Here is a 217,365-nt window from a genome sequence, read left to right as displayed (position 1 = left end):
CGATCCTATCCCATGTTGTTTATATACGATGGAGTTTTACAACAACTACACTAGTAGTATACCCAAGTAACCAATAAGCATTATAACGCAGCCTGATATTTGCTTTAGATCAGTATATAGGGCAAGGTAAGCCCCAAATTCCGATATGCTGCTTATATAATTCCGGCGAAATATTGTGCTATTACTGTGCAGAGTTTGACAGCCCATTTTTTGCATTACTAATGCTATTATATAGTACCAATGCATAAATGTCAAATTTGAAAGTCTGATATTGGCACTACTAATGTTATTAAAAAGCTTCCATTGGCTATCGCTATTTTCGCAATGTTTTTGCATCGCTATCTTATGTTTCCTTTTTGATACAAATAACAAAAAGGAAAAATATTAACATACTGTTTAGAACTGTAATTGATTCTCTTCTAATGCATTGCAGTGAATATTCTTAACGGAATTTTGTTCCCACACAATATGAATAATGGTTTACGAAAATTACCTTTGGTAAGTCTAAAACAGAAGTACCTTGCCCCGTCCTTCACGGAAAAGGCACTGCTATTGCTGACTAGGCTATATTGTATATGTTTGAATGCAATGGAGTATGCTGAATATAATTTTCAAGAGGAGTTGCATAACGAATAAGCCCACGGTATTGCAATAGCTTTATATTACATACGCAAATAGAGTAAGCGATAATGCTGTTTCGACTGTGCCTTATTCATTCAAGGTGCTAATATAAAGCTTGATGGTATTTTAAATGCTACAAAGAAATTTTAATGCAACAATACGGCAAATGTATAGCCAGTATTGTGCAATGGCTCAATGCTAATGGTAACCCGAGCAAATTTTCATGGGTTCAAACACCATACAACCCCATAAAATTATCATGAACATAGTCCGCGCTAAAAACACCATGAAATGGTCTTAAAAACCCTTTTGAGCACCAGAATATGGTGTTTAAATGGGATCTTCCGGACCATGCTAATGGTGTTTTCGTGGGTTGAACATATTTCAAAAACTATCAAAACACCGTTTGCTTGGGAACTTGGAACTTAGCGAATGTGAAGACTTTGTCAAATTGCATATAGAAGAAGCAAACAACAGTAGGGTAAACAGGTCTAATACGCCCCCCTTAAGCAAAAATAGCTATATTTCACCATTCGACGCTATAATCTTCTCACTAACTACTCTAATTTATCAATATATTAGTTAGAAATTAGTACCCGTTTCATTTTTTATTAAAAACATCCTGATACAAGTACAATTAAACATTTTTCAAAGATGCCTAAATTCAAGTTTTTTCTTTCACCCAGGGCAAAATGCCCCTGGGGAAAGTGTAATATGCCCCACAGAAATCGGTGAGTATGCCCCACAACAATGGGTGGGGCGTTTTGGCCGGTGATGAGCTGTTGTGAATACATGAATAATTCTACACACACATAGTTTTAAGCCAAGCTATAAACTAAGATTGTAACTATAACATTCTAGTAAGCTACTTGAAATAGTTCTATCGAATTCGACTATTTCTAATTGGTTGTAATGCTATTGGAAAAAGTGGAAGCATACATAAAAGTAGCTCTTTTGAAACTTTTGTGTATATTGTTGTTTTGCAACATATTAAAAATACCAAACTAACGTAGTACGTTGATTTCATGAAACGATACTGTTATCAGTCATTTTTACTTTTTAGATAATTCAGGAATCCTGAGAATCGAAGAGGGGCATTTAGCCCCGGTGGGGCGTATTATACCCTTTTACCCTATAGCGTTTCGTTGAGATTTCGAGGAACAAAACCAAAAGCACAGTATTAGTCATCGGGGTTGTTTTTATCAGTGTCAAGATTGACTCGGACGTCAGTTAACAAAATTGGAAGTCTACATCGGAATCATTCACGAACGAGAATGTGCTTTTTAAGTTATACAAATAGATAAATTTTCCGCGATAAGTGAAAAAATTACCTTTTAATGACAGGTCCAAATGCGGTCTACTAGCAACACGGAACGGAACAAACCACTCAATCCCACTCAGCAGTAAACTCTATAGTTAAATCGAAGCTCCACATACTGTCTTCTTAGTATACCGGTGTACAGTAATGAAGCTGAGGCTCCGCCGCGTTCCAACAGCTAGTTACGAATGGTAGGGCACAGGCCCCTGCGCAGAAAATTCTCAAGGGGGGGGGTTGATTTTTTAACATTTATTTTAAAAGAAACGTACATAAACCCTCAAACTTTGAAGTTTATTTTAAAAGAAACGTACAGAAACCCTCAAACTTTGAAGATTTTTTCAGATCAAATTGAAAAAATTAACTTTTTATGCTGACGAGGTAGAAAGTTGGTGTCCTCGACAAAGTTTTAGAAATGCTCGTTATAAAGAATATTGTTGAACTAGTTGAACTTGTAGGATTTAATGTTATCGATTTGCAAAGGGTTTTCAATGGCAACACCCTCAAATTTAGTTTTTTAATATAACTTTTTTCCACTGTGACTTTTCGTACAAACCGTGCTCCAGACTAATGTGGAGGCACTAAAACTAGGGGCAGATCCTAGGGGCAGATCACTTGTGATGCATTTTTAAAAATCAGCGAAATTAAATGGATTTATTTCCATCAAAATAAAAATTCATGATGTATTTTGCGTTGCCTGCAATGTTTTTGCGTTGCGTGCAATGTTGTTTGCGTTGCGTGTAAGACGTCAAAACCCTACAGAAAAACTAGCCCTACATTTAACAAAACGTCGAACAAAGTGGATCAGCGTAGGAAGTTTGTTAAACAAACTTTTTTGCGAGGCAGTGCAAAGCTGATGCAAAAATGGAAATTAAATGCATTTTTTTCAATTTGATGCAAATTTGTTATACATTCTTAGAGTGATCTGTTCCTAGGGCAGATCACTTGTGATGCATTTTTAAAAATCAGCGAAATTTAATGCATTTCTTTCCATCAAAATAGAAATTCATAATGTTGTTGCGTTGCGTGTAATGTATTTTGTTTTGCGTGTAAGACGTCAAAACCCTACAAAAAACTTGCCCTACTTTCAGCAAAACGTCGAACAAAGTGGATCAGCGTAGGACGTTTATTAAACAAACTTTTCTGTGAGGGAGTGCAAAATTGTTGCAAAAATGAAAATTAAATATATTTCTCGACAAACATATGATTACGGCCTAAAAGCCAACTGTCAAAATTCACTTTGATTGGAAATTCCGGACAAACCGTTACGCGCCAATCACAGATGTTGGTAGTAAACGAAAGAGAAAAGTTTTCTCTTGCATAAACTGTTGTGAACTGTGTTCGACTAGTAACGGTTTGTCCGGAATTTCCATTCAAAGTGGATTTTGACAGTTGGCTTTTAGGCCGTAATCATATGTTTGTCGAGATTTTTTTTTAATGTGACTCAAATTTGTTTTACATACTTAGAGTGATCTGACCCTAGGATTAAAACCACATAATATTGTTGAAGACTGTAAGTAAAAATACCCAAGTAAAAAAACATTACAAAATGAGCTTAAAACCTTCTTACTATTATTATGCGTAGTCCGGACATTGAAAATAGTGTCTGCTCGTCCATTTTGGTTTGCACCTTTCTCTTTTATACGCCGTTGAACTTGGTGTAAAAAAATTTAAAACAAATTAGTATTTTTACAAGTGGTGTGAGCCGCGCCGCCGATTTCAGGTAAAATTTTTATATGCAGTGTTCAACAATATTTTCACATACAGTCTTCAACAATAATTTAATTTTTACATGCAGTCTTCAACAATATTATGTGGTTTTAATACCTCAACATTTGTCTGGAACATCGTTTGCACGAAAAGTCACAACGAAAGAAACCATATTAAAAAAAAACTAAATTTAAGGGGTTTGCCTTAGAAAACGCTTTATAAATCGAAAACATGAAGTCCTACAAGCTCAAGTTGTTCAGCAAATATCTTCATTATGAGCATTCCTAAAACTTTGTCGAAGACACCAACTTTCTACCTCGTCACTATAAAAAGTTAATTTTTCTAGTTCAATCATAGTAAGCCATGCCTCAATTTAATTTTTATCAGATTGTGGGGAATATTCTTACGAACAATTCCTCCAAAGATACCCTATGAATATATTCAATGGTTTAGATCTCGTGACGTTTTTGGCATTTCCGACCACTGTGCGTTGCCTGCTGGCTCGTGGTGGATTCGGATTGGTTTGTAGTAGTTGTTAAGCCAACCGACTAAACTTAAACCTCTTGTATCTCGTAATCCTCATCCATCCGGGGCAACCGTTTAGTACTGCTTTAGTAAGAATTGTGTTCTTACTTATTTTGTTTTGAGTTAATCGTCATGTTTTTATCCATAGCTACTTTTCCTTACTTGCTGTCAAACCTTCGCGATATATCTCACCAGCTCAGATCTGCTGCAAGTACCCTGTTGAGACATGAACCGATCTGGGGGTGTCGACCACAAGAATTTATATCTGTTTACAACCACCTTCGCCGGGTTTCTTATCCTTCTTGGTGCTAGTCGTTCCTATTTATCTGCTAGCTGGTGCTGAGAACTTCTTGGCGGCAGTATTTCACCTTATTCCGATGCCCATTTCGCGATCCATTTCTCTGCCACTCTAACGGAGTAATCATCGGCGGTAAAATTTTTCTAGACAACGATATTCCGATTTTCTCCAATTTCGTGTTTTTCCTCCATAACTGCCGTTGCTAGCCCGCTGACCGACATTTGCTGTCTACTCACTACTTTTGCTAATATCGAAGCTTGTCGAAACGTTAACCGATCCTTCAGAGAAGCCGTCTAACTTGACATACATCCCTTTCCAGCCACCCTCGCAAAGTTTCGTCCTTGGTTTCTTCATTGATTTGTTTCTAGAGTGACCGAATTAAATGACATTTTATGTGTCCAAACGGTTTGCAGTGTATTTTGGGGGGGGCGGGGGGTCGAACCCCCAACTTCCCAGCCGCGCGCGCGGGCCTGGAGGGCAGATAAATATTTGGCGGACCAATATTCATAGATTTTTATAATATTGGTTTTTGTTGGTGCTCCAAATAGACAGAATTTGATATGAGATTTCGACATTCAGATACTTTTTAATTGGTTAAAAAGTGCCCAACCAGCAAGTCACGACTTTACCCCATATTGAAGAACAACGAAATGATTCAAATAATAGTGATTTTTTTGCGGCATACGACTCTTTCATGATAATGAAAGTGATTCTGAAAAGAACCATTGGGTGTGACTGATGCGCTGAATTCGATCTTTTTTCAATGTTGCCGAGTTTTGCACTTCCAGAACGATTCGTGTCATCAGTTCTCGAGTACTTTTTCAAATGGACGTAAGTAACATTGAGAGCCTCTCTTTGTTTACTTTCTCTTTCGTTTATTACGACGTCATTACAACACTTTGTACTAATTTTCCAGTACATATCGAAAGCCGACGGTTTTTACTACAATATTATGCAAAGAGTAGAGTAGTAAATGTTGAAATGGCCGAGTAATGAACAGAAGAGAAAGACCTCAAAGAGAATCTCTCATTGTTACTTAAGTCCATTTGAAAAAGTACTCGAGAGTTGTATTATAACATACTTGGACGACAAAGATTGCTAGCAGTGATCCTGATCATTGATATTGTGCATTTAAGGAGTTGGTGGAGTATTTATTGTTTATGAAGATATGTTCGCCGAAATTTCGTTTGCTATTTGATGCTGTAGGTTTTCTCTTGCAAAATATTATTGAAAGAGAGCCCAATTGCCGTAACATTTAGTACATTTTCTTGAGTACGAAGACCACATCGAACTGGTCTTTTCAAAAAGAATTCACTATCCACACTAAACACCTGCAAACTACTAAGTGGTAGCTCATTTAGAAAAAAATACTATTGTATATAACTATAGATTTAGTTCAGCGAAATGATATCTTTCGGTACTGTTGCGCGTGTGTATGTTGATTACTAAACTACCTATGCCATAATGCTTTTCTTATACTATTAAACAGCATTTATATTGTTAAAAAAAAAACTTGATTCGCAATCACCAAGATAATTACATGTTCCTTTTAGATAGTGTTTCTCCTCTCCAGCTTGATTCCACGATCACATCCCTATACAAAAATAAAACAAATAAATTTAGTGCGTAGCAATACTCTCCTTATTTCTTACCCACTGTGAAAATGGCTATGAAATCTACTTTCTTTTCCGGCTACTGATGACACTTCAAGTTAAAAAGATTTGTTTCTCGCAAAGCATGCCTCGTTCATACTCATACTTCTTCCCAGATGTGCCGAGATGCGACCAAAATCATTCACACCGAAAGCATATTTAAATCAAGATTTAAACAAAAAAATTAAGGATGACTAAAGACAAAAAATGTCAACATGATAACACTCCCATACCAAATTTGCCAAAAAAAAACAAAACACAAAGAAACTACTTCTAAAGACCATCCCGGACCGACGAGGTTCTAAAGCGGTTTTAAAATAGCGCTAAAATTTCATCATAACGCCCGAAAGTCCAAATATAAACAATGATTATAATTAAATTTCTGTGTTTATGAGACATACACACACGCATATATTTAAAGTGACAAGAAGCAAATAAACGTATAAGGTAAACAAAAATAGGAACCGATTCGTACGCGTGTTGTGCGACAAACCGTGAAAGTATATATGTAGGTATACTTATTAGTTGATAGTGTGGAATGCTAAATAATTATTATATATAATCCTCTGGCTACAAATAAATGAGAAGAAAAATTATCATAAACGAAGTAACAATGTACTATTGAGTTTAGTTTCCTCAACACTTATTATAATTATTATAAATTATATGGCAATTGTAACAGAACCTACAATAACTCACACATGTATCAAACACACATTTAGAAAGAAAAAATAATAATGAAATTTAGAGATGAAGAATAAATGAGAAGCATTTTATAAAATAAAATACAAACATGTCTTTCTGAATTATACTAATTCTTCGAAATGAAAAGAAGCCGTTCACATTGGGGTCGGACAAAAATTAGATTCGAATTAGATTCCAGCTCCGAGCAACTTTTTAGGTACCATTTGGGTCCTAAAACATCTGTGAAAATTCTTAGCTCGATCGGTGCAACTATATTTTTGCGCCCACTGTTTAAAGTTTACATAGGATTTTGTATGGGAAAATTAGCTTTTACAAAATAATTCCTCCAGGAGTCGCCCATTACTTTTTAAAAATAAATCGTTATGTGGCTTTTATACACAGAAAAAAAATATTGGTAAAAGTAAGAGTGTTCCGCTCTTAGCAAAAAACAACCAACGCCAACTATTAGGTTGAAAGTAAAACTTTTAAATTAATCAAGAATAATAATCAAAGTAAAAGTTTTCCTTTCAAGCGAATGAAGAATAGTACTCAAAACAAAAGTTTTATTTTTAAACTAAGAGTATGCGTTGGTTGTTGTTTGCTAAGAGTGAAAAACTCTTATTTTTACCAACATTTTTTTTCTGTGTAGGAAATTTAATAAAGAAACATATATGCGGAAATCAATTATTCTGCATTTACGTTAATAAAGATCGCTATTTCGCTGAATATGAAAAACCAGCTTTATAAAACTATAAATGTTCAAACCTTGGTTAACAACTTTGTCGAAGACCGTAACTAGCTACGAGTTTTCAAAAACTAGTTATAACGATTTTAAAACTTATGGTAAAATCCAAATACAGAAATTGATTACTTTTTCCAACAACACCGACATCGACATTAAAAACTTAAATAAATGAGAATATATTCATCGCATAGACTTAGTACCTTTGAATGAAATGTTCAGAATGAATTGCTGAATAACATAGACGTAGTCAGAAAATGGAAAGAAGAGAGGGGGGGGGGCTGAAATGACACGGATTCCTGCTCAACCAGAGCACCCGAGTGCCTTAAGGTGCTTACAGAGTGGCGACGAGAAGCTGAGCTGGGGCTGACGCTGACATTAGAATGCGAGAAACCTGCTTGCTGCAAACCAATGGAAGGATGTCAGAGTGAAAGCCAAGCGGATCGGCGCCGACTGCCTACTTTTACTCTGACAGGCTCCATTTGATATTCTGCAAGCAGGTTTCTCGCATCTTACTGTCGGTACAAGCGCCTGCTCAGCTTCTCGCCGCCACTCTGCAAGCGGCCCTAGACTTGTCCCTCTGCTCAACATCGCTGCGGTTAAATTGCACGTGGATCCCCACGGCAGCGACCATCTGCCGATCGCAGTCTCAATCAATAACGGCTCAAAGCCATTGAAATCAATCAATATTTCGTATGACATCACACGAAATATCGATTGAAAGAGCTATGCTGCCGCGATACACGACAACATCAAATCTACTCTTGAAGTTCCCCCGGAGGAAGAGTACAGCTTTTTGGCTGGCTTGTTTGTCGACAGCGCGAATCAAGCTCAGACTAAAGCAGTACCCGGCGCGAATATACAAAAACGTCCTCCCAATCCGTGGTGGGACAAAGAGTGCTCACACGTGACCTTCCGGAACGACGGGTTACCCGCTAGCTATCGACAATACGCGACGTTAGAAACGCGAATGAAGAGTTTAATGAAAGCCAAAAAACGTAGCTACTGGCGCCGGCTCGTCGACGGGCTAACGAGGGAAACATCAATGAGCACTCTTTGGGGCATAGCCCGGCGCTTACGAAACCAAAACAGCACTAACGAGAGCGTGGAATATTCAAACCGTTGGATATTCGTTTTCGCCAAGAAGGTTTGTCCGGATTCCGCCCCGGCACAGAAGATCTACCACGCCGCGTCCCCTCACGATAACGCGAACGAAACACCGTTTTCGATGGTGGACTTCTCACTTGCTCTCTTATCATGTAACAGTAAAGCCCCAGGACCAGACAGAATCAAATTCAATTTGTTGAAGAGTCTGCCAGACTGTGCCAAGAGACGATTGTTGAACTTATTTAATAAGTTTCATGAGACTAACCTTGTCCCACACGATTGGAGACAAGTAAAGGTCATCGCCATCCAAAAACCAGGAAAAATAGCCTCCGACCACAATTCTATGACCACAGTCTATGTGGGTAAAACTTGGGGTTTTAACTAATTTTGGGTCGCTGAATCCATTTCTGCTATCAGTTTTGATATTCCATATTTCATTTTTTTCAACTACTTTTATTTAAACCCATTTGAATGCGTTGGTCGTTAAAGGGTTAATATAAACATTAATCATAGTAGCCAATCTCATCGGATAGCAGAAATGGTTGACAAAACTAGTAAAAATCACTAATTTTTCAGTAATATGATGTTGTTTAGGCAATTAATTTGTAAGGAGATTTATGAGCTACAGGGCGTCTCCATATGGGTATTTTCAAAAATATAGATATACCTACTTCGGCGCAAAAATGCGCAAGATGAGCGATATATATCTTGAAACTACACTAAATTTTGAGTCAGATTCATGATAAGTGACCCATGGAAGACCATCTCAAAAATTGGAAGACGTATAAAGAAAAATTACTAATATGATATGAAACTTTTTAATTGGATTATTTTGATGCAGAACAAACGTAAATCAGTTTTGCACAAAAATCTTCCATCTATATTTTAGCATATTCATTCTTCTTTTCAATGAACTTAAAATTGCTCCAATCGGCTGTGTAGTTCTTGAGATATCGCCATTTGAAACTCTAAGGTACTAATAAATCTAATTAATTAAATCCTCGACATCACATGCTTCAACGACATGTTAAAAATTCATTTTTCATCCGATTATAGTAAAATTTTGAGATACCTTTATTCAAACTGAGAGAAAAATAACATAAATATTTAAAAAAGAATAACAAGATATTGATTTTTGGGGTTTTGTCACTCGTCATGCCACTGTGGCGCGTGGCGACGGCTCCCAACAAGCCTAAGAAAATTTTTAACCTTGAATATCAGTTGTAGAAAAGTATCAAAGCATTTTTTCAGACCATAGTTTGTTACTAATAGACCACAAACAAGCTGGCTGCTGCTAATCGAACCGTAAAAAGTGGTTTTGTTGACTAAAATAATTATTTTCAATTTAACAACACTGACTCCAAACGATACTTAGTAGGTGGAGCCGATTATGCTTGAAAACTGTTAGTTGAAAGTAACTCAATACTATAGTGGAAAGCAGCTGTCAGAGTTTGTGTGCAATAAGCATCATATAAAGAACAAAATACTTGCAAACTTGGAAGATACTTGTCGGCACTTCAACAAAACAAATTTGCAACAACGAGAAGGCATCTTTCTTCTCCAATTCTGTTTATTTTCCGTCGGCCTATTTCCGCTACGAGGCCAAACACCGACGCCAGAGAGATGACACTCCCACTATCTGGACTGGATATCGACCCATCAACTCATGGGCCGGGGGACCAACGGCTTTACTTCCCTTCCGAAGAAAGGCGTGACCTCAGATTTTTCTCACCTCTGAAAAATCTCAACGACCTCGACTGGGATTGAACCCAGACCAACTGGGGTGGGTGGCGGTCACGCTTACCACCCAACCATCCAAATGTTTTTCTTCTGTCAACAAATCGGCCATAACGAGAAGGCGGTCATGATGCTTTCATGAATTTTACGCTATATTCGAATTGCATATTGTTAGGCGCAATCGAAAACTGCGTCATTCGTCTGGGGTGCTCTATCAGATTATTATATTTTCATCCATTTCTGATTTTATTTGACGGCGCGTTGAACATAAACGTAAACGTAAAATTGATGGTAAATCAAGACGCGCCGGTGAAATTTAAGTATAGAAGGGCCAAACATTCGATTCCAAGTGTTCCATTTTATCTTGCCAAAATAACATCGTATTATTCCAACCAGAGCTTAAAAACATATCTCTGCACTCAAGCATTCGATTCTGCATGAAATTCTCTCAACGTCCCGGTTCGAGATGTTATGGCAAGCCGCGATCTCCTCTGTATGTCCCTCGTATACACTTTCCTAAAAACCATCAATATATTAATTTAACTGCCACTTTCATTTTTCTTATTATTCTCAAAAGTGTTCTCTTCCGCCCAGTGGCGTAGCCAGAAAATTTGGTTTGGGGGGGGGGGGGGTTTGACGAAAATCGTTGATTTTTCGAAAATGCTTCAATATAATGTAAATTTGATAAAATATTAAAATGTAATATATCTTACGGTTAACATCACAAAATTTCGAAACCATCAACTTCGAAGGTTGGTCATCAAATGGTGAATACTTTCCAGTGTTCACAAGCTCCTATCTCATGCTTTCCTGTGCGCCTATTGATGAAATTTAACCTGTATCCTGGCATCGACTGGGTACTACAGTCTACTGCAGTAGAAGCGAAATGAGAAGGTGCGAGTGGGCATGTGCGTTATAACCCTACCGTAGGCAGAACTGAATACGTGAGGTGGCAAAGAAACCACGCGCGGCTGTCCGAGGAGACAGGAGGCTGTGTCAAACCCAACAAGCCGTCCGGAAAACACCACGTTACGAAGAATCAGGAGGACAAGGCGAATCGGAGTAATCGATCAAAGCCTACGTAACGAAAAAAGGACTTCGATTGGAAACTTGGCACATCGAACTGTAAGTCTTTTTGCTTCCCGAATCCTACGCAATGAACTGAAAACTCGCCTTTTCAAAGACGTAGCATTGTAGGAACTTGCCTTGGCAGGACAGAATGTGTGGAAAAGCGGGCATCGCGGGCAAACAAGTTGGAATCAGAGAAACTAGGTGTGTGGATCAAAGGTCTTTTCTACAACTACAGCATCGTTAACGTGCACTGCCCTCACGAAGCGTAACCCGAGAACGAGAAAGATACCTTTTACGCGCATTTGGAGCCCGCGGCTGAATGTGAAGCTCCTCATCCGCGACATGAACCTCACCCCTGAGATCACCTGATTAACAAATTTAGAACCAAATCGACCACGTTCTAATGAACGTAAAAATTTTCTCCAACATCACAAATGTGCGCACCTTCCACAGTGCGAATATAGATTCAAAATCGCCTACAGGAAGATAGGCGATGGAGCATCTGTATAGAGTTATGAAAATTCTATGAGTAGGTAAATCGCTCAAGCAAAGGCTATGTGCCACAGGCTGACATATGAAGAGATAATAATGGAGACCTTCTTACGACCGAGTGCGAACTGATCGATAAGTGTATTATGACGAACATCGAAATAGCAGTAGACGACGAGAGTATCGCAAGAATCAGTCTAGGGACATGCGCAGCCGAAGACAGATTCCCAGCGCAAGATCTACCGAAGATTCATGAGGTGATCAGCGGGTTGAGCACTGATAAAGCCGCTGGCAATGATCAACTGCCATGTGAGCTGCTAAAACACGGAAGAGAGGCGTTGTGTAGAGCACTCCACTGAGTGGTTTTAAAGATCTGGAAGAAACAGATTTTACTGGAAGATTGGATGGAGGAAGTAGTATGTCCCATCTTTAAAAAGTGTGTCAAGCGGGATTGTGGCAAATAGTTATCGAGCAATCATATTGCTGAATCACCGTTAGCAAGCGAGATCGTTGATAAAACTAGCATATAACGCCCAAATACGGATATCCGGACCAGCGAAAATAGATCGAGTGATATGTCATGAGTGTTAGAAATACATTTGATAATAAGAGCTAAGATTGACACGGTTTTCCGGAAGTCTGCTCAGCTTGTTGGCTTCGCCGGTAACGTCAATATTGTGCCACACAATCTTGAGACGACGGTGAGAACGTACATCCAACTGACGGTTGAAGCGATGACGATGATATCGAGTTGGTTAATACCCGCACAATTAGGGCTGATTGTTGGCGAGTTACAGCGGGTAGCCTAGAACAATGTTTCAATAGCCTACCACTCGTCGACATGTTTTAACGCGCCTAGTCGCCATTTCGTTTACAGGATGAGCTCGTGTATTTGGGCTCACTAATGACCGCCAATAATGACACCAACAGAGAAATTTAGAAAAGTATTCTAGCAGGTGAACGTTGTTACTTTGGGCTTCGAAAACCTCTTCGATCGACGAAGGTACGACACCGAATGAAGTTAATCTTCTACAAATCGCTCATTGGACCGGTTATCTTCTACGGTCAAAAACCTGGAGCATGCTGGCGGGAGATGAACGCGTTCTTAGTGATTTTGAATGCAACGTGTTGAGAACGATGAGATTCTAGAGCCATTTTACCGAGTTGTTCACCATTCTGAAAACATGCAGCCGCCCAAATTTCGCTGAGCGAACAATGGGTGGTTCTCCAAGCTACTGTTGCAATTCGTTGTTCATACGCCGTCTCCGCATTCCGTCTTTCATATGCATCCCATCGTAGTACTTCCAAAATTATTATTTAAATATTAAAAATTAAATATTTTTTTATATTAAATTGGTCACCACCAAGCATTTTTTTCAATTCAATTAATTTTGGTTTGGGGGGGGAGGGGGGCTGAGGCCCAACCACCTACCCCCCCCCCCCCTGTGACTACGCCACTGCTTCCAACCGGTACCATACACCCACGAAGATTTGATGCGACTCCAAGGCGACACCAAACATCTCTGTCGAATGAGCCAACAAACACGGGACCTACAACACGAACATCACACGCGCAACTCGAAGTCTTTCCGATCCGCATTGAGTCGTACTACGAAATCGTCTGGGGGAACCCCTGCCGTCTCGAGGAGGACCACCCGGCGTCCCAGTACATAATTCTTCCTAATGAAGGCCACCCGAGTCTGTAACCTATGCCGTTGATCTCCCGATGCCTGAAACTGAAAGTGATTTTCTCCCCCCTGCCATCTTTGTCCATCCTCCCTCCATGACTCTCATACCCAGAAGTTTCACCCCTTACCCCCTCCCCCCAAATATCTTCCCGAAGCATTTACCTCTTCCTGTCTCTTCTAGTTAGTTAATATTATTATATTTAGGGTGACCATATCGAGCGAGTGAAAAACCAGGACAGTCCAAAAGGGACTACCACCCTCCATCACCTCTTAATCGATTGCGCCTTCTCCCCACGTGTTCGGCAGCTAAAACGTTCTATTCGGCAGTAAAACAGTTCTCGGGTCTTACAGGCATAGCTCAGCCAAAAAGTCTTGCATGAGAATTCGATCACCGAGCTCTTTTTTCGGATTTACACACACACGCAGTTATTGTTACATTACCATCAGCAAAGGTAACATGATGTTGTTGGATACATCGGCTATCATCAATTTAGCGGATGATACGAAATATTCTGAAATCATTTGTGTAGCATTGGCGAGGGGTCATTGAAGTAAAGTAGAAACATCAACGGTCCAAAGTAACTTCCCTACACCATTCTTGATTTTAAGTTACGTAGCTGGCAATCTCCAATGACAATCATTATCTCTCGATCTGAGAACTATGATCGAAACATCTGCAAAAACTACCACTGATTAGAAATTCCTCCAGTTTATCAATTGTTATATGAAAAATAGCGGATTGGTTGGTGTAAATAATATCAGTTTGAGCGCGACCTTCATACTCCCTGACTCGGCAGGATAGTCGCTGTTCAGCGTACAGTGAAGCCATGTCAATCGTGGATTAGGTACTGCTAACATTGACCCTGAAGGTTCCATAATCACCAGCTAGAGAAGCACTCAATGAAATTATCCCACTATTGATGTTTCGTCATTTCCCTTTTCATGGATTGGAAAAATGTTCGCGGATTTCTAGTAAGACGAAAAAATGCCACTGGAAAGAGAACCCAAGTAAAAGCAAAGTCACCAAAACGTCTTCTATTTGTATTCCCAGAGGCGTCAAAAGGTAAACTTTGGATCCTGGATTGAAAGGCAATTTAAGCCGGGAGGAAACTCTAGTTATCATTGTTTCCTCGGCCAGAGATTGGTCCACCACTGGAACCATTTCGATTTGATCGGCTGCCAAATTTCCTTGAAAACGGATCACACTGCTGTGATACGCATAAGAGTCCCATTTACTATCGATTTTCTATACATATGGGACTGTTGTGCTTATCACGGTAGTACAGGTCATTCACATGTTATGTACGAACGCCTCATGCTTTTTCTTTTCATTTTCAACGTAAGAGAAGAAAGTTGAGAGATTAAAAAAGACATCGGATGGTACAATTGAGGAATTCGAGTATTTAAAATTTTGTTTGTCATATTTTGCTTGAGGGTGAATTTACGTTGCAATTTTGGTTGCGATCGCTCATAACAGCGATCTGAACCAGAGAAAATAAAGCGAAGACTCAGTAAAGAAAAATATTTTAGGCTTACAGGAAAAAACCAGGACAAATCAAGCGTTTTCCTTGACTTCCCAGGACCCCAGGACAGACAGTGAAAAAACAGGACATGTCCTGGGAAACCAGGACGTATGGTCACCCTAATTATATTACATATTCTCGTTGAAAATGCCCAACTCTACTACCACATAAAAATAACTAAATATTCTCCCCGAATCTTTACAAAATTCGATCAGCGCCTCTAGCTATTCCTAGTTTTAAGATGGTTGTAAAAATTGTCCCCCTAAGTTAAAAATTATTTGCTCCAATAATCTCCCTGCTAAAAATGTCAAACCATATTGCCATAAAAAACAAAATGAGCCCCCTAATCTTACGAAAATTATATTACCCCCTTGTTTATATGTATAAGATAGCTACAAAATCTCCTTAGTTTAGTAGTTAGTAAAATCTCCTTAGTTTAGTAGTTAGTAAAATCTCCTTAGTTTAAAATGCAAAACAACAAAATCGGCACCTAACGCAAACGATTTGTTTATTTTATAAGGCAAATAAACGAATCGAATAAAAAAAAATCGAGCTGTCTCAACAACCTATTTCTGCAACCTATGTACATTAACAGTACACCTATCGCTTTACCGTTGCACTTGTCAGTGTGTGCAGTGCTTTATGGTCACACCTATGATCGCGCACCCGGCTTCCCATGAGCGTTTCGGCGACTCAAGAGGCTGTTCTTCCATCTTGCTCAGGGATACATTGCTCCTACATACATCCATGCCTACAGGCATACATTCATGCATACGAACTTACATTTATACATTCATACCAACTATTCGGAACAAGTTTGTTTCAGAGAGCGTGTAATATGGTTGTCATAGTCTGTCCATTTCTACGGAAAATCATCCTACCATTGCGTTGGAGTCTACGTCATAATGGAAAATTTCACATTGAATCTGCTTCTTTCTCTTCCTAATCTCATTTTTGTCTCCTAGGTCCGAAGCGGATCAATCGACTACTAATGAATACGGTAAACATACTAGCAGTGTTAGAATATTTTTTTCCCACAACAATGCTATTTCACCTTCAACTTATAACAGAATTCGATTTTCTGTTTTAGTCAATATACGTATTCATTGCGATATGAATCAGGCAAATCCTCATTTTTCCCATGTCATTATGCTGAGTAGCTTGACGGGTAAAGGCCTCTTAGTTTGCTCGAACCGAATGTTCATCGGGGTCGAATCGAACAGACTACACCAATCTGAAAGGACTGCTTATAATTTCTAAGATCCGCTGTGCTTGGTCGAATCAACTATCACTTAGGTGCCAATCCTGCACTCCTTGCCTGAGATTACCCAATGGGGAAAAATAAAATTATCCAATGGGAAAAAAGGCAAAATTGTTGCCGGCCTATTACCCATACCCAAGCTCAAAAGTGTCGACTACTAGCAGGATCCACACCGAAGCAAATTGATATGTTCCCTTATAATAAGGGGCACACGCCTACCAACCAGCCATGAAGACAATTAGAATGGACCATGCCAGTCGAAGGCCACAGGCCCAGTGCCATCCCGTACAGTTCCTGAACTGTTTTAGCTGGCATTATAAAACAGATTTACTGCTACTTACAGATTTCATTTCAGTGGCAGTGAGTGTCTTATTCTCTCTTTTAAAACTTCATTCCTAAGACATTGAAGCTTACCACTGCTTATCTCTACAGGCAATTCGGCACCGTCAATCTGTCGTCTCGTAGAATCGAAATCGTCGTCGTCGTCGAAACCGCCATTTTCTTTTTATCTGAAGCGAAAAAGACATTATATATCACTTTATGCAGATTCCCTAATTTTATAATCAATAAAGGCTGTTTGCCGATTTTAATGCAGAAATGCTAATGGTGTGACCATCAAGAATATGCAGACAACCTTAATTGACTCCCTTCGACACCAGTTAGGCCTTACTAAGTCATAACGCGGGTGACAGCGTGAAAATGCTGAATAGGGGTTAAAAACAGCTTGAAGCTGCATCTGATGTTGCTCCGAATGTATGTGATCCAAGACTGCTTAGGATAGTTCCTTCGAGCCTAATTTCCATACCTAACATAACGAGACTCACTGTTCTCCATTCAACCACTACTAGAGTTCAATAAAAGTTTTATATGTGGCAAAACAAAGTATTCACATACGCTCACTACCAAGCGTTCTATTCTTATCCATTACGACGGGTCGCATTTTCGAACAAATTTGATTTGCTGCATAGCAAAATCAAACGAGTAGGTATTCAATTTGATCGAATTGCCTAAATTGAGGATTTGGAAAAGCCTTTCATATTGTATATGAATCAAGGCATAGTGTTGTGTTTGCACCGAAACAATACATAAATTATTCTAATTGCAGGCAAAACTCTTTCCTGTCAGGATCGGTATCATATGGTTCAACCACGTGTATTTCAGTCATATAAGGAATCTTTTGAGAACGAACCTAATAAGTAGTTCAACAGTTCAACAGCATAAAATGGTAAAGTAAGAAGTAACAAATTTAATTTCAGTACCGAGAGATTTGAATGCGCTTTAGCATCGTTCCGGATCAGCCATTCTGTTGAGAAGCAAGAAAAAAATTAATCATCGGTGTCAGTAAATACACATCACCACATCTTACCGATGGATCGTCAGATCGTCGGTCGCTTGAATATTGCTCATATCTTGTGGCGTTAGGAAACAAAACTGTCGATCGGCTTTCTTCTTTGTCTCGTTCAGCAGTAACATTGTCATCATGTGCCGATTGACCTGATCGGTAAAAACATCATACTCGTCCAGAAAATAGAATGGTGTGTCAACGCAAGACCACAGTGCTATCAGGAATGCCACCGTCGAGTACGAACGTTCGCCTCCGGACAGTGATTTCGTATTTGAAACTGCATTGCTAACGTTCTTGTCTCGAGGCACTACTGAAAGCACCAAGGTACAATTCTTTGTATCCATCACGATTTCCCCGACAAATCCACGAAGTTGCATCACCGTCTGAAATGTTCGTAGGATTGTTAAAAATTTAACAAATTATTTCATGTCATTCGCTTACGTTAAACTTGTGTTTCACACGAAGCGACATGTGAGACTTGAGCTTGTGTAGATAAGCATAGCGAGCTGAACGTGAGTTCTGCAGTGCTTTGATAACTCTCTTCAAAGACTCTGTGTAACGCAAAGATGTATTCCGCTTCATGAGTTTGTTATCAAGAATAGCTTTGACATCGGTAATATCCTCATTCTTTGAATTGATGTGCCTAAATCGGAAAAATCCCATATTACACAAACTTTCTTCAATAAAAAAAACGTTTAGAACACTTACTTAATGCGTTTCTCCATAGAGGAAATGACCTTTTTCAGCTCATCCTGTGTCTCGGTTACTTCTATCCGATCGCCTATTTTCTGTGCTTCCTGTGTGGCAACCTCGAGCGACTGCTTGAGATCATTCCGAGTGGATTGCATTTTTTGTACCTCCTGGGTGAGCCGATCCAACTGCTGCTGTTTTGTCTTGGAATTAGCTTGCATGTCGTGCCGCTTTTGCTGCTCCGCATCAATCTTGTCCTGTATCTCCTGAAGTTCCCGTTCGATCACACCCATGTGATCTTTTTTCTCCTGAATATTAGCATCTTGGGCGGCTATTTCCCGCATAAATGCTTCCAAGTTCTTCTTGCTCTCAGCAATCGTTTCACTCAGCTTAATCTGAGATACTTTCAACTCGTCCAACTCGGTTTGAAGGGTGACATCCTCTGACTCGGCAGGATATTCGATCGCCTTGAGGTCGTTAATTTTTGAGTCCACCATGTTCAGCTCATGCTGCAACTTGGCAAGTAGCCTCTGGCACTCTTGCAGTGCCCGATTTTTCTCCGTCTGTTTGCGAGTTTCCAGTTCGATGGAATGGTTCAACTCGTTCAATTCTTGATTAAGTTGCTGCATCTGTCGTTCAGTCTGCTTTTTCAGTTCCGAAAGATTCACCTGAACAAACGATACTGATCATGCAATGAACATTGTACTGAATAAAAAAATAACCTACCTGTAAGTATCGCGCGGGACGTCTCTGCAGACCGTAACTTCTGTAATTGGGCATTGGATAGAATTCCGAAAAAGGTTCCATTACTACAACCTTCTGCAAATTTCTGGGCACATTTTCCTGCTGACTTGTGAGATTAATGGCTAAATTCTGTTCCTCCACAGCAAGAATCGTTTCAACCTTAATCTGGTCAATCAAACAGTTCATCACTACCGGATCACTAACGCTGATCAAATTCATCAACGAGTGTGCGCCTTGAACTTCCTCCGCCCGACCATCTCCTACATCATAAACTTGCTTGTGAAAACGACTGGTAATGATAGTTCGCCCTCGCATATCTGGAAACTCCCGTTGAATCAATTGGTTGAGTGCCGTTCGATCGGCATCCGAATTGACGTAGAAGGCAGTCAACATTCCGGGTCCGATCACCGTTTCGATCATGGCGGTCCACTTTTTGTCCTTTACCTTAATGTACTGGCCTAGAGGTCCACGGGGAAGCTCCGAGAACTTACGTTGTTCGTGCAATTGACGAATTCTAGCCACGAAAGCGGGCATTTTCTGACCAAATACGGACAAATTGTCACGAGAGGACGATTCGAACTGTTGCAGCTGCATTTCCGTACGAGCTAGAATAGCATATCAAAGAAGAAAAGGATCAAATACGTACATTATTTAAATAGAACCTATAAAATAGCCAGCTTTTTGTGCTTTATAATACAGGAACTTACTTTTCTCGTGCTGCTTTGCCACCCGTCGGTGACTGATTTCCTCTTTGGTATCAGTTATCTGGGCTAGTGTATTATGATGCGCGTCCACGTCGCGCTTTGCGTTTTCTATCATTGCCTGTAGTTCGCTTCTCTTCCGAGTTACCTCCACCATCATTTCCTCATTACGTTTCTTCTCTTCAGCAACCCGATTATATCCCCTAGAATTGTTTCGGTTTAGAAAATAAGCTCGAAGCAAAAGGAAAAAAAACACCTACGATTCATTTCGCTGTTTTAAATCTGCTTCCAAACTTTTAATATCCTCAGCTTGGCGTGTCATCCGATCCTTAATTTTCATCATTTGCCGCTTCTTGTCAGCAAGCTGTTCCTGCAGCTGTTGTGCGACTTTTCGCGCCTGGTTATATTTTTCCTTCACCTCTCCAAAGCCAACCTTTTTCCCATCAATATCATTACGATAGCGCTGAATAGTTCGTTCGATTTCCTCCTCAATAGCTCCCTTATTCTTAATGACGTTCATATATTCCTTCACAGTATTTAACTTATTTCGCAGTTGATCTTCCACATTCGAGCATTCTCCACTCTTATCCGTAACTATTCGCCAACCAAGCTTGAGCCTTGCTTCCTGTGCTTGTTCCTTGAGACTTTCCACTGATTGCAAGGTAACGTACTTTTCCTTAATTTCAACAATCTCTCGTTCCATAAATCGTAAACTTTTCTCGTTTGTTTCCAAATTATGTTTGGCATTTTCCAGCTGCGGGGTGCACCCGTTTAGTTTGCTTGTAATGGCATCGATTTGCGTCGCCTTCAAGAATAGACTGTACTGTTTCTTTTCGTCCGAGTCTTTCAGAAAAGACCTTGCGAGATCCTGGTTTAGTACACAAACGGGGTTATCAACCTGGATGTTGAGGTACAAAATCAGTTTGAGCAATTCGCTCCGGCTTGTCGTTATAATACTGCCGCTCTCACTCTTCAGCTTATAGTTGGTGGCACCGGATGCGTTGATTGTGCGTATCACGATAATTTTGTTTCCATAAACATCTCGCTCGAATGCATCGAAACTATCGTTTTCCAAATGAATTTCAATTGTAGCTTGCGTTTCGCCGTGTTTAATCAACTCTGCAAAATATATGATCAAGCATATCTGGTGGAATTCAAAAATCTCTGGAGGAAATGGTAACTATACTTACGTTTCACACTACTACTGCGATTTGTTAAGTTCGCGCTACATCCTAGCCCAATTGTCAGAGCAGCCAAAACAGCACTTTTACCGCTACCATTATTACCAACCAACAGGTTGGCACGTTTATTGAATTCCACCACAAGATTCCTATGGCACATAAAATTTTTCAACTGCATTTTCAGGATCTTGCCACTTCGAATATTTTGTTGAATGTCATGAATAATAGCCCGTTGAATTGAATCTGTGGACATACTTTTGGACAATGGCGTTGCTTGTGAACTGGTGGATTCCTACAAACGGTACAAACATTTAACTTCATATTGAAGATGTTCCAAAACCAAGCCGCTACAAAACTTACCTCATCACTTTCGCTGCATCGCTGAATTCGACTACGTCGCTTTTTGGAAGATACTTCCGGAGATTTCTCGCGCTTTCGCCGATTCATTTTGTACGTTACATCCGCAATTTCGCAGCAAACCAATCACAACTCCTCTTCGGAAAATTGAATAGTAACAATGACGTGAAAACCCCTGTTTGTGCAACGGACTTGCTGTGAGTAAAATTTGTTTTGCTGTCAAAAGGCGCGAAAAAATTCAGCTGACAGTATCTGACAGCACAATGATGGTATAAGCACAGACAAACCGACGTAACGCACGATGAACTTTCACCGTCCAAAAATAATATTATGATTTCATATTACACCCAGGTTTTTTTTACGCGGGGGATGCGTACCGAGTATATTGAAGTTAAATTACATAATTTATCTCCACTTACTTGCAAACTGGAAATTAAAAGATTCATGTGGCATTTCGGAGTAGTGGAATCTATTAAGGTTGCACAGAGAATGCGCAAAATTCGCAAACGAAAAAAGCAGTTTTTTCCACACCGTATGTCAGATCTTCATAAAAATCAATCAGCAGTACTGTAACAACATTCTCCGTGCAACCTTAAGGAGGACACATGGAGAAACTACTTTCCAAGTATTTAAAATGGTGTCTTTGTGGTGACAATGCGGGTAGACCAATCCATTCCCTCCTACCTTACCATACAGTACAACACAGAAGGGGGTGATACCATTACACAGCGAACTATTTGTACATATCAAGGACACCCAAGTAACCATAAGCATTAAGCCATTGCACTATATTGGTTATACATTTGCACTAATGAAGCATTTAAACTCCATTACAGCATTAACAATGCAATAAAGCTCTATATTAGCATCAATAATGCATAACTGCACAGCCGACATATAGCATTATCGCTTGCTCTATATGCGTATATAACGCTGATATAACGCGTACATGCTTCAAGGATCTTTAAAGCATGTAAGCTTTACAAGTGCATTTAATGCAATTATAGAGCAAATAAAAAGCCGATATAATGCTATTGTAATGTTGTGGGTTCATTCGTTATGCAATTCTTCTTGAAGATTGTATTCGGCATATTTCATTTCAATCGAACATATGTTATATAGTCCAGGCAGAAAACGCAGCGCACTTACCGTGAAGGACGAGGCAAGGTACCTCAGTTTGATACTTACTAAAGGCAATTTTCGTAAAACATTCATATCATGTGAGAACGAAAACCCATTAAGGATATTCATTACAATACATTAGAAGAGAGTCAATTACGGTTTTAAACAGAACATTTTAAAAAAATTCTTTTTGCTCATCATACCGAAAGGAAACATAAGAAATGGGTTTAAAACCATGGCGGACAATGACAGCCAACTGAAACTTTTTAATAGCGTTAGTAGTTCCAATATACGGCTTTCAAATTTGACATTTGTGCGCTGGTGCTATATAATGGCATTAGTACTGCAGAAACGAGCTGTCAATCTCTGCACAGTAATAACACTATATTTCGCCTTTTCTGGTATTATACCAGCGTTATATCAGTATTTAGGGGTTCACGGCTCTTTAAGACAGCTTTATATGTGGATCTAAAGCAGATATTAGGCTACGTTATAATGCTTATTGGTTACTTGGGCAATCTAATACGTGCCAGTTCTGTGAACAAACGGCACATTGCGGACAACCCTGCCCAGAAACAGCCGAGGAAAGCAACATACAGGCTCCAATATCTTTACCTGAACCACAAACGGTTGCCGAGTTTGTGGCTGCAGTTGAAGAAATAATGACAACTGCAAAAGCTTCAAACTTAACAACTTATACCACCAGTGAAGAAGCTACCACCAAGGATGGAGTGTTCACATTCGTGACCCGCATGGGCTAGATAGAAGCCAGGAAGACAGAGGGGACAGACATGGATAACCCTGAAGTTGGCGAAAGAAGGAACATCTTCCCGACGCGAAAAAAGATCTCCGCTCGCAATAGCAAGTTGCGCGCACGGGATCTTACAGGCTCAAAATGAAATTCATTGTTATTTTTATTGTTTACTTCTTGTAAGTATTTAAAAGACCCGTGGCTCCTCTAAGCTAACGCATTGAGCCGTGTCAAATAAACGAAATAAAAAAAGAAAGCTAGCTGTGGGTCGAGAAGTAATGCTCTTCCCCTACGAGGTCAAACTAGACGGCAAACTTCAGACTGTCTAATTTACTGAGCCATTCAGCTCCCTAGTGCCCTTTAGTACCACTCCCTCGTTGAACTCCCAACTTGTTCGCGAACTATTCGACCCGACAGTTGCACCACAGATAACAGACGTTTAGGCTAGAACAAAATTTCTTCAAAAACCTGTGTAAACTTTCAAATTAATAAACGTTGGAAATCCGTGTTTCACTATCGCCATCTGCGCAACTGTTTGCTACACATGTTTGACAGCTGCACTCTAACTGCATTGTATCGATCACTGCGACATCTACAAACGTTTGCCAAACGTGTTTCAGGCGTCTTATTTATTCGGAATTTCAGTGGCGGGTATTTACACACGATTCAAATCGAGCCTAAACGTCTGTTATCTGTGGTTGCACCTAGCCTACTCCGACGGAGAGTTCCCCAACGGAAAATGTTCTCACAAAACCGAGCTAACCAACCAGGTGCCGAAGTCAATTTGACGATTCCGGTGGATTAGGGCGTCCGGTTCGCTGGTCCCTGACAACCCGCGACTGGTGGTGCCTCGTCTCGGCCAACTCAGACTAGACTCCGGCGATGAATGTGGCTTACGCCGCCACAGAATTCCAGCGAAAGAAGATCTCCGGATCCCGATTTTTCTTTGATCTATAATTCTATCGGGTCAACCTGTAGGGTGTTGTGATCGGTCCGACAATTCCGGGTGGAGCGTGGCGTCCGCTTCGCTGGCGCCCCAGACAACCCATCCCCAACACTATGTCGCAAACCACTCGAGTAGTCCCCGGCGGTAAGTCGGTCATGATACGCGTCATCACTCTGTCGACCGCATTTCATGTGTTTACGTCGCATGTTATCCTGTAGACGATATTATCCGGGTTGATGTCCGGTTCTCCCGTTTCAAGCATCTCCCTGTGCGTCGCTTCGGACCTCGGACATTTGAAGCTGTGTCAGGTGGAAGTTCACCTCTCCGTGCTTTCCACGTCGACAGGTTTGGGATGAGCCGGTAACTCCACCTTCCTTTCTCCGTATTGTCCCATTTCTGCTGCTGTTCTCTGGTATTTCTCTGATTGATATTCTCCGCCAGAGTGCTCCAGACAGGGCGATAACATCCCGGCGATAGCGCACACTGCCTCCGTTAATAGTGTCTCGCCCATCACCGATAGACACGTTGTCCTGGGCTGCCGCAGTCTCAAGACCCCATCTTACCTCCCGTTCCAAAGAGTTGGACCGAGAATGGAGCCCTGGGACACACCCACTGTCACTCGCATTGGCTTCGACCCTTCATTCGTCTCGTACAGTATTCGGCATAGATAGTCAGGTACCCTCATTCTGTGCACCTTTGCGGCAATGGCTCTACAGCTGGCGCTGTAAATGCATTCTTAACATCTATCGCCACCACAGCGCAGTTCGATCTCCTCAGTCAAAGCCGGCTACCGTTAAGATGGCTTCTCCGCATCCACTGTCGATGCTCCTTTGCGGCCTATACGAGGCCGGATCGCCCGGTGGCTTCCCTGGCTTTGGAAACAACACCAGCTTCTGAATCTTCCATTGTTAGTCACCTGCCGAACGTCGGTAGTTGGATCGTGCTTCAGGAAGAGACCCTCAACGATTATCTTCAGCTTACCCGGGCATATGTCGGCTGGCGTCGTCGGGCTCTTCATTATCGCCATCACGGCACGAAACTGCACGCGCGTGTGTGCTAATTTCGACTCGCTGGATGTAAAAATAATAGATTATGTAGGAAAAGAGTTCAAATTCAATCCTTGGTTGATGGTACGATAGCGCTGATGAGGGTCATAAGTCCAAAGATAATTTTCTCTGGGTAGGAGATTTTTGTTCCAATAGACACTCATTACTACCATAGAGCTGTACAAATTATTAAGCCAAATGCACACCTTTCCGACCCGATTCAGTGACGGTTCAGTTCCGAGCACGGACACCAACATTCTTTCATGCAAATCAAATGCGAGTATTCACACTTGTCCGGCACGGCACCGTCCCGGACAAGTGTGAATGCTCGCCTTTGAATTGTATGGAAGAATATTGGCGTCCGTGCACGGAACTGAACCGGCACTGAAACGGATCCGATAGGTGTAAATAGTGCTTTACAGTCAGTCCACTCATCATCTGTCATCTGCTCTCCCAATGTTGCAATGTACTCTCCAACAAGGTTGACTAATTGACGATTTGCGGCAAAACCAAAATTATTCATGCGACACCTATGATTCAGCTGATGAACTGGCAAAGTGATACAGTTTGCTTTTTTTCACCAGCAAGTGAGTCGTAGCTTACAACAAAAACTTCATTTTCTTCTTGGAAAAAGCTTACCACTGCCAAAATATGAATGAAATGAGCAAGAAATTTAGTTTTATTTGCAATTATTCTGAAATTACAGCCATTTGAAACCATTTGGCTCGTACATTTCTTCGAAAGGAGAAGCGTCCTGGCATACGTATAGAGGAGTCGACGGAACGATTGTTTCGATGACGAGTGCCAAGGGATATTGGACGAGAAGAATGCAGCACGCGCAGCGATGTTGCTTCAAGCCACTCGTCAGAACGTGGAGTCATATAGACGGAAGCGAAAACAGCAGACTCGTCTTTTTCAGGACAAAAAGCGCCGCCTGGAAGAGTCTGAGAGAGAGGAGATGAAGCTGCTGTATCGCTCTCAGAAAACGCGGGCGCTGTTCAAGAAGCTGAATGACTCTCGCAACGGTTTTGTGCCGCAGGCCGAAATGTGTAGAGATAAGGAAGGTGGCATCTTGACGGACGAACGTGAGGTGGTCGAAAGGTGGAGGCAGTACTACCACAGACTAACAGACATAGCACTCAAAAACAAAGCTTCGCCCGCTTTAACGGTCATTTTAAATATATTTGTAGTTGGGACTGTGGCCACATTTGAAATTATGGCGCCACTGACATATGAACAAGCATATGGGGGATAGACCACTAGTGAAAAATTGTTCGCAAACCTGAGGGGTAACCCACCAGTATATGAGTGTTTGGGACTGTGAATAAAAGGTGGAGCTAGTGTTCTAGGAAAATTGTCGGATCGATGTTTTTTGAGGGAATTCCCTCATAGTGTTATGTCTGTTAGTCTGTGGTACTACAATGAACATCTGAATGGTGCACAGGCGGACAATCGGGCGTTCGAAGAGGACGATTATGTCAGTGTCGCAGCCGACGAAGATGTACGATGTAGATGAATGAGGTTAACGAGGCTATTCAACAGCTCAAGAACAAGGCAGCTGGTAAGGATGGTCTAGGAGCGGAACTCTTCAAGGTGAGTCCGGAGAAACTGACGGAAAGCATGCACCGAATAATCGAAAGAATCTGGGACAGAGAACAGCTACCGGAGGAGTGGAAGGAAGGGGTCATCACTCCGATATACAAGAAAGGCGATGTTGAATTTAGTTCAACGGGATATTTCCGAGATTATGATCTCGCCCGGAAACGAAATAAAAACGCACGATCCGGTTCTAGAGAGATATAATTTTCCTACAAGTAATAAGTTTAACATTATTTCGTTTCTATTTCACTTGTAATTATTTAGGTAAAGTTATAGAATAAATGATGATATTATTATTATTACTCACGTTTAGTTCCCTTCTAACGTCTATCCTATTTCAATCGGTGGCTTTGAGGCAACCTTCAATCAACCATAGACTTCCGTATGGAAGTAGCTTTACTATCTAATTTATAAGATTCATTTGTTAATTCATAGTTAGATTTTAAGCACAAATTCTTACCAGTGCGTTTTTGCGTTGAATACGTAGATTAAATATTTTAGCACTAAATTAACTTCACTAATATTAAGCACTAGATGTAGTTCATTAATTTTAAGCAATAGATTTAGTTCACTAATTTTAAGTTCAATATCATGTAGCTATAGAGTTAAGTATGTGTTTTTTTGCCTTATGTCCAGATTGTGCTTACTCACTCGATGTGACAACTGGGCACTAGAGTCTATTTTCCTGAGACGCGCGGAGACTCGCTCCATGGTGCCCGTTCGCAAGGTTGCCATCCTTACTGTTGGCGTCAAAGTTGGTGATGCAGATAGTGGGCGCGCTGACCTAATAGAATAGGCAACACTCCCCCCAGGGTACGACAACTTCTGGTTGACTTACTGCTTGACGCGCTGAACATCCAGTACTGCCAACTTTGATGCTGGGCGTTCGTAGATACCAGTGGCCGTTCTTACGGTTGCGGACCGCACCTGATCGTCGCGGCTGATGATAGTACTGATGACTATTCCCTTTGGCCAACAGTTCCGGGGCATCTTTGGGTCGACGATAAGTACTATATCTCCAGCAACGATGGGTTTCACCGGCATGAACCATTTTGTCCTACGTGTAATTTCTGGCAAATAATCACTCACCCACCGTTTCCAGAACATGTTTGCCAAGATCTGCGAAGTGCACCAGTTCTGCTTCAAAGCTATCCCACTATCGTCTGCAGTGACCAGTGGCTTCGTACCGTTGGATGAACCGAGTAGAAAATGGTTCGGAGTTAGAGCCGGAGCAGAGTCATCGTCTACCGGCACATGCGTTAACGGGCGAGAATTCACTATGTTCTCGATTTCGGTCAACAGATTGCGAAGAACTTCGTCGGACGGAGTCTTGGTCGAGCAAACCACCATCAGGTTATTCTTAACGGTTCGTATCAACCGTTCCCAGCTCCCTCCCATATGTGGAGCTAGCGGAGGATTAAACGTCCATTCGCCTACGGAAGAAGTGAGCTCTTTTATGATCTCGTTGTGATCGACTGCTTCGCCGAGTCTTTCCAGCTCTCGTTCTGCGCCAATGAAGTTTGTTCCACGGTCGCTGTAGAACTTACGAGGTTGACCACGTCGAGCGACGAAGTTCCGGATTGCCATGATGCAAGAGCTAGTAGTCAACGAATACACTACTTCGATATGTATCGCTCGAACAGTCAAACAGGTTGCTAACATTCCCCACCGTTTCTCGATTCGTCTACCGACCGCTACTTGGATGGGACCAAAGTAGTCGACTCCAGTATGCGTAAACGGACGTTCGAAAGCCGCTAGTCGACCAGGAGGCAGATCAGCCATGATTGGAGGGTTTGGTTCGGCGCTTGCAATCTTGCATCTTTGACAATCTCTACGCACTTGATTGAAACACGAACGTATGCGCCCAATGTGGTATATCTGACGTCGTTCGTTTATTACTGTTTCGTGGTTTTGATGGTGGTATTTATTGTGGTAGTGGGATATTATAAGAGTAGTGATATGATGTTTTCTCGGTAGGATGATGGGTTGCTTGGCGCCTTCGGTGGCATACTGACAGGCGGCTATACGGGTTCTCATCCGGATTACGCCGCATTCATCCAACCACGGCGCTTGCTTATACAGTGGACTAGATTTTGGCAGAGGTGTTACAAATTCTCCAACCTTTCTTGGCGTATTTTGCAAAATGTGGATTTCATTAGAAAAACATTCTTGCTGGGCGCTACGAATCAGGTATGTTTCGGCCAAGTGTAGTTCGCCATCGGTAAGCGATCCCGTACTGAACAACTTCTTTTGGAGCTTCAACCGGCAGCTTGCTATGAATCGTAGCATCCAGGCGACCACTCTCCTAAGCCGTACCCAGTTGGAGTAGTCCTCAACGTGAATGACTGGTTCTGGGAGAACGTGATGAGTTAGATGCCCTTCCTCAAGTCTTATATCGGTTTCTGTGGCCTGGATTGTGAGCTGCGGCCACTCGTCCTCGGTTGACCACAGGAAATTCGATCCATTGAACCACCGGCTCTCGACAGATAGATCTGGAAGTGTGCTCCACTTCGTAGCGTCGTCAGCAACATTTAGCTTTGTGGGTACGTAACGCCATTCTCGTGCCTCCGTAGTTTCCAGAATTTCAGCGACTCTGAATCCGACGAACTGATCCTGTCGACGATGCGAGTTTATCCAGCATAGAACGTCTCTAAAGTCAGACCAATAAACTTTCTTTGTTAATCGCATACCTAAAGTTTCAACGACAGTACGCGCGAGTCGTGCGCCAATCACTGCGGCTTGTAACTCAAGTCGGGGAATCGATGTTAGTTTCAATGGTGCTACTCTGGATTTTGCAGCGACGAGAGAGCAGCTGATATTCCCGTTCTTGACAATTCGTAGAAACGAAACGGCTGCCATTCCATCCTTTCCAGCATCAACGAACGTGTGTAGCTGCACCTCATCTGCTTCGCTAATCGGAAAGCTGGGACAATAGCATCGAGTAATTCTCACATTTTCGACTTGCGGCAAGACTTTTATCCACGATAGCCATTTATCGAACGCATCCTCGTTTATCTCCTCGTCCCAGGCTACACCAGATCGCCATATATCTTGTAACAGAACCTTCAGATATACTAGGAAGTGTGCGATTAGTCCAAGTGGATCATATATAGTCATCAGGACTCGTAGAACCTCTCGTTTCGTAGGACGTCTTCCACCTTTCAGCAATGTTTCGGCGTACCGGTTCCAGCCGACCTTGTAGGTGAAAACATCGAGGTATGTATTCCACCACATACCCAATACCTTTTCCGTGGACAATCCCGATGATAGATCGAGACTCTTTTCTTCCGTGTTTGTTTCTTGCAACGCTGAAGTGACTACTCTGGAATTGCTTATCCAATTTCTAATATGAAATCCACCTTGGGCGTGCACGTGCCTCACGTCTTTTGCTAATTGAATTGCTTCATCCTCGGAACCAACGCTGATCAGCATGTCGTCGACATAGTGCGACTTCGTAATGGCTTCGTATGCTTCTGGGTAGTCCATCTTGAATCGTTCTGCGTTAACGTTCTTTACGTACTGAGCGGTACTCGGAGAGCAGCATGCCCCGAAGGTCATGACTCTCATAGCATAAACCACGAGTTTGTTATTTTCATCCGTCCAAAAGAAGCATTGGTATCGCTGGTCTTCTTCACGAATCAGTACCTGGTGGAACATTTCACATATATCTCCAGTTACTGCAACAGGATGCAGACGAAATCGTAGCAGAATGGTCAGAAGAGAGCATAGCAAATCCGGGCCTTTCAATAATGCAGAATTCAAGGATTTTCCGTGAGCTTTGGCTGCTGCATTCCACACTATTCTAACCTTTCCGGGTTTGTTCGGATTAATTACTGGGAATACTGGTAGGAACCATGTCTGCGCGGACTGCTGCTTAACCTCGTCGTCGGAAAGCCTGCGAATATAGCCTTTTGCGGCATAATCGGCAATCTTCTCCTGTAGCACTTCTGCCAGCTGTTGGTTCTTCGCCATACGATGCTCCAAGCATTCATGGCGCCGTAGAGCCATATCACGGCTATCGGGCAGACGAACGTCTTTGTATCGCCAGAGCAGACCTGTTTCGTAGCGTTCACCGTTGAAGTGCGTAAGCGACACCAATAGTGATTGTGCTCGTCCGTCTTCAGAAGATAAAGGCAGCTTGTTTGGCTGGGTCACCCCAAGGCTGTCTAAAGAGAAGTATTCCTTCATCGTTTTATGCAAGTCTTCGTCGATTTGTTCGTCACATGCACAGACGTGGAAAATGTAATGATGCATGTTTAACGTCTCTCCGGCACGCATTCCTCCACAAACAGTCCAGCCAAGTCGTGTCTTCATGGCAATTGGTTGACCAAATTCACCTTCTCTACTATTCAAAGTTAACCCCAACTGAGCGTGCTTCATTCCGATCAGAATACGAGGTCGCGCGTCATGGTATGACTCGATAGGTAACCCCTTGAGATGAGGATACAAATCTACAAGTTCATCGATATCCAAAGTTTGGAGGGGTAGCATAAGTTCATTCACCGTTCGCACATCTTCTAATTGAAACTTTCTAGCTTCATTGTGTTTCTCACTTATGTGAAGCTTGACAATTCGGGACTGCTTCTCGTAGCGTTGATTTCCCCCCGTCCAACGAAGACATAGCGGACTCAGCGTCCCATCTAACTGTAGCTCGTCAGCTAAATCTTGATCGACTAGAGTTAGCGCTGAACCCTCGTCCAGGAAAGCATATGTGTGTACTACTTTTTCTCGACCAAAGAGTATAACTGGAAGATACCGAAACAGAACAGAGCTTGATGTCGTCTGATGAGTGTGGCAGCCATGGCCGGAGCTGGCAGCTTCAGGTTGAGACGGTTGTTGATCTCCGTGCGGGGTGTCGGTATGGTACTTCTCTTTCTGGTCATTATGCAGTAGTTCGTGATGTCTATATTCACATCCATGTTTCCCACATGGTTTGGCCCTGCAATTTCCCTTGTGTTGGCGAAGACACGTTCGGCACAACCCAAACTCTCGGACTACAGCCCATCTAGAGTCTCTCGACAGTTCCAGGAACCTTTTGCACCTATCCACAGATTTGCAACCTTCCTTGCATACTGGGCACGTGTCAACTGACGCCAGCGCGGCTTCCTCTGATGACCTCGGACAATAATTCGATTTAGTCCTGTATTCGACGGTAGTTTCCGAGTGGGCGTTGAGGTAGATGTTTCCTTTCTTGGTCCGGCAGACATCGTTGGAAACTGGTTTCGTATCCAGTGGGATCGTAGGGAATGTGACGGAACTTGCTGCTTCTGCTAGAGAGTAAATCCATGCACTGAAAGTTGCCAAATTAACTGTCAGAAGCTCTCTTCGGTGTTGTGCCCAATTTAGCTTCACTGTCGGTGGCAGTTTACTGACGAGTTGGTGTAATAAAGTGATGTTATACATGTACTCCTCCAGTCCACATGACTCAACAGTTGCACAAAAGTTTTGCACATTTACGGCGAAGTCCACCAATGTTTCCAGTCTATCCTCCCGAATTGCAGGTAGCGAGCTTATTTTCGCAATTAACGAATGCACTATTACTTCCGGTTGACCGTACAGCATTCTCAGAGTGTCCATCACACCACGTACGTTGCCAGGATGCATTAACCTGCACTTGACAGCTTCATAAGCTCTCCCCTTTAAACTTCTTTGCAGCCGTACAAGGTTTTCATCTTCTGTGAACCCACACATTGCTGTCGTGCTATTGAACATGGATAGGAAGATGGGCCAATCTTCCGGGTTGCCGGAGAATATGGGCAGATCCTTGGACACAGATTGTCGTGCTGCGATTTGGGACCGTGAAAACTGGAACTGGTCGAAGTCGTCTTCAACAATCGTTGAGTTTATCAAAGGCTGATGAGATCGTCCGAATGGCACTGCGTGGGTGCGTCGGTCTGTATCGCCCACTTGCCTACGTAAGTTGTCCTCGTACTGAACTTGTGTTGACTGGGGTATATTTCCAGGAATGCAGAACTCAGAATTGGGGGGCATCGTTTGCTTGGGTCTAGGAAGTGCTTCAAAGCTGATATGGTTCGATTGCTTGGTTTGTAACTGCTCTTGTCGTGGTCGTAGTAGTCTCTCCTCTCGCTGCAGATCTGCTCGCTGATGCTGTTGATGTTGCCGAAATGCTCGTTCATTTTCCAACTGCGTCCGTCTTGCAGTGAGCACCCACTCATCAACCCGGCTTTTGGCGAGGCTAGAACTCGAACTACGACTCGATCCCCTTTCACTCGCCAGATCCTCCAGGATCTTATACTTCTGTGCTAGGAACGCTTTGTGCTTTTCTGCTTCCTCTTTTTCAGCTGCCCGTCGCCGGTCAGCCATCTGCTCATCGTATTCTCTTTCTCCTTGCAATTTTAATAACTGCAACTTGGCGCGATTCCTAGCGGATCTCTGCGATGATGAACAAGAGGGACCAGAAGAAGCGTTCTCCAGTTCGATCTCTGGCAATCCATCCGTTGATGGCACGAAAAGCTTTTCCTTCCTTGAGTCAATTCGAGAATTCAACAAATGAGCTAATTTCCCCGATGGCTTCAACGATGCTGACTTCGGCAGTTGCTTCAGCAATCTTGGCGCTGTGACATAATTCCCTGTTTTCTCGGAATGAGTAGACTTGAGTGTATCGGTTTTTGCACATACCTCCTTAGCTGTCGGGAGTTCACTCACAGACGAACGGCGCCTGAAACTATACCCCTCTTGAGCATCTTGACGCGTGGAATCCTTGTATGTAGTTGTCGTAGTTCGCTGAGTCCATTTCGCGGTCTTGCAGTTAGTACAACTCCAGCTCTGGTTAACAACTTCATCCGTAACTCCAACGCAATCATAGTGATGCCATCCATCGCACTGGTCACATTGCACCATTTCATCTGTATCCAGTTCTCCGCAGCTCTTACAGGATAGTCCTTCGATAGTCTTTCCCAACTGATCTACCACTACCACATCATCACTACCGTTATCCCCAGTTTTCACGCTTTCATCACCTATATCACTTTTGGTGTTTTTCGGTCGTTTGCCCATTTTACCGGTACCGGACTTTGAACCACGATATGACATACTCGTGAACCGATTGAATTCGTAATAAACGAAAATTATATGTTGTTGAATTTAGTTCAACGGGATATTTCCGAGATTATGATCTCGCCCGGAAACGAAATAAAAACGCACGATCCGGTTCTAGAGAGATATAATTTTCCTACAAGTAATAAGTTTAACATTATTTCGTTTCTATTTCACTTGTAATTATTTAGGTAAAGTTATAGAATAAATGATATTATTATTATTACTCACGTTTAGTTCCCTTCTAACGTCTATCCTATTTCAATCGGTGGCTTTGAGGCAACCTTCAATCAACCATAGACTTCCGTATGGAAGTAGCTTTACTATCTAATTTATAAGATTCATTTGTTAATTCATAGTTAGATTTTAAGCACAAATTCTTACCAGTGCGTTTTTGCGTTGAATACGTAGATTAAATATTTTAGCACTAAATTAACTTCACTAATATTAAGCACTAGATGTAGTTCATTAATTTTAAGCAATAGATTTAGTTCACTAATTTTAAGTTCAATATCATGTAGCTATAGAGTTAAGTATGTGTTTTTTTGCCTTATGTCCAGATTGTGCTTACTCACTCGATGTGACAACTGGGCACTAGAGTCTATTTTCCTGAGACGCGCGGAGACTCGCTCCATGGTGCCCGTTCGCAAGGTTGCCATCCTTACTGTTGGCGTCAAAGTTGGTGATGCAGATAGTGGGCGCGCTGACCTAATAGAATAGGCAACAGGCGACAAATTGGACTGTGAAAACTACAGAGCGATCACAGTGACAAATGCCACTTACAAAGTGCTACCCCAGATTCTGTTCCGGCGCCTGTCACCGCTGGTTTCATCAACGGCAGATCTACAAGCGACCAAATCTTTACTATACGGCAAATCCTCCACCGAATACCAGGTCCCGACACATCACCTGTTCATCGACTTTAAATCCGCATATGACACGGTGGACCGTGTAGATCTATGGGAAATGATGGACGAAAACGGCTTCCCTGGGAAGCTGACAAGACTGATTAAGGCTACGATGGATGGTGTAAGGTGTTGTGTCAAAATTTCGGGCGGCCTCTCGGATCCGTTCGAAACACGCAGGGGACTAAGACAAGGCCTGCTGTTCAATATAGCGCTTAAAGGTGTAATGCGAAGAGCGGGGTTCAACATGCGGGGCACGATTTTCACGAGGTCCGGACAGTTCGTGTGCTTCGCTGATGACGTGGACATAACCGGTAGAAACAAGGAGACGGTAGCAGATCTGTATACCCGACTGAAGCGCGAAGCAGCACGAGTAGGACTGAAGATAAATGTGTCTAAGACGAAGTACATGCTGGCTGGCGGAACCGATCGCGATAGGGAACGCTTGGGCAGTAGTATTACGATCGACGGCGACGAGCTCGAGATGGTTGACGAGTTCATCTATCTAGGCTCATTGGTGACTAACATCAGCCGGGAGATCAGAAGGCGTATTATCTCTGGAAGTCGTGCTTACTATGGGCCCCACAAAACTTTGAGATCCAGGAAGCTTCACCACCGCACGAAATGCCCCATGTACAACACACTGATTAGACCGATGGTTCTCTACGGGCACGAAACGTGGCCAATGCCCGAGGAGGATCTGCAAGCACTCGAAGTCTTCGAAAGAAGACTGCTGAGAACGATCTTCGGTGGTGTGCAGGAGGATGGCGTGTGGAGGGGAAGGATGAACCACGAACTTGCGCGACTCTATGATGAGCCAAGTATCCGGAAAGTAGCTCAAGCTGGAAGGATACGGTGGGCGGGGCATGTGAGGATGCCGAACAACAACCCCACCAAGTTGGTTTTCACCTCCAACCCAGCAGGTACAAGAGGGAGAAGAGCGCAGCGTTCCCGGTGGCGGGACCAAGTGGAGCAGAAACTGGCGAGTCTCGGGCACCTGAGAGGTTGGAGACAAGCAGCAACTAACCGAGTGACGTGGCGGAATATTCTGGAACAGATTAAATCACGTTAATATGATATATAATCAGGAAAAATAAATATAATATATTTCTTCGAAATGAAATCGGGGTATTGTTGTGGCTATAAAAAATCGTTCCATAAATAAAATTCCAACTCGAAACCGAGACCCGGTCAGTACCAATGTCAAACTCCTTCATATTTTGGACTGAAACCCCTATTCAGTGAAGACTACCAGAGAGAGGATCGGCTGTGTATGATACAAAGCTGACACTTTCGTATTAGCCGGATATATTCTTTCCTCGCGTGATCTTAACTTAGCTTAACTTAGGATGAACGGGAAATGATGTTGCGGCGGCTACGGTGCTCAACAAATTACATTTCGGAACAGCTCACATATAGCTCTGTGAATAATATTAGAAACCACTATGTTTTACACCCTTTTCGCAAGATGTTTACTCATCATCGTATGAAATGATGGTTTTCCTTCATTTTCATAAACAATTATGAACAAATTGGTCGGTGATTTGGTATTGAAAAGTTATTTTTTACAGAAAATATATGCACTATGTCAGAACAGAATCAAATCAGCAACACTTTGCTTCCAGCGCTATCTGTAATGCAGTTTCAACGTAGAATCGCCAATAGAAACCGACTAAAATCGCAATTCTTTCTATTCAAGATTTGCGGCTCGGTGCATGAAATTAGCGGTAACCAATCACGAATTGGCTTCGGTCGGTCTTGAAGTCCGGTTTTTCGTTGTATATGCTACTTTCTAACCACCACAAGTGAAAATAATTACCTCTTCTGGTTGTAATTAACGACACAAACTGATTCATCCACCAGCCCTGGTACAGCTCACAAATATTTTCTTTCCGATATTGCACAGCCCTTTGATGAGACGTCTTGTACACTCAGGTTTTTTCATGCGATTTTTTTTTTGCACGGATTTTTAAATTTACGCGGATTTCATTTACGCGGATTTTTGAATTTACGCGGTATCCATAAACAAGGTTTCCATTAACGCGGATTCTAAATTCTTCTTTTTTAAACAACTCTTACATCGAACAACCCCAGTCGTTTAAAGAATATTCCCTGGCGTTTATAGGAATTTCTCATGTTTGAACAAAAACATCCCCATTAAAACCTGTACAATTAAGAGATTTATTTGACAGTAATTACATTATGAATTTTCTGTTTCATCTTGTTACTTATCCATTACTGTTTGCTCTTTCTATGTACCTACCTATTGCTGTAACAAATTAATTTATTGGGTTTAATATCTACAGTTAGTCTTTGCTATGTGTATCAGTGAAACAAATTCTTAGTACTAAACCACATAACGGGACATGAGTTTATATTTGGACATACTTTGCAGCGATGCATACTGGCTTTACAAACTTTTTATGATTAAGTTTCGAACCGTAGCGTATAAAACCAGTACTTTATGTTGAGGAACGAGAGGAATTGTACAGCACTTAAATTACCTGTTTTATTCTATCATGCCGAGGTCATCATATTGATTGAAATAAATAATAAAATAAGTGATAATCGATGAGTTGTACTGCCATACAGTGAGTAACCAGTTCCTTTCTTTCAAGAATTATCTTCTGAAGTGAGTTAATTGATTGCGGTTGTGCTATCTTCGGTGTGCTTGATAGAGTATCACACGTATTTTATGGCGCATTTCACCGCTGCTTTGTACTGTGCCCGCTTGGCACATAGTTATTCAATCAACCGCAATGTCTTACATTTCTGCACGTCATCCAATTACTATGTTATAAAATCGTAGCAGATCAGGTCTTCAAAAGTTCCGGGTCTCTAACTAGATTCCGTTGGCCCCGGACGTTCGGTTCCTGCCGGGATGAATTCGATCGATGCTGAGTTGATGCAGTAACGTTTGCGTGTCGGCGGAGGTCCATCCTCGAACACGTGGCCCATGTGGGCGCCACATTTGGAGCACCTAACCTCTGTCCGCATACGTCCTGGTTGTGTGATTAATAATAGGAGATTGCCGCCTTAATGTCAGTGTGTAAAACATATTTATCGTGTGGGGTTTGCATAAAAGTTTTATGGAGGGGTCCAGGATCAGCAGGATATGCATTAGTTGGGAAATAATTGAATTCAATTGGAATGTGATGTAAAAAATGAAACAAATGTATAAATAACATGGAAGTGTGTAAGCAACGAAATAAACAAACAGTATAATGATGAATAATAGGTCAATTATCAAAAGATCACCGATATCGAATAACCCACAATTGTGAACAAAGATTCACGATTTTTATTCACGGCGACATGAACGGTGTAGCAGCAAATCATAGTTCACAGCGATCAATCATTTGAGGGCAACATATTTGATAGACATTCAATTATTGCGTGTGAAGAGAAAGAGAAAAGAAAAAGAAATAATTAATTAGAACCAACACCGTGATTGAACCGCGATGATAAATCAAATTCTATCAGATGCATGTTGGCTAAACTGAAAATTATATTCAAATTTGCAAAAATTGGCACATAAAACAGCAATTCTTCTCGCAAACTAACATCAAACCGAAAACGCAATAAATTCTAAGACATCAATTCATGGGGTGCGCTATGATGTGCGTGAACCAGTGATAAGGCGAGCTTAACTATGTCACAGCAATGGATAATTGAAAGCAGTTATAGAGCATGATAACGTAGAGCGATAAGTGAACGTCCTTCGAATATGGTGATAGGCTGAAATAAAAAAAATTAAATCTAACGTTTGTGATTAGTGTATTATAATCGAGTTTGAGTGAATGATATCTTTTGCAAAATGGTTGGAATAGGCTTATCACAGTGGCTAAATGATGTTTGCATCAATATCGAGAGATAAATTGAGGGTACACAGAAATAATTAAAATTAAATTCGGCTTGAATACACATGAATAAGTGCTAGTTTCTGGACCTAAGGAAACCACTCTATGTACAAATTTAAAATAAACGTTTTTTTGCTTGGTACATTATTTTATAGATATAAGAATTTAAAAAGTCATACCTAAATTTCATAAAAAATGCATTTTTGAAGATAAGTGGAGCGCTCGGTGGAAAAACTTTGAAGCGCTTCTTCGTAAAACTATATTTTTGCTCATTGGAAGTTCATTATGGAACCTTTTCTCCTGAACCAAAAGGTATTTTGAAAAGTAGTTTTAGTTTGAGTATGATGTAAAACGATCAGTAAAACGTACATGTTGATAGTGTTTTGGTTTAGAAGTCTATGAAGAAGGTACAGATTCAACCAGTGTTCATATTCAGCTACAATATGGACCCGATTTGGTCAGACTACGATTTTTAACCCCGATTTTGTCAGCCTATCAAGTTCAACTAAATTTGATATTGATAAAGCATTGAATGGTCTCGATTCATTCAATTGGTGTGATCATGTACTGTCACTTGGATTCCAAAGATTTGAGGTTTTATACGGTTATGCCAAAAGTCGCTACAGATTATTAGGAATTGTTGTCACCCTGTAGATTACAAATTTCGGCTCCGAAAAGTTTGTCAAAGTAGATTTGGAAAGATACTATAAACACTACGGATGTTCTGTGCAATTAAAAGGAGTTACACGTACAACAAGCCATCTTTAAGAATATTAAGGTAGTCTATCAAGTATCAGGAGAATCCTATCCACGGTGTGTCTAAAACCATTATTAACTAAAAAATAACCATAAATTTGGCATACGGCATTCGAAAGATACAGTATTCAAGCATCTTCTCAGTGAATTTCAAAATGATCCATCGAGAGATTCGAGAGAAATGGCGATTTGAAGTTTTATGACACGTTTCATAAGGCTACCAGCAAACACCCACGAGTTTGGTCCTATCATTATAAACAAAAAAAAATTGTCTTCTTATTTGGTACTTGGCATTCGAAAGATACAGTAATCAAGTATATCCGCTGCAAGTTTGAAAATATTTCAATGACGGAATCGAAAGTTATAACAATTTGAATGCGGTATGCGGTCATTGATGGGTTTTCTACCAGATGTCAAGCATGAAGCCATGTTTGTCCATTGACTATGTAAATCGTTTATACGTGTCGCTGTTTTAAAGAAAAACCTTACCATTTAATTATACAAATATAATGCCCAACAGGTGTTATTTATATACTGCGCTGAAAAAATATGAAAATAGGGTTGTCTACCTAACGTTAACTATAACGTGTAAAATAAAAAAAAATCAATAAAAGTTGGAATGATTCCTTAAAAACTTACTTATCTCAGTAGTTTGACTCTAATTGTTTTATCATTACTTAACTGGTAGTCGTTTTATCAACAATTTTCCTTCAGAAGAATATAAAATAGAGTTGTCTACCTCAAATAATAAACGATATAATTGATCTGAACTATATGTATTATCATTATTTAGTCAATTTTTTTTTTTGTATTAAAAATAACGGCCTGTCCATTTTTATTAATTTTCATTTAAAATATTTTTTTACTAATTTCTCTTGTATATTTTTCCTTATAATCATCAATATTAGCATAGTATCAAATTTTGCTTTGAAAAAGGTTGGCATTTCACAAATATCAAAGTGCGCATTACTCTACACTAAATTTACAACTCGGCCAACCAGCCCCGCACAGAACTCGACCAACCTACCCCAATGTATATTTTCGAGAACAATCACGATTTACAAAAAAAAAATATATGGTTGCACTGGTAACCTTTATACCATTTTGTTGGGTTTTGAATACCCTTTCCAGCAGTACAAAGTTATTGGAAATCGGATGTAAATTGATTCGCGTTATACATATTATTTTTTAGAAACAGAAACAGAAACTCACCAGTGCCAAAAAAAGAACAAACGTGCTCCTGTACAAACGACACCACAAAAACACCTGAAAATACGTCGGTACATTGGTTACCCCACCAAAATCACTATAGATGTCGCTACTGCGCATAATAGCCTTTTCATAAAAGGCACTCGGCCAACCTGCCCCTTCTGCCAATCAGCCCCGGTCACCCCTACTCACGTTGAGCGAAGCGAAATGTCGAGTACAACGCACCCTTATTCTTTCTACCATTTAAGCTAATGCGTTGAATAGAGATAGCAGACACTGATCTAACTAATGTGTTCAAATGGGTGGGATGAATAGAGGTGCTAAGATGAATTAGGGCACAGTAACCCTATATTCAAACACGGTAGTGAGCAGCTGCACGAAATACTTCACCGTACTCTTTTGAAGGTATGGAAAGAAGAAGAACTACCTGCTGGCCTCATTTGTCCCTTATTCAAAAATAGACACAGACTGTAGTGCGCCAATTATCGAGGAATAACGCTCCTCAATTCGGAGTACAAAATTATATCACGTATTCTGTTCAACAGATTGAGGCCGTTGGAGGAGTCTTTCGTCGGCGAATACCAAGATGGTTGACGGATCAAATGTTTACCCTGCGACAGATCCTAGATAAATTCCGGAAATACAACTTGCAGACACACCATCCGTTTATTGATTTTAAAGCGGCGTACAATTCAGTGAAAAGAAACGAGTTATGGTAGATAATGGTAGAACATGGTTTTCCGACGAAACTGATTAGGCTGATTCGTGCAACGCTGGATGGATCGAAATCAAGTGTTCGGGTTGCGGATGAGATTTCGACGTCCTTCGTAACCTTAAACGGATTGAAGCAGGGAGATGCACTGTCAAACTTGCTGTTCAACATTGCTCTTGAATGTGCCATCCTGGAATTTGCGGACGATATTGATATCATTGGAATCGACCGCCGAGCCTTGGAAGAGGCATTCGTGCCTTTTAAAAGGGAGACAGCAAGAATTGGTCTCACAACCAACACCAGCAAGACGAAGTACATGATATCTGGAAGAATACGTGGATCCAATAGTGATGTTGGTGGTGAAGTGGTGTTAGGTGATGATAAATTTGGAGTAGTGGAAGAAATTGTGTACCTTGGAACTCTAGTGACGTGCGATAATGATGTTACCCGCGAGGTGAAAAGGCGTCTCCCTAGTAACAATTGAAGTTTTCTGGTAGTTTTATAGCCTCTCATAAAACTTAGATTGCTCTTGTAGCATGCTATAAAATTTCAATTGTTACTTGGGCTTGCAGCTGCAAATAGGCTTTTTACGGACTTCGTAGCCAGCTGAGTTCCCGTAGTTTGCAGACGAAGACAAAATTCGCGTTGTACAAGACATTGATAGTTCCGTTAGCCTTGTACGGCCATGAAACGTGGACGTTAAAGGAAGTTGATCGCAGCGCATTCGGTGTCTTCGAACGTAAGGTGCTGCGAACAATACTCGGCGGTAAAGAATAAAGTGGCATCTGGCGGCGTCGCATAAATCAAGAGTTATACCAAGTATATAAAGGAGTGGATATTGTCAAGCTAATAAAAAACGGCAGGCTGCGGTGGACTGGTAATGAGAACCTGGAAGAGGTTGACGACTCCGTCACAGGCCGCGTATACGATGACTGTGTGCAGTGGAAGAGGGCCTAAAAGCACTCAATGTCCAGGGTGACTGGAAAGATTGGCCCAGGACCGGGTCCAGTGGAGCGCATTGTTACCCATCAAGTGTCAAGTATAAGTAACCCTATATCTCCACATTTATATTATGTGAAGAAATGGGGTAGAACGGATACAAACGTTTCGTGTGGTCATTCTATCTTCAATGGATTCCCCGGATTTTTTACATAATAATTACTGCTTTTCATCAGCCACCTGCAGCCTCTTTCCGAGAAGCACAGCCGGATTTATCTTCACACCTGAGATATTGGAAGAGTTAGGCTAAAACGGGTTCACACGTCTGACTATCTTCAATCGATTCCCTAGAATTGTTTACATAAGAAATACTATTTTGGATTAGCCGCATTCAGCCTCTTTCTGAAATGTAAGACCAGGTCTAACTTTATACTTCAGTTCTGGGAGAAATTAGGGTAAAACGGGTACACACTTTTCGGGTGGTCAGTTTAACTAAATTCTAACGATAACCTGGACTTTTATACATAATAATTATCTTATTTTATCAGCCACATATAGCCTTTTAGTGAAATATAAAGCCAGAATACACTTCAAACTTTAGTTGTTCGAAGAATTGGGGTAAAATGGGTGTATGCGTTTCAAAAGATTAATCTAATCATCTTTAATCGATGATCTAGGCTTTTAAATAAAAAAGTACTAATTTTGGTCAGTCGTATTCAACTGTCTTCCGAGTTATATATTCAGTCTTAAACGAAAGGGGAAATTGGACCAAACACGCACACGGTACGCTATCCGTGTAGTCGTTCTAAATACTAGCAATCAATTTTCAGACCTTTTTACACAAAAAATTTTCCTGCTAAACGTCATCCAGCCTTTTCAAAGCCTTTTCGCCTTTTGGGTTCCTTTTTTCCCACTGTGCAACGGTTCACATATATGAGTGTTCCAATAAAAATGAAAATCCGGTCGACAACGCCGAAAGTAAAGTCGATGGGACTAAAAACCACCCCCCCCCCCCCCCCCCACGGCTCATCTGTCAAATGAGCAAACAGAAAGAAGAAGGAGAAACAAACAGATATTACCACGATTATTTTTTAAATCGGTGAATATTAATCATTTCAATCTGAAAGATTTGTGTATAGTTTCAATAAATATTCAGTTGACCTTTTTTGAACATTTAAAAACGAATTTTTTAAATACAGGAACCATTTTTCTATAAGATGACGTAACTGCCAATACCTTATTTAAAAGTTTTGATACTGTTCAACGAGAGACATCGAAATATGAATTAAACGAGATCAATTATGTAAAAATCACTCCAGAGGATTTGTGAATTCATAAAAACTCTAATCTTGCCTTCGCTCATGTGTTTGTCTTTTCAACTGACAACCCACGATGCAACAACAGATGTGCCAGTTCCCTCCAAATCCTGGATACAGTTTTATGTCAGTGAAGATTTTGTTCCGTTTGTTTTTAGCTTTAGTTGTCTTCCTGTTGAAACGTTGGTACTGATAATTTTCTCGCGTGAAATCCGACACATCTGCGGTTTCGTTAGATACTACTTTGATTGTCTACTGCCATGCTACTTTGCGTTTTCGTTTTTACAAACCGTATTACCCAAGGAACAAGTGCATTGAAAGCTCTCAGACGGTTCGTTGGAAAGGTCATTCCAGTGTGATTGGCAATACAATCTTGTATAAGTGTAGTCTTAGATAAGATAAGTATAGTCTTAGATACATGTATGGATTTGATGGACTGTCAAAAACGAATATGCCAATTGATTTGCTGGAAACGATCCTGCGGGAAGTATACATTAGAATGTGATAAAATGTTCGAGTAATGACTTTTCATCTTACTGCCCATATTTGAACAAATCAGCCCATCCCATGGTAACAGTAGTGACCTCTATTAATTTCTACGATGAATATGTTAAACAGCAAACAGGTCAAATATTAGATACTGGTGAAGATAACTTCAAATCCTAAAGATGTGAAATTCAATATCTACTGTCGTAAATGTTAGACTAACATCACATTTTCACTACTCTAGATTACAAAGCATGCAGAAAGACCTAATCGAAAATAACTTTTGGCTGTAAAATTGTGTAACTTCAAACCAAACAAAGCACAAACACGCAACGGTCGGACCGTTTCCTTACCGGCTAGGCTAGAGTCGGCGTGTAGTGTCACCTTGCCCTTGTCCAGAACATCATTGAAGGCCGGCCAACCGCAACCGGAGTCGTATTTCGTGTCGGAACTGAACAACTCCTGACTACACACCACGCAGATGTAGGTACCTTTATCGTAGCATTTGTTGTACTTTCCCGTGAATGGACGTTCCGTTCCTGCTTCCTGGGTCACGTGATATTGCATGGGAGTGAGTTTTGCTACCAGCTCAGCCTTATTCTCCAAGCTCATTGTGCCGTCACCGTTGTCCGGGTCGGACGGCTTCTTGCTATCTGAAAGTAGTGGAAGAAGGTGAAAGGTAAATTGATGAATGAATAAATGGAGTTATAATTAAGCAATTTCCCCTAACCTTCTCTTCATATTAGTCTCATATTGTTAAATGAAATGATTAATTTCTTGAACACTTTTTATATATTAAAAAACTTTTCCTTGTTTTACTCTTTGATTAAATTTTAAAAGTTAGTTTTTAGATTTTTTTCCAGACACCTTGTCATAGGTTAATGGAATGCGGACAGGCGATGAATTGGATTTATTTTAACAATTCTTATTTTTTCAAATGATGCGTAAATTACTAGTTACTAATCTTGTGGAAATTCTCCCAAATTTTTATTCATATAAGAAAAAAAATGTTTCGTTCACATTGTCCAGTCTTATATTTTAGGTCAATTAATAAGCTAGTACTGTTTTTATGTTTTCAATCATATAATATACTCCGACAACTGAAGCAGTGCACGTTTAGTAAACAATGAACAAAGAGCTTTAGAAGAAGGCGCGATAAAACGCGTGTTGGTGCCAAATTGAACACACGCCGCTCATCAGTTGCATGTGATCGATCGTTTAGCATCTAATTCATAACAACAGCCACGCCGGACCGGAAATGGGAGCGTTGCATTATCAACCTTCCTTTATCCATGCCTGAGTTGAATAAAAGGTGCTCATCATATAACAGTTTAGAATATACCTCAACTCATTCCAGTACACTTTAGATTGATTTCAACCAGAATGTTGCGATCAGAATGCGTACATATGTACATGCGAAATTCAAGCTCAATGTTTGAATAATTTTGAAACACATTTTCCTGTACATAAAACCGACGATTCCTCTCACTATATACTTCAACATACGGTTCACTTTCTGTGAAAGCCCACATTCAAAAATTTTCTTGACTTAGCTTACTGTAATATCGTAATTTCCCACTAAAACGTTCATTTTTGCAACAAAATCCTCTTTTTACACATTAAAGAACGCCGATAAAGTGCGCGTGAAATGGGAATGAGCGCATTATGCCGAAATTAGAATTGTGTTAAATATAGTAGCGCCGACCTACATTTGCTATATACACACAAGTTGCTGGACTCGACACTAAGAAGCACCAACGTTAAACAAAGTCACTTCCAGGTAGTGGCCATTCGATTCCGACACTTGCAAAAGATGAGTTTTTTTCTCTCTCTTCTATACCTTATAAAATCCCTACGTTCACAAATCAAACAAAAACGGCCATACGTCCGAACGAGAACCCTTAAAAGGCATCAAACTGACCTGGCTTAAACGCATTGAATCCCTTCTATAGAAAATGTCTTTCAACTTACACTATGTAATAAGGTTGAGCTAATTTCAGAACGAGTACAATTAACGCGACTCGTTGACTGTACACTTGATCATGAAAAATAATTCGACTAAACAAAAATCAACCACCCTCGAGAAAAAACGCCAATTAATTGAAAAGTGTTCGCCACCAGCTACAGTTGCGTACTGGCACCGAATGTGATATACAACTAAAATATACATGCGCAAAATACCGTACCATGCGCGAGAGCGCACACGTGACGACGCAAAACGAGCGAGCGAAGCTTGGCGATCATCAATGATGATGGTACATCGCGCAGAGTGAATCTAAATACCTACCTGTAGACATATCGTTGTTGCTTTTGAAAATTGAGAGGTTCCCTTCAAGGCCACATTCTGAAATACTCAATGAAACGGACGTTCTTTCGTTAACACAAGGGATGCTCAGCTACAGTGTGCCTCGCAAAACAATACAAATATGGGGTAATTTTTCAATACAACCTAGGTAAGATTAGGTTATTCTTTAATTGCTTTTCTGTTTGCATAATCAGTAAAGGATGTCCCACATCAAATTGCATCACGGAAAAACGCTGTACAAAATTACCTACACGGTAAAAAAAACTTTACCCATTTTATGTATTCAAATTGCCCATTTTCGGAAGTTATTCGAACTGTCAAAAAATGGGTATTTTGTTGTTCCTAACAATGAGTACTTTTTATCCATTTCACAACTACTCGATGAGGTAATGTCAATGGGTATGTTGATCTTAACAATGGGTGAAAAATCCATCCAAATCAAAACAAAGGTTCGGTTATGTTCGGCTATATTCGGGTTACGTTCAACATCTGTGTGCGGCTAGAAAGTACTATACCGATATGAGATGGCACGCACACAAGCGTATCCTTCAGCAATCAGCTGACTGATTTTTGCACCACGTGTTTCATTTGTTTTGAAAAATAAAAAGGTACAAATTTCCCAAACGAATCAAAATTCCGTGAAGAGAATCTATTCATCAGCTTGTGCTAACATGCCTGCATATAGTGATACAATTTCTAAGCAATCAACTATCTATATCCTTAAGGACATGCTGAATAGAGCCACAAGGTGGCAGCTAAAATGGCTGCTGTCGTTTCTGCTTCTTCTTTTTATTTCATCGTCAAAATCCAAACATTGCATTGGCGCGCAAGACAAAATCTTTTGTAACTCGAGTGTCTTATCTCAGATTGCTTAGAAATTATATCACTGTATGCAGGCATGTTAGCACAAGCTGATGAATAGGTTCTCTTCACGAAATTTTGATTCGTTTGGGAAATTTGTGCCTTTTTATTTTTCAAAACAAATGAAACACGTGGTGCAAAAACCAGTCAGCAGATTGCTGAACGATACGCTTGTGTGCGTGCCATATCATATCGGTATAGTACTTTCTAGCCGCACACAGATGCTGAACGTAACCCGAACATAGCCGTGTGATTTTGGCATCACTTCACCTTAAGAATTATTTCAAGCGAGTTAACCTGCAAACTAAGGATCGTAGCGGAACCTGAAAATTATCGGCCTGCATCGGAGTCCGTGGCGGAAACGGAACATTTCGGCAACGCTCCCAACACAACGGCTACGGCTGTTTAGACTACTGAGGATGTTGCAAATATGCACCAGTTCGACATTTTTAGAGCAGCCGAAAGATCCAGCCATCAAAAATACCACGTCAAGGCATCTCTGCATAGCTAGCCGGAACATGTTCGGGTTCGCTATGATCGCTGCCTTGAGAGCGCTGTTTGGAACTCCGTCCGGCCCTGGAGCTTTGTTCATTGCTAGAGAATTAACCACTGCGAGTAGTTCTTCATTCGTCACCGGAGCCACCATTTCGGCCGTGCCCGCACTGTCTCGTAGTGCAGGTGGCCAGGGGCTTGTGGCTCGAGACGGGAAGAGTACTTCGATAATCGTCGCCAACCGGTCCGGAGACCGTTCTGGGGGTGAAGAGCCCCCTTTGGTCTTAGCCATCACGATTCTGTAGGCGTCACACCACGAATTCGCGTTGGCACTCTCACACAGGTTGTCGAAACACGCTCTCTTGCTGCTTTTAATGGCCTTGTTAAGGGCCAATTTCGCAGCTCGAAACACTTCACGGTGGTTCTCTCTTGCATCCTCGGTGCGGGCACTTTGCATCCTACGTCTAGCTCTGAGGCAGGCTGACCGTAGAGCTGCAATCTCGGCACTCCACCAGTACACCGGGCATCTGCCGTTTCTTGGCAGGGTTTTTCTCGGCATAGTGGCGTCGCACGCGCGTGATAGAACGGCTACCAGCGCATCCCCGCTTAGACTGTCGGTGTTGGCCTCCAGTCCCAGGGCCGCGGTGAAAGCTTCACTGTCGAAGTGATTGGACTTCCACACGCGTACCTGACAGGGATCTCCCGCCCTCGGATACTGCACACCATAGTTGATCCTAAAGCGGATTGCTAAATGATCGCTATGGGTGTAGCCTTCATCTACCCTCCATTCCATGCCTGGAATCAGACTCGGGCTGGCAAATGTTACGTCAATCCATGCCTCCACCCCGTTTCTACGGAATGTGCTAGCGGAGCCATTGTTAGCTAGCACAATATCGAGTTGCGCAAGCGCCTCCATTAGCGCTTGGCCCCTGTTATTTGTACAGCGGCTGCCCCACTCTACTGCCCCAGCGTTAAAGTCTCCCGCTATAACTACCGGTTTCCGGCCCACTAGGTCTGACGCGAGCCTGACGATCATCTGGTTGAACTGTTCTATGGGTCACCTTGGTGGAGCGTAGCAGCTACAATAAACACACCATTGATCTTGGCAATCGCAACACCCTCGGCGAAGGAATGTATTACCTCTTGAACCGGGAACCGTCCCGTTGTACAGATTGCCACCATCCCATGCCCGTCCGACACCCAGTTGCCGTTACCGGCAGGGATGTTGTACGGGTCTGATAGGAGGGCGACATCTGTCCTCGACTCCGAAACCGACTGCCACAGCAGCTGTTGGGCTGCTGCACAATGGTTATGATTTAGCTGTGTAACGTTCACGGCTTCTTCTTATTTGCCTCACCGAAGGGACACGAAGGTCCACCCATAGCATGATTACCGGCTTGCTTCCTAGCGGTGCAGATAAGGCATTTATGCGCCTTAGTGCAGCCCCGCTCCTTATGCCCCTCCTCGCCGCAGCGACGACATAGTTTGCTCCTGTCTGTACCCTTACATTCGTACGATTTATGGCCGGACTCAAGGCACCGATAGCACCTATCCACTGAAGGCGGCTGGGGTATGCTGATTGGGCATACTGACCAGCCGATCTTCAGTTTACCTATCACGGTAACCTTTTTGGCATCTGCCTTCAGTAGCCTGAGGTCGGCTACTTAGGTGCCGGAGGGTCCCGCTCTCAAGCGCACAGAGGCTACGACGACATCGTCTGCGGTCGTGAACTCGTCCAGATGCTTACACTGGAGAGTCATTTCCGCCCCCTAACGACCTCACCTGGGCGCCTTCACCCAGGACCTCTTGGGCCAAGGCCTTGTAGACAGCACTGGATTGTGCGCCTCGCTTTAGCACCAAAAGCATTTCGCCTGTATTGGTGCGTCTCACGCTGCGCACGTCTTGCCCGAGGGCCGAGAGGCTTTCGGCCGCCCTCACCGACTTTAGGACGTCGGCATATTTGTCCTTGTCGGGTTTTAACGACAAGGCCTCGCCTCTGTCCTTGGCCTTCTTCGCGGGCCGCGGTGCATCCGGTATCGATGTCGGCTTCTTCTTGGTGACCAGCGTCCAGGGGTTTACGCCCCCCTGTCCCGGTTGCGCCGAGTTGCTGGTACCTTCTCTCTGCCCGGCGGGGTCATTTGGTGTTGATTTTGGCACCCTCGCCTGGTGACTTCCTAGGGCGCTTCGCATTCAACGCCGTCTTGCGCTTGCCCTTACCCTTGCCCTTCAGCCGCCGCTTCGAACGATATGCCTGCTCCATAGAAGGGGAAGGGGAAGGCCCCTGTCTGGGTACCTATGTCGGCCTTCTCTCTTCCCTCCCTCTTGGAGGCCACTGTCTGGGTTCCTCTGTCGGACTTCTCCCGACATTCCACATTCTTAGCGTAAGCCTGCTGTTCCTGTCTTGCGACACGAACAGCCTTCCGGAGCACCAGCAGGCTCTGTTTCAGCTCCTTGCTGATATTTTGCTTCGCGTTAGTGAACTCGATTATTGCATCGAGCTGCTCCACCACTTTACGCATCGCGGTTAGCGGCCCGTCCAGCACATTGGTAGGGCTATTTTCTACCACTACTCTCCCCACTGGGGGGAGACCTCATCAAACCACCTCTAGCAAAGGGGTTCGGCACCTCCATTTATTGGTTTTTGTTATTTTTCACGTCGCTCATTGGTCCCACGAGTCGCGCGAGGAAGACGTGCAAGGTCTGTACTCATTTATGGGTACAAACTCTTTACCCATTTAATGGGTTATTCCACTTTTATTGAAAATGCGTAGTTTTCTACGCATTAATGGGTACTTTATTTTATCAGTGTAGTGGACCGACCCTGTTCAAAATTTTAGACAACTTATTAGTAAGCTTTTGGCATATTTATTTCATTCAACTTCAATAGGGGAAAGTTATCGGTTGTCTGCACACTAACGTATCTATTGACAGTAAGCAAACATGGTCATTAGAGTGGCTCGCGGTTGTATGAGAAAACTTCAAAATGATTTAAACTAGCGGGCACAGCACTTTTTGAGTTTTGGGATTTTATATGGGGGAATCAATTATTTTGCATTTACGTTAATAAAAATCGCTATTTCACTCATTATGAAAAACCAAGTTTATAAAACTATAGCTCAAACCTTGATTAACAACTTTGTCGAAGACCGTAACTAGCTACGAGGTTTCAAAAAATAGTTATAACGATTTTAAAACTTATGATAAAATACAAATGCAGAAATTGATTACTTTTTCCAACACTGCACCATCTTATCTTATGACAAACGCCATTTTGGGGTAAACTGAGTTAGATATACCACATTACTTGTCCAAAAAATCTCTACAATGTGGCGTTTTTAGAATTTTGACGTTCTTCTTGGTTACTGAGATATGGCGAGAAACGTGCTGAAATTTTTTTTAATTTTTTGCTTCAAATGACTCTGTCTGGAGGTTGGCTCAAGTTATCTTGATGTATAAGATGTTTTTACGTGTAAAACCATCTGATGGCATGATCATTTTCAAAATAATAATACACGAATTATGAGAAAAAAGAGTAGATACAGTGTTCTGCATCTACTAGTGATGCATAAAACATTAGGTAGAGAAAAAAAAAAGATTCCCTTTCAATTCTATCGATTGATGAAGATTCATTTTGTTACACGCCATCTTCTGAAGAGAGCTTCGTCGACACTAAGTAAACTATCGCTTTATCCAACTGAGCTATTGCTGTAATATTGTAAGGCGAGGATTTTTGATCATGTTAAGCTACAGATTTCTGGAGCAGTTTAAACAGGTATATGAATAACAAAGACCACCAGAGCAAAATAAACCTCTGGCACAAAAGTGAAATGTAGTATACAAATCCTCAATATAAGATACACGGAAGGTATTGAAAATGGTAACTAAAATGAATATGGTAGTATAATAGTTGAGTTATAATGGTATGAGGTTGGAGTCAATTTTGGGCAATTTTTGCGTTACGTAATTTATAAGTGCTCCCTAATATGTTACATGTGTTTAATTTAGGTCAAGGATGCTATATATTTTAATAACAGGAGAAAAATATCAAAACCACAAATCTAGTGCTAATAATTCCAGTTCAAAAAATGTGGTTTCGAGAGAAACGCGGTTAAAGTTTTCAATACGCTCAGGGTATACATAAGAGGCGTTGCAGCAGAATTGAAAATTTAAACATTTAGCAAAGATTGTCGCCTTTAGGATCTTGAAATTGATATACCGTTTGGTATATCAATTTCAAGATCCTAAAGCATATTTTGAACCAATAAAAAAAACCATTTTTTTTAAATTCTACGGTGGTGTTAGGGCAGCTTTAAAGGAGGAAACGGTTGGTTTCATGAAATATGTGAACTGTGCAACGCCACAACCTGAAATTTGTGACTTCATAGCTCGCTATGCAGTTTCCGATCGCGCACTAAAGAAAATCAAGTAACTTGCAATTGGTTAACCATCCGACACCATGTTTAGAAATTATAACAGAATCGTCCTGGTGATTGCTTGTTAACAGTCAGTGTGCGTCTTCCGCCAGAGTAAGGCTTCCAATTGAGTCGCTAATTTTTACATCACTTGATGGCTATAGCAAGAATCATTTTAAGAAAAGAGATGCTATCCCCAAACCGGTATTAAAATGTATTCTATTGGCATCTCCGTTTTTGACTCTGTACTACTACAATTATGCGTAGAGCGGCAGTACACCGGTGCAGTCGGTGCAACGCTTATTCTTTATTTGATGCACTCTTTTTACCTATCTGCACTGGTGCAGCTACAAGGTGAAAAACAAATCGACAGCAGCACCACTCACCAGATAACGCCTCTACTGAATGTTATGATTATGCAATGTGGTAGAAGCATATTTCCAGTGAGTATAATGAAATTTTTTTTTATTGCCCACCTGCTTTCATGTATGAAGTTGTATGTAATCCAGACCGGCTTGCGATAATTCCCATTGTAAGAACTGTAGTTGCTGGCGAGAGCGAACGAAGTAATGGTTGAAATTTTCGATTCAGATATATACAATTTCTTCTCGACATTAAAACCGAATACCGCAATAATTTGACATTCGATCGCAGATACTTTAATGGAAACATTAGTGACTTGAATTAATATTTATAGTTCTGAGTTGTTTGCACAAATAAAATTATAACGTTGAAAAGACTCAATACGTTCAATATGTATCTATAGTACATCTGTAGCAAAACTAATACGTCTATTTTATTATTGTTACTTAAAATGTCAGATCGCTTTTGTGTTCAAATGCAGATATAATCTAAAGATGAAATTCACTTACCAAAATGCTACTGATATCTGTATTCTGGAAATGAAACCAATAACGTGTTAATTTATATTATGTACCGAGTGCGGTGAATTTAATTACACGAAAGCTTTCGCTCAAAGTGGTGACGTCGAACAAAAATCTTGAGAAAATCAGTGAATAAATTTTAACTATCCAACAGACTGAACTGGCTAGTGACAAATTAACGAAACGATTGTGTGGTAGGAAACAAAACAAACTTGACAATGACAAGCGCCTCACCGACAGAGAGTCAATGCTGCAAATTTAATAGGTTTGGCATAAGAACTAATGGCGTTTTCGTTTTTTCTTGGTGCTACACCGGTGTAGTGCAAAGAAAGAGATAGACTGATTACACCCAAGTTTGAATGAGTGTAGCACCGACTACACCGGTGTAGTGCACTGTCAAAAACGAAATTACCATAAGAAGAATCATTCTCTCTCAAACCGTTGAAGCGACAACATCGGAAAATAAAGCGGGCTTGTGGATTTAGGCGCGAACGCGTGGAAAATTTTCCATAGATTATTTTGATGATAAGAAGAGGTGTAAATCAAAGAGAATAGGGAAAGAGACGAATAGTGTGAAGCCAAAAATACCTTATTGAGCAGACCAATCGTGCAATGTAAATAAACATTACTCATGCCTGAGTTGGAGGAGATAAGTATTGTACTTCTATCAAAAAAGAAATTTGAATTTCCATCAGAATTTAGTTCAATCGTGATTGTAAGGTGCATTCTAGAGTATATGTATGAGTAAAAATAAGCTTTAGAATTATTTCATCTCTTTGTTTCGAAATGCACATCGTTTGATAAGCAAATCCATCGATCGACATACGGTTTGTTTTCAAAATATAATAGGAGTCATTTAAAGTGCTGCCTATAGAAGCGGTTGCCAAAATTCTAGTGTTGAAATCATCATAAAGGGCGTGTTGCCGTTTTGACTGATTTTCACTCTTCGTCTCTTTCCCTATTCTCTTTGGTGTAAATATACTGTGTGGAAGTAAGTTTATTCACTCCATTTGATTGATTATTCCTAGATTTAGAGCTATTGAAAATAAGATTATAGTGCGAGACGCTGTGTAAAAAGCATGTGTATGATTGTCGACGACGACGAAGATGGCGATAACTCTTTCTTCGGAGGAGCATACGCCACGAAAGAGAAAAGGAAATTGATCCAGAATCTGACAGAACAAGAACGCGACAGTGAGACGGACGAAAAGAAGACAAAACGAAACAAAACCAATCCAAACACGATGAAAAATAAATCGGAATACGACAAAAACCGGGATTTACCAAAAAATCAACAAATCAACAAAATTCAGACAATACAAATAAGAATACTGAAAAACCAAACAAACAAAAACCTGACGGAACGGACGGAAAATACAATGATGGTAGGGTAAGAAATACTATCGACACTACCTTTATACTAGAATACAGGAGGACAGAAATACCAACAGAACAGCAGTATAACAGAGAATTTCAACAAAAAGAAAAATACCCGCACCCAATGGAGGTAGCGAAAATGCTACAAAACATTGGTTTAAAAAAATATGTAGAGCTGAAAACAGTCGGCAGAGGCCGCTTTCAGATAACATCCGAGAAAGCGAGAGACGCAGAACAACTTATAAACTCGAAACTGCTCGAGGACAAATTTGGATTTACTTGGTTCGTCCCAACTAGATTTAAAGAAAGCATTGGTGTTGTACGTAACGTCCCGCCTTCACTTTCAGTAGATGAAATTCTAGAAAACATAGTAGCTGACAACATTAAAATAACAAAAATTGAAAGAATCAATAGTAAATAGCTGAAAACTCATTCAAACCAACCTACTCAATAAAAATATTTGTAAAAGGCCAAAAATTACCAGATTCAGTCAAAATTTACGGAATCAACTCATTTAGTGAATCATACATCTTCCCACTTAAAATATGTAACAATTGCTGGCGTTACGGACATAGAAACATCTATTGCAAATCGAAGCAACCTCGTTGTTGCAATTGCGGACTTGATTACAACGAAAAGGAATGCACAGCAACCGTCACTGTCTGTGTGAATTGCCAGGGTACACACAAAGCCTCTGACGAAAGCTGCCCGGAAAGACATAGACAAGACGAGATTAGGAACGACATGGCGGTCAACAAAACTTCTTACTTCGAAGCTTCACGAAAATACACAAAACCAACGAACAGATCCGTTCAACAAAGAATACAATCACTAAGAGAATACCCGGCACTTCCAAACGCGCAAATACAAGATAGTTAGCCAATTCAAAATAAACAAGAGAGACGAAAATTCGAACCACAACCAAAAACATTCCCACAACCGGAGAAAATAACAGAAATACCGCATACATTTGAGCCAAATCCCTACAAAACAACTGAAATTGAATTAATAGCCAAGCAAATCAAAGATGAAATAATGAAACAGTTCAATATGACAAATATAATTGATAAAATAAAAGCTATACAGAACACAATCATGCAAAATACAAACAAAACTGATACAATTGAACAGGACTTACTATTAATAAACATAAGCAACCAACTAAATTCAATAATTCAACCCGAATAAAATTAATAAAATGAAAAGAACCAATAACACTCCCTGTGTAAACACATAGATATTACTTTCACGCACAATGTATCAAAACACAAACAGAAACATTACAATAATACAAAATAATGTCACAAGTATTAGACCATTAGACACCAGAGAGTTATTAAAAGAATATTTGAACAGGGAAAAAATAGACATAGCAATACTAAGTGAAATATGATTGAAACCTAAAGAAACCTTTAGATTTCCAGGTTATAACTTCATTACAGAAGTTCGCACTTCCGGATATGGAGGAGTAGGTTTTTTAATTAAAAAAGATATAATAGTGAAAGAAGTCAAACTACCTAAGTTACACCCGATAGAGGCAATATCCATAGAAACAATTAACACTATACCCAAACTCCCAATAACATCACTTTACATACCACCAGCACCAATCAATAACAACAACATTAAAACTCCTTTACAAGCTTTATTAATTACTCTAGAACAATATAATGGACACTCAATACTAGCCGGAGACTTTAACGCCCATAACCAGCTCTGGAACCATAGCCATCAGAATTGTCCAACAGGAGAACTAATCGAAAAATTAATAGAGAACACAAACTTTATACTACTGAATGACAGCACTAGCACCCTGATAAAAGCACCGAATACAATACCTCCAGCAATAGATTTAACATTTGTAACATTCAATCTAGCTAGCAAAGTTAATTGGACTGTAATCAACGAAGATTTTAACAGTAACCACAGAGTCATCAAAATCGAAATAGAAAATAAAGCTCCACAACAAATCCCAACTAAACACTTGAACAAAAACCAAGCAATACAAAGAATCAACCAACTACAACCCCACATGATCCACACACCAGCAGACATTTCACCGATAATTAAAGAGCAAATAGAACCATCTAAATACTACCTAAAAATAAAAAATAAAACCATAACTCCAAAGAAGTGGTGGACAGCAGAAATAGAACAATTATTAAAAATAAAAAATAATAAACTTAAGGAATTCCATAAAAATAACACAATTGAAAATCTCGTAAACTTCAAACAAGTAAGGGCCATACTTAAAAGGAAAATACGCACAGAAAAACGAAAATGCTGGAATGAACTAATAAATGCAATAGATCCGAATATGAACCAAAAAGAGTTATGGAACACGGTTAGAATGATAAACGGAGGCAGACCTGCAAAAAACAACCAATTCTTATTAAACAGTCCACAGTTGGCAAACATATTCATGCACCAAAATTTTCCTACCATCACAAAAGAAATAGAATACAACCCAAAACCAGTTTCTAGTCACATCAAAATAAACTTCACAGAAATCCTGAACATAATAAAATAAAAAAAAAAAGATCATTCAACACCCGGTGCAGACGAATTTTCATTCTATATATTCAAAAACATGAATTTAAAATTACAAATCAGAATAATAGAACTGTTGAACGAAGTACTGAACACATGTCGAATACCAGAAGAATGGAGAGCAATAAAACTCATTTCATTATTAAAACCTGGCAAAGATCAAAAAATAGCAACCTCCTATAGACCACTATCAATGATAAGTATCCTCATTAAAATAATTAACAATGCAGTAAAAATCAAACTTTCAGACTATCTAACACAAAACAATATTATTCCCATTAATTCATTTGGTTTCAAACAACGTACGTCAGCTATCACTTGTGTAAATACAATAATCCCCAGAATACACCAAGCGAAAAGAGAAGGAAAAATAATCATAGCCACATTTATCGATCTCAGCAAAGCTTTTGGCAACGTAAAAGTAGACATTCTACTGAATGTATTGATTGAAGAGAAAATCCCATATGAAATAACAAACTGGATATATGAATATTTAAAAACGAGGAAAATGATTTTAACTCTCCACGACGGTACGGAAATAGTAAACACAACAAACAAGGGACTCCCCCAAGGCTGTCCACTCTCACCATTGCTGTTCAACATATATACGAAAATAATTCATTCAACAGTTAAAGAAGATGAGGAACCAATACAGTTTGCAGACGATTTCACAGCACTTTCAACAGGTATTAATGTAGCTTCAGCAGCCAACAAAATGTGCAGATTTCTAGATAGATTATCTACAAGCTTTAAAAGTATAGGTATGGAAATAAACCCGGGTAAATCAGCGTCCATAATATTTACAAACAAATTTAATCCAAATGTTAGTATTAAAATACAAAATAGCCCAATCCCCATTGTAACCAGTCATAGAATATTAGGTATACAAATAGATCACAAACTATCATACAAAAACCATATTACAAGTACAATAATAAAGGCTAAGAAAAAGATTAACATTTTGAAAATGATAAGTAAAAAAAGAAATGGAGCACACCCTGACCAAATGCTAAGATTATCCAAAGCAATAGTGAGGCCACATTTAGATTATGGTTTATCAATAATAGCAGCAGCACCAAAAACAGTTTTTTCAAAATTAGAATCAGTGCATCATCTATCATTACGTACATCACTCAGATTGCTTCAGTCCACACCAAATCATGTATTACTATACGAAGCAGGAGAACTACCTCTCAAGCTCAGAGAGCAGAAATTTCAAAAATGATTTACTTTAACAATAGTCCTATAGTTGAAACACTATAATATCATGAGTATGGATCACATCCCAAAACACACATCATATCTAGAGAAAGCAGCAGCACTCAATAACTACCATTTCTATCAAATGGAAAAACGAAAAATGCTAGAAACAAATAAAGACGAAATACAAAGAAAACTAACAATAAACAGTGAAATACGCGGACTACAAAAAAACAACCTGCCGATAAAATTACAAAAACAAATAGTGGAAGAACTGATACAAGAAAAATATCAACACTATTATCATATATACACAGACGGATCAATAATTGATAACAAAGTAGGATACGGATACTATGACCAAATACAAATTACATATTTGTATTTGCTATGACCTTCAGGAAAGAATTTCATATAGTGGCAGATTAAAATCAGGATTCACGATAATGAACGCTGAAATTACTGCCATATTACGGGCGACAGAATATGTAAAACAAAAGCGAATAAAAAAGGTGGCAATATTCACAGATTCACAAAGTGCTTGCAAATTACTACAAAAACAGAATAAAACCGAAAACTATCTAATCACAGAATTTTTTAACAACATAATGCAATCAGAAATAAACATAATTTATATCCAATGGATCCCAGGACACATAGGACAAACAGAAAACGATAGAGCAGATCACGCAGCTAAATTGGGTACCAAACGAAATATAATAGATGACATAAACTTCTGTTTGGGAGATTCACAATTGAAAGTTAGAAACGAACTGATGCAAATATGGCAAGAACATTACACTAAGACTTCGGAAAAAAGGGAGATTTCACTACGAACACGCAAAACAAGTATCACTGCATCCCTGGTTCAAAAACAAACTACTAACAAAGGCTAACTTACAAACAATAGACATAATAAGACTGACTAGAATTAGAACAGGACATACAGCTATAAAGGAACGACTAGCTAAATGGAACTTGATTGCAAATGACCGATGCGAACAATGCGCAAGAAGATATCACTCACCTTTTGTACGACTGTCAAAAGTTCAATTCCATTAGAATCTCTTTCCCATATTTAAGTAATAAAAAACCGCTCACAGAAATCCTCGCAGAAACAAAACCAGAAACATATGAATCAATAGCTCAGTATCTACGAAATTGTAAATACTCTAGGAGAATTGTATTGAGTATTGGAAGCTAAAAATTGAGCAGCTTGTAGTACTACGAGGGAAGCACCTATCTTTATGAGAAAGGTTTTTCGTGTTTCTTGATTCCTCCGTTTACAAGCAACAATAGTTTTAAAACCTAGCAAGCACTAGAAAAAAGTTGTGCATGAAAGGATTAAATAATTTACTTAAATACGATTCATAGAATTAAGTAGACAACTATTCCGAGGCGAACGGTATCTGGTAGTGTAACGGAGATTATTTCTAAAATATTTTTAGATCATCATTTCAATTGCGATTATTCCATTTATTCACGTTAACGTTTTTACAGTAAAGTTTTTAAAATACTAGTGAAGTCTATGATTCGGTTCAGCTTGTTATAAAATAAAACAAAAAAAACAAAAAAGGGCGATACATGCCTCATAAAAATGCAATACCACGCTTGCCTCCAACGTAACACACAACGTCACTTTTTCGGATCAACGTGCAGCAAGATCCACGGATGCTTGGCAACCTGCTCGAGCGGCATACGCTGTTCAGGGTTCCTGACCAGCAAACGAGATATTAAGTGCGATGCAGAGCGGGACACTTCTGGTGGCATTTCGTAGCGCACCTTCATAATTTTGGTGTAAGTCGCATCGTACTCAAGGGCGTGAAATGGAGCACGACCGACCAATAATTCGTACGCTAGCACTCCAAGACTCCACAGGTCAACATTCTTGGTGTGTGGCTGTCCCTGCACCATTTCCGGTGAAAGATAATCCAACGTTCCGCATAAGGTGGTCCGCGTAGAGGTCGGTTCGTGTACGGACCACCCAAAATCGGCCATTTTCAATTCTCCTTCATGACCTAGCAGTAAATTTTCCGGTTTAATATCCCGATGTATAACATTGCGTTCGTGGAGATAAATCAATGCCGAGACGAGCATGTTGACGTAGATTGCACACTGCTTTTCAGGAAATTTGTTTCCGGGAATAGTCTGTAATTTACTGAAAAGCGTTCCACCTGGAGCGTATTCCAGGATAAGATAAATTCGAGTTTCGTCATGAAAATATCCGTACATCCGCAGGATGTTTCGGTGACGTAGATGGGATTGAATTTCAATTTCTCGTCGCACCTTAAAAGAATAGTATTAATTTGATTTAAATCTAATCGTTTACCATTTTTACCTGGTGTTCGATGCCTTGTGCATGAACTTGCTTTTTGAAAAGCACCTTGAGGGCAATCACAAATCTGGTTTCTTTTTCACGAGCCTGATACACGTTTCCAAATTTTCCTTTGCCCAGTGGACGGCCTATATCGAAATTAGCTAGAGTCCAAATTTTTTTACCGGAGCTGGATGCGGTGGACTGATGCTGCTGTCCTCCGGATGAAGAATTCTGTGTTGTGCTAGTAACGACTTTTTGAGTTTCCGGTTTTGGCTTATTTACAACTGTTGGAACTTTAAATTGCGACCCCTCTTTAGTTGGCGGCGTAGGATGCACTTGATCGTCGAGTGATTCCTGATTGAAAATTTTAGCTCTGTTAAGAAGGGATTTTACGGGGAGCGTTCTTTGACCAGCTTTAGCGGGACTTGTTGGCGGTGGAGGTATTTTAAACTGGTTCAATGTTTTGGTTTCTGATCCAGCATTAACCTGCGACATCGTTTTAGCAGCTTGCCCATCTATATTCCCGCTGGTGACTCCATTGCCCATTCGCGATGCACCAGCACTGCCAATAGGTTTAGCCCATGGTTGAAGCACGATTTTTCGGTTTTCCTTGTTGAATTGCGACATTGTTTAAGGTTGGACTGGTATTGACATGCACGGTTTCGGAAAGTTCACTAAAAAGAATGTACTGAATGTATGAAATAAAAAACAAAACTGTAGTTTTTGTGCTGTATGAAACTAACAAAAACCGAAATAATGTCTACCTAATTTAAAAATGCTGCGAGACTGCAACGAACATTCTTCCACTTTCCGCTTTGAACGAAATTTTGACAGCTGGATCTTGGGTGAATTCGATGAGTTCGATGAATTTAGCTAGCATGGGAATAGAAAGGTGGCAACATTTGACTTTTTTTAATTGGGTCATTAAATCTAAGAGAGGAGAAGACAATTGCAATTTGATCCAGTCCTAACCTTAATATTGAACCAGCTTCTGATTGGTCGTTTTGCCGGGCCTAGTCGGGAAAATCAAGCAGAGCAAGAAGCCTGTTGTCGTCTCTTCTCTTAGCATTAAATGAGAAAAACAAATCTTTTTTATTAATATTATTAATGTTTTTTCCAACTCAGGAAACGAAAATAAAATTGAAATTTAAAATAAAGAAATATGTTGACAGTCTTGATTTGACACTATCAGAAGCATTTGACATATCGAATTTCATGACAAATGATGCCCTGTCAGAAAAAATGAATACATGTGTTCCCGGTTTTCCCGCATGATTATTTTTGTTTGACATAAACGCCATCCAATGCATATAGTTTTTTTTTTTTTCATTTTGGGTGTTGTCTTGATATGCCAGTTGTAAACAACCGTTTTTACGTATTACAACGATTTTTTTTTGAAATAATGTTATATTATGTATATTGGACCTAAAATTTATCGAATTCAATGGAAAACTATATATAGTTTAATGACCCAATTGACGTCTCACTCTTAATTTTTTCTGCCGAATCGTTTTTTTTTCGCATCTTTTGCCGAAATCTCAACAGCTGAGATCACCTTTAGGATGTTTGCAACGCAATAAATATGAGCTGTTCTATTTTACATAATCGACTAAAACAAATCGATCGCAATGCTGAGCTGCAAATTTTTCAAGTACTTTTTTGGACTGTTCTGTTTTAAATTTTCCGTAATTTAAAACACGAACAGAACACTGTTTCACATAAGCAATAACAAAATCGAATAAACAAACTTTAGAACAGATGGGAAATTTGGCCTTTTCCGCCGGCGTGTCCACGGCCACCTCGTCCGACGGATGCTCATCACCGGCTTTGGTTCCTAGCCCTCGGTTATGTATTCAAGCCGCATTACACCTTCGACAGATGTTTTTCTTGCAGAAGACCGGATGGAGAAGAATGGTAAGTAAGCCGGGCGGTTAGAATCCAGTTTTTAGTGTCACAAGCAATACTACACTCAAATACAGCGCAAATTCGCTAGTTGGGTAGTTCGATAGTTGGGTGTTCGCTAGTTGGGGCATGCCCCAACTAAAAGACACTTATGTCAAAACTGAAAGTCAAAAACTGACTGATGACGTTTGAAAGTCATCGATTTCAAGGGGCTTATTGGTTGATTGCTTTGGCGATCTAGAAAAAAAAGAGTGCTTTGAAATTCAATGGAATTTAATTTTTTGAATTCATATTCCGGAATGTTTTTAGAAAATAAACATTTAACAACATTTAACATGTTGCGCTTTTTCCATTTAGCATCAATTAGTTTGTGTCGCAGAGAGGCTAATTTACTAAGTTTTGAAGATCATCTCTGATGTATTCAATCACATTATCTAATGATTTTTTAGCTAGTGGCAACGTAGTATCAAATACAAATTCACAACGCTGATGTATTCTATATGGGCTGTTCTATTTTACATCACTGACTAAAACAGGTCGATTGCAATGCTGAGATGCAGTTCTATTTTTCGAGCACTTTTTTGGATCAGACTTAAAACAGCTCGACTATTCTGTTTTAAATTTTCCATAATTTGAAACATGAATAGAACACTGTTCTAATTTTTTCATTAGTATGTGTGACGACCAGTTTTCAGGTTGCTGGTGACCAATTAGCCGTAAACCGTTTTTCAACGAAAACCGGGGATGACATTACGCATCTCGAAAAGAAAGGTTTATTGTATGCAAGCTTGTATGAAAAAGTTGATTCGAAATGGTTCCATAATGTCGCCCCGGTTTTCATCCAGGTGAAGAAATCGGCTGTATGTGCCACGAAAGTGATAAACAATAACAAAATCAAATAAACAACATTTAGAACAGGTGGCTAAATCATCGTATTGAGAACACCGTGTTCTAGATATATTTTGACTGATCCAAATTATCCAACGGCTTGTCATTTTGAAATAAATCTCGACAAACATATGATTACGGCTTAAAAGCCAACTGTCAAAATTCTCTTTGAAAGGAAATTCCGGACAAACCGTTACTCGCCAAGCAAAGATGTTGGTAGGAAACAAAAGAGAAAAGTTTTCTCTTTCATTAACTGCTATGAACTGTGTTTAGCCAGTAACGGTTTGTCCGGAATTTCCTTTCAAAGAGAATTTTGACATTTGGATTTTAAGCCGTAATCATATGTTTATCGAGAAATTTACATCTTAGCATTGCGAACAGCCTAATGAAACAAAAAAAAATATTAAAGGGTTGTGTACAGGACACGACCACGGTGACATTAAAAATGTAGCTTTTTTCAAGAGCGTGCAAATGAATTTTATCTATCACATATATCGACTCACGTTCTTGCTCACTCGCCTGTTTTCATATGTTACAATTTGCTATATACCCTCCCCATTAAAACATGATTTATTGAAGTCATTTAACGGTAATCTATTATTACAATTAATCAAGTATCTCACTAGGTGATAAGCATTATTTGGCTGATCCATCTAGTAAAAAATAGGCTGGTCTGTCCAGAAAATATATTCAAAAGAAAAGTTCTATATTGAGAACTGTGATGAGGAAGCCCACGCCCGCCAACGGAAATATACAAATTCTCCATGAAATATGAAATTTCATTTTCCATTTAAATTTTCAATAATGTACTAATGAACTTAAGTAAACAATCTTAAGGTTAAGTATTCCTTGATCGATTAGTGGTTGAACAAATTAAATTATTTGATAAATTACATTGTTATACAACGTTCGCACTACCAGTTAAAACGGATTTTTATGCTATCTTGGTGACATTTTTCTTGTTGCTAATTATTATAACGTGTTATAACTCTGTAGTGTAAACATTGTATTATTAAACCAACTCTGCAGCGTTTTATGTTATATAAGTGTTTTATGTGGTAATAGGACTGACATAATTATATCTTCAGTACAGCGGTTTGTTTCATAATTTAAAACAGATTTATTTTAAAATTTAAATTTGTATATCCAACCGTTCTATTTGTTGTATACTTTAAAACGCGAATAGAACTGTGTTTTAAATACATAGGGCAGGACAGATACTCTGACTGCATAAATTGGGAAAACAATTTTAAGTCCAGTAACGCCTAAGACATGCATGAATTTTAATCGTAAAAGAACACCTGCTTAAACTGCTGCTGGGACGGTAAGTTCTGTTTTAAAATTTTCCGTTTTGTGCAGTACGAAACAAAATAGTTTGAAATTAGAAAACAAAAAGTTCTGCTAGGAATGTGATTGTTTCCGATGCAATTACACTCAGGTTTTTTTACGCGGGGGATACAGGCCGCGTAAATGAAAACCGCGTAAATTTCAAAAAACGCGTAAATGAAAACCGCGTGAATTTCAAAATCCACGTAAAAAATGCCGCGCAAAAAAACCGCGTAAAAACCTGAGTGTACTCTCCAACATACAATACTACGCTGCTGAACAGTGCAATAACTACAGAAGCACGTTGTCAGATGCCTGATAAAAAACATATAACCGAAATATGAAACATATGAAAGCCAATAGGCTCTTTACCCTACGCAGCTACAAAGCGCCGTAAACATGGATTAACAAGTTATAACAAAAGAGATTATAACTACTAGAGGGAGCAAAGCGCTACTGTCTCCATGTATTCACGGACTGAAACATGGGGTCTCGCTCTAGCATATTGTATCCCATTACTTTGACATGTGTGTATCCGGGGCAATATGTGTCAAACTAATGAGCCTAGCATATGTAAGAGCGAGATGATAAATTTTCAGTGTTAACAGCGACATGCGACCTCTAGTGGTTATAATCTCTTTTGTTATAACGCACACGCATGCATAAAAATAAATATTTTTTTCAACAGAACACTCTCAAGCAGCACACATAAGTCGCTTCCTGCCGTATTGAAATAAATCCAAACCACCCCACCCACCCACTTTGCAAATCATTCTGTGACACCGTGCTGGTACCCGAAAAATCCGCACACGACCACCGCTGCCGAAAATGCATAGCGTCTACCGCTTAGTGTAGCGTCCAGACGCTGCAGCCATGATCTTACCCGTTCGACATAAGGACAAAAACTGATTCAAATGTGTTCAGTTCAGTTCATTTCAGACAGTTACTTTATTTCATATTTTTGTAGTGTAATACATTTTACAAGTTTTTTAAGTGATTTAGAATACCTCTTTTCAGCTTGGATTATTTTTGTACAGTTTGTACTAGTTGGATATTTAATATTTGTTTCGATTTTACTCATTAGAGAGATTGTTTAAATTTAGTATTGAATTCTAACTACTACTTAACCTACTATTTACAACTTAACCTACCTTAACCTACTATTTACAAGTTTATTCTAATTAACATTTAATGATAGAGAGATTTTACAAGTGGATAATGAGCATTTTTCTCTGAATTTTGATTTTGTTGATGCCATTTTGTCTTCGACTGGCTGGATATCAGCTAGTTGGTGTAAGTCAGTTGTTCGGGTACCATATGGTAGGTTCAGAATCATGCGGAGGGTTCGATTTTGGGCCATCTGGATCTTCTTTTTGTGTGTTTTTGCACATGATTCCCACACAGGTGATGCGTAATGTATCATTGGGGAAATAATTTGTTTATAGACGGCTAATTTATTTGTTATCGAGAGTCTGGATTTGCGATTCATTAGTGGATAGAGACAACGAACGAGGGTGGAGCATCTGGTGAGGATTTTGTTAACATGTGGTCTAAATGTTAGTTTAGAGTCCACAGTCAACCCTAGAGAAACTATTTCGTTGGACCAGTCAATTTGTGACCCGCATACTGTAACCTTGCAGTTTGATGGGGGGGATGAGTTTTGGTGTGGGACGGTGGCGAAAGATGATGGTCTGCGTTTTGGAGGAATTTATTTTTATTTTCCAGGTTGCGGCTTAGGTGGTAAAGGTGTCAAGGCATCGCTGGAGTTTTGCCCTTAGCTCAGTTGGTGTTCTCCCTTTTACGGTGATCGATGTGTCGTCGGCAAAAATTAAATATTGGCAACCAATGGGGATTTGGGGAATATCTGATGTGTAGATATTATACAGTAGGGGGCCCAATAGACTTCCCTGGGGAACACCAGCAGGTATTGGAAATGTGTTTGACTTATCTCCGCCTAATGTTACCCGGAACTGCCTTTGATCTAGGTAATTACGGCCTATTTTGATGAGATACAATGGGATGTTGTAGCGACAGAGCTTGTACACCAGTCCACCGTGCCAAACATTATCAAACGCTTTTTCCACGTCAAGAAATGCTGCAGCAGTGGACTTGGAGACGGCTCTGTTCGTATTGATGTTGTTAATCATCCGTAATAGCTGGTGTGTTGTTGAATGGCCTCGGCGAAAACCAATTTGCTCAGGTGGGAGTATGTTATTCTCTGTTACGAAGATGTCCAGTCGGTTGAGAATAATACGTTCGAACAGTTTGCTCAAGGACGAGAGAAGGGAGATGGGCCTGTAGCTGGATGGTAAGGTCGGATCTTTCCCGGGTTTGAGGATTGGGATTATTTTTGCTATTTTCCATACCGATGGAAAGTAGCTGAGACTCAAGCAACAGTTAAATATCTTACAGAGGAGCTCCTGTGTTTTGGTGCTAAGTTTCTTAAGGATAAGATTAAATACTCCATCAAACCCGGGGGCCTTCATATTTTTTGTGTACTTGATAGCGGAGCAAACCTGTTCAACTCTCACTCTATCAGCCGCCGGTATCACACAATCACTAGCATCCAATTCTGACACACATTGGGCAACCTGTTGGTCAAGAGGACTGCAGATGGTGGAACCAAGTAGGTGGGATGATGCGAATTGATTGCCAATTGCGTTGGTCTTTTCAGAGGGGGTAATAAGCTGCTGGTTGTTTACCGTCAGTGGTGGAACTGGTTTAGGTTTAGATTTCAGTACCTTGGAAACCTTCCAAAAGGGATGAGAACGGTCATCTAGGCATGGAAAAACACGTCCGAAATTTTCATTTCGAAGTGTATCCAGTCGCAACGAGATGGTTTCAGAGAGATTTGAGGCTAAAAGTTTTTTGGATAGATCACCAGATCTCTGGAATTGCCGCCTGTACACATTACGCAGTCTAATTAAGCAAAGTGTGTGGGAATCGATTTTAACGAACTTACCCCGAACAGGAACCCTCCTCACGCATGCCTCGTCAGCCACACCAATTGCATGGTATAGCCCCTCTATCGCTGCATCGATGTCTTCTTCGGTGGTTAGTTCCGGATTTTCCTGGAGGTTGTCATCCACTATTCGGCTGAATTGAGTCCAGTTGACACGATGGTAATCCTTCCGCGTGGAGACAGAAACAGCAGCTGCACTTCCATTGACTTCGCAAATCACTGGGAAATGGTCGGACGTGAGTTCGTTGAGCGAAACCGGCTTTGAAATTTTGGTGTTGGTGATGAATATGTCCAGCGTCGATGGATTCCCTGCTTGTGTTACGTACGTTGCATCGCCTGGAAACTGTATCGTGTAGTGCCCCAGTTGTGTTTGGTCAAAAAGCAGGCGTCCATTTTGGTTGCATTGGTAGTTTTTCCACAGCTCATGCTTGGCGTTGAGGTCTCCTCCGATGATGAATTTGGTGTTGCTTCTTGAGATAATAGTCAAATCCTTTTTGAAGTAAGCGGCCATCCCATTGCTGGAGTAGCATTGGCGAGGACAATATGCAGATATGAGCCTTATATCACCAGCTAGCGCGTGTATTTCAACTCCCAGTGCTTCAATTATTGTCGTTTTAAATTGCGGTAGGATTGAGAACCGTATGCCTTTGTTCACGATTATCGCCACACCACCCCCTCTGGTGTTTGAGCGATCAAGTCGGATAGTGTTATAGTTGGGAAGCGAGAAATTATCTTTTGCTGTTAAATGTGTTTCGGTTTTTAATCCAACATCGATGTCATGCCTGCTGGCAAAGTCCGCAAGCTCTAACTTTTTTGCTCTTACAGAGCAAGCGTTCCAGTTCACAATTTTCAGAGCGTTAAACACCATACCTGATAATAAACGTACCTAGGACCTGGATTTGCTCAGGTTTGTTACGGCATTGTCGAAGAGCACTTGTCATGTTCACGAAAATCTCCATTAGCTCATTAGCCGAAAAAAGAGATGGGCTTGTCGCTCGGTGTCCAGGGGGGATGGACCATTGACTCGCGGCTGGAGTTGCACTGGCGGTCGGCGAGGCTTGGGGCTGGGAATTGCGCGGTCCCAGCGGTGGGAAGTTCTCCTGGTTGAAGCTGAGGGCTTTTATTTTACGTCCAGGTTGATTTGCTGCTGATGCTTGTCGCCTGATGTTTTTGTACGCTTCACGTTTCGGGCACTGTTTATCCGACGCCTGATGAGCAGCATCACAATTGGCACATTTGTAAGCTACTGCCCCTTCCACCGGGCAACTGGCTGTACTGTGGTTTAAGCTGCAGATATCACAACGAGCAGACATGTTGCAATTTTTGGTTCCATGACCAAAGTTCAGACACTTCTGGCATTGGGTAACGTCACGATCACCACGGTATGGTTCCCAGCGAATAATAATGGAACTGAGTGCGCGAATTGCTCGTAGCGTGTTGAGTGTGACTGCTTCTCGCGGAAAGTGCGCTAGGAACAGGCAATCCCTAAACGTCTTCGTTTTCTCGTCACGTCGCCGCATCCGGAAAACATTAAGCGACTCTAATTTATAATGTTCACATAGCTCGCTCTTGATTTGTTCAGGATCGATGTCTGGCAAACCTCTGATAACCATTTGAATGGTTTTTCGCCGGGGATATCATGGGTGAAAAACTCTGCCTTGGAATTTTTCAACCAGGTTAGTGTTTTGTTGTAGTCTGATTTTATGCGGACCATAACCTTGACTCCAATGCGACACAGTTTAAATTCAGCAGCGACACCAACCGTCTTCAAACCTTGGGCGAGCTGGCCAATTGAAATTGATTTGACCATAATTGGCGGCAGTTTAACCTTCACAGCAGCGCTGGCGTTTGACATGGAATCTCCAAATCCATTCAATTCACTTGAATTGATAGTACCGTTTCCATCCACACGGCTGGACAGGATTGTTGTACAGTTGCTTCTGACGGATCCTGTTCCGTCCTCCTGGGCAACGTCGATCTTTACTTCACTTGGGCTGATGGCTGATCCGTTTCCATCCACATGGCTGAACTGGATTGGTGTATGGTTGCTTCTGCCGGATTCCGTTCCATCCTTCTGAACGACATCGATTTTACGTTGCCGTTCTTTGGTGTCGCAGTGGCTGGACTGCAATTTGCTCCACTACCCTTTGGAACGGTAGGACTGAGACTGAGTTTCTTCTTCCTCTTAGTCATAGTGAGTGATGCAAGAGAGCTTCCGATGTATTTAACTATCCGCTTTTCGAGAAAACACGTCCTCACTTGGGGACAGTCAAAAACGCAATGGTTGATTCAAATGTGTACGCGTCACCTCTATTTATAAACTAACCGTATATGGTTTAGTCACTTAGGTGCGAGTGTGTGCAAATGCCAACGTTGCCGATAATCGATAACGCTTATTGCATCGCCCGGAGACGATGTTGCTCGTATGGGATATTAGCAACAACAGATTTAAACGGACATGCGTCGCTTCTATTTATGACTTTTCGTGTTTGATTAAGCGACTAAGGTGCCCTCTAATGACGGCTGTGTCTGAGAAATCTACCTCACGAATGGTAATTTTCCCGTTTTTCGTAAACTTTTTAATTTTACCAATTTCCAAAAGTCTACTTTTATTGGGGTGATATTAAATTATTACCAATATTTAAGTTAGGTGTTTCTGAATCGGTTGGTGTATGAATGATAAAAATCCATCTAGTAATATCAGAGTTATAAGCGTGCAAACCTTACATAGTTTCGTTACATGGGAGATAGTTTAGATTGTAGAATGACAACTAGCCCCAGATAGTGGAGTAAGACATTTTTAATGTCAAAAATTAGAACAGTGTTCTATTCGTGTTTCAAATTGTGGAAAATTTAAAACAGAATAGTCGGGCTGTTTTAAATATGATCAAAAAAAAGTGCTCGAAAAATAGAATTGCATCACAGCATTGCGATTGATCTGTTTTAGCCGGTGATGTAAAATAGAACAGCCCATATAGAATACATCAGCGTTGCGAACAGGGGCCAATATTATTGGCTCGAATCAAAACTCGTCGAAATGTCAATTGGGTCATTAAGCTATATGTAGTTTTCCGTTCCATTCGATAAATTTTAGGTCCAATATACATAATATAACATTATTTCAAAAAAAAAAAAATCGTTGTGATACGTCAAAACGATTTTTTTGTTTTTTAAAATAAACTTGGCAACCATACATAGGAAAACTGCGGTTGTTTACATCTGACCTATCAGGACAACACCCAAAATGAAAAAAACTATATGCAATGGATGGTGTTTATGTCAACTAAAAGTAACCCTCCGAGAAAACCGAGAAAACATGCCCCAATTTTTGCTGACAGGGCATCATTAGTCGTGAATTTCGATGGGCCCATATTATTGGCTCGAATCAAAACTCGTCGAAATGTCAATTGACGATGGGTTCATCCGGATAGAGGTGTGCGCCGATCCATTATTAATCGGCGGCGGCGTAAGCGACATTTTTGGCCGGCGGCGGCGGCGTTGACGGCGTCACGCCGTTGGACCCTATCGGCGGCGGCGCGCCGGCGTGTGTCGGCGTGACGAATATTGACGCCTAGGTAACTAAAAAAAATTCTTAACAGTACAATTCCTTTCCCAAATTTTCGGTTGCTATTGTAACAGACTTCAAAGCACATACAAACAAACGTTACAGTTTGAAGAAAATCTAAAAAATCATCGCCCACGATGCACTAGCGACATCTGTTGAACACATTGCACAAAATGTAATTCTCGCAACCATATCAATTTTTTTTCGACTGATGCTCCAATAGTGACCACCCTGCTTGCCAAATGCAAGATAATAAATGAAAGGTGGAACTATTTTTACAGTTGTAAAATTTGAAGAACGAAATAGAAAAATTGGCGATGTCGCATACTACGACTTCGCATGAAATAATGATTGCAATGGACAAATTTGAAGAATGCAGAGTAACGACTGCATTTCAATGACCCATAATAATTATTTATTGTTCTATATTTGAGAAATTAAGCAACGGTAAAACAGTTTTTGTTATGTTTGAGGAAATTAATTGTTGTTTGCGTTTCATTGTTTTTTGTTTCTATTTAGTCATCTTTACCGTAAGCCCGGGGACAATTGACAGCTCCCATATATTGAATTCATAAGTAAATTTTGGGGTGATTTGGTGATGTCATGGCGGCTCGAATGGAGCAAAATTTGAAAAAGGCGCATCGCATTTATTATTTTCCATATCTGTGGAAAATAATCAATTTAAGCTTTTCTACCATTTCTACCATTTCTTTTTGCTGCTAGAATTCTAATAAAAACACAAATTCTATTCAAAACGAATGGTTAAGCTTGGTGGTGATGTACTTTCATTGGCCAAAATATTTTTCATTTACATTTCTCGAGATAAAAAGCACCAATGATTTAACGGTTTCAAACTTCACACAACAAGAAAACCAAAACATGTTTAGGAGGGAAGAGAGCCGGTTGTTAAAAACAACGACTTCCAGCTAAATATATAATAAGATTTATGTAACTTTGCTGACGGTTTTCAGTTAGGGATAAATTTATTCTCTAATAATAGTTATCTTTATTCACATTTTGGAATAAGCCTTTTCTAAATGTTGTTCTAGCCGCATTGACGGCGTTCATAACACGCGTAACCAAACACGCTTTTCTCTTGAAACTTTTTCGTTTCGTTGTTCGTGGTACTCATACAGAGAAGGCATACTAGCGCCACCATCAAATCGGTGGTGCATATATGAAACAAGAAATATCTGTCAAGTTGTCCCTGGGTTGTTTACCGTCGCTCTTTTAGAATCCCGCAGATATCAGGAACCCTAACACGCATTACTGCGCAGAAATGTCACTTTTAATGATTGTGTAAGGGCACCTTTCAAGGTAGACACATTACTTCATTTTCCAGGCTGGTGTTTACTTTTACTTCTTGTAAGTACAAAATCGCCAATGATAAGGAATACGATTCCCTGGCACTACATTTTCTTACAACGTACGGTCTGCTTCTATCTTGAGTGCAAAGTATGCTCGATTTGCTAGAATCATACAGATCTACACCCTGACGAAACCTAAATATACAGTTACTATCAATCATAATCATTCCACGACTTGACGTGTTATCTCTTGTTAGGTTGAAACTGATCACTAAACAAATCTGATTGAAAATGGTCTGAGCGTTCTCTAGTTTTTGTAGCACCTGCACCCCGCCAATTTCTTCAGCAGTGCCGAGGACCAACGAATTCTAATCCATTACATTCGATACACCGAATTAATTAAATTACTAACGTCCTGTTATGTGCTTACTCACCGATCGGCATCGTGTTGTAACTTAAGAAATGGTTGTGAACAACTCCCACCTTGGGCACTTCGACAAGAATGAATTTCACATTTCCGGCCCATATTGTTTGTTTTGGTTTGCATGAGATTAAAAAGACCGTAACGTTTTCGGGTGGGTGCGGAAACTAAGTAACGCAATTAGCTCTGTGTCAAAATCTCACTGACGCCACCGATTTGTAATTGAAATCGACCGTTTTTTCTACGAGTGATGAAAATTCATCTCGTGTTACGTCTTATTTTTCTGTGATACCGGGCTGGTGCAACTGACACTGAAAATCTTTCTTGAGTGGGGCTAGATCACACGATGAATAATTTATGAGACCAGAAAACTTACCCTCTGCATCGCCACATCTGTGCACCAGCGTCGCGAAAAGTCAAGATCACTCTGTCCAACTATTCTTCGGTAAAAAAAATTTAAATAGGTGACGATTCAATCAATTATAAATAAGCCTCGTATTGAAAATAAATTTTGTGTTTTCACAAAACTAGTTCACGTAAAAAAAGACATTATATTGAAATGTTTAGTAGGTGGTTGTGTCTGAATATGTTTAATATTTTTATGATTCTAATTCATAACTCGATGAAACATTGATTTGTATTAACTTTATTGACTAAAACAGTCAAGAATTGAACGACGTGCAACGATTTTCGTAAATTCTCGTCGTGTTATCGTGATATTTTAGTCTTAAGCTTACCGTTGGATTTTTTACACAGAGTCACGTGTCTTATAGTTTTCTAAATTATTTCACGGACATGAATTGTGGCTAGGTAATGTATTTTGCTCAGCGCAGTTTCATTTAATTACGAACATTTCTCTGAATTTTAACAAAGGAATAACAGGGTTACAGGTCCTAGTAATGTCTTGGTATCTAATGCTCGTGCCTATGAGACTGGTTGCTAGCAGTTGTACACAATAGCTCACATAGAAATTTCAAAACCAAAAAGCAGAGCGAATAATCCATGAATGATAGTCTAAGTTCCTTGTAATTGTTTACGTAAGTATATTAAGATTATGTGGAAAATTAATTACTTCATGAATTACATCATGAACAGTTTCACGAACTCGACTGGTGAATCGTGTGTAGCATATTAGGAATTAAGAATCGGTTAAAAAATCAATGAATAATACACTGCGTTCCAGTGAAATTGATTACGTGCAAACATTAGGATCAGGCACATAATCGTAAATTTCAGGCTCATATATCTTGAAAGTGGAAGTTTTTTTTTAATTTGTGGACCATTTCACGCACACGAATGGTGAATTGAAACTTATATGCTCACAATCATAACCAGTTGACGAAGCAAGAATGGATCTTTGAATTATATAACGAGTGTCGTGTAATAGTTTTCGAGAAAATATCAAGATTATTTTGATTTTGTAATCCAATTGACGACCACTAATACCAAATAATGATCAAGATGTGATAAATCATCAATCAGTTTACGTCGTATATTCGGTCCATGGACAATGTTCCTAGATTTGTGGATAAAATGATGAGTCAACAGTTTTAGAGTTCCCGAATTGTCGGCGCGGGAAAAACGCATCGGCGGCGCGCCGCCGATCTACCGTTCGGCGTCGGCGTACGTTAAAAGTTACCGGCGGCGGCGGCGTGGCTCGGCGGCGCACAGGTCTACATCCGGAGTGTTCATTTGTGTTTACATTTTGCTAGCGTTGCCAATTTTATTTTGTTTCCACCACCCAATGTGGCTACGCCACATCGCTTTTGCGCGTGCTAGGGATAGCCCCTACGTTTGAGTAAGCCGGGCAAACAAGTGGATCACAGGTTCACTTGCTCCTGATGGCGGGTCGATGACCACCTCGCCCGGCGGATACTCAGCGGCTTTGCGTCGCTTCGTTTCCTAGGCCTCGGTTATGCGGCTAAGCCGCATTGAAATGGTTCCCCTTAAACAGAGGTTCCTGAAGGGTATCGGATGGTTACCGGAACCCAGCAAAGTTCAACCGTAAATGAGCCGGAATTTTAGCTGGTTCTAATTCGTTTTCCGGCACCAGTAACACAACCGATTCTAACTAAAATCGCTTGTGTTAGAGGAGCCAGAGTACGAATTAGAACCAGCCAGCATTCCGGCTGAGCTTAACTGGGAAGTTTCCTAAAATTTAATCTGGGAAATAAAAATTTTCTGGCAACGCTCCAGCACCCCGTTGAATTAGATTTTACACCAACCGACATTACCCCACAAGATGAGCCGGATGAACTTCGTTTGACAATGCTCGGTGGTTTGTTTACATGGGAGTTACTTGAGCTCGAATGTGATAGATGAGCACCCGTTGCACTCATGCTCACGCAACTGACAGAGTAAATAAACCACCGAGAATTGTCAAACATGAACTTCATTCATCATGAGTTCATTCGTGTCATCTTGTATAACTCAATTCTGACGATTTCACCACCTGGGCGCCAGTTTGACGATATGAAATGAGCTTTGTTTACTTTCGACAAATTTTGATTCGAGCCAACAACATCCAGCCTGCGAACAGCCTTATGTTTTTTTTTTTCCAGTGTACTAGATTAAAATCGTTCACACTGATAAAATGAAGTACCCATTAATGCGTAGAAAACTACGCATTTTCAATAAAAGTGGAATATTGCTTGTGGCACTAAAAACTGGATTCTAACCGCACTGCGCACTTACCATTCTTCCATTTAAAATTCTTCTCATAAGCGGACCCTACACTGGACAAGAATATTGTCAATAAAAATATTGACAAGACTGCTTCAATCCGTCAATCCCATTTGATTTCTGCATGATCAATATTTCCAAGATACCCTTATACGATCAATATATTGATCAATAATTGATTTATTGTCAATATTTCTGCACGTGTAGGGTCCGCTATAGACCGGTTAGTTCGACTGGTCTGTCTATGAAAGTACCATCTCTATCACTTGAAATACATGTTTTTGACAGCTCGCAGTTTTGAGATCACTCGCACTTTAAAAGTGCGGAGTCCAGGTTGGTGGGAAGTGCGCAATAACTAATGAAATGGGTAAAGAGTTTGTACCCATAAATGAGTACAGACCTTGCACGTCAACCTGGGTATGTTTTACCCATTATTTTTCACAGAACAGTTACAACAAAATGTGTAAAAAATACCCATTCATGAAAATCGCGCCAGAATGAAAAATACTGTCAATAGAACTATTTCTGAATTTAAAAACAAAAACATAAAATAACATTCATTTCACATTATAAACTCATATAAAAATATGGAAATCTAGATAGACATCCCATTCTAAAAGTGCTTAACAAAACAAAACCGCCAACTAGATATATTTTTGATGGCTGGATCTTTGGCTGCTCAAAAATGCCGAACTAGCGCATATTTGCAACTTCCTCAGTAGTCTAAACAGCCGTTGCTTTCGGAGCATTGCCGAAATGTTCCGTTTCCGACACGGACTCCGATGCACGCCAATAATTTGCAAGTTTCGCTACGATCCTTAGTTTGCAGGTTAACTCGCTTGAAATAATTCTTAAGGATTTTTCACCCATTATTAAGATCAATATACCCAATGCCATTACCTCATCGAGTAGTTGTGAAATGGATAAAAAGTACTTATTGTTAGATACAAAAGAAATAACCATTTTTTGACAACTCGAATAACTTCCGAAACTGGGCAATTGAATACATAAAATGGGTAAAGTTTTTTTACCGTGCATAATATTTTTTACTGCGGGTCGAGATTGACAAACGCCTTTTGCTCATCGCACGTTTTTTGCTATCATCCTTTGTCTTTCTCTGTCTTTCTTAATTCTATTTCACAACCGGCAGCGGCAGTCGTATTCACTCGTACAACGTTTTGTACGGCCTGTCACTTTCAAACCGAAAACGACCGCCATAAGTGAAAGACGCAGAAAGAAAAATCATACTATCGATACACGCGAAGCAGTTGTGGAAAAAGTCTAGATATTTTTCTAATGCGGTGCTGGAAGTGAAAATTTTCTTGTACAAACAGGAAAAGTCTGCCTTTGACTGTGCTTAGTGGAAGAAAAACGTCTTCATTTGTTCGGTTTTGTGGAATCTAGTGATCAGCGAAAAGCAATACGAAAATCGAGAATGTTCAACAGCAAAAAGGATATCGATCGTCACGTAAAAACTTCTCTTGCAAAATTACCAGAAAATGAGGTACGTTGAGTAGCTAAAAATGTATCTGAAAATGAATATTCGGGCCTTGTTGAATCATCCGGAAGCATCTTCGGAATCGAATGCTTCAATTACGATACTTTGGCAATGTTGGTTAGAGTACCCGAGTAAAAGTGTTTACATACTGAACTACTATAACCTTTCGTTTAACTGTATTGGATTAAATTGTAAATTCATATTTTGTTCCAGAAATATCAACGCGGCTTGGCAATTGCCCGTCAGTACTTTAAGTTGGGTGAGTATGCTAGTGCCGAGCATTGGTTGTCTTGTTTCATCTCGGTGCAGGAGGACAGTGCTCAAGCGCATAAGTTGCTCGGCCAGTGCTATGAAAAGCAGAAGAAAATAGACCGGGCCATTACATCGTACCAGCGTTCCCTGCAGTTGGATTCAAAACAAACCGGATTGATCACTGACGTCTGCAAGTTACTGCTATCGGATGATAATTTCAGTCGGAACTTGTCGAAAGCAAAACACTGGTGCGACATAGCCGAAACGGAACGAATCAACCATGAAGCGGTATTGAATCTTAAGCTGAAAGTTGCTAACAAAGATGCTACCACGGACAACAAGCTGGTAAAGGAGATTATTTTGAAGGAGATTTGTGCTCGTCCGTTAGATCCTGGACTAAGAATACGCCTTGTAAAACATTTCGTTGACGAAAAAAAGCTGGACGATGCATTCAAATATTGCTTTGATATTGAAATGAAGTTTACGGAAACGTTCCAACAGTCGGTTGAATGGGCCAATGCAATTTCTTCAATGCTAACGAAGTACGCCGAGTCAAAGGCCAATACTGTCCAGTCAAACTGGGGCTACTGGTTGCTTTCGGTGATGATCTTGGATCGTCAAATTTATCTGAACCTTCTCGCAGATTCATCGCTTCAGGCTATTAAACAAAGCAACATAAAAGAAATCTCAACACTGTTGTTTGAGTTCGATCAAACGCTGCGCAAGTTTTCCGAAAAAGGAAAGAACTCTTGTCCGCAGAAACAGTTGGCGGAGGAATTCCTTCGGCATTATCGCGGTCAACTGACGTTACATTCGGCTTCTCTGTTGTTCAAAAATGAAAAGCAAGGCGGAAAAGCCCGTGATGTTACCGCTAAATGTTTGCCGCTTTTGTTCCTAGCCTATCAGTGTGGTGTGCCCGATTCAGATGAGCCGTGGTTGAAGCATACCAACGATAACACCCGTCAGCTAATGGCTCACTGGAACAAACAGGCGTCCTATCGATGCTGCCAGGCTGGCAATGCCATTCTGTCATGTGTGGACGAGAGCGTTGATGCTTCAGTAATTGCTCAAATACAGAGTGTAACCGATAGCAAGATTTGGAACACCGCTGAGGATTTGGTGAATCAGGTATGTATATGTTTAGTTACTAATACATTCATATAATTTCCTTTTATTGGCACGATGGAGATGTAGTTTTTAACTGAACTATAAACATATTACTGTGGTTTTTGGTATTGTTTTTCACTTTTGTGACCTATATAAGGACAATTGAGAATGTCCATTAGAAGGGTAAATTTGCAGATTATGCTTATTTCGATAGAATAATCAGTTTTATCATATTTAGATCAAGTTATATATTTTGGAAAAATGGTTGCAGCTATAGTAACTATTTTCACAGTTAAACGGAAACTGTTACGAGTGCCAATCTGAGCTATCACATGTTCGAGCCAATCAAGTACGAGGTCAAATGCTTTTTTTTTAATCCATGGAGAGTTGGCATTGTGACATTGTTCTCGCAGAACTGTATTGCTGTATCTTTATTTATTTATTCATTTTAATTTACGTGACTTTAAAGTGTTCCTCATTCGTCACGTGTATTATTATATCGATTTTGTCGGCAACTTCCAGCAGATTAAAGACTAAGAGAAACGAAAGTAATAAAATTGAAAGACGGATAGGTATTCTAGATCGAATCAGTTATTAGAACGAAAAACTGGGACTAGGCAAGCTCATATGGACATGGAAAGGGAATTTGTAGAATTCTTTGCTTTCTGCTAAGTAGGAGTTCGAAGTTGCTAAACTGTTTTAGGAAAATTTCGCGAAACACGGTCTTTTGCACCTTTCTTCATATAGTCCCAGGTCCTTCCTTAAAAAATGTTCTTTGTTCATGATTAACCCGAACTTAGCGACCTCTTTCAGATTCTCTGCTGAGCATAACTTTAGATAGACTCTCTCTCCCAACATACTCGCCACATATTCAGCCCACTTTAGTCTGCGTATTTTATCAGACATCCGATGTCAGCTTGTTTGTATATTTGGTACCACAGGTCGTGGTTCATGCGTCTGCATTGTTCTCTCATTTTTACTGGGTCACCGAGTACTACACGCAGAATTCTTCTCTCAAACACACAGAGCACTTGATCGTCGGCTTCCTTCAACTCCATTTTTGAACACCGATAGAGCAGCCGGGAGTATCAGCGATTTCTATACAAAAAATGTGTACGTCTGCAGGTTACTGAAATTTAGTCGAATATGTAAACCATAGAAAGTTTGCAATCGCAACACGCAGTTTTACCTCGCGACTAACATTATCATGTCATCAGTGTTCCAAGATATATGAACCTCGTACCCCATCAATTTCCTTCTCGGCACCAATACCGTTCGGACTGCCTCTCCCACAACCAGTTGCATATGTACACTAAGAAAAATTTTATGGTAACATCAACCATATGAGGAGGTAAATTCGACTTTTCAAGTCTAGTGCTTTTCAACCAACTATAGCATTAAGTGATATTAACTATACGCACGTTCAAATTCACTATACATTAGCTTTGTCTATATTTACAATTCTATTCCTAGCATGACCATTGTAAGTGGGTAGCTCAGAGTGACAATATACTTAGTTATCTTTACCTGAATCTTCTTGTTATAACTAATCCAAGAGAGAAGAATGTTTTACCAAAATAGTAAAATTGAACATAGTTACCCCAACCTGGATCTGTTTGTAATAACTAATATATTGGGATGTTGACATTTGTTACATTCTTATTTTGAAAAGAAATATGATTGTTGATTTGAAGATGACGCCGGCCAATATAACAAGACGAATCAAACCTAGTTTTGGCCTATTTAAAATTTTCTCTGTAATTTGAAAATTTCTTATGCATGTATTATCTTCCACCTAAAGCAATAGTATGAAGCTAAGCAAAACCTTCGTACTATGTTCCGTTCTGTTTTATCAGACTCTGCAGAAATTTCTTAGTGTACACACCATTTATAGAGCTAGTGCTACGATCTTATTTGGTCAGTAAGAATCGCTCCTGGCTGGTCTTCCAACAGCGGTTTACTTAATATTATTGCGATTGTAAAAAATTGAAACATGTTCGAAGGATGTCCGAATACAATTGTTCACTGTAATGGCGGACTCTTTTTTTAATTTATTTATTTATTAAACCTAGTCTGGCCTTCTGCGTTACCCGCCTCCACGGCCAAGTTCACTACATTTAAGCATATCAATTACATATCATAGCATATTACATATCAATATTATTGTCGTTAATAAATTTACATATAAGTTTCCAAACTTCGATATTCCCTCTTTTTAAGATGGTTTCCATATCCGGAGGGATAGCTGTCCTTTTCAAAGCCACCCACAATTCTTGTCGCTGATTATCGTCATACTCTTCACACTCAAAAACTATGTGTTCCGGTGTAGCATCTCCTTTGCCACAAGTGCAATCCGAGGATGGCACTATTCCATTCCTATTCAGATGGGATAGTAACCGAGAGTGGTTTGAGATGAACTTCGAGAGAATCACAATCTGACGTCTTCCGAGCGATAGATGTTTGAACCAAGGCTCTGTATCAACTTTTGGTATAATCCGATGGCAGTATCGTCCTTTTGTGCTACAGTCCCAACGGTTTTGCCAAGCTAACATTGCTTTCACCTTCCCTGAACATTGTATGTCGTTGCTACAAAGTTCGCCAAACTGTTCTATTCCATTCGCTGTTGCTTCCTTTGCTGCTTTATCTGCTTGTTCATTTAAAGCAACTCCCCTATGCGCAGGAACCCACAGGAGAGAAATATCGTAACCTGAATTGTTTAGGTCTCTGAGAATTTTTCTGGTCTGGAACCAAACCGTCGGAGTGGAGCTAGTGATTTTATCGTTCCGCAGCATCATCAGACTGCTCATGCTGTCTGACAAAATCAAATACTTGTTCCTTGTTTGTCGTGCCACATAGAGCATATAAAATCACTACAATTTCCGCGTAGAATACTGTTGCTGCTCCTGGCAATTTACTTAGGAGCACCTTTGTTTCATTTTCACACACTACAGCCGCACCCACGTGATCGTCAGTTTTCGATCTGTCGGTAGCTAGTCGATGATAATCTTCGTAATGTTTAGCAATGTGTATATTCACTTTTCGGTTCCAGTTATCGCCTACTACAACGGCATCTGTCTGCAATCTTAAATCCACCCTAGGAGTATAATGGTTTATATCCCTGTCGAATAAGTAACATGGTAATTTCGTCAACAATTTACACGAGGGTAAAAGATCGTGCATTGCTAAAATGCTCCTACTGATGGTGTTCGTCGTTAAACTGCTCGAAATGATCGGCTCTGCATATTGTTCGTGCCAAGCTTGCAAATAATAGCGTTTGCTGACAAATTTATCTACTGCTATCTGTCTTCTAAGCTGCAAAGGCATAAGTCCCGCCAACAACTCAAGCGATTGCGTGTGAGTTGTTTTGGTGCTACCAAGACATGTGCGTATACACTGCCACTGTATGCGATCCAACTGAATTGATATCCACTCCGGGCAGTCAGCCATAAACATCCCTCCATACTCTAATACAGATCTGATACATGACTTATATATTTTCAGAAGTAACTCTGGATGTGAACCCCAAGTTTGTCCGGATATACACCTTAAAAACTTTACATAGGGCAAGGCACGCTGTTTCACATAGCGCACATGTCGATTCCATGAGAGTGTTGGAGTTAAATACACCCCAAGGAGTTTCGCGCTCTCTTCGTACTCGATTGAATGACCGTTAATAGTGATATTTGGCATGTTGCTTATTTTTCTTTGCGCAAAGATCATTGCACTACATTTTGAAGGGGACAGGTCCAGCCCTAATAGCCTCAGACCATTCGCGATGCAATCTAAACCCTGTTGTAGTATGGTACTGCTCCGCTCTGGTTCGCTGCCTCTCACCATCATCGATACATCATCCGCAAAATCAACAATTATTATTCCAGGAATTGCCGCTATAGTTTTTATAACGTTATTAATTAGAATATTAAAACAGAGCGGACTGAGTGGAGATCCCTGCGGGAGACCCATCCACGTGGTTCTATTGATAGAATGAAGTGAGTCCACTGATATAGTTAGCACACGTTGATGGAATAATTTGTAAACCGTCTTAACAACACTATGAGGTATATCCCATCTAAGCATTTCCGTCATCAAAATATTTATGTTCACGCAGTCGTATGCACTGCGTATATCCAGCATGACAAATAAGGCATGTTGACGATTCGCGATGGTTTGACTAACATTGCGTATAACCGTGTGTAAGGCATCCTGAGTACCCTTTCCCTTCCTAAATCCGCAGATTTCATCAGAGAAGTAACCTCTGCTCTCCATGTGCCATTCAATTCGATTTTTAATCATTTCGCCATTCTCCAGAGAGACGATAAAGAGGTATCACTGTCCAGAGAATCACAAAACTTTTTCCACGAATCGCGTTTTTTAACTTTAATCATTTTTTTGAAATCACTGCTTTTCGGTAACATGGGTATAGCTGAGCGGAATGACCACTAGCTTGCCATATTCGGAATTCGTTTTGCACTTTCAGTTTTTGTCGATCCAGTTCTTCATCCCACCAAGGCTGCGGTAATTTATTAGAGGACTGCTTAGACGGTTCAGAAGCTGAAGACATAGCCTCTGTCACTACCGTAAACAGTTCATTATAATCATGCCTTTCTTTATCCTCGACCTTTCGTTCCACTATCATTTCATACTTCTTCCTATCAACTTTTCTGAACTGACGATCGACTCTTGTCACTGTTAATTGCTGTTCACACACAAAAACAATCGGCACATGATCACTACCGAATGGTGTATCAAGCGTGTCCCATTCGAAGCACAAACTTATGTCGTTGGATACTGCGGTAATGTCAATTGCACTAGATGGTCTGGAACTATCGAATCTTGTATGTTTGCCATTATTAATAATCACCATACCACTGTTGTCGAATGCGCTGTGCAGGATTATACCCCGTCTATTATCGTTTGAATTTCCCCACAAAGTATGCTTGGCGTTCCAATCTCCTCCAATTATACAGGGCTTTGGAATTGACCCCATAAAATCTTCCAGAATTTCTTGGGTTAAAGTTGACTGCGGATGAATGTATATAGACACAACAGTTAAGTGTCCCTTATTGGACGCAATCGAACAAGCCACAGCTTCAGGATCAAGATCTTGATTGATTGCTATTAACACTCCCATAGAGTTGCGCCTATGATCTCTACGAAGCACCATGTGGTCCTTAATATTAAAAGTCAGAAGTTGATCCAGGTGGGTTTCTGATAATAAAGTTACGGAAATATTATAAGAGTTGATCAATTTGACGAGCTCTGAGTTTTTCTGCTTGATACCCCTACAGTTCCACTGAAGGAATCTGATGGGCTCCGATGACGTTTCGTTGTTCGTTTTGCTCATTATAATTGGTCAGGAGGGCTCTCCACAGGGTCGTACACCCTTTCCCGATATTCGCACGGTTCGTAGATTTCATTATCTCCGATCGGGTGTTCCAATACCTCGTGTACTGAAACGACGATCTGCTCAGTAGATTGACGACGAAAATGTATGAGTTCACCGTTGCTGATGTCTTCACAGGACCTGCTATAGTTGACTATCTGCTCATCCGCGATATCACCAATTTCCTCTTCTTCGTGTCTGCGTGTTGGTCTCACTTTTAATGGTGGATATTCATCCTCATCGCTGATATTGTTCATTGAGCTGCTTTTTCTTTTAGAGAGCATCGTGCTCTCCCCTAGCTGATTCTCCTCTCGATCAATGGTCACTGTTGTACGCTTTGGAGACTGTGAAGTTGGGGGAGCCAATGCGGCAAACCAATCAGTCTTTCCCTGGGAAAAACTATTTTGACGCTTCTTTTCCTCTTCCTTCTTTCGACTGAACAGTGGACAAAGGGACCGATCGTCCGCTCTGTGATCACCAGAGCAATTCACACAGATGGGTCCGCCTATACAAATGTGACCTTCACTAAAGTCATCCACTTGACACGAGTTACATCGGAGTTTACTTTTGCATTGTTTTTCCATGTGTCCAAATCGCCAACAACGGCGGCATTGTCTGACTGAGTAATTGTATTTCCTGATCGGGTATAGCACATTGTCAAGCTCAATATGGGAAGGCAAGTCGTGACCTTCGAATGTAAACACAATAAGAGACAATGGTTCAGTAACGCCTAGCGTTTTTCTTTGCATTCGTCTGTATTCAACAACGGGTGGATTATTGTTCTGATACGCTTTTGATTTCTCGAAGGCTATAACGTAGGCAAGATCCTTATCCTCTACTCCTTCCATTGTTGCTACTCCTAGACACTCCACCAATCTTTGCGGTATGTACAAGTTTACGTTAGGGTACTTTTGAGCCACGAGTTTATTCGCGGTTTCTGCCGATCTCAAAAGTATTTTAGCCTTTCTCTTGGACATACTAACTGCTTTTATGTATCCATCTCCAAAATCCGTCAGAATCTTTTTTGACAATTTGGCAATCTCCAGCTTCGCGGAAATAGTTTCAGCAATAACTATGAACGGACCCGGGTGAGATGTACCATATTTCCGTACACGGAAGACTCGATACGACTTAAGGTCATCTCTCTCCGTCCCCATCGTTTGTTGTATAGCCACAACTAAGCACTAACTGGTTCTATCGGCTTTCGATTATCACTCCTCTGAAGAATACACGGTACGTGTGATCGCTATCGAAGTTGAATGTATGGCGGACTCTTGCAGGAATACCGAACCGGAACGCAAAAATTGACAAATTTTACAGTCAGTAGTAATACAAATCATAGTCAGTTTAAAATCGCTATACGCAAAAGATGTTTTCGAGAAGGATCACGTTCACATGAACAGTGTATTTAGTTAATTTAACATTTACATTCTTATAACAATGATATTCTTAGTCTTTGCCACTGATCATTATATTGTGCGAAGAACAAACAAATGAATCGTAGTTATAACAATGGCATTGGTTCTATTCAAGATGCATACCATTGTTGTATTTTAATTTTTACTTTTTTTATAGTGATACAGACTACTTCATTGTCAGTTTTAAGATTATAGATATGGGGGGGTTGGGTTGTTTATCCTTCTGGCCATCATATCGTATAGTAGATACACTTAATATGTGTATCTACGAATGCGATATGATACCTGGTGCAGAAAGTACACTAATTACCTGGCAATTTTTTTTATTTGATTGTCTGCTCAGGAAATCATTTTAATTTTTTGTCTTTTCATTTGTTTCTCTTGCTACGATTGTATAACATTCCCCCGAAAACCATTTCCCAGAAGAAAAAATGCCGAAGCTTTTTCCCCAGAAACACATATTCCAGATAGTACTAGTTCCCAGAAAACTGATTCCCAGAAGTACTAAAGCCCAGAAAACTTTCACCCAGAAAGAACCAGAACACAGAAAACTGTTCCGCAGAAAGTACCAAAACCCAGAAAATTATTTTGCCGAAGAATTTTTTTCTTCTATTGTCTCAATAAACAATTGGTTACATTTAGATCATGTGTACTTAAATACTTGTTATAAGTTCGCTATTCACAGTCTTTTTTTAATATTCACGCTTATGCTTAAATTTAAACGCATTAAAAAATGAAAAGATCTACGGGCAATGATTATATGTTAAATGAAAGCTTTCAATTCCTAGTTGATAAAAAAAATATTATGATTGATTTTGAACTAATTTTTGTATTTAAAACCGCGTGCTCCGCATGTAGCAATAGTGGCGCAATTACTAATTTCGGCTCCTATAGATGCAAATCCATTGATTACATTTGGAGCATGCAACTCTAGGTACATATGCCCCACTATAGCTGCAAAGGAGCTCAAAAATCAAGGAAAACTCACTATTTCAGTTGTTTTTTGTAGCAAATTTCTACACTGAAAATAATCGACACGATAAAACCATATGCAATTAAACATCACATTCATGTGCGTTCTCATGTTAAACAGTTAAAGAAATGATTTTTTTTTGAATTTCTCCTGAAAATCCATTAAAAAGCATTTAATGTGGTGTTTCAAATTAAATAGGAGCGACGTAGGATTTTGCCTAATAGTGCACTTGTTAGTTAAAAGGTGCTGTAAAATTCATTTAAATCGACACAAATTTGAAAAAAAACTATGCTAAGAAAATCTAAAATCCTACGTACGTCGCTGCAGATAGGAATTCTGAACACACTGTGCAAATTTCAAAACGATCCAAAAAGAGTTGTTTGACTTACATTTCCGACCAGCCAAAAAGTGGTTTCGAAAAAATCGCGTTTAAAGTTTTCAGTACGCTCGGGGTATACATAAGACGCGCTTCGGCGTCATATCTTTTTTTCAACGGGCTGATAGGACTGCAGCTTATAGCTTGAGGGATCTCGGTCCGTCCCGCGAGACAAAATTTGCAAAATCGGAAGGATTAGCGACTGTCCGCCGAATAAACACCGGTCCTCGGGAGGAGGACTAAATTTTGCGCCTGTTTGTCTCGAAGTGTGTAACGTCAAGTTCTCTATTTTGTCTGGTCCAATATATCCTGCTCCTAACAACGCGTGCTAAGTCGTCAGTGATGCAATTAAAATTTCGCATTGATTCCGCTTCTATTTTCTTCTTGATCTCCTCATGGTTCCCCTAGGTCAGAAGCGGATCAATCGACTGTTAAGTAAATTAGAGATCGCAGTCAGCCGTGATGTCCACGAATTTCATACATACATACAAACTATTTGGCGCAAGTTCAGAGCGTGTAACGTCGTGTCATCTAGTCTGTCATCCTATGGAAAATCATCCTACCATCGCCTTGGGGTCAACGTCATATTGGCAAATTTTGCATTGAATCCGCTTCTGTCTCTTTCTAATCTTCTTTTTGTCTCCTAGGTCCGAAGCGGATTAATCAACTATTAATTGAAACGGTAAACATACTAGCAGTATTATTAGTTCTTACTCACGAATACTTTTCCTACAACTGTGCTGTTTCTTCTCTATCTTATAACATAACTCGATTATCCCTGTTCTAGTCAATATACATATTCATTACATTATGGACCAGGCAAACCCTTAATTTTTCTATTATTATTATCCTGAGGAGCTATACCAGTGAAGGTATTTTAGGATTTCGCAAAAAGAATCTCTGCCAATAAAGGCATTAGAAATATTTATCCACTATAAACCATAAAGTTTGCTCGAACCGAATGTCCGCCTGGTTCGACTCGAATAGACCACACCGACCCGAAAGGGTTGCTTATCATTTCTGAGAGCCGGTGTGCTTGGTCGAGTTTAGTAATCATACAAACAAGTCCTGAATAATTAACTATCTCTTAGGTGCCAGTCCTGCACTCCTTTCCTGAACTAGCCTCATACTCACGATCAAAAGAGTCGACAACTAGTAGGATCCACATGTCCCCCACCCAAGCGAATTGATCAACTTGCAAGTAGGAGCACATATCTACCAACCAGCCAAGAAGACTTCGGAATCAATGAGAATGGACCATGCCAGTCGAAGGCCACAGGCCCAGCGCCATCTCGTACAGTATCATTGTCATTTCTCAAGATGAGAACCTACCTACAAAGCCTAACTATTCGTATGTGCTAGTCCGTATATAGGTTTGCTGAAACGAAACAAGAAAGGCAAAACAATTCTGATTAGTATCGTAGCTATAATAAATAAATAAACGATTTCTCCTCTGTTTTCCGTTCCCTTGTTCGTAGTCCACCCTCCTGTTCCTGATCTGTTTGGGCCACTGGCTTTCCGTTTCCTTGGCCGTCACGCTCGATCCGCACACATCATAGCAGGAGAAATAAATGAAAAGACAAAACAAAAAAAAATGAAAATAAATGGACGTCTGCTATCTGTGTCTAAATTGATGTTGCTTCTCAGTTTTGCACGACCCAGGGGGGACTTGGCCTTGATCCCAATGCTCTGTCACCGATGTTACGTGATATTCGTTATGGAATATTCTTTGTTTGGGGGCCATTCATAAACAATGTTGTACGTTTTTTTTATCCCTGATCCGCTGATACGTCTAAAATTCATTTTTAGTTTTTATCTCGTTACGTGACGCTCTTCCCCTATTGTCAACATCCAACATCATTTATGAATGGTCCCCTGGTGATATATTTAGAGCAGACAATCCAATGAAAAATAGGATTGACAGGATTTCGGTGCGCTCTTGGCGCCTTGTGTCACATCTTCATGTTTGTTATACATACTAAGAATACCAAAGCAAGCGATGTGATGACCGGAAGATTAGAGAAACAACTCCTCCCCTTCCCCCCTAAATGAAAGCTTTCAATTCCTATTTGATAAAAAATATTATAATTGGTTTTGAACAAATTTTTGTATTTAAAACCGCTTGCTCCGCATGTAGCAATAGTGGCGCAATTGCTAATTTCAGCTCCTATAGATGCAAACCCCATTGATTACTTTTGAAGCATGCAACTGTAGGAACATATGCCCCACTATAGCAGCAAAGGAGCTCAAAAATCAAGGAAAACTCACTATTTCAGTTGTTTTTTATAGCAAATTTCTGCACTGAAAATAATCGACACGATAAAACCATATGCAATTAAACATTACTTTCATGTGCGTTCTCATGTTAAACAGTAAAAGAAATGAATTTCACCTGAAACTCCATTAAAAACCATTTCATGTGGTCTTTCAAATTAAATTCAAACAAATTCCACGTGAATACGACATATTTATCCAATGAATGTTCATTGCCATGCTGTTGAGTCGTATAGTATGAACATACGACATGACTTTCGCATGAAAACATGTAGTGCATTTCTACACGTAAAACAATTGATTTCACCGATTCTTCTACCAATGAAATCTATGGGTAAAACAAAGTGATATTCACGTGTAATTCATTTGGAAAATTTAGTCAATGGTATTTCTTATGATGTTGATGTGCTTTTCACACCATGTTCGCATGAATTTCATTTGAAAACCATATTTCCTACACTCGAATGGATATTCAAGGGACATGCGGCATCGCGTGGCGGAAATATTCTAAAACTCTATAATACATTTGAGTTGCAAAGATATGTAATATTACCTGAAGATCTAGAAACATAAGAAAAGTACCATTAGATTAAATATCTAATAGAACATCTCAAACCTCTTTCGCATTGCGTGTTATTGACGGTTAATGATTGAGCACAAAGCGTTGGCTGCCAAGAGCTAAAAGCTAAAAAATTTCTTGGTACAATGGCAAGCGACGTAGGATTTTGCCTAATGGCGCACTTGTTAATTGAAAAGCGCTGTAGAATTCATTTAAATCGACGCAAATTAAAAAAAAACTATGCCAAGAAAATCCAAAATCCTAAGTACGTCGCTGCAGATAGGAATTCTGAATACACTGTGCAAATTTCAAAACGATCCAAAAAGAGTTGTTTGACTTACATTTCCGACCAGCCAAAAAGTTTTCAGTACGCTCGGGGTATACATAAGGGGCCGTACACAAATGACGTAGCTTTTTTCGGCGACTTTTGACCCCTCCCTCCCCCTCGTAGCATTTGGTCACACAATTCTAACCTCCCCCTCGTAAATAACGTAGCATTTACCTACCCCCTCCCCCTCGTACCATGCAAAGCGACCGGGCGATGAAAAAAAATACATATGTTTTTCAATTATTTTAAATACATGTCCTTTCGAAATGTTTGACGACTTTCATCAACATTTTCATTATAACAGAAAATTGCGTGCAAAATTTAATGACAAATATATTGTTGATAGTTTTGTTCTGAATTTTATATGTCAAGGGGAGCATGAAGAGAAGTTCTCTCAGTTCACAATCCTACAGCTGCCAATGATTCTAAGAAGCATACGTTCATCTAAATTACTAAATTTTGTTTTGGTTGAATACGAAGTGAAAATTCAATTCAGCTTCCAAACTAAGTCTACTAGTTAGCTACATTAGCTAACTTAGGGTTACCAACCGTCCTTATTTTAAAGGACATGTCCTTAATTTCGATGATTTGGGAAAGCGTCCTTAATTTTACTTCAAATGTCCTTAGTTTTAATCTCAATCCATGTTATTTTTGAAATCAATTAGATTAAATTCACTCAAGCGAATGAAACATTTTACTCGCCATTTTAGTTGTTCACTTCCTTAGAGTCTTTTGATTTGTTATGCGCATATTAATGATTCAAAAAATTTAGTTCATCCAAAAATTTTATTGCCTGAAGAAAAGTTACAAACTAATACTTTTCATGTTTCTCATCTTGTTGAGCGCTGACAGAAAAAAAAAGATTTGTCCTCTAATTCGAACCATCGAATTTTAAACAGCTATCTCTTTTTTAGCACAGTCGGCAAATTTCTTAGTAACTTCATGGACTTTAATCAATAAGTTCTCTTAAGGAAAAACTTTGATTTTTGGAAATGAAGATGAAAAATATAGGATTTCTCGCAATAATATCCATACAAATTTCAAATGTAACACGGTATGCCACGACCTAATATTCTGCATAGTTTCTTAGGATCCCAGAAGAACAAAAAAGCGCTGTTCTAAAAAAATATTGGAAATCTTTTCTTAACACCACTCAACCAAACACATTTAGTCAAAGATTAGTAAAATTTGTTAGTCTCGGTCAAAATTCAAAATGTCCTTATTTCGCTTTCAGCCCATTTGGTAACCCTAGCTAACTAATGTAGCAAGTTAAATCCGCATACAAAATCTTTTCGTATTTTTGCGATTTGCGTAATTCCGCGAATCGTAAAATTTACCTCATGAAAAACCGCATCAAAAGTAACTTGTTTGAATTTAAATTTATTTCTCTTGGGAATGGAGGATCATTAAATTGTTTTCTCTAAACAATGGGTTTTAAACTTAATGCTACGTCGCACAACTTCAGACCCTACCCTCCCCCTCGTCACACTTCGTCACAAATTTGGTATACCCTCCCTACCCCCCAAAATGCTACGTCATTTATGCACGGCCCCTAAGACGCGCTTCGGCGACATATCATTTTTAAAACTGTTTAAGCACATTTTCAGCCATTGATTTTTTTTCGATTTTTCGAAAATTAATAACTCGATACTTTCAACAACAGAGTACTTAGCATAGATCATTAACAACGTTTTCTAACTTAATAATACTTCATTGATTGCATAGTTTCAATTTAATAAAAACTGCTGCATACGGTCAGTTTTTAGAAGACATGAAACATTTTTTTTTGGGAATAAACTGTTAGGGAGTCTCCAAAATCGTTAACCTAATCCCGGTCCGGAGGGCCGAATGTCATATGCCATTCGATTCAGTTTGTCGAGATCGGAAAATGTCTGTGTGTGCATGTATGTGTATGTGGAAAAAAAATGTCACCTATGTTTCTCAGAGATAGCTGGACAATTTTGCACAAACATTTGTCTCTAATGAAAGGTACAACCTTCCCATCCGCTGCTATTGAATTTTCTGGTTCCGGAGTTACGGGTTGAAGAGTGCGACCACACAGCAAATTCCCATATAAACTGAAATGAAAAATTCTCAAAGGGGGGGAGTAAGGAAAAATTTCAAAATCGAATTTGTATTTTTGATGTAATCTCGAAAAAAATGTTTTTGACGAAAATTGACTTTTTTGACTTTGGCAAATTTTTTCCCTTCCTAAAATAGAAAGGTCATGCAATCGCTCTAAAAATCGTCAACCAAATCCAGGCCTGTATTTTTTGGCTTGTATAAGCTTAGGTAGGAGTATGCATTAAGGGGTTGCTACTTTAAATGTATAACTAGTTTGAAATTTCTTAACGGATCTTCCTCCTTGATTCGCCGCTGGTTTCAAGCGATGTTTCAGTGTCGACACGTAGTATCTCAAAATGTGCAAATTGTATTGAATATGTAATATACATTTCCACCATTGTATTGAACATAGTGAGCCATGGAATTGTAGTTTGGACAAATGAGAAAGGCACAATTGCACCACTAGGTGGATTAAAACAGGTTTTATTACAAAGATACGTATTTTGGCTTTCGAATTACACTTTTGAAGACGAAAAAAGCGCGTTTTCCCGAAAGTAGTGTTTTTTAGCTGTCGAGTCTCCTCATAGAGCGATTGGTCCAATTTCAATATTTTTTTAATTGTTCAGAAATCATACCGCTATGTTGGGCCGAATACGATTTTCAAAAATTTATTAAAAAAATGACGCAGTTGTTGGAATTTTTTTACAAATCGTTACATAACATAAAAAAAACAATTAAAGAAGCACGGGAAAATACAGCCCCGTAGCTATGATAATAGAGAATATCAAACTTTTGGTTACTGATTGATTACCCAATTAGCCGAAACTTTACTTAAGCGGGACCCATGTAATTTAAACATCAATGTCACCATTTCAAAGTCGCAAAGATTTTTGTTTTCGTCGTTTAAAATTAAATTGAAAAGCCGAAACATGTATCTTCAAAATAAAAAAAAACGCCTTTAATCCACCTAACAGTGTGATGAGACATTTCTTATAACTCTTATCACTCTCTTCGGATATTACATCGTTTAAGAACATTTAGAACTTGATGCTTCGCGATGTTTTTGATACTACATGGGATAGTGACAGGACTCAGAGAATCGCTCAAATCAGCATAGACAAAATCAGTGCTATAAATCTCAAACCAAATCAATGGGAAAGCGAAAAAATGGCCCATAAAATAGACATACAAACGAATTATTGCTAATGCTCTGTTAATAAAATATCTAAATTCCTCAATCAATGCATTGTGGTGGGAAAACTGAATTTTCTTAAAGTATGTTATGTATATTGTACTGAGCAAAAAAAATCGATCTTTTTTAATCGATTTGAAGTTTATACTTTACTCAAATTTTTAACGCGACTGAGAACTAAGAAATCAACGCTTTTTCTTGAAAAAAAGCGATACTAGCAGTGACACCATTCAAAGAAAATCAACAGTTAATATTTCCAGACTTGGTTTTATTTCCTATTTAAGAACTATTGTGTTTTTTACATCCTAGATTGCATGATTCGGTGATCGAAACCCAAAACTTCATGAAGTATTTGAAATTATTAAATTAAAATTTGTGTTTGCTATTGAAATTGAAAAAAATGATAGTATATATAGTATATAGTCCCTTTGGCGATTGCTTACTTTTTCGCACCCACCTATCAGCATTGAAGTATCGCCCTTACGTTTTTTTACAATACCAATTTTACAATTGGTGGGGGCTTGGTGAAAATCGCTCTTACTGTCCAAACGGCATAAATCCGAAACCGTAATTTTTGAAGTTTTAAAATTATGCAGAATTAATTTTTCAGAAAATAGTAACAGAGTTCATGTCTTTAGCGAATTTGTTGAGACTTTATTGGAGTCATGAATGTTAACCTGAGAAAATTCACCATAAATACTTCATGGACGATATACCGTCAAAATTATATTATCAAATGATGCGCTGTTTAACGTTTGTAAAACTCATCGAAAATACTAAACCTCCGAAATTGGCGGTTTCAAAATGATGTTATCTTGACCTTAAATTACTGTTTTTGAACATTTGACCTATACATATAATTGTTCATACAACAAAAATCAAATGCTCATCAAAATCGATCAGAACCTGCTAGAGTCGAATGGAGATCGTCATTTTTCACAAATTTCTCTCTACATTCGGAAAGTGTTATCCTCGTTATTAATAAAATTACGTTTTCATCTCAACTCGACACATTCCCAAAGTAAAAACCTGTTTTAATCCACCTAGTGGTGCAATTGTGCTTTTCTCATTTGTCCAGACTACGATTCCATGGCTGGTTATGTTCAATACAATGGTGGAAATGAATATTACATGTTCAGTACGATTTGCACATACGTACAATGGATCGACAGCCATGATCTTGAGATACTATGTGATACTGAAAAATCGCTTGACCGCCGCTGGTTTCAAGCGATGTTTCAGTATCACATAGTAAGATCCGGGAGGTCCGGGTCCTGCCGAAAATTTTCAACTTGTTAAGAAATTTTAAACTAGTTTTAATTTTAAAGTAGCAACCCCTCACTGCATACTCCCTCCGGGCCGGTATGATTGACGATTTTAGAGTGATTGCATAACCTTTCTATATGAGAAAGACAAAAATGTAACAAAGTCCAAAAAAACAAACATTATCGAGTTTACATCAAATCTCAATGTTTCATGCATTATAAAGTCATTCGGCATCAAAAATACAAATCTGATTTTGAAAAATTTTCATTTCAGTTTATATGGCAATTTTCTGTGTGATTGCACTCTTCAACTCGTAACTCCGGAACCGGAAGTCCAATCAATAAAAAATTCAATAACAGCCGATGGGAAGGTTGTACCTTTCATTTGAGACTAACTTTGTGCAAATCGATCCAGCCATCTCTGATTAACAGAGGTCACAATTTTTTCCACATATACACACACATACACACACAGATATTTTCCGATCTCGACAAACTGAGTCGATTGGCATATGACACTCGGCCCTCCCGGTCGGCATTAGATTGACGAATTTTAGAGTGAATGAGAAAGGCAAAAGCATTTTTAGCAAATGTTGAAATTTATGCATTTTTTTGGTTAGCAGTTCTATGTTTCATAGACATTAAATCAATTTTAACTTCGCTTTCTATTAAATAAAGACCCTTATTACAGTACATCTCTACAAAAGCGAGCTCAATTTGAAAAGAAATTTGAGGATTATGATTGATTACAGAACTCTGGAATTTTCTATTGGAATGTTTTCAGGCAGGAATTTGATATTGATGCTATTAGACAACTGTGAAATCAAGACCAATAGATCAGTTACATATCAGCACCCCATTTCGACAATTTATCAAAAGTCCTCATGATGTTTACAACAACAGGTTATCAATGTACGGATCAGATAATTGTTATTGTAATATTGAATTAAATCAGTCAGCATCAATAAATTTTCTACTTCAATCCATTTTTTGTGTGGTGGGGGGGAGTTGTATGGTGTTAAACCCCAAAACCTTCTCTTGGCTACGCTGTTGCTTGGAGTTATTTACTTCGCTTTCATTTTCCGATATGTTTCAGATCGATCCGATGGTTATAAGTTAGAAAAATTGCAGTCAGAAGGTTCGTACAAATGAACATTTTTGCACTGATAAGTTATCAAGTTCCTTCCAGACAACTTGGAAGTGTTGGGTGTAGACCTGTGCGCCGCCGCGCCACGCCGCCGCCGCCGGTAGTTTTTAACGTACGCCGACGCCGAACGGTAGACCGGCGGCGCGCCGCCGATGCATTTTTCCCACGCCGATAATTCAATTGTTGACTCATAATTTTATCCACAAATCTAGTAACATTATCTATGTACGGAATATACGACGTTAACTGATTCATGTTTTATCACATCTTGATCATTATTTGGTATTAGTGGTTTTCATTTGGAATACAAAATTAAAATAGCCTTGATATTTTCTCGATAACCATTACACGACACTCGGAATATTATTCATGGATCCATTCTTGCTTCGTGAACTGGATATGATTCCGAGCACATAAGTTTAAATTCAAATTCAAAAAACACTTCGGCTTTCAAGCTATAGTTAATAAAATTTGCGGTTTTGTGCTTGATTCCTAGCAAACAGGTCATGGTATAGTTCACGAAGTAATTAATTTTCTGCATGATCTTAATATATTTACGTAAACAATTTCAAGTAACTCAGACTATTCATGGATTCGAGAACTGTTTCTTGTGCGCTTCCGAATGCCACCCTGCTTTCTGGTCTTGAAATTTCTACGTGATCTGTTGTGTACAACTGCTAGCGATCAGTCTAATAGGCGCGAGCATTAGATACAATGATTGTTATTTTCTTGTTAAGATTCAGTGTAATGTTCGTAACAAAATGAAACTGTACTGAGCACCAAAAATACATTACATAGCCAAAATGTCCGTGAAATATTAAGAAAACTCTTAGACACGTAACTCTGTGTAAAAAATCAGCACTAAAATATCACGATACCACGAAGAGAATTTGTGGTCTATTTTAGTTGATAAAGTTAATACAAATCTGTGTATCCTCAAATTATGAATTAGAATCATAAAAATAGTAAACTTATTCAGACACAACCACAGTAACTTTACATTAGAGTATAACGCTATTTTTGTTTCTTTTTTTGTGTGCACTAGTTTTGTGAAAACACAAAAATTGTTTTCAATACGAAGTTCATTGATTAAATCGTGACCTCAATGTTTTTCTCAAAAAATTGTTGGGCAGAATGATCTTAACTTTTCGCGATGCTGGTGCACTGAAGTGGCTATGCAGAGGGTAAGACTTCTGGTCTCATAAATTAACCGTCGTGTGGTTGAGCCTAACTTCGGAAAGATTTTCAGTGTCAGTTGCACCAGCCCGGTATCACAGACAAATAGACGCAATACGATATGAATTTTCATCATAATTTTGAACACTTCGCTAGTCTGTGTATAAAGTGTCTGTAATTTTGACACAGAGCTAAATGCGTTACTAATAGCGTTTTTGCTTGACCCCGGAATTGAGTCAGGTTCTAACCCCAAGTGCTGTCAGCTTATACATTTTGACACCAGTTGGGGTTAAAGCTGACTCAGTTTCGCTTCAAACAAAAGCGACATTAGTTTCCGTACCAACCCGAAAATGTTACCGCCTTTTTAATCTCATGCAAACCAAAACAAACAAAATGGGCCGGAAATGCGAAATGCATTCTTGTCGAAGTGCCCAAGGCAGAGTTGTTCAAAATCATTTCATAGGTTACTACAGGATGCCGATCGGTGAGTAAGAACATAATAAGATGTTACTAATTTAATTGATTCGGTGTATCGAATCTAATCGGAACTGATAGAGAAATTGGCGGGGGGAGGAGCTGCGAAAACTAAAGATACGCTCAGACAATTGTTAATCAGACATGTTTAGAAACAAATCTTCCGTTGAAAGGAAATAAGGTGCCACGGAATTGTATGCCTTATCATCGGGGCGATTTTATACTTACAAGAAGTAAAAGTAAACGCCAGCCTGAAAAATGAAGTAGTGTAATAAGTGTCCTTACACGATCATTAAAAGTGACATTTCTGCGCAGTAATGCCATTATTAACGCCTCGTGTTATGGTACCTGATGTCTGCAGGATTCTAAAGAGCGATGGCACAGAATACTAAATAGAAACAAAAAACAATGAAACGTTAACAGGAATTGATTTCCTCAAACAAAACAAAAACTATTTTACCATTGCTCAATTTCCTAAATATAGAACAATAAATGATTATGATGGGACGTAGATTTGCAGTCGTTACTCTGCATTCTTTAAATTTGCCCATTGCAACCATTATTCCATGGGAAGTCGTAGTATGCGACATCGACGATTTTTCTATTTAGCTCTTTAAATTTGACAACTGTAAAAATAATCCCGCCTTCCATTTATGATTTGGCTAGCAGGGTGGGTACTGTTAGAGCTGCGGTTGAAAAAGAATCATTAGACATGGTTGCAAGAATCACCTTTTGTGCAATGTATTCAACAGATGTCGCCAGTATACCGTGGGCGATGACTTTTTTCAGAATTCTCTTCAATCTGTCAGGTCAGTTTGTATGTGGCTGTATGCTGCGAAGTCCCTTACAAAAGAAACCGAAAATTTGGGAAAGGAATTGTACTGCCAAGAATTTTTTTAATTACATAGGCATCAATATTCACACGCCGACATACGCCGGCGCGCCGCCGCCGGTTAGGTCCAACGGCGTGACGCCGCCAACGCCGCCGCCGCCGGTCAAAAATGTCGCTTACGCCGCCGCCGATCAAAAATACATCGGCGCACATGTCTAGTTGGGTGATTATTTCAGGCGGTTGTAGATAGAAAAATGAAATACAAAATTCGTTTTATCGTAATAATGTTTGGCTTATTTCAATGGATTATTACTGTATTGAACAATAAATAGGTGTCAAAAGGTAATCCACAAACAACAAGCCATAACTTTTAAAGTATTCAAAATAGATATCTGAAGTCTTCAGTAAAGTTAATCGCAAAAGTAAGAGCTACAAATTTGCTGAAGGCATTATTTCGATATAATCACTTCCAAGAAAATTTGTGAAAATATCTCACTCATAGAGAGATTAATCAGTAAAAGCACAATACCAAAACAAAGGGCGTATTGCCTCCATTATATTCTCCGAAGATACTATTGACCTAAAATAAGCCGTTTGGCGTTAATAATAGATTACATGTTTTGGTCATATTTCTGGCAATGGGAAATGATAAAAATCTTTCGTCCGCATTTAATGTTAAATATCTCTTTTGATAATAGTTCGATTAGCTTGTTCGAAAGGTATTTGTTAAAGCTGTCTAAAAACATATAAAGTGTTAATATATGTTATCAATTTCGGCAGATAATTTAAAAAGACTGCAAAAAACGCCATTTTTACACATTCAAGCATTCATATCTTGGAAACTAAACATTAGAATCAAAAAACAAATTAATAGCGTTCTTGCTGTTTTTTAGTTCTTTCATTTAAAATGGATAAGTTGGATAAGATCGGTTCAGCCATTGCTGAGAAACACGAATGAGAATTTGTCCGTTACATACACACACACAGACATTGTCTCAAATCGTCGAACTGAGTCGATTGGTATATAAGACTCGGCCCTCCGGGCCTCGGAAAAAATCTTGAAAGTTTGAGCGAATTCTATACATTTCTTTTATAAGAAATGTAAAAATCAAGGTCCATTCAGTAGATCTTTCGCAATTTATTCCCAACAAACATCTCAATTTTATGCCTCGAGAGTAGAGGACCCCCTTGAAATTTCAATGGTACATGATGCAACAAACATCGAAGAATGTTATAAAAAATCTTTAATATGTTAGTTCGAATATGTTTTTCCTATTTTAGCCAATTTTTTGTTCCAGCTATTCCATAGTGTGCTGGAAATAATAAATCAACCCCTAGGTTTGAGAAAACCGGTCAGACGGGTGGATAACAAGTTTCATTCCAAGGGCTATTTGGCATACATATTCAAAGAGCTGCTCATGTTTTAAAGAAGGAGTCCTATATCCGAATAAACCGGGCATACGAGTTGATCGCAGGTCAATCGGAACATTGAGCATTGAACGAACGTTCTTGCCCTTAGTACACATGCTCCTTCCAGATAAATCAAAATCCAACTACAAAAAAGCATTACCACATCGTGGATAAGGTATCAAGACAGTTTAGGTTCATCTTCCGATTTGCGATAAACTTTAGGGACGTTTTCTGTTTAAAATCACTATTGCGCGCTGGTTTGCTTTACACTAGAATCTTGTTCTGCTGTTTGGAATCCGTACTACCAGAACGGCGTTGACAGAATCGAGGCCGTCCAACGTCGGTTCATACTCCTTGCACTCTGCCATCTTCCGTGACAAAACAGATTTCAGCTGTCGAGCTACGAAAACCGTTGTCAGTTAAAACAGCTCGACACTACGCATCCAGAGGGACCGCTCTCGAGCCATGTTCGTCTCGGACTTACTGTCTGCCAGGGTGGATTGTCCTACAATCTTCGGACGCCTGGATCTTCAGGCCCACGTTTGAGCTCTACAAAATAATACTCTGTTCTGTGAGTTCTGTTCAGGAGAATCAACTATGGTCACCAGAGCGCTGTTACCGGCCTTCAGCTTATTTTTAACAGAGTAGCGACGGCTTTTGACTTCAACATGACGAGGAATTCGATAAAAGCAAAAATATTGTCAATTCTGAAATGTAACTAGTTTAAGCAACCACTATTGATGCCAAGGGGTCTGTTGGTGAAGGTCCACCAAATAGACAAATAAACAAAAGAATTAAACAAGTTTTTAAAACTACATTGCAAACATGAAAAATGAAATTGGTTAATTGAATAAAAATTTAATTGAATAAAGGTATGTTCTCAAGTCGTTTTTCCAATATCTAGTTGGATATTTTGATCGATCGACCATCGATGAACTTTGACGACGTAGTCAAATATTCCCATAAGTTTTGCAAGCACCACACCTGAGTCCAGATCCTCTTATAAGAACTCCTCCACCTCCAAAGTTTCCTATTCATTTCGAGGAGGTCGAGGGAAGTTATTTAGTTATTATTTCATTCATAGTAGTTGGAATAAGAACTTCAACCCTTATTATTCTTTCTGCCGTATTGACGCCTATTTTGTTTCTTTTGCAGGTCCGTCAATTTTGCTCGGACATCAACTGGAAGAAGATCATTTTCCGTTCGCTATACAGCAACAACGGTGATCAAACATCCAAAATATCATTGTCATACTTCATGCAGAGCACGTCCGTCGGAGAACCAGAGTACACACTTCCGAAACGTGAGCACCTGCAGATGTATTTGGAGATTGCTCAGTATCTGTTTCCTTCGTCGTTACCGTACCAGGTCTACTTAGGGCTAGGGTTAGACGATTTGTCAGAGTTGAAATGCAAATCTTTCAGTGGGTTGACACTGTCTACCAACAATTTAGACAATTGTAACGTCGAAACGTTGAATCAGCTAGATGTGGACTCGTTCCTGTATTGTTCGATTTTGGTAGCCAAAAGTTGTTTAGATGGAGAACGAAAGTATCAGGATAAGGTAAACACTGGCAGACCTCTCATTTTGCCCGGGCCGAACATGATTCCGGGATTGTGCGAGGAAGACAAGGTGGATTGGTGGAATGCGGCTTGTTCAGTGTTCAGAAATACCAATATGGAGGGATTACCTTTGAACAAACAACTGTTGCAGCATGGTTTACAAGCTGTACGTGGCACAGGAACTCCAATCACCGATGTAATTGTGCTGCTGAAATTGGGTAAAATTCTAGCCAAAAGAGGTAGTGCAACGGTTCTGCCCGAAGAACGACGGCAATTAGAACTGAGAGCGGAAAGTGTTTATAAGTCGGGCGTTTTGCTGTGGAAAATTCGAAATGAGGCGTCGTTCAGCAATACGAATATTTTCTTCAAGCATGGCATTGATTCATATGAGTGTAATCAGGAAGCGGTAAAACTAGCTGAGAACGCTCTGACTTACTTGGCTGGAGTGTACTTCAAACATGGGCGCTATGAGGAATTCACACACGATTTTGGAGGCATCCCACTTCCTTTTGCTGCCTATTATCGAGCCGAGGCATTCAAAAAGTTAGATGAGTCAAATAAAACTCCACTTAAGACAAAGAAATTCTACACTGAAAGAGCACGAGATTGCATTAAACAAACTCAGAAATACTTGGAACTTCCGTACATAGAGAAGAGTCATCCTTTGCACTATGTGGTCAACAGCGAGATGAAACGTTTGCAGTTGAACGAATCGTTAGACGGGAGCTTCAATAGTTCCATTAATGGCTTTGGAGCGGCTGGTGCTGACGATAGCGACCATTTTCAGTCGTTCAGTTCATCGGCCAATACTGGCCTAAACAGGTCGGAACGAGAAGTAGTCGCGAAGACAAATGAACTAGAAAGTTTAATCAGAAAAATGATGGAAACACTGAATTTTGTTAAAGAGGATGTTCTAAACATTAGAAATGACGTTGGAGATATCCAAGAAAGATTGGTCAAAATTGAGGATAATATTTACAAAAAACCAACTGATGATGACGCGACTACTGCTGCTTCCGTCTTCAATGATTTGTACATGCTGGATGAGCTGCAAAACCCTTCCTATGTAAACCAATCGGCTTACAACCCGACTCTTCAACAGCAATTAACACCAAACCTGCCACCAGGTCACTCTCGAATGTCTAATCATCAAGCCGCAGCCGCTGCAGCTGCGGCAGTAGCTATGCAGCAACAAAATTCCTACCAGCAGTTTTACAATACATCATATCCAATGTACATGCAACAATATGCTCAACAACAAGGACGCGCACAACAAATCGGTGCAGTTGCTTCACCTATGCACACTTATCAGGATAACAACCTACTAGCACCCGCCACTCCGGCTGCCTATTATCAGCAACAAACTCCAACCCAGCCGTCGCTCCCGCCAGTCCCTATCCCACATCATCAACAAGTGACAGTACCCGCTCCGAAAGGATCTGCACTTATTGAACAAGCGCTTCAAACACCTACTTTGTTGAACACGTGGAACTCGACTTACAATTCCAACTTTCCATCCACATCCACTCCGCACATACCAACCCCTCTAGATAAAGCTCCACCGGTCAATGTAGTAATCACCAGCTCAGATCCTCTTCCAACAAACATATCGATTGGAACAACTCAACCAACGTACAGTGTAACGATTCCCCCACAACACATAAAACACAGCGTTGTGAGTAACACATCCACTGCGGTCACATCTGTAATTTCATCGGTGGGTGCGGGCATTGAAAATATATCTCCCGTTGGCCAACAAACGATAAATACTAAATATCCAATGCCAGCTCCAAAAGCTACAGTTCCAGCAATCAACCCTGGCATGTTCAGCCAGAGTATTAACAATTCGGTAATAAATGAGATGGTCGAGGATGATGAGGACGAAAATGTTGGCAACATTTCCGGAGAGTATGATCCTCGTCCGGATTTCAAGCCGATCATTGCTCTACCGGATGAAGTCGAAGTTAAAACTGGAGAAGAAAATGAAGAAACGATATTCTGTGGACGCTCCAAGCTACTTCGTATGGTGAATAAAGAGTGGAAGGAGCGAGGCCTCGGAGATTTGAAGATTTTGAAGAGCAAAACCGATCCAACCAAATATCGAATCGTCATGCGTCGGGATCAGGTTCATAAGATTGCCGCAAATCACTCGATTAGTCCAGAACTGATAATCAAACCTATGGAAAAGAACAATAAGTGTTACATGTGGGCGGCAATGGACTTTGCCGATGAGGAACCAAAAAAGGAAACTTTCTGTGCACGTTTTGCATCGGTCGAATCGGCCAAAGAATTTCACGACAAATTCAATAAGGCGAAAGAGGAGATTATTCGACTGAAGAAACAAAAAGAAACACAAAACGCCAAGGTTAATACGGCTCCGGTTTTAACCTTCGGTAATATAGCAGCTACAACTACAACCAGTAAACCTTTGTTTGGTTCCTCGTTAAGTAGTTCGACGAGTGTTACCACATCAACAACATCAGCTACAACCAGCGTGACAAGTTCATTCCAGGGATTCACATTTACCAACAACTTTGCCCCCAAGCTTCAAACACCGGCAGCTCACCCAGAGGCGTCAGAGAAGGAACCCAGTAAGCCAAGCCCGTTTGCTTCGTTTACGTTCGGGGGTGGTAAATCTGTTACAAATGTTACGACTAACAACGACTCCGGTAATAACAAATCATTAAGTGACATCTTCAGCAGTTTAAACAAACTTTCTTCGCCAGCGACTGGGACCTGCCCTCCTACCGTATTGAAAACACCGGAAAAAGATTCAAACACGACTGCAGATGAGGTGGTCGAAGATTTCGTTCCAACAGCGGATTTCAAGCCTGTGATCCCACTTCCGGATTTGATAGAAGTGAAGACCGGCGAAGAAGATTTCGATTGTGTGTACGAACATCGTGCGAAAATATACAGACTGGACAAGGAAACAAAAGAGTGGAAGGAACGTGGTGTCGGCAACATACGAGTACTAGTGAAGAAGGATGACAGCAACACAGTGCGGTTGCTGATGAGACGCGAGCAGGTACTGAAGTTGTGCTGCAATCAGTTAATTACCAAGGACATAAAGTTTTCACTAAACGAAATTAACAAATCATTGACCTGGGTGGGACATGATTACTCAGAGAATGAGCTGACTCTGGAATGCTTTGCCATTCGCTTCAAGACCAAGGATATTCTAGATGATTTCCATAACATAATCAAAAAAGTTCAGCTGGCTATGAGCTCTAAATCAGAAACTGGGGTACACAAAGAAGAGGTGAAACCGACGGAACAAAAAGGCTTTGGAGACATGTTTAAACCGAAGGCTGGTATGTGGACCTGTGAAGCTTGTTACGTGTCCAACAAAGCTGACGATCTACATTGCATTTCTTGTGCCAGTCCTAAAGATTCTACAGTACCGCCTAAAAAAGAAACCAATCTTTTGGATTTATCGAAATCGACAAGTACGTTTAAATTTGGAGTGCAACCAGCCACTGAGTCAGCCAAGTTTAGTTTTGGTGTTCCTACAATTACTACAAAACCAGCTGAATCTGCGAAAAAAGAAGAACCCAAAGGATTCGGCGATCAGTTTAAACCGAAAGTAGGCTCTTGGTCATGCAGCAGCTGCTATCTTAGTAACAAGGGGGATGATTTACATTGTGTGGCGTGCGATACGCCCAAAGATCCAACAGTACCAAAGAAGGACGGTAAAGCTGACGGCGACACACCAAAGTTTAACTTTGTACCGGGTGGAGGCTTCACCTTCAGCACATCAGCTCCAACAGTTGCATCTGATGCTATCAGCAACAAATCTGCACCCACTACTATAAGCAATATATCTGCACCAAGTGTTATTACGAGTACCCCTTCAAAAGGAGGTTTCAGTTTTGGATCTACTGGTGGATCGGGATTTTCTTTTGGTACTGCATCGGTAGCTCCAGCTGTGTCAAATGCGTCTGTTACAACAAGCTCCCCATCAAGTTTCCGATTTGAATTGCCCAAACCTACCTTGTCGTTTGGTTCTACTTTAAACGAGGCTACAGCCGCAGAAGAGAAACCTATCAATAGTTCCATGCTACCTGCTCCGGAAAAACAGACCTTTGAGTTTGTCTTTAAACCAAAATCTCCTGGTAAGCCAAAAAGTCCCGGCCGAACGATCAGTGTCGGATCTGAAAATGCAGAAGGAGAAGCAGAGGAAGGCGATGGGTGTGCAGAGGAAGAGAATAACACTTACTTCACTCCAGTGATTGCACTACCGGAGAAAGTGAGTTATTTTTGAAGTTTTTAATCGAGTTTTGTATTATAAAATATCATTATTTCAAGGTTGAGATAAAAACTGGTGAAGAAGATGAGGATGTGCTTTACTCGCACAGGGCCAAGCTATATCGTTTCATGGATAAGGAGTGGAAGGAACGCGGGATTGGCGATGTAAAGATCCTTAAGCACAGGACTAGTGGCAAGCTAAGGTAAGTTTTTTAAGCAAACGTTTAGAGAAGATTTATCAGGGAGTGGGTCATTTGGCATAAAATCATTTGGCATACGGCCATTTGGCATAATGGACGTTTAGCATAACGGACATTTGGCATAATTTTAAAAAGTGATCATTCTGCATGTCATTTGGCATAACACACATCTGTTATAATTTTGAAAAGTGAGTATCCTGCAGGTCATTCGGCATAATTATTTTTACCTTTTGGAAGACGGACATTCGGCATAACGAACATTTGCTATATTTTGCTAAGTAATATCACAACGTAATTTGCATAACAGTCGAAGTTAAAGCTGCATTAAGCAATAATAAATGCGTTGTTTTTAATTTCCTGATACTGATTATATTTCGAGTGAATACATTTTAAAACTGATTTGCCTTAACATATGAGCAGTCATTTTTGTTGGGAATGTCAATTTCCTACCCCTTACACTACAAATCCTATTCACCGACCCCTCTACGGTGAACTGTCATTCCATACCGGAAGCCTAATATTTTGTCATTCATTACTTATACTTACACGACATAACACTATTATATATCGTTCTTTCAACCAAGTCGTTGGTTTTCTTTTATTTAATTCCGTTACCACTGCCTGAATTCCCATTAGGTTATGGGCCCAGTGGATTCGCGAGTGTCGGGATCGTTTTTTTTATAATATAGAAATGGAAAGAGAAGCCGAAGTGGCGCGTGTTCCACAATTCGACGGTACTAACTATCCCTCGTGGAAGTTCCGCATGCAGGTTGTGCTAGAAGAGCACGAACTTGCCGAGTGCATAGAGAAGGAGCTGGAGGAAGTTGAGCAGTACGTCGTGAAACAAGAAGACACGATTGCCGTAAAGGAATTGAAGGAGAAAGCTGCGGAAAAACGAAGGAAAAAGGAGCGTCGTTGCAAGTCCCTCTTGATTGCACGAATTCATGACAGCCATCTTGAATACATTCAAGACAAGCCGACACCGAGAGCAATTTGGGTGGCACTGCAGCGAATTTTCGAACGAAAAAGTATAGCTAGCCGTCTACATCTGAAAAAGAAATTACTTTCGTTGCGACACGACGGTGGATCCCTACAGGATCATTTTCTTGTGTTTGATCGTGTAGTGAGAGACTACAAGACAACGGGTGCGGTGCTAGAAGACATTGACATCGTTTGTCATTTGCTACTGACGCTCGGATCAGAATACTCAACGGTAGTTACGGCACTAGAAACTATGCCGGAAGAAAATTTGTCCCTTGACTTCGTACGGTGCCGTTTATTAGACGAAGAAATAAAGCGGAAAAGTTCCGAAGTTGATACGTTGGTGCACTCTAAAAGTGATGATGCCGCTTTCGCCGGTTCGAGCGCCGGAAAACAAAAGAAAAAGTGGAAATGTTTTGGTTGTCACAAAGAAGGTCATAAAATTTCCGAGTGCCCTGAGATGAAAAATAAGATTAGTGGAACAATGAAAAATGGTGCGCATTACGGAACGAGTGATGATGGTGTATGTTTCATGGGTGGATCGCAAGAACGTCCACCAATGCAAAAGGTGAACTGGATCATCGATTCAGGATCGTCTGAACACCTGACAAACGACCGTAGTCTGTTCGAATGTTTATTTCCGATGGAAAACCCGATGCAAATTGCGATAGCAAAGGCGGGGGAGTGTATTATCGCAAAGTACCATGGCGAGGTGAAATTGACATCAATCATAAACAATGAGTCCATTCCAATTACCCTTAAGAACGTTTTGTACATTCCGAATGCAAGAGTGAATCTGCTCTCCGTGCGGAAGATGGAAACAGCAGGATTAAAGATTGTGTTTGCTAACGGGAAAGTGTATGTTAAGCAAAATTCGAGATTGATCGCTGTTGGCTCGCGGCGCGAAAAGTTGTATGAAATGAGCTTTTGCCGAATAAGTGAGAATACAGAAAAATCATCGTTGTATTTTTGCGGCCAGATTCCCAAAGAGTTAGAACTTTGGCACCGTCGGTATGGCCATTTAAGTGCGAAGAACTTGTCAATACTTTCTCGCAATAATATGGTCGTAGGACTAGATTGCAAAACCGTGAAAAAGAGTGATACCGTTACTGTGTGTGAGTCGTGCATTGCCGGGAAGCAGACTCGTGAACCCTTCCCCGCGCACGAGGGCAGACGAACCAAAGGTGTTTTGGAACTGGTGCATTCGGACGTCTGTGGCCCAGTTACTCCGGTGAGCATAAACGGTGAAAAATATTTTGTTTCTTTCATTGACGATTGGAGCCGATTCGTTGTCGTTTTCTTGATGCGTTCAAAGAACGAAGTTGTCGAAAAATTTCGAGAATACGAAGCAATCGCGAGTGCTAAGTTTGGCAGAGGTATCAGTCGGTTCCGTTGCGATAATGGTGGAGAGTATAAAAATAGTGCGTTCACTGATTTTTGCAAGCAAAAGGGTATCGTGATTGAGTGGACAATACCATACACGCCTGAACAGAACGGTGCAAGCGAACGTATGAATCGAACGCTGGTTGAGAAAACGCGTTCTATGCTCGAAGACAGTAGAGTTAATAAAAAGTTATGGGGCCCGGCAATCCAAACCGCAGCGTTCCTAACTAATCGTAGCCCAGCTAGAGTTATTAATTCTAATAAGACTCCGTTTGAGATTTGGAATGAACAAAAGCCGAATGTGAAGAGACTTCGCGTGTTCGGTGCAAATGTGTATGTGCACATTCCGAAAGAGTGTCGAAAGAAACTCGACGCGAAATCGTGGCGCGGAACATTCGTCGGATATAGTGCAAATGGCTATCGCATTTGGAATCCCGAGAGAAAGGAAATCGTTACGGCTCGTGATGTTATTTTCAAGGAAGAAAGAAATGTTCAGCAAGTGAGTGAAGGTTTTGGAAGTGAACAATTTTTGATTCCACCACAACACACCGGAGAGCCATCGAATGCAGGCGACGAAAGTGTACAAAATGATTTAACAGAGATGGATTCTGATGTCGAGGAAACAGAGGAAGATAGATTCGATAGCGCAGCCGAGCAAACGGATTCGGAAGCCGTAGAAGAAATTGCTTATGATGAACAAAGATCACAAAAGAAACGGACAGCTCCGAGGTGGCATAGCGATTACGAATTGAACTATACTGGATTCGCCCTAAATGCCATAAACTTAGTGGAAAATTTACCAAATTCAATTAACGAACTGAAAGTGCGAGAAGATTGGCCACAGTGGAAGCAAGCTGTTCGCGAAGAAATGGATTCTTTAATGAAAAATGACACCTGGACATTAATGAAGCTGCCAGAAGGAAGAAAGCCGATCTCATGTAAGTGGGTGTTTAAAGTTAAGAGATCTGACGATGGCAAGAGTGACCGTTACAAGGCTCGTCTAGTGGCGCGTGGTTTTTCTCAAAGACGCGGATTCGATTATTCTGAAACGTATTCTCCAGTTGCCAAGTTAGATACGATTCGAGCGTTTTTAGCGATAGCGAACCAGGAAAAATGGCATGTACATCAAATGGATGTACGGACAGCGTTTCTCAACCAAAGATGCCAGATTTGCAGACAAGTCTGCAAATTCGCAGACTTGTAATTTAAGCTGCAGATTTTTTCGGTGACGCAGCTATTTGCAGATTTTTCCGTTTGGTTGCAGATATATGCAGATTTTTTAGTTTGGTTGCAGATATTTGCAGATTTTTGAATATAAAGGCTTTTGGTTACACTAGCTTTCCTCACATTTTTGTTCTTTCCAAACTTTTAAAATTATTATTGCAGACATTTGAAAAAAGTACCTGGCATCTCTGTTCTCAACGGAAAAATAACTGAAGAAATCTATATGACGCCACCCGAAGGATATAAACAAGGGGACGGCTTAGTGTGTCGCCTTAACCGTGCGCTATATGGTTTAAAGCAGTCATCGAGAGCTTGGAATCTACGGTTCGATCAGTTCATGTTCAGTTCATGCAAGGGCTGAAATTCAAGAGGAGCACCAATGATCCGTGCTTGTATGTGAAGGGATCAGGTAGTTCATTGATAGTTCTCATATTGTACGTCGACGATACTCTTATCGCATCTCAGGACCTAGCGCTGGTGGAGGAAGTGAAACGTCATTTCGTCGAAGAGTTTGAAATGTCTGATGTTGGAGAAGTGAAGAATTTTCTCGGAATGAAGGTGGAGCGAGACATAAGGAAGCGAATCTTGAGGATAAGTCAGCGTGTTTTTTTGGAAAGTCTTCTTTTCCGGTTCAACATGCAGGATTGTAAGCCAATCTCGACGCCGATGGAATGTCGCCTGCGCCTGGAGCGAGGAAAGCAAGCAGAACAGACAGACAAGCCCTATCGTGAATTGGTCGGATGTTTGATGTATGTAGCATTGACATCGCGACCTGATTTGTGTGCAGCTGTCAATTATTTCAGCCAGTTCCAAAGTTGCCCGACCGAACAGCACTGGGTACAGCTAAAAAGAGTTTTGCGATATGTTCGAGGAACGCCTAATCTCGAACTGGTTTATCAAGGGAATGATGGTGCATCCGTGCTGGAAGCCTACGCCGACGCAGACTGGGCAAACGACTTGATGGACAGAAAATCTTTATCCGGATACGTTTTCCGCATTTATGGTAGTACCGTTTGTTGGCTAACTCGGAAGCAGTCGACGATTTCTCTATCTTCCACCGAGGCGGAGCTTATTTCGTTGAGTACAGCGGTGTGTCATGGAACATGGCTTGGGCGATTGTTAGGAAATTTAAAAATTAAAATGAACAAACCAGTTACATACTTCGAGGACAACCAATCAACGATTCGTGTAGCTGAAGATGAGCGCGGAGTGGGTCGATTGAAGCATGTTGACGTGAAACAAATGTTCGTAAGAAGGGAGATTCAGCAAGGACGCGTTGTATTGCAGTACGTTCCAACAGCCGAGCAGTTGGCGGATGTAATGACGAAGGGACTGCCCGCTGGGATTTTCCAGAAACATCGAGCAAATCTAGGGATGATGGATTCCGTAAATTGAGCGGGGATGTTGGGAATGTCAATTTCCTACCCCTTACACTACAAATCCTATTCACCGACCCCTCTACGGTGAACTGTCATTCCATACCGGAAGCCTAATATTTTGTCATTCATTACTTATACTTACACGACATAACACTATTATATATCGTTCTTTCAACCAAGTCGTTGGTTTTCTTTTATTTAATTCCGTTACCACTGCCTGAATTCCCATTAATTTTGAGTTTCATTTTTGAAATTCTTGTGTTTGTTTATTTTTGCAATTATGGATTGTTTGTCTATGGCTTACGTTGTAGTATAGTTCAGATTTTACAGGTTTTTGTTGATGCAGTGCACTAGAACTGCTATCCGCAAGACATATGTTTTATTTTCTCAACAAACAAATTACAATTACAATGTTTTGTTTTGGTTATCATTATTATGATCGTCAGTGAGTTTTATCTTTCCATACACCGTCCTAATAATTAAAATTATCCCTATTATCCTTCTTTATATCATGAGCTATTCTTTCAAATTATATACTGTTCAATCCAGATGATAACTAACTTTATCATATCTGGATATCGCCAAGTTTTTCAAACGCTCAACACTAGACTATTGTTCTACTGCCTAAAATCCCTGCTACCAGAACGGGGTTGACAGAATCGAGGTAGTCTAACGCCAGTTCATACGCTTTGCTCTTCGACATCTCTCATGGTGAAATAGATTTCAACTGCTGAGATACGAGAACAGTTGTCAGTTAATACACCACGATATTCTCAATATCCAGAGGGACTATTCTTGAGCACTATTCGTCTCGGACTTACTGTCTGCCAGATGTAATCGCTCTACAATTCTCGATCGGCTGGATCTTCAAGCTCACATTCGCGCTCTATCTAATAACTGTCAACTGCTACTACATTTCAGGATAACCAACTATGGTCGTCAGTGCGCTGTTACCGGACTTCGTATTTTTAACTGTGTGGCGACGCTATGATAAGCTATGATTGTGTCTATTCTTAAATGTAACTAGTCTAGGCAATCACCATTGGGGCCAAGAAGTTTGTCGGTGTAGATACATAAATAACAATATCACAACAGTGATGCATCTGTTTAGCCAAGATTATGGAAAGGCTTAAGCATACAGATGTGAAATACCATTTTATCAGTAAACTTATATTTGTATTTGTATTTTATTGATTACTTCAACTGACCTTGTCTGTGGTCTTATTGAAAACTTATAGCTAAAATACATTGAACGTAATCATTCTATCGACGTCATACAGGCTAGTAAACATAAAAATCAGTTGAAATTACGGAAAAAAATACACAGGACATCACTCGATTCATTATCATACATATACGAACATAAAAATCAATTACAATGCATGTACGGATCTAAGCATATCGGGAACCGGGTTTCCATGTAACATTTGCACGGTTGATGAACTTGCGATATTTGACCCCACGGGGCCATGTCCGAGCATCCAATACGATAGACTTCCATTCCACACCAAGCTCGATTTTAAATAAAATGTAGTCCAAAGTATCACTGGTCTTCCAAGCTGGTACTAATTTCGTTACTTCTAATTTCTCGCTTTCACTAAGTCCAACAGCCTGTCTAACCATATAGCTCACATCAGATTCGGTTGCGCTAGTACCGATGTTAGACAGAAACAGCAAAAAACGCTCGTTATCGTCTTTCGTCTTATTGCACGATGGAAGAATATCCGTTCTATTGACATGATTATTTTTTGGGCGACTTTGAAAAACTGGCGAAGACACTGGTGTTGATTGGCGGACCGCAACTGTACTGAAATTGGATGCCATCACCGAGAGTGTGCTCAAAATATCCTCGATCTTCGCATACATGCTTGCCATCTCATTGTCGATTTTCGTAGGCGAACATTTAGGAGAAACAGGCACTGCGTGTTGTATATCGCGCATCGTTAAAAATCTATTCAAACAGGTATCACATAGCCAAATAACGTTACTGGTAAGGCAACAGATATGCGATTCAGTCAGTCCAACACAACTGGCATGAAACTTTTTGTTGCACATACCTTCACAGATTGCAAACAAATCAGTTAAATCAATCAATAAACTACACTTTTGGCAGTCCATTTCGCTTTGTTGTTATCGGCGTCTTCCCTGTGATCCTACGTGTTGAACAATGGCACTGTATTCCGGTCGTAAGCGGCGTCAAATTTTTGTTTTTATAATGTACGACGTAGAAATTTCTCCAAGTATGCTGACAGAAAACTCAGTTATCAGGCTAGATACTGGCACACGCAAGTTCTACTAAATTTTAACTAGTTTTACACAAATAAAAACGAGAATAACCAAGAGCGACGAAAACTGCGAGTAAAACACATAAAAAAGATATATTAAGCGACCAGCTGAACCTTTAATCAATTGAACCACATGATCATCTTGCAAACACACCCGATTGCTCGATTCCAGAGATCAAGGTCCAGTCTTGGATTGTCGGATTGAGAAATGTATAAAGCAGTTACAGTTACTACAAGTCGCAATCAATCAAAACTACCTGTACAACATAACCAACCATTAACGTTAGTAAATCATATCTGTAATAGACAATTTTAACATTTCCAGGGTTGTAATGCGCCGGGATCAAGTGTTGAAGATATGCCTCAATCACGCCCTAGACACAACCGTTGACTACCAGAAGAAGGATGAAAAGTCCTGGCAATTTGTGGCGAATGACTTCTCCGAAGGCACATTTGAGGTGATGAATTTCTCACTACGTTTCAAATCGTCGGAAATTGCGGGCGAATTCAGAGATGCAATCAAACGAGCGCTGGGGGGTGAGTTGGTGAAGACTCCTACCGGAACCGAAAACGAGCACGAAGTGACTCTGGATACTACAATTTCGACTCCAAATAGCAACTTCAACTTCTCGCAACTAAGTGATATATCACTGAATGATAGAGAACTGGCAGTTAGTTTAAAGCTTCCGGAAAACTTTTTCGAATCTCCGAATCAACCCTGCACGGGTTGTAGAGGTTGCGAACCTGATAGTTTCCAATTTCCAAGCTACGCAATGGTGGTGAACAAGGAGCTTGAAGATGATAAACCACTACCAATAAGCTTAAAAGATGTCAAACCTCTGCCTGTAACACAAAAGTTTAACAAATCTCCGAAGAAAGTGAGCTTCTCTGACAATATCGAGGAGCAGAAGATGGCAAGCCTCTTCAATTCGTTGTCCACAAAGCAGGAAACTAAATCACCATTTAGTGTTAGCAGTTTTGTTGCAGCTGAAAAGTCTTCGTCAGCGACCGTTTTTGGAGGAGCTTCTAAACAAGTAGAACAAAATACACCAAAGTCCATATTTGGAGGTAAGTTGTGTATAGCTGCTCTTTAGCTTTGAAATAATTTTTCATTTGCATAACAGGTTTGTCAACAACCGGATCCATATTTTCTTCCTCCCTCAATACTACTCCAAAAACAGTCATCATACCCGCTCAGTCTTCGGCCGACAAATCAAAGTCACCGTTGCTACAACCATCTGTGTTTGGTTCAGCATCACCTGCACTGAATAAATCTGTTGAGGGAGTGAAATTATTTGGAAGTGGTTTCGGCCAGAACGCTGTTAGCACAAACATTTTCGGGGGATCACCAACTATAACGACTGCTGCAAACGAGGAAGGTTCGAAGACTGCTAACAGTAACGTGTCAAAACCAATTTTTGGTTCAACTGGTACTAATAGCACATTCGCTGGAGTTGATAATACGACGCCTAAATCAGTTGTTGGTACAGATGTTTCCAATACAACTGATGCAGGAGGGGAACAAAAACTGTTTGGTTCCGGTGGTAATCAAAAAGTGTTTAGCTTCGCTGATGCTGCTAAGGGGTTTGATAAAAACAGTACTAATGTCACCAAATCGGAACCCGATTTTCTGAAGAACTTCAATTCCGGTGTTGATTTCGCTGCTCTGGCATCTGGTACAACTAGTAACTTCTTGACCAAGCAGAGCGCACCCAACAGTGGCTTTGTTGGTTTGACGGTCAAAGAAGACTTTTTCACTAGAATGGCAAATAAAACTAAACTTGACAATAGTGGCGGAGCTGATCATGAAAACGACGACGGAACAGTTGGAGAAGAGAACTATGATCCCCATTATGAGCCAATCATTCAATTGCCTGATGAAATCGAAGTGCGAACTGGGGAGGAGGATGAGATCAAATTGTTCGGAGATAGAGCTAAACTGTATCGATACGATGCAGATACTAAAGAATGGAAGGAACGAGGTGAGTTATTAAATTATTTGAATGAACAACACGTTTAGAACATACCTTTTTGCAGGTGTTGGTGAACTAAAGATTTTGCATCACCCGGGACGCAACAGTTATCGACTGCTGATGCGCCGGGAACAAATTTTCAAACTAGTGCTGAACCATGCTGTGACGGAGGACCTACAAATATCTCCGTTGAACAACTCGACGAAAGCATTCTCTTGGGCTACTTTGAACCATGCCGAGGAAGGTCCACAGCTTGAGCACTTGGCGGTTCGGTTTAAAAACGAAGACATCGCAAGCATCTTCATGACCGCCTTTGATCAGTGTCAAGAAAAGCTACGATTGAAGCCACACTTGGAACCGGACCAGGATTAGTACCGGCTATACGCTGGACGTAAGTAATTAATTAAGAAAAGGTAGTTATTCATTTTTAATGTTATGATAATTGGTAGTCTGTTGCATCTCAGTTTATCTGTTTTCTGTACTTCTTCTGTACTGTACTTCAAGCTACAATTTAATTCGGTTACAACAAATCGTTACTGTCCAGAAAAAAATCCGATCATGTTATCTGCAAAATAAAATTCACACGAAGGTGATGGACAGAATTTTGCCAGCCAGAGTTAATTTCTTTTGTTTCATCAAAATTCGTTTTTGCGCGTGAGCCGCCTATTCTTCCTAATTGTGGAAACAAAACTGAACAGACGTTAAACTGTTGTCTCTTATATGTATAACCTCTTTTATTCAATACTATAAGCTACAATTAAAAAAGTAACTTGAAGTGACAACCATGCGTGGGCAGAATCCTCTGAATATATTGAATCCCGCAAAAAAAAATTAAAGAAAAGACTGACGTGTACCTAGTGAAAATTATTGAAGACAATTTTCCACCCCAGGCATGGCCAGTTTTTCACTTCAGGTTAGTTTTGATGGGTGCCGCTTGTAGCGGATTAGGCTATTACTATCGAATGTAAGCATTTAGATCGTAAGCACATTTGACACTAAACGAGGTTTGGCTATTTTTTCCGATATTTTCGCGCAAACTACTTTTTCGATTTGAGTTTGTTCAGAGCTCTCAACAACAACTACGTCTTGTTGAATGTCTATCGGAAAGTGTCATAGTTAACCACATTGGCAAATCAAGGCTAATTAAAAAGTTTCAATGTAATTGATATGACAGCAGTTTGACCCGTTACTAATCCGAAAGGTGTCCAGGAATAATTGCATGTGATAAATATTATATGTTAAGGTAAATATCGTATCCATTAAAAATCGCGCGTTCAAGACTATTGACACGGTGTTACTTATGCTGTTCTTTCGGTTAATCGATAATAGAGCAGGTGGTATAAGTCCAGTTTTTTCCCGTGGAGTTGCGAAACTGATAAGCAACCGCAGAAACCTTATTCATGTTTTCGAATCATGAGGATTTTGCATAACTGATATCTCCGGCATTCGTGCTACATGGCCAGTCCACTATAGTCTGATATGTTTGATCAGCTCTCCGATGTCAGCATGATTGTGTGCTTGATGCAGCCTACCCGAGGCTGTCAATATTTCAGTATTTCGTAGTTCTAGCTTTGAACATACCTTTTAGTTTTCTTTAACTGTCCACAAACGAGGCAACAAGTCACGCGTCACATAAAATAATCACTAGGATTTTTTTCTATTTATTCACATGCGGCAACAGAAACAAAGTGTTGCCGCATGTGAATAGCTAGAGCAAACTATAGTGATTAATTAATGCGACGTGTGTCCTGTGCCTTATAGGTGGATAGAATAGCTGCTATATTCGATTAATCCACTTCAGATCTAAGATATGAAAAATCAGATCTAAGATATGAAAAATGAAACCAGGAACCAGACAGAAGCATATTCAAATCGATTTTTCTTTAGTAGAGCAGAGTGGGGTCAAGTAGGTCATTTTTTTGCGATCTCGAGCGACGTTTTTTTTTGCACTGATTTTGACAAACTAACACTCGTTGGAAAGGTTATTGTCTGGCAACGTTTTAGCAGTAACGATTTTATGCAAGGCTAAATATTTTTCAAGAATAATAAATGAAATCCCTTGACGCCATTCAGGTAAGAAAATGAGGAAGTGACAATTGATGTGAAAAATCATGAAACCGCGAAAGAAAATGCTTAAAAATATTATTCTTCGAGAAAAATTAAATAACAGAATATCGTCACAACTTTCACAAAACGGGTGTTCTACAAGGGAGTAACTTGGGACCTCTGCTGTTTGTACTATTTTTCAGCGACGGCGTATTGCTGCTAAGAGCTGGCTACAAACTAGTTTATGCTGACGACTTGAAGAGTTGTGTCTTGTTGTTCGTACTAAAGAGGTTTACTGCAAATTTTCGTTGATTGGTGTAGCAGAAATAAGCTTGCCACTAACGTGGTAAAATGTGGTTATTACGTTCCATAGTATTTTATGCCCTGTGCAGTTCAGTTATAGCATTAACGGTGCAATTCTGACAAGAGTCGGACAGGTGTGTGATTTAGGAGTGCAGTTGGATTGAAAACTGGGTTTTATTTTTAAGATAGCTAAAGACTTCAAGGATCCCCATTGTTTGAAGGCACAGGCTGAAAAGGCTTCAGTGATCTGGTTTCCACATCAAGTATCGTGGTGCATTAGAATCGAACGAGTGCAGAAACGCTTTCTGCACATGTACTGTTAGAATATGTCTACTAGGCTTAAGATGAGTTGTAAAGATTGTTATTTGTGTTTGTAGGGTTTTAATAGATGGTGGTTTTTGCGCCCGACTGAGAATGGCATGAAAGGTGGACTTTTTCCCATTCATTCCGTCCGTGTAGACTTTAAAGTCCGATAGACATAATGAAATACATAAATACATAAATACCATAGAAATTAGAAGATAGACATAAAACCTAGAACAAATTTTATCGGGAATCCTGTGTACTCATTCACGTAAAAGTGCGCTACAAATCAGACTCGCACTCAAGCTAGCATACGTGCATATTATAGAATCCATGTTTGCACGAAAGGTTCGTATATCGACTGTTATAAGTCTACTGGCCGGTCGTAGCGCAGGCTAGCGGAAAGTTCTATCGCACTCTTGTCATCCCGCATAATGCCATGGTGTTGAGAGAGAGAGAGAGAGAGAGAGAGAGAGAGAGAGAGAGAGAGAGAGAGAGAGAGAGAGAGAGAGAGAGAGAGTGCACGTTGTTTACGGCAGGCACTCAAAAAGTTTTTTTCTCATTCAATTTTTTTTTCGTGTGATTTCCCTCGGCATGATACTGTACCTTGATGTGGTCCGGGGGCTTTTCCACCAAAGCAGTATTACAGTGATTATATCACAGAAACTTGGGATACGAATATTTTCTTTTTAGTTAAGTTACATTGTGATCAATTTTAGTACTTAACTTGGCGACCTTTATTATCCACTGCCATGGTCAAATCATATACAATGTGGGTTTAGGGCCCAATTCTCTCTGCAAGCAAATTTCTTATTCTCTCATATACACTATCAATCTCTCATTCCAAACGTACAAACGTGGCCTACACGATAGCACAAACCTGGTCACAAATACGAACGCCCGCGTTCTCGCCAATATTCAAACATCCCGATTGATTAGGTGAACGTTGGAACCTAAGAACCTAAGCTCGCGTAATCATGAATCGGTTACGTCCGGAAGTCTCCGCCCTTGATCCTAGCAGCCCAAATTCATGCCTTTAGTTGGACCAATAGAAATAAAAACTAGATAAGACGCCCACGCGCGGTCATTGAAGAATACGCGAACATGCGAATGGCCACACGCTTACAAAAATAATGTGCCCACGCGAAGTTACATACTAGCACACGCGACAAAAATGTCCACATACAAACGCTCGAGTCCTTCGCGATCATCCACGCACGACCACACTCACGATCTCGTAAAAAGTATAACACCCCGGTGACTAAGTGAATGGTTTAGCACTTATAAATTAACAATCCCGGTCTCGAGAGTGAACCTCCAAATGCCCGTGTTCGCGCGATCATGAATCGGTTTCGTCCGGAATCCCCTATTCTAGGCCCTAGTAGCATAAGTCCAATGCCGTCAGGTGGACCAATCAAAAATATAATGCTCATATTCACTAAACTACATAAAAATCGAATGTATACACACAAAGTCACATACATGTGACAAACAAATATAAAAATGCTTGAGCCCTTCGCGACCATCCACGAAACCTATACTCGCGCTCTTCCAGACATTAACATCTCGGTGATAATATGAACGTCTCAGCACTTGTAATCACTCAAATGTAGTCTTAAGCGTGCACCTACAGTCCCCCGCTCTCGCGCATTCATGAGTCGTTCACGTCCTGAAGTCTCTATCCTCGATTCCAGAAGTCTAGGTCATGCCTTAATTGAATCAATTAGCTCTACAGCTCCAGTAGGACAACTCTCGAAAAAATCGGCACATTATTAATACTCAATAACAATACTAACTCTTCTTTTTATTTTATTTTTATTTATTTTCGGTCTCATGCGTTATATTCTTGTGATGACCTTTTCGAGCTCATACATCCAAGAAGAGCAACATTGCTGCCAACAATGATTCTTCTCTGCCATCAGACGTCGCCAGGTTTTAGAACAATGGAGATGTATTCTCATACTCGATGGAATCAGATAAGTAGGAACGATCAACAAACTGCAAGTAGTACACGTTTCTTATTTTAACAAATACAATAATATTCGTATTAAAATATTATTTACAGGCTCCACATATATCTCAACACAAACAAATACACAAATGCTTGACAGGTGACTGGGCCAAGTGCATTCACTCGTAGGATCTATCATTTCGAGGATCGCCTCGATTCCACGAAACCAGTGCACAAGTAAACTGACATAAGCTAGTCTCATCTGGTGAATGCATGCAACCTGGAAACCCCAGACACGACAGGACGAGACGGCAGACTGGACTCGACGAGGCCTAGTTCAGAGTTTTTGGGCATTCTGCAATGCACGGTTAGTGACCTAAAAAAGAAACATTCGGCATGTTATTTTTCCTTTTATTACTATATCTTTAGTTAGGTTCATACTCACACTCACTAACACAATCAATTGCATATTCTCTCATATACACTCACATCAAAAACGCCCAAACGCCCCTAACTTTCAAACACAAACCTGGTCAAAACGCGAACTTACATTACAATTTCAATCATTCACACACACCTACGCTCGCAATTTCGCCAACATTAAAACACCCCCTTACCACAGAGAACAGACATCCATGATCGAACAAAAATATTTAAAAAACGTGTGTAAACATTTGAATTAATATACTAAAAACACTAGCGCCGCCACACCAACCTATCCCAACTATCCATCAAATCGATTCCGGAACCGGTTCAAAATCCTGGAGGGATTCAGCATGGAATCTAGCTCAAAGAAAACAACCGATTCCGACTCTATCGGTTGACGCATTTGAGCTGGAATTCATGCTGGAAGTCCGAATCGGTTCCGGACTAGTTTGACTGGGTAGAGGAATAACCGCTGTCAATTCTGTCGCACTCAGCCACAAAAAAAAACATGACGACAGTAGCGTACCTGTTTTAGATATCCAAACTACCTTCGAAACCGTTAGAGATTTTACACAAGTTGAATGCTGAAGATGGACGTCTGTTCTCTGTGCCCTTACTTAGGTGAACTTTTCAGCACCTATAACTTTACAACCGCGGTCGCAAGCATTAACCCACCACTCGCGCGATCATAGACCGGTTACGTTCGGAATTCTCTACTCTCGACTCATGCCTTCAGTTGGACCAATCAAAAATGATGCTCATATTCGCCAGACAACACGTTCCTCTACCATACACTAAAAATTAATTATCATATTCACGGTCCGCGCGCGATCGTTCAAGAATACACGTGAATATGCGAATGGCCACACGAATTTAAAATCGAATTTATGCACGCAAAGTTAGAGACACGCTAGCATTCAAATGCTCGAGCCTTTGGCGATCACACTATTACACAATTAGTAAACGCCCCCGCTAACCCAGACAGATATGCACTCCTGGACTCGAACGCTAAACACCACACCTTCCACACATACACCACCAAGGACTGAACATTAGATTCATACATACAAAGCAACAAGTAATAATTACAGGTATTCGTCTGGCAACCGGGGGAAGTACATCTCAAACGCAGAACTTATCATTTCAATGATGGCCCTGGATCTGCGTTGCCTGTGTTCAAGGCACCATAGCTTTGTCCGTCAGGTCAAGGATGTATGAAACCCGCTAGCCACCACCCTCGGCCCTAGCTGCCCATAAAGGGATAAAAAAAAATTTTTTTTTCGTGTGATTTCAATTTACAAATTACATCCAACTAAATAGAACTTTAATTGGTACACTAAATAGATACTCCTCGCAACAAAATTTTTAAATTATTTAAATAGATACTCCTTGCAAAAAAATATAAACGAAAATAAAAGTCACAAGAACAGAACATGCTTCGTAAAATCAGTTTCAAATATATTTGAATGTAAAAATGGGAAATTAACTTCAGGCGTAAAAATCGGACTGAAATGCTTCAGCATAAGAATCAGTTAAAAAGTTTTCTACCGCAAAACTGGGAAAGGATGTACCTCCAGTATAAGAACGGATAAAAAAAAAATAATTCGTGCGCAGGAGCTTCCGTATATCGTGAAGTTCAAAATTAAAAATCGGTTAAACAAAACTGCTTTTTAAGAATCGGATCCAACTCTTGCAGAGGAGAGCCCAATTTCGATTTTTATGCTTAAAGTTTTATATCCGTTTTATATATTCTAATATATTTGAAGTGAGTTTTACGAAGCATGTTCTATCTGTGCGACTTTTATTTTCGGCCGCCCATATAGCATAGTGCTTTCGCATTGGTCTGCTAAACCAAAACAAGTTTTGGCTTCGCTATAGCTCATCGGCATAACAGAAGTTCTGCTCAGACGGGACATCACGTTTGACCAGTCGTTTGAATCGAAACGTAAATTGTTTCCGTTTTGAGAATTAGCGTCAAGCCGGCGCTAAATTATTCCGGCAATAAGTTAGTGTCGGTTTCTGATGATACGAAGTCGAAACGCTTCCATGACTTTATTAAGTTACAAACGCATACAAACAGTGATTTCACTAAAAAAAAATTCGCCCCTGGGAGAAACTTTGATGTTTACCAAATTTTTACCCCTTAAGGAGAAATAGCCCTTCTAGCCATATTTTGCTACTACACGTACATGAATGCTGTAATGTATGTACAAATATGGACAGATATAATAAAGATAATTATAATCCTACCTTCTCCGTTGACTTTGTTTACAATTCAGATATTGTATGTCCAAAGCTACCGCTTGTAAAAAAACTTCTACTGTTGGTGTCTTTGGAGTTGGCAATGCCTTTTGTACAACGAAGGTCAATACAGTCGTGTCTTCAGAGGTTTTTGCAATTTCTATCATGTTCAAAAACTCGTCGATGATTTTTTCTTAAAATCGACGGTGCTCTCATTGCTTTTTTCCAAGCTAGCTTTCTCATCCGCTAATATTTGGGGATGCCTCAAAGACGCATCCAACGAATCACAGGTTTTGCAGGTTCCTTGAACGCCAGATTGAATTCGGTGTTGAAAATTCGACGAAATAAGTTGTATCAAAGTTTCAATAGCTGTTTTACAGGAACAGGGAGCGATATCCTGTTTTTTCATTCCGCTCGGATTAGAAGAGATCGACTTTATGCGGTAGTTGATTGTGGAGCTATGGAGCCATGAAAAACTACCAGCAAACTTTATGGATAATACTGTCTGTGCTCATCTATTAATTGATATGTAAATGTGTTCTGCTTTCTTCGAATTTGCACGACGGGTAAATTCAAACTTCTTCTCTCACTAGTCGCAGTGGGTATTACTTTTACATCGTTCCTTAAAATCAGAGTTTTTCGGCATGGTTAGATTCATTGCAATAAGCAATTAATAAAAAATTGTTTTTGACGACTAATGTATCATTCCAGGGCATTTTTTACATTTGCAGAGAGTTTGAGATTTAAATTCAATTTTTGAGATCAAGAGTCTTCTTTTCTTGGTCGTAAGCCAGTGGTCTTTTCCACGCGGTTTTTAGTAACATCTGCTTCACACGTATCAGGAAACCTCTGTCTTCTACGAGTTGGTTGTGGTACATCGAACATGTCTGTTAATCAAAATAAATTGTTAATACAAGACGAAATTATACAGCCGAGTACTTTATAAGGTTCTTTACATGTTTATAATCGCCCATTTCGGCGAAGTAAAAGAAATATTTGAAAATTAATTTGTTTTGCCGTTCGTCCTTCCTTTTCATTGACTAATAGAACCTGTATTTGGATTTGACCGCGCTTATACCAACAAAATGGAGCCAAAAGTAGGGCACGATGCTTTAATCAGCCATGCAGTCCTCGCGCGTACTTGATGTAACACACGCAGATTTCAAGCTATCGACAACTTGAATGCTGTTTTCTCGAAACCGCGTTTTTCAAATTGGCGAACACCATAATTCAAAAACTAATCAACGAATTGACTTGATTTGTTTCATGAGAATACACAATTTCATCGACAAGCTGATGAACAACAGCAAACTGGATAATTTTTTTCTGTTTGACAAAAGTAAGCGAATTTTACAGTAAAATATAAAATTTTTCGTTTTTCATGAAGCCATTTTCCGAAATTCGAACTTTTTTCAATTTTTCCGATTAACTACAAGTCTCAGCTTCACAAATCCTATTAAATTTCCTGTGTCAGACATTTGTTTCAAGAGTTATCGTGTTCGTCGCGGCGTTCCTCGACGTGGAAATGGTTGGATGTCTTTTGGCTCTGCGTAACTGAAAACATTTTTTATGATTGTATAAATAATTATTGACGCTTAAGTGCATACTGTTGCCATTTGGCAACATACCGAATTTTATGATATAAAGCCTCAACAAGAGGTACAGATCGTATTCATCCAGAAACATGAGTACCAAAGAAAAATGAAACTCATGCATTTCAGGGTTAACATTACACATTGTTGTCTTGCCTTCAAAATCGTAAAACAAAGCAACGTTCGGTCGAGCGTCTATAGCTTAAAAGTAGAAGAGAGTTTAAATAACAAACTCTTACGCTCGCGCGATCATAAATCGGTCACTTCCGGAAGTCTCTATTCTCGGTACCAGCAGTCTAGGTCCATGCCTTCAATTGGATTAATTAAAAAACAAAGCTCTCATATCCACTAGACAACGCGTTCCATGACCGGGAACTCTAGTGATATGGGGTAACTCACTTCCTGTCAGAATGTGAATCGTACACCGAAAACTAAATATCATAATGACGGTCCGCGTGACCATCCAAGAACACATGCGAATATGTTACAAAACCGAATTTATACACGCGACAAACACGTTAACATACGAACGCGTAAGCCCTTCGCGATCATCCACGCACACGTACAAACCTCAACTAACAACTCGGTAATAAGGTGAACGTTTTAATACTTACAAAGTTACAAACGCGGTCTCAAACGTAATTCCACAAACGTCTGTGTTCGCGCGAGCATGAATCGGTCACTCTCGGTTCTAGCAACTTAGGTTCATGCATTCAGTTGGACCAATCCAAAAATACAGCTCATATACAATAGATAACACGTTTCATGGCGACATGACCGGGAACTCTAGTGATTTGGAAGAACTCACTTTCTTCTAGCACCTGAACACCGTACACCGAAAATTAAGTATCAAATTCACGGTCCGCGCGCAATTATCCGAGAACACACACGAATATGCGAAAGGTACACGGTTATAAAATAGAATACAAACGCACACGCGACCGAACACATTAACGTACAAACGCTCGAGTCCTGCGCGATGATATACGCGATCGAGAACTTCCTACGCCCGCACATATCTGAACCGTACAATGAATATCACATTCAGAATCACGGCCCGCTGCAATTGGTCTTAAGCAGTGTTTTAGTGGGTGACATTTCCCGCCTCGTCTGCAATTGAAGTGAGTGATTTTAACAGGGAACCCTTCCGAGAAGCTAGCTCTACGACTCCAGTAGGACAACTCTCAAAAAAATGAGAAATGATAAAATTGCTAATAAACAACAAACAAGTTGAAACAAAGCTACATTCCGTAGCGGGTCTTTACCTGATCGATAGTAGCAGTAGTACTATAATTGCTTTTTATTTATCTCTTGTATCTTTTTTGTACATGGAATTTACATTTAAGTGATATAGTTTGTACTTTTCAGCTTTGGTATAAATATGCTTTTAATACTATTTTTGCCTTTCTCATATAAAGAAAGGCTATGCAATCACTCCAAAAATCGATTGCCTAACCGAGGCCCGGAGGGCCGTTTCATATCCCATTCGATTCAGTTCGTCGAGATCGCAAAATGTCTGTGTGTATGTATGTGTGTGTGTCAAATAATGTCACTCAATTTTCTAAGAGATGGCTGAACCGATTTGCACAAACTCAGTTTCAAATGAACGTATATCGCTCCCATAAGACGCTATTGAATTTTAAGTTGATCGGACTGCCGGTTCCGGAGTTACGGGTTGAAGAGTGTGGTCACAGCAAATTCCCATACAAACTGGTAACCCCATGATGTCCGAATAATGAAAATACATATTAACCTACGTTCAACATTACTTGGATTTGCGGGTCTAGATCACTAGTTTTGATCTTGATGCCCCCTGGAAAGTTCCCGAGCTAATGTCACACCTAATTGCCAGCAAACTCATCGATGTTTACAAACTTGATTTCAAATGAAAGATATAATACTCCCATTGACTGCTATTGAATTTCATTCAGTTCTGACTTTTGGTTCCGGAGTTACAGGTTGGTAATTGCGGTCACATAGGAATTTCTCATATAAACCGGTACAATCGTAATACCTCATAGGTTTAAAATCTATTGAAATGAACATCAAATTACATCTTTTCGCAGGCCTAGATCACTGATGGCGAATCAAAAATTATTGGAATGTATTGTCCACTATCGATAATTCCGGAAGTCCCAGCGTTCCGGGCAAATTCCAGATCTAAAGCCACTTCGGTGATGACAACCAAATTTCACAAACCTAGTCTCAAATGGAAGGTATAATATGAAGTTCGGTGTTGAACTCTCCATCTACCCCTCCACCTCCTACCTCTCAACTTCCAGCCCTCTTTCACCTCCCACCCTCTCAGACCAACCTCCCACATGCATTCCCTTCATCCACCCCGTATACTATGATAAGTTAGATGATTCCCGACGCATCCTCCCTCTCCTACTAATTATATCCCTTCCCTTCTCCACCATGAAGTTAACATGAAGACAACATTGAACTCACGCTGATTAAGCTGTATAAATATTATATTTTTATTTATTTCAAGTGTGTCAGTATCGACATGTTGCTTATCAGGTTCGTGACAGTCGTGCAGTTATATATGCACATCAAGTGTAATAAGAATGTAATAGACATTTCCACAATGTTATATTGAACATAACCAGCCATTAAAGCATAGTTTGGATAAATGAGAAAGGCAGAATTGCATCACTAGGTGGATTCAGACAGGTTTTTTACATTCAATTTACATTCGTAGTGATATTCATTGCCGATTGTACGGAATTATGTTTGCTACCTGGTCGATAGAGCTCGCAGCTAATTCTCAGTATACAAGACAAACATGATCCTGCTGATACTATGAATCCCTACTGATTGGGACGCGAAAATATGACGACTGCCTTATGAGAACCTCTGAACCACCAGGATTAAACTATTAATGTACGTACCACACATAAAAACAAGGCGTCGTACATGTCTGAAAAATGATGACAATCCTTCATTTTAAGAAATAAGATGACATCGTGTAAGATCACAATTAAAACCATCAAGAATCCAACCACTGCAGTATGATCCCAAAACCGTATTTAAAATTACAAAACTTTGGGAAACTTTTTTAGTATTTTATTGGCGGTTTTTTCGTATTAGTGAAATTAGTGTGGTCCTTGCGGTTAGGGTGTTCCAAGGATCAACCAACGTTGGATCAACTTTATTGATATGTAAAATCTACCTACGTAATGTTCTACAAAGTTATAAAACAAGTAAATTGAAATAATTTTGTTGAATAAACTTGATGGCTATGGCTAACGGTTCATATTTCACAATGTTTTAAAGATTTACGGTAGGGAGGCTTTCGAAAAATCGGTTTTGATGTATTATCTCTCCATGTGTTAATTGCTTATAAATGCTTTGTTCTAGAGACTGTTGCAACTTTTATTGACGCACATTTTTGCAGAAGCTATAAATCAAAATGTCTTCAAGGGCACATTTCAATCTGTCCATTTGATAGATCAAAGTTTTATTGTGGAAAATACTGCACAACAGCAACTAAATGCCAAATGATCGCGGATTTATAACAGCGACCCGTAAAACAGAATCAAATTGGAACTTCCAACCGCCATCAGCAAATAAGCAATATCACCGATGATCTGGACGTTAACGATAACGCGAGAGAATACAACCGGGCAGACCTCGAAGTTACGGTGGGCAACACAGATAATGCTTCACTACCAAGAGAAATTATCATAGCACGCAGTAGTAGACTTTGCCAATAGGATACAACAGAAAGAGATTGAATTAAGTTATGTTATTTTTTACGTATTCTAAAAATATAAAAGGCCAATGGCTCATTCAAACTTAAGCACTAAGCTCTGTGAAATAAAATAATATAGAAAAACAGTCCTAGAGAAGGGTCCAAATTAGATATTAAAAATGAATAGCATATTTGAATGATAATATCAATAAAAACTTTAAATATGTCTGAGTACCTCAAGTTTAATTTTTATTTGAATATCATAATCTACTTATCGCAAAGTGATCAAGTTCTGATTTTAAAGGGTTATGAACGGCTCCTAATACTGTTCAGATTTAATCGTGATATATTTCCGCCAGTTCAAAGAAGTGGTTTCGAGAAATATGCGTTTAAAATCTTCAACTCGCTAGGGATATACCTAAGGGATGTTACGGCAGAATAGAAAAGTGTATGTACATTTAAATATTATTGACGCCTTACATTTGTTGGCATATCAATCAAAGAACCATAAACCAACATGGTGTGCCAATCAAATATTCGATTTTTATGAAAATTCAACAGTAGTGTGATAATCTCTGCTTATTAGTTCAACAATCTCTAAGTTGCAAGCACAAATTGAAGCTGCGAACAAATAGCAAGCTGCGGTTTAGGTTCCGCAAATGAAATCCTCATAGCGATTGCCGCGACCTCCAATGATTTCATGTTTGGTTAAATTCCGTCAGATGGCACGGATCTGTTCGATTTCCCAACCCACAATGTCGAAGGAAAACGTCAAAATGTGCAACATACACTAATGCGCCGGTTTTCCGATGAGGCCAACACATACCGAAGCATATCGCCTTTACTTCAGGCATTTGAGTTGAACTCGTAATATTTACACTGCTTGCTGCGATGCCGAATGTGTGAAGCTGGCTGAAATCGACAATATTTTTCTCTACTACACACACATGCACACTAGCTGCCTTGATGTACACATTGCTTTATTCTTGGTCTTTGAGAGCAGCGCTGGTGTAGTAACACATCATTCGCAGAGAAAGTTCAGCTAGCCCAGGAAGGCCCAGAAGGAAGAAAAATATTGTCCACGGATTTTCGGAGATATGCTGCCCGGTTTTGTACCTGCATAGAGCGGAACTACATTGTGCATATCCGGAAACTGCGGGTGGAGAAGCTGTCGTTCCGATAGGATATCAGGTAGGTTTCAAATCATCTTTGAAGTTTGCTAATATTTTTTTTTCTTTCATCGTTGGTTATGTCTCGAGAGTATCCATTTTATGCTTTTGGGGAATGTGATGGTATCGAATGGAGCGAAAAGTTCCAATGGTTGTCTGTACCACCTCAGCATTGCAGAATTCAATTCTAGCAGATAATTGGCCTTGGATGCATGCAGTTTTACAAGAATGTTATTCGAATCGTGCCACATCGGGGATTCAATGACAGGCAAGGCTATGTTCATTGTGTTCTTTTCGTTATTGAATTTAAGCATTTTTGGGTAGTTGGGTGAAATATGTGGTCATACGTTTGTTTGGGTAAGTACATTTCTTGTAAACATCTAGTAGTCATGAATCAACTAGCTGATCTAAATTCGATAATTTTTTCTATTCTCTGACCTATAATAGTTCTCAGAATACACAACGAGATGGCGCTTCTATAATTACGCGTATTCAATTTTTTGCGAATAAAAAAATTGATTTTTTAGATGAATCGCTGCTACTGTATAAAATATATTTGAATAATCGCAATAAGCATAAACTTATGTAGATAATGAACGGTGTGATATCCCACTCCTCCATTACACTATATAAGCGCATTATTTCGTCCACTGGTACACACGTACCTGTGTGTAAGTGTAGTATGCTTTTCCGTGCAGGTTTTCTGACTTTATTTTATTCGCAATAACTACTTTGTTCTTGCCTGTAGCGGTTTTTTCATTCCTTAGCTACGCTGCCACAATCTCTGGCATTTTGATGAACGTAAATAACGCAATGATAACGTCCACGTTTAGTGAAAATTTCGAATGCTCTGAAATTGGAATAATTCCTTCAAGCGCACGAATATTTCAGCAATTTGTCCAATTCACCATATTTTTTCAGTTTCTGGTATTTCGTTAAGGAGATCCTATTATGCAAGCTAGCTAAGGATAAGAGGAGCTATTAATTTAGTTGCAAAAATTCAACAGTATAACCTGCTGGTTCTATTATCTGAACGTTAATATTATGATGATTACTAACTACGCGCTGAGATGTTCAATCCAGGGTATTCTTGACCACGGAATGATTTATATAATGCCTTGACGAGCAATGCTGATCCGATTGATCTGCAAAAAGTTAGTCTTTCCTCCATTTTTCTTTTTTTTGCGTATTATCGTATTACGAGAATAATTGAGCAACTACAAATACTACTATACTAATTATTGATTCATTTGATTTCTTCCTGGCCCGGGTTGGTGTTTGTACGTATGAAGGCTCAGTGCGTGGTAATGATGATATACAAAATTACAATCGATCAATGTTTTAATAGTTATCGTTAATTAAACTTTTTATTAAGCCAGTTCCGTTCAAAGACGGTCTTGTTTCAAAATACTTTAACACTGTTCCGTGTTGCAGTCAGACGTTGCTTGAGGTAGTACATCTTGTATGCCTTTAAGTGGATGTAACACAACACTTAGCTACAGCAAACCTGTATTATCGCAAGTAATTTTATTCTACCACTAATTTTTTTTTCTCGTGACGTTCCAACAGATACTGTAATCATGTCCTCGACCAGTCAGAATAGGGACACTGCTACGTTGGTTAACACCATAGCTTCGCCAACGGTTACCATGGTGTCATCATCGATCTCAGGTTCCATGATCGACAGTCGGAATGTGTACAAACTGTCCCCGACGAAGACAGGCATAATCAGCCCTCAGCAGCAGCAGGACATTGTGAAAATTAGACTCACAAAGGACGACAGTGGAACAGGTATTGGCTATACGAAGACGATTATCAGCACCGCTCAGACTTTTCAAGGTAATCGACCAAGCATTATAAGTCAAGCGAACTCATCACTAATCGTACTCGATAAGGATATGAATCTAACCATGAACAAACGCGACACTATTAAAACATATTTCGTCAAGAAACCCCCGGCTACCGTTGAGCGGATCGATCCCGGTTCGCCACCAAAAAGCTCGTCCAAAAACGTTAAAAAATCAAACCTCGTTTCAGATAAGGCAGCTAGTAAAACCACACCGCAAAAATTGAGCTTCAACCTAGCACAGCAGCCTACGTTACAGCTTAAAACTGCCCAAAACAAAATTGTATTGGTAAAAATGCTCCCTAAAATACCGCAGAGCGGTCCCCAAGTTATTGCAGCCCCAACTTCAAGAAGTAGCGTCTCACCAACTACCATTGCCCTGGCTAGGAGTGTTCAAGGCTTACGTCCGCTGCCGCCTATGGTATCACCCCCAAAATCTACCATTTCCGCGTACCTCGCAGCAAGGACACCTGAAAAGAAAGAAACTACTGGATCAGAAATCGCTAGGTCCGAGAGTATGTCTTCAATATCTTCAAATTTCACGCTGGCCACGATACCATCAACTACAGACAGTTTTACCGACATAAATAAACAACTCAGTACTACAGTAAGCAATTGTAGTTTTGAGCAATATTCAACGACAGACATACCACAGGAATCTAAAACAGAGACGAGCTCTGGCGGAACAATAAACGTTAGTTCGACGATGGACGTGGGAAATAACGACGAAAATGATGGCGTTGGTACAGCAAGTGCAAAATTTTCACGTGAGATGAATAGTTTAAAGGCTTCGCAGAGCAGTTCTAAAATTCTCACCGAGTTTATGCAAGACTCAATGTCATCGGAGAAGCTACGTAAAAGACGTCGGTCACGATACGATGGAGATGATAGCCGGAGTTGTGGCAGCTCAACGCCCACGTCGCAAAAACGAAATTCCGTTTGTGGGCGGGATGATGAAGATATGGAAGATGGCAGTCCATCGACCAGTAGTAAGCGCTCAGGAATGCGGTCAGCGAATGCTGAATTTTCTATGAAACAACGGAAGTTTCTCAGCAGCATACATCAGAATAGTGATGGATCCGATAATTCTGACCACGAACAAGATTCAACGAACCACAAGAAGAACTATCAAAGTCATGTACCAGTTGCGCCAAAGGTAATTATTTTTAAATATTGCAACCTTGTCCATTTTCTATAATACTTTGCGATCTTTTTTACCAGCCTGGATGGGATAAATTCTGCTGGCGCTGCAAGACGTGTGAGCCGGGACTGGAGACGTGCGCTGGGTGTATCCGGTGTTTTCATCCGGTTTGTTTGAAGCTGAACCCAGCGTTTTTCATTGTGGAGAAAAAATGGAACTGTCCTGAGTGCATCAAGTTGCAATCAACTGAAGAAACATGCTCAGACATCGACGGCAAGCCGACGAAGGACAAACTCAAGATTGACAGTCTCACCGTTTCGCTCAAATTCGCTATGAAACGAATGCAGCAACTGAAAGGGGTAAGTCGTTCGATTAGGAAATTATTACTAAATTGTTTAGATTATTGCGACCCTCGCCCATTAGAAGGCTTTGGTTTGATTTTTGACTCGGTCAATCAATATTCAAGATATTGATATTATTTTATACGCATTTCATTGATAGTAGGTCGGGTAATCTAAAGTTCTTCCTCGCATGCCTATGCCAATAGCGAATGCTAATCGGACGAATTAGCAACTGTCTGCCAAGTAAATACCGGTCCTCGGGAAGAGGACTAAATTTTGCGCCTGTTTGTCTCGAAGTGTGTAACGTCATGTCATATTTTGTCCAGACTATGTATCAAGCTCCTAACAACGCGTGTTTTATCGTCAGTGATGCAATTAAAACTTCCGCATTGATTCCGCTTCTGTCTGGTTCCTGGTCTCCTCTTGGGTCCCCTAGGTCTGAATCGATTATTAACTAAATCAGAGAGCGCTGATAATCGTAATGTCGACGAATACTAATTTCCCTGTAACTATGTATTCTGCCAGTTATTATTCCGGTTGTAGTGTGTACCAATGATTATTTTGTTTGAAAATCAAAAAGTATTTAATTGTTAGAACTAAGTCATAGTGAACAGACATCCAGATTCGAACAAACAAGTTTAAAATGCTTGTTTTCCCGAGCAGAGTTTGACAAAAAATTGAAAACTAAACTTGATGTTGTGATGTTCGGCAAATGATTAAAATGGTTTTGGTCACGTCGATGAAAATAGCGCTTTCTGTTTATATTGCATATCGATTCCCACTTTAAATGAAATGAACGGCATCGAAGATCCCTCCTTCCACGCTGGAACAAGTTTCTTCACTGCGGCAGGGTTAACACCGAGCGAATCTTTGACCATTTCGGCGATATCATTTTCACTCACTGTATTTCTAATACGCGTAAAGAACAACCAACACACATTAGCAGAAATGCTATTCGGAGCTAACGAATGTATGTCTCACGATTCACTTTTCGAACCTTGTTTCAATTTGATCGATGAGAGCGGTGAAGACTGAGCCAGGGGCGAGGATGCAAAATGCCTACCTTTTCTGCGGCTGTAATTTTTCTGCCTACATTCTCATTTCTCTTTCAACGCTGCTGTCGTTCGCTATTGCAGGACGCCCAGCGCTGTATGGCAGTCTGCAAGCAAAGCAGTAACATGACTAAAAATACTGCCCCCAGTACAGCCACCAGACGCGAGCGGTTCAGCTTCTCTTTCCTTATTTTACACTTTTTAATATTTTTAATCTATTCAATATTTTTAATCACAAACGACGACAAAGAATGCGGTTCGTTTACGCCACGACCGGAATAACGCTTTTGTGTGCGGGCCTCTTCCTTTGACTATGCAGAGAAAAGTGTACAAAGCGAGAGAACAAATTTTACTACGCCACACTCTCACCGAGCAGTCGGAGTACATGAGCAAAACAAAAATGTATTCTACTGCTCTACGGGAAAATGTACTCGATTTGGCTACCGTTCTGGCAAGAGCTGTAGTGATGCGTCGCTGTAGCGGGCTGTACGGCTTGTGCAAATGTAAATATACCGAAAAAATGTAGTTTACCGGTACCGTTGGCATCCCTGGCCAGGGGTGCGGTTTGTGAAGGTGCTAATACGTCGAGATTCGTTCGAGCCAGTTCCATAATTGTTTCATTCATTGTTGTAACTTGAATCTTTAACTTGCATACTTCATCTAACAAATCCGATTCACACACGGTTTGGGATGCAGTGTTGACAGCGGAAGCAGCGACTGATCAGGCTGGATTGGAAGCAGGAGCTTCAGAAATCAGTTTTCTCTTGTTAATGAATGCTTCGAAACGGCGAACATCGCACATGATCACTGTGCATGGAGTACACATCCAAGCGATATTTCGGTGCCTATCACATCTGTCCAAATCATCAACAGTCAGTGCAACGCATTCGGCGTGATACTGTTCTGAACAAAAACCTTCGCAGACGATATAATTTTGGCCATACAAGATAGCAGTGAAGCATTTGCCACATTCCATATTTCACTAGCTTATTGTTTGCGTGGAGTGAGCTATACGGTAATGTCTCGTATGTAACACCGTCAGATTGTTGTGATGGACAATAGATACAATAGCGACGACAGCTAATTGAAACGAAATTCGTTTTAAAATCCTTTATCTTAAATACGTTTATTTAGGCCCAAATGCTTTAGCTTAACGAGGCCGATAATTCATTTTTTTTAATTACATGTCACATGTTAGTGGGGGAAGGGAAAGCCGTATTTAGGGGCGGCTTGCTTCCCTCTTATGTAAGTAAAGGAAAAAGGTAGGAAGTGGGATACATGTTGTGTAATTGACATCGTCGTTTGCTGATTGATCATTGTGGCGGATATGCACACTTTGTTGTAGTGTTGTAGTTTCCAGCCTGTAATCGCAGGGGCGAGGGGAGGGTCGATATTTCGGATAATTATTGGTACTCTGATGCTGTCATGATGTTCTCTATATCATCTGCATGTGAGGTATGTCATGATGTTCTGGGTAGACGGTTGAAGGGTATGCACCGAAGACTCGTGAAGCAATGCCATGAGGGGAAAATGTATTAAACTTGGACATCAATGGTTTTCAAAAAGATATAGATAAGAAAAATATAGGGGTGGTCACGGCTTGCCGGGACGTCCCGGACTGGCACATAGGGTGATCTACTCGGGCCCGAAGGGAATCTATTAGTTGGGACCTGGCAACACAGTACTCTGCGCACAGCCAAACAACATGCTCGATGTCGTGATAGCCGTTCTCACAAACACAATGATTACTTTCAGCAAGCCCTATACGACGGAAATGCGCGTCAAACGAGTAATGGTTGGACATGATCCTTGACATCGTACGAATAAAGTCCCGGTTCACATCCAACCCCTTAAACCAAGCATTCGTTGATACATTCGGGATAATGGAATGTAGCCACCGTCCCAGATGCCCATTGCTCCATGAGGTTTGCCAACTGTCGAGCGTCCTTTGACGAGAGATACTGAAAAATTCGTTGAAGCAAATTGGTCTTTCGTAAGTGTCGCCTTCTAATGCGCCCACCTTGGCTAAAGAGTCCGCCTTCTCATTGCCCGCAATAGAACAATGTGACGGGACCCAAACCAAGGTAATCTGGTAAGATTTTTCAGATAAAGCACTCAGATATTCCCGTATTTTCCCCAGGAAATACGGCGAGTGCTTTCCAGGCTTCGCCGCACGGATGGCCTCAATGGAGCTGAGACTATCCGAAACGATGAAGTAATGGTCTGAGGGCAGGGTGTTAATGATCCCGAGAGTATACTGAATGGCAGCTAATTCTGCGACGTAAATTGAAGCAGGATCATTGAGTTTGAATGAGGCAGCAAGATTTTCGTTGAAGATACCGAAGCCTGTGGACCCGTCGAGAATTGATCCGTCAGTGTAGAATATTTTGGCGCAGTCGACTTGATGGTATTTGTTATAGAAAATATTTGGGACCACTTGTGGGCGAATATGATCCGGAATTCCACAAATCTCTTCCTTCATGGATGTGTCGAAAAATACAGTTGGATCAGAAGTATCTAAGAGATGAGCACGGTTGACGTTATACGTAGACCAATTGATGTTCTGTGCCATGTAATCGAAGTACAAGGACATGAATCGAGTCTGAGAATTAAGCTCGACAAGCCTTTCGCAATTTGCAATCACCAATGGTTTCAGAATATCGCATCGAATGAGCAATCGATATGAGAGGTCCCAAAATCGATTTTTCAGCAGAAGAACGCCCGCCAGCACTTCGAGACTCATCGTATGGGTCCAGTGCATGCAACCCAAGGCAATACGCAAGCAACGATACTGGATTCGCTCCAGTTTGATGAAGTGTATGTTCGCAGCGGAGCGAAAGCAGAAACATCTGTACTCCAACACTGATAATATCTTTGTTTGGTACAGCCTGATTAGGTCTCCTGGATGGGCACCCCACCATGTTCCAGTTATTGTACGGAAAAAGTTGATCCTTTGTTAACACTTCTGTTTCAGATACCTAATGCGACATCCCCAGGTACCTTTAGAGTCGAACCATACCCGAGATATTTGAATGTTGAAGCCTGAGCAATAGTTTGATCCATTAATTGAAGCTGTAGTTGCGCTGGTTCACGTTTTCTAGAAAATACGACTAGCTCAGTTTTCTCCGTGGAGAACTCGAGACCCAGCTGGAGAGCCCAAGCAGACAAATTGTCCAAGGTATCTTGCAGTGGTCCTTGCAAGTCGACGGCTTTAGGACTTGTAATAGAGACCACACCGTCATCTGCAAGCTGCCTTAGCGCGCAGGAATTGACAAAACATTAGTCAATGTCATTCACGTAAAAATTGTAGAGGAGAGGGCTTAGACATGAGCCCTGGGGAAGGCCCATGTAGCTAAATCGTGATGTCGATAAATCGCCATGCGAGAAATGCATTTGTTTTTCAGACAACAGGTTTAGCAAAAAGTTATTTAAAATTGGCGAAAGACCATGCTGGTGCAACTTCTCATAAAGAATGTTGATCGAAACTGAATCGAAAGCCCCCTTAATATCCAAGAATACTGATGCCATCTGCTCTTTGTTAGCATATGCCATTTGAATTTCTGCTGAGAGCAACGCAAGGCAATCGTTCGTCCCTTTGCCTTTGCGGAAGCCAAATTGTGTATCTGACAGTAAGCCATTTGTTTCGACCCAATTATCGAGGCGAAACAAGATCATTTTTTCGAATAACTTCCGGATACAGGACAGCATTGCAATCGGACGATACGAATTGTGGTCGGAGGGTGGTTTTCCTGGTTTTTGGATGGCGATGACCCTCACCTGTCTCCAGTCATGTGGGACAATGTTACCCTCAAGAAACCTATTAAATAAATTCAACAAGCGTCTTTTGGCAGTGTCTGGCAGATTCTTCAACAAGTTGAATTAGATTCTATCTGGCCCCGGGGCTTTATTGTTACATGATAAGAGAGCAAGTGAGAACTCCACCATCGTAAACGGTGTTTCGTTCGCGGTATTGTAAGGCGACGCGGCGCGGTAAATTTTCGGAATCCGGACAAACCTTCTTGGCGAAATCGAATATCCAACGGTTTGAATATTCCACGCTCTCGTTAGTACTGTTTCGGTTTCGCTTACGTCGGGCCGTGTCCCAAAGAGTGCTCATCGATGTTTCTCTTGTTAACCCGTCGACAAACCGGCGCCAGTAACTGTGTTTCTTGGCTTTCATAAAATTTTTCATTCGCTTTTCTAATATCGCGTACAGTCGATAGCTAGCGACTAACTCGTCGTTCCGGAAGGCTTTATACGCGGCAGCCTTCTCCGCGTACACGTCTGAGCACTCTTTGTCCCACCACGGGTTGGGAGAACGTTTTTGGATGTTCACGTCGGGTACTCGTTTCGTCTGAGTTTGAATCGCGCTATCGAGAATCGAGTTGGACAAAAACTTATATTCTTCCTCCGGGGGAAGTACCTGTGTTGAATCGATAGTTTTGGATATCTCAGCAGCGTAGCTCTTCCAATCAATGTTTCGTGTGAGGTCATAGGGAACATTGATTGGTGCCGATGGTCTTGAAGCAGTGGTGATTGCAATTACAATTGGTAAGTGGTCACTACCGTGGGGATCAGATATTACCTTCCACTTGCAATCTAACCGTAGTGATGTCGAGCATAAAGATATGTCCAGTGCACTTGCTTGCGCAGGTGGTCTAGGAATCCGTGTCATTTCCCCTGTGTTCAGAATTGTCATATTGAAGTTGTCACAAAGGTCTTGAATTGTCGAAGATCGATTATCGTCGTATAGACAGCCCCACCCCGTACCGTGAGAGTTAAAGTCTCCAAGCAGCAGGCGGGGCGAGGGAAGGTGTTCAATCACGTTGGAGAATCTTCGATATCCCATCATGGCCCTAGGAGGAATGTAAATAGAAGCAATGCAAAGATTGTTGTTTGACAAGCGACAACTTCAATGCCTGGCGTCGAAGGGAGGTTGATTCGATTGAAGGAGTAGCACTTTTTGATCCCTAAAAGTACCCCCCCATATGAGTCTTCTCGATCCAAGCGGATAATGTTAAAATCGTGGAAGTTGAGGTTTATATTAGAAGTTAGCCATGTTTCACATAGGGAAAATGCATCACAATGATTGTAATTTAGCAAGTGTTTTAATGAATCAATTTTGGGGATAATACTTCTGCAGTTCCACTGTAAAACAGTGATCAGATCCCTGATTCCGTCTAATAAGTTAGCCATCGAAGGATACGATCGCTGTAAGGAGGGGCCATTGTTCAGTCAACTGTTTTAAAAATGTTCTTACTGTTGGTAGAATAGCAACCAGCAAGCTTTTCATAGGATCGGTAATGTTAAAAGCTGTGAATATCCAGTCCACAATGTCAGAAAATTTAAGGAATCCCGTTTTAGGTTGAGTTTCTGACTGCAAAATTGGAGCACTTGGGATTTTTAGTGCCCCGGGGAGTGGAACTCCTGGTTGTATCTCAATTTCCCAAAACCAGGAGGTATTATCTTCGGATTTGTACCAACACTTCCAGTTGATGAATTATTTTTATTTTGTACCCTTGTTTGGGACAACCTAGGACCCTTACGAGGAAGTTCAGGTGAGTTTTGATTAGGTCTTTTTCTAGAGTTTCCAAGCGGAGCCAAAGAATGCCCCTCGCAAGGGTCGTTAGAGGCGTTAACGTCAGTTGGCAAGAGAGCGAATGGGTTTTCGGAGATAAGTGGAACAGCTCTTTTAAGCATTTCTGCGTAAGAGCGTCTGGAGCGATCTTTGGCGGATCGCTTCAGTTTATCCGCGCGAAGTTTGTACGTTGGGCATGTCAAAAGTGCATGCGGATTCTCCCCACAGTAAACACATCTCAGCGGGCCTACTGCAAGTATCATCCGCATGGCGTTCCCCACATTTACCGCATTCAGCTCATGTACTGACAAAGTGATAAAGTTAGTTTTTTTCACTCGCAAGTGAGTCGTAGCTTCCAACAAAAACTTTATTTTCTTCTCGGAAAAAGCTCACCACTGCCAAAATATGAATGAAACTTGTAAGAAATTTTGTTTTATTTGCAATTATTCTGAAATTATAGCTATTCGAAACTATTTGGTTCATACATTTCTCCGAAATGTAATCGGGATATTATGGTGGTTATAAAAATTTGTTCCATAAATAAAGTCGCAACTCGAAACCGAGACCCAATTATGTGATTCTGACGGGAAGCCCTTCCGAGAACCTAGCTCTACAGCCTACTAGAGCTGTAGTGACAACTCCAGAAAAAAAAACGAAACCGCGACCCAATCAGTACCAATGTCAAACTTCTTCGTATTTTGGACTACGTAAGAGATTCTGTTAAGACTATCAGAGAGAAGGATCGGCTGTGTATGATACAAAGCTGACACTTTCCAATTAGCTGGATATATTCTTTCCTCGCGTGATCCGAAGAGTTTCATGAATTTACACCATCTCATGAAGTTTTAGCTTGAGTTAGGAGGAACGGGAATTGATGTAGCGGCGGCAACGGTGCTCAACAAATTACATTTCGGAACCGCGCACATGTAGCTTTACGAATAATATTCGAACTATGTTTTACACTCTTTTCGCAAGATGTTTACTCAGCATCTTATAAAATGATGGTTTTCCTTCATTTTTATAATCAATTATCAACAAATTGATCGGTGATTTATTGTTTAAAAGTTACTTTTTACCAATATTCACAGAAAATATATGCACTATGACAACATAATGTAATCAGCAACACTTTGCTTCCAGCGCTATCTGTGAGCGGTTTCAGCGTAGAGTGGAACATTGATCGTTTGTTCTGACTACTATAAAAAGACCTAGACGCATATGCAACATGATCGTCCATTTTTTTGTCTTCTGTTTTGTCTATACAATATTATTTGATTTTTATACTGTAGCATGCGTTTAGGTTACCGAAAGATCTGACAAGAAAGAGAATGCACGGCGCATTGAGCTTGAGCTTGCACTTGTGCGACCAACCCTAGCTGCTACTCCGTTATTGATCGAGACTAGCCGAAATTGCATAGAGAAAAAATAGATGATATTGCCTGGGAGTAACAAACCATTCTTCAATATACAACTCCTGATAATCCCAAATTATTTATTGATCAATACCGGAGCCGGCCAGGCCCGAACGTAGATCGCAGTAGGAAAGGGACGGAATATTAGTCTGACACTTGCTTTAACTAGAGACCGTATATACTACTGCGAACTCCACAAGTGCCACGGCAGGAGGGAGATTGTTAGTAAAGGTAATGATTGGAAATTGTACTAGAGTTTGCGCGTGGTTCAAGATTTTAGGAGTTTCTTAACCACTAGCAGACTCACAAGGTGTAATTACGTTTTAGGAAATATTGTAATGTCGAATAATGAGACAACGTTTAAATTTGTACTTAATTTAAATATTATTTTAACAGTAGATAAACTAGCGGAAGGAAAGCAACAGAGTAATCGAACAGAAAAAATGAGAGTGGAAATTAAACTGGGGCTACAACTGAAAAATATTTATTGTGTACACGACAAGGATATGAAAAAATGTTGACCAATTTAGTACAAAAAACTAGAAAGTCTAAAATATGCAGGAGATGAAGTATAGAGAGTCATATTCATAGTGCTGATATGGCTGAAGAAAATTGGTAAGTTAATGTCGGTTTCTGATGAGACGAAGTCGAAACGCACCCAAGTAATAAGGATTTGTGCCCTTTAAGTGCAAAGGCTGGTTTTACCAAAAATGTTCGTCCTATTAAGAAATTTTAGTATTTACACAATTTTTCTCCTCAGGGTGAAATATAGCATAGTTTACATGGACTGTTCTGCAAGGAAAACTACATGTGAGTGTTATATCGCAAGAATTTTTCCCCCCATGTAACCATTTATGACCAACATCGTATGACTAGTAGCATGATCAACATGGTTCAGTACCTGCAGTCTGTATTCACATGACAGTGCTTCTTATTGAAGGTGTAAGTGTAATGGTTTAATATTTAGAAGGGCCCCAAGGGCAGCAGTCGGATTTGTCGTGAAGCACCAGTCAACGCCATGAGCGCCATTTTTGCAGATGGTTTAGCTTCGACTGAACCGTCACCACTTTTCCCTCTTCGTTTCGATACAACATTCAATAATTAGTATTTGGTAAGTGTCAGCAAATCCGTTGGTTGGAAACCTACGCTCGTTGGGTTTCCTCAACAAGCCATCGGCAATCAGTTTCCATAGCAAAAGAGATGCCACCCTAAGGACAATCACAAATACTCAACTTCCTTATCTCTGCAATCATGCAGATACTCCATGACCGTGCGTCACCTACAAAATAGATTAATATACCCAACTAAGCGAGAAAGCTTTTCGGTGTTGTAAACAACATCGTGTAGCAGAATGATCATTTATTTCTAGGGTTGCCACTCTTCCGGGTTTGACCCGGAGACTCCGGTTTTTGGGAGCAATCTCCGGGCCTCCAGATTTTACATCAATTTCTCCGGGTTTGGTGGGAAGAAGCATAATTTCATTTTTTATGGAATTTAACTGATTCTTTACAAAATATTTAAAAAATCTCAGTTAACTATTACTCTGGTTCAGATTTATTTTGTGATTTTAAGGTGGCAAAGATGAGTTCACCAAATATTGCTGACTTCTTTCACAAAGCAATGAAAATGAAAAACAAATCAAATTTACTATCAATTAAGAAAAGTAATATTTCGCTATATGTTACAATTGAAATGTTGCATCCCACTATTTAAGTCGCTCAAAATGGTGTAAAAAGTTATTTTGCTGCAATTTTACCAAATTACTTCACTGTTACACCAAGGTATGGCAGCTTTGTGCTAATCCAACTGACTAGCTGAACATCAAACGAGTTCTTCCGGTGTTGTTGCTACTCCTGCAGCGACCCTTAACTGTTGGCTAGGGAGGTATGTTTTGCCCCTTTGTTGCGACCTCTGGTGATGAATAACCGACACCACATAGTGCTTCCCATGTGATGCCGCAGCCCTGCCTCGTTTGCTCTCCTTTTTCCGTTGGAGAGCAATTCTCGTTCACTTATCCTGCACAGCGAGAGTAGCTGGTGCTTTGGTATTCTTAACACTCAGTAGGGAAAGTGAAATGCTACATCAGATTAAACCGATAAAACCGTTCTGAAACGTTGAAATTTACAGCTTTACTTTAACGTAGTAATAAATATCGATTAAAGTGCTCTAAAATGCCGAGCAATCGCTTTCCGTCTCGTTCTACTCAAAATCCACCACCCCCCAGGTCAGTGAAAATTTCCGGGTCAAAGCCTCTCCAGAGGTGGCAACCCTATTTATTTCCCACACTGATATGCTTGTTGCATTTTGTGCAACTAAGCTAACGTTCTTGATGTGATGATCGATTAACCGTTCCAAAGCTTTTAAAAGAAAAGAAAGTAAGCGGATAGATTCTTGGCTTCTCCATAGCTTGGGCACCCACCTTTGGCAATAAATCTAACAGTTATTTCTCGCTATGCTTTTGGTAGATATCGAGTAGCAAGACCGGTAAGCATAATCTTATATTTAGCATAAAATCGAATATCTTCAACCTTGCGAGATCATTCATTTAGCAGCTTTTTTGAATGACTTTAACACTTCTCTCCCCTCTTGTGCCGTTTCGTAGGTTCGTTGCATCAAACCATCTTTCCCTCAAACTTAGTAATTATGTTTAGACAAAGAACATTTTCTTACGAGAATTTAAATAAAAAATATTCTGGTTAGATCCAGACATGAGTTGCAACATATTAAGCATTTGCAAGCCTTGAATGCACTGATTCAACGTTAAAATCAACAAGAGAGTTCTGATAAGACCAAAATAGCTTCATTACCCTATTGTACTCAAGAACATTTTAGCCACAACCAGCCGATGTGTTTTCGAGACTTATTTACAAATTTTAACTGCAGTTAATTGCTCAGCGATCATTTGACTTTTCATTTCCTTTATCTCCTAGATTAATTTACAAACAGTCATCAAGAGTACCTGTCCACAATGCGTGAATGTTTCCTTCGTGTGGCTCGTCCCACCACTACTGGTTGGCTTTGAATTGCCGTACTATTGTTGTAATTGTCGATAAAGATGGTCACAATCTATTGTGATGTTATCAGAGCAATTCACGAAGCAACTGCTGTGTGCTAACCGTATTTCTAACAGTCATTTCTTTTTCATTATTCCAGAGCGAGATTCTTTTTCCTTTGGATCAGGAACTATATCCGAACTATGACCAATACGTGGTAAACCATGTTGATCTTGTAATGCTGCAAAAGAATGTCGATGATCAAAAATATCGTTCTACAGATGCCTTCCAGACAGACGTGAGCTGGATTCTGCATAATGCTTCGATTTATCCTAGTAAGCTTCTTTGTGCGAGCATGATTTCAATATAGGTAATATATTTGTGTTTTTACAGATAATAACAAGCTGTTACCAGTAGCAAAAGGTTTGCTAAAAGTCTGCAAACAGGAAATGAATGAAATCGAAGCTTGCAACGAGTGTTACTTCAATGCAAACACTTGCAAAACTTGGTTTACCGAAGTGTGCACTAAACCTCACTTGCTAGTGTGGGCCAAGTTAAAGGGGTTTCCCTTCTGGCCTGCGAAACTGATGTCTGTGAATAATAATCAGCTGGTAGATGTGCGCTTCTTTGGAGATCATGATCGGGCGTGGGTACCAATCAAAGAATGTTTACTATTCTGTGAAAAAGACCCCAACACAAAACAGCATCGTCGTTCCAATATGGCGGAATGTATGCTGGAAGCTGATAGGTATATTGCAAAGTTGGAGAAAAAGTTTGGTCAATTTCAATATGCCGAGTTTCGAACTCAGGTTGAAGCGAATAAGTTAGATGAACATCTAGAAGCAATGATTCCTGGCGTAATGAAAAGAATTGCTGAGAATGGAGATTCTCAGAAGGCAAAGCTCATGCTAAGGATTATTAAAACGGCAGATAACTTCCTTTCGGTTTCGCCGGTGTCAACCAACCCCATAAAGACATCTACACCAAAAGTGGCTCGTAGTAATAGCATTGCGTCTTCGGAGAAAATCAAGAATGACGCTTTGGAAACCCCAAAACAGCAACCGCCCGAGAAAGTTGAACCATTAGACGGACAAAGCTCACAGACAAACTCGGAATCCAGCAAAAGTAGCAGTTTGGACTTGGCAACTGAACCAAACGCAACCCGGTCGTACAGCACAAGAAAACGGAAGAGTGTTAGCCCCTCCGAGGAAGTAGCTGCGAAGGAAACGATTCCAGAAACGTCACGAGAGTTTAAAAAACGAAGCAATCGAAACATCTCTGAGCATAGAATAAAAGATGAGAAATCTGAATCGATTACTCCGGAATCATTGCCAGCCGCTGCACCACGTTGCTATCCCAACAGAAAACGGAAAAGTGTCAGCCCAGCTATGGACACAAATAAAGATCAGAAGCACAGTAAAGTGGAATCAGTGGTAATACAACGCGAATCCGATAGCTGGAAAACGGTACCGGCAACGAGAAAACGTAAGTCCAAATCGAGATCTAGTGACGACAGGGGGGAGATGAAAGAAGCGAAAGTTACTGAAATCAGTGGTACACAAACATTGGGGGAAGAAACCATACCAAAGCCACCGGTAAAGGAAGATGAACAGACGAACACTCCCGCTATTAATGACGACCAAAAGAATACTGTCTCTACGAGCGTTGAACACGTTCAAACAATGGATAAACCTCTCGCCAACAAAGAAATTAGTATCCCACTGGTTCCATTATCATCAAATGAAATTAAAACTGAACCTACCGAGGAAGAACCTCCACCCGACCCATTGCCATGTGTTGAAAATCCACCAGCAGTGCAACAAATTTTACCTTCTAATCAACTAGAACCATCAACAGAGAATGATATCTCCAAAAATGCACCCTCCATTGCTCCTAATGAACTATTACCAATTAAATCAGAACCATTGTCGGACGATGATGGTGAATCACTAATGGCTAGTGATACTACTGCAACGCCTAATATGAGCGAAACCTACAACCAGGTTGTGAACCCAAATCAAGTACTGATTCGTACTAGCAATAGAATAGTGGTCAAAGACATCAACCAACTAACCAATCAAATTGGACCCCGTCCGAACACAGCCGTCAACACTAACGGACAACCGCTGGTCTTGACGCCCATTGAGAAACCGAAGAGTTTGCCGAAATCGCTCCCTAAACCACAAACTGCTAATGTTCCACAAAAATGTCGTAAAGTAGTACCCAATCAGCCCAATTTTACTCATTTGATCAGATCATCTGCGCAACAAAGTGGAATGGCAGTTACATTGACAAACAGTTTTCCTGGGGGCAAGAATGGCAGCAGTATGATGCACATGGTACACATTCCAAGTCCACTTCCACCGGCTGGTGACCAACAAATTCGATCGGATCAACCGAACGATGCAGCACCATCAAATCCCGTCAATCAGAATCGGCCGCAACAGCAAGCAAATTCCCATGATTCAGTTGCCCCTGCTAACGTCCCGGTTAGGAACTCAATGCAGCCAGTACCAACAACCGTCATAGGTACACCTATCAATGTTGCTTCAGCGGCAGGCACTTCAACGACTACAAGTCCATCAGCGGGTGAAGGCCAACATATGATGTCTGGCTTTATTACACCCAGCCTTGCTGCTGCCGTTACAGAAACGATAGTGTCTACACCACCGAAAATGCAGTCACGACCAAGTGGTGCTCTGCGATCGGAAGGTGATTGTGTTTATCCATCGGGTGCGGGTCCCGTGTCACAAATATTAATTAATAACTCCTACAAGGTGAGGTTCTATCGTTTTAAAGTGTGTAAAACAAATAATTTTGTTCCATTTCTAGATGGCCGACTTTTTCCGATCCGTGATCGAAGACACGCTGGCAGATCTATCAAACAACAGTGGTGCCCTGGAGGCGAAGGTCAAAGTGTTGGAGTTAGAAATTGAAAAACTTAAGCATTGTCATCAGCAGGAGATCACCAAGCTCAAACACAATTCCGATCTTGTGCTGTGTGAAATGCGCAAAAATATGGACTTGGAGAAGGCTCGAATCATAAACGAGGTTCGCAAACAGTGCGAAATCGAACGGATTCGTGCCGTGGAAGAAGCTAAAAAGAAACAGTGGTGTATCAACTGCGGAAAGGAAGCGCTATTCTACTGCTGCTGGAATACTTCCTACTGTGATTATCCGTGCCAACAGCAGCATTGGGCTACTCATATGAACAATTGTACGCAAAGTCAGTTCAATTTGCCGAGCACAGCGATTGCCAGTAAACCATCGAATGTGATCAACAGTAAAGTGACTGCGCAGCATATCACTACGCCAAAGATCACCACCGTCCAGACATTGAATTTGAATGGACGATCTGGTCTGACGATACAACCTGCTCAGCAGCATCAGACCCAACAGCAGCAACACCAGGCCCAACAACAGCAAATTATACTCCCACTGGCGCGAGGCGGAGCTCAACTTGGCAAAGGACAGCCCTTCCAACGATTGGTAAATTGAACCTGTTTTGTTACTGAGACATTAATTAGCTAACTCCCATTTTTTTTTAATTTTCCTTGTTTTTCTATCCTACTGTCTCCTATATTAAAGCGTTAATTTTTAGTTCGTCAATACCGTCGCGCCACATGTGATGCATCCGAATGAATTGGTTTTGTAAATTGGATATGTTAGAATATCTGCTACTGGTGCGCAGATTTTATAAAATTATCATTTTAAGTTTCCAATACAAGAAATAACGAAGTACGTCAGAGTGCAACATTTCTATTTTGTAGTTGAGAAATATTCGCCTGTCTAGTGAGCGTACAGAATTGTTTGTTTCGATAATGCATGGTCCCTCAGTAGCTCTATTTCTTATAAGTATAGTTGTGTTTCTTCTTATCGCATACTGGTGACATCTGTGAGCAAAGCACATAAGGCTGGTTGGTGTATCGTCTAATGTATGTATTCAGTTCGCTTGCTTTTCGAGCATCATTTTTCCTAGCTACTTCTATGACAACGTCAATACAACTATATATTTTTCGATCGCGTTGTTTTTTTAAATATAACATAAATAATTCGTTCTTTCGTTATTTTTATGCAAGCCTGAGCGAATGAGTTGTCCGTGAGATTTTCAATGCATTTTGTTGGTTTACTTCGGGTGCGGGAATAATTTTTTTTGCAGTTTTGTTAAGATTTTCATCCCAGTTTATGTCCAACAAAGTGCTAACGATGCTGTCGTAGTCAGTGTTTTAGATCATAGATGATAGAACTTTTGATGTCTTCAAAATTCACTCCTATGTTATCAGAGATTACAAGATGTAGTGGGGGATGGTGTCGCACATACTTGACTAAAGAAGTTGGAGTAGTGCAGCTATACGGGCACTTACAAACGGAGGTGTAATGTAGGTGCATTCTCGTTGATGACATTATTGATTGGCCGAAGAGTTGCGCCGCTGCAGCTGTCTAGAATACAACTGATATTGCTGAGGAGCGCAAATTTTTCAATATTCAATAGTAGAAGTCGCCCAGTATAACAGAGCCGGGGCGGCGATCGAGATGATGAAAGAAACGAAAGAAATAAAATCATGAATTTTATCAGGCGAAAATACACGACACACAGGAACATATTGCGATCGGCAAGTTTCGCTGATAGTTACACTTGTTCGGAGCGGCAGATTTGAATGACGTCATCCACGACTATTAAAAGAATATCATTCCTCGAGCGAGTTCATTCTCCCGTCGAACGTCGGGCCGTAAAGAACAGCACTGCGATGAGTGCTGCATTTGATCACTGCTACCGCTGGGGGTGGGTGCGACGACAGGTCTAGGCATCCAGCAGCCAAGCGCTCGTGATGTTTCCTTTCCATGGCTCTGATTGGCTGTATTGATTTTGCTGATGACGTCATCCTTCGATATATAACTTTCAGCATTGCTCGGGCGAGCTCACTCTCTGGTCGAACGTCGGAGCGGAGACGATAGTAGGAGCCGACAGATATATTTAAATTATGCAGTGCGCTGTGTGCTGCTATGTACACCACAACTTGAAAGTTACGGCACTCAGTGCTAGTTGAGAGCATGCCGTTGCGATGAATCTAGTATCGCGTTGCTTTTTGCGACACTAGAGTTTATAAACTGACAAAAAACAAATCGACGGTTCTCAAATTTGGAAAGCCAATTGTTTTGAGCTTCGTGGAACACCTTGAAGCTCGGTGTATTTACACAGGCACACTCTCGCTCTCGATTTATTTAGGTACTCGTTCCGCATAAAAGATTAAAATTTGTGCGTATCGAAAATGTTAAGCCCTAGTTAGCTCGACCCATATCGTAACCCTACCCATTGGGGCCGTACACAAATGACGTAGCTTTTTTCGGCGAATTTCGATCCCTCCCTCCCACTCGTAGCATTTTGTCACAATATTCCTCCTCGTCATATATCGCCACAAATTTTCTACACCCCTCTACCCCCTGAAATACTACGTCATTTATACATGGCCCCTGACACCGTACTGGCTGTTGTTTAAGACGGTATGCATTGATCGAAATGGTAAAGCGAAAATCGAAGAGTGACTAAAATATTCTCTAATTTTAGGTCATATAAATAAAACGAAAGAAATATATTGTAATTTAACTCGAAGTCGAACCTTATCGACTCAACAAAAGTATGTTTCAAAGCAATTGCTTAAATACACAATACATTTTTAAATAAATGCATATCATATGAATGATTTCGCACTGTCTAAGTAGTTCTTTTTAGATTTGTTATATGTGCGGAAAAACTGTACATGCTTTTAATATGATGACAAACGATGTAAAATGTTTGAAGTATTCGTAAAATATGATTGACGTATGATTGTATATATCCAAACACATAAAATATGTGCAAGTTTCGTTGGCATCAAATAACTCAACTGATGTTTGACAACCCATAAAATGAATACTTTGTCCGACCATATCCGTGAAGAGAATAAACGTGCGATATTTCGATTATTGTATCGATTTTGTGGGCCGTTCTCGGCAAATTTAAGAATAAGAGAAACGAAAGCATTGAAATTGAAAGATAGGTATTCTAGAGCGAATCAGTTATAAACATAACACAGAAAACTAGGACTAGGCAGGCTCATATGGCCATGATCGAAAGGAAATGTGAAGAATTCATTGTCTTCTGCAGGTAGGAGTTTGGCTTTCCATCCAAGTTTACCGCACGGTCGTTGATAGAACATAACTCATCATCATGTTTTATCGCCGACGCCGCGAATTATATTGCACACTACATTTTCAATGTCACCGTGGCCGTGTCCTGCACACAACCCTTTAATTTTTTTGCCGCTAGGTGGCACTGTATGCATAGTACCATTACTGTAAGTGAAAATAAGAAACATAATTTAATTGTCTACAACTTTCTCGAAGGCTACTAGTGAATCCCCCTTGTGTAAAAGAAGTTATTAAACTTTTAACGAAGTGATGTCTGAGTCAGTTCTGCATGGGACCTAGCAGTGCATGATTTTGTATCAGCACACGATTCGCACGAACTAAACATTTTTGTGAACTAATCGTTAGGTTTAGCTCAATAGTATGTTCAGAAGAATTATAGTAAATAATACGAGTCATGTTTTGGTTATAACGCTTTAGGTCCACAGTTTACCGCATAGAGGGCCTTTTCAACAAAAAGAGATAGAAATGTCTTCAACAAAGTTGTAGAACAGGCTTATGCAATAAATCTTCCGAACATCTCGATGTGCTATCTCTCTTCTATGCAAAGTTAGTGTTGGCGCTCTCTATATGGTCACAGGTGGAACTAAAATTTTCTAACCAAAGCATAACTCGTATTATGTGCTATAATTTTTCTGAACATACTATTGAGCTAAACCTAACGATTATTTCACAAAAATGTATAATTCGTGGGAATTGACTACTGATACTCAACCGTGCATCTGCTAGGCCCCACTTAAACATCACTTCGTTAAAAGTTTAATAACTTCTTTTAACAAAGCCGGATTCACTAGCAGCCTTCGACAAAGTTGTAGATAATTATTTTTTTTACTTATTTTCACTTACAGTAATGATACGATGCATACAGTGCCACCTAGCGGCAAAAATGCGAGTTAGTGGTTTTTCTCTATGTAAATTGTCGAAAAATCCCATACAAACTTCAGGCCCGTTGGTTCGGTAGCTAGACTTATCCGATTTGCTTCAAATTCGGTGCAAGTACTGGTGGGACCAGGAATCGACTCAGGAGTGGGCCGATTGAGTTTTAAAAAAAAATGTCTGGGCGGTCTAATACACACATTGACCGTTACATATGCTCGCTAGCGAATGACGGATCTCAATAGTGGCATGTCTGTAATAATATACGTAATAATATACGGCCAAGGACAGAGGCGAGGCCTTGTGGTTGAAAACCGACAAGGACAAATATGCCGATGTCCTAAAGTCGATGAAGGCAGCCGAAAGCCTTTCGGCCCTTGGGCAAGATGTGCGTAGTGTGAGACGCACCAACACGGGAGAAATGCTTCTGGTGCTGAAGCGAGGCGCACAATCTAGTGCGGTATACAAGGCCTTGGCCCAAGAGGTCCTTGGTGAGGGCGCCCAAGTCAGGTCGCTAGGGGCGGAAATGACTCTCCAGTGCAAGCACTTGGACGAGTTCACGACCGCAGAAGACGTCGTCGCAGCCGTTAAGGAGCATTGCGACGTCACAATTGAGCGGGCCTCTGCGCGATTGAGAGATGGACCCTCTGGCACCCAAGTAGCCTACCTCAGGCTACTGAAGGCGGATGCCAAAAAGGTAACCGAGAAAGGGAAACTGAAGATCGGCTGGTCGGTATGCCCTATTAGTATACCCCAGCCGCCTTCAGTGGATAGGTGCTATCGGTGCCTTGAGTCCGGCCACAAAGCATACGAGTGCAAAGGCATAGATAGGAGCAAACTATGTCGTCGCTGCGGCGAGGAGGGACATAAAGAGCGGGGGTGCACTAAGGCACACAAGTGCCTTATCTGCACCGCTAAGAAGCAAGCCCATAAACATACTATGGGCTGACCTTCGTGTCCCTTCGGTGAGTTAAATAAGAAGAAGCCGTGAACGTCACACAGCTAAATCTTAACCATTGTGCAGCAGCCCAACAGCTGCTGTGGCAGTCGGTCTCGGAGTCGAGGACAGATGTCGCCCTCTTATCAGACCCGTACCGCATCCCTGCCGGCAACGGCAATTGGGTGTCGGACGGGTCTGGAATGGTGGCAATCTGTCCAACGGGACGGTTCCCGGTTCAAGAGGTAATACACCCCTTCGCCGAGGGTGTGGCGATTGCCAAGATCAATGGTGTGTTCTATTGCAGCTGCTACGCCCCACCAAGGTGGCCAATAGAACAGTTCTACCAGATGATCGACAGGCTCTCGTCGGACCTAGTGGGCCGGAAACCGGTAGTCATAGCGGGAGATTTTAACGCTTGGGCAGTGGAGTGGGGCAGCCGCTGTACAAATAGCAGGGGTCAAGCGCTAATGGAAGCGCTTGCGAAACTCGATACTGTACTAGCTAATAATGGCTCCGCTAGTACATTCCGTAGAAACGGAGTGGAGGCGAGGATTGACCTAACATTTGCCAGCCCGAGTCTGGCTCCAGGCATGGAATGGAGGGTAGACGAAGGCTACACCCATAGCGATCATTTAGCAATCCGCTTTAAGATCAACTATGGTGTGCAGCATCCGAGCGCAGGAGATCCCTGTCAGGTACGCGGGTGGAAGTCCAATCACTTCGACAGCGAAGCTTTCACCGCGGCCCTGGGACTGGAGGCCAACACCGACAGTCTAAGCGGGGATGCGCTGGTAGCTGTTCTATCACGCGCGTGCGACGCCACTATGCCGAGAAAAACACTGCCAAGAAACGGTAGATGCCCGGTATACTGGTGGAGTGCCGAGATTGCAGCTCTACGGTCAGCCTGCCTCAGAGCTAGATGTAGGATGCAAAGGGCTCGCACCGAGGATGCAAGAGAGAACCGCCGTGAAGTGTTTCGAGCTGCGAAATTGGCCCTTAACAAGGCTATTAAAAGCAGCAAGAGAGCGTGTTTCGACAACCTGTGTGAGAGTGCCAACGCGAATCCGTGGGGTGACGCCTACCGGATTGTGATGGCCAAGACCAAAGGGGGCTCCTCACCCCCAGAACGGTCTCCGGACCGGTTGGCAACGATTATCGAAGTACTCTTCCCGTCTCGAGCCACAAGCCCCTGGCCACCTGCACTACGAGACAGTGCGGGCACGGTCGAAATGGTGGCTCCAGTGACGAATGAAGAACTACTCGCAGTGGCTAAATCCCTAGCAATGAACAAAGCTCCAGGGCCGGATGGAGTTCCAAACAACGCTCTCAAGGCAGCGATCATAGCGAACCCGAACATGTTCAGGCTAGCTATGCAGAGATGCCTTGACGAGTGCCGTTTCCCCGATAGATGGAAAAGGCAGAAATTGGTGCTGTTGCCGAAGCCCGGGAAGCCGCCAGGCGACCCATCGGCGTACAGACCAATTTGTCTGATCGACACGACTGGCAAACTGCTTGAGAGGATCATCCTCAACAGGCTCACCCCGTACGCGGAAGGTACGGACGGTCTGTCAAGCAACCAGTTTGGCTTTCGGAAGGGTAAGTCCACAGTGGACGCTCTCAACTCAGTGATAAATACTGCCGAGATAGCGATCCAACGAAAAAGGCGAGGTATTCGATACTGTGCGTTAGTGACACTTGACGTGAAGAACGCATTCAACAGCGCAAGCTGGGATGCCATCGCGCTCTCGTTGCACCGGCTTAGCCTACCGGTGGGTCTGTACCGGATCCTGGAAAGTTACTTCCAAAACCGCGTACTGCTATACGAGACCGATGCCGATCAGAAAAGGGTTCCGATTACCGCCGGAGTCCCGCAGGGCTCGATCCTAGGTCCGGTGCTATGGAACCTCATGTATGACGGGGTTCTGAGACTGAAGTTCCCTCCAGGGGTCAAGATCGTCGGCTTTGCCGACGACGTAACCTTGGAGGTCTACGGGGAGTCAATTCCTGATGTAGAACTAACCGCAGAACACGCGATTAGCAAGGTGGAGGAATGGATGAGCGCGAGAGGCCTGGAGCTCGCTCATCATTAGACGGAGGTAGTTATCGTCAACAACCGCAAGTCGGCACAACATGCAGTTATCCATGTGGGAGAAGTCGCGATCACTTCACAGCGAAATCTGAAGTCTCTCGGAGTCATTATAGACGACAAGCTGACCTTCGGCAGCCATGTCGACTATACGTGCAAGAGAGCGTCGACTGCTGTTGCGGCTCTATCGAGAATGATGTCCAACAGCTCAAAGGTGTGCGCCAGTAGACGTAGGTTACTGGCAGGCGTTGCCGTATCTATCCTCAGGTACGGCGGCCCGTCATGGTCTGCCTACCGCACGGTATCACACGATGCATCCTGCGTGATAGCGAGCATGATGCCAGTCGGGCTGGTCATTCGGGAAGATGAGGAGTGCTTTGAGCTACGTGGAAATAGGGGAGCCCGCGAGCGCACCAGGGTGACCTCGGTCGCCAGATGGCAGCGTGAGTGGGACAACTCCTCGAAAGGTAGGTGGACCCACCGGCTGATACCTAGCATATCGAGCTGGGTGGGAAGACCCCATGGGGAAGTTCACTTCCACCTGACACAATTCCTGTCAGGCCATGGCTGTTTCCGTCAGTACCTCCACAGGTTCGGGCACGCGGAGGTCCCAGTCTGCCCGGACTGCCCAGGTGTAGATGAAACTGCCGAACACATACTGTTCGTATGTCATCGGTTCGACGTCGAAAGAAGAGCAATGCTTGACGTCTGTGGCTGGGACACAACCCCTGATACCCTTATTCAGCGGATGTGTCAATCGGTGGAGAAGTGGAACGCAGTCTCGGCTGCTACCATCCAGATTGCCAGTAGGCTACAGGTAATCTGGCGAACCGAGCAACAGACGACGGGCACGGCTAACTTGTGATTGGTTCGCTGGAGCGAAAAAGGCCAAGCGCAAAAAAGGGAGTGAATGGTCTGTTCATGCCGGGGCAGGTTTGGCGCAGCGAATGGCAACCGCGTAAGGGGTAAACCCAGCCACCCCGAAGCAAGACAGAAGAGTGAGTGTATAGGCGTATAAGTGGACTGCCTCATGCCAAGACGGGAGGGTCGTAGCGTAGTATGTTGGAACTTAGCTATCGATGCCTCATGGCGTGGCAGAGGAGTGAAAGGGTGAGCATCCAAGTCAGTCTCACACGGCATGTTAAGGGTGAGCATAAAAGTCAGCCTCACAGGTATGGTAGAGGCTAGCACAAAAGTCAGCCTAGCAAGGAATGAAAAAGGTGAGCACACAAGTCAGCCTCGCATGGTATGTCAGAAGTGGGGCCTAAGAAAAATGTCCCACATGGGATGCCAGGGGGAGTGACAAAGGTACAATAGAGTGGCACGATTGAGAGTGAATCAGGTGATAGGGTGAGCACCCAAGTCAGCCTCACATGGTATGGGTGGGGCGAGCACAAAAGTAAGCCTAGCAAGGAATGAGTAAGGTGAGCACACAAGTCAGCCTCGCATGGTATGTCAGAAGTGGGGCCTAAGAAAAATGTCCCACATGGGATGCCAGGGGGAGTGACAAAGGTACAATAGAGTGGCACGATTGAGAGTGAATCAGGTGATAGGGTGAGCACCCAAGTCAGCCTCACATGGTATGGGTGGGGCGAGCACAAAAGTAAGCCTACCAAAGAATGAGTAAGGTGAGCACACAAGTCAGCCTCGCATGGAACGTAAAAGGTGAGCACAAAAGTCAGCCTCATGTGGGAGTGTTTGAGAGTGAATCAAAGTGCGATTGAGAGCACCCAAGTAAGCCTCATACAGGATGTATGAACGCGTGAGTGAGAGTGAATGAGTACATTTAGTACAGCCATCCCCCCAGAAGTAATACCGAGAGGTAGTTCCTGGGAGGAATGATGGCGGAGCCCAATGGAGTTTAGTCGGTATTAATGGCTGGTCACCATTCGAGTCCGACACGCCCCCAGTGCACCCCGTGTGGCAGATTGGACCCTACCAATAGCACGTGTACTGGGCTAGGACATAAAGGTCTTCTCCATTGTAAAAAAAATATGCTATGGTGTTAACAGTTATGTGTCCAACAAAAAAACACCTTTAACAGGCCAACGAGGGTACCCGGGTACCCACAAATTGGAATGCTCATAACTATGGCTGCCTTTAACCGATTTGGACACTTTTAGATATTTTGGATTCAGGAACTCGTCTACTTTTTGATTTTGTCCAATAGAACCGGAATAATGGATCTGGTTTTTGGTAATCCGGATTTTCCGGAGTAATGTTCCAGTACTATGATATGATTTGTAAATTTTAATAATGTCCTAGCAATATGAGTATCACAACTCTTCAAATTGTCTCGGAAGTCTGTTTTTTATTGTTACGGGACCCTATGGCAATTTGAAAAAGGGAATTGGAATGGAATGGCCACTCACGGCCCCACGGGAACCTGCTCCGGAATGTCCGTTCCGGGGTCAAATCACCAAATGGTTCAAAAAGCACGAGATACAGCCTACTGATGCAATTCCAAGAATTTTGATACCCATATTGCTAGTATTCCATTGAAGTTCGCAAATAGTACCCCAGCACTGGAACCTGCTTCCGGAAACCCGGATTCCCGGGAACCGAATGAAGTAACCCGATTCATTTTTAGCAAGTCCAAAATTGGATGAGTTCCTGAATCCAAAACGGCCAAAAGTATCGAAATCGGTTGGATATTACCTTAGTTATGGGCATTTTAGTTTTGTGGGTACCCGGGTACCCACGTCGGCCTGTTACGTAGTAAAAAAATTCAGGAGCCCCTCCTCACTACTATATCAACAATATTATTAACCCAAAAGCTTGACTTAGTGAAGTTCTAAGATGTCACAAAATTTCAATTTCCAGCTATGGATAAAACATAGGAATTTAATTAATTGAAACTTAAAAAGGTACCCGGGTACCGCGTCGGACACACAACGGTTAAATCAGACAGTTCTATTGGCAAATGAGAAGATTTGAGAAGTTTCAGTTAACGAGTTTAAGTAACCTTTTGTAGATAATTTATTTAAACTTTATTGATTTTTCGATTATTTCTCGAGAATCTAAATAGTTACCATCATCATTTTAATAATTCAGATTGTTCGTCGGGAAATGCTTCATAATTTGTTCTTGGACATGATACATTTATCTCTTCTTGTTCCCGAGTTTTGCGACTTTGGGTAATTGAACTTGAATATTATTTTCTATTATACTACCTCTGTTTGGAAAAGTATGCCATTTATCTTTTTTATTTTAAATGGAGAGCCAAGCATATTTTACAGAGAAAAATGTATTGATACCTTTTAGTTAAGTGAATTTAACATTCTTTTGCTAAATTAGTTTTGAAATTAGTGCTGTTATGAGTTATTTTGAGAATTTCCTGATAAAGTAGATATTTATTTAATTCGATATACAGGTAAACTCGATATAACGTACATCTCGGTTTAAAAATTTTACGTTTTATCGAAGAATACAAAATGCTCACAGAATTGTTCATAGTACTTTATTTTGTAGAATTTTGGTAACGCGTAACTAAATTTGAAAACTAACCTACCCAGCAGTGTGAAACAACTTTTCTCATAAGAAAATTTAAGTGGCTCCATAAAAAAGATGCCCCAATTATTATTTTTTGCTTGTATAAATTAAATTTATTAAAAATATTATTATTTTGACTCCTATCCTGATTTTTAAGTCATTAGTCATTATTATTCTGTCTGGGCTTGTAAAGTGCTTTTAATATTCGCATCGTCTGCGTTCATTAAAAGCAATTTATGAACTTTAATCATTAGAATAGACTATAAAGATCCAGTTGTATCCACGATTCAACAATTTCTGAAAATATATCTCAGTCCGCTAACCGGATTCCTAACTACTCCAACCGGTCGTAAAATGTGCACAGTTGTCCGTGTAACTACAGATATGATCTCTTACACTTATTTATTTGATGTGACATATAATAGGATTCGAAAACAATTTTCTATTCTAGTAACCGGATTCAAGAGTCAGAAACCAGCAGTAAAACTTTGATAACTATCACTTGATTCCTCGTAGATCAGTGGTTTTCAACCTTCTTCGTTCGATGTACCCCTTACCGAATATTGATCCTTATGATGTACCCCTTTACGCTTGTACCCTTGTTTACCATCATTACTCTCTCAGAAAAAAATGATTTTCAATAGAATAAAAACCATAATTTTCAAACTAGTAACCTGTTCCTGATTCACTCTCAGTAAGCATCTCAATTCTTGACACACTGAAACAATGTATAAAGACAAAATTCCGAGGGCAATGTTAGGATAACAAGTTTAAATTTATCCCGCATAATTTACCCCCTACAATAGTCTAATTTACCCCTGGGGGTGAATTCATCCACTGTTGACAACCACTGTCGTAGATCGTCAAGGGGACGTCATTTCAGGCATCACATGATGGCATCATCAATGAAAAACAGACAAAACTATCATGAATTCAGGGTAACAATTTAGCACTGGGTGGAAATATACCTATTATTGAGTAAACACGCCGTAGAATGTATTTGTTTTGAAACATAATGCTCAGCACTGTTCCATGTGTTCTTTCACTTTTTACATAAATTTTTGTTTATAATTTTGTTTGTAAACGATTTTGTTAGTCCAAATAGGTGTAGTAGTTTTTGTTGTATACTTGTAAATAAATAACATAGGTTTTAGGTATGTTTCCGCTCTCCTTTTAATAAAATACGTGGGCGCTGGTTATGCTGCTTTTCGATGACAGCTATGCGACGAACGAGCCTAGCTCCCCTCTATAGCTAATAGCCAAGGAGAACGAAGCCTGGTGGGCAAAGGTTCTCCCAGGGAAGTGCACTGCGGAGACTTTCGGGATGGCTTGCGGCGAGCAAGTCGTTCCGGCGATAGTTCGCCATCGTCGCTAGGAAGGTTCCAACAAAGGAGCCAAGCTCACCTTTCTAGCTAAACTCAAAAGACCACTGCCGGAGCAGCCAACGACATTCCGAGAGAACTCGACCGGTCGGAAGAAACCGCCCGTCCTCCCGCCAACGGTAGCAGCAGATCGACGAGATCCAGCAGTGCACAGTATATATCCCCAGATTACGAATGGTAGCTTACAGGACGTACGTAATTTCACACACATTTCTTCGGGCAAGTTTCGGAAATCAACCTCTGGCTCTATCTGTCCCTCTCCATCATACATTTCAAGCGAAGGATCTTCGTGGTTTTCGTCTTCAGAAGAATCTCAACAGGCAATTCCACTAGCGGAGAGGAGTATTTGCTAGGGTGTTGCGCAAGAGATCATCAACGATAGGTTGTCTACCTCTTGGTGCAAACTACCAGACTGGATCTACTAAATTTGTAAAATATTGCTGAATATGACATGACCGCTGTGTACAGAAGGCACTGTTAGCACATTTCGCAAAGACGGCCCGGAATCTTTCAGCGACATAACGTACTGCAGTGGTCACGGACCTGGGTGGTCACGGACCCCCACAGTTCAACATCGTAGGCTGTCAATTGTTGGAACGAGACACTAAGCACTATCCGGGCTAACCTGTCTTGGAGTTAGAAAACGCGTTCAACGAACTAGGACAAAAATAGATAGAGGCACAAAGAGTAATGTACCGGGCACCCAGAAACGTTCCCAAACGGGAGATCAAGATGAACGAATCAAACAGCTACAAAGAGCTGTGCCGAGAAGCTGATTGCATGTACATGGAGTAACGCTTATCGAACCGTGATGGCAAAGATCAAAGAACCATCGACTGAAGTGTGCCCGGATAAATGTAGTTTTTTGGGAGGGTCTTTATCGTAATCACGACACAACGACGTGACCGCCAACACCAAACAGTGATGCAGAAGCAGAAAACGCTGGAGATTTGTAGGTCTCCAATGACACGCTGCTGGCAGTGGCGAAAGGTTTGTTTGAACAGAACGTTCAGGCTGTTGAGCATGAGGGTGGCTAGCGCTTACCGGACCATATTGTTGGAAACAGTCTGTGTGATTGCAAGAATGATCCCCATTGTATTGCTACTGGATGTGGATCAGGATTGACAACATGAGGAGCCGACTTCGAGACGTTATCGATAGGGCGTATTCACCGTCGGGGACTAGATCAAGGAGATTGCCTTTCTTCCTTTATCGCATCCAGACATTGTGAGCGTGTGTGTAGCGCAGTCAATACGAATGTAACACACGAATAATTCTGAAATCACATACGCCCTTGGTTTTGTACGTGTTTCAGTTTGCAATCGAAGCCAAACGAGTTGGCCATCGAATGAAATCAGTTTAATCACATCGTCAAAGAGGAGGAGCTTTGAACACAAACAATTTAAGATTGGCGGCTCTGTGTATGTAATTAGCGGAAACCAATCGGGAGTGAGCTTCAATCAGATGATTTAAAATCGGGTTTTCTGTGTGTGCTAATTTCGACCCGTCGGAAATAAAAATTATAATTGGTGAAGGAAAAGGTTTAATTCTTGGTTAATGGTTTGTTAGCGCTGATAATTAGTTAATTAGTTTTTCAAAGAAAATGTCCTCTAGATAAGAGATTTTTGTTCCAATTAGCCCGGAGCTGTACAGACTAATTATTACAGACAGTCCACGGAGTCCGGCTGAATTCTAACAATCACCTTCTCTCCTGATGATGAAATAGTCTCCGGCCATCCAAACAAGGTTAACTAATAGAAATCGACCAAAATCAGATTCTTTTCTGTTGTGGTCGGGTGTTTTAGAATCGGATTTTTTCATATGCATTCCCACCAATTGGAAATAAAAATAATAGTTGGCGAAACAAAAGATTTTCAAATTCAGTTCTTTTGAGTGTTTTGATAGCGCTGATAAGAGCTAATTTGTTAGATTTTGGTTCCAATTGGTTCTGGTTACTAGCACGGAGCCGCACAAATTATTCCACGGAGATGAATCCTAATAATAACCTTCTCTCCCCGTGTTCACATAGTTTCCGGACATCTGGCAAGATTAGTGGACTCGCTGAAACCGAATGAAATCACAAATCTTCTTGTTCAAGATTTGCGGCTCGGTGCATGAAATTAGAATCAATCAAGAACGAGCTTCGGTCAGATGATATATCGCTCAAAACGCCAAGCTAAAGTTGTGATTTCAAGAAGCATCGCTCCTAAGACCCAATGAAATCAAAAGCCTCTTATTTTTCGTTTTGTCAGCGAGAGAATCGAAAGCCCGAAAACGCTCAATGATTTGTATTTTAAATTACATGTTCATTGAAACTAGAGAACTCAAGCTGACCGGGCCTCTGAGACCCCTTGCCTTTTTGCGGGTTAAAATCGTTTTTTTCATGTGTGTATGCTACCTTTCATTCATCGGAAATGAAAATGATGGCCTCTGCTAGTAGCACATTGCGAAGCACGGTGCTATTCGTAGATTGCATACTAACGATTGTCATGTTGCCTATATGTAGTTTAACTCATCTTGCTTGTGAGATAAATGATCGGGAATGAACTTTATCTCTTTTGAGTTCAGTTAACCAGTATCATGAGATTCGTCATTGTCGGCCACGACCATCTTCCCCGATACTTAGGATAAGGTAGGAAATGTTGATGGAATGCCTACTTAAGGAAGTCCACCGACTCAGCGACGCTTCCATAGGTATTAGGGAGTTGGATTGAAGGAAAGGCATAGGTCTAGGATTCGCAACAAGCAGGCAATGCGACCACGAAATGAACCTACAAAAGAAAATCAAGAAATAATTTTGAGCTGAAACCATGAATTGTACTGAAAGACATACTTCGCATGACGGATACACTAGCAGCTTCACGCGCCCGTCGTTTGTCCCCCTTTCCTGTCAGTATACGACCACAGATCCTAGCCGATCTTCACTATTGCCACTCCTGCTCGAAACGAAACTGAGACAGGCTTCCATCCGTCAAACTGTCGAGGTGGATGAACTAACAGCGGTTGAGGATAGAATCCGACCCAGTGGCCTGTACCCCGGTTGGCACCACGGGAAGATACGGGATAGGAGCTCTGTATCAGAGGTGAATGGTGACATAGTTTGGCCTCATGTTGTACGATAATGCAGCTTTACCAACCGATGGCCTCTGCTAGTAGCACGTAACGACACAAACTAATTCATCCACCAGTTGCAGCCGTGTATAGCTCACAAATATTTCCTTCTCGGTATTGTACAGCCCTCCGTTCGCTCCAAGTAGCCAAATACGTATGATAATAGAAACAAATCTGCAGCGGGCCTATATTTAAAACTTTTCATCATTTAAGTGTTCCGTTGGTGCATCATATTGACGGCTCTGACTGAGATGAGCTGAAAATTCTCACCATTTCTGAGTAATTTTCGAAATAGTTTCTAAAACATAGTTTTTTCGTTATTGATACATGTTATACATACTCCAAATTTGATTACTAAATTGCTGGTTATATTTTCGACAAAATGGCCTGACCCATCAAATCATTCTGTTAAATATAATGGATAGCCGATATTTTAAAACGGGACCACCATATTGAAAAGTTTAATGTATTCTACATTAAAAAATTCAAATTATCTCCAACTTTTTGACGATATTACGAGGTAACAATGGCGGATAATTACGTGAAAAAATAACGTGAATGGCTGATTGAAAACATGTGTTAGGCCTGGTATCCCGTCTTACGCCGCTATCCCCTACAGCTCCTTAATATGCTACAAGCATTTCCAAATTAGAGACAACTCAGAAATACGCTTTAATTTTCAGCAAATCGCAACAAACTCAATAATTCTTTATCTTACGCTTACAGATGATCAATCCGGTTGGAGTCAGCCAATCTTCACCGTACACAATCGTTGCCAACACATGGTCACAGCAGAGTCCTTTGTCGACAGCAACGATAAAATCGACAGGGACGACGGTCACTGGCAGGGAGCAACCAAATACTGGCCCCATTCCAACCCCGGTAGGACTGCAGACAAGTTCGAGTTTTGCTGCGTCTGCTGCAAATGTTGGCTGTCAGACGCGGCTTAGCTCCGCTGCCAAACATTCACAAGCGGATAAATGTTTCGTCGGTTCCAAGTGAACTGGTTCTGTGGTGGAATAAAATGATACATATTCCAAACACTATGTACATATTACCATATTGTAGGTATTGATCAGATTAAAGATATTAGACTTAAAATGATTGCTTTTTAGTAGCGCGCAGACAAATAATGAAGACGTCATATTAACGTTAATAAAGAAATTTCACTGCAGATGATAAAGTATTTCCTTTTAATTAAACAATCTGTGAGTTACATATAAATGAGATTGCAATACATGAATTTATGAATGTCGAAAAGATGATCTATCAGCAACGAAATAAAACTCAGCACAATTGCTTTACAGAATCTACTATATGTTAATACATATTTCAATTATTTCTTGTGAATCTACGATAGTAGTGGTTAGTTTCAGTCTATACTTATCACAATCCAGTCTACTAACTTTGTACTAATGTGATGTAACGTTTAATTTGAACGAAACTTTCTCAAAATCGGTGAGTATCTAACTAATTAAGTCATCTCTGCATATTATCTTATGTACCTCTTAGATACGAGCACACATTAACATTTCTTCCTCCAACAAGCGCTGTAGCCCATCTCACACAACAGAAATATCAAATAAATAGCACTAAGAGCAACAAAGTAGTAGCTGTAGACGATAAATTGCCCAAACACGTCCAGTGCATACCACCCATCGGCATCTGTTACCGCAAAAGTTAGCACTGTCTGCAATGACAATGCTACCAGCGTGTTGAAACCAAGCACAAGACCGAAGCTATCGTCGGATATGTTCTTCGCGATCTCGGCACTGACGACAGTGATTGTAAAGGCATACAGGACACTGAACACCATGTATCCAAGATACGAAACAATAAGATGACTGGTTGTTGAAGCTAACATCATGGCGCCGCCTTGTCCCAGCGCTAGTACGGAAAGTGCAAATAAACTGGTTCTGGGTCGCAAAAAGCTGCTATGAATGTACCCAGCCAGTAGTGAAACAATAGCAGCGAGCAATGTTACAGTTGCCTCAACAGCCGCGTTCCAAACGGCCTTTTGATTGGGATCTACCTCACTCCATAGGGCCTGAACATATGCTATTATTTGTATGTAACCTGCCATTGCAAGCGCATACCAAATGCTCCACTCCAGCACTGTCAGATTCGTGAAAGATGTTTTGAAGTGCATCCAGATCAGTACAAACGCTGAAATGACTTTTCGTTTTAGCGGAGGCTTGCTGATGGAATTGGTATAACTTATGCTGCCATTATCATCGTGTTCGTTATCTTCCAAGAACTCGTTTACTCCAGCCGGTAAAGCTGCCCGGTGAAAGTACATACTAGTCGATACCGATGGCAAAAACAAAGCCCATACAGTAGCGCAAACTTGTGCCGCAAGCGAGAGATAGTTGAGCTCCTTGTAGTCCATTGCTTCAAAGTATACTAAAATCTGTGCTAGAACACCCGCAAAACATTTTCCACTGTAAATAGCTGCACGGGTATGCGATGTAACCTTCTGGTAGTGCTCTCGATCCACTTTAGCGTAAATGTAGCTGTAGTAAGCAATTTCCGCAGCACAGTACGTCCCATAGAACACCTCGAGAATTTTCAGTGCATTCAGCGATGTGGTCCATATCAGCATACTCCACACAATCACTCCGGCAAGGCCATTCACTACAATCAGAGGTTTGTAGCGTAGTAAATCCGTGATTAGAAAGATAATAGCCAATTGAGCAAGGTAAGAGTATGTGCCGATGGGAAAAGCTTCCTGGACGACCTACAAGAACATTGACACATTATCTCATGTTGTTGCATAATTTGTTACTGCCATACCTCGTTTAGTGTGATGTTGCGCCATGGCCCAGCTAGGTAATCCACGATGAACGATTCACTGGGACGAATTTCTTTCAGGAAGCCAAATGTACACAGCATCAGTGATATTTTTATCCATTGCTGCATCCTACTTTCGCAGTGAACCGTGTGAAAAAGGTTATTCGCACAATGTTTTCGTTTTGCTTGTTCGCTCTATACTGACTGGCAGGGCACAAGTTGAACATTCAGCAGACATTACGGTGTATCATATGTGCAGCAATTTAGCATATATTATCATCAGTGAGTACCGAGCAAAAGGTTATTTTGTACATACCTATGTGAGTTACTTAATTGTTATCTTATGGACTGTGACTTGTTTACGTTGAACCTCGGTTCTATATCGAGATACCTTTCGTAAATAAACTTTCAATTGACAGAAGCTTTTGGCGATTTCATTCACATGGAAGGTAGAATCTATCCTGCTGTTATACGTCTTCGACCGTCGAACAAACGTGGAACAGTTTAGTTATATGTACTGCAGTATGGCTGAAATTTTTGCGGATCGCTTACGATAAAACGTAACAGTTTCGCGATTTTGTAGGATGCGAGAATACTCACATTAACACCTTCCTTCGTGTAACGTTTGAGAACATCAAGTGCTTTAGTAATAGCATTGTCTGGACCATGAATGAATTAGCAGATTTTGTCAATGCAATCAGCGCCAAGCTTGTTGATAGATCGTTGGTATAATCATTTTGTTTATCATATGAATGACGTATATGTACATAGCATTCAATAAAGCTTATAGAAACTACACTTGTAATAAAACAGTGAAGACCCGATTTTATCAGCACCCGATATTATCACCGTCATATGAAAATCGATAGATGATAGTTTGATGGGCTCTAGCAGACGAACCAAGTTGAATTCGAATAAATCCTTGAGCATATTTTTCTTATCCTACACTGAAAAAAATCCGAACGTTAATTCTATTTGCTTCAAACCGCTTAAAATTCATATGAAGAAGAAATGCTATTGTTATCACGCGCTCACATACCTTATGTGTCAACTGTATAAACTATGTATGCACACATATAAGTTATATGTGCATATTGTTATAGAATGGGGTTTTATGTGCCAAATAGTTATGAAATGTGAATGTAAGATTAATATTTCTTGTAAATACACACATAAGGTTTATGTGCCAGCAAATAGTGTCTATATGCCTCCGTTAATTGCAAAAATCTATGTGTAAAATCAATAGGCATAATGTTTACTTTTTTTTGAGTGTAGAAATCCGAAATATGCAAAAAAATTGTTTTTTTTTAAATTTTGCGCTGTCATTTTATCTAAATAATCAGGAAAGCTTATGAGGCTACATCTAGGGACTAAAGAAGAACATTTTAAGAGCTTCGGTTTGTTAAAAAGAAAGAAAAATATATGTACGATTTTGTCAATAAAGGTCCCCGTTTTATCAGCCTAAAATTCACCAAGGGGCTGATAAAAACGGGTCTTCACTGTAGTAGTTAAGGAAAAAGGATAAAGCTTGGTTGGAAATAATTCTTGGCATTATATTTGTAGTTAGTAATTTTATTAGTGTCAACGAGAACCTGGTAGTGAGATGGCGCTTCGGAGCGAATTGCATTTTACTCCTATGTCGTTGAAAGTCGCAGCAACGTGCAACGGGTATTGCCTAGTTTCTTATAAAAGAAAAGAAACTTTGGATTTTTTCCGGGGTCTGGAGAGCCGAGTTTTGTGAATCGATCGGCTCAGCTCAACAAATTCGTATCCGGGAAAGAAACTTCAACAATCACCACTGCCTGGTGGCTCGTGGTAGTCTCGGGATTGGGTTGTAGTAAGCCTACCGACTAAATCTAAACCTCTTGTTCCTCCCAATACTCATTAATCCGGAAGGGGTATTATTTTAGGAGGAATTGTGCTTTTTCGCTCTTTACATTTTGTGTTAATTACTCGTGCTATTTTCCATTGCTGTTGTTTCGTGCTTGCTGTCCAACCTTCGTGATATAACTGGCCTGCTCAGGTCTGCTGCAAATGCAGTAATCAGGAATCAGTAGCGTCTGGCTCAGATGGCACGTTCCCCATGTTGATCGGAGATTTGTGCCCTGCCAAGATTCGTCTTTTCATCATTTCCTGATGGGAAGGATTGGGGAAGTGGTAAGGTTAGGGGTAAGGAAAATAACTACACAGAACAATTAAAACAGAGCATTCTGCACTCCGGAGGGATGCTGAACGATCTGAAGGTGCTACAATAGCAGGAATTCAACTTCCAATCCACGGAGGGATTTAGAATTTTTATTTAAGCAGTGAGCGGGTATATCAACACGCCCGAGGGGATATTGAGATAACAGAACAACAACACCCCCGAAGAGCTAAAGAGTTACGGCTAAAACTATAGCTCTTTACAATAACATATCCTTCAGTTTCAGCTTTCTGCACATACACATTTAAATTTTTCTGCCGAATCTCAGCTTTTTTTGCATCTTTTGCCGAAATCTCAACAGCTGAGATTCAGCAAACATTATTTTTTGCAGAGATCTCAGTAAAAGTGACGTTTGAGTGCTGAGACTCGGAAAACATTTCACCGAAAATCAGCAAACTAATCTCACTTTATTGATATATCAGTTTATAAATTTGCTGACTACACAGCTGTTGGGAAATTACCGAGCCGAATTGAGTGTGTAGGTTCATCTATATATGGAGAACCAAAAATCCGGATACGTAAATGCATTACTACAGGGCAGTTGCATATCAAATGGTATGATGTTCCGTAATTAGAATCACAAAGATCATATGAATATTACTCAGCGCGCTGAATAGTAGCCATGTGATCATTGAGCATGCAATGTCAGTGCCCTGACTAGAATACTGCAGTTGTGCTTGGAAAAATGCAACAAATTCTTTGACATTTTCGGACTCACATCCGGCAGAAAAGTTTTTATTTGAACGCAAGTTTGCAAGCTACGCCAATGGTTGGCATGTTCGGATGCAGCCCAAGAGCGAATCTTGTGCTTTATCCAACCTAACGATAGTGGTGGAACTGGTTCTGGACCACCGAAGTCATTGGCAGCGCCAACTCTAGCCAGTTCGTCCGCCCATTCATTTCCAGTCATCTAAACCTCTTGTTCCTCCCAATAGTGAGTGATTTCACGATCTCGAATCTGCCGAACTAAGTACTTTCAGAGCAGCCTGGCTGTCAGAGTAAAAATAGATTCTTTTACCGCAAATTCCCTGTTGAAGTGCTGTTTGTACCACACAGAATCGCAAAGATTTCTGCTTGAAATACGGTACAGTATCTACCAAGCGACTGAGATTGGTTAAATCTCATTTTATGACAATAGACACCAGCACCAGCTCGGTTTTCCAACAAAGAACCGTTAGTATAACAAACTACATATTCTCCAAGTTGTCGCTCCATCCAGCCAGACAGCAACGCGAAGAGGAATTCTCACACTGAAAGTTCTAAAAACAAATCTACATGTGAGTGTAAGGTCACTGTGAGCAATTGTATATTCATCCCAAGTAATCGTTTGGGGCCACAGTCTTATGTGGCTAGTTGCACGATTTATTGGGTTACTGTTCCAGAGCCCAGTAACCTTAAGACGGTATGCACAAGAAAGTGCTTCTTGTTTCAGAAACACATGTAGCGGTTTTATGTTCAAGAAGCCTCTAGAGCAGCAATAGGTGTTGTCGAGAACGCACCGGTCATCGTCATCCTCTGCAGATGGTTTAACTTTGATTGGATTGTCATGACTTCTCCCTTCTGCCACCAAACAACGCACCCGTATGCCGGTATTGGTCTAACAATTGTTGTGTAGATCCACTGAATGTATTTGGGTTTGAGTCCCCAAGATTTGTCTAAAGCCCGTCTACATTGGCCGAAGGCCATGCAGGCTTTCTTGATGCTGAAATCGATGTGAGCTGTCCAATTAAGTTTTGAGTCAAGAAATACCCCAATGTACTTAACTTGATCTGCGAAATTAGTTTCAGAGTCAAAGAACTGCAATGGACTTGTAATTCCTGGCATCGGTTGTAATTCCTCGTTGCGTGAAAAGCATCATTGATGTTTTATTTGGATTAACTGATAGTCCAACATGAAGACACCATTGCTCAACAACACATAAGGCTTGTTGCATGAAATCAAAGTGTAAATGCAAATTCCGGAGACCATTATATGATAATCATTGGCGAAACAATATGTCGGAAACCCAAGCTTATTAAATTTCCTCAACAAGCCATTGGCGGCAATGTTCCATAGAAATGGTGACAGCACACCACCTTGAGGACATCCGCAGACACTCAGTTTCCTTATCTTCACTTGTCTTAACGATGAGTACAGATGTCGGTTGCTAAGCATAGCGTGTGTCCAGTTCGTGATATATGAAGGTACTCCATGACCTCATGCTGCTTACAAGATGGATTCGAAAGACACGTTGTCAAAAGCACCTTCAATATCGAGAAAAACTCGTAAACTTGATTGCTTTTGTGAAAAAGCTTTTTCAATGTTGTAGAAAACATTGTGTAACAGAGTGATAGTAGACTTCCCCCGCTGATATGCATGTTGCATTGCATGCAGCGGGTGCTCGCCCAAGCTAACATCCTGAATGTAGTGGTCGATTAAACGTTCCACTGATTTGAGAAGGAAACAGGTCAAAAGCTCTTTGCCTCCTCATAAGTGACACGGCCTTCGTTGTGAATGAATTTTACAATTATTTCCCGCCACGCTAATGGAATTAATCCTGTTGTAAGACTACAAGTAAGAACCTTTTTCAAAATATGCTTGAAGCGTTCATATCCTTTTTGTAAATGAAATTCCATCATTTCCGGGAGACTTATACGGAGCAAAACTTTCAATCGCCCAGTTGATCGATTCGATTGTCACAATTCTACGAGCAAATACCAGAATCAGAAACTACCTGAAAAGAACTCAAGAGCAGTCGTCAGTAATGACTCCGTACGGCCTGGAAAGTGTGTGTCAAATAGTCAGTTGAGTACTACATCTCGTCAGACGAGTATTCACCATTAGCAATTGAACTGACATGAAAGTCTTTTGATTTCGAAAGTAACTTAGTTAATCTACTAGTCTCGTTGAGACTTGAGACATTTGTGCAGAGGTTTTTCCAACCACATCGCTGCGAGGATCGAAGGTTATTTCTGTATGCTTTGCGAGCCAATTTAAAAGCCTCCGACCCGCCCTGCGTCTGCGATTCCAAGCTCTCCTACACAAGGATGCAAAATGCCTACCTTTTCTGCGGCTGTAATTTTTCTGCCTACATTCTCATTTCTCTATCGACGTTGCTGTCGTTCGCTAGTGCAGGACGCCCAGCGCTGTACGACAGTCTGTAAGCAAAGCAGTAACATGACAAAAAATACTGCCCCCAGTACAGCCACCAGATGCGAGCGGTACAGCTTCTCTTTCTTTATTTTACACTTTTTAATATTTTTAATCTATTCAATATTTTTAATCAAAAACGACGACAATGAATGCGGTTCGTTTACGCTACCCCTTTGACTATGCAGAGAAAAGTGTACAAAGCGAGAGAACAAACTTTACTACGCCACACTCTCACCGAGCAGTCGGAGTACAACAGCAAAACAAAAATGTATTCTACTGCTATACGGGAAAATTTACTCGGTTTGGCTACCGTTCTGGCAAGAGCTGTAGTGATCTGTACGTCTTGTGCAAATGTAAATATACCGAAAAAATGTAGTTTACCGGTACCGTTGGCATCCCTGCTCCTACATAATTTTTTGAGTCGAACAAGTTCGGTATTCCACCAAGATGTTCCTCTAAAAGCACGCAAGACTCGAAGCGGGCAAGCCTCTTGGAATGCTGCTACTATGAGTGAACTTGTTCTATCCACGACCTCATCCAAGTTACTTGGAGATACAGTCGTCGGAAGATATCCATGAAACCTAGTCGCCAAGCCCTCTTCGTAGGAGTCCCAGTTAGTAGATTTGGGATAACGATATGTGACGATATCTAGTGAGTCGTTTAAATGATCAAAGACGATGTACTTATAATCAGATAACGACGCTCAAGACCAACGAAGTCAATCGCTGCATCTGCCCTGACCAATTCGTCATCCAATTCATTACCAGTAATACCAGAATGTTAGAGCACCCAGATAAGGTAGATAGTATTGACAACGCATAATTCTTCGATTTGGGTTCGGCACGCGATCACTATAGTTTGGACCGTGATTTGTCTGAGCTAAAGACCTTGATTGCAGCCTGACTATCGGAGCAGAAGTTTATAACTTTACCGGACAAGCTCTGTTGTGCTTGAAATACAGTACAGTCTCTATCTACTGTGTGAAATTGTTCCAATCTCATTTCACGACAGTAGACAACAGCACCAGCACGTCCCTCCATCAGAGAACCGTCAGTGTAACAGACCACTTGCGTTTATTGTTGTCTCTCCATATAGCCAGACAACCACTCCTCTCGTGAGCGAATCTTCACATGGAATGTCCTGTAAGGAAAACGAAGTAAGAATATCGTCACCACATGTAACCATTTGTGAGCACTGTCCTGTATGACTGGTAGCAAGATCAACATGGTTACTGTTCCAAATCCCAGTAACCTGCAGTTTGTATGCACATGATAGTGCATCTTGTTTGAGGTGTATGTGTAATAGCTTGATATTCAGAAGTGCCTCAAGTACAGCAGTCGGAGTTGTGGTGAAAGAACCAGTCAACGCCATGAGTGTTATTCTTGCAGATGGTTTAGTTTTCACTGCACCGCCATCACCTCTCCCCTCTGCCACCACACAAGGCATCTATATGTCAGTATTGGACGTACAATTGTTGTGTAAATCCAATAGATGTATTTAGGTTTGAGACCCCTGGTCTTTCCAAAAGTTCGTCTGCACTGCCCGAAGGCGCACTTTCTTGACTCTGAACTCAACACGCTCATTAATAATAACTCAAAAGTGAGTAGCCAGCCACTCATTTTCATAAAAAGTGCACATAGTCAAAAGATGAGTTTTTGTTGTTTACTCAGTTTTGAGTTCGGGATGAAGATGCCAACTTTGAGTACTTTTTACTCAAAGGTCATATACGGGAAATTACCATTCCGTAAATCTAATAATACTAACAGAAAACTTCACTAACTTGAATCCATTGGCATTATGGCTATGTCCAAAAATCTATTTCGAGATCTTTTCTCCACCTTCTTTCGTTCTGAACAGGAGCTCGTAGTAACGGCAGGAGCTACAAAAAATGAAAGAATATCATTTCAATACATCAACTAAGCTTATAGAAACTTACCTTTCAGTTTCTGAATGTTTTCTCGCCGTTTCTTTGTACTGCTAGGTCTTTTTTAATTTTTGGTTAATGTCCCGTTCATGCACCTATACAAAGTTTTTTTTTCACCCAACAGCTTAAAAATTTAATGACTACACATGAGTTGAGTTACTTCTACTCAAATCGAAACTCATTTTTTGACATATTGCTTCTGCTTTTGAAATTGAGTGGAAGCAACTCAAATTTTGAGTAGTTTTGAATGTGTCGGATCTTAAATCTAAATCAGTTCACCCCTCGCTTTGATATAACCTGCATTTATATATTCTTTGTTACTACCAACTTTACCAAGAAAATAAATTCAGCGCCAAGTGAAACAGGCATGTTTCTTTTTATTGTAGTAAATCTCCCTATTTGAGTTGAAAGTAAAACATTTTGGTCCGAATTTTGAGCTGGATATCGCGGAGGTAACGGTCGCCGGTGACCAAGTGATTTTTCTGAGGAATTCACTTAATTTCGCGAACTAAAGCATAGTTTTGTGTAAATACGTATCGCTCCACGGCGAGGATACGGAAACAGAGGAAGCGTCGATTTCCGTGAAGATTGACCTGTATATGCAAAAGCCGTCGTCTTCCGAGGAAGCCGTCCAGCAGAGTAATTAGTAAAACCCAGCAAGAGCTAGCTGGTAATGCAAAGTGTAATATGTGATTGAAAATCACGAAAAACGATTTACAAAATGGCTGACCAGCAAGAAGAAACAAGTGGTGGAAAAAAAGTGCTGCATTCGCCGGTGTCGGCACAGAAGAAGAAAAAAGAACAGAAAAAAACAACAGCAAGTGAGTGATCTGAAGATGAATGCGTTCGAATTCAGGAGACAAGCGGTAACCTCAAAGTTGCACCGAATAAGGGAAACGCTCTCAAATGCAGAAGCAATAACCGTCCATCATTTGGAGACATATTTGCGACGAATTGATTCCTGCTATGATGAGTACAACATTATCCAGAACGAGATTTACATCGAGTTTCCTAATCTACGGGGTGAACAAGAAACCTACTTCATTGCCTTTGAGTTACTGTACGAAGAGCTTCGTGTTTCGATTTGTGCCGCTTTGGACAGCCATCGTGCACAACAAGCTACTATACCACCAAAGCTAGCTGTTCCCGAAGCAGGAGGACAGGCACAGCAGTTGGTCGTCAATCAACCACTCGGGTTGCCGCATGTCCCACTTCCATCCTTTGATGGAACGTATGAAAAGTGGTTTCGTTTCAAACAGCTGTTCCAAGATTTAATGCAAAAATATCCCTATCTGTCAGACGCAACCAAGCTACACTATCTGACGCAAACACTGAAAGGAAAGGCAGAAAGTGTTCTCAGCGAGCAAATTTTAAACGAGAACAACTTCCAAGCAGCATGGAATTTATTGGAAGAGAGGTATGAAAACAAAAGAACGATCATCGATATTCATGTAGGAGGTCTTCTCAATCTGAGAAAAATGAGCAGAGAAACTTCTTCGGATCTCAGACAGCTTGTTGAGGAATGTAGTCGCCACGTTGACGCTTTGGAATTCCATGATCAGCACATGCAAGGCATGTCAGAGCAGTTAGTGATTTCTCTCCTGGCATCCAAATTGGATAAATCGACACTCAGTCTATGGGAAAACACAGTTAAGCCGAAGCAGTTGCCAAAATATAAGGAAACGCTAGAATTTCTACAGAACCGTTGTTTTGTGTTAGAGCGCTGCGAAATGAACACATCACAGAAGCCGAACGAAATGGGCAAACCAAAAGTGCTGCCTTTCACATCACGACCACCTGTCAAAGTACACACAGCATTGCATACAAACGAGAGCGTGTGCGTGATTTGCAATGAGCCTCACAATGTAAACAAGTGTAATGTTTTACAACAGATGACGGTATCGGAGAGAATAGCTGTCGTAAAGGATAAACAGCTTTGTTTTAACTGTTTAAAGCGAGGTCATCGAGTAGTTCAATGTAAGTCACGATTGTGCACAGTTGCTGGCTGCGGAAAGAAACATCACACACAATTGCATAATGAAAAATCGGTGGTGGCAGAAACATCTACTGCGACAGAAAACGTTCCAGAACAAAAGATAGAAACGCCAAATCTACCCGCACAATCAGTTCCAAATGTTGCATGTTCCAGCACCCTGATGCCAGAAAAGAGTTTTAGTAAACAAGTGATATTGTCTACAGCTGTGGTTCATGTGAAGGATCGGAATGGAGTCTATTATCCATGCCGAGTGTTACTAGATTCGGGATCACAATCTAATTTTTTGTCGGAACATATCGTGAACTTACTACGGCTCAAATGCGATGTCGTGCGAGTGCCAATCGTCGGTATTAATGGTGAAAAGCTTATCGCTACCAAACAAACTATGACAGAAGTGAAAACAGTGTACGGAAATGCATCTTGGATACTCGAGTTTCTAATAGTACCTCAAGTTACCGGCCTTCTTCCGTTGCATAAAATCGACATCCAACAGTGGAATGTCCCACCTGATTTGAATCTGGCAGATCCGAAGTTCAATATCCCAGCGAAAGTTGACATGCTTGTCGGAGCGGAGTGATTCTTCGAACTGCTTCTAACGGACCGTTTAAAATTGGACAATGACCAACCCACGTTGTGGAAGTCCGAACTAGGTTGGATTGTTTGTGGTCCCTACCGAAATCCCCCCAAGACGGTGTCAGTCGTATGTAGTTGCTTAGATATAGAGGAGAGTTTGGAAGCTTCGGTTCAGCGGTTCTGGCAGCTAGAGGAAGTTCCGGACGCTCCAACGGTCACCACTGAGAACAAACGGTGTATTGAGCATTTCCTCACAACGTATCGCCGAGAGAATGGCCGGATCGTAGTCCGGCTCCCGTTTCGTGATAATTTTGAGCAGCTTGGGAGTTCACGAAGTCTAGCAGAAAGGCGTTTTCTTCAAACTGAAAAGAAGCTTGCATACCATTCAGATCTGAAGTCCCAATATGTAGCCTTCATCAATGAATACGTGTCTTTAGGTCATTGTCGTGTTGTTGATACGGATACCAGCGGGTTTTACCTACCTCATCATGCTATTTTGAAGCCATCGAGTTCGACAACAAAACTTCGCGTCGTATTTGATGCTTCGGCGCGCTCCGACACCAATCTTTCGTTGAATGACGTGCTTATCACTGGACCAGTCGTACAGGATAGCTTGATGGCAATTGTCCTAAGATTTAGGAAATATAAGTATGTTTTCACTGCTGACATCATTAAGATGTACAGGCAGATACGAGTTGACGAACGTGATACACCCTACCAGAGAATACTTTGGAGAAATAACACCGACGAAAAGCTGAATACCCTGGAATTAACAACAGTAACATATGGCATGTCTTGCGCATCATTTTGCGCTACAATGTGCCTCAAACAATTGGCTGACGATGAAAGAGCAGAGTTTCCAATCGCTGCAAAGATTGTGAAGAACGATTTCTATATGGATGATGTTCTCTCAGGTGCGGATGAGCTACACGATGCGCTGGAATGCCAAGAACAGCTCATTTCTCTTCTGAATCGGGGCGGTTTCCAGCTTCATAAATGGTGTGCTAATGCGCCACAGTTATTGCAAAAAATTCCCGAAACTTACAGGGAAATACAAGTACCAATTGAAGATCGGAGTTCCAACGAAGTTATAAAAACCCTCGGGCTATTGTGGGACCCACACAATGACGTGTTTCTGTTCAGTATCCGAGTAAACCATGAGGATAGAGACTACCACACGATAAGAACGGTACTTTCAGACACTGCAAAAATCTACGACCCGCTCGGTTTTTTAGGCCCAGTGACCATCCGAGCCAAAGTTTTTATTCAGGAACTATGGGCCAATAATGTAAACTGGGACGAACATTTGACAGAAGAGCAGGAGACAAGATGGCGACAGTTTAAAGATGAATTGCAGAACATTAACGAAGTGAGGATCTCACGGCGTTCTATCGGTGACAAATCAGTGGCATTCGAAATACATGGATTTTCAGACGCGAGCAAAAGGGCGTACGGAGCATGTGTGTATTTGCGTAGCCTTAAGGCAGACAATACGAGTGAAATGCATCTTCTCAGTAGTAAAACTCGTGTAGCTCCGTTACCAAAGAAACCAGGAAGTAAGCGTGGCAGTAAACCTTTTACGATCCCAAGAGCCGAACTTTGCGGTGCTTTGCTTTTGGCGAAACTTGTCACTACGATGATTGAGTCCATGAAACTACAACTTAATGCGGTAACCCTTTGGTGTGATTCACAAATTGTTCTTTGCTGGCTCAACAAATCTCCAGCTAACCTTGAAGTTTTCGTGGGTAACAAGGTTCGTGAAATAAATCAGTTAACGGCACATTACAAATGGCAATATATCAATTCAAAGGAAAACCCAGCAGATCTTGCTTCGCGTGGGGTTAATGCATTGGAACTAATGAAATCTGCATTGTGGTGGCATGGTCCGTCCACGATACAGAACACTAGTGACATCAATAGTCAGTCTGAGTTAGTCCACACTAGTGTAGAAGAGCTACGAGATTCAGTGCACGCCAACGTATCGTTGCAGGATTGCCCTAATGAATTACTAACTAGATACAGCGACTTCAGAAAGCTCCAGCGGGTGTTCGCCTACGCCATCAGATTTATAAACAACTCTCGTGCGAAAGACAAGACTCAGCGAGTTTTGGGATCGTTGACAGTAGCCGAGTTGCGACAAGCTACGCAAAATATTATCGCCCAAACACAGAAGGAAGGTTTCAGTGATGAGTTAAAATTGTTAAGGCGTGGTAGAGCAAAAATGCTTCTACCGTTGGCTCCGTTCATCGATCAACACGGCATGCTACGTGTCGGCGGTCGTCTAAGACATGCTAGGATTCCGTTCGGTAAAAAACATCAGTTACTGTTACCACGAAGTCATCATGTAACAAAGATTTTGATAATGTCCCTTCACAAGGAGCATCTACATGTTGGGCCACAAGCCTTGCTGTCGATAGTACGCCAAAGGTACTGGCCCGTTAGAGCAAAAAGTGTTATACGCCAAGTCATTAAGAAATGTGTCCAATGTTTTCGAATGCATCCTCCTGAGGTCGTTCAATTTATGGGTGAGTTACCCGCCTTCCGAGTCAACCCTTCGCTACCTTTTTCAACAACGGGGGTTGACTATGCGGGGCCCTTTTTCATTCGTCAAGGTGTCCGACGTATGGCAAAGGTGAAAGCTTACGTGGCTCTATTTATATGTATGAGTACAAAAGCAATACATCTCGAATTGGTGTCCGACTTAACCAGCGAGGCATTTTTGGCAGCCCCTCAAAGATTTGTTGGTCGTCGTGGTTACCCAGAACAAATACTATCTGACAACGCAACTAATTTCCGAGGAGCCCAATCGCAGCTACATGAGCTGTACTTGTTGTTCTCGTCTCAACAAGCAAATGATGCGATCAACCATTTCTGCACTGCACGGGAAATTCAGTGGTCGTTCATACCGCCGCGATCGCCAAACTTCGGAGGCATTTGGGAGGCCGGAGTGAAGGCAGCAAAGTCTCATCTAAAAATCATTCTGCGAGATGCATCTTTGAAATACGAAGAAATTAATACGGTATTAGTGCAAATAGAAGCTGTCTTGAACTCGAGACCGCTAACACAGTTGTCTGCGGATGTCAATGATCTTTCGGCTCTAACCCCGGGTCACTTTTTAGTAGGACGTGAATTAGTTGCAGTTCCTGACCCGAATTTCAAGGAGATACGTTTGTCGTCACTGTCGAGGTGGCAGCATTTGCAGAAACTAAAACATGATTTCTGGATTAGATGGTCGTCTGAGTATCTCCACGAATTACAGCCAAGGAGTAAATGGTACAAAAATAAGTTGATCTTACAACCAGGAATGTTAATAGTTCTCAAGGAGGATAATGTTGCTCCGCAACAGTGGCGTATGGGGCGCATAAAGGAGATATGTCCCGGTATCGACGGATTGGTACGCGCAGTGAAGGTAAAAACATCGACCGGAGAAGTATGCCGAGGAGTGAGCAAGATTTCTGTCTTGCCGATTGAGGATAACGAAGTACCAGAAAATGAATGAATCAACACTTCGTGTCAACCGGGGGAGGATGTCGGATCTTAAATCTAAATCAGTTCACCCCTCGCTTTGATATAACCTGCATTTATATATTCTTTGTTACTACCAACTTTACCAAGAAAATAAATTCAGCGCCAAGTGAAACAGGCATGTTTCTTTTTATTGCAGTAAATCTCCCTATTTGAGTTGAAAGTAAAACAGAATGAGCGTGAAGCCGTCGGCAACCAAGTTCCATAACAAAGGTGACAAAAGGCCATCCTGAGAACAACAATACGCAAATACTCAACTTCTGCATCTCAGCCTGTCGCAGTGACGAGTAAAGAATACGGTTACTAAGCATTGCGACCCGAGATACATGCAGATGCCTCATGACCGCGTTTCGCTTCCAGAATAGACTGGAAGGACACATTGTCAGCTAGATTGCTTGAGCAAGAACGCCTTCTCAATATTGTAAACGACATCGTAAAGCACAGTGATCATGGATTTGTCACACTGATATGCATGTAGCATTTTGTGCAGTAGATATTCAACTAAACTAAAGTTCCTGGTGTGACGATCGATTATCCATTCCAAAGCTTTTAGAAGAAAAGAACTTAAGCTGATAGGCCTAAAACTCTTGGCTTCTTCATAGCTTAAGCGCCCCCTTTGGTAATAAATCTATTTGTTATTTCCCGCCATGCTTTCGAGATATCCCCGGTAGCAATACTGGAAAGCATAATCTTTTTAAGACATGTTTGAGAATATCAAATCCGTTTTGTGGTAGCACGGGAAAGATTCCATCTTTTCCAGGCGATTTGTATAGAGCAAAGCTGCCAACTGCCCACTTGACCGATTCAGTGGTAACCAATGTGCGTGCAAACGCCCACAAGTCCGAAACACCAGAATGAGCTCTGTGAACATTGTTCAGCTCCGGATCGATACAACCTGGAAAGTGTGCGTCGAAGACACAATTAAGAACATCTTTCGTTCCACCATCAGTCGAAAGTTTCAGCAAACTCGCAGCCAACAAAAATCTGACAAAATAATGCCGATCATCGGCGAAAAAATATCGGTGCGTAGAGCGAACGTTCCGCTGCGTGATGCAGCATACTGAGGAGTTCACCCGACTCTTCACCGGGCTCCGTTCACTATTGAGAATATTTTAACCTCCCTTAACAATTTTAACCATAGAACGGGTCATATGACACTATGGAATGAGGATTCCTTGTTTGGTGGATTTTTATCACCGGAACAGGAGTTCCGTAGTGTAATTCTTAGCCGATTGAAACAACCACTACCGACACTACACGGCTTATTTAGGCTGTTCGGAGAAAGAAACTTCCATAGATGGCCTAACAGTTCGTCAGGAACGTGCCAATTCTTGATCTTTTCCGTTATTTGAGCGCTGCATGACATAATTTGACAAAAGGTATTCTAGTAGGTACTCACCTCACTATTTATAGCCGTGCTACCCCATATTGTGTGATGTGCATTGGCATCACACCCTATGACAAAGGGTTTGTTTATGTTTCTGCATTACTTTATGTGGATACCGATTTCAGAAGGTGGTGCTGCATCCGCATCTCCAGGAAGTAGGCAGATGTGATCACAATCTTCTGCTTTCCCCTAGCCATTGATACCTCCACTGTTTGTATTTGCATTTGTATTTAAAATTTGTGTTCATCTGACACTAAGTCTTAAGGAACTAAACTAAAAATAATTAACCTAATGTAACAGCAAACAGTGACGAAATTATAATTGAGGTCAAAGTACTCGGCAAGCTCGTTGAAGCGACGAACCATCGCTAAAATCGGACTATTAGCAGCGTAGTTGGTGTTTCGCATTTCGATGTGTAGTAATGTCCGAGGCCGAAGAACACGGGTTGGGACGTAGATGTAGATTTGTCCAAGGAGATCGGGAACATCATACTCAGCCAACAGAAGCTTCGATATGAAAATGGCCTGCGAAGTATGTCTACGTTCTTGCAAAGTATGTAGTCCTAATAGTCTGCAACGGTTCTCATATGGTGGCAGATTCAACGGATCATTCCAAGGCAATTGACGTAAAGCATATCGTATAAATTTGCGCTGGACAGCTTCAATCCTTTCACTCCACGTTGCATGATAAGGGCACCAGACGATGTTTGCAAATTCCAAGTGCGAGCGCACCAGTGAGCAATATAAAGCCTTGAAACACAGAGGATCCCGGAATTCGTTAGAAATTTTGAACATAAAACCTAGAAGTCGATTTGCTTTGTCGATGGTCGCTGACAGGTGATTGGTATAAGTTAGCCTTTCGAGAATAACACCTAGATTTTTTACGTGGTTAACGCGTTGCAGTTGAGTTCCGGCAATGTTGTAGTTAAAATTAAGCATGTCTCTTGTACGATGAAAACTGATGACAAAACATTTCGTAACACAAAGGATCAACATGTTTCTTTGACACCAATTGTAAAATGTATCAATGAGACACTGTAACTCACGGCAATCGGCTTCATTCCTTATCACAAGAAATATCTTCAAGTCATCGGCGAAAAACAGTTTCCCTCCACGCATTAGAATAAAGACCGTATCATTCACGAACAATGAAAATAGTAATGGACCTAATGTACTACCTTGGGGAACTCCGGAATTATTACAAAAAGATTCAGACACGTTGTCACCAATTTGCACGACGAACTCGCGGTGAACAAGGTAGGATCGAAACCAGTGGCAGAACCTCGAGGTACATCCTACACTGAGAAAAAATCTATAGTATATATGACCAGACTTTTATGGTTGTTTTGACTATTTGCCAAAAAAGTAGGAATAACCATGAGATCGGTAATACTAAACTTCTGTATCGTAAATAATACTAGAAAAATCGATTACCGCTCAACTATAATGTTGGTATTTATGACAATTTGATCATGGTCACTCCAACAATATTTATCATCTTAAAACTGATAATGGAATAGTCTGAATCACTATTAAAATAAAGTTAAAATGAAAATATGAGCATCTTAAATATAACCAGTGTCATTGTTATAACTACTTTTGGTGTCATTGTTCTCTGCACAATGTATTAATAAGTCCCGAAGACTTAATGTATAGTTGTTATGAAAACACAAAGGTTGAATTAACTAGATACATCGTTTATGTGGACGAGACCCATGTCGTAAGCACCATTTGCGTATAGTGCTTTTCAGCTGACTATACTTTGTATTATTATCAACTATAAAACTGGTCAATTTTTGCGTTCCTAAATGTATTCCTACATGTCGCGGCCATTACAGTGAAAAACCGTATACATAACATACGGACGTGCTTTGAAGACTTCGATTTTTTTTACGATTACTATAATTTTGCGGTAAGGCGATGGCCTTATAAACCATCACATAATCGAGTCCTAGCCTGAAAGGGTTCTTAGTGACCAAATAGGAGCTAGCACTAGCCTTAAAGGTCTCTACACTAAAAATCGGCTTAAAAGTCTGACGAAAGTCGCAACGGAATGCAGTACCAGGAGTTTGCTTTACTCATTAGTATTCCACCAGGTAAGTTAATACAGAAATTTTAAATGATAATGAACTGTAACGTTCTCAAACCATTAATTTTTCGATTTATTTTTTTAGCGTGGATGCAGAAAAGGGTTTTTTTAAGATCATCATCGAGGATTATTAGATTAGATCGTCGTAAGTTTATCGAAGCAGTCCAATGCTACAATGAGCTGTCCCACCGATCTATTGTGGAAGAGGGTGAAAGCAAGTACTAATATGTACCGTTCTTGCTTCGGCTGGTCAACGAAAATCGTGCATGCTGGCTATTCTTTTCAAAGATGAGCGCTGTCAATATCTTCCTGCGTATTCTATTTTGGAGAAAATGTATTTGGACCGTATCATTCGTCGATCAGAGCAGCAGGATTTTGAAGTCTTGCTTCAGGCTCACCAGAAGGCAAGCACCATTGATGGTTCTACCATCCTCGGCCGAGCGGTATTTGGGCACAATCTATTGTCTGCTGGTAAATTACCGCTGTGATTATTATCTAAATTATTATTTCAATAAAAAATATACGGAACGCTTTAATTCACTCTTACCATCTAGTTATATTAACAGGCGTCATTTTCAGAATAACAATATCCTTTCTTAAAATAACTAGTCAACAAATGTCAAAGTCCCAATGTTTTAGTTATTACAAACAGGCCTAGGTCAGGATTACTATGCTTATTGTTTTACCAAGCAGCCCACTTATAATGGTCATTTTGACAACGTAGTGTTCAGTTTCACTATTATGATAAAACGTTAGGTCTACATAACTACGCATATTGTTACACTGAACATTCCACTCACAATAGTCATGCTTGCAATAGAATGTTCAATATTACTATTATGGTACAAAGCTCGAGTATAGTGAAAGTGAGCATGGACATAGTTAAGGTGAGCTAATGCTTTATTCGGTTAAAAACCACTATACTCGCAAAGTCTAATCAACCTCCTCATATGGTAAGTGTTACTATATAATTTTTCTTAGTGTAGTTTATCAAGCTTTGCAAGCAGTATCTCATGGTTGGCTGTGTCGCAGGCGGGCTTAAGATCTGTGTAGACCGTGTCCACCTGGAGTTTCCTGGATATGTTTTCAATGCAAAACGATGTGAAGCTAACGAAACCGTGCTGACAAGGGCTTATGTAATGTTTACTAGCAAAAAACAGCACCTCGTTGATAAGCGCTTCGAAGATTTTCGACTCAACTCTCAGCGAAGTGATTCCCCGGTAGTTCACGATGTTGCTTTTGTCATTTTTCTTGTGAACCGGAAACATAACTGAAAACTTCCAATCATCGGGAAATTTTTGCTGCTGAAGCGACACATTGAAAAGGTGCGTCAGTGGGATCGCTAAGATATCGGAACATTTTTTCAGAACAACAGACGGCATAGCACTTTATCCTGGAGCATAAGACGATTTTGTTTTCCGTATTGCAGAGAGAACCGATTGTACTGAAATAGTGAATACATCCATATCCACTGCACCAATGGGAACATCACGGGTCGCGGTTTCGAGCTCGATGGCAGATGGCACATCAGTCGTGAAGACACTTGAAAAGTAGCTGGCAAATAGGGAGCATTTTTCCGCCGTTATAGTCGTTACTTCGCCATTGTAGACCATCCTAGACGGAAGACCCGTTTCCTTTTCTCTTCGTTTTAACAAAAGCCCAGAATCCCTTCGGATTTCGTCGTAAGTTTTGTTGGATGCGGTTCACATATCCTTTGTACAGCAATTTATTGTAACAGCGGTACTCATTACTGGCGAGTGCGAAAAAGCGCTTGAGAATAGGGCATCGACGATTTGTGTACGCACGTAGGGCTTTGGCACGGGTGCGTTTCAGATTCCGAAGCATGGCGTTAGACCATGGAGGCTTCTTAGGAGGTAGATATTCTGGCACGGATTTTTCAACACAGTCAATGAGTTATAGAGATCGACTGCAGCATTCAAATCAACTTGACCAAGTAGTACACTCCAGTCAATCAGCGATAGGGTGCGACGTAGTGCTGCTAAATCAGTTTTGCGAAAATTACGACGATTCACAGCTAAAGCTTCTTCATATTGTTGTGAACTAATGATGGAAATGGATATTTCTAATGCTGGATGATAGTTATCCAAAGGAACGATAACACTGGAAGCTTCACTCACAGAACACTCAGGCAAAGCATTCTCACTGACGAACACAAGGTCAAGAAAACGGGATTGATGGTTGGAAATCGTGCTTACTTGATTTAGTCCGTGAAAAGCCATCCCGTCCAGAAGTAAGCGACTGGCAGGAATTGTTGTCGAGGATAACGTGTTAGGGTAAGCGTATCCACGTCCAGAAGAAACCCACATCAGTCCTGGTTGAAATCACAAAGAACTATTATCACATCGTTTGTGTTCTATAGAGTCGAGATGGAGCTGCGTAATAGTGCAGTCAAGTCGCTTTTCTGGAGGAATGTAAACAGCTCCAATAAAGTAGCTCTTCGTCTGCGTAGTAATCTTCGTCCAAACTTCAATGCTTGATGAACTATCCACACCAAATTCACAGGAGGCTAGTGCGGAAGAAACAGCGATCAAAACTCCCCCGCCGCGACCAAGAACACTGTTATGTTCGCTTCGATCCGCACGATAAACCGCATAAGAATCCCCGAAGAGCTGGATCGATGTAATACGATCATCAAGCCAAGTTTCCGTCAGAACATAAATATCGTAGTCGCCGTCAAGAGCAGCCAAGTACAAGTCTTCAATTTTCGTCCTTAGCCCTCTGACGTTTTGGTAGTATAGCCGTAAATCGTCAGCGCCACGTGGCAATCGTGTCGACATGCTGAAGGGGCGTGATGTACCCGATGGCATGCTAGAAACAAAAAGGTTTTCAGGAAGCGGATCGTCATTTAAAGCAAAATACTCGCCTGAGAAGGGAGTTCGGAAGACCCCCTCACGACCTCCGAACGCAGGGCCGGGACGACTGAGCTGGTCGCTGGCTGGTAGCACGACTGCGTCGGAGCGCTCGGGGGCTTCCGTAGAACGGTATAACAGGCGTCCCGGTGATGGCAGCACAGCGTGAATTTGTTTGTGCAGTCTCGGCGATGGCGGCGAAATTATTCTTCGGTCAAACAACGGCAAATTGTCGGAACGAGTTGTACCCAGTGACATGCGACCCGATGGTGGTTGGTCTGTCATAGCTGATTGAACTGATGATGGTGAACTGTTATTGTAACGACGTCACGTTGAACGAATCCTGTTAATTGGAGAGAATTTTATTGCTCCGTTTAACAACACTGCAGCTCTTGTAGTTAGCTGGTCTTTACAATGTACCAACTTGTGAGCTGAGGAGTTCAAACCAAAGATTTTGTGTTTATTTGCCCAACGGTCCCTGTAGAAGAGCGATGTCTAGGTCTTTGGTGAACCTCAGGACAAGGAAGTTTGTGGCACCTTTCGCGTGATGAAGGTTCACTTGTGCTGCACAATGCTGCTCATTTTATCGGTTTTTTTTGTTGTCGATTTTTTGGAGTAATCTTTCATCCTTTGTTTATTTTGCCGGCGGTATTTCAGTGGCCTTCTTTGGCTCGCATATGGTAGGGGGCTTCTGCGTACAGTTCGTGAGACGGGCTACTACCGATGCACTCGTTATCGTTGCTGCAGACTTGATATGATCAGAAGTCCGTCGTGAGGTGTTCCGTATTTGGTCACCCACGGGAGCTTTTTCAGTCCATGCTTGCCTACAACTTCCACGTTCAGCGAAAACCGGGGCACCCTTCAGCTGGCGCATTCTAGCCTTTCCGAATACGTAGTTCAGCCGGATCTGTTTGGGAGGTTATCAGTTTCACTGCTCAGTTTTTAGTGTCTGTCTAGGATCCCGCCCCTTCATCTTTTTCAGTTGGGGTTCCTTCCTGCGCCCATTATTGTTCGGCGACTCCGTGTCCGTCGAACGCTGTCACTTGGCCTTTCCTATTGGAATTTTCAGTGGGTTTGGGCCGACTCTCAGCAGCCACCCATAGCGTTTCTGCGCTTAAGTGACGAGTTTTTCGTGTTCCTCTTGTCTTATTCTCGGAGCCCTCTAACCCATGGGCTGCTCCGCCGGACCAGACTGTGTCCTTCTTGGTCACTGTCCCATCCTCTAGCTATCTAGAATATCTAGCTGGAGAGTTGAGAATGGACGAAGTGCAGGACATAACGTGCTCCAACGAGCCATTATTCAGCAGCTGTCCAAGTTTGATTTCCCCGCAATCTTTCTCCTCTTCCGCCTCCATCGCCACAATCTCCTCCAAACTCATGTTTGCACTGTTCTTCGTTTTTTCCACTTTGTTCCCACGAATACCTATATGAAAAAAAACAATCCCCCATCCCTCGGTACGAGTCACGTGACACCTTGGATTGGAGCATAAATTTTACGGATGCATCCCCTTGGTACCTTCTCAATCCGCTGCTACAGCAGAAGTCTGAGAACGCCCAGCCGACGCCGGTCTAACGACCAAATGTCAACGATAGACTCACGTGGAGGCATGAGATAGGAAACTTGTGAGTATTACGTTATCTCACCATTTGACAGCAGAGCTGTTGTTGGTCATCTTTTACAACATGGGAACGAAACCCAGTTTGCTGAAATACTGCGAGAGGTTTCAGCCACATGGCTCAAAGACAAGTATAATCGATGCTTTCCTGTCGCTACCGTACCGGAACATCCAGCGCGTCAAAAACTTGGTCGATCGCAGAACCGACTGGACGGATAGAAGGGAATAAAGGGTACAGTCGCTGTTTAGAACCGTATCATGTGACATTTGAACACCGGTGAAACACGTACTAGTGAATTGCCCGGAGTTCGATGACCTCCGTCAGCAACGCCAACGAGCCCGCTCGAGAGGAAGTACTATTATCCTTTCTCTAAGATTTGAGACATCTTGACAGAATCGACGACGCCGTTTTTCGATCAACAACAGAACAGAAACCACACCTCGATAAATTTCATTTCCATTTTGCAGCGTTTGGTGGGGCAATGAGAGCGCACGTCAGTCTAAGGCCGATGATAGGAGGGGTAATGGCAGAATAGTCTATGCGGACCACCAAAACGCCATGGGAGAGGAACAGGGTGTAGGTTAGGGTAGGATTAATGGATTGATGTATACTTGACGAATAATTGCGCTGCAGAATGTGATGAAAAGGTGCATTGAACAGTACTACTGTTGGTTGTTCAGAAATATCCACCGCCAAGCCCACGGTCCACCGCCAAGCCCACGGAGAAACAACACCTCGATAAAATTGGATGAATAATAAAATAAGATGATCTCAAAATTGATTTTCACTCATTTTGACAAAATTTTGTGGCTATATAGTTTACGACTAGCAAGTGACAATTAATAAAACATCATTCCTTTTGCAAGTGGCTAGTTGTTCTCAGTATTTTCTAGAAGTTAAAAAAGTTAACACTAGTATTTTAATAAAAAATAAGAGTTTTAATTGAGTTCGCCTGAAAACTAATCTGCGAGTTGATGTTCAGGTATGAGATTTTGTCTAGAAATTTTTATGGATAACATTTTAAATGCATGCCTACACTATAGTAGATGAAGTTGCTGAGACTATCAAAAATAAATATGAATCGTGTGGCATGAGCGCCTGGTGGAGTTTGCAGCGATATAGTTTCCTAGTATCTCTTATTTCTTTTTTTTTATCAAAGAGGCAGGTGCGGTACTGTTTCCATCTTTACATACAAATGTTTAAAAAAAAAAGAAAAACATATGGCAAACGGAAAAGGAACGGTTCAAGAGAACATATGCTAGTTAGTCTCACGTCTGTGAAAATATTTATCACTTACCAGTACTAAATGTTATATTATGTGTCGATAGAAGGCATGTAAAAACAATATTGCTGCCTTCAAAGGCTGTTCCTAAATAATCACTTTTGAGCAAATTACAAGATAAATAGAGATCTAAGAGGACGAATATTTTCTGATGTAAAAAACTAAAAAAAACAATAACGACAAACAAATTGAAATTAAACAATCAGTAAACAATAAAATTTGGAGGGGCAAAAAAATATACGAAATACTTAAGGGGTAATATCTTTTTCGTACGGGCGAATGACTTAACGGTTAAAACCCAAAATAAACACATACAAATACAATCTTTTTCGTATAGTTAATCTGGTTCTGATGAGCATTGTGCACAGCTTTCAAATCTATCAAAGCTAGAAAAACTATCCCATTACACACGCATAAGTTGCATGTGCCTGTTTTCTTTTATACGCAAGTGACTACGTCAACGCACCAGACATGTAAGTCTTGACTTTTCCCCTCTAGTGTTTTTTTTTCTCCACGGTAGTTAACGCAGGATCAATATCCTTGATAGTTACTTAAACTTGATTGAAAACTACTCGAAGACGCATTCTAGGGTTAACACAGCTATCGAGAATAATACAGGTCCAGGTCAATATCCGTCACATTTTTATGTTTAGCAAGTAGGTAAGGCTAACAGGCATAAATCAAAGATTTTATAGATTAGGAAAACAATTGCTAAATCATTACGAAGAAATTGAATTCACCCAATAATTCGAGTTTTTCTCGCATACTTAGTGCACTTTAACATGTTACTTGCGATTTGCAGTCATCTCGAAATCAACGGTTGCTTCCACAGTATTCATTACTTAGTAGTACTGGAAGCCGAAAGAGTAATCAAATAAGAGTTAATATTAATATACAAGTCTATGCTATAATATATAGGCTAGTATTTTGTTACGCTATATGTCCCTGGAATCATATTTTTGTTATGTAAAATAGCCTTACAACAGGTGTTTCCCCATTGGTCGTACGTAACCAATATTGCCAAACTATTCAATAGTGTGACAGTCTTAACGATTTACTTACCTCGAACTGAAGTTACAATCTTTTTGTTTGTGTGATTTTTCCCAGCATAAATCAGTCGGAAATGAACATATTAGTTGCGTTCCGCATGTCCTTGTTTCATTGCGGCTGGATCATCGTAGTCTCCAACTAGAAAAATTGAAAAAAAAAATTGTGTTCGGAGCTAGCAAAAATGCTGAAATGTATAACAATACTCCGTTCCACAACTTACCATCACCTCCATCTTCTTCTGCTTCCTGAGGCCCATCCAGATGCAAATCTTCCTCCATTTCGTTGGGATAGTTATCGCCTTCCTTACCGTGATCGCGCACAATCTCGTTTATTAATTTCTCCCCAATGGCAACCTTTCCGCCCTCTCTTTTACCACCCATATGGTGATGTAAATCGTTGTAATCTCCATGTTGCGATTGCTGCTGAATAAGTGGGTTTGCAAACAATTTCTGATCGTACAGGTTGGTATCCTCTTCGGCAGCATTTACATTTTCGCCATTCTGGTTAGCATCTTTTAAGTTGGGCTGCTGCAGTTGGTTATTATTTGCTCCTCCTCCCAGATTAAAATCGTTATCATTCACTTCGTGTGCTCCATTTTCTAGCTCGACGTTTCCATTCATAAAATTCAAATCCTTATCATTCCTCGATCGCTTCTCGTCGTATCCGTTGGCCGTTTGATGAGATGCTACATTCAGGTAGCGATTGTTGATTGCATTCTCGCTATTGTTTTCATCTGGCTTCATCAGATCTTCCATGTTTTCTGGGAAAGGGACTACACCGACGGGAAGAGCTTTCGAACGGAGTTTGTTGCTTGTTTTTTTCGCCACTCCGCTACTTGGAGTGGTACTACTAGTTGAAGAAGATTTATTGCCATCGGGAACGCCAACCGTTGGAACAGCTAAGATGGGAACCTGTAAATTGCTGTTCTTTTCCGACGTTTTCTTGTTCATAGATGATATCGACGTTGATGTTTTAACCAGCACGGGTTCTTGAAGAACGTTGTTAGCCTGTGGGCTTTGTTTTTTAGCATCAGGCTCGTCGTTGGAAACCAGCGGCATTGGTTTGGGAATGATCTGAAAATTTTCCACAGAATTAATAACTCCACCGTCAACGGCTGCGGCAGCCGGGTTTGGCTTTTTCAGGTTCTCGTTAGTTTCGAAAGGTTTAGCAATAACACCTCGAGTTTCTTGGTCTTGTTCGATGGCAGCAAACACCGGAGCAAGACCACCATGCAAAACTCCCAAATTGTTAGTACGGTTGCGCAACACTACTGGAATTTTATACAAATCTTCACTCACTGATATCTGTTCGGCAAAATTTCGCAAGGGCCCAGCGTTCGGTATACCAGGCGGTAACTCTCCGAATACCTCACTAGCTTTGACATGACGAGGCATCTTTTCCGGGGAAATCTTACACAATTCAATATACTGGGAGTTCTCCTTTTCCATCTTCTCATTGTGTTCCTTTAGTTTTTCGATTGTCTTATCCTTGTATGCCATCTTTTGGTTGAAAGTGTTTTCCAAATTAGCTTTGTCCTGCCTTACTTGACTAAGTTGGGCCTGAAAAAAGGATAGTTCAACTTTTTTCTTACAAAAAGTAAATGGAGTACCTTAAGATGTTCCACGTCATTTGCAGATTCCTTTTGATAAAGTGAAACTTTACCCCGAAGTTCGTTCACCTTCAACCGAAGGGAATTAATCTCCTCCAGCTGCTTTTTCTTACTTTTGGAGCATTCTTCGGTTAAATCATCCAACTGACTCTTCATCAAGTTGTAATGTTGCTGCAACGAAGCATACCGGATATTGGCTTCCATTGTAGATTTGCTGTGCTGCTCTTTCTCATCCTTTGCCTTTTGATGCAGCTCAACGCGATTCTGTTCGTTGATCATTCGCTCTGAAGCCAGCGAATTTTCCAGTCTCAGTTTTTGGTCAACTACAACTGTAAAAGATATGCCAACATTAGCCATACACTAATTAACTAATTACAGTTTTATTACTTTGCATCTTCGCAGAAATCGCTTCTTGTTGCTGCTCGCAGCGCAGCCCCAACTGGCGTAATTCATCTAACTGTTGCTGAGAACTATGAAAGATTGCTACGAATCCGGCCATCAGAACCAGCAGACCGAGTCCGATAAAGAATCTACTGCGACTAGCCCTAGCGACTAGTCGCGGAGCAGTCATTTTCATTTATCTTTGTGTCGTATTAATGTCCTGCGTCCACCAGCTGGATCAATGCAGTACGGCTACTTACAGTACTCAAAACGTGCTTCTTCAACAAAATTCAACCACTTTGAAAATTTTTAATCAGAAAACAGATTAAAATCTATTAAATGGATTGTTTTCGTCCGCCTGTGATGCAAAAGTGCCAAATGCATCGGATAACGTCAACACAAATTCTGCTTTTTATTTTTCTTCATTAAATATACACGCTAAACCATTGCAAATTACAAATGTGTAGAAATCTCACTTTTTTCAAAGGGCCAATAAACTAGGTGAATTAAATTGAGAAAACTACACTGATAAAATCAAGTACCCATTAATGCGTAGAAAACTACGCATTTTCAATAAAAGTGGAATAACCCATTAAATGGGTAAAGCGTTTGTACCCATAAATGAGTACAGACCTTGTACGTCAATCTGGGCATGTTTCACCCATTATTTTTCGCAACAACAAAATGCGTAAAAAATACCCATTCATGAAATTCGCGCCGGAATGAAAAATACTGTCAATAGAATTATTTCTGAATTTAAAAAAAAACATAGAATAACATTCATTTCACATTATTGTTTCCTTATAAAAGCATAGGAATCTAGATAGAAATCCTATTCTAAAACTACCTAACAAAATAAAACCGCCAACTGGATATATTTTTGATAGCTGGATCTTTTGGCTGCTCTAAAAATGCCGAACTGGCGCATATTTTCAACATCCTCAGTAGTCTAAACAGACGTTTTTTTGGAGCATTGCCGAAATGTTCCGTTTCCGCCACGGACTCCGATGCAGGGCGATAACAACGACACGACTAGACACTGGCATTGTAAAACTATCGCAAATCTGACTACCCCTCAGTGACTCAGGTAACTGGTAATGTCAAATATGGCTTTTGGTTAGAAAATGCATAAAACTAGAAACACTGAATAGTCTGTTGTTATTTTTTCCAAATAACCTGTTATACTCCTTGGTTACGCAGAGAAAAACAAATTGACAAGCAAACAAACTGTTTGTTTTACAAAATAGGTAATAGTCTATGGAAAATACTCTGAATTTGTTCACGATCGCGAAAATCTTCTCAGAAATCGTTTGCGATTAGTGTCCTAATGTTTTTACTATTTTCAGCGATCTGACTTATTATGGACAATTCAGAGCAGCAGACTGTCGTCTCCAACATCGTGAACCAGTCTACACGATATTCGCTTCCAAAACCATAAAACGATGCAGTTATACCAGAAACACTCTAGAAAGAGTTTTTCTAAGTTGTGCCGATCGTAAAAATTGTGTCATGGGATTTTGGCCTGTGTTTGTCGAAACAAAAGTTCCGCTGCTTTTGAAAAATGCCGACAGTAACAAAATTGCACCGATTTTTAAACCTGAAAAACACTTTTCCCTGTTGGGAACAGTTAGTATTGTTGATTGTTTTAAAAACGTCACGTTTTCCGCGATTGTGTTAAATTAATGTTAATACTTCAGGAAAAATCTTTTTTGTGTAGACTCATTTCCCGCCACGGCATTTGAAAACCCTGCATTTAAAATGCAAAATAAATAACATGTTTCCCAAACTGTAAAGTCAGTATAGTGTCGACAATGTTGGTGATTACCGGGGAAGTGATGACCAATGTGGCGATCGAGCCAACGCATTAAGCCCGCTATTTGGAATCAATTAAAAAACGTAATCTGGAAACTGTACTACCGTTACCGATGCTCAAGGAATACGACGCTACCGAATGGGCCACATACCTCGAAAAACATTCGAGGATAATCTGCCCAAAAATCTGGTGGTGATCAGTAATTGGATCACATATGTGGGAAAAATCGCAAAAGGAAAACTGGCGAGCTCAGTCCATATGGGAGCATGCGGTACACCAACCAGACAGAATTCTGCCGTGCACTGTTGATGTTTTAGTATCTTCCAGTGGGACCGCGATTCGTGATGTATGAAAGCGTGTCTGCATTCACAAACGGAACGGCATTGGTCAGACGGAAAGGTCACTTTACAGCGACAAAAGCTACCCGAAATTGTACGAGGAACCAGACTGGAAAATAATTTAGTTGAAATATTGCGTGTTCCGGTGAAAATGAGGGTTCTAATCAATATTACCACAAGCCACAATTTTTCAATTGTACTTTCGATAGTGGAAATGAGTTCTTAATGTAGCAATTTTCTGGTTATTTACATACAGTTTGTAATTTATAACTTTATTGAGTACGACATACTGTTAGTACAGATTTTGAATCAGGTCAAAGAAGTTAGTTATTGTGCAGGCATAATGGTAAGGTTTTAATCCTAAGTCTTAAATTTTTCTCATTCGTCTTTTCGTCAGCGATTGAGATAGGCAGGAACATTTCTAGTTCTAATCTAATTTCTAATAAATGTGATTCCAATAAATTAATTTATATAGTACAATAAATCATGTAAACCATGAAGAATCCTTGGTGCGAAATAAATTTAAACGAACTTTTGATTGCACAATTTGTATTTTTACGATTATACATTTTGTTCCACACCACGGTTTTCTCATATCGTTCGCATCGCATCGTCAGGATTAACAAGGTATTACCCCAGCATCACCCTGTAAACGAAATTGTACAGTGGCTTGTTACAGAAACCGCTGTGTAAGTCAGGACATCAGTAATATCTGTGAACAAGTACCTGCTGTAATTTTCTAATCAGGTCTTCAATACTAGGACTTTAGCAGCGTAGTTTTCTCCCAAAAACACACCATACTTCAGACGATCGATGGTCAACAGCACCAAGGTCACGGTTTAGTGAAAGATCAACAGTAGCCAAAGATATCTCGTAAACGGGCTGCTAAATTCGTTTACGATTCCACAACCGATCAACCGGTCGTAGGTTTGCGTTGCTTGAAAAACCGGTAATACAGGAATCAAATACTTTATTCGGTTTCCGGCGTAGTACTCAGCGAATCCGACCGACGAAATGACACTGTCGATAAGAAGACCGCGCTGGACGGAAGAATCTTTAACTGTGGTAAAACATGGTTTGGATGTCGGTGTCAGCAAACTGTGATGGATGACACATAAACGAATTAGTGTAGGGGTCAGTGCGGCTTGCAGACGATCGACGCGTCAGCTTGTTGTGTCGATGAATTACTATGCTGGCCATAACCAAATCCACGAACCATCGGAACAGAGCCGTCACCAGGTTACGGCACATATCAAATCGAGAAACTACGCTGTCTTCCAATAGCAAGTAGTAACGTCAAATCGCTATCAGTCGCAATAGTCACATGTTTGTGAGCGCTGAAACGAAGGTATTTTATGAATCATTTTTTTATATTTCATACCAATAAACTTCTCTCAAATTCGCCAAAAGCAGTAAAACAAATCCAATCCGAGTGTTGAATCGTTTTTTTCATCTGATGTTTTGTTTATTTTTGCTATGTATTATTGATTGCCAGGATACGCGAATCAAAGCAGTGTTGCCCGAGAAATTAATATGTTGTCACTACCGAGGGGCGAGTCAACGTACAGGTAAATTGCGATAAATTATTCGGACACTTTTTCGTCAGAATATTTCATTAAGTTTCTGGTCGTGTCGTTGGCGATAATCTGCAGGTTCCACTACGATCCTTAGTTTGCAGGTTAACACGCTTGAAATAATGATTAAGGATTTTTCACCCATTATCAAGATCAATATACCCATTGACATTACCTCATCGAGCAGTTGTGAAATGGATAAAAAGTACACATTATTAGAAACAAAAAAATACCCATTTTTTGACAGCTCGAATAACTTCCGAAAATGGGCAATTTAAATACATAAAATGGGTAAAGTTTTTTTAATAGTGCCACAAGCAATATACACGGTAAAAAAACTTCACCCATTTTATGTATTCAAATTGCCCATTTTCGGAAGTTATTCGAGCTGTCAAAAAACTGGGTATTTTTTTGTTTCTAACAATGAGTACTTTTTATCCATTTCACAACTACTCGATGAGGTAATGTCAATGGGTATATTGATCTTGATAATGGGTGAAAAATCCTTAAGCATTATTTCAAGCGTGTTAACCTGCAAACTAAGGATCGTAGTGGAACCTGCAGATTATCGCCCTGCATCGGAGTCCGTGGAGGAAACGGAACATTTCGGCAATGCTCCGAAAACATCGGCTGTGTAGACTACTGAGGATGTTGCAAATATGCACTAGTTCGGCATTTTTAGAGCAGCCAAAAGATCCAGCCATCAAAAATACCAGTTGGCGGTTTTATTTTGTTTTGTTATTTTATGTTTTTTTAAAATTCTGAAATAATTCTATTCACAGTATTTTTCATTCTGGAGCGATTTTCATGAATGGGTACTTTTTACGCATTTTGTTGTAACAGCTCTGCGAGAAATAATGGGTATAACCAAATACAAATATATATTTGTATTTGGTATAACATACCCAGGTTGACGTACAAGGTTTGTACTCATTTATGGGTACAAACTCTTTACCCATTTAATGGGTTATTCCACTTTTATTGAAAATGCGTAGTTTTCTACGCATTAATGGGTATTGTATTTTATCAGTTTGGATGAAAACTGGTTTTTGTTGCAAACCGGCTTTCGGCTAATTGGTCATCAGCAACCTGAAAACTGGTTTTCAGCGAAAACAGGTTTTTATCCAGTGAAGAAATTGGCCGTGAGTATCAAAAGTTTCTATCGGTTTCTACCAGGTAACAGGCATCCCTATCTCTACATACAGAGTTTGACAATAGGCAACATCGTTTTTCCACCGATCGATGGGGATCAGTTTGACAAAGTCAAAATCGCTTAAAGCGTCATCAACAAACAATAGTAGCAGTAAACAAAAGAAAACAATGAACACTAAAGTCTTTAACTGATTTGATGTAAACTAAAGTGCTCCTCGTTCGCATTAAAAATTAATTTCGTTCATGTTGTTACAAGCAAAGTTCTTATGTTGGCTACGAAAACATGACGTCACGTCACCCTCTTGGTTTCTACCAAAAGTTAGATACATTCTTTTGAAAAAATACTGGAGATTTTCCCATTTTTTAGATATTTTCTGCTGAATTTCATGGTAGCGTGTATAGGTAAACTTGATCAAAGAACGCATTCCAATTTATTTACAAATCGAAACTCGATTTCTTCCGGGAAAGTCGAGCACGGTTTAAGCAGTTTGACATTTTGCGTGTCAGTTCTCCTCGTGTGTGCTTTATCTGTCTTCATCATCTCATGTCCAACCGGAACGTTTCTTCAGTGAATTTGAGTTACGGAGCTATTTCATCATCTCGTAATTGGTAATTTGCAGTGATTCGAACAATCATAATAGATAATAGTCTGGCCGCCTGTGATAACCAAAAGTGATTCAAGATGTCCTGGTTATTTGGGTACAAAAGCCAAGTACCGCAGATGCCCCCTCCACCCGGTGCTGAAGGTGGAGCGCCACAAGAGCCGGGTTCTGCGGGACAAGCTGCTGGGGATCAGAATTTAACCAAGGCAGAACGAAAGGCCATGGAAGCGTACCGGTTCGATTCGTCTGCGCTTGAGCGAGCTGCTGAAGCTGCCCGAACACTGGAACGTTCAAGTAAGATTGAAGGCTAATGCTGAGTGTTGCGTAATATGTTGGTATTTTAAAACTCGGAGAAACTTCGTTTCGTTTTCAGAACATGCTCGGGAAGCGCTAGAGTTATCAAAGTTGCAAGAATCTACGAGACAGCATGAATACATGGCCAAGGTGAAAGAGTATGAGGCACATATTGAGTCCTCCAAAGTCGATCAGAAACGGGTTGATCACGAGGAACGTCGCAAAACATTGGCCGAAGAGACCAAGCAACAGCAACAGCGAGCACAGTATCAAGATCAACTAGCCAGGAAACGATATGAGGAGCAACTAGCCCAGCAACAACGAGTGCAGGAGGAAAATATACGCAAACAGGAAGAAAGCGTAGCTAAACAGGAAGCGATGCGCAGAAAAACAATTGAACATGAAATGGAATTGCGCGAAAAGAATAAAATGAAACTTTTGGAGGCAGAGTTACGAGCAAAAGCAAAAGTTGATCGTGAAAATCGTGATCTAACGTTGGAACAGATCCGGTTAAAGGCTGAGGAAAATCGTATTACGGTGATGGAAGGCATAAAGACGGCCGGATCGGTACTGGGCCAGGGAGCGACTGCTTTGCTAACAGATTGGGGCAAAGTGGCTACAACTGTTGGAGGTCTTTCACTCTTAGCATTGGGCATTTATTCTGCAAAAGGTGCAACTGGTGTCACTGCCCGTTATATAGAAGCACGGATTGGCAAACCCTTACTCGTTAACGAGACTTCTAGATTTTCACTTCTGGAAGCAGTCCGTCATCCAATTACGACAATTCAACGGTTCAAGGCTAAGCCTACGGATGCACTACACGGAGTTGTGCTACAACCGAAACTGGAGGAGCGTTTGCGAGATGTCGCCATAGCCACAAAAAATACTAAGCATAATAAGGGATTTCATCGAAATATTTTGATGTACGGACCACCTGGTACCGGCAAGACAATGTTCGCTAAAAAGTTGGCTTCTCACTCCGGGATGGACTATGCAATCATGACTGGCGGTGATGTCGGTCCAATGGGGAGAGATGCCGTGACTGCAATCCACAAAGTGTTTGATTGGGCTAACACCAGTCGGCGTGGATTGCTCTTATTTATTGACGAAGCCGATGCCTTTTTGCGTAAACGTTCGTCGGAACACATATCTGAGGATATGCGATCAGCCCTGAATGCATTTTTGTATCGAACAGGCGAACAAAATCCGCGCTTCATGTTGGTTTTAGCGTCCAACACTCCCGAACAGTTTGATTATGCTATCAACGATCGTTTGGATGAAATGGTAGAATTTACACTACCTGGACTAGACGAGCGAGAGCGATTGATTCGATTGTACTTTGACAAATTTGTTTTGCAGCCTGCAGCCGAAGGAAAAAAGTATGTAATTACTGTTTTGAAACACAAATGCTTCTTGGAAGTTTCGGTTTTCTGAAATATCCCTTTCAGGCGTTTCAAGGTAGAACAATGGGACTATAGCATGGTTTGCAGCAGAATGGCCCAGATGTGTGAGGGAATGTCTGGTCGAGAAATTTCCAAGTTAGGCGTCTCATGGCAGGCGGCTTGCTATGCCTCCGAGAATGGAGTTCTTACCGAGAAAATGGTTCTGGATCGCTGTGACGCGGCGGTTCGTCAACACAGGCAGAAGGTATTTCGTGTAGCACACTAATTTTTAACTGCAACGTTTTAATAAACTATTTCTTTACTAGATGGCATGGCTCTCGGAACAGGAAAAGCAAGACCACAAATCGATAACCGGTGGCAAAGGTTATGTAATTGAATCGTAGAATTTGTGTAAACATTAGTTCCAGAAAAGTGTTTAAACGATTATGAAGGGCTTCGTTTTTAGTAATTCAATTGGCTGGTCCCAATGTTGCGGTACAAAGGCATCCTCTTTTGATCTGAAATTGTTTTTGCTTTCAGCTGCCCAGTGATGCGATGCCTTTTTCCTCAAGAGATCATATCCAATTGGAACGAATTAGTTGCATATGGGTTAGAGAGAAAAAAAAGTAAAGTCAGAGTGAACCTTTAGTTTAGTTCATCCGTTCCTCTCAGGGAAATTTATATTAAACTTCTTCGAACGGGGGAACCGCAAATGTTGTAACAGACCACCATCGAAAAGAGATTGAATGCATTTAGAACCAACTGCATTATTTGAATCTAGTGTGTTCATATTTCTGACGGTTTTCTTTTCAAATGTTAATTAAATGTACTGTATTTTTTTTTCTATTAACTGCCACCACAGACTAACAGATATAATATTTTCATTGAGCATGCAAAACCTGAAATTTGCTGGTTGGATAGTATCTACTTAGCGTCGCGGTCCGTTAGTGGTGGTTTACGAGTATTGTCAATTTGGACAATGAATATTGTTTATAATCTAGAGATGCGATGAAGATGAGCACTATTTGTTTATTTGTTGTATCTACACCAAAAACTACGTGGCCCTAATGGTGCTTTGTCTTTTGACAAATCGAGCCAACTTTTCTGTGACCGCAGTTCTGTCCAAGTGTAAGCGTGGAATTGAGCAATGGTGAGGATTTTCAGATATTGCTTGGAGATTTGAAGTTTTTCCAGCTTTATGTATTTTATACGTATTTACGAATGGTCTGCATCTAAAAACGTACTACAATTGGGTAAAAAACTATTATCGACCTAAGTATTTGTGCTCATACATATTGCAATAAACATGTTTATCATATAGAATTTTCAAAAAAGAAATTTTGAATTTCGTTAAGAGATGAGTTAAATTCCAGGTTATTGAAAATCGCTCCTAAAATGATGATTATATGAGCGACCGAAAATAAAAGTCGCAAGGACAGAATATGTTTCGTAAAACCCGTTTGAAATATATTAGAGTATAAAAACCGGATATAAACTTCAAGCATAATAATCGGACTGGGACATTCCTTTGTAAGAGTCGGGTAAAAAAACCTTCAGTAAAAAAAACCGGAAAGAAATACATCCGATTCTTACAAATTAGTTTTTGTTAGCCGACTTTTAATCTTGAACATCAAGATATACGGATGCTCCTACGAGCGATTTATTTATTTTTAAACGATTTTTATACCGGAGGTTCATCCTTGCCGAGTTTTACGGGTGAGAACTTTTAAGCGATTCTTATGCTGAAGGATTTCTGTCCGATTTTTATGCTTGAAATTTATTTCCGATTTTTATATTCCAATATGTTTGAAACGGGTTTCGCGAAGCATGTTCTATCCTTGCGACTTTTATTTTCGGTCGCTCATATGTAGGTATATATTTAAAGGTCCCATTCTACAATAAGTCATGGAAAAATGTAAAATGCTCCAAAAAAGACCAAGATTTCCAATGATTCATAATCTGCACGCCGACACTGAAAAATTGAAGAATTTGTTCAAAGTATTATGTTTGTTAGTCTGTGCTGTTACTACAACATGGAAACGTATGGGCTCAAATATAAAAAATGTTAATAAGTACAATATTGTATTTTTTTTCGAAAAATCCGTAAAAATTGATTATAGTTCTTATTGCAAGAAGTAGTGCAGGTAAGTTACAAGCGAGCACCCTTTAACGGATATTACAGGATCAGCTACATCTATAGTTAAGGAGTCAGGATTCCGAACATATTGGCTCAAATGGCATGTTCCCCGTATGTAGTCGGGGATTTGTGCCTTGCCGTGACTTTTCATCATTTCCCATTTTCTTATGCGCCCCCAAAGCACAGAAAATTATTTAACTGAAAATTGTTTTTTCAACTAACCGTAACAATCATTTCATTTAAATTATATTTACATAAATACGGGGGCATAGCGTAGTTGGTAAATTTATCTAACTGTAAAAGAGGCGAATGACCGTAAGGTTAAAACCTCTAAAATATAAATAAAAAAAAAAAGCTTGTTATGATCATGATACATATGGGGAAGGGTCCTTTTGTGATCTTTGAATATAGAGCACCAATAGACAGGGCCGGCGGAAAGCGTGGGTAGTATGGGTAGTACTACCCATACCGAAAATAACCGAGTGAGTAATTACCCACTCGAAATTTTGAACAATTTCAAAAAATTTAGATGTGCAACGAATGTATCTCGCACTACACACGTTTGAAAACATCGATGTACCACAATTCCATTTGCATAAACGAACGTGATTTAATGTGAATCTAATGTAAGCGTGTGCATTGCGAAAAGGGAAAAATCGTTACTAATGAACCCCTCACCCTATGCTTTCTACCCACTCGGGCGTAAAGTTTTTCGCCGCTCCTGCCAATAGATAAATAATTGATATATTATCATTCTTTCCATTTAGTTATTTGATACTATAGTAATATTGGTAAATTGTAGTGCGTATAATATAAATTCGGGTTTTGTTTCCGCTAGTTCTCGAAAAGAGTGTCTATGATTGAGTAGTTCTTCGGTTTTAAGCGTTCTTTTGAGCCATGATACGTGTGAAGTAATAAAATGGAGTAGAAAACATTTGAAACAGTTACATGAAGTATTTGTGTACCATAAAGAGTGTTACGATCAAAATTTGGTCGAATGAAACTTGATGCTTTTCTTTAAAAGTGGATCAAAACAAATGTTTCCAAAAATGAAACTCAAAAGAACAACTCATGTTTAAAAGAAGGGTAACTCTTCTATAAAATGTATCCATATGAAAAATAATCAGTACCAACAGTGCAATACAACACTACAAGACAACAAAATTGTCTCAATTTTTAACAAGACTGACATAAAGCTATTTGGCATAATATCGTTTGATATAAGACATTATATGCTAGTTGGCCATTTGGCATAACAGGCCTATGGTATAAATATCATTTAGCGTAAGTTATGAACAACAAACAACAAAAGCTGAACAAACCTTTATTACGCGGAAACAGGCTGAACAAGAACTGGACAAGCCATTAGCCAGCATAATTGTTTGTTGGGATACTTTCGAAAGTATTTACTGCCTCATATTTGAGTAAGCCGAGCAATCGGGTGGGTCGCAAGTTTACGTACGAAATATTTCCAATGCAAAAAATTATATATGCTCACTTTTTGTCAAATTGTGCATTCATTTCGATTTTAATACAGATCCAAAGAAAGCTTCAAAGAAGGAATCAACCCCTATGTTTGAGTAAAGCGGGCAGGCGAAAAGATCACAAGTTTGCGAGCATGAATTATTTTGCATACAGATTCAAAGAACTGCTCATGTTTAAAAGAAGGAATCAATTCCTATGTTCGAATAAATTGGCTATACGAATAGAACAGGCTTGCTTGCGAAGGACCGCCGCTTCCGACAGCTGATCCTCAGCAGTTTTACATCGCATCAAAAGATGGGGGGCCGGTGGCAGCCCTAACCCTTAATGAAAATCCACGAAATGCCGCCTCCGACATTATTTCATGAATCCACGTCCAAAACAGCTTGTTTCGTGTTTTTTATCCCACTTTACTGTCGTAGTTTGCAAAGAAATATCGCGTGTGGCAGGTTATCTGTTCCTGTGACTTGAAGAAGAACATTTACATCGCAACCAGAACCATCAACTGGAAATTTATTAATATATTTTACCATTATGGAAATGAGGCCATGGAGTTGTATGCCGTGAATAACGTCCTGGTGTGCCTATTAATTTCAATTACGGAGATAACGTTGTTTTGGGATGTATTTTCGGAAAATGGTGTACCCTTTGTTACTAGCTGTAAAAAATCATGTATTCACCAAACCTCACATTTTCGCACCGGATTCATTGGCGTTCCTATGGGACAATTGAAATCTCTCGCAAACTCAACCATGTTGCTCATAGGACCGATGACTCGGAATCGTCCAGGTGAGTGAACTCCCGTAGTGATCCTTTTGCTCATTGTTTCCGGTCGGTACACGGAACACCAGGTTTGGGCCGCCGATAGCCAGAACATTTGCTCTGGTGTCAGATCAAGTCCAGGTAACTGGGGTTCAGGTTCATTCCATTCTGCCCACTTCCGATAGGCGTAGTAGGCTTCCTTAATTCCTCCGTTGTCGGCAATGTTTTCACCCTGGGTGCTCACACCGTTTACTCTTAGCCTAACATTCGGTTCGGTGTAGTTTCCGTACTGCTCAATTATGCATCGAGCCTTCTGTAGATATGCCCGCTTGGTACTCGGTTGCCACCAATCGTACAGGTTACCATTTTTGTCGAATTGACGGCCTTTGTCGTCAAAACCATGCGTAATTTCATGTCCAATTACGTATCCAATCGCTCCATAGTTTAAATACTTGGGTCGGTCGTATGCAAAAAAGTGTCCCTGAAGAATGCCGGCCGGAAATTCTGAAATTTGATGGATTATTAGTAGAGTAGGAAAGGTGCATATTTATAAGGAGTTGTCGGTTAGGTTTGTTCGCAATACATAAGTCAAAAGTTGAGTTCAATGGATGCCGTTATTTGCGAACATCCTTGATGAAAAACTTTTTGCACAAGCGATGTTTCCGTGAGTCACTTTTGTCAATAAAAATTTAGTGTGTACCGTAAAATTGACAACTTTTTCAAAAGTTTTTCGATCAACTATTTTCAATTCAAGTAGATATAACCGTTTGCATTTTTAAAACAAGTACTGGTACCAATATAGATTGAAAATGTTAAAATTATTGTGTATTTTATTTCGTTTTTCTTTAAAAATAACAACAACAATTTCTGCGGTGTCTAAAAAAGTGATTAGTTCAGTTGAACTTTATTGATTTCATGAATATACAAGAGATTGTTTGAACAGGTTGAAACGACTCAGGAGAGTTGTGTCATTTTCAATTTAAGTTTGTGTACATAAAAGATACATCAAATGACGAAATAATTATTTAGAATATGGTTTGTTTTTTTGATTCGATGATTTTGTTAGAGAGAATCATCTTATCGTACGTTGCTAAAAATAGTCTCATTTGGTCAAACTTACCCCGGTGATCAAAGATACCCCGTTTTACGGTAGCTGTATTACGTCAATGAAATAATTTTTAGACGATTTACCGGATGTTGTTTTAAAACAACATTGCGCATTTAAGGGTTAAATTTTGGTGGTCCTCGTGGTTATAGTGTTCAAAGAATTATCTTTTTAGATATTTGAAACAAACCAAGGCAATGTTCTTCAAATTATAAAACAATCAAATTGAAGCGGTTTTGGTGAATAAACTATATGTCTATCTATCCGTTAAAGTATAATGTTATTTTCTAAATATTTAAGGCTCTTGAAAATTCTTGTATGAAGATTTTTTTTCAATAGGTCCAATCTGCAAAAAAAAGTCTCTCTTTGTTTACTTTCTCTTTCACGAATTACTCGGTCACCTTTCTGATTTCCCTTCAACTGTTTGCAAAATCTTTGGTCTTTCGAAACATACTGATAAATGTTTAAAAAGTTTTAAGGTTTTGCAGTAATAATCGAAAGAGAAAGCGAAAAAAGGAGGGCTCTCATTTGCAGATTGGACCTAATGAAAAAAAGTCTTCATATTAACTTTTCTCTTTTAAAACGCTAATTTCTTGTAAATACTTTGTTCTAGAGACTTTTTGAACTTTTATTGAGGGACATTTTTGCCGAAGCGATCTGCATAAACCACGACAACATTTAAGGTTCAAGAAATAGTAGTATGCGTAGAAAAAATTATGTTCAGCCACCGGCTTATCCATATAAAACCTTTTCAAAAATTTAAAAGGAAAATATCAGTCGATTTATCAGATCATCACGATTCAAATTATGCCAAATAGTTGATGGAAAAACAATTGACCGATCGGAATGGTGTTTTTGAAAAAGTGGCTGTAATTTTTTGTCACTCCCACGCGTAATGAAAAAAAAACACAGTCACTTTTTCAGTGATTCATCTCAAGGTGAGCTGGATGTCGAAACCAAATCGGCACCTCGGCTCAAGGTTTGCTCGGCCACCGGGCAATCTTCTTCCGGACTAAAGACAAAAAGTGTTTGAATCTATTTCAGATTGTATTCTTCGATACATCCATACGTCCGCAAGTGATCTCAAGCATCTTTCATAGTAAAGTCAACTGCAACAAGATGGGTCAAGCCTTGACAGCTCCACTGGCTTCGGTACATTCAATCAAAACCTCACCGCCTCATTCAAACTCAATAATCCTGCTTTAGTTTACGTCGCAGAGCTTGCTGCTGTTCAGTGTACCATTGGGATTATTGATACATTGCCCACCGATCATTACTTTATTGTCTCTCAGGCTATCTCAGCTCAATAGAAGCCCTCCGTTCAATGACCCCTAAAAAGTATATTTCATATTTTTTTAGGGAAATCTAGGAGCTTCTGCGTGCTTTGTCTGTAAGATCGTACAAGACTACCTTAGTTTGGGTTCCCTCGCATTGCTCCATCCCAGGTAATGAAGAAGCTAAGGCGGGCGCTTTAGAAGGTGACATCTACGAAAGACAAATTTGCTTCAATATCTCTCGTCATAGGACGCTAGAAAGTTGGCAGACATCTTGGAGCAATGGAGAGTTAGGACGGTGGCTAGATTCTAACCTCCCGAAAGTATCAACGAAACCTTGGTTCAGAGGAATGGATGTGGGGCTGAATTTCATTCGTGTGATGTCTCGGCTCATGTTCAATCACTGCACGCTAGACGCTCATCTCCGACGTATTGGGCTCGCAAATAGCCGTATCTGCGCTTGTGGCAACGATTACCACGATATCGAACATATTGTCTGGGCATGCGCCGAGTACTGTTCTGCCATATCTCAACTATTGGATTTCCTTCGTAACTGGTTCGAGATGTACTGGTAGGCCGCAATCTATCTATACCTATCTTGATACCTTGTTGGCTATAGCGTCATCTCGCCAATGCCGAGCGTATCGTAGAACTTCATCTTTGTAAGTCTTGGGCTGCTTCCTTCCAGTTCCCCCACATGTTCAGGAATCTCAGGTCCTCTTCCACTGTGTATAGCCAACGTGTTCGTCCTGGCTCCCTGCTGAATATTGTTTTTGCAATTCTTTCTTCCGACATTCGTACCACATGACCAGCCCATTTCAGTCTGTGGTATTTTATCTGTTTAACAATATCTGCAGTTTTGTATACTTGGTACAGTGGCGTAGTAGCGGGGGGGGGGGGGTTTGGGGACGAAACCCCCCCCCGAAATATTTTGGAGAAATTTGAGAAAATTGAATATGTTGAACAAAAAAATGCCTAATATTTTAAATGAAATTCTCAAAGTTTCATTTGCAAAAGTTATCTTGTGAAAATATTTCCTTGTAGTGAAAATTGGCTGCAGACTCGATACCTTCCTTTCGGCACGTTGTGGAGGCTAGCTCAACCGCCGAGGACTATAACGAGTAGATCGCGGCGAAGCGAGGATCTAGGAGCTTAATGGTTCACGAAACGGATATCGGTACCGAGAGAAATTTCGCCACATTCTGTAGTCCTTGACTGACGGCGAACATGGACTGGAGAGTGTGAGAGAAGTATCCCCATAGAGACCCCCAGGCGATTCGCTACCGCATCGGCCAATGGAACCCTGCTGCAGGACGAAGAAAGACGGGCGGCAAGCTAAAGTGGAAGACGAACGCCTTTAACGAAAACCTGTTTGTTGAGTTACTTCGGCGAACAACGGAATCAAGTACGTTGATACGGCTGACGGCTAACAAGAAGGATTGCGACGGCTTGTGACGTTACAATGTCACGAAAACTAGGGCCATGCAGTAGACGGCGTGCAGCTTACTGGTTAAATGAGTAACTCAATACGCTACACGCTGCTTGTCTTAGAGCCAGAAGGCGGGCTCAGAGCGCAAGATCGGAGCGCATCTAGAAGGTAGGGACTCTTTAAAACGGGAGATCAAGCTTAGCAAGCCAATTGCAATAAGTATCTGTGCTGAGAAATAAACGTCAATCCCTGGGGGACGCGTACTGAGTCGTCATGATGAAGACGAGGGTTCGTCGACACCAGTTGAAACATGCCCGGGTAAGCTAAAGATAATCGTTGAGGGTCTCTTCCCGAATCACGATACAAATACCTGGTCACCGACACCGTACGGCGAAGAAGAAGGAGGTAACACAGTCGAGTGGCAAGTGACTAACGACGAGCTCAAAGACACGTCGATGTGACTAAAATCAAAGAAAACCCCCGGTCTGGATGGAATATCAACCATGGCGGAAGTCACCGGGCCATTCAGCCTCGAATAGACCAATGCGCAGCGTGGCATAAAAGAATGTGGCATCCTGAAGAGCTACTTCCAGAGTAGAGCACTGCTATACCAGACGAACAAAAGGGCAGAAGGCGATGCGAGTCGCAGCGGGCGTTACTCAGGGCTCCATTCTCTGTCCAACACTTTGGAATGGGATGCACTGATAATATAAATTCGTGAATATAATGAATCATGTAATGCACGAATTCATGCGTCGTTTTCTGCAACGAAGTATTTTCGTGCCCTGTAAATAGTAAGTTTCGTTCATTTTATGAATAAGAATAGCCGTATGGTGAACGAAAGCTTTCGTAAATTTTACACATTTAATGTATGTACACTGCGCGAATGTTATCGTTGATAACGACATTATTTTTCGTGAATGAAATGAAATGTTTTTTATTTTAATAAACGTTTGTGTATATTACGAACGATTTCGTTGGTCGCACGAAATTTTTTCGTTTATCTTAGAAGTTTTCGTATTTATTAGCCTCTTATTGTTCTTTTGGGATCGATGTTTGACAAAATCGTTTTTTTATTTAAAAAAATCGATGTTGCCAAATCGATTTTATTGTGGTACGAAGAAATGGCCGCTTGATGAACGAAAGTTTTCGTAAATTTTACTTATTTAGTTTACATTGCACGAAAGTTATCGACATTATTTTTCGTGAAAGAAACGAAATGTTTCGTTTATTTTAATAAACGTTTATGTATATTACAAACGATTTCGTTGGTCGCATTCGATCTTTTAGGATCGATGTTTGACAGCACCGATATTGCTCCGGCAGAGAAAAACTCAAAATTGTTCATACAAAATCAACGAGCAGTTCGCGACGGCTCAATCGATTCTGTACTGCTCCAGATTCTGAATCAACTGGAAGCGAAAGAGGTTCAAGGAATCTTCCTGCAACCGGCGGACACGGATACGACTACTAAATAGTCAGACAACAACAATTATCTGACGAATATCAACAATGGCTCCATATTGCTCTTTTGACGTGGACTGTTTGATGAATGGTGCTCGTAAATATTATAAAGATATTCGTATATAACAGCGAACGACTCGTTTGCTGAATGAAGCTGTTTCATAATAAGCCAACGAAAGTCATTTCGTAGTTTTCACGAAAAACTCGTAATACAAAATAAAAGAGTTTCGATGGAACTACGAACGGTTCATCATATGTACGAAAAATTCGTATATTTTATGAAAGTTGCTTATACGAAATTAATTCCTAGCGATTTACGAATATATTCTATTAGTGTGGGGTCTTAACACTGCGGCTGCCCAGGAAAGTGAAAATCGTTGGTTTCGTGGACGATGTGTCAATAACGGTGAGACACTTGAAGAAATGGAGGTGTCGGTGACGGAGACAATAGATGCGATCGAGAGCTGGTCAGGCTGCAAATAGCTCACTACAAGACGGATTTGTTGTTGGACAGCTACTGCAAAGCGGTTCAGCGGATACAGATCACCATCGAAGAGCATGTGAATGCATCGAAGCGTGCACTGCAGCAATTTGGAGTGATAATCGACGACTGATTGAGCTTAAACAACCACGTTGATTACACATGCGAAATGTTGGGTCTTTATCTAGTGTTTCGTCATCGATACTGCGATATGGGGCTCCTGCTTGGGGTGCGGCGCTGAAAACCAAGTGAAACCGCGAAAAGCTGAACAGGACTCTTCGACTGCTGGTCGTACGAGTTGCGATTGCGTACCGGAGGCAGTATGCCTTGACGCTGAGATGATTCCCATCTGCATTACCCTGACGGAGGATATCAAGTGCTACAATCGATGAAACGTCAGAAACGTGAGGAAGATGATGAGAATCGATTCGATGGTGACGTAGCAGCAGGAATGGGATAATACGGAGAAAGGAAAGTGGACCAACCGGCTCATCCAATCCTGTCGACGTGGGTCAATAGAAAGCACGGAGAGATAACCTTCCACCTGAAACAGCTCCTACCGAGCCACAGATGCTTAAGGAGTATCTTCATCGGTGTGGGTACGCAACGTCAACACTGTGCCGGGAGTGTGAGAACGTCGAGGAGACACCGGAGCGTCTTTGAATGTCCGAGGTTTGAAGTCTTTGAATGTCCGAGCAGAGTCTTTGAATGTCCGAGGTTTGAAGGGACGTGCAGGGAGCTACTTAAAACGGGAGGACCGGACATCAACCCGGATAATGTAGCCTACAGAATTACAAGCGACGTAGGGACGTGGAACGCAGTAGATATGATGTAGATCAGTGATTCTCAACCTGGGGTCCGCGGGCCCCTAGGGGGCCGCGAAGTCATTGCTGGGAGTCCGCGAAGATAAATATATTTTCCGAGTGCATATTGAATTTCAAATCTTGTTTCCTAACAAATTGAAAATAACATATTGATAGCATACAAAATTTATGTTTATCTGTGGGGGTCCACAGCAACCCAGTGTGATATCTAAGGGGTCCGTGGTAAGAAAAAGGTTGAGAACCGCTGATGTAGATCGACACCGTCTTACAGCGGAATGGACATCGAACAACGGTTTCGGGAGAGCAATCACCGCCAGGGAACTCTCCGCAGGTATAAACTAGATCCACCGCCGAGGACTAGTCGAATAGACTGCAACAGAGCAGCGAGTATGAGTCGTCGAAACGCCAGCGAACCGGACGTCACGCTCCATGCGGATTCGCCCGACCGACCACGGCACCCCACCGGTTGTTCCGATAGAAAAATAGCGAAAACCAAAGAAGAATCGATATTGGGAAAACTTTTTTCGCCAGGGAACTCTCCGTTAGCGTAAGCTAGATTCACCGCTGGGGACTAGACTGAGTAGACAGCGACGAGACACCACTAGTCGCGGGTCATCGGCGCACCAGTGCATCAGATACCCCGCTTCACCAGAATCGCCGATCTGACCTCGGCATCTAGCTGATTAGCTCGATCTCGGGAGAACTTCTCTCACCGGGGAATTCTCTGTCGGAGTAGGTCAGGTCCATCGTCGGGGACTAGACCGAGTTGTTCGCGAACAAGTCGAGGACTGAATGGACCATCAAGGAAGTAGTGCTAAATGGTCCAGGAGGAGAACTAAATGGCTTAAAGGAGTTGCGGTGCTAAATGGCATTACGATTACAATCACATCAATATCGTCCGCTAGGCCAAGGAGCATATGCGACCTTGTGATGATAGTTCCTTTGCACGCCAGCTGTCCTAATAGCTCCTTCAAGAGCAATATTGATATTCGCCGAAGGACTCCTCAAGCGGTCTCAGTCTTCTAAACAGGATACGCGACAGCACGAGCTCAGGAGAGATATTCCCCTGTAATTAGTGCACTCCAGTTTGTTGTAGATGGGGAAAATATGTCCATCCAGCCAACTAGCAGCCAATTCTTCGTCCTCCCATATTCTTAGAATAGTGTGGTGGATTATTCGGTGCAGCTGCTCATTACCGTGTTTGAGAACTTCAACCGGGATCTCGTGCTTCCCAGCAGCTTTACCGGTTTTTAGCTCACGTATAGCGTTCTTAACCTTGTCTAGTGTTGGAGTTCAATGCTTATCCTGTTCCAAGATACACCTTCACTTCCGCGATTCAACAAAACCTCCAAATGCTCCTTCCACCTGGTAGCTAGCATTGTCTGTCAGCAAATTTCCCTCTCGGTCATTGCACATAACGGGCACTGGCGCTAATTTATGCCGCACACCGTTGACAGTTGCATAAAATTTCCGCATATCATTCTGGTTCATGCTTTCTTACGCTTCAGCAATCACACTTTCTTCGTGCTGCCTTTTCTTTTCGCGGTAGATTCGTTTCTCGGCACTTATCGTTTCCCCGTAGCGCTCTTTGTTGAGGCGTGTACCAGCCACTAGCATCCGGCTTCTGGCCGTATTCTTCTCGTTCGTCACTCTCTGGCACTCTTCATCGAACCAACCGCTTCGTTGGCGCCGCTGAGCTGTACCTATCACTTCTCGCTTCGTTATAGTTACAGTTTTGTGGCCAGCCTCTCACATGCTGTTGACATTGCCAGTTACGTTGGTCTGATCTATCCGCTCATCCAGTTTCTGGTGAAAATCAGTTGCTGCACCTTCAGATGAAAGATGTTGAATATTGGATCGAATCGTTCTGTTGTTTCTTGGACGAGTGATGCTGGATAATCGTGCACTAATATTTGTTACTACGAGATAATGATCCGAGTCGATGTTTGACTCTTGTCTTGGGAACTCCTCTATATGTCTCTCGTATACAGCTTCCTAAAAACCGTCAACATACAGATTTAAGTGCCCCTATTATTTTTCTTATCATTGTCAGAAGTCTCCTCTTTTGCTTGAACCGTACACCAACGATAGTTTGATGCGACTTCAATCTGACACGAAACATCTCTGTTGATTGAGCCAAACATGGGACCTACAGAACGAATATCACATGCGCAACGCAGTGTGTTGTCGATTCGCATCTAAATCGTATTACGAAAGCGTCTGGACTGCCGGCTCGAGGAAGACTCCCGAGTCTGTGATCATTACCGTTGATCTCCCGTTGCCACCTTTTCAGTTTTGTCTCTGATACCCAGATGTAGAAATTCTGGAAAAATGGTTGTAAAATGTTCCGCTTAGTTAATAATTAGTTGTTCCAATAATCCCCCTGCTAAAAATCTTAATGTGCAAAAAACTCACAAAATGATATATGTATATACGAATATTATATTATTTAAGTTGTATAAGTTGGCTGCAAATTTTTTTTAGTTTCATTATATAAAAAAAATTTAAATATGTAATCCCCTAGTTTTATGAAATTCCTAATGCAAAACAAAGAAAAATTGGCACCTTTAAGCTAACGCAAACGTGCCTTATCAAATAAACGAATTGAATAAATCATGAATGTGTTACGTATACTTACGAATACTATTTTCGCTTGCCGAGTAAAAAGCGTTGACAACCGCTGGTCTGGAGTGGCTGACCCAATCAGTCTTGTTGACTGGCTGACGTAGTCTTTTGAATGCTTTTGTAGTTTTGAACCGGTTTAAAAGCAGAATGGCGTTCAAAAAGCTCTCATCTGGTTTCAACTGGAGACCGTCATAATACTCAGCAATATTTCTATCATACATCAGCTCATCTGGGTATCCTATGTGAGTGACCATTGATCCGACTTTATCCAAAGCTGATTGCCGAGTGATTTCGTCCATCCACTTAACATTTTTTAATATATCTACAAACGCTGACTTGATGTTGTTCACCATGTCCAAAGCGGCATGTTTCGAGTCAATGTGAAAATATTTTCGAACGTATAAGGCTCCGACCGAGATCGATAGACGTTCAGCAACAATGTCCGCACATTCCTTCCAACGAGGCTCATGTTTTTGCTTACCGCTTATTACTGTACTATATTGTAATTGTCGTTTTCGAATACTATCAGTAAGGAAAAATGATGAAAATCCGCTAACTCGCCACAGTACATAATTAGCCAAAGTCCTTTTTGGGGTATTATAAAGTAACTGCCCCAATTGGTCCATGAAGGTCGGCACGTTGACGTTAATAATTTCGTTTTCGTCGATGGTTATCCCAGTGCCCCTTAGAATCACATTGAAATACTCGACCCAATCTGTAAAGGGATATCTTCGTTGAAATTCTTCAACTGTCATTGGATTGTGCAGCGCAGTAATGTTACGACGTTTTTCTTTGGATATCGATATCTTGGCAAGTGCAATTTCAAAATTTAAAGATTTCAGTAGGTCTTGTTGGGCACGTTCCTTGCTGGCACCGAGCAGAACAGCCATATCAACCATGTAACTGTAGTACGCCGATACTATCGGGTGATTGATTCCCTTGATTAGGTATTCACGGTTAGTACCTAAAGAAGCTTGGTCTATCTACAAATATATTTAACCTATAATCCGATATGGGCAATCACAATATGGTGCTTACTTTAATAGTTCTGCGGCTTGAATTTTCTAAATCTGATCCAACTGAAAAATTTATTAAATAATCCGTACTGTAGCCCAGCCGTCGACAATCTTTGACCGATTTCACCCATGACCAAGTAGAGTCAAAATTCCATTTATCTTCCTTCAGTACTGGCCAACCGCCAAAATGGTCAAAAACAGCTTCAAGTGGCTTGATTCCGTTCTTCTGAATTTGGGCTAAAATTGGCAACATTGATCAAATTTCCCAAAACTAAATTGGGGACAAAGCTCACTTTTGTTCATACAAATTCTGAATAGATTTTTCGAAAACTTGAATGGCTCGGGTTCGTTTTCAATAACATTTTCGCTCACTAATGAATGTATCTGTTCTTTTAACCGATCCCTTATCACCGAAAAGGTGTTGATAGAGACTCGATCGTCCGGGATTGTAGTTTTTCTTACGAACCTTCCGCAAGCATAGTTGAAGAAATCATCACACGGTTCCACATTCAGATCCATCTGATCAAGTGCCTTCGAAGCTATGGGGAAACTAGTTTGTAAAACATTTATATATGTACATCTTCACTTACCCAATTGGATGCATCCTTCCGAGACACATATTGGTTTGGGTTCTATAAAACTTCGATAGTCAAATAAAGTGGCTCGTTCCTGTCTGGAGCTTGCTAATGCTTTTGGTGAATGTAGAACGTTGTTTCGAGCTGTAATAGAACGGACGAGTTACGTGCCCAAAATAATTATGTATGGAGAAAGCATCAGTTTATGCCGAAGAAGAAAATAAAATATTACATACATGTATAACATTTCATTCTTAAGCGCAATGCCTGATAAAATAATTTAACTGGGCTTTTGAAAAAATGGTGGGAATATTTTAATTTTTAAACTTAGGGTAAAGGAATCCTAGAACTGTTCAATTTTTTTAAATAATATCTTTATTTACAACGCTCATGAGAAAACTAATTTTGAAATCTAAATTAATCATAATCCTTGCATTTCAAATCGCGTCGAGCGCACATTTGACGGCTATACGATATTTAGATGGGCGAGAATTTGTTGAATGAAATAATTGATTACCCATTATACAAAATATTCTTAAATCAGAACGAGAAAAGTGGAATAAAAGTATGATAGGTCAAATTAATCGATATAGAAATACAGCAATCACCTAATCGACATCTTCACTCAGCAACCAAAGATCAATTCCCTGTTGTTTGGTTGCATAGAACGTAAACCCCAATCACCTACCAACGAAAAGCCTTCTGACATCTGATTGTTTCATTTTTAAGGATCGGATCATTCTAAAAGATTTCAGATAGATTCCATGTAGATTACAACGCGTTTTGTAAACAAGGCTTAAATCTCTCTAAAAGTGCAATGCAGAAATTATTTGTTGATTGAATATACACGGAGAGTTGATGTCTCAATATCAGTTGATTTTAGGTGTTGCAAGATGGTATTTAAAATGATCGTAAAGTACGCTATCATGCTCGTTTTGCCCTAATTCCTCTTTTCTTAGCGTTTATTTTTATTACTGACTATATAACTTGGAAGAAAAAGGAATACGGCTCATCATAGTTAGTGTTTCTTAAACAAAAAAGTTCAATAATTCTATAGAAGATAGTAGGATTGTCCGTGTAGAACGTTATAATCCATTGTACCCTAATTCTCCCCAAATGTTGTGTTTTGCCTTTCTCATATAAAGAAAGGTTATGCGATCACTTCAAAAATCGATTTTCTAACAGAGGCCAGGAGGGCCGAGTGTCGTATCCCATTCGATTCAGTTCGTCGAAATCGCAAAATGTCTGTATGTGTATGTATGTGTGTATGTATGTGTGTGTTTCAAATAATGTCACTCAATTTTCTCAGAGATGGCTGAACCGATTTGCACAAACTTAGTTTCAAATGAACGGTATAACGCTCCCATAAGACGCTATTGAATTTTTAGTTGTTCGGACTTTCAGTTCCGGAGTTACGGATTGAAGAGTGCGGTCACACAGAAATGTTCCCATATAAACTGGTAACCCCATGATGTCCGAATGATGTAATACATATTCGAATATGTTCAACATTACTTGGATTTGCGGGTCTAGATCACTGATGACTAATTAAAGTAGTTTTGACCACATTGGTCACGTATGACGGATCTTGATGCCCCCGGGGAACTCGCCCAGTTCCCGAGCTAATGTCACACCTATTTTCCAGCAATCTCTTAATCGATTTTTACAAACTTTATCAAATGAAAGATATAATACTCCCAATGAGTGCTATTGAATTTCATTCAGTTCTGACTTTTGGTTGCGGAGTTACAGGTTGGTTATTGCGGTCACATAATAATTTCTCATATGAACCGGTACAATCGTAATACCTCATAGATTTAAAATCAATTTAAATGAACATCAAATTAATTCGATTCGCACGCCTAGATCACTGATGGCGAATCAAAAATTATTGGAATATATTGTCTACTATCGATAATTCCGGAAGTCTCGGGTTCCGGGTATATTTCGGATCAAAACCAATCTTCACTAACCTAGTCTCAAATGGAAGGTATAATATGAAGTTCGGTGTTGAACCCTCCATCTACTCCTCCACCTCCCACCTCTCAACCCCCCTTCGCTTTCCTCGCCCCCCGCCCTCTCAGTTCAATCTCCCTCCTGCATTCCCTTCAACCACCCCGTATACTAAAATAAGTTAGATGATTCCCGACGCATCCTCCACCTCCCACTAATTATATCCCTTCCCTTCTCCACCATGAAGTTAACACGAAGACGACTCACGCTGATTAAGCTATATAAATATTATATTTTTGTTTGTTTCAAGTATGTAGTAGTAGTGTCGACATGTTGTGACAGTCGATAAATGAGAGAGGCATAATTGCACCACTAGGTGGATTAAAACAGGTTTTTAGTTTAACTTTACTCAACCTCGTGGAAGCAGGCCTTATGTCGCTGATCAAAAGCAGTGTTTCTTATGCAAGAATCCAATCCAAGGAATCGAGTGAAGATAGATAAAATGACCGTACAGAACAGGTGAACTCGTTTTACTTCAAGGTTCCCTAAGCTCTAGAGGAAAATTAAATATGGCAATATATTTAGGAAAGGATCTCAATGCAGTTCATCCTCTAACCTTGACGTCCTCTATGCAGCCACAGGTGGAACTACAATTTTCTAGCCAAAACATAACTTATATTTTGTACTACAATTCTTCTGAACATAATATTGAGCTAAATCTAACCGTTATTTCACAAAAATGTGTAGTTCGTGGGAATCGAGTACGGATACAAAACCATGCACTGCTAGGCCCCATGCAAATGACGAATGTCGCGCTAAATCGTATTCAGAGTTGGCAGCACCCTCTCAGATTTTGGTGAAATTTTCTGTACATGAAGACTTCGTCACAAAAAGACACTTTGCATACTTTGTTTTTCCAAAAATGATCTAGACTGTCTTTTGAAAAGGGTCAAACTTTTTTGCCATTTTTTTTCAAATAGCTATAGTCTAAAAATGACAAATCCTACAAAAATGTAGTAGCAGTGATTTTCACATATTCAAAATTTTGAATAAAAATATTGACCTACATAAATCCTACACTGAAAAAATCGATTTTAAAAATTTAAAGTCGATTTACAAAAAAAAAATCTTTGATTTGGATGAAATTTTGTTCCAAGATAGGTTCCCTACTTACCGTCAAAAATTAAAGTTGAGCACTTTCAAGTAAAAAAAAGTTATTTGAAAAAAACTTTTCCTTGTCCAAACTGAATTTTTTTCAGTGTATTTTTATCGAAAACTAAACCAATGAAAGTCATAATTATCTCAGAATCCAATAAAACTCAGTTTGTGAGAAGATATTGTCGAATTTAGCAACTAAGTATATTGTTATTAATAATTCAAAAGAGTTGAAGTCATTAAACAAATATTAATATTGTTATTTATTATTTTCTTGTTTAGTTCTGAGGTAGAATCACGTGACAAATCCGCTAACGTACAAATGCTTGAGCCCTTCGCGACGGCACCTACACGCGCGGTCTCGCAAATATGATTACATTCCCGGTGAGCAAGTGATCGTCCCAGCGTTTATAAATTTTCAAACCTAAAACCTAACCTAACCTAACAACACCCGCGCTCGCACGATCATGAATCGGTCACTTCCAGAAGTTTCTATCTTTGGTATTAGCAGACTAGGTCCATGCCTTCAGTTAAGCCAATTAAAAAAAGAAAGCTCTCATATCCACTGGACAACACGTTCCATGGCGACATGACTGGGAACTTCAGTGATATGGGGTAACTCACTCACTGTCAGAATGTACACCGTGAACTAAATATCAGAATGACGGTCCGCGTGACCATCCAAGAACTCACACGAATATGTGAATGGCCACACGGTTACAAAATCGAGTTTTGTACACACGCAGTCACAAGCATGCGAAGTCACATGCACGAGAGTCTCAAACACAAACCTACAAACGTCCGTGTTCACGCGATCATGAATTGGTCAGGTCCGGAAATCATTTCCCTCCGTCCTAGCAACTTAGGTCCATACATACAGTTGCACCAATCGAAAAATAAAGCTCATATCCACTAGACAACACGTTCCATGGCGACATGACCGGAAACTCTAGTGATATGGAAGAACTTACTTTCTTCTAGTATCTAAACCGTACACCGAAAATTAAGTATCAGTTTCACGGTTCACGCACGATCATGCAAGAACACACGCAAATATGCGAAAGGTACACGGGTAAAAAATCGAATATATATATATATATATATATATATATATATATATATATATATATATATATATATATATATATATATATATATATATATATATATATATATATATATATATATATATATATATATATATATATATATATATATATATATATATATATATATATATATATATATATATATATATATATATATATATATATATATATATATATATATATATATATATATATATATATATATATATATATATATATATATATATATATATATATACGCGCAGTTACATACACGTTAGCACACGCAACATACTAACGCACACGCGATTAAACACATTAACGTACAAATGTTCGAGCCCTTCGCGATGATACACGTGACCGCAAAATCTGTACGCCCGCACATATCTGAACCGTACAATGAATATCACATTCAGAATCACGGCCCGCTGCAATTAGCCTTAAGCAGTGTTTTAGTGGGAAACGTTGCCTGTCTCGTCTGCAATTGTAGTGTGTAATTCTGACGGAGAGCCCTTCCGAGAATCTAGCTCTACAGCTCCAGTAGGACAACTCTCGAACAAAAAAGATTTTAAACATTTCAGTTCCATAACATTGTTACCATCATAGAAATACACCATGTTATTGAACCGAATAATTTGATATATCGAACAGTTCTTGATTTGTTATCATTTTTTGCTTTAAAACGGGCCCACCTTGCATTCCCCCTAGGTTGAGGGGTTTGAAGGTATTACAAACATCATCAAGCATATTGCGTGCATCAGTGCTAAAGAACCTCTGACAGACAATCGTTTCAATATGGTTATTGCATTACGCCTCGATAGTAATGCATCGAGGAGACCGAGAGAGCTTATAGGCCTTTTTATGTGTGGTGTTTTTTCATACTCCGCACCTGCTCAAATAAACGACACCTGGTCTGTGCGCGCTGGCGTGGCCGAGTCGCGAGTCGATGTGAATTGATTTTTGCTGTGGGTCGTGTTTGCAAACATTATTCCATAGCTTAATGGCGGGGTGGGTTGTAGGACACGGCTCGCAGTGGAGGTCATTGTGTGTCGATTCATCGGTCGACTACGTCATCATGCTAATTATTTAAAAAAAGTTAAAATTAGAAGCCTATTAGTTTTAATTAATTATTGTGCTCATTTGAAGGTTTACATTCAAATTTGTTATGAATATTTACAAAATTCGTTACTGATACTTTTTGCATGTATCAGGCAATTAGTAGTTGGGAAATTGGATTATGAGATGATTTTGATCTTCATTGATTTAGTTGACGTTAAAAATACACTGAAAAAAAATTCAATTTGGACAACGAAAAGTTTATTTCGAATAACTTTTTTTGCTTAACAGTGCCCAACTTTGATTTTTTGTGGTAGGTATCTTGAAACAAAATTTCAGCCAAATCAAAGATGGTTTTTTTTTTTGTAAACTTTAAATTTTTAAAATCGATTTTTTCAGTGTAGGAGTCGATGAACAATTTTTTCAATAGTTTTATTTAAAAATTTGACGAATTTCGTGAAAAGTACTCCTGCAACATTTTTTGAAGGATTTGTCATTTTTCGACTATAGCCATTTGAAAAAACCTGTTTTAATCCACCTAGTGGTGTAATAGTGCCTTTCTCTTTTCTCCAAACTATGATTCCATGGCTGATTATGTTCGTTTCAATTGTGGAAATATCAAGTACATTCTGAGT

The 217,365-nt window shown here is 40.6% G+C and overlaps 12 protein-coding genes across 29 annotated transcripts; 5 read left to right on the top strand and 7 right to left on the bottom strand.

Moving 5' to 3' along the window:
* Positions 1 to 17,537: 17,537 nt before the first annotated feature.
* LOC131684375 (structural maintenance of chromosomes protein 6-like) lies at positions 17,538 to 21,630 on the bottom strand. The gene is made up of 9 exons (XM_058967209.1): positions 21,445 to 21,630; positions 21,094 to 21,376; positions 20,164 to 21,022; positions 19,910 to 20,106; positions 19,185 to 19,807; positions 18,477 to 19,126; positions 18,210 to 18,411; positions 17,790 to 18,151; positions 17,538 to 17,726 (listed from the first exon to the last, which is right to left on the bottom strand). The coding sequence occupies exons 1-9, from the start codon at positions 21,529 to 21,531 to the stop codon at positions 17,702 to 17,704; spliced, it is 3,288 nt and encodes a 1,095-aa protein (XP_058823192.1). The 5' UTR covers positions 21,532 to 21,630; the 3' UTR covers positions 17,538 to 17,701.
* A 6,109-nt stretch (positions 21,631 to 27,739) lies between these two features.
* On the bottom strand, positions 27,740 to 33,958 carry LOC131680708 (uncharacterized). The gene has a single exon (XM_058961417.1). It carries the CDS (start codon positions 33,956 to 33,958, stop codon positions 27,740 to 27,742), a length of 6,219 nt encoding a protein of 2,072 aa, XP_058817400.1.
* Positions 33,959 to 37,023: 3,065 nt separating this feature from the next.
* On the bottom strand, positions 37,024 to 53,290 carry LOC131684376 (methionine-R-sulfoxide reductase B1-like). 7 transcript variants are annotated; one of them, XM_058967215.1, is made up of 4 exons: positions 53,174 to 53,290; positions 53,087 to 53,110; positions 44,498 to 44,797; positions 37,024 to 37,901 (listed from the first exon to the last, which is right to left on the bottom strand). In XM_058967215.1, the coding sequence occupies exons 3-4, from the start codon at positions 44,754 to 44,756 to the stop codon at positions 37,705 to 37,707; spliced, it is 456 nt and encodes a 151-aa protein (XP_058823198.1). In that variant the 5' UTR covers positions 44,757 to 44,797; positions 53,087 to 53,110; positions 53,174 to 53,290; the 3' UTR covers positions 37,024 to 37,704. The 7 variants fall into 7 exon arrangements, with proteins under 7 accessions (XP_058823198.1, XP_058823195.1, XP_058823196.1 ...); XM_058967212.1 differs by adding an exon at positions 52,691 to 52,762 and having other exon boundaries at positions 53,087 to 53,288; XM_058967213.1 differs by having other exon boundaries at positions 53,087 to 53,287.
* Positions 53,291 to 59,694: 6,404 nt separating this feature from the next.
* LOC131684374 (aurora kinase C-like) lies at positions 59,695 to 61,403 on the bottom strand. Of its 2 annotated transcripts, none has more exons than XM_058967207.1 (3): positions 61,307 to 61,403; positions 60,564 to 61,230; positions 59,695 to 60,511 (listed from the first exon to the last, which is right to left on the bottom strand). In XM_058967207.1, exons 2-3 carry the CDS (start codon positions 61,167 to 61,169, stop codon positions 59,861 to 59,863), a joined length of 1,257 nt encoding a protein of 418 aa, XP_058823190.1. In that variant the 5' UTR covers positions 61,170 to 61,230; positions 61,307 to 61,403; the 3' UTR covers positions 59,695 to 59,860. The 2 variants fall into 2 exon arrangements, with proteins under 2 accessions (XP_058823190.1, XP_058823191.1); XM_058967208.1 differs by having other exon boundaries at positions 60,564 to 61,216; positions 61,307 to 61,359.
* Positions 61,404 to 76,747: 15,344 nt separating this feature from the next.
* Positions 76,748 to 115,731, top strand: LOC131684373 (E3 SUMO-protein ligase RanBP2-like). Of its 2 annotated transcripts, XM_058967205.1 has the most exons (8): positions 76,748 to 77,099; positions 77,307 to 78,473; positions 100,479 to 103,554; positions 103,612 to 105,134; positions 105,194 to 105,336; positions 112,911 to 113,653; positions 113,710 to 114,567; positions 114,623 to 115,731. In XM_058967205.1, the coding sequence occupies exons 1-8, from the start codon at positions 77,031 to 77,033 to the stop codon at positions 114,928 to 114,930; spliced, it is 7,887 nt and encodes a 2,628-aa protein (XP_058823188.1). In that variant the 5' UTR covers positions 76,748 to 77,030; the 3' UTR covers positions 114,931 to 115,731. The 2 variants fall into 2 exon arrangements, with proteins under 2 accessions (XP_058823188.1, XP_058823187.1); XM_058967204.1 differs by having other exon boundaries at positions 100,479 to 105,134.
* A 12,314-nt stretch (positions 115,732 to 128,045) lies between these two features.
* On the top strand, positions 128,046 to 161,855 carry LOC131684371 (MYND-type zinc finger-containing chromatin reader ZMYND8-like). 8 transcript variants are annotated; one of them, XM_058967196.1, is made up of 8 exons: positions 128,368 to 128,643; positions 129,856 to 130,269; positions 130,324 to 131,288; positions 131,354 to 131,632; positions 142,810 to 142,984; positions 143,043 to 145,426; positions 145,482 to 146,138; positions 161,449 to 161,855. In XM_058967196.1, exons 1-8 carry the CDS (start codon positions 128,622 to 128,624, stop codon positions 161,722 to 161,724), a joined length of 5,172 nt encoding a protein of 1,723 aa, XP_058823179.1. In that variant the 5' UTR covers positions 128,368 to 128,621; the 3' UTR covers positions 161,725 to 161,855. The 8 variants fall into 8 exon arrangements, with proteins under 8 accessions (XP_058823178.1, XP_058823179.1, XP_058823177.1 ...); XM_058967199.1 differs by having other exon boundaries at positions 128,369 to 128,643; positions 129,856 to 130,077; XM_058967198.1 differs by having other exon boundaries at positions 128,370 to 128,643; positions 129,856 to 130,125.
* A 43-nt stretch (positions 161,856 to 161,898) lies between these two features.
* LOC131684372 (thiamine transporter 1-like) lies at positions 161,899 to 164,338 on the bottom strand. Its single transcript, XM_058967203.1, has 4 exons — positions 164,113 to 164,338; positions 163,829 to 164,040; positions 163,516 to 163,716; positions 161,899 to 163,459 (listed from the first exon to the last, which is right to left on the bottom strand). Exons 3-4 carry the CDS (start codon positions 163,639 to 163,641, stop codon positions 162,248 to 162,250), a joined length of 1,338 nt encoding a protein of 445 aa, XP_058823186.1. The 5' UTR covers positions 163,642 to 163,716; positions 163,829 to 164,040; positions 164,113 to 164,338; the 3' UTR covers positions 161,899 to 162,247.
* Positions 164,339 to 171,607: 7,269 nt separating this feature from the next.
* Positions 171,608 to 173,344, top strand: LOC131680707 (uncharacterized). Its single transcript, XM_058961416.1, has one exon. It carries the CDS (start codon positions 171,608 to 171,610, stop codon positions 173,342 to 173,344), a length of 1,737 nt encoding a protein of 578 aa, XP_058817399.1.
* Positions 173,345 to 174,157: 813 nt separating this feature from the next.
* LOC131680706 (uncharacterized) lies at positions 174,158 to 176,839 on the top strand. The gene has a single exon (XM_058961415.1). It carries the CDS (start codon positions 174,158 to 174,160, stop codon positions 176,837 to 176,839), a length of 2,682 nt encoding a protein of 893 aa, XP_058817398.1.
* An 8,903-nt stretch (positions 176,840 to 185,742) lies between these two features.
* On the bottom strand, positions 185,743 to 189,562 carry LOC131684369 (basic-leucine zipper transcription factor A-like). 3 transcript variants are annotated; one of them, XR_009304645.1, is made up of 5 exons: positions 189,156 to 189,562; positions 188,769 to 189,097; positions 187,380 to 188,718; positions 187,172 to 187,297; positions 185,743 to 186,960 (listed from the first exon to the last, which is right to left on the bottom strand). XR_009304645.1 is itself a non-coding variant. In XM_058967193.1 (5 exons), exons 1-5 carry the CDS (start codon positions 189,343 to 189,345, stop codon positions 187,242 to 187,244), a joined length of 1,689 nt encoding a protein of 562 aa, XP_058823176.1. In that variant the 5' UTR covers positions 189,346 to 189,562; the 3' UTR covers positions 185,743 to 187,241. The 3 variants fall into 3 exon arrangements, 2 of the variants coding, with proteins under 2 accessions (XP_058823176.1, XP_058823175.1); XM_058967193.1 differs by having other exon boundaries at positions 185,743 to 187,297; positions 187,380 to 188,232; positions 188,458 to 188,718; XM_058967192.1 differs by having other exon boundaries at positions 185,743 to 187,297.
* A 4,956-nt stretch (positions 189,563 to 194,518) lies between these two features.
* Positions 194,519 to 198,362, top strand: LOC131684367 (ATPase family AAA domain-containing protein 3A homolog). Its single transcript, XM_058967187.1, has 4 exons — positions 194,519 to 194,922; positions 195,002 to 196,301; positions 196,371 to 196,569; positions 196,631 to 198,362. Exons 1-4 carry the CDS (start codon positions 194,709 to 194,711, stop codon positions 196,706 to 196,708), a joined length of 1,791 nt encoding a protein of 596 aa, XP_058823170.1. The 5' UTR covers positions 194,519 to 194,708; the 3' UTR covers positions 196,709 to 198,362.
* Positions 198,363 to 200,599: 2,237 nt separating this feature from the next.
* LOC131684366 (neprilysin-2-like) lies at positions 200,600 to 211,434 on the bottom strand. The gene is made up of 4 exons (XM_058967186.1): positions 211,197 to 211,434; positions 210,926 to 211,140; positions 209,901 to 210,870; positions 200,600 to 201,189 (listed from the first exon to the last, which is right to left on the bottom strand). Exons 1-4 carry the CDS (start codon positions 211,420 to 211,422, stop codon positions 200,600 to 200,602), a joined length of 2,001 nt encoding a protein of 666 aa, XP_058823169.1. The 5' UTR covers positions 211,423 to 211,434.
* Between the last annotated feature and the right edge of the window lie 5,931 nt (positions 211,435 to 217,365).

The sequence above is a fragment of the Topomyia yanbarensis genome, chromosome 2 (assembly GCF_030247195.1).
Source record: "Topomyia yanbarensis strain Yona2022 chromosome 2, ASM3024719v1, whole genome shotgun sequence".
NCBI classification, from domain to species: Eukaryota; Metazoa; Arthropoda; class Insecta; order Diptera; family Culicidae; genus Topomyia; species Topomyia yanbarensis.
Note: the sequence above shows the minus strand (reverse complement) of the source record. Positions and strands in the feature narration are given on the sequence as shown.

Coding starts and splice junctions, on each gene's coding strand:
- LOC131684375 (XM_058967209.1), bottom strand. CDS start 21,531: ATGAATCGGCGAAAGCGCGAGAAATCTCCGGAAGTATCTTCCAAAAAG. Junction 21,377..21,444: donor GATGCAGCGAAAGTGATGAG/GTAAGTTTTGTA, acceptor TACCGTTTGTAG/GAATCCACCAGTTCACAAGC. Junction 20,107..20,163: donor TTAAAACAGCGAAATGAATC/GTAGGTGTTTTT, acceptor AAACAATTCTAG/GGGATATAATCGGGTTGCTG.
- LOC131680708 (XM_058961417.1), bottom strand. CDS start 33,958: ATGTCATATCGTGGTTCAAAGTCCGGTACCGGTAAAATGGGCAAACGA.
- LOC131684376 (XM_058967210.1), bottom strand. CDS start 52,886: ATGTTTCCATTAAAGTATCTGCGATCGAATGTCAAATTATTGCGGTAT. Junction 44,798..52,690: donor AACTTCATACATGAAAGCAG/GTGGGCAATAAA, acceptor CACTACTTTCAG/ATAGCAAGAAGCCGTCCGAC. Junction 37,902..44,497: donor CGCCGACTCTAGCCTAGCCG/GTAAGGAAACGG, acceptor ACTGACATTAAG/GCGGCAATCTCCTATTATTA.
- LOC131684374 (XM_058967207.1), bottom strand. CDS start 61,169: ATGTCGCAATTCAACAAGGAAAACCGAAAAATCGTGCTTCAACCATGG. Junction 60,512..60,563: donor CACAAGGCATCGAACACCAG/GTAAAAATGGTA, acceptor TATTCTTTTAAG/GTGCGACGAGAAATTGAAAT.
- LOC131684373 (XM_058967204.1), top strand. CDS start 77,031: ATGTTCAACAGCAAAAAGGATATCGATCGTCACGTAAAAACTTCTCTT. Junction 78,474..100,478: donor CTGAGGATTTGGTGAATCAG/GTATGTATATGT, acceptor TTTCTTTTGCAG/GTCCGTCAATTTTGCTCGGA. Junction 105,337..112,910: donor AGGACTAGTGGCAAGCTAAG/GTAAGTTTTTTA, acceptor TAACATTTCCAG/GGTTGTAATGCGCCGGGATC.
- LOC131684371 (XM_058967194.1), top strand. CDS start 128,622: ATGTGGTCATACGTTTGTTTGG. Junction 128,644..129,855: donor GTGGTCATACGTTTGTTTGG/GTAAGTACATTT, acceptor ACGTTCCAACAG/ATACTGTAATCATGTCCTCG. Junction 142,985..143,042: donor TAATGCTTCGATTTATCCTA/GTAAGCTTCTTT, acceptor GTGTTTTTACAG/ATAATAACAAGCTGTTACCA.
- LOC131684372 (XM_058967203.1), bottom strand. CDS start 163,641: ATGCAGCAATGGATAAAAATATCACTGATGCTGTGTACATTTGGCTTC. Junction 163,460..163,515: donor GCAACATCACACTAAACGAG/GTATGGCAGTAA, acceptor ATGTTCTTGTAG/GTCGTCCAGGAAGCTTTTCC.
- LOC131680707 (XM_058961416.1), top strand. CDS start 171,608: ATGAATGCGTTCGAATTCAGGAGACAAGCGGTAACCTCAAAGTTGCAC.
- LOC131680706 (XM_058961415.1), top strand. CDS start 174,158: ATGTGCCTCAAACAATTGGCTGACGATGAAAGAGCAGAGTTTCCAATC.
- LOC131684369 (XM_058967192.1), bottom strand. CDS start 189,345: ATGAAAATGACTGCTCCGCGACTAGTCGCTAGGGCTAGTCGCAGTAGA. Junction 189,098..189,155: donor GATTTCTGCGAAGATGCAAA/GTAATAAAACTG, acceptor TATCTTTTACAG/TTGTAGTTGACCAAAAACTG. Junction 188,719..188,768: donor ATGACGTGGAACATCTTAAG/GTACTCCATTTA, acceptor TCCTTTTTTCAG/GCCCAACTTAGTCAAGTAAG.
- LOC131684367 (XM_058967187.1), top strand. CDS start 194,709: ATGTCCTGGTTATTTGGGTACAAAAGCCAAGTACCGCAGATGCCCCCT. Junction 196,302..196,370: donor CCTGCAGCCGAAGGAAAAAA/GTATGTAATTAC, acceptor TATCCCTTTCAG/GCGTTTCAAGGTAGAACAAT. Junction 196,570..196,630: donor TTCGTCAACACAGGCAGAAG/GTATTTCGTGTA, acceptor TTTCTTTACTAG/ATGGCATGGCTCTCGGAACA.
- LOC131684366 (XM_058967186.1), bottom strand. CDS start 211,422: ATGGATCTGAATGTGGAACCGTGTGATGATTTCTTCAACTATGCTTGC. Junction 211,141..211,196: donor CAGAATTTGTATGAACAAAA/GTGAGCTTTGTC, acceptor TGCCAATTTTAG/CCCAAATTCAGAAGAACGGA. Junction 201,190..209,900: donor GGCAAGCGAAAATAGTATTC/GTAAGTATACGT, acceptor ATCAAATTTCAG/AATTTCCGGCCGGCATTCTT.